At 35.0% G+C, this 237,002-nt stretch overlaps 4 protein-coding genes and 2 pseudogenes across 6 annotated transcripts; 4 read left to right on the forward strand and 2 right to left on the reverse strand.

Moving 5' to 3' along the window:
* The first annotated feature begins 4,555 nt into the window (after window positions 1-4,555).
* On the forward strand, window positions 4,556-15,195 carry ARG1 (arginase 1). Its single transcript, XM_016129404.2, has 8 exons — window positions 4,556-4,688; window positions 8,124-8,196; window positions 10,124-10,298; window positions 12,112-12,271; window positions 13,475-13,569; window positions 13,897-14,001; window positions 14,206-14,342; window positions 14,583-15,195. The coding sequence occupies exons 1-8, from the start codon at window positions 4,632-4,634 to the stop codon at window positions 14,747-14,749; spliced, it is 969 nt and encodes a 322-aa protein (XP_015984890.1). The 5' UTR covers window positions 4,556-4,631; the 3' UTR covers window positions 14,750-15,195.
* Window positions 15,196-16,854: 1,659 nt separating this feature from the next.
* Window positions 16,855-54,378, reverse strand: MED23 (mediator complex subunit 23). Of its 3 annotated transcripts, XM_016129399.2 has the most exons (30): window positions 54,144-54,378; window positions 53,780-53,811; window positions 53,531-53,618; window positions 51,338-51,462; window positions 50,168-50,279; window positions 48,836-48,934; window positions 48,165-48,266; window positions 47,686-47,755; window positions 46,265-46,377; window positions 44,837-44,932; window positions 44,257-44,274; window positions 39,084-39,284; window positions 37,360-37,503; window positions 35,213-35,358; window positions 34,017-34,262; window positions 32,445-32,587; window positions 31,271-31,445; window positions 30,439-30,602; window positions 28,372-28,496; window positions 27,151-27,356; window positions 26,886-27,066; window positions 25,948-26,118; window positions 25,290-25,506; window positions 23,406-23,642; window positions 22,281-22,446; window positions 21,643-21,715; window positions 20,507-20,721; window positions 19,750-19,870; window positions 18,872-19,003; window positions 17,050-17,968 (listed from the first exon to the last, which is right to left on the reverse strand). In XM_016129399.2, exons 1-30 carry the CDS (start codon window positions 54,189-54,191, stop codon window positions 17,801-17,803), a joined length of 4,134 nt encoding a protein of 1,377 aa, XP_015984885.1. In that variant the 5' UTR covers window positions 54,192-54,378; the 3' UTR covers window positions 17,050-17,800. The 3 variants fall into 3 exon arrangements, with proteins under 3 accessions (XP_015984886.1, XP_015984885.1, XP_015984887.1); XM_016129400.2 differs by lacking the exon at window positions 44,257-44,274 and having other exon boundaries at window positions 16,855-17,968; window positions 54,144-54,290; XM_016129401.2 differs by lacking the exon at window positions 53,531-53,618 and having other exon boundaries at window positions 17,556-17,968.
* Window positions 36,947-37,094, forward strand: LOC118605377 (annotated as a pseudogene).
* A 12,426-nt stretch (window positions 54,379-66,804) lies between the features above and the next one.
* Window positions 66,805-127,271, forward strand: ENPP3 (ectonucleotide pyrophosphatase/phosphodiesterase 3). Its single transcript, XM_016129407.2, has 25 exons — window positions 66,805-66,992; window positions 69,879-69,954; window positions 74,009-74,131; window positions 75,026-75,151; window positions 78,298-78,358; window positions 82,642-82,739; window positions 86,225-86,304; window positions 87,780-87,899; window positions 88,458-88,567; window positions 89,837-89,902; window positions 90,598-90,670; window positions 94,909-95,017; window positions 96,438-96,566; window positions 96,953-96,984; window positions 98,565-98,692; window positions 103,375-103,441; window positions 105,526-105,613; window positions 106,910-107,088; window positions 108,928-108,979; window positions 109,895-110,049; window positions 116,674-116,809; window positions 119,016-119,093; window positions 119,694-119,826; window positions 121,431-121,587; window positions 127,082-127,271. Exons 1-25 carry the CDS (start codon window positions 66,915-66,917, stop codon window positions 127,250-127,252), a joined length of 2,625 nt encoding a protein of 874 aa, XP_015984893.2. The 5' UTR covers window positions 66,805-66,914; the 3' UTR covers window positions 127,253-127,271.
* Window positions 127,272-174,491: 47,220 nt separating this feature from the next.
* ENPP1 (ectonucleotide pyrophosphatase/phosphodiesterase 1) lies at window positions 174,492-229,730 on the forward strand. The gene is made up of 25 exons (XM_016129406.2): window positions 174,492-174,739; window positions 195,417-195,489; window positions 197,872-197,988; window positions 198,739-198,864; window positions 199,787-199,847; window positions 201,828-201,925; window positions 203,849-203,928; window positions 204,858-204,977; window positions 205,912-206,021; window positions 207,291-207,356; window positions 207,638-207,710; window positions 210,274-210,382; window positions 211,321-211,452; window positions 213,445-213,476; window positions 214,216-214,343; window positions 215,573-215,642; window positions 216,368-216,455; window positions 217,580-217,749; window positions 218,537-218,588; window positions 219,895-220,046; window positions 221,877-222,006; window positions 223,054-223,137; window positions 223,906-224,038; window positions 225,592-225,754; window positions 228,638-229,730. The coding sequence occupies exons 1-25, from the start codon at window positions 174,503-174,505 to the stop codon at window positions 228,806-228,808; spliced, it is 2,775 nt and encodes a 924-aa protein (XP_015984892.2). The 5' UTR covers window positions 174,492-174,502; the 3' UTR covers window positions 228,809-229,730.
* A 3,541-nt stretch (window positions 229,731-233,271) lies between these two features.
* Window positions 233,272-233,390, reverse strand: LOC118606249 (annotated as a pseudogene).
* Between the last annotated feature and the right edge of the window lie 3,612 nt (window positions 233,391-237,002).

Raw genomic sequence — 237,002 nt, forward strand, 5'->3', positions numbered from 1 at the left:
CTGACAATAACTGCTCTGCAGGTTGAGAGTTATTGGAACTGAGTGTCATGCGTTGACTGAGAAAGCTGCTCGGGGCAGTAAGAAACCAGAGTCTTTCTTCTCTTCTTAATCAAACTTTCTGTGATCTTGTCATATAGTTTTCATTAATAAGTACATTAACAACTGATAAAATGCATAAAGAAAATAATTTTAAAGTTGCCCCAGGATTGAGGGCTATATTCTACTTTCCGTATGAGATCAAGTTTTATTGTCTAAGCTCAGATCTTAAAAGATAATCAGGTTTGTGAGTTCAGATGTTACATGCTACTCAAGAACGATCTTTTCAGTGTTTTCTAAAAGCTACCATCCATGGCATAGGTCATTTCAGGCGTTGCTTAGTCCTCTGCCCTCCTGGCAGAGTATCAGCCTCTGCGGTCCTGATGCACAAGTCTACTTGAACCAGTTACTTGCAATATCATTACTTAATGCTTATTTACACATTTCACAATCATCCCTTAATTGTTTACATCAAATAAAGCAGGTAGGAGTGTGTCACGGCCTTACCTTAAAAAAGATGTTTCTAAGTCCCCCTTTTCATAATAAGCTTTCATCTAAATAACACTGAGGGAACAAAATCCATAACTAACATGAGCAAAGACCAAATGATAATTATAACGAATGTTGATGTGACGTCCATCACAGCAGTATGGCAAGCTATGGATAATTCAAAGCAAAGAGTGATGTTTAGTTAGCTACTTTGAAAAATCTAACTAGTACGACTAAATATATACACCATTCATCAGTGCATATATTAATACATAAATGGAAAAAACATTTATTGTTTTTTACCACTTAATATTTGTAGTAATTTTTCTGGGCTTGTTTACAGTTGAACATTTGGTAGTAAAAGAGAGCTGGGTAAATATATCAATACCGTAAATAACACAATGTTTATAAGAATGTTTAACCTAGTTAAGATAATTTAAGACACATATCACTTTAGCAATATCATCTCATTGTATTCGCTTGTATTTGATGTGTCAGTTATATATCTAGTCCTTCAAAAATGTCAGCACTTTTAGTTACTATTTTACTTGAAGGTAAAAAAAAACAACATTTTTTTGAATAATTCCATAATTCAAACTTCTCCTTCAGATCGGCCTTCTTCCAAGCTAGTGTGAATCCATGAGCTGTTACTGGATGTAGATTTTTCCCACTTATGTTATAGCTGCTCGTCCTAATGCAAGGGTATGGATTGAGTTTACATAGAAAAATGAAGTCCCACTGAGCGCGGCTATTCCCCGGCAAGAGGTGTTAAGGTAAAGCTGGGCAGTGCACATTGCCTTCTCCCCTTTTCTCAAGTTTATAAGTATCTATAAGAAAGTACATACCAGTTGATGAATTTAATTTTTTGAAGTTAAGAAAAATACTTTCAACTACAAATACAAAAAAGTAATATGTATGCAAAAGCAACACACATTTGCAACACGTTTGAGCAACGAAGGACTAATAGCCCTGATGTAAAAAGAGATTTTAAAAATTATTTGGGGAGGGGAGAATAGATGATGGACAAAGAACTTTATGAGGAATTTAAAGAAGAAATACACGTGGCAAACGAATAGAATGTGGACAATGAGAGCTGGTTTCTCCCTGTCAGAAAAGGGAGTTGCAAATAAGGAGAAACAGAAAGTTGGAATAACATCTTTAATTCTATGGCATTGGATTAGAGGATCAGTACACTTCTTTATTCTCCAAGCAGTAAAAATGTGACTTTTACTATTGTTCCAAATGGACAGATATAGGAATAGGGATGTATGTATGTTTTGTGTATACATACATATATTTCCTAGCTCTGTCCGCTACAAGAGCCCAGAAACAATAATTTCGGGTACCAATGGCACTCCTGGGGTCCAGATCTTGGTTTCCACATAGCATTCTCAGATAAAAGGAGCTAAGGCTCCTTGGACAAATGGCTAGTCCCAGGGTGAAGTGGAAAGCAAGCTTGGAATAACTCATGGTGCCCAAGAGTAGGAAAATGCTTGATAAATGTGGGAGTCATGTAAAGAAAGATACAGGAGTCCACTTGAAACACTGACCACATCTGGAGTTATCTGAGCAACAAAATAAATAACGATTATTTCTTAGTTCAGGCAGCTATAACAAAATAACACAGACCGAGTAGCTTAAACAACAGAAATTTACTTCTTACATTTCTAAAGTCTAAGATCAAGATGCTGGTATTTAAGCTAAACAGTAAAAGACCCAAGAAAGACCTGACAGTCAAGAGATAGTGTGTTTTACTTGGATTAAACGGTGATGATCCATGGGTTAAATAACAGGAAGGCAATCTCAGCTTGATATAAGAGGAACTTTCAGATGATAGAGTTTTGTTTTGTTTTGTTTTAACACAGGGAATTAAATTTGAAAGATAGCAAATCTCTATTGATTAGTCTATAAATTTTGTAAAAATTCTAGGAGAGATTGTTTTTTAAATCTCACAACTTATTCTAAACATATAGGAGAATAGAGGCCCATGAATAAATCGATTTTTGAAAAAGAAGAGCAAAAATGTTACTCCTATCCAAAGAATGATAAGGTATACCATCAAGTTATGATATTAAAACAGTGTGGACCTGGAGCATCCACAGGTATATAAGCCTATAGAACAGAAGAAAGTCTACGGCCTTGCTACCCTGAACAAGCTACCCTGAACAAGCTTGATCTCGGAAGCTAAGCAGGGTTAGGCCTGGGTAGTACTTGGATGGGAGACCACCTAGGTAGGAAGAACAGGTGCCGTAGGTGTGAAAAATAAAAAATATAAATAAGGGATTGTAAACTGACAACCTGTGAGGTCGACTAAGGGTTGCCTCGCCTAAAAAAAGAAAAAAAAAGAAAAAATAGAACAGAAGAAAGAGCTCAGCCACAGATATATGTGTGTGTAGAACTTGGTATGTTATGGAGATACCACTTAAGTCAATGAGGCAAAATGGATAAAGTGTTCAATGGGCGTTGCTGAGGAAACTCATGGACTACATAAGGAAAAATATAGTTAGAAAATGTACATAATATACAAAGATGGTATAGATGGATTAAAGAACTAAATGTGAAAGATAAACTCTAAGGCAAATAGAACTATATATTTGTGATTTTGGAGTAGGAAGGACTTAAAACTTCCCAAGCACAAAGCATAAGGAGAAAGTCGTTTAGTTGTCTATTTAAAAATTAAGGATTTTAAGTGATAACATATACAAAGTTACTAGATTACTGACAGTTGGGAAAAGTTATTTGCAATGTCAATGCCATAAGAAATTAATATCTGACTAAACAAAATACCACAAGTAAATATCTAGGATATATAAGCAAATCCACAAGTAAAAGATAGGCCTATTTGGAAAATGGCCTTATTAAAATGGACCCGTGGGATCTTGGTTTCCTCATTCACTCATTCTATAAATATTTAGTGAGTACCTATCACATATAGGCATAGTACTCAACCCTGGAGATACAGGAGACAACATTCTCCGCCCTCATGGAATTTAAATACTCCACAATATTCTGTTCTACCAATAGAAAAGAAATTAGTTTCTACTAAATGAATTTTCCTTTTAAATTACAATCATGTCATTTTAAAGTAAGAAGAATTTTAGGGTGCTTTTCGTCTAAATCCATACCTTTGCATGACAATAAGCAACTTCCCACACAGGTTTGACAGGCATGAACAGCTGACACTTGGCCCAGAGGTTAGGTGGGCCCAGAATGTCTAAGAGTAAATTATATGTCTTCCTCTACAACCTGTGCGTGACATTTGGCAACCTCTCAGAGCTTCAGTTTCTTTATTAGTAAAACGGCACCAATGAAGAGACTTGCCATCAAGCAGTACAAAGATTTAACGTGATATTATAAAATACAATAGCATCAGGCACGTGATAAAAACTCAATGTTGGCTATTTTTACTTCTATATTTTGATTTTGATATTGTGATGCCAGAAACTGTTATTTTCCTACGCACCATATTTCAAAATTCATATAGTAACACCTTAATCAGGCAGTTAAGTTTTTCTTTAAATAATAATCAGAAAAAAAGTTGTATGCTTTCACTAAGACTGTACCCTAGTGGTATATGAAATATGCCTCATGGATTAACCCTTAATCCTAGTATGTGAAATCTGAACTCAGGGTTGTAGGGCTTGAAGAGATGTGAGAGACCATCTTGCTAGTCCCAGCCTTTTTGATGCAGGACTCAAAGGCTAAAGGAAGTAAGTGCCCTTCCCCAACTGGGACCGTAGCACTGCTTTTGTGAAGATTATGATTAGAAAAGACTATTATGTTTAGGAAATCAAGGTTGTGATTAGGGAAGATTAATGTCACCAGCCGACTTTGTCAGATGGCTGTGAATTGGTGACATGAATGATTTCACTTAGAGACCTGAACTGGGAAGATTTACGGTTATTCCCCATATGAAGAACTTGCAAAACTTCAGTTGATTGTCACTGTTTGGTTCGGTAGGTGGAGCCAGACTTCCTCATTAGAATAGGTAAACAGATTCAAACCAATTATAAATGGAAAACAAATATGTGCCTTCTGTCACTGAGGGCTGCAGAGAGTGGTGACTGGCTGGAAAACTCGGGTGCAGCGACAAGAAGAGTCGGAGCATGAATTCCAAGTCAAAATCCATAGGGATCATCGGAGCTCCTTTCTCCAAGGGACAGGTGTGTACAAGCTTGGCTTTGAATAACTGGAATTTATTAGAAAGTTTCAGACTTAAAAATTAACAAGGTATTATTGTCTGTTAGTTAAGTCCCCTGATACCAGCTGGCTGCTGAATAGTATATATTTTAAAGTTGTCGCGCCTTTCTATAACATTGTATAATTATGGTCACAAAACCATTTATTCTTGTGGCTCTTAATCTTAGCCACAGCCAATTTTATTTGATTCTACCATTTTTTTCCCTCGTATTTTTAAAGAAAAAAATATTTTCATTTGAATGGAAACGGACTATTTCTGCATTATAGCTCCTCGTTTAGGTTTTTATGTTCTCGTTGCTTTTGGTGCTACTGTGTATACGTAGAGAGAAAAATTTTTAAGAAAAACACATTTATTTAATTATGTAATTAATGCTTAGAAAAATTATCCTAGATTGGCAGCAATATTCAGAATTCTTTTAATTTGTTAACCTATATATTATTGCTTCATGCAACTTTGTGAGTGATTAATATTATTTGAGGGCTTTAATGAGTGTAGAAAAATGTTTGTTCATGGATTAAGTAAAATCCTTCATATGTGCCTCTCTTTAAGGGAGGAAAAAAGAAAAATGAAAGAAAGGAAATCTGTAAGTTGGCAATGATGAAAAGACTAATAGATTTATGAAACTCTCAGATTGCCAACACATGCCAGCAACATTGAAATAGACAGTCTTGTTTTCTGCCTGGGCACACTCATTCTGGTAGACATAATGAAATTACAGATACAATCTTTGGCATGCATCTGCACGTAAAGAGGAAAAAGAGAAAAGGAACAAAAACAAAGCAAACAAGACCAAGTGTAAACTGAGATCCCACACCCCCAAGACTGATTTTTTTTTTTTTAAATGGAATCTTTTTCAGGTTTCTCAGAACTTTCTCTTTGTCCACTGGGCAGTGTTTCACTCCACTTAGTTTTGAACTCTTGCTTTGCACTCTGGCTTTTTATTGCAAAATCAAATGGGAAAGGTCAGAGGTGAGAGACCCCAACTGCATGTGGACTGTCAATAAATTGCACTTCACTTCCCCTTGAAAACTTTCAAAGGTCTCACCCAGGACCAGGGACATTTCTGCTGACACAGAAGTGTTTCTTTCAATGGTGGGTTACTTGCGAAATTCACACTATGCTCACTTATTCTTAGGACAGGGTCTAACAAAGATAGAACTGAAATAACTGACAAAAAAAGAAGAAAAAGAGGGAGGGAAACAGAAATGAAGGAAAGGAAAAAAAGGAAGGAAAGAAGGAAACATCATGAATATGCTCTGGCCCCTACACCTCGGCAGAAGGCCTTATGCTGATAATAACAGCCTTTTAGGGCGTAATATTTTGAAATATAGCCTGATGCATTTTCTGTTCTCAGTAATTCTTTTTTGCTCCCTACAGCTCATCATTAAAACATGGCCCTATGAGAATGAAGCTCATTGTCTCACAATAGTATGGAGCGAAGCGGCGGGGGGTAAGGGGGAGGGGAGAGAGAGAGAGAGAGAGAAAGAGAGAGAGAGAGAGAGAGAGAGAGATTAGAGATTTTTTCATAGAAAGCCATAGCATAGAGGGAAAAAAATGGCCAACATATAACATCTGTCCTCACCTAAAGGAGGTAAAAACTTGGCAAACAAACAAAGCAGAGGATTAAAGGGCAGACGACTAGAAGATTGAGTCCGAGAAAGGACTCCAGACCCTGTTTTTACCCCCTTATTAGGCAGTGAGAGGTAGGAGCGAGACAGTGGCAAAAAACGAGGTAGGGATTATATTTATTTTACAGTTAACAAAGGCTCAGAGAGGTTTGGTAATCTGTTCAAGGTCACACAGTCTTGATTGTGTGATTCCAGCCAGGACTGTTTGATCCCGAAGCCTGTGTCCCTGACCTGCACTGATGCCTCTTTAGACTCACAGTGGATCTTACACTTGTGGCCAGTTAGGAATTGGGGCCTAGCTTCAAAGTCAGTAGCGTTAACTACTGACTTTGTGATTTACAAAATGGGCCGATTAACTAGGCAATGAGAAAAAACTAGTCATGAGAAGCAGTTTGAATCAAACAAAAAGAATGCTAAAAGGTGTCACTCTGGGAAGTGTAATGACTGTGTTAAAGCAAATACAGTGTCAACTAAGGGGTCTATAAGATTTGTTCTAAAGTTTAAAAGGGAGAGGGAAAAAAGGACAGAGAGTTTTATAAATTCACAGTTTTTAAGTGTCCACTAAATGCCAGCTGCAAATACAGTGCCGCAAATAGAAAGAACTGTGGACTGAAATCTAATAATGGAGAAAAAACAAAAAACACAAAAACAAAGGCAAAATTAGAGCCAAGCAGCGTCTACTGGGGTTTAAAGGAGGAGATGGGGATGGGCAGGTCATGCAAAAGGGAATGAAATAAAGGAGTGAAATGTGTCAGGTAGCGTGTGGGGCCCCTTGCTGCCAGAGACAGAAATTTGACATCGAGGATTTGCATGGCAGCCATCTGCTTATTTGAATTGGAAAGAAATATTTGCTTGGTTTGGTGCCACAGCACAGTCTCAGGGATAGATATACATTTCTTTTCGCACCTCTTCTCATTTGACAACACGAAATAATTTTGTATCTAAAAACCTTGCTGGAAAGTAGAATCAAGAGATACATGTTATCTTCCCTGACGTAAACACAAGGGTAGAATTCTCATCCACTGTGCTTATTAAGTAGGTCAGAATTTGAAATGCTAGGTTGATCTTTGTGGTTTCGGCTCCTCGGTGATGACTTTCCCATTGCCTGCTTTCTCCCTGAGCCCTCACTCACTACTGCGATGATCTGTCTGCATTTAGGTCTCTCTTGTGCCACTTTTTTTAAAAAATGCTTTCACCCAAGTTGTTCCCCTGGTTTGCAGTTTCTCCATCAACCCATTCATTTTCCTGAACTCGAGTTGCAACCCTCAGCTGAAATGTCACCTGCTCTACCTGATACTCTGTCCCTGGCAGTTAGCTGAGTCCTGTTTTTGTTTTGACACCTTGTATCTCCTCTGAAGCAAATCTCCTAAGTACTGTAATTGGGGTTAAATATACAAATCCCCTATGAACTTATAAGTTGCTCAAAGACAGAAACTTTCTCCTTTGATTTCTTGTGTCTTCATCTGTCAGAGTGCTTTTGCACAAAAAGTGTGCACTATGTTGTTAACAGAACAATGGGAAGGGTTGTCATGTTAGCTGCAGGCCTGTAGGAAAATTATATAACCTTTCTTATTCTAGTTCCTTATTGATGTAAGAGTAATCCAATCTACCTTGCTGTGATGATTAAGTGAGATAATCCATACTTCTAGCTTGGTAGGAACTCCAAAAATGATAGTTACTATTCAACTGATTAAATAATGAAAGTTTCCTATTGGGGCATCTGATGGTCAAGTTAGTGTCTGAATTACTTTATTGTTTTAATTGTCCAGCCACGAGGTGGAGTGGAAGAAGGCCCTACAGTATTGAGAAAGGCTGGCCTGCTCGAGAAACTTAAAGAACAAGGTAAATTTTCAGTTAAAAGATGATCAGCCTTATTTTCGTCCCACTCCGAAGGAAGGAGCAGGCTCTTGCTAAAATGAGATGTGTCTGGAATGACATCTTGTACCACAGAATTACAGCACTGGCTATAATCTTCCTTTTTTTTTTTTTTTTAAAGCAGCATATGTGGAGAATGCTCAATAAATATTGTTTATTTACTCAAATTTTGTCTTTCAAGCCAGGCTATTGAATAAGAGAATCTGTGTGTACAAGAACTGAGGCTGGGGTGAGTGGTGGGGGAGTGGGGGGTTGGTAATGAAAGGCAAGGGGGAACAGGAAGTACACTACCACAAGAGGACCCCTGTTTGCAAGAGGAAGTGAAACAGTAATAATAATATGTGTGTATGCATACACATATACATACATATATATGAACTTGCAAATAAAAAAACGATATGTATTTTAAAAGTATAGGCTAAAGTAAATGTCATCTTTATATACAAAACTCTGATGTGTCGGTAAGAATACGGAGCAACTGAAATCCTCAGATATTTCTGATGAGAATGCATAATGATACAGCTACTCTGGAAAGTCGTTTGGCAGGATTTTTAATAAATACACACTTATCTTTTCACCCAGCAAATCTACGCCTAGGTACTTACCCAAGAGAAGTGAAAACATGTCCACACAAAGCCATGTTTTACTTGGTGGTCTGTTTGTAGCAACGTTATTTATAATAGCCTTAAAGTGGAAACAACAAAATGTCCATCAACCTGTCAATGGATAAATAAAAAGTGGCGCATCAATACCATGGGATGCGCTGACTACTTTGACTGCAAGGGGCGTGAGGGAACTTTGCAGGGAAATGGAAGCGATCTAAATCTTGTCATGATGGTTGAAAGACTGTAGATATTTCTAAAACACTTAAAATGAATACATTTTAGTAAATAAGAATTATACCTCACAAAGCTAACAACAACGAAAAGAGATCTCGGGAGAGAATAGAAGACCTGGGTCAATGCACTGGACTAGTCCCTCAGTTAGCAAGCATCGTTGGGTCACATTTTATATCAGGTTAAATCTCTTGAAGGTTTTACTGAATCATGGATACACAGACATGAATAAATGCAATACACAATGACTAGTTAGTTCTGAACACTGAACTGAGCTCCTATCACAGTTTTACGTGAAGCTCTGTACCTTGAAGCCTAATGCAGAGCCTTTTAGAAAGTGCGCTCAAGTCTTTAGGAATTTTGGGTTACCTTATTTTAAAAGTATAATAATAAAGCCTTTATTTCCTGGGTTTGCTGAAGTATTAGGCACCAGGGTAACAATATGTTCTTATTTAATTCTGACAATACCACCATGAGGCAGGTACAATGGACAGACCATGGAGCCAAGCTGCTTCAGCAGGTGACAGATCGAGTTGAAACCAAGGATTGTTTATAGAGAGTCAGGAAATTTAGAAAATATTGGTATATTTTCTTCGAGGCATACACACACACACACACACACACACATACACACACATATGTATATATATACACACATATATACACACATACACAAATATATATTCTTTTTAAAAACTACTTCATTACAAATCCAAAACATGGTTATTGTAGAAAAGTAGAAAGCACATGAACAGAGACAGCCAGCCACCACCCGTTAAGCCCAAACCAGTTACCCCTGCTGTATTCACTAGCCTAACTGGATGGAGTCAAGGTTTCGAGGCCCCAGTGTGCAGCAGGCACAGGTGTGTAGCACAGGTGAGACGATGATATCAGGCAAAACAGACGTGGTTTCCCCTTTCGCGACGATCCGGTCCTTCTAGACTTTTTGAAACCTTATACTTTAGAACACCTATTTCGCAAATTTAATATCATCCTGCACAGACTGTTTTGTAACCTTTTTAAATTTAGTAACCTGTAACATCTAATTTTAATTATAGAGTGTGATGTAAAAGACTACGGGGACCTGCCCTTTGCTGATGTCCCTAATGACAGCCCCTTTCAAATCGTGAAGAATCCGCGCTCTGTGGGAAAGGCGAGCGAGCAGCTGGCTGGTGTGGTGGCGGAAGTGAAGAGGAATGGAAGGACCAGCCTGGTACTGGGTGGAGACCACAGGTCTTGTGCAGTGATGATCTCTACGGGGGTCTGACACAAACGGCATAGGGGAAGTACAACCAAAACCATGGGAAGAGAGAAATATGGGAGAGAAAGTTTATACCGATTTTTCGGCCTTAAAATTTTTTTCGTGGGCTACTACTTTATTTTGGAAACATAGACTTAAAGATTTGAAATCTTTATTACGGCAGAAAATATATAAAATATGAATGAATTTCAGTAAAATGGTTGGCACAGGCTTACATTTCTAAATAAATCAGCACTGAGGAAATTCACTGTCAGCTGATTGGGCCTGATTACTGATAATAGGCACAACCCATTTAGGTCAACATTTAAAAGTGTTTTCCATTATAAAAGTAATAATTATATAATTTTTGAATTACACACATATAAAAGAAAAAAAAAAGAAGAAACAGTGGTAATTGTAGTTTTCTAACAACCATTTCAACCAGAATTTAAAACCTGGCATATTTCTTTTCCTGCTACATTTTTTCCCTTGTCCGATTTCGTTTAACAATTTTATGTGTTATCCTATGATTTGCTCTTAATCTACAGTACAATCTACAGTACAATTTCCTTGTTACTTTATGATATATATAAGCTAAGTTTTTACTGTCTGCATACTTTTTAAGGTATTATGTCACTATATATATCCATATTGCCAGATATTAAGGTTATTTTCAAATTTTCACCATTACAAATAATGCAGCAAAGATAAATTTTGTGCTCGAGTCTTTTTAATGTTTACTCTCAAGGTCCCCAAATACATTACCAAAGGGATTATGATTAGATCAGGAAGTATAAACATGACAATGGCTCTTAATGCTCAAGTCAATTACTTCAGCCCCCCTCAGTTTTTCCCTCCAGAGCTGAACAATGACAAAATTGCAGGTATGAAACTAGGGTTCACTCTTTAAGTGGAAAATTTTTTTAATGGAAATTTTAAGAGTGGTGAAAAAGACAAGAAAACTAAAGGGAAAACAAACATCAAGTTGAATAAAAAATACCCGAACATCAAGGCATGATTTCTCCCATTCTGAGAACTGCGAGGTTCATGATTCTCTGAATGGCACTTGAAACATTCCTGAGGGGGACAAGACAGGCATTGTGTATAGAAAATCCTAATCTTTTAACTTTTGTGTTGGATATTACTCAGCTGTTCCATTTAGGTAAACTTTCTGAAGCTTAGTGTTTAAGGTGAACTCTGAGGGACCTGGCTAAGAGCGGGTGTCTAAGTGTGCACCTGGAGAGTGGAAAGTGCGAGGAGAGGATCTGAGCATGGAACAGTGAGCGAGCGCCGGACATGGCTGGCTGGAGTGGGCGTAACGGCTTCTGAGTGATGCTCCCCAACTGTAAAGGATTGAATTTTAAGAAAAATAGAAGGGCTCTGTCATAATTCACTTGGGAGAATTAAATATTTACCAAGAGAGATGAGAGTGCAGAAAATAAACCTGCTTTAACCCTGAAAATGGAATACTGTCCCCTTCTAAGGAACTTCTTGCGGGGCTGGTGTTTTTATGCAAATCTAATTTTTGGTGAAACTATAATTTGCAATTTTGTTAGAAGGTGGTTTCTAAAAAAATTTACACATTTTCTAGTAATGCTCTGATGCCAATATAACTTGTTAGTAAGTATTAAGTGTAAGCTCTACTTTCTCTATGGTTATAATTATTTGGTTGGCACCTTCAATTTAAAAACCTATGAGAAAAATTAGCCACTTTGATGAAGAAAAACCAAGCAAGAGCATTGAGTTAATATGATGTATGTAATAATATTGCAAACCTAATGTTCACACACACTTTTTCCTCTATAGTTTGGCGATTGGAAGCATCTCTGGCCATGCCAAGGTCCACCCAGATCTCTGTGTCATTTGGGTGGATGCTCACACCGATATCAACACTCCACAGACAACCACAAGTGGGAACTTGCACGGACAACCTGTGTCTTTCCTCCTGAAGGAACTAAAGGGAAAGGTAAAAGGCTACTTGGTATTCTATTACAAAATAATAAACTTTAGCAGAAGTTCAGGAGGTGGCAGAACCTTTATGCCATCTTATTCTAGGTATAATTTCAAGGTGTTTTCTCGTAGCCAATAAGCAAAGGTTTGGTGGATAAATGTGGTGAGGCTCTACACCTTCCTTGATAGTTTGCACACTGACTTAATATATATCTTTCTTGTTGCTTCTTAAACTGCCTTTTATAGTTTGTGGGTATGGAGGGTAATCCTTTATAAGCAAGTCAGCAGAAGTTCAGGGGTTAACCAACTTGCCCAAGCCAAGGGCCAGAACCGGCCTCCTAATGCCACCCTCTTTCTGCTATGAGCCACACAGTCTCTCATTCTTGCCAAGTGTCCCCTCCATATCTTAAAGCCTTTTCAAAAACAGTTTTAAAACGTGGATTACTATGGTTTGTTATTTAATCTCTTTATTGTGGGAAGCACACATCTAAATCGTAAGAGAAAGAACTATCTCCTTGCTCCCTAGTAACTTCTTTTCTCAAAGAAGGTAAAATTCTAGATGAAGATTTAACATTGTGGTTCATAATTTTTATTGGCATGCTATATCAATAAAACAATTTTTATTGATACAACTATAGTTTATTGCTCTTTATAATGGTACTTGGGAATTCAAAACTCTTATGTTAAATGCCCAGAAATAACATTTTCTGAATTGATGACCAAGTGATAGGTTTATACACTTGCAAAATGTACATAAGCCAAGCTTGACTCCAGGACATTTGAAGATCAACCAAAGCCTTGTTCAAAAATTTCCCTCAGTCACTCTGCACTGTCTTCTGGATTCGGTCTGTACTGAGAAAGAGAAGGAAAGAAGGAATGGAAGTAATGGAAGCACACTGGTTCCTTACAGAAGAGTTATGGGAAAGCAGGGCACAGAGCAGTAAACACCGCTGGAAATGGTACAGAGAGCAGTAAACAGTGACAAATGATTCAGATTTGGTCTGGGCCCAGGGTGGGGCTGGATAAGGCTGAAGCAACCAAGGATACCAAAAGGCGAGGCAGGCATTCTCTTCTAAATTCTGTACTGTCTTTTAATGATTATCTCAAATTTTATGTTCTAAACATAAGGACTATGCAATCCAATAAGTGTCCTTAAGTTTCAGTGTAAGATTTGCTCGAGAAGCATATCCCTAACCAAATGGAAACATTGCAATTTTAGATTCCTGATGTACCAGGATTCTCCTGGGTGACTCCCTGCATATCTGCCAAAGACATTGTGTACATTGGCCTGAGAGACGTGGACCCTGGGGAACAGTAAGTTTATTCTTTGATGCAATTTACCTTCATTTTTGTCCTTTTGAGTGCTAAGTGCACTGACCAAACCAATGAAAAAAAATTATTTTAAGCACCAAGTCTATATATCTACATTTACATATACTACGTGTGTGTGTGTACATATATATGTATGTATTCAGATTTTTATCTTAGTTGACTTGTTAAAATACATTGATATATACATATAGTTCACAGAACTTAAATATTTTATGTACTTTATCACATTGATCTTTAAAAGGAAACAAGAATGTATAAAGTCAGCTTCCTTATTAATTGTAGATTATCTTAATATCTCTACTTTTATAGCTACATTTTGAAAACTTTGGGTATTAAATACTTTTCAATGAGTCAAGTGGATAAACTGGGAATTGGCAAGGTGATGGAAGAAACACTCAGCTATCTACTAGGAAGGTATGATACATGTATGTGTGTCTAACATAAATATTATTAAAAGAAATTGCTATCGACACTAATTGACGTAAGTTATTAATAAAGCCTTTATGTAAAATCATGGAACTGCAGTAGGTTGTTAGTTTTTATAAAACGGTAAAAACTGTATTTACTAAATATTAGATCACCAACTTTAAACTGAATTCCCTTCCCAACTCTTAAAAGAAAGAAAAGGCCGATTCATCTGAGCTTCGATGTAGATGGACTGGACCCATCTTTCACACCAGCTACTGGCACACCAGTCCTCGGAGGTCTGTCTTACAGAGAAGGTCTCTACATTACAGAAGAAATTTACAAAACAGGTAGGTATAAATCTGAGTAACTAAAGAAACAAGCATACACATGGCCAATATATATTTATATCCCCTGATATAAAAATGAAACCCCAATTGAAACTTCCAGAATGACCATCACATGATGCAATAACTAAAGTAGTTTCAATTGGTCACCATCTCTTTACACTCCTGGATAATATTTCGAAAACAGTGAATTTAAAATGTGAATTATTTAATAAATTACCTTATTGATATTTGTTGTTGTAGGGCTACTGTCGGGATTAGATATAATGGAAGTGAACCCATCTTTGGGGAAGACAGCAGAAGATGTAACTCGAACAGTCAACACTGCAGTAGCATTAACCCTGGCTTGTTTTGGAGCTGCTAGAGAGGGCAGTCACAAGCCTATTGACTACTTTAACCCACCTAAGTAAATGTGGAAACATTACATAAAAATTTCACAGTTAATGACATTATTAGTAAATCTAGTAATTTACTTAAACTTAGACAGTTCTCCTCTTAAAGATATAGTGTTTCAGAAAAATATTTTGCCTTAGTAAACATTAGTGCAATTAACATAAACTGTATCAATTCCCTTTTGGTGTGAAACTTAAGATTTGGAAATTTAATTTTTTTGTAAAATTAAAAGGCTTATATTTCCCACTTTGGTGGAAGACTTATCCTTAGAGAGAGAAGTATACATTAATTCCCAAATAAAAATTTGCTAGCAGTAAAAATTAACACAGAAGTATATAAAATCCCACACATAGAGTGTGATTCCTGATATCAGGAGATAAAACTACCCCACCTGAAAAGGAACCATACTTCCATGTTGTTCAAAAGATGTGATTTTTATAATAAACTCTTTATAATAAGACTCTATCATGTCTACATGTTTCTAAATATATGACACACACACACACACACACACACATCCTGCTTAAAACTATTAAAAGAATTTTAAAAGCCAGTGAAATCATCCCTTAAACACTGTAAGACCTTGGTGAAACTAAACGCTCTGGCTCTGGTTTCTTCATCTGTAAAATGAGTAATCACAAGGCTTGGGCAATATCCAAGTTCATGTTAGATGACCACATTTTACTTTTTCTAAACATGAAACGATATTGTTTGTATTTGAAGCATGACTACCTTTTCAGAGATAGAAGAAATCAAACTGTTCTGTTTCTGAGATCTGCTAATTCAGATAGGGATGTCATATAAATTATCTGTGATTTCCAAATACTCTACTCTTCACTCATCGCAATTACATATGACTCCTTAGCTGAAATCTTTAAACATTCTAAAAAACTCATGTTGGCCCTGATATATAGTAAAGAGAGTAGAAAAAATGAACAAGTAAACTATAATCAAGACCAGGGAGAAAGTTCTCCTCTCCAACTTATAAAGAATACAAGCGAACTCTGTAATGAAGTTAGTTCCATGATTTATACTGCTGTTATTGTAACAGTCATATGTCAGAGCCTCTACTATCTGATTTTTCACACGCAGCCCAGATCTTTAAACCTAACAGTTGACACTACAGACATTGTAAGATAAATATTTTATTGAATTACTTTTAGATAAGAGCAATTATGCTGGATCTTAGTTTAAGTATTTTGTCCAACGCAACACCCACATGTGGTTCTCTAATTAAAGGTTAAAAATATTGAAAATTCAGTTCCACATTTCGAGTGCTCATTAGGCACATGTAGCTACTAACTACTGTATCAAATGGCACAGACATAGAGTATTTCCACCACTGCAGAAAGTCCTCTTGGATAGAGTCACTTTAAAGATACTATTAATTTTCAAAACAAACAAACAAACAAAACCCCCCAAAACTTTTAGGGTGTAATAAAGGCATCCCCCCCAGGTACATTCTATACTCGAAGTTTCTGTCTTTTATTAATGTTTCTGATTAATAATAATTCTTTTAAGAGCCTATTTGGGGAAAATCATATTTCCATTATCTTTTAAGCTACAGAGACAAACTGAATTTTTAATAAATTAATTGGATTGTATGTCCTGGAGAAAGTGATACTGATTATCATTTCCTTTATTCTATTTGTATAATATACTAGTATCATAATTATTCCCATTCTAGGATCTCAAAGTAATATATTCTTTGAGGCGGCAAGACTATATTAAGAATATGTTAAGAGTAATATGTGAATTCATTTCTAGCATAAAATTTCTGGAGAATTTAAACAATATTATTAGCCCAGAATAATTACTATACCATTATATAAACCTTAAGCTAGACTTGTATGGCAAATAAAGATTTAGTGATTATAATAATATGAACCATGAAGAAGATAAAGGTCTAGGAAAAATGTATTTAGAAATAAAAATTGGAAGTAGAGTTGGTTAAACTTCACTAATTAAAAAAAAATTAGTAAGCCTTAATTCCTAGGTCAATGTCAGTCACCGACTGAAGTGTACAACCCATAGAAGTAGCCCAGTTCTCTGCTGTAACCCAGACAGCATACTGCCTGGCACATAGCAGATGCTCATTCAAACTGAGTAACCAACTAGACAGTTTATTCATTCAACAGATTTTACTAATTATTTCTCAAGTCTTTTACAATCTTAATGCCACGTCCCCCCAAAATTAACATTATGTGTCTCAAAATCTAATAAATCTTAAAGAACCAAAATTTACACAGTATTTAAAATATAAATACTTAAACATTTTAAGATTATAAAAATTCAAAGAATCATATCAGCTGCTAGGTGAGTTGGAACCTGGAAAACAATTTATTTTTAAAAACAGATTAGAAAATCACCATTTAAGTATTTTGTTAAGTTTATGCATTTCCAGCTGTGGTATTTACTTATATGCTTCCAACTCATTTCACACACTAAGTTCAAGTTCCAAGGGAAAAACGTGCTATTCTATCTAAATAGAAACATTAGCTCATTTACTTGGAAATCTACAATAAAAATTTTAAGTCATTTAAAAGTATAAAACTGTGTTTGCTTCTGCAATGCAATGAAATCTACAGTTCTTTACTTGACAAAAATCTCTTATCCCAAAGAGACATCAAAAGAGATTTATGTATAAAAAGATTTGTAGTAACCACTCTACATGTGTGGTGCCTTTAAAACAATGTATTTCAAGACCGAATAAGTCATTAATAATATAAAATAAAAACAAAATCAATGGCTAGAATAAAAAAAAAAAAAGACTGAAAGTATCTAATAAATCGTTTGATCACAGATATCTCCATGTTCCTAGGCAGCTCTGATAAATTCTTATGGATATGAACAACATGTAGCTCACTTGATCTCTTAGAGACAAGTATAGATAGGGAGATGAGCGTTATGAGGTCTCAACAGATTCACCATTGGAATCAAAATAAAACAATCTGAACTTCATTGGTCTACTACTTCGCTTTGTCGTATTATCATGTTCAGATTTAATAGATTTGAGTCCACTTTCAAAAACAAATGTTTTTCCATTTTCACCACAGTACACTCTGACTTCACTGAGTTACTGGTAAAGACACTGGCACCTGATTAGGCTGAGGTGCTGGAGACCCACTATTAATGGCTTGTGCAGGCACTGTAGAGGGTTCCATCTTGCTAATGTGTGTGATGAATCGAAGACGAAGTTTTAAAGCTGGTTTTAAATTACAGATAATCTTCTCTACCTAAGAAATGAAAAACACATTAAAAATATTTTAACTAGAGAACTTAATTTCCCACTTTTAAAAGAGGTGATTTATAATTATCCTGAGACAATAAACTAGGGAGTAGGGTGGATAAGAAGTTTCTCTACATTTTGTGTTTTAATAAAAGCAGATAAAATTATTTCTCTCTCATATGAGGAAAAACGTGTTCTCACACACATTTATACATGTGTGTATGTGCATTATCTGTCTGTCTGTCTGTCTGTCTGTCTATCTATCTATCTATGCATGTACTTATAACAATATACCCACTTACCTAGCTAGCCAGTCATCCCACTGCCCAAAGCTTGTACAGTTTACACTGGAAATATTACACATGCAACAGGCGATCATCCTTTTAAAATGCCATCTTCACAGAAGCATGAAGCATGGAGCACAATTATATTTTGAAGTTCTCTGAATAACCTATGACCCTAACATTTATCTATAAAGCTAATATTTTTCGGTCTTGATTTATACTTGGAATTCAGACTAAATAATATCAGATCTACTCTTACTGTGGGACCTCTTTCACTCATAATACACTTGTCTGGTCTTTTCAGTAGCCATACCAGACTGTTTCTTTCTAATGAGATTACTGTTAATCAACTCCCCTAGGTCTTTTTCAGATGTCCAGTTGCAAATATCAAGGGAGAAAAGTGTGAGAAATGATAACATAAGTATTTATAAAATAAGTATTTACTTTTAATTTAATACTATATCCAAAATAATATGCTCATGTAGCCTCAAAAGGTCTGATATCAATCATTTCTCCTTGAAAGAAAAAAAAAATTAATAACACTCACCCAAACAAAAAAAATCTATCATCATATGTTCAAGTTTTCTAAACTAAACATTATTTAAAAATAATTAAGGTTAACTTACTTGCTCTTTTACACTATCCCCAGTAAACATATACTTCATATGATACAGGAAGTCACAGATGGGATCCATGTAATTTAAGTGGGCACTGCACTGGTCTACATTCAGCAACATGTCATAAAATGCCACACCGATCTATTAAACAAATAACATAAAATTATGTAAATGGTCAAAATGGTTCGATAATTGGGCACGATGCAACTGGACTCCATTCCAAGACTGGCATAGAAGGATAACGCTTGTTGAAGAAGTGTCGCTGACCGTACATTATCTGTGCCCTTGGGAGACACGTCCTGCATTTGTAATGAAATTAATGGTGCTACAAAATGTCCCCAACAGGACTTAAATGCAATTTCTACTTATAAATTAGCAATTTCTTTTAAAATTAAGAGACAGACAATCCCTTTTCATGAAACCATCTCTAAATTTCTGGGAAAATGGCAATCTCAGGAATACTTTAGACTATACCTTCTTAGTTCTTTTTTTGTGGCTCATTCTTTACGGTTCTATTCTTGCTCATTTTCTTTTCCCTGCGCTTCTGTTATAGGTGATTAACTTCATCCATTCCCATGATTTTAATTAATTTATCTGTACACTATTGAAGTTCTCAAATGCATCTCTCCATCTTTTACCTTCTTCTCAACCTTGATGATGGGTATTTCCCCCTGCATCTCTAATTCAACACATTCCACATCAAATTCATTATAGGGAACCTAATGCGTGGGCACACTATGTCCTCTTAAATCTCTCTCAGGTCCTACTAAACTGATTTCACTACCAATGGTTATCAGACACAATTTGAAAAATACTGGGGGGTGGGGGAAACTAAATAGATCTTTAGAACTTGATTTTATCACAGAAAATCCAGATTATATTTTTACCTCTATCATACATCGAGTTCTCTCTTGTTGAAATCTTTGTAAAAATGGTCCCACAAGATGATACACATAGAGCAACTGGAATTCAGTCTTCACTATAGGAAGAAGTACTTCCGTGAGAAACCTAAAATTTGAAGATAAAAATTTCTGTGACTTGAAATCAGTTGAATTGTTTGAATTTTGCTAACACAGCCTACCCAAGTATTTGTAAAACTTGTGATAATTTTTTAAAAATTCCTTTTAATTTTGGTAATTAATCTCACATCTCTCACTAGTTCTTATTTTCATTTGATTACTGAGATAAATTCAGATTTAAAAGTCCTTTAAAAGTAAAATTACTGAATGAGAAATGAAGTATTTAAAATAACCCATCTAATGTAAATGCCATTCTGAAGAAATCTGAATCTAATTAATGCTGATTTTTTATAGTCAAGACGAATAATCAGAAAAGAGGTTAATATGAGTTACTTCAAAAGGCAACTTTTGGACTACATTCTGCAAAAAGCATACATTTGACTAAGCCTCCTTAAAATGTAATGGAAAAGTAGATACCAGATTGCTACTTGCACAAATTAATTTTTCAAACAATTCTGAAATAAAAAAGGCTTTCTGATTATCTAGAAATTCTACTTAACTCTTATTTTGCAAGTTGTTCTACTTACTGGATGAGATATATAACTTATGTGTAGATGAGATTAAAAAAAACAAAACAAAAACAAAATTAAAAAGTCAAATTTCTTTACAAAATCATAATACCTACTTGGGAATGAGAGAAAGTTGCCCAATGCTAGAATGGTGCCACACAGCATGAGCCAGAGCTAATGTATAGCTGCAGCTCATCTCGGAGTAGGACTGATGACAAGCAGTGAAATCAAAGAGGCGGAACGGATAGCCAACCCACTCTGTTTCAGATGTCAAGCTTGGACTGCTGATAACACTCACAATTTGATCATGAAGAACAATCCAATATGGCTCCTTTAAAACCAGAGGAAAGCCCGATGAAAAACAGTACTTATCCAGTATCCCACCCAATGTCTAATATCACCTCCCACGCCTAAAATAATAGCACTTTCTCATTCTTTAATATTTTTTACTTATCTAGCTTGTGTCTTTGCGTACCAGAAATTTTAAAATCAAAACTGGATTGCTTCATAATAAGTCAATATTGGGGAGAAGTGTCTGTGAGTTAGAGGACTCTATACATGCATTTGTCCTTTTGTACCACTACAGACAACAGTGGTACACATATATAACTCAGAAATATATATATATATTTTGGAGATGTGTAAGGAAGAAGTGATTCATAGTGGTGCATAATCAAACAAGTCTGGGGAGACTAAGGTTAGACAATATTATTGACATTCAAAGATATCACAACAAACTGTGTGGTGCTGATTAGACATCTGTGGAGGTCACAGAAGAAAGACTTCACATGAGCGGAGAAATCAAGAAGGGTTCACTGAGAAAGCAGGCCTAAGTTGGCAATGAATGAGTAGGCTTTAGAGAAGGTGATAGAAGAAAGAAGGTTCGGTTTACATATCAGAAGTACCTGAAACACGTCTCAGCAAGCATCATTTGCACAAGCAAAGGCTCTAGATACATAACATATTAAGTGGTCAAAAGTAGATCAGATTAAATGTGAAAACTAAGGTTGGATGGCTAAGGTAGGCCCAATGGATATAGGAACCCAAAAGTCAGGTAGATTTAATTAGATTTGATGCAGAAGGCAAACAATAAAGTCACTGTAGACTTCTGAAACAATAATAACATGAAAATTTTAAAAATGTGAAACCCTTCATTAACTGCATGACGTCCTTGTACAAGGGCATCTTATTCTTTCAGCTGACAGGGAATAGCTGCATTCCATTACTACATACAAACCACAATTCAACTCACTGGTAGAGCAGTGATGATCAATCCAATTGCATTCATCCATGCTGTAATGTTCTCTCTTGGCACTAAAGGCTGACTATAAGTGAGAAAAAAAACAATAAAAATGTAAAATTACAAAAACATTTTATACGGTTGAAAATGGACCTTATTTTGAGAATGGACCTTATTTTGAGAACATATATAATTTGGAGCCTAACAACTGACCTACTCCAATGAAACTACTGATGTTTATTGAGTAAAAACGTAATATATATACACACACAAAAATAAGGTGGTTTTTTTTTTTTTGGTTGTCTCCTTTAACAAATGGACTGAAAGACTATTTCTGCTTATTTATATTTTTCTTCTCTAAGCATTAACCCCTACTTCACATTTGCCTCTAAGAAAGGAACCTTAAAAGTTAACATTATTCCTAAAGTAAATGCCAAACAACTAATAAAGAAACAAACTGAGGTCTTTTGACCCTATCCAGGGCTCATTCCATCACACCTATATCACAAGAATAAGATCTGGAACCAAAAGGCAGTTGGTATCTAATGTTTATCAGCCTTGGGACAATAAAGTGTCTAAAAGCTCCAAATAAAATATCATTCTCTTTACAAATAAACAATGAATCTTATTGCACCCAACAGGATACATACCTTTTCAGGACAACATTGAGAAGAGCATTCCCAACTTCCTTGCCTGAAACAGCCAAGGCCATGAGCTCCACACAAGTAACATGCAGTGCATGGGCAGCCGGGTTAGGAAACTCATTGAATCTCCAGTCACAGTTTGGGAATGGACCCGGAGATTTGCCAGCCATAGGTGCAGACGATTAAAGCAATAACTATTTGATTATTTTGAGGTGAATGCTCACATTTGTATAATGCTTTATAGTTTTCAAAATATTTCACATGTAAGCATTTCATCTGATGATCAATTTATCTGATTATGAATCCTCAAGAAGTGATTTACCAGAGAGATTAAGAGGCAAATAATTCAAAACAAATACAAATAAGTTTGACGTGACTGAAATGTATTGATAGCAACCATGTGATCGACCATAGGGTATAAATAGTTGATTTTATATAGGTGGGCTCTTATAACTGATATGATCACAATAGATGCAACCAAGGTTTTCCTAGGCTTTACCTATTTCTTTTAATAGTTATAGGACAATTAATAGGAAAATTACTTTATAAGTAATTATTTTACTTCAAGAAACAAATTCCTTTATGTAGGAAAATAAACCATGCCCTTTAATGTAAAATTGCTCTACTTGGTAAATAGTGGCATGGTATACAGACAAATTAAGTATAATGTGCTAATAACACATGAAATCAAAATAAAGAAATAAAAATACCAGTATGGTAGCTTTTTCACTAAAATGGAGAAAGTTTTATTGCTACCTATTAATATTTTTAAAAACATTCAAAGATTTATATAAAGCAGCAAAATTCCGTTTTCCAATAGCAAACAGATGCAACTACTATAACACATAATACATTCGTTTAGAAATAGTATTGTTTTCTCTGAAACAAATCTTATAAAGTTTGTTTTTAAATAGAAATTTTAGTGGAGTAAATTTCTGCCTATCTGGCATGACACTGCTAATTTAAAATTTCAAAATCTTTACAGAAGTAAAAATAAAAATGATCTTTAAAAAATCTGAAATTTTGGAATTTGTAAAAATATTACCTTGAAAAGACAATATAGTCTATGGTCTCGGAAATCAACATACAGTTAGTTCTGAAGACTTTGGAAACTCACAATAAAAAGGATATTATCGACCAGTCTGCCAATCAGTCTGCAATAGTAGGAGTCATCTGGGACCCAAGGATTGTCCTCTCGAGCATTCATAGCGCACTTCAGGTAAGTGTCACTTAGACACCAGCCCTGTGGTCGATTATCCTTGAGCGAGCCAATGATCGCGTGGACAAGTTTACGTTTGAGATATGCGCGTTCTCTCAGGTGCATTTCATAATAGTGCAGAGTATTATACAAATAAGTCACTGGACGATCTGCCAAGAAGAAAATAGGTCACCTAATGTTCATCTAGTTACTGATAACTGTGAAAAACAAATCCTGTTTTCATGATGACCAAAAACCAGCTCAGAGGATTATGAAACTATTTCACATGCTGGGCAATTGCAGACAGTACAAATTTTAATTTTAGGATAAGGTAGAAGGCTTCTACAAATGTACACATCTTGTATTTAAGGATATTCATTATACTCTGAGGTGGCAATATTGTGGAAATTTATCCTGAAAAATAACACATGTGCAGAGACTGTCACCGCAGCCCTGTTTATACTAGCAAAAGACTAGAACAGCCTAAATGGTCAGAAACAGGAGGCTGGTTAAGGAAATTATCACATGTATGCGGTAGATTTTTACATACTGATACAAAATAATCGACCCTAATACATTATAAAGGTAGAATGGTGTGTATATATTAGTGGGAAAAAACACCCAGAATACCTAAGGAAGGATACACAAGAAACTAGTAACAGTGGTTGCCCACAGAGAAAGAAACTGGCTAGCTGGAGGACAGGGATAGGACCAACTACTTTTCACTGCATACTCTTCTGTACCATGTGCAAAAAATGTTTTTAAAGGAATGCTCACTTGAACATAATAGCTAATCTGAAGTGCTAAAACACAATTTGGACTTCTTCATGGGAAGATGACATCTTAGTTCAAGGACTAAAAAGAACTGCCCCCCAGATATATATACTTTGTCCCCAAAGTGGCTGCTCTCGTACTTTCACGTTTCTGTCACTGACTCTACCATTCTCCAGGACCAGGCTTAAAACTTTATAGAGTTGACTTTGATTTCTTTCTTTTAATATTCTCCCCATAACCAGCCAACCAAGTCCTATTCCTTCTTCCCTGACTATCTGTCCCTTCTTTCTCATTTCCAATATCATGATACTTGTTTAGATACTAATCATACACCTGAACCTTTTGATGTAAGTCGTTGAAATGACTTCCTCCTTCCAAGGCATGCTGCCAACTACAACTGGATTTATCTAAAATTAATGCTTTCCATGCCATAACCTTACTCAATAACTTCTGGCTGACTCTTGATTATCTGTAGGTTATAAAATTAAAACTTCTCAGTATGGCATTGAAGGTGATCTACTGTCAGGTACAATATAAGAATGCTCAATTAGCCCAACAAGGTAATTATTTTCAAACCGTCTTATTTTTAATATCTTCATAATTTTCCCAAAGGATTTCTTCTGCCTAATATGTTCTCTTCTCCTTTCTGTTTATACAAACCACATACATCATAGTATAAATATTATCCACCCAAGAAGCCTGCCAAGACCCAATTAGTTCACAGTAACATCGTCTGTTGTGAATGCATATCTTTCTCCTCCTATACTCATTTGGCAATTAATCACACACTGTGTAAAATAAGGCATCTCTTGCCAATCACTTTTTTTCTTTTTGCTACTTAATACATTTGCTATGATTATCTATTCATATTTTTATGTTGTCTATTTTATACTTCACGGTATAACTGCATAGTGCTTACCCTCGAAACATTTTTATTAAAAAATTAAAATAAAATCTTTAGAACCCTTTTACCCATATAGTCATGCCCAGCCTACTTTTGCTCATAGAGCTATTAGATGGAATTAAAACTTGAAAAAACTCACCATGAAATTTATATAAGCCTCCTAGGTGATCTAGTAGAGTCTCCAGTGATTTGGATACTGGAAGCAACTCTAAAAATCTGTGGATTACTATATCAAATACTGGAAGGAATCGAAGACACACATTTCCAAAATAGATGGGCAGATAGGGTGACTGGATCTGCACAGGAGGATCAACCTGCTCTGCCAGGCCCTCAAAATACAGCTTCTCTGGATATTTCTATGGAAATGAGGAAATTGTGAATGTTTAGAGTATCTTTTAAAAAACTGTTATTCTCTTTTTAGAAAAACTAAATAAATTTGCCATTTTTAGAGGAATATGAAACCGTGTTTGCTCTTAATGATGCAATGAAATATAGAGTCCTTTACTTGACAAAAATATCTTATCCCAAAGATACACCAAAAGAGATTCATGTATAAAAGTATTTGTAATAACTCTTCATTTTATATTGTAAGTACCCATGTCTACTAACACTGCAGTTTTACTTTATTCTTAACTTTAGAGATATTCTAGAACCTTGAAGAAGTTTAGAGAGCTAACTTACTTCCATACAGATCAAAGAGAAAACAATAGAACCACAGAGAAAACAGCCAAATCTATTAGCCAAACACTTGAGTATGGCTAAAAAGGATGAACTAAAGCACTGATTTGAATTAGTACCTTGTGATAATTCATGTGCTTGGTGTGCCAGTCGTTCTGCAGCCAGTGCTCTGGCGAATTTTCCTTCACAAAGTCACTTACTCGGTTTCTAAAATCATTTGGTTTGAGTAACAGCAACTGAATTATGAAATAACAAACCTGGGCTTCATTCCCTTCATGACTACGCATGGCCTTTGGAGAACAAAGAAAAATTATATGAAAATGCCCAACCTGTGCAAAAGCAAGTCTCTGCCATTTGACAGTCTAAATCTGAATACAGTAAAATCTTACTATACCTCTATTTTATCCTTTTATTTTATTGATTTATAGATCTACATTTTTCCCCCTAGTAGATTAAAACTATCTTTATATCTACGCTCCACAGCTAAGAGGTTACTGTTAACCAACTAAGCCACGCCAAATATCATCACTACAGCATTATCTGGCCTGGTTCAGTGTTTTTTCTTAAAATTTTACTGAAATAGATATTAAAGTCAGGAGAAAAAAAACATTTTGGGAATACTGGGTAGCTATGAGAAACATTCAGTTATAACTGTGGCTACTAAATTGTACAGAAATGGTTATTAGCACTGTAAAAGAATATAGTGACTTTTTACAACTTCCTGCCTCTAGAGGGAGATTTTGAGAATCAACTCAGGGTCTAACTGCTTGTACTTTTAGAGCATCACAAGTCTAGGACCATGCCTGTCTTACTTACTCTATAACTTCTGTGCATGGAACGTAGTAGACATTCAATACATAGTCATTAAATGAATGAATAAAAAAATTAGGAAACCTCTAGTTCTTTAGGGAAGTGGCAGCAATGCTTGATATAGTATAAATTTATCATCCTTAGAAGTGAAATAGAGTATATCAGCACAAAATCCATCAGTCACACACCCTGCCCCAAAAGAGAAAGAAAAGCTTTGAAACTTATTCTTAAGTAAGCGTATTCTTACCAGGCAGAGAATTAATCTGTCCAGTGTAACAATGTTGTACTTCCATACCATATCATTAAGAATTTCAATGCATTTGTTGAGTTGCTGACCTCCAGCTGATGTAGAGAACTCATATACCAAGAAATCTGCAAATGTTCTCACATGGGCTACTAAAGCCCTGGCTCCAATTCTTTCTAAAACTCTGGAAAGCAGAAAGTGAAAAATACACTGCTGTATGGTAATAATGGTTGGACAAATGGAATACAGATCTAGGTTTTTGGCTTACCTATAGCCAATCTGATTAATATGATCTGTGTCCAAGAGCATTTTCCAGAGAAGACAAAGAAAGAGAGGAGGAGAGCCTTGCATAGAAAAGTGGGTAATTATGTCATTTTCATTGGTCATTGACTTCCACTTCCTATACTCCTCCTCCACGTTTTTTTTCAGATTAAAACGACTTTCCTGAGGTACATTATTTTGTTGGAAGAATGCCTGAAAGGAAGACCAGAAGTTTATTTAAATGGTTGTAGGAAAAAGAGCATTGGCTATATAGAGTCAAGAAACCAGTTCTAGGCTTGACTGTGACACTAATAAACTCTTGGGGACCCTAAGCAAATCAGTAATTAAGGCCTGAATTTTATCTATAGTGGGGAAATATGCAGGTTTGACTAGATTATCATTAAGATTCCTTTCCTAGATGTCCTAAGTAGAAATTCCAAGCAAGCCTGAATTCCTCAGTTTCCTCAATCATGATACTTCTGCTCACTTCTGATAAAAAAAAAAATTACGTGCCCTTTGGTTATATACTTTAGTATCTCTAGAAGGAAAATTTATTATATTAGCCCAATGGTTCTCAGAATATGGTCCCCAAACTAACAATATCAGCATCACCTGGAACCTGAAAAAAATTCAAATTCTTGGGCCCCATCCCAGACCTACTGAATCAGAAGCTCTGCAGCTGGTGCCCAGCCATCCTTATCTAGATAAATCCTCCAGGAGATACTGATAAGTTTGAGAGCTAGTGCTCTAGCTCTATTAGAAGTTATAGAAAACAGATGTCTATTATGTCTAAAATTGTCTTTGAAAGTGGAAGACAGCTGAGGTTTATCTTTCTTCAGATTGTAAAGACTGAACTTATAGGTTTTTTCTGTGTGATTTTTTAATCCACTCGAGAGTAGCACATGTGCATTTTGTGAAGCTCCATTAAACTGTATTTCTCCCATTTCAGTTCTATAAGAGAGAAAGAATTTCTCAGGTAACACACTAATTCTCAGATTTTAAAATGTTAATAAGATGAAATCACAATAATTAAAATTCCAGAAATATATCCAGTCTTAGAACAGGACAAAAAAACTCAAGATTTTGGAATGGTAAAGATATATATATATATATATTTTTAAATAAAACTAATTTTCTATGGTTGTCACCAAAATTAACCCTCTAGAATAACTGTAAATGGGAAGAATGATTTCATATATATTCGATATGTAATTGAAGACTAAATTACCTGTAGTGGGCCTGGAAAACAGCTAAGAGTGTGCGAAGCCCAATTATGAGGAGTAAAACTCATGATGGTCTGAAGTATGTCTTTACACCAAGTTCCCTGAATTGAATCAGAGCCTGTAAAAAAATCTAAACACAACAAAAAGATGTAATCCAGATAAAAATGATTATATTCACAATTCATAAAGAGATCATAAAGTCAGAAACAATCATGTATACTCAGAGAATTTCACTGCAGTGCATTTACTGATTAAATAGTAATATTCAGCTCAGGACCTAAATTTGAATGTATGAAAAACCACACTGGTAAATATAAATACAGTTAAGTGAAAAGACAAAAGACATCTGGAATCTCTTTTTTTTAAGTTACAGAGCACCAATGATACAGTAGTTGTACAGGCCCACCATGATTACTCATTTAGTTCACTCTGACAGTAAGGTATTAACACTCTTTTGAACCCTGGGGATAGAATTAAGGAAATAGGTATCTTTTCTGGTGGTTGGTTCAAATGGCTATAGAGTATAAGTATAACTTCTCAAACCAAAAAGATCTATGTAAAATAAGATAGTTTATACAAATGTATTTGAGGGTGCTACATTCAATAACTATTTCTTTAATAGTAGTTCTTGAAGCGTGGTCCCCGATATCCTTTCAAGGATTTAATGAAGTTAAAGCCATTAAGATAATATTAAGATATCATTGGCCTTTCTACTGTGCTGATATGTGCACTGATGGTGCAAAGGCAATGATGAGTACAACTGATGGCCCTCAGAACAAATCAGTGGCACCAAACTATACTAATAGCCAATGCAATCTTTACCATCATATAGTTGCAGTGAAAAAAAAAAAAAGTGCCAATTTCACTTGATACCCTTAATAAAGTGGTAAAAAAATATCTCAGCCCTTTAGCACACTCATTTTTAATATTGTGTGATAAAATGGAAGTATGCATAAAGCGTTCCAGCTACACACCAAAGTATGAAGGGTATTTTGAGGAAAAGTACTTATCAACTGAGTATTCAGTTAAATTATCTCTCTTTTTTCATGGAATTCCAATTTCACTTGAAAAAACATCATACAGAAAACTAGTTATTCAGACTTGGACATTAAGCAAACATTTTCTTAAAAATTAACAAAGGAAGACTGTCATTTTAAGAAAAACAAATGACTGCATCTTTTACCAATGATAAGATTTGACCTTTCACATGAAAATCGCAAGTTTGGAAATCCTGTATTCACTACCATGAACCTGATAGCTTTCCAAAACCTGAAAACTGCTAATGAAATTTGTAGTGATAGCAACAAATGTAATTTTAAGATACTGTATAATGAAATGCACCAACATTCACAAGATCTACGTAACTCAGTAAACCAATGTTTTCCAAAAAACCAATTCATAAAGTTATAAAATAAACATGGACAAAAAAAATCTATTAAAGGTACACAATAGATCTATGGATTATAATGTAACAAAGTCCAAAATGTTCACTGATAGGCTTCTGCATTCCAGATTGCAAATAAAGTTTAAGACCCCTGTTCACTTTCCTGTGACATTGAAGAATATTCACGACTAGCTGAAAAAGCTATTAAAATACTCCTCCTCTTTCCAACTTCATTCTTTACTTCTACTAAAACAACATATTGCAATAGATGAAATGTAGGAGCAAATATGAGACACCAGCAATTTCCTTTACATCAGACACTGAAGAGATTTAAAAAATTAAATGACGGCATTTCTTCTGACTAAAGTTTTGTTTTAGAGAATAGAGGGTCTATTTAAGTAAAATATCAAGAGATATAATCCATGTAAACAGAAAATTTTAGTAATTTCAATTATTTAAGAGTGTAAAGTGGTCCTGAGACCAAAAAACTCAAGAACCACTACTGGAAAATGATGTAAGATGGCTGAAAACTGATGCTCAATCTAGTTAAAATGACAGTACGCAAAAGAACCCACATTACTGACTGAAATGGTGAAGATAATTGTTTTTTTCTTGAATGAATGAAAAGTATCTTTTTAGTATGTTATCCCCTTAATAATCAGTTGGTGGTAGTAGGCAGTCACTGTACCTGTTACGTGAGTTGCTCTAGCTAAGGTCAATATCAAGGCTCGGTTCAGCTCTTCAGATTCTGCAGACAGCACCGTTTTGGGATCGCTAAGGAAGCGTGTAAACTGTGGCTGTACCTCTGAGCTACCTAATGCTGTTATAAGTCTGAGTGCAGTGCTCTCAACACTGAAAAGTGAGAGAAAAGGAAACATGAAAAAGTTAACTCACATATAAAATTTCATAATTATATAGAATTAAATCTAATTCTAGGTTAATTATAATGGAAAAACATGCAAACTATAAATTTCCCTTCTTTGTTTAGAAATAAAAAATTCCTCTTTTGTGTGAGATGAGCTTTGCTTAATTTGTTTTAAAAACCTGAGGTGCCAAATTTTATGGCATAAACCACCTGACAATTTTGCACATTTGAAAAAGATAGCTTGCAGCCTATAGGACTAAAAAAATTCACCTGAATACGTAGCATTTCAAAAATTACATTATTTTTATGGGGAATATATCTTCATCTAGAGCAAAATCAAAATAACATGATATTTTAACCATAATATGAAATATATTTAAATCCCGTATTCTAAAGAGTTCAGTTAGAACATAATGTCAAAGGCCTTGGAAGTACTTATATTCTGTCCAAAGATTTCAAGGCAAGGACTCCATTTTCTTAGTAAATTTATGTTTAAAAAGCTGAACTCTACTTATTCTATACGGTAAATGAAATACTTCAGAAGCAGGAGTTCTATGACAAATGAATAAAAGTATTAAAAGTAAAGGATTACGTTCCCTGTCTCCAACAAAGTTTCAAACAAATATTAATGAAAGACGTTCTCCAATGAACTCACCAGAGATGGAGCTGGTTCTGGTTTGTTTGTGCAACTGCTGCCAAAGTATGAAGATGACTCAAGAGCTGAACTCTGTAATGAGGCTGAATGTGGTGCATCCGGTAGCTGAACATCTCAAGAAGTGTGTGTAAGATCCCCCAGGCATGAGACTTAAAAACAGTTGGTAAAAGCTGACCTTGAGGAACAAGATAGTTTAAGACACCAATTACTACAAGCTGTGCATTAAAAGATATCTGAAGAGAAATCACACTAAGTAAAATCTGTGAAGATTTGATTGTGAACACACATAAACACACAGACATACATAGATACAGTTTTCAAAATTTCTTCATAACTTCTACTTTAATTGTAATAATCCAGATCATAATTATAATATCAAGTTTGCTTTATTTTTTCACCTGGAATTTGACAACTGATACTCAAGTTCATCTGGAAAAACAAAATAAGAGACAAGATATGAAAAAAAAAATTCTAACCTTCCTCACTTGATATCTTTTAAATTATTTTTATAAAGTTATTATTCTTAATCATTTGAAGCATGACGATCACTTTTTAACACAAAAATTGTATCACATCTGCTCTTATTTCCTCCTTCCTCCCTAGAATGTTTTATTCAACTCTCAATTGTCTGATAAGAGTAATTATAGTTAAAATTATACTGTAGTTGCAAAAACTTAGAATTACCATGAATCAGAAAAACGCTTCTATATTAGAAAGTACTTATTATTTAGAACTACCTAATAACTAAGACAGTATAAGCTGTCTGCTGCGATGCAGGAAAACTCCTTCCATATTGCCAGACAGTACTCATTGCTACCCCAGGAGCAAACCAGCAAAAGAGGCAAATGAGACTATGATTCTTGCATGAGGACAGTGACCATGTCTGTTCTGCTGACTGTAGCCCAAGCACAATAGCTTTTTCTTACCATGACTTTATTTGAATAGGTCACTCCCCTGATTCTTATACTTCCTATCCCTTTTTTTTTTTTACTTTATTTTTCTCTATAAGACTCATCACCACCCGACATTCCAATTTCATATATTTACTTTTTTGTCTCTCCTTAGCAAGTAATCTATATGACAGCAGTGACTTCTGTATACTGCTTTATCCCCAGTTGACTACCTGTTGAATGAATGCCTTAATGGTTAAAAACACAAGAAAGTCCTGGCTTACTGATAAATCCTTTGATGCCCAAAGACTCTATTTCCATGTAAACCAACAAACGACTGTAAGTTTCCACTAGGGCTGGAGCCAAGGCAACACTGGACTTTGCATGAGCAAGTTTTATCACTCTGGTAGCAATGCTGTGTATAAGGCTGAAGAGAAACAAAAGGAAAGAAAATAAAAATCCATTATTTTTGACATTAATACAAGGATTACTCTATAGGAAATTTGGTATACATCTGAATTTAAATACGTGAAATGAATTGGCTCCATTTTAATCATTCAAGTTGTGCAGGACACTTGGTAGCGATGCACTGTACAATCTCATCAGGATCTCTCTACTCACAGAAAAGCAGAACTTCGCCACAACTCATAAGAACATACTTGAATGGTTTTGGTCTGCTTTTCTTTTTTTAAATATATAACCATTTCAGAAATTTAGCTTTTGTTACAGAAGTACTTAATAAATCACTGCTAAAACCCAAATGTTAGGTTCTAATCAGGGCTCCCTCAATTCTGTCACATGTGCTGCTAAAGCACATGTATAATTCTATCATGCATTTACCATCTGAAAAAGAGCCTGGCTTCTGTAGGACTGGAGCCCCACCGGGAAGCCCACAGATGAATTTTTTTTGATCTACAGAGTGTGTGAAGTTTGACCCAATACTTAAGAGCTCAAAGACCAGAAATGAAATCTGAATTTAGAAGAGCTAGCCATACTAGTCTGCATTCTCGTATCACAGAAATTAGCTAAAGCAGCAGCACGAGCTGAGCCCTGCATGCTCCAGCCGCTTCAGCCACCTCCAGCCATGTGATTCCATGTACACTAATATCTGGCTCTCCTTCCCTCATACTAGGTGTTACTTATTCACCTATCAGCTTGGTTCTTAGGGGCACTGGAGGTTCTAGAATCGCACCCAACAGAACCTTTCTGTCTTTTATAAACTACAACGTCAAATCAGAGTTCTCTCATTTGTAATCAATACAGTTAAGCATTACAATTTTTATATCCCTGGACTCAACAATTCAACCTCCAGCAAATATTTAATGAGAATGTCATTATGGATAGGTGTGAAGATAGCCATAAACGTAGTCTTCATTATCATCTTTAAAAGCTAAGACATTGTAAATAATCTTAATTCCAACAATGTGGAACTAGCTAAATAATCATATATAGACACAAAAAAGACTTCTTTGTAGCAATTAAAACAGATGTTTCTGAAGAACATTAGACCTAAAAGGCGTTTAATAGATTATTATGGGGGGAAATGATTATAAAACAGTAGTGTAGTAAGAGCCCATTTTGTTAAAAAAATCCATAAATTCATGTATTAATACATAGAATAAAAGACTCAGAATATATACAAAAGTATTTTACAATGCTTTTTTCTTATGGAGAGATTAGAGCAATTACTTTCTGTGGGCTTATTTGTATATTCCAGAAATCCTATAATAAATAATCTCATTGTAATAAAAAATCTTAATTATTCTTACAAAATGTACCTGACCATAAAACACACACACACACAATCATGAAAACAAGTCTATACACTTGATACAGAACCAAATAAACAGACATACCTCATTTTGGCATGAACTGTCAGTGAATCCAGGAGGTTCATGGGTAAGGGAGTAATAGATCCAGAAGCCAAACAGCTGGTCCCAGGAAGAGGTACCCTCATAATTCCATTTCCGTAAATAGTTTCTACCAGAGCTCCCATGGGTAATGTAAAGCACTCTGAATTTGTAGAGTATGCGTTACATAGCAGGGCAATCTTATAGTCATTCATCTGTAAACTTTTATTTCTAAGACTCTGCTGTAGGAACCTAAAATTTCAAATCCCATTAAACATAAAAAAAGAGATAATTTCCAGAAACTTGCATTTTTTTAAAAGTTTAATTTCATGCAACTACTTATTAATATTATTTTTATTTCTACAGGTTTTACAAATGTAGAATGGAAACACACATAAAAGTTTAAGTAGCAATTCAGAAAGAATTTAAGTAGCTATAAGTTAATAATTAATGGATATTTGTAAGTATGTACTACATATACAGCACCAAGATTCAGAAATGAAGACATAACTCAAAAATTCACAAACTAGGTTTCTATTTATTTTTATCTTCTTATGCACAACCATATACCTTCATTATAGACCTCACAATGAGAAAATGGTTAGGGTATGTCTCTTAAATTCAAGCTAAACGAAATGTGAAGTATGACTTATAGTCTCCTATGAAGAGATCTGGCAGTCTTTTTCAGAAGTTCTGGGTGGAAAGTTCAGCTAGTCCTAACACCCTTGACTGAAGCACAGTCCTGTCTAAAAAGGGCATCATCTTTGAGTGATCACAGCTTAGGGAATGACATAAGGCACTATATGCCAGACACATCAACTCAATCAATCCTGGCAGCCCAGGGAGCGACAGACAAGTCAGTCGAGATCATGCTCAAATCCCAAGTACTTAAGACATTTTGAAACACTTTCATATACTTTTAAAAATTAAGAACTTTAATGTAAAACATATAAAAGGAAAGATTAAACCTGAAAATTAAAATATGCAAATTTCATCTACATATATATAAAGAGGATTAGTTAATCTTTAATTGTCTTCTGGTGCAGTTATTGGTCAGTTTCTCTTGATATGATATACACATTAAATAGTCACCCTTACTTCCGGTGCATTTCCATTCTTCACACAAATACTGAGAACAGCGTTAGTCTATAATCCATTATTTATAAAATAAAAAAATTAACTGTCAAGCTACAAATACTTACTCATGGTGAAGCTTTAGAGAATGAGGTATTGGAATCTGTAGCTTGGAGTTGTCATTTTGGGCTTTTCTATTAAGATGAATCCAAATGCAAGTCATTGCAAAGGCATGAGTTGACTGAGGTTTGTTAATATCAGGAACTGGGATATACTGGAAAATAATATCAGAAAGAGAATAATTAACTGATGATATATATTTTTAATAATCTCTTTTTGATATAGCTCTTTTGAAAATACCCTGTATCAATTTAGAGCCACTCGTTCTTTGGCTATTCAATAACACAAATTAGAAGATCTAACAAGTATAAAAGGTTGAAACAATTTCAAAATTGTTTTGACTTACCAAGAAATTAAAAGACATTCACAAGTACTTACTCAAGGTTTCCCTACTGCCACAGAGCTTTCAAAATCATTTTTAAATTTTTATTTTTAAAAATTAAACACATCACTACGAAATCTTACTGAATGTAATAAATATACTGAAAACAGAGAATTTCTAAGTCACATATATGCTTTTCAGGAGCATAAAAATTAAGAATTTGTTTTAAATTGGCCCGCATTAACAAAAGAGATGAGGAGGAAAGAACAAGAATATTTCTTGGTGATGGGTATATGGGAGTTCATTTTTCTATTCATTCCACTTTTTTTGTGCATTTAAAAATTTCCATAAACATCTAGGGAAATGCAAATCAAAACCACAAAGAAGTATCATCTCGTATCTGTTAAAATGGCTATTATCAGAAAGACAAAAAATAAGTGTTAGAGAGAATGTGGAGAAAAGGAAACCCTCACGCATTGTTGGTAGAATTATAAATTGGTACAGACACTATGGAAAACTGTATGAAGATTCCTCAAAGAATTAAGGAATAGAACTACCATATATATGATCTAAGTATTTATCTGAATACAAAAATGCTAGTTGAAAAGATATATGCACCCTATATCCACTGCAGCATTATTTACAACAGCCAAGAAAGGGAAACAACCTATATGTCCATCAATGGATAAATAAATAAAGAAGATACACACACATAATGAAATACTATTAGTCAGCCATAAAAAAGAATAAAATCTTGCCATTTGTGAAAACATGAATTAATCTTGATAGTATAAATGTTAAATAAAATAAGTCATAAGGAAAAGACAAATACCATATAATTTTACTCATATGTAATCTTAAAAAAAAGCGAACAAAGCCCCCCCAAAACCAAATAAAATAAAACAAACTCATAGTTACAGAGAACAAATTGGTGGTTACCAGAGAGGGAGGTGGGTCAAAGGGTAGATAAAAGGAGTGAAGGAGTTCAACTGTATGATAATGGATGGAAACTAGAGGTGATCACATTATAGTGTATACAAATGTCGAATTATAATGTTGTACACTGGGTACTTATATAATTTTTTTAAAAAAGAAATGATGGCCTGATTCAAAATTGTTTTTTTCAAAAAAATGGCAATCAGCAATATATGCCATATTTTACTCAAATATCTTATATAATAAAACACTGTGGGCGGGGAGAGGACATGCTCAATTGGCAAACAAGCAAAAAAGATATTAACAGACACTAATGTTATTTGGTCATTCAATGATATGCTTTTTAAAATTGTAAAACTACTTCCAATGTAGAAAAAGAGCTTGTGATACTAAATGTTCAATTGTGATTTAAGATAAACTTCATAAATGATCTAGTTCAATTTTTTCATTATATATATGAGTAAACTAATGTCAAGAGAGACCTGACTACAGCCATGCCACCCTGAACATGCCAGATCCCGTGCCGGATCCCGTCTGATCTCGGAAGCTAAGCAGGGTTGGAAGCTACGTAGGGTCGGGCCTGGTTAGTACTTAGATGGGAGACCACCTAGGAAACCCAGGTGCTGTAGGTGTAAAAAATAAAAAAAATAAGAGATTGTAAGCTGACAAGTTCCTTGCAATCTGTGAGGTGAACCAAAGGTTGCCTTGTCTAAAAAAAAAAAAAAAAAAAAGAGAGATCTAACATTCATGCCACAATCATAGTTAGTCACAGAATTGGAAAAAGAACTCAGGTTTCCAGCTTCCAAATCCAGTGTTCTTTCCACAAAATCACACTAAAATCCTAATATATTAGGCATAATCCACTCATCACATTGTTAACTATTTAGTAAAACTTACTTCTTTTTCTGGGTACAGAAGGTCGAAGAGTTTCATGACAGGGAGAAAATCAGCTAGTGCATTTTTCTGAATACTTCCGGAAATGAATTGCAGGAGAACCCACATTAGATGATCTCTGCCTTTAATCAGTCCTCGCCCTGCTAACTGTAAAAGACATTTAGTACACATCTACATAGCTAGTTAAAGAGATGGATGTAGTAAGTTTAAACAAAAAAAACAAAAAGAAGAAAACTCAGAAAGTTAGCATCGAACTTTGGCATTTAGTAATTACTTGGTCTCAGCTCAAGAAACATCAACTGAAGCCTTTTAAATTATCTGAATATTTAAATTATCTTAATATTATATATTGACCCCTAAAACAACTACGCAAACATTAAATGTTTTAGAATTTAATTAAATAAGATTATGTGTGCATGAGAATCAAGTTTAATATGGAATAATTACTAAAAATATCTCATCAAAACATGAAGAATATTTTATTATACCATTTTTTTAAAAATTTAAATCCTCAAGGATTAGTTATTGAAAACCACTTCAGATTTCTTATAGATTGTAACAGAAATCAATGGTGATGATGGGGTAGGAGGGGATTTGGGGGTAAGGAATGGTTGAAATGGTTGAAAGGACTTTTAACAACTCTTATAAAAAACTTTCCCCAAATAATCCACACTGTAGAGATGTTACAGATATAACACTTATTTTGTTATCGTTCAACGCGTCTAAAAAAACCTTATGACTAAAATCAACTCTTCCCACAAGCTTATTCTTCCACGGTACTCCATTTTGCATTCATTGTGCTACCTTTCTATTCACTGCCAAAGCAGAAACCAGTGTGTGATCTTAGACTCCTGTTACACTCTGTGGTACTTATCATCACTAAGTTCTAGTCACCTCTCAGTGTACCTGGTCTCTACAACTTCTCCTCTCTGTTCTGGTTCAGGCCTTCAGCATCTCTCACCCAGGATGCTGCAATAGCTAGCTCTCTTACCAATTTCCCTGCCTCTGATTTTGGCCCCATCTATATCTACAACACCATCTTCCTACATGTGGTCATTAGCTCAATTTTTTCAACTCATACATGACGATATCATTCCCCTTCTCATTTGCTTCCCAAAGAAAATCTAACCTCTTTAGAACAGACACATGCCCATATAAAGTTCTCCATCTCTGGTCTTGACTTCCTGCCTTCCTCATCTCACCAATACTTTCCCCTTTCATTTTTCTTTCCAGTTTCCACACACTTCTATCTCTTTCCAAACAATGATCTTATAGCTATCAAAACACCTTCCTATATTTTTCCTTTTGGTAAATTTCTATTTGTCCTTTAAGTGCCAGCTTCAAGGTTGCTTTGATAAAACCATTCCTATGTCTTTAATTAGGACTATTCTTCCTCATTCCTACTACAGGGAAACGTGCTTTCATTACATAAACTATTAAATTATAATCAAATTGTTTATTTCTATATCTTTCCACTAGTAAAGAGCTTCTTGAGGGTATCATAGTGCCTTTTCATCTTGTTTTCCCTGGTCCTTACACTGTAAATATGTAGAATGAATGACAAATCCAGTTTTTATAATGATAGAAAGTGAAAAGTTAAGGAACTGTAAAAGTACTGAACAAAACGGAACTTCTGCCACTGCTGAAATCACTAGGCAGTGTCCATACCAGTCTAAAACATAATAAACAAAAGTTGAAGTGGCCCTAACAAAAGATTTAGTACTTACCTTCTGATGAAGAGAAAGAACCATATGTGGAAAACTTGCAAACTGGAAAAGGACAAAGAAAATGAGCTGACTTGAGAGATGCTGCCACAGGAGTTGGCTTGTTCCTCCATCGTCAAACTTCTCCTCGGTCTCGGATCGCTCCATGGCATAGACTACCAGATCCACCAACTGGTCCTCCAGTACAGGGCAGCGCTGCTTGTGCTGTAGGGCAGAGATTAAATACAGTATTCCAAAAGCCTCCTGGTTAGTTTCACAAGTTACCAGTTAATGGGCATTATTTGTAACAACAGGCTGAGAAGCATGAAATGAAGTTGAACTTAGAAAGTTAAGGTTAGAGTTAGTCTATTAAAGCTGCATCATGTTACATTATCATAGAGGAGGAGTTCATGAAAATTTTTTTTTCAGGCCTCACACATCCCATTAACTTTTGACTTTCACTGAAGACATTGTTTCACTTTGACAAAGAGCACTTGCACAGTAGAAAATTGTTATTTATCCTTTAGAAAAAGATAATTTAAAAGGCCTATGAAACAAGAATAGCAGTATTAATTTTGCAATCTAACTCAAAATATGAAAACCCTAGGTTTCCAGGAATTAAATATTTACAGGAGAGCAAAGAATGGAGTGTGTGAATCTATTTGTTTTAAAGTAACCACTACGAGTTTATTCTAACTTTATATACAGAGGTATATCTAAAGAGCTGTCAGATTACTCAATATCTATTTTTCAATGTGTAGTATTGATTCTGATACTGAAATGAAAACTTCCTCTACAAAAAAAAAGCGATCTCAAAGTTAATCTCTGCTCTTCTCTCTTAGAAGCCAAACATAATGCAGCTTTAATTTTAAATTAGACGCTTTAAAAATCTAAAACAAGAAAAAGAACTGAGTTTAAACACTAACAATGAAAATGCAACTTCCCTTTCTAGAGGCAAAAAGATTTATGCTTTTTAAAGTGATTTTAAAAAATATACTTTTATTAAGATATATATGAAGCCACATTTTAAACCATTTTCATATTTCCTTTATAAGTTCGATGGCTTAGTAGCCAGGCACTTAGACGCCTTTCTAGTGAATTCGATTACTAATATGGATGCTTTCCTTCTAAACTTTAGATGTGATTATTAGTCTTTTGCCATGAAAAAGGGATATGATTTCTTAAAATTTAGGGTAAATATGCAAAATGGGGACGAATTTGGAAAAAAAAACAAAACATAATGAATAGCATCCCCTCTTTTGCATGCTCTTTGCCAGCTCCAAACTTGTAAAGCTCCAAGATAGCTGCACTTCCTCAAGGCATGCAAATAAACAAACATCTATCCAAACAGTAAGCATTAATGGTTGTTTCATATTTTTTCCAAAAACACAATGCCATGATCACAGTCCAACCACATTACAGGTTTACGAATAGCAATATTAACACCACCAGTTGAGACTACAGTACTTTTCCTCCAAATTTAATTATCATTATGAAGCAGAGCAAAGTGCAACAGACAACACTACAAACTATTTCTTATATCAGCATGCAAAACTACTGTGTACAGGGCTTGAAATTCACTAGTTCTGCCAACCACCAACAACCTAAGAAATGTGTCAGACAACACAAATTTAGAGTGAGGTCATTCAAAGTATACAAGAGTCAGAAAAATTTGTGAAAAGAAGTAAAGCCAGGATTTCCAGTAGGAATTTTTCATTAGTGATGGGAAATTGCTTTTATTTTGGAAACTAACCAATTTGTCATCTATTCCTCCATCCATGATAATCTTTCATCAATCTGCCTCAGGAAAAAGAGCAAACTAAATAAAATTGGTTTTTAGCATCTGAGTCATTTTGGAGTTACCCTTTGTAATATTAGCTATTTTTTTTTTAACTAGACATTTACCTACATATTTTTAGGAGTGCAGTGATGGTCATACAGTTAATGATTTAAGGAGGAAAACCAAAACATTAAGAACTTGATAAAGAAGGAAATTTGGATAAAGAAGGAAATTTGGACAAAGAAAGAAATTTACAGTTAAAGCTGATGATTTTTCAATACACACCATGACTCATGATTACATCCAAATTTTCTCTTTAGAATTAAATCAGTCAGGAATCTCTACGGTACCTAATGCCCTGGTGTCTCATGGAGGCATAACATCAGGATTAACTGTATGTCCCAGGTGTTTGGGTTAAAGCCAAGGACATTTCTCAAACCAAGTTTAGGGAACCACGCTTCTTTATTTATATGCCAATTTTAAAAACATCAAAAAAAGTAAATGATCTGTGCTACTAGTTTAGAATCTAAGTTTTGCTTTAGTTTTCAATTACTGAAAGTATATTAAAATTAAGACTCTCTACCACATAGATTGTTTTACAAATTGGAACAAATGAAAATTTGCAAAGCAGTTAAATGATTTGTGAATAAAGGTTAATTATTCAACACTAGGCTATGATAATTCTGTAATCCAAAGGATACTACATCTTTGGCTACTCATAACTTGCTTTCTGAAAGCTTTTATAAATTTAAGTCTTCGAGATATAAGCATATAAGTTAAATTAGTTTACATCACATATGATGTAAACTCTCTTTTAATAATAGTAATCTAAAGTTAACATTTTAACAATTCGATTTCTGTATAATATTTCAAATTATATTGGAAAGCTATTTAAAATTTTCAGCTTTAGTAAAAGCATAAAATCAGGCACAAGGCATTAAGAAAAATATTAACATTAACCTCCACCCACACCCCTGATTCTTTCCCACCATGATTTCAGACGGCAAATGATAATGATTTTTTTCAGGCTTAGAGACCATATTCTACACTAAATGGCCCCTGACACTTTTCATATAATAGTTCAGGTACTGCTTTTATGGTGAAATTTTAACATACTGTACTTAGATGGGCTTTTAAAACATTATTTCAGTGCTAGAAATCAATTTTAAAGCAATATTCTGGGCAAGTTGGGAAAAAGTATCCCTTTGTATGTCATTTATCATATTCTTTGCCAGTCAGAACTGGAGTGCTATGCCAGTGGTGCCTTTCAAAAGTAAACTGAGTGATTAGTACTTCACTGTCTCTGAGTAACCAGAGTTCATATACCACCACATAAGAGGTTGAGGAGTGTATCTGTTTTGTAATGTTATTACTCACAAACTCTGGTGTAAACACACAAAACAAGATTCCTCCACTTCACCCCACTGGTCACAGAACTGGGCTATTTATGACCTTCTGAATGCGACCGATTTCAAGATAAAATATAGCCCAATTCCTACTGGAAAATGCAATATGGACAGCTCTTAAAAGGTTTCAAGCTTTAAGTAAATTACTGCATTGCTAGAGAAAAGACAAGAAAGTATAGTGCAGGATATAGTTCTGTAATGATAAAAGATGTGATAACTTTATTTTTAATCATATTCTTCTTATACTGTGTGTTCTCATTTTCTACTCCATTTTCCAGGTGGTAAAAATAATATATCAAGTCAAGTCAGCATATATCTTCCATCTATACAATCCACTCACTACAGAGTTTTCTACCGAAACAATTACTGATGAATTGTGAATTTTTGACAATGTTTACACTACAGTGGGACCAATACTAATAATGTTCTGTCAGCATTTCCATTATAAACTTTATTTTTTATGGATTTATGTCTTAGTCATAAACTTTTTTTAGGTTGAAACTTGTTATTAAAATGATCGGATCGGAGATACTCTTCTCTGAATTGTTTTGTCAATTTCTAGTTTGAGAAGAGCTGCCCCCCAAAAGGAAAGAAATAACGATAGTTAAGGATACCCGGGGGAAGATATTCGCAGCTCAAATGACCAAGGATACATTTATCCACCAAACTGTAAAAAAACTGAGTCAAGTATGACTTAAAGTTCACTGCAAAATTAGTTTTAAGACACAGCATGAAGCATTCTTTCAAAGTTAACTGAATACTTACCTCTAGCTCAAGTGAAAGTTGATCAGAATTAATGACTTGGTATTTAAGATGTTAAATTGACAGATTATTTGAGGTAACTTTCAGATACTGTAGTGTGAAGCAGCTACAGTTTCACATGTACGAAGGCATGTCCAAACAAGGAAAGTTGGTAAATTTTCAGAAGAAAAAACTTAAAATAATAAAAGAGATACTGCTACTAGGGTGAGGTTTGGCATGCAAAGTTTCAACACTGAGCAAGTTTTATGGCCAAGCTATATGTCCTTAAAAATAGGGCTTTATAAATGGAAGCACTGGCACAACCTTCACTATAGTATTGCAAACAGTAACGCTATTTTATATAACCTAGATAAGAACGTCTTTTTAAAATCAAAAAGCTGGTCTATTTTAATATGCTGGGCTCAAAAATTTTTAACAAAAATAATTGGAACCATTATTTTGCTTAAAATCTCAAAGGTGAAAAGTCCTGGAACAGGCTTGGGACTATATAAGAGTTTGGTTTATAAAGTTTGGCCATAGTGCTTTTCTCCTGCCATAGGTGAGTTTCAACTGAGAGGAGCTCACTCTAGAAGGAGAACACTTCTGGCAAAGACGGACAAAGAAGGGTGTTTGTCAAGCAGGTGTGGGGTCACCTAAGAGTGTGACATTTCTTAGTCAATCCCCATGTTTCCAAAAAAACCTTCCCTGTATAAGGTTGACCACTCCAACTTTTAAAAGTAACATACCTCTAATAAAGTGCTTTTTTCTCTTCTGTTTTGTTTTTAATTTTTTCTTTTTTAAGGCAAAGAAACATAAGTATTTTTATTGGTGTTGTTATTTATTTATGTTTTAAAAGTCTGGAAAGATAAAGGCCACCATAAATCTTTCCATCTCTAAAAATTCCACCAGGCTAGCTTTGGTCCTAAAGTATGAAAAACAGTAAAATGGAGTGGGAAGGAAAAACAACCTATCAAAAAGTGACAGGCTTTATTGTGTGCCAGGTGTTGTTTCTTTGTTTAAAAAAAAAAAAAAAAAAGAATATAGGGGGAAAAAAAAAACAAAAAACAAACACCAAAAACCAAAACCAAAAACAATCCACCAAAAACAACTCTCATATCCCAAGAAGAAATTTGTTTCAGTGGCCTTGGTCTCAGCATGGTCCTGCCAATTTCAAGCCCCGACCATACATGTATTCTCTAAATGGAATCAGTGGCTACAAAGCGGCCAGCGTATCGTTAGTCACAATACAACAGTAAGGTTGTGAACATACCTGAGCAATGTTCAAGGTCTAGAGCATTGGAGGATGGGCAGGACAAGACAGGACAGAACAAAAATAAAGGAAGAAAAAAAGAAAAGACAAAACAGTGACTATGAGGCCAGCCTCAAGGAACCCAGAGTCAGCACAAACCCTCCCACATGTTAAACCACCAAAAACAAACATACAAAAAAAAGAAAAAAAAAAAGAAAAAAAAAAAAGAAAAAAAAGCAATGAGGCCACGCTGAAGATACCAAGGGTTATAAAAAAAGGACACCCAAACAACAAAAAAAAAGTCAAAAATTATGGTTAAGTCATGTGTAGGTTTCTCTGGCAAAAGGTATACTTGAAACTGGCCTTATAGAAAAAAAAGCAATGCAAAATAAACCAATTTTTAAAATATATCTTTTCTATTTTAAACATTCTTAAAGCAATATATGATAGGAATAATACTTATTTAATAAACCATATATTTAAAAAAATCACCAAATAGTTTTTTAACTGTTTTGCTTAATTAGCTACAGCAAAGAAAAGAGAAAAGAGAATAGTGCAGATTCTATGCAGAATTTACTAGGTTTCCAGCATAGTACAGTACCTGCTTATTTAAACCTAGCATATTGCAGACCATATCCCTGGAATAAGGCTGCTCCAATACATATCTCAACAAAGCAGTCTGTGGTTCAAACAGATCCTTTAAAGAAAATAAAAAAAAAATATTGCTTCAAGATCAAAGTAAATGTTAATTCAAATAATTTAAATTGGGATAAAAAAATCCTCTACAGGTGCTTGTTACCTTCACACAGTAAGCAGTATCTAGTGGAAGAAAAATCATAGCATTTTAGTGCTTGCAGTTAATCTGTTCCCACCCCCCCCCCCACTTGATAAGTGATAACTGAGACGAAGGGACTTGTCCAAAGAGGAAAAACTTAGAAATGACTTCAGCTAGGCACATGAAAGTCTTACACATCATGTAAGGGAAGAATTTTCTGCTCAGAAATCTAATCGAAAAGGAAGGGAGGCAGCTTTCCAACTACTCTCATACAAGTGTGAACAAACACGACTTCTGAATCTGAAGAGGACAAGTGATTTCACAGCACAGGGGTTAAGAGTACAGATTCTGCAATGGCATTGTCTGAGCTCAAAGTCTGACTCAACCACTTCCCAAATGTGTGAGTTTAGTCAAGCTATTACCTACTCTGTGTCTCAGTTTCATCACCTGTATAATGGAGATAATAAGATGACAATTAAGAATAAGGGTTTTACAAAGTAAAGTTTTTAGAACAGTGTCTGGCTCATGGTAAGTGCATAATAAATTGATGTGTTTTCATTATTGTTGCTATAAAGATGACTGTGAATTCCATTTAGTTTACCACTTTTTCGCATTCCAAAGTTCTGCTGACTAGTATGCCAACAGCCCATACTGTCACCTTACTTTCACTATTTACCATTCTCTCTTCTGAGCAAGTTTCCTAATCACTCTGTATATCATTTTGACATGAAACATTTATCTAGGCCTCCCAATACCTTGTTCTGTCATCACTCCATGTCTAAGATAATATAATGATCTATCAAATTTCATTATAGCTTTCTATCTCATGTTTCATTTTATTGATATTTGTGGATTTTTTCCCTTTGAGAATTTTCTACTCTAATTTTGTCCTGTTCCCCACCCCAACCTTTTTTTCAAATCTAACAAACAGGAAGCCCACTCTTCAAATTTCAAGGATACTGCAAATTCATTTTTGGTCCTCCCTTTGTAAAAGAATGAAAACAAGGAATCAATTTAAAAAGTAAGTTTTCTAACTCCAAGTGTTTTTCCAGAGATGAACCACTGGAGCATAAACACCTGCAATATCACAAACCCCAGAGTATACCTGGATACTGGAATTACATGTTAAACCATACACTATCTTTCACTAAATATTTACTTCTAGAGTCTATGATGAGACAATTTAGCATCATACATCATATAATCCAGGATGAGGCTGTTAGACCAAAAGTTCCATCCTATTTAGCAACATACCTTATCATATGGCAAAAGGCCTTTCAAAGGAAAACGAAGAGTTGCAGGATCCAATTTCCATGAATTACAAATGGCACCCGAATTATTTACAACTGGCAGAAGGCTGCAACGGCCTGTATGTATTACAAAAAATATTTTTTAAGTAAATATGAACACAGCAATGTCTGGTCCCTCGTTCACTGTATAAATATATAACGAATATTTATCCTGAATCAGGCTCTGGTTTAAAAAATGTTTTAATTAGAGAGAAGTTGGAGAATTTTCTTAGGTTATTTTTATCCCAGATAGTTGGAGGCCAATTTGTACAGACCTTCTCTACTTCTAAGAATGTTACATTTTCCAAGTATCAAAGACAGAGGTCAGTAAACTATAATCCATGGGACAAATCAGTTTGCCACCTATTTTTATAGTTTTATTGGATCTGCTGCTTTTAAACTGCAGTGGCAGAATAGAAGCTGCAACAGACTGTATAGCTCACAAAAACTATTTATTATATTATCATTTATAGTAAAAGTTTGCAGACCTCTCTAGTCTAGGGTCAACATGGTTGACTTTAAGCATGATGTTCCTAGAGGCCTTAGATGTAGCCTGTGACTATCAGCTAATATATCCAACTGCCTGATGAACACTACCATTTGGATGTTTCATGGGTACATTGAGCTCAACATTTCTTAAATTAACTCATCATTATCCTTGTCAAACCTGTAGCACTTCCATAATTCATCAAATGATACCAATTTTCACTCAGTGACAAAAGCTAGAAGTCTGAAAATTATGTCTAGTGTCTGTTTAATTTATTTTTGCATTTTAGTGTCTAGAATAGCACCTGACTCATAGGAAGTACTCAAAATTTGGTTACTGACTAAATAATGGTCTAAATTCCCAGACAGTTCTGGTCGCCATGAGTTCTAGAAATAATTTAGAAGTATATATGGGCACTGAAAAAATTGCCAAGCCATGTGTTTATTTTTAAAATAGAATTCTGAGAATCTAACAAAACTTGAAAAATGGAAAACAAAATAAATTAGTGAGCAAAGGTGTGACTTCAAATGGGCTGAGTGAGCCTGATAGTCTCAGGTATTGTAACTGCAGGGGGAAAGGTCTGTTGAGATTTCCAGTTGCTTAGGGATTCCATGATGCTTTACTAGCTCTATTCAAAGTTTCCTCTAATAATCAGGAAATACGTTTCCTACGATGGTTCTTTCTGAAGCTTAGACCCAGTTCAGGCAGTTGCTTTTCCCTCCCTACACTCAGGACACGAAGTACCTAAAAACAAGTAAAAAGCTATTATTAAGTTCCTAGAGAGTTACTAAAATGATAAGCCACCAAGACATGTATAAGAAACCATCCGTTAACTTTATTTATAGTCAGATCATTTAGAAATCACATACTATTTAGTATATTTTCAATTATAATCCTACCACAGATGGAGTTTATCCTTGCTGTAGGCCTGAAGGTATCCACAAAGTCTGATACCAGGTTTCCAAGTAACTAAAAACAAAACAAACAAGTAAAATCAAGATTACTCTGAATATACGGATCATTTACATAAAATGAGATGATATATAAATATTTAGTAAAATGCCTCAAGCATTAAAATTACTCAAAGGTTAAGCTCTCTTTTGCTTCCTTCCAAGCAATTAGTTATCATCTCATCTGTCCCTGAAATAAGCCAAGTCACAACACCATGCCCTTAGCTATTTGGTGAAGCTACATAGATTTTATCACATGGTATATAAACTGTCTCAAAAGGACAGCAGAGAAATGAAAGAAATACACTATAAGGACAAATATAACATATATATATAACCGAAGGATAAAAGTGACCATTTTTAAAAATAAGCACACAAAAAATAAGATTAGTAGAAATACTGAAAATTTTGGAAAATATCAAATTTACCCAGTGTGGAAGTTTTCCCTCAGGGTATAGTTTCCTAATCTCTGTGACTGCAAAATAGGCTGGTAATAAACAGGCGTTTCTTTCCAAAATATATGCTATAACCTAAAAAATATAAAAGGGCAATGTTGTTATTCTTGACTAGTCCCACTGATAAGCCCTTTAAAAATAGCAACAACAACAAAGATACCAAAAAATACAATTGCATCATGATTTGACTGGGCTGATACCTTAACATAAAGGAATTCATTTCTATGTGAAGAATCTCTAAAAATAAAGACTGGTTATTAATAAACACTGGAATTGATGGTTATCAAATAACATTGAAAATACTTTAAATATTGGTGGACTCTAACAGGAGAGCAATAAGCCAATGTAACAATTCTTGCAACATTAGTTACAAGCACAATGGTCTTTTAAGCAGTCCATAGGCTATCTTGCAATGGTTTAAAATACTTTAATATTTATGTTGTTGTTTTAGTAATTAAAAAGAATAAATTAAAATTTGAAATTTCCTTCTGAAATATAATAAAAGTGAAATACTCATCTTTAAAACTAAGTGATTTTTGTACAAGTAAACAAATGTGGCATTCCGCAAATTACCATAAGTTTTAAAAACATTGAATTATATACACTTTTTTATGATCAACGAATTGTAGACATGTATAAACTACCTCTCTTGCTGCTAGAAGCTGCTGTACAACAGCTGAGCTCACTGTATTGGGAATTGTCAAGATTTTCTCCAAAATCACTTTTAAGAGATCTCGAACGCCCTAATATAAGAAAAAAAAATCATAGGTTAAAACTAGATAATGCCCCCTGTGCTAATCAAATTTCTAAAGGTTTCAACATCATAAACCCAGGAAAAAATGTTACCCTCAAAGTCATACGCCTTCAATTTTTCTGAATCATAGCTAATATTCATGTCTCTAACATTAACCCAAGAAGCATGTTCCAAAACAGAATTCTAAAGAAAGTCTTCAATATTAATGAAGAGTCACTTATAAATAAAAATTAACTTTCTATACTCTGCTAAGTACTTTTGACCTTCACATCATTAGAAGAGTTTCTATTCTTATGAGGGTCAAAAAAGCTTATAAACAGAAATATATTTGAATAGAATTTGAAAATACTCTGGAAATTCTTTTGGAACAGAATCTGATATACAGAGAAGAAATTTCATTCAAGATTCATTTACTGAGTATAAACTATGTGATTAATCTTGTAAAAAAGATAGACAAAACATATACATGAAAGAAATTAGAAATAATCATAAAGCTCCATACAGTTAAGAGGGTAAAAACTAAATATTAACCTGCTAAGGAAACTTAAGTATAAATTAAGAGAAAATAATCAGAAAAAGCTTCTTAGAATTAATTTTGTATTGTCATGATTCAAATAAATAATTACCAACTAAGTTATTTTAGATTAGAGAAAATAGAGACATAAAGAACAAGATTAGGTACTGGCAATACTTTCAAAAAGGACAGTAACAAAAGTGGCTTGAATGAAGCAGAATGGCTTTTGCAGCTATAGAAATACTGAACTGCATTATGAGTCACAATTAGAGAGTACATTCTGTTGATTTTGGTCAACAGCAGTGTGCTGAAGATACTAGTTAAGGAGTCATACGTGCCCAAGGAGGTCAAGGTAGAGGTGAAGCAGCACTTGCTCCCTTCATGATTTCATGCCTACATTCCTTCTCAGTGCGCTTTTTTGCTTAAAAGGGGCCCCAACATCACAGGAAAAAACCTGAGGTCTGCTTGGTAACTTTCCTATTCATGTAAAAATATATTAGGCACCTGCATTTCAAGAATGTTGGGGGGAGAGCAGAGAAGCTGTGGGAAATATTAAATAACTTTAAATCTCTTTAGGAAATACAACAAAAAATAGATTTTGTAAATGCTTCCACTTCATTTCTCTCATCTGAAATTAAGATACATACAACTGAAAAGTTAATCATGCCTGAAAGTGATTACTTTTTATGATTAGGAAAAAAAAAATACCTTGTAATCCACTCCCCCAATTATTTTCCGAACCAGTTTAAATGTTAAGGCCCAAAGTTGTGTTCTTTCCCACTCGAGAGTGTCAGAATTTATCAGAGATTCACAAACCATCCTAGGAAAAAGGAATATCCATTCTGGTTATAAGATAGAATTTTGCAAGTTTTCTAACAGTCACGGTCTGTGTACATTAGATATTATATTTGTTTTAGTTGAGTATTTTTTCATAAAAGTACATTACCCAAGCAAACTTTAAAAAAAATTTATGTATAGTATTTTACATATTATACTTGTATGAAAGAATAAAAACAAAGTAGAACTAAATAATATTATGTAATAGTTTTACTAGGCAGAAATCTATCAAAAGATAGATGGCTAAATGTTTACCATCTATCAACTTGTTGGAGATTGTATTGTCCCAAGATGGTTGCAACATGATTTTCGATCCTCATGATCTTCTGAAATGTGACATTGATATTTCTCCCATGAAGAGGTGGAAAGAGGCTCTATGTTCTCTTTCCTTAAATCTGGACAGGCCTTAAGACGATGGCAAAAGGAACACTGTGTGACTTCCAAGGCAAAGTGATACAGCTTCCGTCTAGCCCTCTTCTGAATGTCTGCTCTTGGATGCCACCAAGCTACGAGAAAGTCATGTCACATGGAGAGGGCGCATGCAGATTCCAGCCAATAGCCCCAACTGAGGTCCCAGATGATAGCCAGGCACCAATCACCAGACATATCGAAGGCAAAGCCTTTGCCATGACTCCAGTCCTAGCCACCATCTGACCATAATCACCAGACTCTCAGAAAAATCTGCCTGCTCTGCCCAGTCAACCACCATGACCATGAATGTAAATAAAATGATTATTACTGTTTTAAGTAATAAAGTTTTGAGGTAATTCATTATGTAGCAAAAGTTAAGTGGAACAAGCTCATCAAAGTGAGTGATTTTAGTCCCTGCAAGGCAAAGCCTGCCTGTTTTTGACCTTTTAAATATAGAATTCTAATAATACCATATCCTAGAAACCAAAACCTAAAGCATTAGGAAGAATTGCTTATTGAGCCTAACTTCCTTCTTCATTTTCTTATCCTTTTACAACAACCTCAACCAATTACCAAACATTAATAAAAAAGAAATTTCTTCAGGTTGCTCATGCCCACCATTAAACATACCTGGGTGGAAGAAGCCCAGTCTCAACTGCCATTGCTAAACAGTCATAAAGAAAAGAAATTCTTTTAGGACTATGCTGGCCATGTATGAATTTAACAATCCACTGGATGCACTGTTCATGAGATTCCTAGAAAAATCAGAAAATGATTATATATTAGGTCTAAAGTTATATTTCGTAATTAAATTGTTAATGCTACATCTGGGAGTATACCAAGACTATGAATGAGATACTCCACTATAAACATTCATAGATGGAGACAATTAAAAAAAAAGAAAAAAAAATTCAGATTTAGTATTTTAGTTATATTAAACTCCCACTACTTTTATTACATGGGACCACCCAAAAGAATAAAATTTTATTATCATATTAATGGTCAATAGAAAACTCTAATACAGATTTTTTTTTAAGGCAATGTAAGCAATAACCTTAACGGTAGATATAAATATTCCTGTCATCATGGGAAAAAAATCCATCATATGTTTGTACATTAGTCTCATGAGAATTTAGTATGAATCTAATCCCTAAGAGCCCAACCAATTATAAATCTAATGACACAGCAAATTTCTAGATTTCTGTAACTTTAAGCCTGATACTGAAAATTAAGTGCCCATATCAAAACCTGTCTGCTACGATATCCTCAAAGGAGCCTGTGTCCTATTCCTCTGCACCACCACTGTCCCTCATATATACTTCTACTATTGAACATATAATGCTGATTTAGAAATATGTTTTCTTCCTGGCTCCCGCATTAAAATCTTTTTGAAGATAAGGACCATACCTTAACTCACGAAATGTTTAATAAATCACAAAATATTTTAAATATTTTGGAAAGATGGTCGACATCACTCAGGAAATGTAAAATAGAACTACACTGAGATTAATTTTTCATGTTTTAGATTGGCAAAATTAAAAAGTTCATTAGCACTCTATTGTGAGGCTATAAGGAATATATACTCTCATACATTGTTAATGGGAGAATAAATTGGTGGTCCTTATAGAAAGCTATTTCCATCAAAATTACAAATAGACATATGCTCTGACCCAGCAATACTACTTCTAGGAATTCATCCTGTGTTCTATGTATAATAATATTTGTTTTGCATTGTTTAAAGTGCAAAAGATAAGAAACAATCTAAATGTCAGTCAGTGGGAGACTGGTTTAATAAAGGAAAGTACAGCTGTAAAATAAATATTATGCTACAAGCAAGAAAGGCCAGCAGAAATTGTAACTTTTAGGGGTTTCCTGTAGAATTTATATTAAAGAGAAAAAAGTAAGGTGCTAATGAACAGTGTAATGTATGACCATTCTATAAAAATAACTTCATATGCATAAAACACTTCCTTGAAGGAAATATAAACTGAGAATCTTGGGTACAAAAAGGAAAAAGAACAGGCAATGAACTAAGAGAGATGAAAGGCAGACTATTAATTGTGTCTACCTTTTTGTACTTTTCACCTTATGAACCGTATGAATATATTACCTATTAAAACATAATTTAAAAACTTAGGAAAAAAAAGAATGTATTGCCACTATGTGATCCATATCTGAGTAGCAAGTCTTACCATCATCTGCTCAAATACAAACATTTTCCTACTTATAATGAACCATGAGAAGATAATGTACTACTGGCACATAAACTCTTTAAGAATCAGGGATACTTTTTCAAGGATACACTTTCTAATGACTGTTCTTTGTTACTAAGTTTTACTGCTCCTTTCCTCATTTTTATTATTTTATATTCTTATTACAAAATCATTATCCTTATTGTGGTATTTCTGTATCTTTACTATGGTATCTTTTTATAGTATCTCTAAATCAATACTGTGTCAGTTCCTTTGTTGAGAAAATGAAAATTTTAATCGTCCATAAATTTCTTTATAATCCCTAACACAGATGTTTCCAAGTGCACCAAATAAGTCAGAATAGGATAAAAATGGTTTTATATAATCCAACATGGGGAAAATTAAAAAAAAAAAAAATCTCACACTGAGCTATCGTCAACTTGACTTTCCAATACAGGTTCTCCACTGGAATACGAATCGAAACTAATGAAACAGGAATAGACAAAAGATGAGGACAATTTTACCTCTCCCTTTCTTGAAAGACCTCAGTTGCAACATCGAAGTAAATGTAAAAAAAAAAGGGGGGGCGTCAAAAATCATCAGCTGAATATATTAAAAATGCAGTACTCACCTGAGAAAGACCACCCCAAAACTGTCTGAAGGCCCCCAAACAGCTAATTAGTTTTGTTTTTTCATCTTCAGGGGTGTCCATAAACATTCTATAAACAAAAATCACATTATTTGCCACTAGTTTTTAAAAGATAATTAATTCAACCTAACCAGAAGAGTGGATCTTATAAACCTCCAAGACAAATCTAACTAAAATCTTACAAAGATACATTCACGTAAAAACGCAAAAATCTCCCATGCATATACTCACCCAGGGAAAGCTTCTTCTATAATTTCCGTTTTCTGTAAAAAACAAAACTATGTGAATAAAAAAAAAAAAAAAAAAAAAAAAGGAGAGGTCTCCCAGGGCAAAATATTACAATGTAACACAGGGCAAGTCATCTCAATCACCTACATTATAGAAACTAACAACAGCTGCCTGGCCTGTCACAATAGATGTTGTGGATTTCAAGGAGGCTTTGAATTCGACAGCAGTTTGAGACTTACTAAACCTCTGCACAAAAACGCGGTGTCACAACAAAGGGGCAGGGGATGTCCAAGCCGGGTTCCAAGATCTGCTGCCCAGTCTCCCCCTCGCCCAGCCGTCGCTCTGGATCCCTGGCCCTTCCACTCACCACCACCTCCTCGAAAATGCTCTGCAGTTGCGTCTCCATCTGTACCATCGCCCAGTCTTCCTTGGGCGCCCCGCGCACGGCCCGTGGTCAGCGCGAGCTCCGGGAATAGAAGGGCGGAGACGCCCGCAAGATACTGATTTCCTCCTCAAGCGCTCAACTGAGAGGGTCCTCGGGCCCAGTAAAAACACCTCGGAGGCCCGCACGGAAGCGAAGGGAAGCTCCCAGTGCTCTCCAGTGACGAAACCCCCGGAAACCAGGGACCCAGCTAGTGGTTCCGCCTGTGGAGAAGGGCGGCCCGCAAGCCGGAGATCGCCACCAAGTGGAGACTCGGCCCTGTCACCTTGGTGTTGTCGGCTGCAAGGCCGCCACCTACCGGCTGGAGGGGGAGTTGCTTCCTCCTCTGGTTAAAGCTTTTGCATAATGGAACCCAGGGCCTGCAGACTGCGGGCAATGTTTCTGCGGCTACTTGGGTCAACCTGATGCCCGTGAGCTGCCGAATTTAGGTCCTTCTGTAGCTCCGTCAGCAAACTGAAGCCAGGAGTTGAAACGCTTTTCCTGACCGCAGGGACCATGTCTTCTCAACTATGGTAACCTCAGTGCCTTGCACGACGCCGGACATGTAGCATGCTGTCAATGACGGTTTGAAAAAAGAATGAAAGCATCATTACTGACTTTTAATTAGCATAATAACACTTACCATTTTTTAGTTATAATAATCTAAAAATAACATTTATCAGTTTCTGAATACCTATACTATTTGGTTGGGGTAGAGGTTGAAAGGGGTGGCAAAGAGGAAGGCTGATCCACTGGTGTGATCAGAGCAGATTCACTAGCCAGTGTGCCGGGAACCACTTTATTCCATCAAGTTGGTTTAAGCGTCTCCTTTTCTTAAGGGTGGAAAATTTTCAAGTGTGCCAACTTCTGCTTCTGTAATCTGCTTACTTGTTTAATGTTAACCAGGGTGTGATAATCTGCTCGAAGATATGCATGCTAACGGCCAACTTCTGCTTCTGTAATCTGTTTGCTCTAGGCTTTAAAAACTGCCTCTTTTTGGGAGTTGGGACTGATCTCTTCTAACCCTACATAGTAGAGAGTCAGTCACTGGCCAGCTAATAAAGGCTCACAATTCATCTCAATTGGCTCCGTGGGTCTTAGATTTGATTGCACCACAACACTTTATCCTCTTAAACACCTTTGTGTGTAACTGGTAGAGTACTTCATTTATGGAATATTTATCCACTGTTTGCTCAGCGCTAGTCACAGTATTTAATAAACTGTTGTGGTAATCAATTTTGTAAGATGCCCAAGCTAGAAGGATGCAGCTAGAATTATTAAATTCCTGTTGTGGTGTGTTCAAATCTAAGACCCACGGAGCCAATTAAGATGAATTATGAGCCTTTATTAGCTGGCCGGCGACTGATTCTCTCCATTAGAGAATCAACCCCGAGGTTCCAGAGAAGGCAGTTTATAAAGCTTAAAGCTATCTCTCGGTGGGCTTTTTCCATATTAGTGTATTCTCAGCAAATGTCAGCTAATCTTAATATTGGCTAGGACTTGTATAATTAAAAAGGTAAAATAGCCAGGAAAGAACATTTTGGTCATAACAAAATACAAATTAATTTTCATATCATGCTTGCTGATGCTCCAGTCATTGTATTTCAAGACCTTAATGTGTTTCCCCATATACATTTTGAAAATCAATGTGTAATTTATATGCACAATGAAATGCATAAATTTTAAATGTACATTTCAATGAATTTTGACAAATGTTTGCACCTGTTCAACTACCACCTCTATCAAGATATGGAGAAACCTTTGACTAAAGGAAAGTTCCATTATCTCTTTGCAGTTAACTCCCCTCCCAGCAGCAAACACTGTTTTAACTTATATAACACTGTTTTAACTTATATAACCATTAATTAGTTTGCAAGTTCTTGGAGTTTATTTAGTTAGAATCACACAGTATGTGTCTAGCTTCTTTCATAAAACATTATATTTTGAGATCCACTCATGTATATCACTCTACTGTATGACTCTAATACAGATTATTTATTGATCCTCCAGTTGTTGGTGAAAATTTATAAGAACTTTAATTTTGTAATTTGTGGGCCGGTTTTTAATTCTTGTTTTTGTTTTTATACTGTGAATGAAAGAAAGAAGTTCTATGGAGAGTAACCTCAAAGGGTGATCTGGTCATAAATTTCTAACTGGGCAGGTCATGGTGGGTAGTCAAGCCCCAGGTCTTTAACTTCTTTAGTCAAAGGTTTATTTTTGGTTTAAACCAGCCCTGCCCATTATTCTTGTGCATCTAGATTAATGCACCTTTGACATTCCAGAAGTAATAGCAGAAGGGAGTATTAACCCTCAAGAGAGCACATAATCATATTCACTATCCTGTAATCCAGTCCTTATCTTGCTTTTATCCTACCTCCTTGTAATCTTTCCAATGCTCTCTCCTTAATTTCAGGTGCATAAAAGAAGCTGCAAAACTTATATCCTGGGGAGCATCTGAGATCTTGCTCCCTGGCATATGTCACTGGTTTGGCTCAAATAAATTTACCAGAACTCTCTACAGGTTTGGATGTTTCTCAAGTTCTGAAGCTGCTCATAGAGCATAACTCTGCCCTTTAGGGCTCCCAAACTGTCTGCAGTGTAAGAGGCTCCACTCATGCTGATTGTATTATTTGATAAATTGTAGTCCTTGCATTGTTGGTAAATCATACTCCTTGTACTAGTGTGATCAAAGACAGCCTTTCCGGTCTACAGGCCCGAGATTAAACTAGGACTTTATAAATATTTAATCATATATTGCCTTTTCATTCTACAGGGCTGAGATTAAAAGAGGACTTTGTAAATATTTAATCATATATTACCCATCGCTCTCACCTCACAACTCCATTTGCTCCCTCACTAAATCAGCCAACCATTGAAAGTCTAGTTGCTCCCACCAATCACAAATGATGTAATTTTATGATCTTTCTTTCCCTAGCAACTCATCTCTTTGATCAACTGCTCCTTGTAACTTTTACCTTTATAAACTCTGCCATATCTCCTTCATTTTGAAACATAGTCTTGGTTCACTCTGAGGGAAAATCATTTTCTGAATAAATTCTCTTTAAATTTTTTTTAAAAAGATATCTGTGGACTTTTGTTTACAGTGGATATTTATGTTCAGTTTTTAACTATTTTGAATAAAGTTGTTATGAACAATCTCACAATCTAGCAGCAGAATTTTTGAGTTATATGGTAAGTATGTGTTTAACTTTATAAGAAATTACATTTTTAAAAATAGTGTTATCATTTTTACATTCTAATACTACTAATGTTTGAGAGTTCCAATTGTTCTACATCTTTATCAGCAGTCGTCATCAATCTTTTTCCTTGAGGCATTCTAATGGGTATGTATTTCCCTAGTGACTATTTTTTTTTAAAGTATATCTTATAAGCTATTCAAATATCTTTTATGAAGCGTCTGTTCAAGTCTTTTGCTCATTATTAATCAGGTAATTTCTTATATTCTTATTTGTAGGAGTACTTATACATAGTCCATGCAAGAACATATAAACCTGTAAAGAATTTTTATAAAATTTATTTGAGTCAACAGACTGAAATACATGCCTCAGAGAATAACAGTTTGCAGGCATAGAGTAAAAAATCTATAATTGGTAGCTCTTGCTAACTTATGCAATTTTTAAACCTCTCTCACTCTATAACATAGCTGGGTCTATCAGCAGAGTTCCAATTGTGTAGGGGGGCTGTGATATAAATTAAAGAGGGAGAAAATCCTTATTTTAGGGATAAGATCTTGAAGGAGGCATTCAATCTTTCTGTAATGCATCGGTTGTTAAAGAGGAAAGCATCTTGATAGCTATGAGTCTGAGGAGTATATATTTGGGAGATGTTCTGGGAAACCTTACAAAGGAATATCATCTAACTATCTCAGTGTTCCTGTACTTGGAGAGAGCAGGAGTGGGGACAGGAGAGTTTGCAGACTAATGAGTATTGTGTGGTTCCCTGTGCATACAATCTAACCTTGACCAAAAAGAGATCTGGCCTGTGCCCTTGGCTTCTGATAGGTATTCTCTAAACTTGCAGTATCATGCCTCATAGAACACTTTTGGTTTGCTTTTGGTTCTTAGACTCCAAGGAGTCCAAGGATGCGATTTCGGGTGGGGAAAGTTGGGTCCAGAGTGAACAGCTCAATCTCTGGAGTAACTGGAGATTGAGATCAGCTACCTGGACAGTTAACCAGGTCCACATGATGGAGCTCTATAAAATCACTGGACATAATGGCCCATGTTAGTGTCCCTGGTTGGCAATGTTTTATGTGTATTGTCACATCTTGATGCCAGGAAAGTAATGTTGTCAACAACTCCATAGAGAGAGGACACCTGGAAACTCTACATTTGGTGCTTTCCTGGACTCTGTCCTATGCACCTTTTCCCTTTGGCTAGTTTTAATCTGTATCTTTTATCTATAATAAACAATAACCATGAGTATAACATGATTTTCCTTCTAGAAAATTATTAAACCTAAGAGTTGTCTTGAGGACTCCCAAACTTGGAATTGGTGTTAGAAATTAGGGTGGCCTTGGTGACTTTTTCTTTTAACTATGCACACCAAAATTCTAATTTTGTTAAGAAGGAAGGGAAAGAAGAAATAGGGTGGAAGAGAAGGAGGGAAGAAGAAAGAAAGGGAGCAAGAGAAAAATGAAAATGTCAACCACTTTATCTGTATAGGTACATGTTTGCACACACATGAAGAAAGCCTGAAAATATTTGCCTATGGTAGGTATGTTAATAACCCCACAAGGATGTTCATGTTTTAATCCTCAGAACCTGAATATACTTTATATTATATAGCAAAGGGCAATTAAAATTATAGGTGCTATTAAGATTGTTAATAAACTGACCTTAAAATAGGGAGATTATCCTGAATAAACCCAATGTAATCAAAAAGATCCTTAAAAATGGAAGAAGGGAGCCAGGGAATTTTGAAATCTAAAACTTCCTGTTGTCCTCCTCATGGAGTTGTGGACAGCATTACTTTCCTGGCATCAAGATGTGACCATACACATAAAACATTGCCAACCAAGAAAGCTCACATGAGCCATTGTGTCCAGAGATTTTGTGAAGCTCCATCATGTGGGCCCGGTTAACTGCCCAGGTAGCTGATCTCAATCTCCAGCTATTCCAGAGATTGAGCTGATCACTCTGAACCCAACCTCCCATACCCAAAATCACATCATTAGACAATTTGGAGTGACCTCCTTAATGTCGAATGCTTAAAAGAAATCGCGAAACTTATTTTCTGGAGCATTTTAGATCTTGCTTCCAGCTATTGTCAGTTGGGGCTCAAATAAACCTATACACATTTTCTACAGGCTTGGACATTTCTTATATTGATACTTCTTACTATGAAAAATGAATAGTTAGTGTTTTTGGATATCCCTCACATTTCCTCTTTCTCCATCCTAGTTATATATCCAAATTTGTTGGTTAGATAATTACAGACTATTTATATTGTTTATATTCTATAGCTGTTATTCACACTTTAGCAACATAGTGCATTGTGATTCCATTTTCCCTTTTTTGTGCAAATTTTTGTTTTGTTTTTGAAGTTAATGATTGTCTAATGCATTTTCTCTGCTTAGGTTTGAATGTTCCTATTGCTAATTCATCCAGAAACCTTTACCTGAGATGTTAATCTTTTCTCAGAAAGATTAACATAAAATGAGCAAGAGTTTTATTTTCCTCTTGGGGAACATCCGTTCTGTAACTTCCGCCCTCCTCTGCCTGTCCGGATTGGCTGCTCTCTAAACCTACCTCACAGCTACTATGTGGGAGTAGCTTCTAGAGGTTCTCTTTTGTTCTCTCCTATATACATCTTCTGTTTGCTCAGTTTCATGTCTTGTTCTTCCTGAATTTACTCCCTTGTTTAGGAATGAAAGAATGCACATCTTCCATTAACTTCCTCAAAAAGACTATTTCTCTCCTTAACTTTTTATTTTGAAAAAATCTAAACTTAAAAAAATTGCAAGAATTTTACAATCAACACATTTGACCACATTTGCTCTTTCTCTCTGTCTCTTCCACTCTCTTTCTCTCTTCTCTCTGTCCCTGTCCTCTTTACTAACCACATCTCCATGTGAACTGTTTGAGAATTATTTACAGACACTCTAACTTTACCCCTAAATACTTCATTGTGTGCCTTCTGAAATTCATGGGTGTAGAACTGACTTTCATAACTATAGTACATTTATCACACTCAGGAAAATTAATATCAATGTAATGCTATTATCGAAAGTTCATCCACACTCACATTTCCTCATTGTCCCATTAATGTCCTTCACTTATCATTTATTAATTCCATATAGGATCCAATTAAGGGTCTTTCATCATATTTAGTTGTTAAGTCTCTGTTCTCCTTTAATCCAAATAGTTTGCTAACTCTTCATTCCCCCCACTTTTCATAAAATTGACATTTTTGAAGATTCCAGGCCAGTTTTTTGCAGAATGTCCTTCAGTTTGGATTTGTCTCACTTTTTATTATTATATTCAAGTTAAATATTTTATTTTCTGTAGTAATGCTTTATACATCGTGTTGTATCCTTAAGAATGTTGTTTCTTAGAAGATTTAGCTCATTGCCTTTGATGTAGGCCATGCAGAAAACAAATACATACACATATATACAAATAAAGTTTGTGCATAATTTCAAGTGGTCTGCAGACATTCTCTTGAAGCCTATCCATTTAAATGCATGAAACCTTGGCAAAGACTGTTGAAAACACAATTGGTGTGGGTGATGGGACTCACGTTCCCACTGCTCAGCAATAGAGCTTGAGTTACTTTTTCAGTCTCATTAACGTTCACTTGAAAGAATACCTCTAAGATACTTTTATGGTCTGACTTATTTCCCCCAAATTCGTATGTTGAATTCTTAACCCCCTAGTACCCTAGAATATGACTATATTTAGAAACAGAGTCTTTAAAGAGGTAATGAAGTTAAAGTGGGGTCATTAGGATGGGCCCTAATACAATATGGCTGACGTCCTTATGAGAAGAAAAGACTGTGACAGAGACACTAGACAGGTACATGCACAGAGAGATAATCATGTAAAGACACAAGAGAAGATGGCTATCTGCAAGTCAAGCATAGAGGCCTTAGAAGAAACCAACCTTTGATCCTGTACTTCTAGCCTCCAGAATATGAGAAAATAGATTTGTGTTGTTTAAGTCACCCAGTCTTGAATACCTTATTATGGCAACCCTAGAAAACGGATATAGGTACCTTTCCAAATCCCCTTAGAAAAGTTTATTATTTCCTCTTGTATTCCCCTGGTACTTCATTAACATTACTAACATAACACATATCACATGATATTATGGTTCAAAACGTCTTTTTTTCTACCAGACTAAAGCTGTTTAGAGTAGATACAGAAACCAAACATTTTTGCATCTCCAAATGCCTGGTATAAAATCTGAGGCTTGGTGGTACTTAGTTATTATTTATTACTCTGGATTGAATTAAGGCATATAAAGTCCCATTATTTCATGGGCAAGTCTTCCTTTGAGGTAATAGCTATTTCTGAAATGATGGATGTAAAGATAGATTTGGATCACAAAGTTATACTTATAAGGTTATTATAATTTATAACAATCTGTTTCATTAGTCATTTATAAGGTAGACTTAGACGTCCAAGGTTATTTCTGAAATCGTTAAATAATTATTTAGCAAGTGTTCATTGAATGTCTTCTAAGTGCTGGCCATAATGCTAGATACTGGAAAAAAATGACAAGCCTAAACTAACCTAGTTCCTGCTCCCATGGAGCTGACCTGACAGAGTGGCTCCAGTTTCTACCAGGCTTCGAAGCAGAATGAACTCACAGCCTATAACTTCATGGATTGGCACTCGTGGGGCCAAGCCTTGGAGAACTCAAGTAGCATGGTGGTGCTATGGGTTTACGATCTCTTCTGGAGGTATCTCTAGAATTTGAGTCATGAATGAGACATGCTTAAAAACATTAAAAACAAGAAGAATCTGCTAAAGCTTGGGAAATTTTTGGAAATGAAATTATTTCTGAATTTTGAAATAAACAAGGGAGGGTTGCTAGTAGTCTAACACTAATAAGGCAGATTGCTGCACTTAAAGGCAAATAAGAGAAGAAGTCCTCCGGGACTCAGAGACAACCTTAGAAATGCTGGTTGTTTAGTAGAATACAATGCTAATGCCACAGGAGGCATTAGATAAGGTTTCTAACTTTCTGACTCATTAGAGGTAGTAATTGATGGTTCAGATGACAAGCCAGTGCTTGTTTCTTTGCATAAGTACATTAGTGCCAGCCTTCAAAACATAGAAGGATTAAGAAGTAAATCAGGAATCAGCAATGCTGCAAAGGTCCAGTTAGTAGATATTTTAAACTTTGTGGGCCAAGAGGCAAAACCAAAGATATTATGTAGGTATGTGTATGAAATCAAAGATGTGTGTACTTATATACTCAGAGAGAAAACAAATTTTCACAAATTTTTATCAACAAAATTCAAAATATAATAATAGAGTACTTTTTTTTTTTTCTGGGTTAGGGGATAACATTTTGTTGAATTGAAGGTCAAAATTACTGTTTCCTATCTTCATGTTGATTATAAATGTTTATCTGCGCTGATAAATAATGAAATTTTATGTATTTCACCTTGGAAAATGTTTTCCAGATATGCAGATACCGCAAAATACTGATACCAACATACAAGCATTGACTATATTGTTGTTTGGATTCTAGGAACCCACTTTACTTATATTTCATTTCCAAGAAGTTGGCTCCTGTAGACCATGCTGAGATTTTGCCTTTTCATTTTCTCTATACCATTGTCTCTCAGCCTTAATTTGGTATTGATAACACCATTCCCAGCAAGACAGCTAGTTCTAGAATCAGTTTCAATACTGGATCTCCACTTGCCAAAGACTAGCATCTATCCTTTCTACACCAACTGCCTACCTGGGTAGCTTTCTGCTTTCAAGGCATGCTTGTCAATGTTTCTGTAGGTTTTCCTGCCTCTTCCTTATGACGAATCCTTTTTTGAAATTGGCCACCTGCCCATCCAATCCTTCTATGTTGTTTGAGATCTCCCTGCTTTGTTGGACTCCTTCCTGCTGCTGGACCTGAGCCTAGTATTTGCCTAACCTCAATGACTTCCTTCAATGTGTCTGCTTTCTCTAAACTTTTCAAGTTTGGCTTGTCCAACTATCACCCAGGCTCTAGTGCTAGAACCAGAAAGGCTAGGCTTATAAGACTTAAGGAAGTAGACTTTGGCAGGCCCCTGGGAGTTTCCTTGGTCAGCAACGAGTGAGTTTTCTGTGATTTTAAAAGAGTTTCTTAAATTCTGTGGACACAGGGACTTTGTAGAATATGAAAAATGTTTATGATTGGTAGGAGATTTAACATAACAGTAGCTGCCTTTCAGAGCACAGGAGTTCTAGGCCATTAAGCATTAAAATATGCAGAGTGAAGCTTTCAGAATCTAGAAGGTGCAGATTGTTCTAAAGTTGAAGGGAAAGGGATAGTGAGGCTTCCGAGGTGCAAGTAACTTAGAAAGTGTGGGTTCAGGTTCAAGCAACACAGGCGGCCTATTCCAAAGTCTAAGTTACATGGAGGGTGTGGATTTGGTTGGTGTCCAATGCTCAACTGAACTATTAGGAATAAGTTTCTAAGACTCGAGAGACTCAAAAGAGATTTGGATTTAGGGTTCAGTTAGGGGAATTGCTGTAGCAGAAAGTGTAACTAGAGACTGGGCAATGGCAGCATCTCTAGGTGGATTCCCTGAGGTTTATTCATCTCAAGATCTGAGGGAGTAAGATATTTTTCCATTATAATATTCAAAATTTATTAATTTAGAGATAATCTGAGATTACCTTAAAAATGAAGAATTTGTTGTCAAGAGTCAATTAAATGATAAGTGACAGACTTTATCATAGGCTTCCTTACTTCCTTATATAGTGTTTTTTTTGTATCCTCAGGGTTGAATGGGGGTGAGGGACGAGGGTAGAAGAAGAAGAGGGGGGGGGGTTCTTGCAGCGTGGGATGGTACGATTTACATAGTAAAACTATAGAAGCAGAGTCAGTACCTTAGTAAACAAAGCTGGTATAGAATCGAGTGACATCTTGGATAATAAAAGGAAGTAGAATCTGGAAGTGCTGCTGGGGCATCAGATGAGCATTCTAAGGTCAAGCTATAGAAGTTATTTCAGAAAATATCAAGAGAAGAAGTTTAAATTCAAGCAGACAGAAACCAAGAGAGCAGATCATGGAGGTCCAAATAAGGTGGAGAAGTCAGAAATGAGGCAAAGTCTTAAAAATAAGGAAAAATGTGAGAAAGTGTCCAAAGAATATTTCAGTCAGGGTTCTCTGAGAAAGAGAACCAGGAGAGACAGAGGTGGAGACAGAGATGAAAGCGAGGAAGGGAGAGAGAGAAGAATGGGCTCACTTATTTGTGGTGCTGGCCAGTCCGAAATCCAGAGGGCAGGCGGGTTATCAGGCTAAGGCTTTAGTTTGAGGCAGAATTTCTTTTTCTCTGGTAAACCTGTTTTTGCTCTTAAGGCTATTAATTGATTGGATGAAGCCCACCCACATTATTGATGGTCATCTCCCTTACTTACAATCAATGCATTGTAGATGTTACCATATCTACAAAATATTGTGACAGCAATACTCTAGATTAGTGTTTGATTAAGTAACTGGTTGCTAGAGCCTAGCCAGGTCCACATGCAAACCTAACCATCCCACAGAGGGAGATATGATCAGAAGCCCTAGGAACCAGAGGCAAGGCAGACTAGATAGATTATTACATGTGCACATAGGCAATTAGAACCTAGAAAAATTGAAGGCATTTGTCAGATGACTATAAGTCATAAGTCCTAGGAATCTCCTAATTTCGAGACCAATTGTGATGTAATCCTTGTGATATGATCTTTCTTTATATAAACAGTATGATACAACAACAATAACAGAACTCCCTCAAGTGGGAGCCTGAAGACCTGATGAAATCTCACTTCTAAGATGTTTCTAGCCAAGGTGATCTTGGACAAGTGATCAAACCCCTGGGGTCTTTCAACCTTACCTACAAAATTGGCAAGTTTGATAATAAACCCGAGTTAAATGTTTTCAGAAGAAATTCAAAAGTGCATGCAACACTTAAAAAAGGTGTTTAGACTGAACTTGACTGCATATGAAATCACTTGGAGGGATATTTAAAAAATACTGCTTCCTTAGCCAAAACTCCAGGAGATTCTAATTCAATTTAAGTGAAACCTGGGATTTGGAATTTTAGAAATTAAAAAAAAAAAAAAACTACTTTGGATGTTTCTAAGTTTACCCAGTGTAAAGAACCACTTGCCAAAGTTATTCAAATACACTTTTTGTTCGTTTGTGATTTTAAAGACCACTGTGGTCTGTGGAAAGAAGTCTGGAAGATTCTGGATTGATGATCTTTTTGGCATCTTTTAGTTTTAAAACTAATTTCTTCCGCTACAGCAACGAATGCAGTTGCTTCCACTAGTTAGGCCCATAGGTGGGTGTAATTGGTGAAGTGGAGGTATTCGGGACTGAGGAAGTAATGGGGGGAAGGATAGTACAAATCGTCAAGGTCACAGAAGGAAACCTGGCTCTTACCCTGCAGACTTTTCCTTAAGGGAGAAGTAACAGGAAAAACTTCAATAACAGAGAAAGGGATTTAGTTATGATTTTCAGAAATATCCTTAACATTTATGCATCATTGTATTATTAGGGTAGGTTCTTTTCTTATTTATTTATTTATTTTTGCACTACTTTTAGAGTTGGACTGGTTTAGAATAGTGTTTTCCAATGCATGTACTGCAGCATACAGAATTTTTATAATCTTCATTTTATAAAAGAGTTCTCAAGCCCTAATTTACCAAAGAAGTTACCATGGAGTAATGTTCCACAGAATCACACTTTGAGAATTACTGCCTTCAGATATTTAAACTAAGAAGGGCTTGACATTCATGATTTACTATAACTCTCTTTGGCCAAACTGCTATTAATTTAGCTTCTTTCATCATAAGTACATGTATCAGAATCCTCTGGTTATCTATATAAATAAGAAAAGAGCCCATTAAATTGGTTAGCGAAAATAATCTTGGATTTGAGGAGATAGAAAACTTGTATTCCAGTTTCACTTTTGGCATCAAGTAAATTTGTGAATTAGGACAAGTAACATAATTTAAATAATTAGAGGTTTACTTTAACTCACCTACAAAATAGAGATAACATGTTTATAAGGCATATTGTTAAGTTTGACATGAGGTAATGCATATAAAAACATGTCAGATTGTGAACATTGTAAAATGCAAAATATAATTATATAATTAACTACTATATATATATATATTTAGCAAAATTAGAATTTCTACTATGGTTAAAGTGCATTTTTAATGTTAGTTTTCAACTATGACAGGAAGTTTATATAAATATAGAAACTCCCTGGAACTTAGATAACAAGGTCTTTTGTTTTAGATGTTTTTAGTGTAAACTGTAAGGATAGCACAGTTATCTAAAGTGTACTAGAAATAAACTTTCATATCTTGACACTATTATTATTACAACTGTTTTCTTCTCTCTTGATTGCCCAATCACTAAAGAGCAGTGATCTTCCCAGATAAAAGTCAGTCATATGTAACTCATACAGTTTCTCTTTGCCAGACTAGAAAAAGGAAAGAGTAATCTGTCTCTGGTAAAACAGGTTTATACGGCTAAATAATGGATTCTCTGCTGACTTTACCAATGGAAAAGACTGTTAAGGAGAGCACTGTTAAGAAATATAAAATAATTTGTATTGTAAGTACAAGTTTATTTGTTTTATTTTTATTTTACTTTATTGCTACGTACAGTTCTTTCAGTCTTTCTAGTTTTGTGACATGTTAAATATATGACTTCCTACTTATATTTGTTTGTTACTACTTAAATGTAAAGTTTTAAGTAATTGTGTTCAGTTTTATCCCTTGCGATAACTTTAAAGCAGTTAATATTTTATTGATATTTTATAAATAAAAAAATGTGAGTAACTACAAACGAACCTTTGATCAATCTAAAAAGTTGGGAACTGTGCCAGAACAATTTGCAGCAGTTATTTTAGCATGATTATAATTACTTCCCAAGTCACCTTTTCATTGAGTGGATATTTTCAGATCAGAGAATAAGAAATTAAAATTACTGTATTTTACATTCTTTGTTGAACTATTGATTTTATCCTGTTTTACTTCACTCCTAGAGAAAGTCTCTTCTGCCTATTTTCTCTTTCTTGTTCTTATATGGTAAGATCATCCCTGTTTAAAAAAAAAAAAACAAAAAAAGGTTTCCTTGATTTTTACCATGAGACTTTCAGGAAAAGGGTAATTCTACTTATTGCCCTGGTTTTTTCACCGCTGAAACCATTCCCTGTTCTCTAGTTTTTACTGCACTTAAGTAACCCCCTTGAAAGCCAGTCTTCAACCTGTCCTTTTCCTGAGTCTCCAGTAACTAATAATACATGAATAATGCTGAGTATTTTCTTGTTTTGAATTATTCTCTCCTTTTTTTCTGAAATTGCATTAAAATTCCCATCATTATGACTTTTCTTGTTATCTGCATTCTCTTGGCTAATTTATCTTTCTTTCCAAAAGATTAATATCTTCTACCAAATCCTATCTACAGACCTTTCCTTTAGATAATCTCATTTTCTTTCATGATTTTAAGAGTCATATCAGAAACTCCAAATATGCTCCTAGTTCTGATCTCTCCTTGAGTTTCTGTCATACAATTTCAAGTGCCTGCTTGCTGGCTCCTCATAGAGTACCTTGAGCCAAAAACAAATGAATAATTTTTTCATACCTATTCTGCTGCTGTTTTCCCCTAAATTCCCTACTTTAGTTAATGTCACTACCATTTTCTCACTGAAGCATTGTTTCAAGGAATAAATGAAACAATATGTGTAAGCATTGAGTCCAGTGACTATAACAAAGTAAATACTCAAGATATTCTATTTATTTATAATCCTTCTTAGAACTTTGGAGCAACTCTGTTAGCTCTTATGCCATTTATTATATTTATCCTCTTATAAACTCAGGAAATCATAACTCCTTGGGAGCAAAACTCATGCATCATTTATTTCCCTTCTTTGTATCCTTCTAGTGGTTTACTATTACATATAATAGAAGTTCAATATTTCAAAATCACATTTTAAAATATTTCAAAAGTACCCTAATGTTTCCAAATTTTAATATGTTTCATTTAAAAATTTTAAAGTTATCTACTGTGTTCCAGCACTCTTTATTCAGCCAAGCTAAAGCCAAATGGTGAGTTCTCAGTGATTTTCAAAGTCCAGAATTCTCTCCTCTCCACTTTGTAGATAAGATAGTTTAAGATATATATGCACCTCAATATCAAGTAACTTATTCAAAATTACATATTTAGAATGAATAATTATATGAGATTAAAACAAGCTTTCTTATACGAAGGAGCTTACAGAATAATGCAGAGAGCAAGCCATAAATAAGTACAAAGTCGGCTAGATGTTTATTTCTCCAGCAAGCTTGAATTGCCGAGGACTGAAGATAAGATGTACACGGAAATATGTCAGTTTGTAAATTTATGATGCATGAGGTTTATGGTAGGAAAGTTTCCCAGTGTTTTGTTTCTTCGTAGAATTCCAAATCTTGGTCACCAGTGACTTTTAATAATCATAAGGAATGCAAATGCTGTTATTTAATAACTGTTTCTGTTCACCTTTCCTTTCCATCTCTGCACTGAATCAATACCTGCCGGAAGGTCACTGACCCTTGGGTGACCTTTGAGCCTTCATATGAAAATTGTTTTCATAGTATTTTAACATATTTCCTAATTGTTGAATTCACTTCTATTATAAAAGTTAGGTATGTTAATTTTTCAGTTGATTATCAGAATGAAAACAAAAAAATCAATATTTTATATAGGTCTTTATTGTCTAAGCAAATTTAATGCTGTATTTTTTCTTCATGAAAGTGATTTAAAAGACTATAGCAAACGTTATTGGTACTGTAAAATACTCTTCTAAGTAATTCGTGTATCTGTTGCATTCATATTCTTTATGGTAACATATATTATTCAAGCTCTCTCATCCAGCATGCTTATCAATCAACTTAATGGATGGGGAAAGAGGTGAGTGGGAAGAATTCTCTTTAATTATATCACAATTTAATTCTAATCGTATCATAAAGTCCACTACACTGAGGAGCTTTATCAGCAGTAGCGATACTGAATGACATACACTATCTTTGGTCACACAGCTTTCAAGCTGTCCTAAGTCATTTGTTTGAATGTAGAGTAAAGCAGAACATCTGCCAGTTAGTTATTTGAACACTATAGTTGTGTGTACGTTAAATATTGTCCTCCGATGGACAGAATGGGGGGAAAATACCCTGCAGGCTGTAATGAGTCAGTTAACAATTTCACAGTTTTTGAAAGGCTTTTAGATAAATAATCTCCAAACAGGTGTCTGTAATAAATGGTATTTTAAAATGCTTCCCAAACCTTTCTTATTTTTTGTCATTAAATAAAATTATGTACCTCTGTCATCGTTGGATCTGGTATCATGTATAACCAACACACTGTGCGCCCTTCATATTTACTGAGGGAGGGTGGTTATCTGGATTTTTGTGTGTGTATACATATATAATTGTAAAAGTCACTTTCCTTTTTTGGTAATAGGTTCTTCTTATTTTGTTGGTGTTCATGACAGTTGGATTAGGCCTGGTGCTTGGATTAAGACAACTAGATGGGCAAGGTATACCTCTCAGCATTTTCTCAACATTTGCCTATTTCTTCTTTCTCCTCCCCTTCGCCCCCTCTCCCCTGAGTCTCCTCTCTTCTACACGTAGCACTCTCCTACTAGCTTCTCTTTCTCTCAACTCCACTTATCAGGAACCCACATCTGTGATTAGTATTCTTTGCTGTCATTTATGGACTTTACTTTTTGCCCTCATCCCCCTGCTCTTTTGAGAGTCATAGCATTTCCAATATTTTCCTCTTACTTTTCCTTAATTTCATAGAGGACTTTGATAACTGGACCAAAGACTCCTGACCCAACTTCCACTCTAATCTTTAATATCCAATAATAAATTTGGCCTTGAAAGTCTTCATTGCTCCCTTCCCAGGACCTCCTGCCATTTTCCTGCATCTTGATGTCACGTGAGTATTGTTCCCTGAAATCTCATAATTTCTTGGTTAAGCAGTCCCACATCTTTAAAATGAGGTGCAAAATAAAAGCTTCACATTTTTTTTCCTCATAAGAAGCAAAGAAAAAAGTAGGAGATATACACCCCCACATATCAAAACACCTCACATCTCTTTTGCCGTATCTCACTAGTTTGAACAGTAAATAAACCATTTACAAAGATTATATAAAAAACACTTTTTATAATCTTGTTATGTATTATTTTTATACTTTTATTAAAGAGAAGAATGGGTCAAATGTTAGATAATTTATCTCCTTTTTCAATTTGGCCGATTAACTTCTAGTTTGACTCCAGTGGGAAAAGTCTTATCAGTTCTTCATTAGGGAAACTCTTGTTGAGTTTAACTGACAATTTTCCAGTTATATTTTCACTTAAGAATGAATAAACACTAAGTACCCCTTAGCATAAGATGGAAACACAGTGGAACCAAAAAGATGGATATTAACTGCAAAATTACTCTCTTATCCTGGTCACTTGGTTGTTTCATTTCTGAACTACAGTAACAGTCTTAGATCTGACAAATGTTGGCAGGTCATTTTTGTGGCGGTATTCTATGTTAGTGCTCACAGGTGGGCATCATTTCTTGGGTATTTTGTCCCACAAATCACAATTTAATAGCAAGAAGCTTGTACTAATATTTGAACAAAATCTCCAGCTCTTTCGCCTTCTTTCTCCTTTCAGTACTACACCTAATGGCTGGCTTCCCAGAGGTATTGCCCTTATCCTCTTCCTTTTATCTTGGTCTATCAGCCCTTATCGGGCATCACTTTCTTCTGCCTTCTACCCAGAGCATTGGTATTTAAGTCCAGCCCTTCTTTGCCAGTATCCTTAACATTTTCATCCCCTCAACTTTGATCTAATCTCCAACCCTAGACCATTTTTACCATTCTCTGTATCAATTAACCCATTTTTTATAGACGATGTATTTTTTCTGGTGTGATTTTTTAAACCAGTTTTTCTTAGTTTGAGTTCTTACAATTTTATTGTTTTATGTACACATACTTTTTACTTATTCTTTAACAATCGAGCACCAACCATGTGCTAGTACTAATCTAATTACTTGGATACAGTGGTGAAGAAAACAGACAAACAGAAAAAAAATCCTTCAGGATTTACATTATAGCAGGAAAGACAGACAATAAAAATATAAGTAAGTAAATATATATATAGTGACAGGGAAAAGTGCTAAGGAATAAGTAAAACTGAAAAGGGAAATATGAATTGAGTCAGGGTGAGGTGCAGTGTGTGTGTGAAATAACTTTGTGTAAAGAACTAAAGGAAGTAAGGGAGGATGAGGAATATTTTGGAAATGAACATTCCATCCGAGAGGAAATAGTAAGTGCAAAGGTCTAGAGCAGGAGCCTAGCAAGTTTCATTTCAAGAATAACAAGGAGATCATTGAGGTAGTACTAAGAGGACTAGAGAGAGGGGAAGTCATAAAATGAGATCAACCAAGGGGAGCTAGATCAGACGGGTTGGTAGGCCAAAGTGTGGTCTTCAGCTTTCATCCTGAGTGTGAACTGGAACTGATAGGTGGTTTTGAGATGCTATGTTTTAGTTTTCAACATGATCACTCAAGCTGCTGTATTATGAATAAATGGTGGAGTGAAACTCTAAGTAGAGAGATGAATTAGGCAATACTTGCAACAATACAGACAAGCTTTATGTCTTGGATCAGGGTGGTAGCGTTTCACCTGGTGAGAAGTAGTTGGATTATGACATTGTAGATAGATTTTATTGACAGATTGAGTATGAAGCGAGAAAGAGAGGAGTCAAGAATGACCTCTGCATGTCTTTTGGCATGAATGTCTGAAAATAATGGCGTTTCCATACCTGAGCTGGGGGAGACTGTAGAGAAAGCTGGTTTGGGGAGAATAATTAAGAGCTTAGTTTTGGATATGTTAAATTGGAAATGTCCAGGCAGAAAAGTCAAGAAGATAGATATATGAAACTAGCTTTAGAAGGGCAGTCTGGCAGGGACCTGCAATGTGATTATCAGCATCACATGCGGGGTTTAAAGGAATGTGATTGAGGTAAGCCAGCCTTGAGGAATCGAGGAGGTGAGAGATAAAGAACACAAGAGACTAGGAAGAAGTGCTCAGGAATGTGGAGGGAAAGGCACAAGATTATTTTCCCATGGAAGCCAAGAGTGGAAAATGTTTCAAAGAAGGAGAGTGAATGTAAAAATGTAAAAACCTTTTATGTAAATGTATATCGATGTTTTCTTCTTACTTTTTCACTGAGTATTTTTAAAGATCCATCTAAACTGCTAAGCATGCATACATTCTTATGTGTCTATCTACTTGCTATGTAGTACTCTTTGACATGTATCCAATGGGCCGCTTGACCTGTGTTCTCTCCTGGTACTGAATATCCAGATTGACTTTAATATCACATAAATTCTGCAGGTTCTCTTATAGGCCAGTGTAGGATCTGCTTTGTTATATACCCAGGAATGGAAGCCCTGGTTCTTAGGGTTTATATTTTAACTTGGGTAATTCCAGATTGCTTTCTAGGTTGGCTGCCACCGCCTACCTTAACTTCACCATGCACCCCTATCAACCGTTGGCATTATCTGGCTCTCTTCTTTTCAGCAAGCAGTGTAAGCTTGAATATAGAGTGATATTTTTTACTTTAATTTTTGTTTCTCTGTCTTACTGCTCCAATCTGTGTTGGTTGCTCTCTTGGTTTGTTGGTGTTTCTCGAGCCTCTCTATTGTGTTGGATCTTATACTTTTTGGATCTCTTACTTGCTTTTTTTTATTTCCTCATTTTACTAAAAAACATCATTCTGTAGCTTCTTAAACTAGGACACGTGCAACGTATAACTTGAGTTCTTTCCTATATAAAGACACCTTCATTATTCTGCCCACCACACTTTTCTCTTGAATTTTTCATTATTGTCTTCATGTTTTTATTTCCAAGAGCACACTGAATGTTATTGCTCTTTTTTAAATTATAACTTGCTTTCTTATTTCCTAGATATATCTTCTTTTCTGAGGCTCCCAAAATTAGTTGTGTGTGCTTGTGTGTGTGTGTAACTCTTACACTCCCTGTATTATTTTCTTTCCAACTAAGTTTTTTCTTTCTTTCTTTTTTTCCTGTCTTTTATGGTTGGTGCTATTTTGCCATCTTCAAATGTCTGGTAACAATCTATTCACATTGAAGAGTAAGGCTTGTTCATCTTTTCTCATCAAAGCCATCCTCTATGTCTACTGTCTCTGTGATGAAATCTATTCCTCCTAAATTCCTCCAGATTATGATCTTTCTATTCTAGAGTGGGAGACGGGGTGGATATAGTCACTGCTCCACTTTCAGACTTTAAACCAATTTCACTATATTTAACCTCTGCCTGTCCCTCCTACCCTCACCTGATGATATCTGGTATCTCCGAATCTGGAACCTCTTTGGGGTCCTGGGGAAAAATCATTCATCGTTTATCACTCATTATTTATCACTTTACACTGACAGATTATGCAGTGCAATGAAAATTACCTATTTGTCTCTCTGAGTTTGTGCTAGGTACTTCTGTGTTCCCACCATCTAGCTATGAGATATTGGATAACTTCTAAGCCCTGGTTTCCTCGTTTTCTTCACTCTACAGGAAGCTGCAGGAAAAGATGCTTTGATTCTTCATATAGAGCACTGGATGGCTGCCAGTGTGATACAGAATGTAAAAACCGAAGCAACTGCTGCTGGGATTTTGAAGACACCTGTGTGAAATCAAGTATGAATTCCAAGAATAAGTTTATCATCATGTTGGTTGTAATATAATTAATGCATGTCCAGATGCTCACCACATACCTTGTGTATTAATTTGCTAGGGCTGCCATAACAAAGTATCAAAACTGGGAGGCTTAAACAGCAGTTTGCCTTACATTATGCTCTGTGAAAAGGGCAAGAGGGGGAGTAATAACCTGATATGGATAAGATTTATATTCCTTTCACTTAGTTCCAAAAAATCTTTTCTTATCGTCCAACATACCTGTCTAAGCACAGGGCCAATGTCGATTTTGGTCACTTTTCTCTAGGAGGTGTCACTAAGAATCAGCCTTAGTCCAGCCTCTTGTTTTTAGCATTGAGATTAATTTAAACTACTTCATACTTAAGTACTTAGCCTGGGAGAACACCAGTGGCATGGTGGGGAGCTGATCTACCATTTTTGTCACTCTCAGCTAGGATGGGAGCCTGACCTGCCTACATTCTTATAGACCTGACCATTCATGTTACTTCTGTTGTCACTGGCTCTTCCTTGCTGCCTGTCCCAAGACAAGGCTGGGCAAAGCTACTCTTGGGTGACAACAATCACTCAAGGTTAGTGGTTCTTTATCATCAGTAGCTCCTGGGTGGAAATATGACCAGCTTTCAGAGTTGCTCCAATCTCAGAGGCGTATCTGCTAGGTAGACCAGAGCTGCAGCTTGGAAAGCTGCATTCCTCTCTGTCACCCATGCCAAATGAAGGAAAGTGATGGATTGACCCTCCTTTGTATCATGTGTTTTCATTTATGAATGCAGATAAACCAAGAATTTGACTGTATAACAATACATAGAGAAATGCACGAAATTTATATTTTTGGTATTGAATACTTAAAATAAGTTAAATGCTCATGTAATTCTACAGCTCAAATATGGACATGCAATAAATTTCGTTGTGGAGAGACCAGACTAGAATCCAGACTTTGTTCTTGTTCGGATGACTGTTTGCAGAGGAAGGACTGCTGCGTTGACTACAAGAGTGTTTGCCAAGGTAAGCAGAGAATGTTGACCCATTTGCCTCTGTGAATTTAGTGACTCTAGAGTTGACCTAGGCTGCAAAATTTAAAACAAGTCAGAGAACCTTTAGTGACTCCATATAGAAAAGAAGATAAAATCTGTATACTGTTGGAAGAAATGTGGTTCAGGTGCTCTAGAGAAAGGGAAATATTATAGGAAAAAAATAGAATTATTAAAATTCCATATTTGACTGTAAAGCAAGGTTTTTTTCAGTCCAGTGTCTATGCTAGACATATGTGTGGTTTGAGACACTGGATCTTATGGTTAAAATATCATGAAGGAGGTTATCTGGCCCAAACGTCGGTTTGTTAAATGAGTGTTATTGTTGAAACAACTGTGTCCTGAGTGGTTAAATTACTGATTTAGGACCCTTAGGGAGTTAGTGCCAAGCCAAGATTAGACTCCAGGTCATTTAACTCCTGATTCCAGCTGCTTGGCACTTTATAAATTATGTCGTTTTTTTTGTTTTTTTTTTTTTTTTTAAATCACCAATCCCTTTGAACATCTGATGAGATTTACAAAAAAAAAAAAAAAAAAAAAGCACATATACTCATAGCAACAAAATTGTTTCAAGCTATCAACTCCCCTTTTCATAACACCACATGCAATTGGGCTAACTAATGCTTTTCATATTTTTAGACAAAAAATATCAGGTTTAATTCTGATATTTTTAAATAAGAGGAAGATGCTATTGAAGAAACATTAACTATATAATCCCTTAATAAAAATAGGTTTTATACTAACAGTTGATAAGTTTTTATACAAAATATAATTGAAGATCAGCTAAAAAAGGCAATGGGATAGGAAAATGAAAAAAACGAAAGCCTGGAATGATAACTCTTTTTAAATAATAATCATTTGATATTTTGATACAGTGTTAGATATAGCTAATATTGTATTATTAAAATTTTCTCTAAATTCACAAAGGGAAGTGTGGTTTCTAGTTTGCTTATTTCTCTATGAGTTTGTCTCTGATTTCTATATTCTCCTGACTTTTACCCAAATTTTATTACTCTTAGCTTTTTATCTCAAGACTGATCAACAGGTCATGTAATACAATTTTCCACTGAAAACATTGCACAATATTGCACAGTTTAACAGAAACTAAAGTAATTATTATAAGCAGTGTTGAAGTTTATGATTACCACTAATTGGTTACTTTGCTAGAGTTAATTTAATTATTTCTATTTATTTTTTAAACAAAGGTAAATATTTCTTTTACTCTAAGAATTAACATTATATTTAAATAAGTTAAGTGATTCTTGCCAAATTATATCTTAAGACAGCTGTTTGAGGAGATTTAAATAAATTTTGTGTAAGAAACCAGCTGGTCACCTTTTATTTTAAGTTTAGAATTTTAAAAAAGTTTATTATAAATTTCTAAAATGTATAAAGGAGAGAATAGTATGTTGTTTTCCCCACACGTCCATCACCCAGCTTCAGCAGTGATCAACTCATGGCCCATCTTGTCTCATTCTGACACACTATAATTTTCAAAAAGATAAGAACACTAACCTCATCTAAATATAAAGTGAACACATCAAAGATTTATTAACACATTAATGAGGTAACCAACTGGGATGTTGTCTCAAAAGATTTGAAGAGACTGAGTATACATAAGACTGAATGAATGTTGGAATAAAATGACTGAAAATGTAACTTTTGGTGGGACAGAAATAATTTCCATTTGTATAAAATAATTTATTTGCTATCAAACAAGAATCAGTTATACTGCTATTAGTTTTCTTCCAGTTAATTGCTACCCTGACTGAGTCAAAAAATGAATGGTAAAGAATAAGCTAGATAAAGGTATATACTACTAGGTAATTAGATAATCTGTATGTGGGCTTTTAAGATAATTCTCAGTGTGACATTGAAACAGAATTTAGTGATCAGTCTTCCTTTTGCTTATTTTCAAGTTTTGGATGTTTTTCTTAACAAAATATACTCTTTATATTCCCCCTAACCTCCCTCCCCAAATTTTAGATTATTTCAAAGCAAATCCCAGAGTTAATACATTTATCTGTAAATATTTTTAGTATATATCTAAAAAGGATGAGGATTCAACAAAATTATAATACCATTAATATATCTAGTTGATATATTTATATCATATCGTTGATAATCATTTGTCATAAACTATCCATTGTGTTCAATATTTTCTGTGCATTTCATAATATTTAAAAGATTATTTGAAGTAAGATCTAAATAGATCCCATACATAGCAATTGGCTAATATATTACAAGTCCTTTAAAAGTAGATTCTCTCTTCATTTTTTTTTACCCTTTACAATTTACATGTTGGAGAAATGGGGTCATTTGTCCAGCAGAATTTTCCAGTCAGTTGTATCCTCTGTTATAGGCAGTTTGTCATCCTTTACATCCCCTACAAATTGGTAGTTAGAACCTGATGACTATTGTGATTCAAGTACAATTTATTTATTTTTCAAGTATAGTTCATAGATAGTGTTGTTACTTCCATCAAGAGGCAAATCTTGTGGCTTGTCTCTTTTTTGGGGGGGTGTTTTAGCCATTGGTAATCATTGCCTAGATCCATTGGGATTGCAAATGATGGCATTCATATTCTATCATTTATACTTCATTAATTAGCTCAATGTTCAATAAATAGAAACATCTATGGAATAAGAATTTTTTAGCTAAGATCTTAAACATTTATTCAATCTTCCCCAATTAACATCAATTATTATCATTGGTTATTTATTGTTTTCTTGCTTTCTTTTCTCTTTTTTAAGATCATATATCTATATTTATTAAACTCATTTCTTATAACAGTGGGAAAATATTGTCCCTGAGGTAAAAACATTATTAAAAAAACAAGAAAAGACATTGTCTTTTTCCTAAAACTAAAGGAATTCCATTTGTTTTTCTTGGTACAGATGGGCTTCCTGGTATTTCATTAGTGTAAACTACTGATCTGTACCAATCACTAGAGGCACTCACTTTGCCAACACGTGAAATAGCACTTAACATGTTCTGGAAAAATTTAGTTGCTGGAGTAACACAAATTGTGGTTTGGAAAGTTCATGCCCATTGAACATTTGTTTCTCTTTTATTGTCTGTGGTGCAGCAGTCTGAAAATTTTGATCTTATGCTTTTCAGGAGAAACCCCATGGGTGGAAGCCACGTGTGATACAGACCAGAAGTCTCAGTGTCCCGCAGGGTGAGAATGATGTGGGGAATTTTATCTTTCTTTAACAGATGGCACATGAAAATGTAATTGAGAGGCAGTATAAAATTTTCCTCACTTTGTTTACATTTTAGAACAAAAAAGTTAACAGAAGATAAGATTCCTTGTGGCTCAAACTCATAAGTGACTGTTGTTTGCTTTATTGTTTACAAAGCATTTTTATATTAATTTATTACATTCATGTCTTACAAGAATGACTAAAAAATTGGTAAAATATTTATACTAACATTCCCACAAAGTCCTATGATCAGGACTAGAATTTAGATCTAAATTACTCCAGCCAGAATTCTTTTCTGTTAACATCCTGATACTTTGAATTTATTGTTACTGAGGAAAGGGAAAGAGTTTTGTCTACTGAAGGCCTCACAATGAAAGGTTGACCTTGAAGGATGGATAAGGAGGACTTTTGCAGGCGGGCATGGGTGATGAACATGTGAGGTCACACCCCTCACTCCCACCCCTCTCATGCATCTCCTCCACGTGGTTGTGATGGCTGCTCCCCCAACTACCTGGCTCTGGAAATGTGCTCTAAATCACCTTCTAGTCAAGAGTGGATGTCCCCTTTCCTCCAGCTGCCCCTTTGCCCTTCACCTACTTCACTTTGGCCCAAGCAGTGGGAAATGTTAATTAAGCAGCAGCAGAAGAAAGGAGTATCTGGCTATAGAATCAGTGGAGGCATTTTAGATAGCATTATTTCATTTAAAAAATTGGGTGAAGATAACATGTCTGTTTTAGTACCATGCTACTTTGATCTAACCCAATCCTCAGATCCAGTTGCCCTCTTCTGAGTGGAAGAATAACAAATTTAGAACAAAAAAGAGACTCAAATTTGAGTGTTGGTTTTGCACTAGTAACTTCTCTGAGCATCTATAAAACTGGAGTAATAATAATAATAATGATAATAATAATAAGTTCAGGAGATTTCATGTAAGAATTTTTGATGAAATAATGTCCAAGTTTTATAAGTTTTATAAGTTTATTTGAGCTAAAAGTTCGAGGACATGCCCAGAAGAAAACTCTTAATGGATTGAGAAAATGCTCTGAAGAATGGCATTTTTGCAGCTCATTTTATACATTGGAATCAAAGGAGAAGATGTGAGGAAGGTTACATGAAATCTGTTGGTGGTAGATTAAGGAGGCAGAAGGTTTGGATAGAAAGCAAACTGGAGAAACACATACTTCCTTACATTGGCAGGTATAGGATAGTTAATTAATATTTACAGTACATAGTGATGGTATACAGGGAACACGGTAATAATGAGGGGTTCTGTGGTCTCATGCTCTGGTGGTGTTGTGTCTTGGAGAGATTTAGAAAAGAAAATTACTCTGACTTTTCAAAGGTATGTTATCCTGTATGCATAAGAACAATGGACAGAGTTCCCTTAAGGTGAAGGTTGACCTTTGCTAAGGAAGTTATGGGCCGGGAAGGTGACTACAGCTCTCTGACCTACCCAGTTAGGAATTAGTGATCAGACCCATCCTGTGTGGTTACTTTTGGTCACTGAGCTTGTCAGGCCTTCCATATGCCCTTCTCACCTCTGCCCCCCGCCTCTCCACCACAGGTTGTCAGGTTTATTACATAGTCCCTTTTTTGTTAACATTTCAATCCTAAAGATGATTGACCCTGTTTTTAAGCTGCAAGTTTATTTTGATGATATATTTAGAAATATGACTTTCTGAAAAAAAATAAGTGCTTTCAATCACAAATTAAAATATACCTCTTTAATTTCTTGATGGATTTTTTTACAAATCACAATTAAAGCAGTCCCAATTTTTGATTTTTATTTTTGAGGTATAATTCGTAGACATTGAAATGCTCACTCTTATGTGAACAATATAATGAAATTTAGAAATTTAGAAATTTGTGTAACCTATAGATATAGAATATTTCAAAGATATAGAATATTCCATCGCATCAGATGCCTCATGTTCAGATTTCTATCACCATACATTCCTATTTTTAAATTTCATATAAATGGAATCATACTCCATATTCTCTTATGGGTTTTTTTTTCTGTTGTTATTTTGTTTGCTTGTTTTGTTGTGTTGTTTTGTGGGGGTTTTTCTATTTTATTATTTTTTAACCCAATATTTTCTGTTGTATCATACCTCTCACACAAGTTTTTGTACAATGTATTTTCTTGCCCTGACTAAAACATTAGCTCTCTGCTCTTTCATATTATTTCTTTTTGTTCTTTAGGGCTCAGTTCACATATCATCCCCCCAGGGAGAGCCTACTGTCACCTTACAAAGACTGAATCTGACATCTTCCTATGTACTGGAATAGTACCCTGTACTCACATCCAGCCCTTAACCCCTCCTGTTTATTTACCAATTTCAAACCCTAGATGAGAATTGTAATTTCTTTGTGCCTTTATTCTTAGTGTAAATGAATTATTTCATAATAAATTCATATTCTGAGAAGGCAAATAGACTTGTCCTCCAGATTCTCCTCACAATTTCTTTCATGATGTATAATTAGATGGCTATGCTGATATTTTTTCTAGCTTTACTCAAGCACATTTTAAAAAATCTAAAATTATTTTTCTTTCTTTAGCTAGTTTCAGCATTTAGAATTTTATTTATCATAATATTGAGTGTTTGTCAGAATATTTAAAGACTTATTCTAACCAAATTTCTTAGAAAAGTATGTTTTGTTCAAAAATTTCAAACTCTGAGCACAGAGTTGAAAATAATTTCTTTTACATGCTAACTTGCATGCACTATATTTGGAACTTTAAATAAGTTTCCTTTGTCTATAATTGCTATTCACAATAACTGGAAAGTAAAACTGGAAAGTACTTCAATGCCTGTCAATAGTAGAATGAATAAGCCATTTATTCATTTGCTGAAATAGTAGACAGCTATGAGAATGAATAATCAACAACTACATGCAAAAATATGAATAAACTTCAAATATAATGTTAAGTAAAAGCAGCTAGACACAACAAAATACATACTATATAATTTTTTTTTTTTTTTTTTTTTTTTTTTCATCCGAGTATAAAAATAGGCAGAACTAATCTATGTTGTTGGAATACTGATCGCCCTTCATTGGGCTGTGGTTCGCTACTAGAAGGGAGCACAAAGGGAGGATTCTAGTGTTTGGCAGTATTCTGTTTCTTTTTGTAGGTGATGGTTACACAGTGGACTTGAGTTAAGAAAAACTTATGAAACTATACATTTGAAATACGTGTGTGTGTATGTAAAATACAAGTAAAATTTTACAAGTGAACAAAATATTGAATAAAAAAAATGACTGTCTCTGGCTATAACCCAAAAGTTAATCTTTTCTCATTTTAACTTAAACACTAGTCTATGAAGAGATTGTAATGCTTTTGAGGTTAATATTAATATCCTGAGATATTAGAATAAAGTAAAAAATGTAGAACTTTAGAATAATAAAACATCTCATAAACTACAGAGATCCTAAATTTTATATCCTAATTATATCCAGAAGATTGTAGAATAATTGCAACTTTTATAATTTTTGAGTTTGTGCATTGAATTCAGTAACCATTGCTTTCTTCAGGATCATGAAAGATCTTCAGTATAGAATCTCATTTCTCGTGATGTTTTGTTAGTGCTTTGCTTGCATGCTGCTAATCTCTCTTGTAAGACGACATTTAATTAGCTCCATGTGTACCTACCACTGTTAAATGCTAAATATAGTTCAGATGACACAATGATATTAATGTGCTATTTGTAATGATTCTAAAGTATTAGGCGAGTGGGTCGGAATCAAGTTTTGAGAGGTTGAGTGACTGCTTAGGGTTAAATAAATGGTAACGAACAAAACTGAGAATTGGACTTAAGCCTTTTTGAGGTTGAAAACCTTCCCTTTTCTCCATAGCACACTGCCTTGTCATTATAAACTCTCAGCGCTAGAGAAATTTCATACACAGTATAACTGGGTGTCATAGATAGCCAATGCCAAGGAGTAAGTGAAAATAAAGTAGGTTAGCCAAACCTCTCTAAACTCTAGAACTAAAATGGTACTAGATCTCAAAGTTGAAAGACCTAGATAATTTATGTAACACTTTTAAAAAGGAATATGTCCATTTTATTAGATTACTAAAATATTAGAAGTACTGATTGTTAAGGGAGATAACAATTTTAAAAAATAGAAAGGAAAACTTGACCTAGAACTACTTTCTTACTGTACTTTCTAAGCATTTTCTAATTTAGAGAATTGTAAGTATCTTTCATTTTTTTACAATCAAAATAATGAACGGATTTTTTACTTCCATTTTTAGATTTGACCTGCCACCAGTTATTTTGTTTTCCATGGATGGATTTAGAGCTGAATATTTACAGACATGGAGTACTCTAATGCCCAATATTGATAAAATGAGTAAGTCTTTGACAACTGAAGGCATACAAATGATAAGACACCTGGTTAGTCAGTCTCTAGATGGCACATCTCTCTTTCTGACCTTTAATATCCTAATGATGTTGTAATGGGATATCTATTTTCATACTTGTTGGTTGCTCTTTCCTTTTTTTGTTGAATGTTCTTTTTTTTTTTTGCCTATTTTGATTTGTCTTGTGTTTGAATATACCTTCTGTTCTATGGAAATCTGTTCACATATATTGGCTCAAAAGAGGTGTTTGTCAGACCTGAGTCTTAGCAAGGTGAATATGACCATTAAGGGCAGGAGGATCCTGAAGGAGACTGAGTAGAATGGACAGAGCCAGCAAACATCAATGCCTGGAACCTGGCTCTACCATTTACAAGCTGTGAGACCATGGGCAAGTTTGTTTCACATGTTTGTGCCCTCGTCTCTTCCTCTGTAAAATGCTCACTTCCTACATGATAGGAATATCGTGAGAATATATATGTAGTATGCATTGAATGATTTGAAGTTATTACCATAGTTATTATTATTATCACCTTTATCATGTTGTACTTCTGTGTTAGGGTACTGGCCTTCATACAATTTTATAAAGTTAATAATAAAGAGAAATTGAGTACCAAGGACACAGAGCTAAAAAGTAATCAGAGGGTCAGTTCCAGGGTCTACACCCTTCACTGCCTTCCAATTCCTGTCTTTCTTCCCTCTTCTAGCAGGCCCTCTTTTACCTCCAAGGTTTCCAAGTTTTACAACAATTTTATTGGCTTCCTGGTTTTATTTTACTCCAAATTATTTTTTAAGAGCTGTTTGATCCTGAGTAAGTCAATTATCTTTTCTGACCTTTAATTTTCTTACTAGATATAGGTCTCTTCAGATTTTTTGTTTCTTTATGATGCAATTTTGTTAAGTTGTTTCTAAAAATTTATCCTTTTTCTTCCGATTTTACAGTTTGTAAAGTATAAGTGTTTATAGTAGTCTCTTCTAATACTTTCCTATTTCTGTAATATTGGTTGTAATGTCTCCTCTTTCATTTCTGATTTTATTGATAAAATAAATTTTATTTTATAAAATTTTATATTTTATTTTATAATTGTTTTAATAAATGTATTTAATTGATTGTTAATTTTTTGGTTGACTTTAATCTTATTGGCTTTTTTGAAAAAAAATTGTTTTCTAGTCTCTATTTTATTTATTTTTACTATAGTCTTTATTGTTTTTTCCTGCTAACTTTTGGTGGTGTTTGTCCTTTTTCTAGTTTTTTAAGGTGCAAAGTTGGGTTATTTGAAATTTCTTCTTTTTTAATGTAGGTGTTTATCACTATAAACTTCTTTCCTACTACTTTTTTTGCTGCATCTGTGGAGTTTTCAGTTCTTTCATCTACTCATCTATTTAGTCTTTTGTTCTTTATTGTTTATAATTACTATGGATATCTGTTATTTATATTTTCAGATTTTTTGGTTTGTGCTTAAAAAATGTTTTCTTAAGGAATAAAGCATACAAATAATAAACTTTTAAAAATGAATGCATTAAAGGGTGTATGGTAAAAACCAATCAACCAACTAACTAAGAACAAGAACAACAACGTCAACAGCAACAACAAACCTTTTTTTATGATCTTCCTAGTTTTTCTCTGCAGAAGCAACTACTCTCTTTGATTTATTGTGTATCTTTCCAGAATTATTCTATTCGGTCATAATTTAGATCTCTAAGATCTGGAAGAAACAATGATAAAAGGTCTCGTTTTCTGTGAGTTGTTCTGTAATAGCTCTGATCCAAAGTGGTCGTCCCAGGCTGCAAATAGTCAGCAGGTGTGTCCTGTTTAAGACATGTTAACTAGAAAGGTGCCATGTTTTCATGTTCTTGGTAGCTTGGTTAGTATTTTATTTTATATTCGCTACCTTCAGGCATTTCAGAATTTGAGTCACCCATGTTTCAAGGAAATAAAAGCAGAAACTGACTTTATGTCTCTATTTACTGTATGATCTTTTTTCCCTGCTTAAATTCTTTTCATTATATAAGTGAAGTAGATTTCACTTTATTTCTGTATCATATGATTTATTAACAATATTAGATTTGTCTTTCCCTGATTGAAGACAAAATTATTATTAGCAGTTTTGACTAAAAAAAGGGGGGGGGGGGAAGATATTTAAATCTTTACTTATACCCTATTAGGTCCTAATAGGTCCCTATTAGGAGCAGGCCTAAAATTTAAGTACGTCAGAACCACTTGGGGCGCTTATTTAAAATGTCGATATTTTTGAGTTCCCTTTTCTTCACCTTCCACCCAACCCATCATCCCTACCAGAGTCCTATTTAACAGGCTTGACATGGAGCTCAAGGAGATTCTGAAGGAGGAAATTCCTGAATCATGTTGCAAACACTGAACTGGAGCCTGAGAAGGAGACTAACTCCAAGCCTATTTGAGAAAACATTCATTATTTCAAGCTGTAAAGTTTGTTACTTTCTGGACAACAATCATTTTCACTTTTTGTTTTAACCTAAATATAACCTGCAATGGTGAAGCTTTCTTTCAGAGTTAGAGTCGATGGGATTTCAACATGAAAAATGTCTTGTGCTTCACTGCTGCAGAGGAAGCAGCAATGCTCTGGTGGTTCTGAGCCCCTCAAGCAGGGTTATTGCACAGACCATGCAGCAGAACAACTGGGAGCAAAATTAATAACATGCTTTGTGGAAAACAGATTAAAAGAAACTCCACTGATCAAATGGAAACTTTGCTGAAAATAATAAGCAACAAACTTAGCTCATTTTGTAAGGATTATTACATGGCATGGGCTTATGCGATTATACAAGTCAAATTCCTTTTTAGTTACCTCGTAGTTGTGTTGACTTCTGTTATGTTGGATACTTTACATATAAGAACTTTATGCTAAGATGTAAATGTTATATAAAACTTTTTAATGTAATTAAATGAGTCAGAAAGAGGGGAGCAATAAAAGCAAACAAAGCTGACAGTGTATAATTTAGGGTATGTTTAGCTCAGGGGTTAGCAAACTGTGGCCCATGGGCCAAATCCAGCCTACCCCACCTGTTTTTTTGTATGGCCTGCTAAATACTAAGAGTTATTTTACAATCTTAAATGGTTAGGGGGAATATATATATATATATATATATATATATATATATATATATATATATATGAAATGACACATACAAATTATGTGAAATTCAAATTATGTGAAATTCAAATTTCAATATTCATAAAGTTTTATTGGAATGCAGCCATGCTTATTTGTTTATGTAATGTCTATGGATGCTTTGGGGCCTTGATTTCAGAGTTTGAGCTATTGCAACAGAGATCACAGGGACTTGCGAAGCCTGACATATTTATTGTCTTTCCATCTTCAATCAACTCTTTACTTAGCTTCCTATTTCTCTGAGGAACTTTTATGTGCAGGTTTTTAGTTATCCAAAAAACTTCTGAGGAAGTAATAACTTCTTAATTTCTCACTATACTTTGTTGCAGAAACATGTGGAATTCATTCAAAATATCTGCGATCTGTCTATCCAACCAAGACCTTTCCAAATCATTATACCATTGTCACGGTAAGTGCTTGGTCCTGTGGAAGATGGACAGGCCACAGAGAGGCAGCTGACCATACCACCAGACATGCTTAGGCAGGAACTGGCCAAGCCTCATGTTATACATTTCACAAACACGTGTGGTGATAGTTCATAGCTTAATTCAGGCTAGGAAGGCTCAATCTGAGGCCAGTCCAGTATGAGGTATTCACTATAAATGAGTGTCCAGGCATTAGGTTAATTCACCTTTGAGATAGGCCAGGTAGCCTTTTGGGTGTGATAAATACAATTCTCCTCTGATATTTTGACTAGTCTCTACTATGCAAAGGTCCACTGGGAATGGTAGGCTATGAATGAGGATGGCCACTTTGATGTGGAGAATTTCTTTCCTATTCCTTTTGTGATATTTAACTTGATAAAATATTAGTTTCATAAAGGAGTTGACTCTATCTCTTTAGAAAAAGAAAGTAAAGCAAGCAAATTGTCCTCAATGTATAAAAAGACATAAGTGAAATGATCAAAATGAACTAAAAAAAATTTATTTAACTTGTATAGATTTAGAACACTTCTTAAGGAGGCCTCTGTCTCAGTCTTTATTGCCAAAGCCATTATTGTATCTTTACTACTTTGCATTTAGTCTTTTATTACTGTGGAACAATAACTATAACATTAAATTTTAACCTTATAGTAATTGTATGTGTATGTGTGTGTGTGTGTATGTGTATGTGTGTGTTTGTGTATGTGTATATATGCACGTATTTGCAAATTCTATATTACATATTCACCTACTTGCTAAAATTTATTTGTAACCCAAAATCAATACTTGTGATATATTTCTAGTGATTTGAGAACATTCTTAGAGCAGCAAAAAATTCGAGTTGCCCTGCTCACACATTCCCCACAGAGGTCTAACAAGGCAATACTCTGCTTTCTTGTTTCAGCTCTCAAACTCTAAATGTTGTTTTCATAGTCTATTGTCTCTGTAGTGCCACATTTTTTGCATGTTTGTGCCTTTTATTAGTGATTTTTCTGGTTAAAATGACCTTAGAGTGTAGTTCTGAAATGTTGTCTAGGGTTCCCAAGTGCAAGAAGGCTTGGTAGGCTCCCTTACAAAGTGCTGGCAGCACTTTAACCCATTTAGCCCATTAATACTTAAAAGCTTCTATACAATAAATTTCTTGCTATTCTTGTCAACCTAACCAGTAGCTACTCATTATTTTAATAGGGGAAACTTTTATTAACAAATAGTTATAAATCACACAAGAGTTATGTTAACACTATCGACACAAAACATCTGCCTCATATCATTCATTTGCTGTTATAGGCAAATATACTGGAATATATTTGGGTTCAGATTCAGGGATTTTATATGGAAAGGTACCTGACATCCTTCTAACATATGCATTATAGATCTTATGCTTTTTCAATTTAAATATATGTTTTATTAATATATTGTTTTATCTTAAATCTTTTTTTTTTTTTTGCAATTATAATTTTAGGGCTTATATCCAGAATCACATGGCATCATTGACAATAATATGTATGATGTAAACCTCAACAAGAATTTTTCACTTTCTTCAAATGAGAAAAATAATCCGGCTTGGTGGCAAGGGCAACCAGTATGTGGTGTTATACGTGTGGCGGCTAAGTAACCTCCGTTTCCCACTGTGACAGTGGATCTCTCTTCTCATTCCACTTTGAGTTTTACATCACCTTTCTAATTTCTAAGGAGCGGGGGAGGAAAAGTGTTTCACAACTATTTATAATTATAATTTAAATCCTTTAAACATTTACGATAGTACATCTAAATGACCTGTTGAAACTTGCGTGTTGTATTATAGACATTTCAATCTGGAAGTTACTTGGAAAGATTATTTGTTCATTTTTTTCCCTCATTTTGTTTTATAATTCTTTAAAAAGGAAAGAGGAACTGTACACTTTTACCAATTTGAAAAAATGACCTTACTACTTTACTACATTTTTTTATTTTTCAAGTGGATACCTGGATAATTATATTTTTTAACTACTATAAAGATATATTTTTAATAATTTATATACATTTTAATAATGGAATAAACTTTGCAAATGTTAAGATGGTTCAGTTTCTAGTAAGTGGCACTATTTCTATCCAAAGTGATTATTCTCTTGACTTCCACATAACTTTTCTCTTTTTTTAGGTCTGGCTAACAGCAATGTATCAAGGCTTAAAAGCTGGTACCTACTTTTGGCCAGGATCAGATGTGGCTATAAATGGCTCTTTTCCCTCCATATATGTGTCTTACGAAAGGTAGTAGAACACTTGCAGATATGACCCCATGTCAGCAGGAATGATTAGGATTTTTCTGTTATTGTTCTTAATCTTGATGGTAACTCTATTCTTCTAGTCTTAGGGTCAAAAATCTTGAAGTCGTCATTGATTCCTTTCTCATATACCTCATCCAGTTAGTAAATGCTTATAGCTTTAATTACAATATATGTGCCATCTGAGGACTTTTGATTACCTCTAGCATTAACACTCTAGTTTCAGCTGCCATCGTCTTTTGTCTGTATTACTATAGTTGCCTCTTTATATATCTCCCTGTTTCTATTCTTGTCCCCTATAATCTATCCTCAATCTACCAGTCAGAATGATTACTTAAAAACAAAACAAAATAAGACAAGTTCAATCATGACACTCCTTTGCGCCAGAAACTTCAAAAGCCCCCTGTTTTATTCAGAGTCAAAGCTTACAAGGCCCCATGTGGTATGACTCCTCTCTCACTACTTCCCTGGGCACTCACTCTGCTTGGGCCGTGCTGACCTCCTCAGTGGGCCTCAACAAACCAGGCTTGCTTCTGCTATTGGGCCTTGGAGTAGGCTGTACCCTCTGTCTGAAATAATCTCATCCTTGTATCTGCACAGCCAGCTCTCTCACCTCCTTCAGGCCATTGCTCAAAAATTTATCTTCTCTATTTTGTCTTAGACTGATAGCGCAAAGGTTTCCAACTCCAAACCATACCCCCTCCACTTCCTCAGTGCTCCTTTCTCCGCTTCTCTCTCTTTTCTTTTTCCATAGCATTTATCACCTTTTAGTACGCTGTATAATTTATGCATTAAGTTTATTGTTCATTGTTTAACTTCCTCCAAGAGAATGTAACCTCTAGGAAGAAAAGCATCTTTACTTTTCTCACCAATAAATTCTCTTCAAAATGAACAAATAGTGTCTGGCAATAGATACTCCTTATATATAAATGCATAAATGAATGAAATAAATAAAAATAAAATAAAACGAACGGATTATAATTATTAGTCTTTTATATTTGTTGGGAGAAAACTAAAGGAGAGAAAGATGAGAAAGAAAACAATAGACATTTAATTTATAGTGAGGCAAGTGTATCTATATGAGTATTGAAAAAAGGAATCTCTTTAGGTAATACTGAACCTCTTTTAGTATTTGGATCATATATGATCAGAAAATGGATATCTGAAAATATCAACCTGCCTTTCTGAGTAAGAATATAATGGAATTATGCTTGATTTGATCATTTTTTCAAAGGTCGTTTACTCTGTTTTGCAGTAGTGTCCCGTATGAGCAGAGGATCTCTACACTGTTAAAATGGCTGGACCTGCCCCAAGCTGAAAGGTAATGTCAGAGAAGTGCTGGCACAGCGGGATATCTGTGGGTCGAAATGAAATTACGTCTTTACTTGAAATAACTATTTTTGAAAAAAAAAAAAACTTGGCATTTTCTTTAACTGGGCATTTTTCAAGAATTATTCCTGAGTGCAGTTGACTTTTTGCTCTTGAGAATGTGTTTGACACTATGGGACAATAGAGATTGAGCCAGTACCAGAGAGCAGGGGCAGATGTTACAGAACCAGACAAAGGTTGGGAACATTGGTGAGAGTGGATGTGAAACTTGGCCATGAGGACTGACTCAAGGAGCCAGAGGGACCAGAGCAGGGCCATGGCGCAGGCTGGAGCCAGCGCCCTGGAAGAGAGCTCCAGGTCAGTGGTGCCTCAGAAACCAGATGTTTAAAGGGAAAACTAGTGGCAGAACAGAGCCAGCAAAATGTTAAGAAACTCGAACACGCAAAGGGCTGAAGAACACCAAGGAAGATCTCAACAGCAGGAACGAGATAGGTTTTCATTATGTCTGGAAGGTCTTACTTAATCCCCATTAGGAGGCTATCCCTGCCAAGGCCAAGGGGAATCTCTTGACCAGGATGAAGAGAAAGAAACTTCCACTAAGTCCTAGATTTGCAAAATTTCTGAATCCAATCCTACAGGTTTATTCCAAATTGGTAACGTCTTTCTCCATTTCAATTGTACTCCTAGACCCAGTTTTTATACCCTGTATGTTGAACAGCCTGATTCTGCAGGACATGAAAGTGGACCAGTCAGTGCCAACGTAAGTTTTTTTTTTTTAATAAATGTAAAGTCATCTAGCCCTAACCCACAAAATGAAATGGTATTCTTTGATTCTCTGAATGCAAATGTATTTGATGTGTACATGAGGAGATAAAATAGTTAAAAGTCTAAAAAACTATCAGCCTTATTAACCACAAAGTAGTTAAAATTTAAGAAGAATCTCTGCCTTATTAAACGCATTTTGATTTATTTGATAAACACATTAAATATTTAAATGTAGCACTGTTATTTCATATAATGAAAATATCAAGGCTAGATGCTACATATTAATGTAACCCATATTAAACCACATCACCTGTAAGTCCACTGTGGAATATTCAGCTATTTATTCATGTCCAATTCCATTTATAAGTTTCTAATAATTGCATTTAATATGTTATTGTGTCAGGCAGGGTTATTCACCTCCTGGACCCCCATTATAATTGAAGTGGAATTTTTAACATTAGTTTCTTCATTATCTAAACTATTCTGTTATGCTTTTACTATAGAAATATAGTTCTTAAATGTTACTTAAAAAAAAGTCATCTGTCTTCTAAAATCCACTGAAGGCTGTCTTGCTGTAAAGCTGCAAAGGCCCCTGTGAGTATAGCATTTCCCTACCCACAGAAACTCATTGGACAGTTGTCCTCGCTTGTCCTCAATTGGAATGCGAGCATATTTATCCTGGCAGCACGACTTAGCTATTTATCAGAAAAGCCCTTTCTCCTCCTTCCCATTAAACCAAAATGATTTCTAAAGCAAGGCACTGCTCATTCTTACCACTTGAACCTTTTAGTCGTTTGTATTCCAATGCCACTCTCCACTATAACACCAAATTTAACACTAATCAGGTTATTCTAATGGTGAATGGCTCAGTAACTTTCCAAAGCATGTTCACCATTTCTTCTTTTCTATTTTAATAGTTATCCACATTTTATATGATTCATTACTTGAGAGGGTACGCTATAATCTGCGTTTGTCTTATTTGACTTAATATTAGGTACCGTATCTTTTTCTTTCAATCGAGGAGGTCCCAGTCTAGTCTGGGTGGGAAAGAGGTTGGGGCTGGTTAGAAATTTTTCTGAATAACAAAAGAGGAAAAGTTCACAAACAGCCTGATTGAGGAAGGAGCTGAGCACATTAGAGGATCACATAAAATGAACAAATGGACAGACAGACAAAAGGACAGATAGCTAGACAAATAGACACCATGAAATGGTAAAAATAATGACAGCAGCTAACCCTTATTGTGTTCGACGCTGTGCCAGGTACTGTTTGAATTGTTATATGAGTATTCTTTCCCACTCTCCCATTAATATCTGGAGCATTGTGACAGGGGAGAGAGCTAAGAGGAAGCCTAGAGAAAGAAAGTAAAAGAGGGATTAGACCAAGCCTCGTTAAAACTTAAGAAGATGGAGAAACGGGAAAGCTTAATGGCTTTATTATTGTTATTGTTGTTCTTAATTACAAACTTTGATTCAGAGTTAATATGACACAATTCAAAAGTAAAAAGGCAATTTTAGTTTGTTTTGACTCATTTACTTATGATGAAAGTTTATTGGGGAGCATTTGAGGTATTGCTTCCCAACAATTGTCATCAGTTTTGGTTCAAATAAACTCATAAAATTAAAAAAAAGAAAAAGAAAATTTATTAACTTATATCAGATTTTTCAGTTATCAATACCTTTCTTGTTTTTGTTCTACTATGTCTTTAAATCCTATTTTTAGCAGTTTCTGGTGGCTTGATGTTGTGTTAGGCATTCTTAGGGGTGAAGAAGAAAAGGTCCTTACTGTCAGTAACCATGTTGAAAGGGCAAATAAAGGAAATAATGAATTAATGTATAACACTGGTGTTCTTTATCTGTCTTTTTTTTGAAGCCTTAAGAATTTTGATAGCATAAACAGTGTTTTAAACTGGAAATTATGGCCTGTTATATCTGGAGAGGGCTTTATGAAATGGAGATGTAGACTGTGGTAGGATCTGGACAGGCAGGAAGAAGAGGGAGAGGTGTTTGAAGTATAGTGAAACCGGGAACTTCTTAATAACAAATTTGATACAATGAGTCTCCAGTATTGAAGTTGACTTCGACACAGAATGGCCTGTTTGGTTCTGAGTAACTTTAAGTAATGGTCTAGTACTTCAATAAGATTTAGCTGTTATTCATTATTGAAAAAAAAATTATTACATCTTGGATGAAATGAAAAGGTGGGAAGAAAAATTCAATTCAGAAATGGAAATTGAAATTGGTAACAGATCGATTTTGATGTTAGTATTTCTTACATATGTGGCAAAAGAATTTCAGAGTACTAAATAATTCTACTTCGGGGGAAGCATGTGGAGTTAAAACAATACGGAGAAGATGTTGCACTTTTTGAAAAACAGGTTATGTCAATGCTGAGTAGAGTTTTCTGATAGTAGGATCCACTGCAACCTGAAATTCCATTTTATAAAAAGAGACTTCTGGATCCAAAACACAATTGTTCATTGAGGGCCTTACCAGTTAATTCCTTATACCAGGATTGATTTTGCTGTTTCCACAGCATCCTCTGTCAAAGTGAATGATCATGATTCTATGTGAAAGAAGCAGAGTTTCTTTCTACCCAAACATGGTCGGCCCCACACTTGTAAACATTTCTGCCTCCATTAATTATCTTGCCATCCAAAAAATTGCGCTCTCATTGCCTGTTACAGGGATTCTTGTTTCTTTCCTGTGTCTGGGTTAGAATTGAGGCTAGCATCAAGTCATTTCACATTCAGTGTGTACTTTGTGAGACTCTGTGCTCAGGAAGTGTGTGATGAGTGAGGTCTCATAGTCCCTTCCCTGAAAGAGCACACATTGTCCTGGGGGAGGTAGATACATGCACAGATGATTTTAAAACTATAGAGAGTCCAGAGGTAGTAGAATGCCCAGATGATGGGAAACGACAGAGGAAGAGGGGCTTTTAGTGCAGCAGAGAGGCGTGAGTAGGCGTGAAAGAGGCCATAATCATGCCGTGACAACAGGTGTAAGCCATAGCTCTCACTGGCAGACCAGAGCGCATGGTCACCGTAAGAATGAGGGTCAGGAAAACATCTTGGAGTTGATGGGTTTAGCAGTGATGGAGATGGTTTGAGTTCAAGTCCTGCTCTGTCTCTTATTAACTGCGGGGCCGTGAATATGTTACTTACCTTTAAATCTCAAGTTTCCTGGTCTCTACAACCGGAAGTTCCAATACCACCTTTCATGAATGTTTGCTGTGAGGATTTCTTAAGGTAATGTGCTAAACCTTTTAATAGTAATTGTAGAATTCTTTCTCTAAAAAGAAAAAAAAAAGGCAATCATTATGATGATAGCACTGAGATAGTAATGAAAAGCGATGTCAGTTAAAAGTTATTCACCTAAACCTTAAGCCAATTCAATGTACTGTATTGATAAAGTGTAGAAAATATTGAAAACACAGAAGAGTACAAACGATAAAATAAAAATGAACCCCAATTCACTATTCAGGGACAACCAATGTTAATGGTATCTTACTATATTTCCTTTTCATTTTCTGTGCTTGCGTTCTTACTAAGAAATGCTAAATATACTTGAAAACAAAATCAGGGTTATGCAATATGTATGGGTATGTATACGGTTTGGTTTTACTTTTTATGTTTAGCATTGTATTGTGAGCATCGTCCTACACCATCGTTCTTTAAAAAATATTTTTTAATGTATATCAAGTATGCCTTCTTAAAGATGTGATGTAATTTATATTTTGTATTTAAATTCTAAATAAATAATGTGAATATCCTTGTATGCAAATCTCTATTTCTATTGTTTATTTTAGACAGGTGCTCAGGAATATAATTATTAGGTTACAGGATGTGGCCCATTTTAACTCACTGCTTACTCATTGTCACATGGTCCTCTAGAATGTGTGTACATGTTTAGATTCCTATGGAAATGTCCGTGGACGCCCTTTCCCAAATTAGGCATTATCATGAAAACCTTTGCAGTTGAATAATGTTTATTGAAGTAAAAAATTTTTCTTAGATATTTATTGGACAGTGGTTTATTATCCTTTGGAGGGAACATGGTTTAATATTTTTATATATAGGAATTTAGGAAATTGGTGCTGGCCTCAAATGTCCTATTTCCAAAACCAGAAATTTCAGAGGAAGAAATGTGTTTAATTTTACTTGATTAGATAATAGGTTGGTTAATTAAACTTTATATCATGAAGACAATCTTAACTTCAATTTTTTTTCCTTAGGTAGTTCAAGCGTTACAGTTAGTAGATAATGCTTTTGGAATGTTGATGGAAGGTCTGAAACAGCGGAACTTAGACAGTTGTGTCAATATAATCCTTTTGGCTGACCATGGTATGCTTTTTTAAAAAAATTATATTTCATCATTGATTATATCTTATACGAAGAATAGTGATATTTTTAAGTCAGTACTGCCAGACCTACAAGCTATTGAATAAGTAAAGAATGAGTTTAGAGGAGGCTGTGTGATAGAGGAATAAAATTAAAATTTCTAGTTTATTCTAAAATTCATTTTGAAAATCTATCCATGCACTTAATTTTCTGTAAACATTGAGTTTGCAGTAGTTAATAAATGTAGTTGGATTGTTACTCAATCATAAAAAGTGCTTTTGGGGCTTCATTTCAGCGGGTCATTTATTCATATGGTAGATGGGCTATAGTTTGCTAGATCGGCTAGTTTTATCACGTCCTGTGGATTGTTTTAGTTATGTGAATAGACTTTGATAAAGTCCCTGTCACTCCGTATTTGTCTACTTGAGGTTAACTCTTCATTTTGGTTAACTTGAGTGTTAAAGGACGTGGAACAGCTGCCACTCCCTCTGCCACCTCACACAGTTTTAAAGCACTAGTTCATTTAAAGATTCCGTAAGTGGCTGCTACTCGATGCTGAGCACTTTACTAGATATGGTGCAATCAAAAGTATGTAAAGCAAAAATGGACCTTTTCTAGATGGGGCGGTCAGAACTGTTTTTTCTAGGAGGACATTCCATGTCCTCCAGTGGCTATGAAGGAACCTCACCCAGGGGGAGAAGAGGAAAAGGAGCATGTCTGCGGAACTTTTGTTTATATTTTAGGACATCACAATAATGTGAATGAGTCATTTATTTAAAATTTTTCTAAAGAGATTTTCTAATATTTTGGCCTACTGTTTTTAAAATTAAAGGAATTACTTTAATACGTTTTTTTTAAAAAAATTATAAAATGAAAAATTAAAATTAAAAAGAAAAATAACAAAAATTTAGATGGAGTCTAAAGAATGTTTAAATATAAAAGGTTTAAGTACCAAATCTTTTTTAGAGCACACTCTGCTTATATAAAATTAAACAGTACACTTATGAAAAGTAAATATCCTCTAGTCCTTATTCTCTTAATGTATTGTTTCATTAAAATGCATATTACTTTTTTTATTTAAAAATATGTCATGTCACCTTAGTTACAAATCAGTTATTATAAAATCAAATACATTTCCTACAGAGGATTTTCTTCTTCGAAATTACTTTAATTGATCCACATCCAAATAGTGATCTGTTTATAGTTTCTGTAATTCTACTCTTATAAACAAACTTTCTCATCCAGTGCCAGGATTTTCAAGGTCTGCCATTTAGAGTAAAGTAGTAGGGTAAATTGTTTAGATCCTCAGTAAAACTTGGTTTATCTATAACGTACGATCTCTCCTATTTGACAGGATTAAAGACAGCCAGTTGTTACCATTCATATACATTCTGTGGATAACTTTTTTTTTTTTAAATTTCAGGAATGGATCAGACTTATTGTGACAAGGTGGAATATATGACTGATTACTTTCTCAAAGTAAACTTCTACATGTATCAAGGGCCTGCCCCCCGCATCAGGGCTCGCAATATACCTCATGACTTTTACAGCTGTAAGTATGAAGATGCCCATGGAGGGAAAAAAAAAAAAAAAAAAAAAGTAAAAACTGAAAGTGAATAATGATTACCCCCTGATTCTAAGAATGTAGGGATTACCAGGCTACCTCCTCTGACTTGCTTGAGAAGACCACACATAAGCAAATGAGAAATTCCCATGTTTAAGCTGTCTATAAAGTCTATGCTAATATCTAATGTCATTAGTTTTAATATTCTACTCCATTCTTAAATGCTAAAATAATTCTTTGCTTAAAATAATTTTTTAATTTTGCCAAATCGTAGTCATTAATAAATGTATTGTCAAATTCACCTGAGTCGTACACATTTTTTGCAGTTGTCAAGTATCTATTGTAATGACTTCTATTTTTTTCTTTTGAAACAGTTAATTCTGAAGAAATTGTTAGGAACCTCAGTGTAAGTACTGTCTCCCAGTACATATATTTAAATTAATGGAATTTCCTTAATCTAGGTCTCAAGAAATTTATAGTCTATATTTCTGAATCTAAGCCATTTATAATTTTTTTTTTTTTAATTCTCTGTCAACCTATCTTATATGGATGTCAGTTGCTTTTATCTTAGTTGTCTTCATTTTGGAGTTTACTCCACTACAGGAAATAAGCTTCGGGTAAGAGTGACATTGACTCCTAGTTTTCTTTGGAATGGGCCAATGTTTCATTTAAAGGGGCCATGCCAGTGAGCTTCAGATTCAGGTGGCCTTGCTTTTCACATTTTTTGTGTGTGACTTAATATCAGAAAATAGTGAATCACAGTCTTGTATATCTTCTTGTGCAGGTCAGAAAAATCATCTTTTTACCTTCTAAGTATAATCCCAACATCCTGAGTGGCAATAAGGAGGGCAAATTCCAGAGAGCTTAACATGATCTGGATTTTTCAAGGAGGATTTCACTGCTTCTGGAGAGACCTGAAATAGCAGTTTTAATAGTTCCATAGAATATAAGCATAAATATATATCTGCTATCTGGAATTTATGAGTTTACCATTGCTTGTGATAGGGCTTGTGTAAGTGTTATCCAATTGTAGTCAAAACTGTTAGAATGAAATGTGAATGATTAAAGATAAGGAAACACTGGATGAAGAATCGTTATTATAACCTGGAACACAGTTCAAGTTTTAAGTAGGAATGGCTGCTGGCACAGAAAACCTTTAGCATGTTCATCACTTTTTTTTCTCTTACACTTAATATTTTGATCTTGAGTAAGCATGTTAGACAACCTCGCCCTCTACTGGTGAAGAATATACATGCAGTGTGTTCATGCTCATTGGATGGGTAGTTGAGAATTTTGAGCTTGTGGACTCTAAATCCATGCATTGTTTTCCCTTTAATCCGTTATCTCATGATCCATATAGCTGAAATCTATACCATCTATTTACTGCAGTGATGATTAAAGAAATAACATTTCTCTCCAATTTGTGAGACATCTATGAATTTTTTAATAAATAGAGAAACTGTACTAGATTTTAAAAACAATTGACTTGATTTGAAAATAAAGCAAATGTAGGCTATTTAAATTATAAATAGAGTCAATTGTGAAGGGAATTTTGGTGCAATTAAACTAATTTTTTCAAATTTTACTCATATCTACTAATGTATTATATAGTTTTCATATATAATTTAGACTCCAAAGTTATAATTGCCATTTTAAATCTAGACTTTATATCTATTCTATTTCAAAAAAAAGAAGGAAGATTTATGGTGGTTTAAGATACAGACACAGGAATAAAAAGTTAGAATATCAAACAATATAATTTACATCATATTTTTAATTGTAGCTTAAATATTATTGTAATAATAAAAGCAATATGATTAGGGAATGTGACTACACTAATAATAGGTTTAATATTCCTATTTTATTAGCCAAGCTTAAATCTTTTTAATGTAAAAAAGTGCTTAATAAATTGTCTTAGGAAGTGAAATTGGTGAATTGGCTCTTCTATTTTATGTGTCGAGAAGAAATAATTTACCTGTTTTTCAGTGCCAAAAACCTGATCAGCATTTCAAACCTTATTTGACTCCCGATTTGCCAAAACGACTACACTTTGCCAAGAATATCAGAATTGACAAAGTTCATCTTTTGATGGATCGACAGTGGCTGGCTATGAGGTTTGTGTATCTATTTACTTCTCTTTTTATACTTTTAACAACCATGTTGCACTATAAATTTACTTGACCTTAACCTGCTATTATGAGCACATAAATTTTTCTGAGAACAACATTTTCTTGACCTTTTATATGCTGCCTAGTACTTCTGCATTTGAAAAGATTGTTATTAGATAGCCAGTCTTAGCATCCTAATCTTCCTGATATAGATGAGAATGAAGGAGAAGCCTGAGACTGTTCACTGACTTTCTGTACCAGCACATTCTTAACCCCTACTCTGGTCTCCTTCAGGTGGCAGACGGGATGTAAAGATATCAATTGTCGTCCAGGCCGATAGCGAGTAATCGATTAGATGGCTCTTTAATATCTTTGTCATCTTTGTGGTTTTTATAAAAAAGCATGTTTATGCCTCTTTTAAGGCCAAGCCAAATAACTAGTTGTCACATTTCTTTTTTCTAGTTATAATTCTTCATATTGATCTTTGAGCATTTGCAAAATAAAAGTGTGATTCTTGCTGTATGTGTGCCAGACTCCGTTCTAGGCATTTGAGATACAGAAATGATTTTTGTCCTTTTCGTCAAATGGAGAAGACTGATCGTAAGCCAGGAAACAAACAAATAAACAGGAAGTTTAACTGTTTTCTATTTTTAAATTTTATTCCAGTATTTTTTCCATGTGCATTAGCGAATATAGATGAAATCAGGATCATAAAGTGTTTTCTGGCTTTTCTTTTTTGCATGCTACATAATGCCAGAGAAATACAGAGGACAATGGGAATACAGTGGCTGAAAGATATGTTTAACAGAGAAATAGGAGGCAAAGGAAGATGAGTGAGTTGGGCTCTAATTTTAAGTGTGTGCAGGATAAGGAAATGATTTGTAAGATATCAGGAAAGTCAAGCCATACACTGCTATGACAGAGTGTGCAGTTTCGAACCAGGCCACTAGATGACACTGGCCTCTTTACTTGAAATTGAAGTTTCATAGCCCTTTGTGTGGATCAGTGTGCACAGTGGCTTAGGACAGCATCCTATAAAAGAAGGTTAAAATACATGAACAAAATTAAGCTTCACTAATATTAAACATATGATATTGTTAGTAATTTATGTGTATAATATATAAATGAATATATATTAAAATGTGACTAAGTCCTCCAACGAGTATGAAATAAAAGAGGTTAGGAGACCACTGGTACAAATGAGAAAGTGCCCATTCCACAATGTAACCTATGGGTTACAGAAAGAGAGTCCAGCCAGCAGAATACCTCTGTGTTTCACACAGTTTCAAATGATGAGCTTTGTATTTTTAATAGCTAGCAGCAGCCCGAGAGTTCAAAACTTGGCTCTGCACCTAGCTTGCTGTGAGAACTTGGACAAAATTAATATCTCAGGGCTTCATTTTTCTCATCTGTAACACAAAATGAGCCCACTTTTATTATTCCCTTGGTGCGTATAAAGAACTAACTTACATCCATCTTAGGAAATGTTGACTATAGCCATCATTATAAATGTTGAGTACAGAGCAACCTGGGCGTGTGATATGAAGAAGCCCGGTGGGTACTCCAACTCTTAACACCTACTTCTCAGGCTACCTGTTTTCTAAGTTAAAGGACATTGTTTTTAGTTATGACGATCAATATTTGATAACTAGATTAGATTCCCCTTTCAAAAACATTGCAGATTTCATCATTTAGTTTTCATCACCATCATCATCATCATCATCATCATCACCACCACCATCCTTATTTTGCCCAAAATGTGTTAGATTTTATTAATTTGGGGAAACCCAATTATTTGAAACTATAGTTGAAGTGCCCTTTTAGAGACTATAAACAATAAATTTTATTTTATTGGAAATATTTATTGGAAATAAGTTTTTTATTTATTGGAGGCTGACAAACATATCCCAGCTACTTTTCTATGAAATAGAGATAGACTCAGTCCCAACCTGAAGAATCTTTGCCCAGGTTGGGAGGAAGACAATTATAATTGATGTTAACAGTTGCACTTGGATCAAGTACAAGGCACAGGAGTGGTCAGAGAAAGTCAGAGAATGCATCCCGGTAGGTGTGAATCCTGCTCTGGTTTTTGAAGACTCAGGACAGATTAGGCAAAATGTTGCCACATGTAGCACATTGGCCCTGTATAGTTGTACAATCTGTGCATTGTAAGAGGCACTCAGCCAGGAAGATAAGTGGGAACAGAAATAAAACCCTTGCTCAGCTCACGAGCCCTGACAGGGGCTGTGTCTTCAGGAAGAAAGAGACCACTTTTCTCTGCTAGAAGTTAACCATCTGCTGTCAAGCCTTGAGTGCTGCCAGGCTGTCTTCTCAGAGGTGCTTCTTTCTCTAAATGCTCTTCCCACAGCAGTGGGGCACCTTTGAAAGCCAGCTGAAGCTCTGGGGCGAGGAAAAGTAGAAATAAAGAGTCAGGTTTCCAGGCAGAAGAACTAGAATTCAGCAATTGCAGGTAGTTCTGCATTGCTAGAGCACTGGATAAATAAAGTTGGCCTCTGCATGAAGAACCTGATCTGTCATGACTAAAGAATATGACTTTGACCATGAAGAAAGTAGACCATTGGTAGAAACAAGGTGGCTGGAGGTGAATACAATGGGATTTGCATTTCAGAGAGCTCAGTCCGGTGGCCAAATGGAAGATGGTCAAGTGAGTGGCAGGGAGGCCAGTAGGGAAGATGTGAAGGGATTCATTCTTTAGTGTTTTAACAGCTCCAAGGGAGGCTGTGGAGCCATGGGGGATGATGGTAAGACTAGTTAGGTAACACATTATCAGGAAAGTAATTATAGTGAACTTAAGTCTCAGATTTTCCAGGATAATACTGGTTCATCATACCTCGTCCCACACTTATATTCATTAAAACATGGATTTCATTTACAGCAGTGATAGCGTTAAATATGATTTAGGGTTAGGGGTGTGTGTTTTATGGGAAGATTCTGAAGTTCTGAGTCAGGATAACCAATCAGAAAATTTGTTCAGCTCAGAGGTAACGAGGATCTAACTTAGAATGGTGGCAGTAGGAGAGCAAAGCAAAGGAAAAGGTAAACAGTACTGCAGAGGAAGATAGACTTTGGCAACTGGGTGGGCTTCAGGAAAGAAGTCTTGCTCATCTCCCATTGTATCACTACCCAACTGTGGTAGAGAAACCTGGCCTTGATCTCAACTTTATTAATTAGACATGAAGAAGATAAAGAATTTGTTCCAAAAGGTTTTATGTAGTACTTGGAAGTTGATCTAAATTATGGCAGATAAAATCTATTCATTTTTTCCAAATGCCAGCTTCCATTTTTTCATATGTAATCTCCAGAGCCAAATTAATGGTTGGAAACATAAACAGAGCAGTTAGAAGAGCAAATTTCTAAAGTTTTCACTTGAGATAGAAAATAGAACTTTTTCAAACAATATTTTTTATCTTTTGGTTCAGATAAAGCTTTGCAATATTTACTAAAGTTTTCTAATAGTGTTGAGTTAGGAGTTGAAAATATTTCTTTTAAAAATCCAGACTTTTCTGAAATTAGAAAGATAAAGGATCAATTTTAGAAAATTTATCAATGACTTTGTTCAAAAGAACATTTCTTTCATTAATGAATACTCTAGCTTTTCATACAGAATTTAAAACTTAGTTATACGTAATCAAATAGTTCTAGTAAATTTAGGGAACCAAATATCTATGCAATAATAATAAAAATATTTTTTAAACAAGTTTTACCTATAATTTTATTGGAATTAACTAAGGACATGAACTGGCACCTTAGGGTAATCAAATTTAAAGACAAAGAAGAGAGAGAGAGAGAGAGAGAGAGAGAGAGAGAGACAGAGAGACAGACAGAGAGACAGAGAGAGAGAGTATGTGTGCTGTGCGCGTGCCCCTTGGAGAGTGGAAGCAAGAGAAATCTTACAAAGCTAATGTTTGGAAATAGGAGTCATTTTTTCACTTTAGAGACCTAATTTAAACCAGTTTAATGTTGTTGCTTTTTAAAAAATTGAGGTTCATTTGTTGCTATTTTGTTTTCAATTATAAAACCCAACTACATATAAAATTACTGATACTGCTCAATTCATAGATTAAAATATCAAAAAGTAGTCAAAAGACAAATTAATTAGATTTGAAAAGTCATTCAACTAATAGAGCAACAGACTATGGAAGAAAATCTCATAAATTAAAAATAAACTCTGAATTTACCAAGTGTCATAATCAACTTACCCTGAGTAGTCTTTATTCACACTTTTATATTATTTTCTCTGCTATAAAATAGGAATCAATATTTTTTCCCAGATTTAAAAATTTAATTCTAAAGCACCGAAATGCTCAAAGTAACATATTAATTGTTCTTAATCATACAGACCTTAACGTGTAAGGGTACAGGTAAACATGAAGACGATTTTTTTAAATCTATGTCTTTGTTAATATCCTTTCATCAATGTCTAAGAGCCAAAGGCTTTGGAATTCTTTTTGCAGACTGTGGAATTCTCCTTCCTTCTCTTCTACCATTGTGTTTGTTCCTTTGTGGTTATGAATTTGAGCTTCAAAATAACTACATTTATCCTGTTGTTGACAGAAAAATTTACTTACGTAAAACAAAAGCTACATAAAAATCTTCTAAAACCCCGTTTGCTATAAGATCTCACATCAATAGATTGATCAGAGTATAATAATATTATTTCTTTATAGGAGTAAATCAAGTTCATCCTGTGGAGGAGGCAACCATGGTTTTGACAATAAGTTTAAGGCCATGGAGGTAACTTACTGCTTTTTTTCTTTAAATGAATATTTATAAAGCACCTATTTTGTGATAGGTAATGTTCTTGAATATATCTGTGAACAAAACGGATAAAGATCCCTGCTCTCATGGAGCTTTCACTCTAACAGGGGATTATGAACAATTGGAATAATAAAGGAATATATTATTTGGTATGTTATGGGTAAGTGCTATGCTATGGGAAATAAAGAAAAAGTAAAGCAGAGTAGGTGAAAATTGGGGGTGTTTTGTGGTGCCATGCAACAATATGAAACTTTAAATAAGGTGGAGAGGGTAAGATTCATTGAGCTGACATTTAAGCAAAGAATTAAAAGGTGAAAGAAATAACTTTCATTGAGGGGCAAGTGTCCCAGGCAGAAGAGACAGCCATTGCAAACGCACTGAGGTGGGAGTGTGTGTGATGTGTCGGGGGGTAGTTCGAGTCTTTGTTGGCTGTTGAAAGGCTGTTCAGCTGTGGCTGCAGCTTATTGAGAGCTCAGTTGAACATGCTAGGTTCAAAATATTTATTAGGCATGTAAGTAGAGATGTTATATAAGCAGTTCAAGAGAGCGTGTACTGGGAGATAAACAATAGAGTTTAAGGTATGTAAATTATTTAAAAGATAAGCGACTAGATAAAATCCTCAGGGACTGAGTATAGGTAAAGAGGAGAACCAAGTACTGAGCCCTAAGCACTGCTACTTGAAGAGGTTGGGAGAAAAGGAGTTAATAGCCAAGAGACCTAAAAGTAGACTCAGTGAGGAAGGAAAAACTGGGAGTGAGGTGTTCTGGAATCCCAGGAAAGAAATTATTTGGAGGAGTCCATGATTAAAGTGTAACCAGTATTCTCCCATACATACAGCTTAATGATGTTTGCAACCTGATTGTCTGATCTAGTTTAATTTGTAATACATGCACGCGCGCGCACACACACACACACATACACTTCTAGGTCTGCATTCTCTCTCTGTAACAGTGCCACTATGTACCCAGTTGCCCAACAAATAAACCTAAGCATTATTTAATTTCCTTCTTTTCTTTTCTGCGTTCATCTAAGCAGTCACAAACCTTTTCTATTCAACCTTTTAAATATTTCTACCTTCCTACTCCTGGACAACTACAATAGCCTCAGTGTGACTCACCCTGCTCATTGTCTTGTCACCCCCACAGACCCACCATCTGTACTGCCTTCAAGGTGATATTTCTAAAATACACACACACACACACACACACACACACACACACACACACACTCTCCATTCCAAATGGATACAAATGTGTTAGGCTCTTTATGAATATACTGACTCTTAACATTGTAATGATGTTAGTTACAAGTCTTTGTAACTATCTCTATTAATTAGGGTACTATCTGATAATTAAGTAATTACTGTAAGGAATACCTATGCCTCCAATTTTTTGCTGATTATTTTGGGGAAGGGGAGAATGTATATATATATCCCTCTGCGACCAGAAAATAATTATTTATTTATGCCTTATACTTTCCTTTTAGGTATTTGTAATCTAAAACAATTAAATGTTATATAAGTATAATTAAGTTAACATCAATTAATTAAATTTAAATTCAAATATTTAGCCCTTTTCATCCTAAAAATAAGTAAAGGGAAGATATATTTGAAAAATCAGTGGGTTCGTATAAGTTGTGCAAAAATTTAATGTTCAGTAACTTCAATATTTTTTGTCATGTATTAACATATTTGATCAATGATATGAAAGAAAAGAATATATAATGCAGAATTTCTAATTTATATTGTCCAGATATTGTAGAATTGTGCTGACTTTGGTTGTCCAGTGTTTCTTGTATTCTCTTAGTCTGTTGACATATAAGATATTGTAGAAGCAGGTAGATTTAGAAAAAATAAACACAGTATGGATTATATTTGATCGAGACTGGTACAACATCACAGATGGAAATAATATAAAAATCATCTTCAAAACTGAAAATAAATCCTTATGGAGGCCTAAATATAAATAGGAGAGTTATTACAGAAAGAAAATTGTGTCTCTTCTAATATCTATTTTTGAGTTTAGATGGCATCTAGTAATCATAGGATTATTGTCGCCTAGGCTCTCTTTTTGGCATATGGACCCAGTTTTAAAGAGAAGACTGAAGTTGAACCATTTGACAATATTGAAGTCTATAACCTAGTATGTGGTAAGTATATCTATATAAATTCGACAGCAAAATAGGGATAAAATTTTAAAAATATCTATTTCAAAATTGGTGATTCATTGAATACCAGAGATGGAGGCTCTGCACTAAGAAGACAGAAAGTAGAAAATCTGATAAAGAATTATTTTTTATTGAGAGTTATTCAGCTGTAAGAGTGAATTCTTTTTGTTTTTCTAGTAATGCTAAACATTAGCTCTCAGGAGACCAGTTTTTGTGTTAGTTACTATACAAAAATCGAATTTAATAAAACTAGATAAATTAAGTCACACTTCTAACTTTTGAAAGAAAAAAAATATGCCTAAAAACACAAGTATTTTGTTGTAACAATTACAGAGAGAAAGCTTCTGGCACAAAAGGACAGTAAGAAAGTCCTATTTGGATAGACATTTTTTATTACCCTCAATGTTAAGAAAAACTTAAAAGAGTTAGAGTTTTGAGAAATCTAACCTACCTTTCTGCCTACATGCTTACCTTAGATATTTGTATTAAGTCATTTATCAAGGCAAGGTAATGAGTAAGTTGTAATTTCATCTTTAGTTTCAGGAAATCAGACATAGTATATTCACAGTTGTGACTTTTAATCTTGTCAAAAGCTATGGTACTTGGAGAGCAAAGAGTATCCATTTGAAAATAATGTCTAGTTGCTTTAACAACTTACATTTTTGGTTCCCATGCTGAATTTTCAGTTCTCTGTGCAGGGAGGCTTAGAAGGAGCTGGTAGGATTCCAGCTCCAGGAGAGAGCTATTTGGTGGTGCTCAGCAGGAGCCATTTAAGAGGCTATGTTTATAAAATATTTGTGTTTTGTTTTGATTTAAAAAATTAGAAAAAGTTTTCTAAATATTAAATAAAAGTTACTCTTTTAATTTTTAAAAGTATCTGTCCCTAGAGAATTTTCATATAATTATGTAAATGCAAGTAAGAATATTTAACTTCTTTAAACTTATGTTTACCAGAAGTATAGCTTTTTATGCTAGAAAACTATGATATGCTTAAGGAACAAAGTGATCATTTAAGCAATGATGTTTTTCTTTGGAGAAACAAACAGTTCCTGAAATTTCCTGCAACTCATCTATAATCACTGTTTCTATTCTCTTGAAAGAGTAGGTGATGGAAACTCTAGGGGAAGAAAGTCGGGAAACCAGATGGCTTATGCAGTATGAGACTGCATCACAGCAGAATTTATTAAAGTGAACAGTGGATGTTGGTTTCTCTTATTTCTTACATAGATGTTGTTGCCTTCCAATTTAAGTCTACTTTGAACTTATTTTTTGAAACAGATCTTCTACACATTCAACCAGCACCAAACAATGGTACCCATGGTAGTTTAAACCATCTTCTGAAGGTGCCTTTTTATGAGCCATCTCATGCAGAGGAAGTGTCCAAGTTTTCAGTTTGTGGCTTTACTAGTCCATTGCCCACAGATACTCTAAATTGTTCATGCCCTACGCTAAAATATGTAAGTAATAACTTCATATATCTATGAGAACGTAAAGGGATTAGCTAAGCTATGATCAGGGTAGCAGACAACTAGGTTTGCATTCTAGCTTGAATATTTACTATGTATACATGTATGTGATTTCTCTGAACCTTATCTAGAAATGAGAGATATATTGTAAGATTAGTTATGTGAGCACTTTGTAAACTGGAAAGTACTATTTGGAAATTGTTAATCCCTTTTAAGCTAACTGTCGGCATTCAAAACAGTTGAATCTTAGAGCACTTTTATTTTTTTCTTTTTGAGGACTGCCTTCTTTTTAAATCAAATTTATCGGGGTCACATTAGTTAATCAAATTATGCAGGTTTCAATCAATAATATGTTATATGTATATTGAATTGTGTGTTCACCACCCAAAATTAAGTTTCCTTTTTGTCATCATATATTTGACCCCTTTTATCCTTATCGACATTCTCCCCCTCCCCATTTCCCTTCTAAACCATCCCTCTTACATTTTAAGAATCAGATGGCCATGTTTGGTTATTTAGAGCAGAAATAACTAGGACAGTGCAGAGATAGTGATATACTGTTAGGCACACCCATAGGGAGAGTGCTGTGGAGTTTACTCAACAAGAAGTCTAGCATTCAAAAAAGAAGGTGTTCCTTTGGGTAGCAGTGAAGGATCCCCTTCAGGAAACTCTTGGAGGCTGGCTCACAGATAGCTTTGGGAAGGTCTTTTTACTGGGTCAGGTGACCTGCCAAGTTCAGGAGCGGGACTTCAGATCCCTGGAGACTTTCAACAAGGTGAGATTCCAGTATGAGGAGAGGCCCCCCAAAAGCAAGGAGTCAGAATAATTGCTCAGAATGCAGGAACCAAGCCCACCTGGGAGAATTAGAGCAATGAGTAGGGCACAGAATGGAATTGGAGCCCAGCTGTCAGAAGTCTGTCAAGCTAAAACTAGTATCAAGGAATATTTGGTGTAAGTTCAAAATGTGGTTGTAGAGCTAAATAAATTGTCAGCTAAGAATTATTCCTTAGGGCCAGGAGCCAGCAAAGACTTTACATTCTCTAATCCTCAAAATAATATTATACCACATATAAATAAATCCATAAATAAATAAGCAAACAAAAGAGGCTTTAAGGAACAAAAGTCCACTCAGTCAAGCCTCCCAATAAAAATCAAATCCACAAGAAAGATCGGAGTGGGGGTGTGAGTTTCCTATCTACTGCTACAGATAATCTCAATGGAACTGCCACATAATAATAAAATAATAAATAATAATAAACATCACAAAGCAGGTGCTTTAGTCTCCATTTTAGAAATAAAGGACAACTAAAATCAAAGTAAATTGCCCAGTCACAGGAGGTTGGTCTTCCTGGTGGCAATACCAATTCTTCTCTGTGAAGAATGCCCTTTGCTACTCAAAGTGTGGTCCCCGGATCAGCATCTGCATCACTTGCAAGCCAATTAGAGATCGAGAACCTCAGGCCCCACTGAGCTCAGGCTTAATGTATCAGAATCTTCATTTTAACAAGACCCTCAAGTGAATTATATGGTAATTAAAGTTTGAGAAGCCCTAGTATGTTGTTATCCCAATGATTCCAACTGTACTCAGAATGCTTTACTCCATTATCAATTATATTGTTGCAAACTCTCACAGAAAAGTATTCTGAGGAATAGTAGTATCCCTATATTTCTGAGTAAGTGGCAGAATTGGAATCTATATTCAAATGAATCTGGCTCCTTTGTTTTGTGGTAAAACATTCATATGATTACTATAGAAATAATCTTGATCACCTTTTAAAATATATATTATTACCTTGATTTACTTTCTCTTCATTCCACATTATCTTGCAGAATGCTTCTGAAGAACAGGTGAATCAAATGCTAAATCTCACTCAAGATGAAAGTAAGTCAATAGAAAACATGTCTTTGATATTTAGACCTAAACAAAACACAATATTGCCTTTTGAGAATCCTTCGAAACAGGTTCACAGGGCCTTTTGGACATAAAAATTTTATTGCCAATGTAAGGAGCTAACAACAACACCAACCCAGAACTAGTAACAACCATAGCAAGCATTGGGGTTGTTGCAATGGTTCCAGGAAAAAAGCAGAACAGAGCATAACCTTGAAATGGTTGTGCTTTATATACAGTCCCCTCTTCCCTTTCTTAGATGTGAACAGAACAAATTGCTTGGGTTTGAGTTCTACCTCCACTGTTTCCTGGCTGTGGAACCTGGACAGAATCATTTCACCTCTCTGTCCCTCCGTCTCCTCATCTATAATAATGGTATCCGCCTCATGTAGTTGTAAAGATTAAAAGAGTTAACCTATGGAAAGAATTTAGAATTGTGCCTGGCCTATAGCAATATTATTATTACCTATCATTTTTTTAAGTATTCTTGTATTAAACATTAAGTATTCATGTGTAAAATAGGGATGCCTATTCTACAGAGTTGTTATGAAAATTAATGAGTTAATGTAATTATTAAGGTGGATCCTCTTTGTTATAAAGTATATACTTTGGATTTTGAGGTTTTATCTCTTCAAATATGTGCTGTGAGCTGTTAGCTCTTGGCTAAATTACTTATCTAAATCTTTGTTTTATAATCCATAGAATGGAATAACACCTACCTCATAGGGTTGGAGTAAGAATTAAAAGAGGTTAAATACGTAAAATATTTCTAAGATTAGTTGGCACATAATAAGCCATCAGAGAATTGTAGTTATTATGCATAGAAGCACTTAATTTCACAAATGTTTTTATCTTATGTTTTTTTGTTGTTGTTGTTGTTTTTTGTTTTTGTTTTTTTTATTTTAGTCACAGCAACAGAGAAACTAAATTTGCCTTTTGGAAGGCCCAGGGTTATGCAGGAGAACAAAGAACACTGTCTCCTTTATCACAGAGACTATGTCAGTGGATTTGGAAAAGCTATCAGGATGCCCATGTGGAGCTCATACACAGTCCCCAAACCGGTAAATTCCTATGTCTCTCGATCTATACAGGCTGGAAAACAACTGTAGTTCTCTAATAATTCTAAGAGTTGAATTTTGATTTTCAGTAGAGATCCCAAAGGAAGCTCACTGGCCTGTGTCTCATAAGACAATGTTCCAGGCATTGCTTAAAGATATTTATAGGTGTTATGTGGGTAGAAAAGAGGAACACATTGTGTTTCACCTGAAAAAAATTGTTTACAGGCCAGTCGGCCAATTGGTAAGGCAGGTGGGAAAGATTTCAAAGAGAAGCAACAGGAAGTACGGAGGCACACTGTTCATTTGGTGTATTCTAAGTATATGGGGGTTGTACTTAAAAGGTCATGGTAACTAGGTAATAAAGACTTTTGGATCTGAATATTTAACAAATACTTTACTATGTGCTGTGTACTATAGCAGGCATAAGGAACACAACGTGAATAAGATGTAATTCTTCCCCGAAGGATCTAGCACTCTAGTAGGTCATGCTAGACTTACACTTATAGGTGTGCTATGTCACAGGGCTCTCCAGACTGAGGTTGAAAATCCAGTTGCTTAAATACTTTGTCCTCTTCACTACCTGGGAAACTCCTTTTCAAAAAATTACAAGGGACATTATAGACCTCAGAGTAAACAGAAAATCTATATTTTCTTTTGTGCATATCTTTATAACCTTGGGATAGAGAAAGATTTCTTAGGACAGAAGAATAATAACAACAAAAAAAAAAAAAGAGAAGATTGATTAATTTTACCATATAAATAATAACATCTGATGACAAGACAAAGTTATGGATGGGATAATATATTTTCATTGCATATAGGAAACAATTGATGAGGATCCAGAATAGTAATTAGGATCTAGAATAGCTAATAAATTTCTACCAATAAACAAGAGAATGACAAACATCTTAGTTAATAAATGAGCAAAAGATATGAGCCAGTCAACTAAACCTATTTAACAATCAGAGAAATATAAATTAAAACAAAAGCAAAGTCTGCCAAAAGTTAGCTCAAACATTCCTTCAGGGCAGGGATGGTTTTATTTAATGTATCCTTAGCACATTAGAGCTGCACAATAAATGCTTTCAGAATGAAAACATTGTATCAATCACAACCATTCTTAAAGACAAAGCAGTACTTTCAAGCAGAAGAATAAAGAAATAATCAGGAAGCTGTTTTTAAAGAGGAAATCTTCGTATTTTAGATCCAAAGATTCTGACGACAGACCTCAACTCATTACTGTTCTTGCTGAGTGCAGATGCTCCACCAATTTTAGGGAAAGGAAGTGATTGGTTGTATCCAGTTTATCTCAGTTTCTTGTTCCAGTTTGAGATATTTGGAGAAAAATAAGTGTATTGTCTCACTGCTAATTAAATCTTCGTGTGTTCTGAAAGCCAAGTCCGCTGCCGACAATGGTTAAATTGTGGTCAGTGGTAGGAGAGCGCCAGTGCCGATTCCCAATGTGGACATATGTTTTACAGTTACCTGAGTTCACATGTATGGTTAATAGTTAAAGGGGTCAGAACAGGCCTGCCCAAGATGGGCCACTTTGGCATGTGAATTATTTTGAGCTGAAGGCAATAGAGACCCTGCAGGCTTATGAGAAACTCTTACTTCTCCCTTAAAGAATTTAAATTAGGGGCCTTGCCCATAATAAGAGTTATCACCAGAAATAACTTTTTGTGACCTACTTATAGAGCAGGGCAAACTTCTAATTACTGAACATCTGCTATTCTTATGGTCCTGTGAATGACCTTAGTCCCCTGTGAAGCCCCAAGGTGCCTTACCTCAGCCTTAGCTCAGAGTGCCGTGTGTACCTCACTCTCCCCGTCTGTCTATGAACCTCTCATTTTTATGGGGTCTCTGACTCTCTCGTGTATGTGAAGTTCTCATTACGTATGTAATTAAATTTGGTAATTTTCTCTTGTTACTCTGTCTCAGGTAGATTTAATTATTAGACCAACGAAAAGAAAACTAGAGGAAAGTTTCTTCCTCCTATACAGTAGTGGCATTACCTTCTTAGTGTGCAAAATATTCAGTTTGTGATTTTCCTCAATGTATGTGAAACATACTATGAAACCACAATATGAAGTTATTTATTCATTAAAATTATTTAAATTTGTTTTTGTTTTGAGAGTGTCAGTATATTCAAGGCCAGTCTTATTATTCAATTCTCTATTTTTGAAAAGCCCAGGTACCAGGGATTGTGTGGAATGTTTATGTTTTTAATGCTTTCCCCTGCAATCTTGCATTCCTGAATTTCTATGAGCTTTAGCGGAAACCCAAGGCGGAAAGATTTTAAGTGGGTTCAGACTAGGAGTTTAGTACAATTCTTTTTTGTTATTGTTTTAAAACTAGCTTCTTTGTTACCAAAAGTTCCTGTCCTTTCACTGATCCCACAGAACTACTTGTGTACTTCTCCCTCCATGTGACAGGATGGAATTCTAGCAATTTTCTGCTTTCTAATTCAGAAATTACTCTGTTAGTATGTTGTGGTTCAAGAAAATTACATACAAGGATGTTTTGAGATTCACATAAAACTGTTGTAAATCAGCTCTGTGTTTGAAAAATCAGACTTTAAATAAGCACTTTTTGGGGCATGGGCCCAATTGGCTTGTATCTTTTTTTATGGGGCAATTTTTTCCTGTGGTTTTGGTGGGTTTTCTAATTTTTGTTGCCATTGTTATCTCAGAAGAGCCCTGGGGGAAGTAGTTGTGATTTGAAATCACGGTCCTACAACAACTGTTTCAAAATGGTTAAGTTTGATCAGTCTCTATATGGGTTTTGCTTCTGAGCCTACTCTGTAGGAAGACGTGAACTATTTTTTTCTGTAGCTAGTTGAACATTTGAAAAGAGCAAGCATTGTGATTATTTAGAATTTATACTTTATAAATTTAATAGGAAATCAAAGAACTTTTTTAGAGAAGAAAATCTAGTACAGTCTTTATATATCACCCATGTAATTGCATTTTGAAATAGCTCTTTTTGTTTCTAAAGCTTATTAGGTCCAATATTATAAAGTATGACTCAATCACGTTTTGTGAGTCTTTAAAAACTAGAGCATTACTGTGTATTTCAAACATTTTTTTAACTATAAGAAATGTATTTCCCTGTAGAAAAGTCACATGACCAGAAAAATAATTTAAAATGTATATAGTTATATATATACAGGCAAGATCATAACTATCTAATATACAAATCAACAAATTTTAGCTTTTATATTTCATCTACAGGTAAATAGAGGTCATAACTTCAATAGAAATAATTTTATCCCCTGTTCAGGTTTTATTTTATCTCCTTGTCAGACTGGAAATGAAAGCATCTCACTTTCCTATCTATGCTCATCAGCTACTTCTCTTGAAGAATTTTGAGAACTAGAGAGTTCGGATTTTACCTGATTTTCTAAGTTCTATTTATTGTTTTTCTGACTATTCCTTGGCTTAAAAAACTCTAAGGAACTCTGAAAAGATGGCAGGATTGAAGCTGTTTATGTGTGTGCATGAGGTGGGATAGGAGGTTCAGGAAGTAATGGTTCACTCTGCCTTCTCTCAGGAGCCCAAGACTCAGAAATGACGTGACCAGACCTCCCCTCCCACCTTCTAGAGGGCTGCCTATTACATAATCTCTCCTTTGTAAAAGAGGCCACATCCTGCCTTCTCAGTCTTGATGCACCTATTACATTTGGGGGTTCAAATTTGGTATGTAAGGAACAAGATTTTCAGTTAGCGGAAATAACCTCTTTTTAGTACTTTCTTCTAAAATCATCCTATTCCATTCCCCCAGTCTAAAACCTTCTGCCCCTTTGCTCAACTTAATTGCTTGAACATAACTTCTACAGCTGCAATCTCATTAAAAATACAATAAACTTCCCTCCCTAACATTTCTATAAGTTGAACTGCTAAATACAGCCATTTCATTTTTCTTACATTATGAAAAATATATCCACGGCTACCTTTATGTATTATACATTTCTTCAAGTAAAAGTAAATGTGAATTTTAGAGTAAAATGATAAAGTTGTGTGATAGGAAACATCAACTCACAGTGTTCTGAAAGTCTATGAGGCTGACTCCACCAGCGATCAATGTTCTTTGTTTTCCCATTTCGCAACATCTTTATGTGCCCCTTTATGCCTGCCAAGTGGAGAAACTTGCTCATTCAGAACTATTTACTAAGACAGATTTTTGAAAAGATATAAACAAATATTTTTAGCTTTCCAGTGCCTGACACCAAGAAAGTGAAATAAATGGTGAGAACTAATCTACTGCCTCTAACACAGATACCTTCATATTTCTAGGTTTACTTTTTGTTTTGGAGGACTGTATCACTCAGGAGCTTGAGAAAGCCTGATAAAGGATAAAGGGAAGATACATTTCTGAGACTTAATGTGTCTCACAAGGTTCTTATTCAATCTACATACTTAAATGATGGTTTAGCTTTAGAAGTTTAGAAATATATATATATATATATTTTTTTTTTCCAAAATTAATAGGACATTAGACTTCCTAGATGAATCCTCTGTTTTTATATGTTCCCTACGTTCTTCCATCTTTTGTCTTTAATTCAACATTTTGAGATATAGCTACAACTTCACCTTATATATTTTATTGAACATTTTGTTTCTACTGTCATAATTTAAAATTCCAAGAGCACTTCCTGTTTTCTCTTTTCTTTCTATGTGGATGGTGGATGCTATATTTACTCTCGTCTTTTTGAGAGTTTTATTCTGTTCTCTGCATTGTCTTTTTTTGCTTCTTGGTTTCTTAACTCATCCCCACAAAATGTCTGGTAGTCCTTCACTGTCATCTCATATGTTAATGATGAGGCACTAAGCTACATGGCTGGGGCTCACCAGTTGACACGCTTTGCTTAGGTTGATCAGGATGAGAATCAATCATTGTGTTGGGGACTCTCAGTTGTAAGTATCCTATAGTTGTCCTTTCAGGGTGGTTTTCCAAAAAGGGTCACTTTTAATCTGATCCAGTGTATAAGATTGGCAGACTACATGGGGACAATGAGACTGTGGGGAACCTTACCATTCAGTATATAGATTTTTATTTAATTCTGTTGCTTTCAACATGGTGCACCTGCTCTCTGGGGTGTCTTGTGTCCTTTATTCTGATCATCCCTCTGGTTCAACCTCTCCAGTGAGTAAAGATTCTGTTTAGGCTGTTTTATAAACCTTCAACCTATCCTATTTCTGTCCCTACACACATTCCCTGTCTTTAAGAGACATCAGATTCTACCTTGTGGTTCTGCAATAGAAATCAGCTTGTTTGTGTTTTCCCCAACCATAGGCTTTCAGTGTTTACTGGTCTACTAAGCTGGGTTAAAATAGTAAACAAATATATTTATTTGATTTCAACTTCTGAAAGTTTCTTATCATCCCTTATGTGTCTTAATCATTACTGCCCTTTCAATGGGATTTTAGAAGGGAGCAGAGATAAGTGTGTTCAATCAAGTTGAGAGGCCTATTCAAATTCTGTATGGTGTTTTCCAATTGTAATGTTGCAGTATATTAAGCGGTCTATTCTGTTTGACTCTCTGCAGACTTCCCTCATCTCATCTTCTACCTATTCTATACCTCATCATGGTACTCTCTTGTCTACAACTATGGCACACAGTATGTTGCCTTTTCCTTTGTAAATTGATCCTGTACATTTTATTTATTTTCCCCAGCTTTATTGAGACATAATTGACATATAACACTGTGTAAGTTTATGGTATAGAATCTGATGACTTGATAAAATGGTTACCATATACATTTTAGATGCCATAACTAATTTTTGCTTTTAGTACAATGCAGTGAAGAGAGGAAGGACATCTTGATTTAATCTTTCATTTTGTGTTATAAAAAATTGTTAAGAAATATATACATTGTGAGCAGTAGAGAACATGTAAACCAAAATCTCTGAAAAAATTAAATGAATAGCTAAATGTTGACTTACTTATATTTATATGCTAATCAAAATTTATAATGTAATACTATATTACCTTAAATAATAGGATTAGGCAGCATATTTATAGAATGCCTACTAGTGAATAAATTATGTTATTAATCATTAAATAGAGTTACAAAGAAAATTATTTTAAAAATTCCTGTATTTCATGATAAAGCATAGTTACAAATTTATTGAAATCCCCAAACCAGTAAGTTTAGACAACTATAGCTTTTTAAAATTAATCTTAGGATTTCTTGGACATTCTGGCCATACTGAAGAATACTATCATTTGTTCAATATGTATTAAAAGAAAAGTTTATATTTTATTTTCTATTTTTATTTGTTAGTACAACATCTATCGCCATGTTAAAGTTAGATCCTGAAAGATTTTGGTTTTTAGCAGTAGCTCCCATTAGCCCTCTGCTCTCATTTCAGGTTTTATCCTGCAAGTTTTTCTTTCCAAGGTGTATTTGATTTGCCCTCCTGGTGTCCCTAACCAGAAGGGAACCACAGAAGAAAACATTGCTGAAGACACCCATTTTTGTTGCTTGCGTAGAACTGATTCACTAAGAAAATAGGAAAAGGTTAAATGAAAAACATTCTAGGGAAGTTACAAACCATATAAGGCGGTGGGTGAGCCACAACTGGGGGCGTAATTTTTTTTTTTCCTCTTCTTTCTTTCAACAGGGAGACACATCGCCTCTTCCTCCCACTGTCCCAGACTGTCTGCGGGCTGATGTCAGGATTGCTCCTTCTGAGAGCCAAAAATGTTCCTTCTATTTAGCACACAAGAATATCACCCACGGCTTCCTCTATCCTCCTGGTTAGTATAACTCTTTTTTAAAGTAGCAGCTTAGAAAGCCCTCATCAGCTGGATGTGGGCATGTGCTTTAAACATATACTCCCCAGCGAAACTATCTGCTTGGGCTAAACTAGCTGCCCAGGAGGCTTCCAGTGGTTGTGGGCTGGCCCGATGCAGTGCAACAGCTATAATAAAGACTAATAAATTTTGCAGTGGGAACCACACATCAGCTCTAATCTGGCCCAGATGTTCAGAAATTTCGGCAGGTTTAAGTTTAATTTTAAAACAGATTATTTGGAAAGGGATACAAGTGTCTAAAAACATTTTTTTTTTTTTTCTTCTGGCTACTGCCCAAGCTAAGGCCTGCATCAAGCATGCAGCTGTGCCTGTGGAAAGAAATCAGACTGGAACTCAAGCCTCTCACTCATGCTATACAACCAAACTTTTTTTTTTTTTTTTTTTTTTGAGAAATCATCTCTCTTGGGAGCATGCCAGTTTGATTTTTCTAAAACTCATATCTCTTCCCCGTTCAGCAGGAAATGTCATTTTCCTTAACTCACCCATGAGATTTTCAACAATTTCAGCTTCTGGGAATGGGTTCACTCCTGATATTTGGCTTCATTTCTCTGGAAGCCATGACCAAAGAGGTCAATTTAGAGATTTATAATTTAGAGATTCTAAGATTATTTACAGTGGGGAAGAAAAGGCTTAATGAGAACAAGTAGCATATTAATTCAAACTTCTAACACAGAATTAGGATAAATAAATATATCTTATTAAAATATTTAGAGACAATTAGAGCTACCAAACTTAAGCAAATACTAGGATAAACCTTAAATAGTTGCAATGATTTATTAATAAAAAATTTAAAATAAGCATATAAAATTTTATCTGTTAGGCCATGAGATAGATATATATATATATATATATATATATATATATATATATATGTATATATGTGCCTCAACAAAGGAATTTCATAACTAAATAGCTTATCTAAAAAAAAAATTAAGGATAAAACAAAACTTCCTTATAACTCTCCACTATAAATTGTCTGTTAAAAACTCCATTGTGAGCTAATTCTTATTTTTCTCTGAAAAGGAGTTAATATTATATTGATCTCCCAACTTCTGGAGCTTAGTTTTCAAAGGAGAAAAGAATTTTAGGCTATCTGAGGACTGCGAACAATATGTGAAATCTTAAGTTAAAAACCAACAACATATTCATTGCTTTTTGGTGTCCAACCACACTGGTTTTGGATTTAAATTTTAGTTAATATTCCCAAGGGTAGTTTAAATATAAACAGTATTATAATACCAATGTGTAGGCTTGCAACTTTTTTAATCTTCACAATATTTCCATGATAGATGCCATTAGATAAATGAAGCACAGAGGGACATAGCACTTTACTCAAGTGGCTCAGCCGGCAGGCAGGACCTGGGGTTCTAGAGCATACACAGCACTCATTTGCTGGATGGTGTGTCCATGAGTCCTCAGAGCCAATCATTTGTAGTGTCGTCAGTAGTCTTCACTGAATTAAAACTCACTTTTTAAAGAAAATTTTATTTTCTAAGAGTTATTTATAATAGCCTTATTATTTTGTGCATGTTTAATAACTATGCATTCACATCGGTATTATAGTTGTTTCCTGGGGCTGCTGTAATAAACTCGGTGCCCTTAAAATAACAGATATGTATTCTTTCACAGTTCTGGAGGCCAGAAGTCTAAAATGAAGGTGTCGACAGGGTCATGCTCTCTCTTAAGGAGAATATCTAGAGGAGAATCCTTTTTTACCTCATCCGTCTTCTGGGGGCTCCAGGTGTTACTTGGCTTGCAGCCGTATCACTCTAATCTCCTCCATCTTCACTTGGCCTTCTCTCCTGGGTCTCTCCTCTTCTTAACACTTCCTCTGTATAAGAATGCCAGTCATTGGGTTTAGAGACCACCCTAAATACAAGATAACCTCATTTTCTCTATCTATCACAGTCACAGTATAGGAAGGTTAGGACTTGAACATGTCTTTTTGAGGGTCACCATTCTACCCACTACATGTATCAAAGGTATAAAACTGCCTGCATTACTGATTACCCCTATTGGAGAGGACTTAGGATTTCCATGTTTTGACTGCTAATAAATTTAGATTAGTATGTAATAGTAATGTGCCTATTATGTAGTGTGTTGTATTTTCTCTTATGGCTAGATTTAATAGAGTTCACTTGTTTTGCAGCAAACAATAGAACTTCTGATAGTCAATACGATGCTTTGATTACAAGTAATTTGGTCCCTATGTATGAAGCATTCAAAAGTAAGTATATATTTAGATTATTAATTTAAAAATGATTAAGTGACTCTATGAACTTATAACTAAACACATCTTTAATTGCAATTTGTTCCTGATATTGAGTCATCTTGTTTTAATGTTTTAAATATAGAAATAAGAAAGATCTCTGACATAATTTTTTTCAACTTACTTCGACTCGGGTGACCTGTTGCTAGAGTTTTGATGATTTGTTTTTTATCCTAATGTAACTGTAAAGGGCTATTTATAAAACAAAATCTTAATGACATTCATCCTAAGTAAATCCCTAGAGTCATAATTAATAAGGTAGTATGTGTGTTCTGACCATATTTTAATACTCACTGTCCCTGAAGCAACTCAGCCTTGGCAAGAAACTTGAAGACATATTTCATTGTAATTTTGAGACTGCAACGATATTAACAACGAAAACTATTATCAATGTGGCCATTCTATTTTGTCCATTCTATTTTGCAGAATTACCCAATCCTCACTACCTATATTGAAGCAGAATTTAATGCTATTTAAACATACCTGTCTATATAATAGAAAATATTTCCATGTTTAATAAAGGTAGATTTTTTTAACAGCTCATTATTTTATTTTTAGAAATATGGGATTATTTCCACAATGTTCTTCTTGTAAAATATGCCATGGAAAGAAATGGAGTAAATGTGGTTAGTGGACCAGTATTTGATTATAATTACGACGGTCATTTTGATGCTCCAAGTGAAATTACAGAGTAAGTAATTTAAAACTAAATGAACCTTTTAGTTTAGCAATAGGATATCATAAGGGGAAACTTCAATCTTTTGAATGAAAGCTCAGTATTCTAAATATTACATAGTATATTTATACAAAGGTGTTGTTATTGACTAGGTTCAACTAGTCTATCTAAATATTTAGCGAAAATTTTATATGGAAAAAGTTTTAACTAATGAGCAAAGAATAAATGTCCAGGAAAAGTTTAGCAAAATTTTTGTTTGGAAAATTTCTAAACTAATGGGCAAAGGAAAAATGTGTAAAGGTTAAGGTTAAGACACTCTACTATTGGTAAATATGGAATCAATCTAGCAATAAATAAAAACAATCAAGTAGTGACAATTCATAAAATTGTCCAATAGTGACTGGTTCATAAAAGTATGTTCCAGAGAGGTTGTAGGCTTCATGTAGAAAAGCAGTCCTACTTAACCGTACATTTCTGTACTAAATCTGATAATAACTGGTTGCTAAGAATTACTTTTGAAGGCAGCACACAGGAATAGAGAGTTTCAGAAGTTTCATCCATTATTTCTATTTGTTATAAAAATGTATAAAGGACAAAACTACACAATTGTGTAATCTGAGCATAGATTATTTAAAACAATGATTTCTACCTATATCTTCAGGTAAAGTAACATATGTAACTACTGTGTGGTCTTTTTCTATTTTGTTTGTCTTGTCCTTATTTCAGGATTTATTGATCCTATATTTCACCAAATATTTATAATCCTAGCAAACACTTTGATAGCACTTTAGTACCTGTTAGGTACTTTTCTCAGCACTTATGTATATTTCATTTAATCCATGAAACATCTTTATGTTAGATTCTATTAGCCCCCATTTAGAGATGAGGGAAATGAAGCAGAGAGAAGTAACTCATTTATGTTCAACAACCGATAAGTGGTAAAGCCAGGATAAAAAGCCAAGCAGTCCAGTGCTGAGTTCATGGAGAAACTCTAAGTTACAATAATATGTTAGTACTTATCCAGCTCATATTTTCTTTAGTCGGCTCATACTAATAGCTTAACTTTATTTTGTACTTAAAACTTTTAACAGCACTTTCGTGTTTGTTATCTGAAACTAAAGAACCGTCATATCAGTTGTATGGATTTATTCCCATGTATACACTGTGAAGTTGGTAGCACAGGTCACCTCCATGCAGAAGTTGAGAAGACATTGTAAGTTGTAGAATTCTAGAGGATTGGAACACATCTCAATATCTAGTGGAAGGGCATGGCTAGAGTTGGAATCCTGGCTCTTTCAGCCCCTGCTCTGTCAGGAAATGTCACTATAAACTATAAAGTCAACAAAACTAGGAAACACAGGTGGCATAATATCATAGTTTGCTTTTCTTTGTATTCTAATATTTCTCCATAATGTTAAAATAAGCAAACTTGAACTTCTATAGATCTCTGTTCTGGCTCATTGAAGTCTAAAAATATATGATAAGTTTTTGCATTTTCTATTCATCTGCTTTCTTGTATTATATTTAGCTTGGTCTTTCTTTAAAAATACATAAAACACATTTATAGTCTTCAGAGGTAAATGTATAATAACATCAAATCTTTCAATTATTTTTTTCAGATATGTAGTCAACAACAGTGTTCCCATCCCAACACACTACTTTGTGATACTGACTAGTTGTAAAAATAAGAACTATACCCCTGACATCTGCCCTGAGTGGTTAGATGTCCTATCCTTCATCATCCCTCACCGCCCTACCAACATGGAGAGCTGCCCGGTGAGTATGCTCCAGTAGAGCCCCTGGGACCTGAGGAAAAGATTAGGCAGAGCTCAACTGGACTCTCATAAAGTGGCTCTAACTACAAATATATACATATTTTAGGTGTTTCATGGGTAGAATTGTACTAAAAATTACCTCATTTAAAACTTTTCCTTAGACTATTGATTTTTACATAATTAATATCAATGTAAACATCTATGTGCCTACGTGAACATGTGTTTACATATGCATTTCTTGTATATTTTATTTATACATTTATTTACACTAATAAGGGAAGTGGTGGCATCTTATTAATATTTTGATTCTGGACACGAATTTAATACTAGATAATTTGATACTAGATAAATGTTTCTTGAATGAATATTTCATTAACTTGAAACATGAGGTCTGAAGTTAATCACAAACACACACACAAACACACACACACTATAAGTTAGTTCAAGTAACACTCCTTTTCTAACGTCGTGTATTATTCCAGTATATATTCAATAAATATGTTAAGCACCTATTAAGTGCAAAGTATTATAATAGAAACTTTTTAGCATGCACCAAGGAGGACTACATTGTCTCTGCCCTCAAGGAGTTCATATATAAATGAGATAGATAAATGAAATACAAATGAAGCTAAATGAAGTATAGACACGTAAATGGGTCAGTCACTAATACAAGAATTATTTTACAAATTAAAAAGTAAGAGATGTCACAAAGTTGGAATTAATCACCAAATATTCTTAGTGTTTCAAATTCAAAATACATTTGCCTGGAATAATCAATAAAGGTTACATAAAATGTGGTGGGTGAAGGGCTGGGCCCTGAAGAATGGGCAGAACTTGAGCAGATTGAGATAATTAGGAAGAATCTTTCAAAGAGGGAGTGAAGAATGAAGAGGATTTAGTATTTATTGGATGCGAGAGCCAAAGGAAATGGAGTTAAAGATGAATCAGAGATTTGAAATGTAGATAATTAGGAGAAAGAAAGGGAAGTTAGGAATGGAAACTGTTTTGGCAGGTACATAGGGCAATTAAGTTTAGGCGTGTCAAGTTTGTAGAAATGGTGTTCATATGGAAAATCTCATAGGCTATTAGAGACTGGAAATTAAAGCTTACGTCCTAGGCTAGGATTCCTCTCTATTTTCTCAGGTGCTCACCATATAACTGCCTTCACTATACTATGTGCTATGGGAGATACATAGATACATCAGACATGAGTTCTATCAAAAGGAGCTCATAGTCTAGCACTTAGGACCCTCATAAAATAGAAGGAAGAGATAAATGGTGCAAAGAGGGACAGACAAAATTGCTGTAGGATTTCAAAGGAGAAATACTTCCTGGTAGGTGACATTCTAGCTGGATCTTGAAAATAGGATTTGGATTGAGTGAATGGTCTTTTAGTAACTAAAGATGGAGTGCAAAGACTAGAGGCTACATGGTAGGTCACTTGTAGTCTTAGAGTGAGAAAGAGTTTCCAAACAAGAAGCTATCAGGAGATGTTGTCTAGTTGAATCTCTTCCTACTTTTTTTTGGTCAGAATTTTATTTAGTTTAGACAAAGGTAAGCCATTACTCTTTACCTCCTCTTCCAGTGGCTGACATTGGTGACTGATACAGTGTGGTACTCTTCATTACTGAGTTGTGATTAAATAGTTTTTTGTCACAGTATTTCTAGGTAGCCATTATGAGTTGATTAGAATGGGTGTTAAAAGAAGAAACTATTTGCTATCCCTGATCTAGGTCCTTATTATCTTCTTTCAGGACTTTTGAAAATGCATCTTAACTAGCTTTACTGTCTTCTGGCTTTATCCTCTTCACCTCTATATACCACTACTAACTTACTTAAATTTTTAGTTTTTTATTATGACATACCTTCTCATCCCCAAACTTTGATTATCTACCCTGAATAAACAAACAAACAAACAAACAAACAAACAAACAAATATCTCTTAGCCAATTTACTGCAGTTCACGATTTACTCTTGACCCTTGCTGATCCAAGTTCCAGGCCAACTGAAATCCTCGAAATTATTTGAACATAGCTTGAGTTTTCCTACTTCAACATCGCTGTTCATGCTCTTTTCTCCTCTAGAATATCCTTCTTTCCCATCTCCTAAAAATTTCACCTATACCTCAAGATAAAGTATAAACAGGACAAAGCCGTCCCTGATCATCCAAAGTGGATGTGGCCTCAAAATTCATAAGGCGTCATCTCTACTGAGTAGGACATCATCACTAATGAACTAAACATTATCCAAAATTTTAAGAAATTTTCAGTATAATAATAATATGACATATTTAAAGATATTTATGAGACACATATGATGAGAATAAAGCAAACTTGAACCAAGCTATCATAAGAGAAATTGAGAAGTTAACAAGATGTGGCTGTCAATTAGGTCTGGAGGAGAGGGGAAGGATAATAGAGAGTCAAAGGTGAGTAAAAATTAGGCATGACTGGCCATGAAATACATGACAATCAGTTCTTTTGGGAAGGATAAATTTGTTTTTGTTGGTTTTCAGATTGAGAAACTAGTTGGATGTCTAGGAGGATATATGAGAAGTAGTATAGAATAGAACTTAAGTGCATAGGTTTTGGTGTTGGACATCCTGGGTTCAGTTATTGATTTGGCTTCTTTGGGTAAATAACTGAATGGCACTTTCCCCAACTGTATGAAAAAATTAACCTCCCTCATGAAGTTATTGTGAGGATTAAATGAGATATTTCATATAAAATCCTAAGAAATATCAACAAATAGTAAATAGTGGCTATTATAAAGAAATCACATCTTATGATGAAGTTAACAGTCTAAAGTCAACATAAAGTATAATTGTGTGTAGGTAAAATCCCCTATAATCAAATCACCCGAGAAGTACAATACATACCCAAACTGTACCTTAATAAGTTCAAATCAGCCAATATTTCCTCTAGCATTAGAATAGGTAATTGTGCTTTAAGCACCCAGCGAAATAGTTGGTTTGCTTTAAGAGGTTTGTTATATAAAAACTCTGCAGTTTTAAATATCTAATCACTCAATCTGGAGAAGCATTCCCACCATAAGACTTTCGAGAGAACCGACACCAGTTATAGAAATGATGGATTCACAATTCACCTCACATATGATCTAGGGAACTAGATTCATACTACCTTATTTATTTATTTTTTGGTCCCTTGTCCCTTTCATCTTTTCTGCCCTCCTTTTCCTCCCCCAACTTTCAATTTTGTATTGTTAAATTCCTGTCATATAAATGAGAATGTTGCTACCAGTCTAAGTGCCCATCATTATTATAAATTACTCAGCAGATATTGGAAAATACAGATATGGAATTTGGGAGAGAAATCAGAACTGTAGAAATAGATTTGGCATTAAATTATGGGAGTAAAATAAGATCAAATTGAAGAAAATATCTATGTTTTCGGGATGGGAAAAAACCTAGATTCAGTTGAGGAAATGGAAGATGTCATCAAACAAATAAGCAGATAGAGCCATGGAAATAAAAGGAGGAATTTTCAGAATCTCAGGGTGATCAACTAAGTGAAAGATCTAAAAAAAAGAAAAGAAAAGAAATTCACTCAGCTTGTTCTTGACAAAGTTTTATTAGTGTGGTAGCAAAAAAAACAAGCGGTTAAGGAGAGAGAATACAAAAGTGGTTAGGAGAGAAAAATACTGAAACTGAAATTGTGCCAAAAGACTAACAAGTGAATTGTATTTGAGGGGTATAAATATTTCTATTTATCTAACAGTTCTAATACATATCCATATATATGTGTGTATTTTTTAATATATATTTCAAAGCATATCTTTAAATATTTCTCATAAAACCTATATATATGTAAGTCTGCTATTCTGTTAGGATTCACTGGTACAAGTAGAGTAGTTGTCTATATCTGCCTCATGTTCAGATTGGTTGGTACTGATGAACTACCTGGTATTAGGAAGCTTGAGTATCACCTCTGCCTAGGTATAGTTTTGAGTTATTTAATTGCAATCTTAAAAGAGGGTAGACTGTCAGATATTCAGTAAACATTTAATTAGGTGGATACCAAATAAGCCAGAAGAAAGTAGAGTAGTATAAGCCCTGTAGAAGGAAACTTTATGAAAAAAGTTCTCAAAAATATTAAGTAGTACTGACGTGTGAAATAGTAAAGGCAAGAACATAGGAATGAATTAGAATTCCATTGGAACTATGAGTTCAAATTAGACTACATATTTATTTCAAAAAAATGAACTCACCTCATAAATCTCACACAGAGAAATGCTTCAGTGGTGAGGAACTAAAAGTAATTTCCTCTTATACTTCCTCTGGCTCAAGTAATAGCAGCCTATTTTAAGCCTGCATATTTAAAAAACAAGTAAACTACCATGCTGAAGTCAAATAAGAGTTATTAAAACATGCTCATCTAATTATACAAACTTTTAAGCTTTTGTACTTTTAAAAAATTTAACTGAAAATTAGCAATATGATATGAATATAAGAAAATTTGTAAATAAAGAATAGAAATTTCATAGAAAGCCCTGGCTCCAAATTATCGAACATATGTTATGTTGCAAAAACCTATTAAAAGTCAAGTGACCAGAAAAGATCACTTAAAATATGCTCAGGGTAATAAAATTTAAACAGGGGTAAAATACTGTTTCACACCAGGGTTTGGCAAGGACTTGGGGAGACTGGGGTTATCTTCCGCTGCCAGGGGAAGTGGAAATTGATATAAACACAAGGAGTGCTAGGTTTACTAGCTGATAAAGCTGCATGGGCTCTCTGATGCTGCAGTTCCATTTGTGTGTGCCAGAAACTTACGTTCTTGAACACAAGAGGCATGTGCCAAGTTATTCATTACAGTATTATTTATAATGTCAAAAATATCATCAGTATGACGATCAAAAAATAAATGGTGCTGCCACAAACCAAAGCTGATTTAATATAGATAGATTATGAACAATATTGAATGAAAAAGCAATTATCAAATACCACTTACAACATCATTTATATAAATTCGAAAACTCATAAATCAATACTATATATTGTGTATCAATGTGCAGTAAAAGTTTAAAAACACAGACTGGATTTAGATTAACTCATGAAATGATTAGCTCTTAGTAGAGTAATACTGGGGACCTAATTTCATTTGTAATATTTCATTTCTTTAAAAATTTATATCCAAGGGAAGTAGATATAAAAATGGCTAAACTTTATGGCTATGTGGTGGTCTATACTTGTTATAATATTCTCTGTACTATTGTTTTATTTTTTATTTTAATAAACAAAATTTAGCTGTATCTATTTATAATTTAAGGCAGTCAAAACCATAGGAACAAATATTGAATTAATATGTTATACACCTGAAGCTAATAGGATGTTGTATGTCAATATACTAAAAAAAAAAAAGAAGAAAAAGAAAAATAAAACCACAGAAAAAAAAGACAACTTTTAAATCACAAAATATCTTTCTATTAATGAAAAATTATGCCTTATAAAAAAGTCTTTTGTTTCTTTTTTTTAGGAACATAAGGCAGAAGCTTTATGGATTGAAGAAAGGTTGAAAGCACATGTTGCCCGAGTCCGTGATGTGGAACTTCTTACTGGGCTCGACTTTTATCAGGAAAAAGCACAGCCCGTCTCTGAAATTTTGCAACTTAAGACATATTTACCCACATTTGAAACCATTATTTAACTAAATATATTTTAAAGTTTTGGCGAAATGTAAATGATTTTTTTCCATTGAAGAATTATGAAATAAAATTTTCTATTTTTCCCTACCTCCTCTGAAAGCCATATTGTATTATTTTCATTATTCCCATCTCTTTTTTTTAATTCTATGAAAATGTATTATTTGAAAGTTATATTTTTTTCACAGAGATTGTGCTAGTATATCTTCTTTCCTTCTTTTGACATGAAAAATAATTTATTACTCATATGTTAAACAACAAAAGATTTCCTCAAGAAGAAAGACTCTGATTCATTTCATAGTCATGCAAGGTGGGAGACTGGCTTTTTTAGCATCTTAGGGGGCATTGAAGTGAGAGTTCCCATTGGCGGAATCTGCATGGCTTAAACTTGGTGTTCCATGGAAGGGAGCAGGTAGGTTTTCTTACAGTCTTGCTCAGATGTGAGGCAAAAGAGGGAAGGGAAGGGTACCTGAAAGCTGTCAGGGATCAAACATCAAAAATGGAGTTTATGCCAAAGTGGCTGTAAACTATATTATATTCCCGTGAGCAGTATTAATGTTTTATTCCTTCATCTCCTTTTCAACACTTCGCATGTGTAGTCTTTTCAAATTTAGGCATTTTAATAAGAATGTAGTAGTATCTCTGTGTAGTTTTCATTGGCATTTTTTTAATGACTAATGATGTCAAGCTTTTTTTTTGAGTGCTTGTCTTTCTCATATGTTTCCTAGTTAACTGTTAAAATCTTTATTATATTCATTATTTTATTTGTTATCTTTGGTCATATTTTTCTGCCCAGGATTATCTAAACAGAAGGAGAACAATAGAATTAGGTCTCGCTTTGGAATTGAATTGATTCTACAGTCAGTTTTGTCATACAAATTCTCACATTTGGCAATAAGGCAACATTTATTAAAATAAAGATGCACATTACCTTTATTTAGTAATTTCACTTGTAAAAACTCTGCCAAGATATACTTTGTACAAATGCATGAAAATGTCATCTTTTACAGTAGTGAAGACCAGAAAACAACCTAAAATGCTGGTTGAGCCGATTATGGAATTTATTTAAATAATGGAATGCTATTTCACTACTATAAGGAAAAAAGTTGATTGATATATTGATCTATTATTAAATGAAAAGCAAGTGGTAAAATAGCATGTATAGTATGCTATCATACTTTTTCAAGTGTCAGTAAACTTTTAATAAAGGGTAGATAATAAAATTTTTAGGTCATATATTCTCTGTTGCAACTATTTAACTCTGCTTAATAATCAAGAAAGTAACCATAGATCGTATGTAAAAGGAATTGGAGTGGTTATATTCCAATAAGACTTTACAAAAATGGTTAGAAGGGCTAGATTTGGCCCATGGGCTGTAGTTTGTCAGCCCCTGATTTATATAATAAAGTCGAGGGGGGGAGAGGCAGCAATTAATACTAAAGAAAGAGAAAATGTTTTATTTTGTGCCTTTTTTTTGTATTGCTTAAAGTTAAAAACAAAACAAAACAAAATTCTGTATATGAATCTCTACTTTTTCAAGATATAATTATTAATCAAAGAGATTCTAGCACTTATTTGAAGGGCAATACTATTGGTTGACCTTTTGGAGTACTAGATTGTCAATGTTCCAGATTCTTCTCTGGTATCAAGATTGTACTATCATGAGACACAAACTTTCTGGTGATGAAAAATCTTGTGACTTGAGCTTCAAAAATACAAACTTTCTATTAGGATGTAAATTGAATTATGGTCATTAATTACAACTAATTGAAATATTAGCTTAATGACATTGGAGTTTTAAAAAAATGTATTTTCTCTACTTGTAGGGTTTAGTTTAAAACTTTATGCAGTGAAAAATGTACAATACAGAGAAACTGAAAGACTAGACACAAACTGGAAACTATTGCTAGCTATATGGCAAAAAATGTTAATATCCTATGTATAGATAGAATCCCTTGAATGTTCCCCTGCCCCACTGAGGCCTGGACACTAGATAAGATCACCTGGAATTTAGACCCCACTATAGAAGATGATTACAACCCCGAACTAAGTTTAACTCTGGATGCTCTCATTGCTTCAGAGTTTCTCTCAAACTGACTAAATTATTATTTATATCAAATCAAATGGGTGCTCAACATCAAAATAAAAATTTCAGTCAGAGAAAAATTAAAGTTACTTTTTTTTTTACATAGAGACTGTGCGATATTCTATTTTCCTTTTGTAAACTCATTATCACATTAAAAAGAAATATGCGTGTGTAAAATCATTCTGAAGGAAAGACACCAACGACTTAAGAAGTCATGGAATTACTGGGGATTTGCAATTGCTACTTTTCTACTTTTAGTATGTAGCCTATTTTTTATAATGAGCTTATTTTATTTTTTAAATATGAAAGTACAAAGTTAGTTGCATTCATTTAAAAATATTTATTTACAAAGAAGTTCAAAGATGCAGAAAGATTGAAAAGATAGTATAAAGAACTCTTGTATAGCCTTCACCCGGCTTTATCAATTGGTAACCTCCTCACTACCTTTATTTTTGTCCCCTGAACTTTCTGAGAGTACATTGTAGTCGACATGCCCCTTTACTCCCCAACACTTCACTGTGTATTTCTTAAGATCAAGGACATTAACTCACACAGCCACAGTCAGGAGGTTCAATGTTGATACAATACTATTATTTAATTCACAGACCTAATTCAAAATTTTCTCATATTTTCAATAACATTTTATAATATATTCTTTCTGGGGTCCAAAACAATTATTCATTGCATTAATTTTTTTTTCTCTTTCATGTTTCATAATGTACAACAGTCCTTCAGCTTTTACTAAATAATATTGACACTTTTGAAGATGCCAGGTCATTTATTTTGTAGACTGTCCCTCAATTTGGAATTTGTTTAACGTATCCTCACTATTAGATCTCTGTTTTGCGTTTTTGGCAGGAATATTACATTGATGATAAAGTGTCCTCAGTGCTTCATATCTGGAAGCATAAGATGTTCATTTGTGCCATTTTATTGATGCCAAATTTCATCACTTGGTTAAGCTGGTGTTCACCAGGCATTCTTCTGAAAAGAGAGTATTTTTCCCTTTGTAATTTAAAAGTTATTTGTGGAGGAATGCTGAGACTCTATAAATATTCTGTTTCTCATTAAATTTTTACCTGCTGGCTTTAGCATCCATTAATAACTCTTCTCTGATTTAATTTTTACTGTGACAGTTGCAAGAGAGTGATTTTTAAAATAGCCATTATTTCTTCTATATTCATTAACATCCTACTATAAGAAAAAGCATTCCTTATTTGTTTGTTTGTTTGTTTGTTTGTTTGTTTATTATTTGTTCATTATCTGTATAGACTCATGGATTCTTTATTCCAATGGATTAAAATATACTATAATCATTTTTTTTTAAAGTTTCGGTACTTAAATTGTCCTAGATTTGGCCTAGTAGCTTTTTAAAGAGAGCCCTTGTGTCCTTTTGACATATCCTCATTATTTTTTGAGCATTTCTTTACTTTTCGGTACTAGTAAAAGTGTTTTAAGCTTATTTTGTGCTTTCCCTGTGTTAACTCTGGATCAGCCATTTCTCCACGGAGCCTTGGTTCCAGTTAGCGGACACTGGTGCCCTTACCATTTCTGGGGGTATTATTGTATCTAGGCTCCTTTAGTCAATAAAAATATATTGGTCTCTGTATCTCTTTGTTTATGTCTATTTTAGCTCTATTTCTACTTATAACTTATAAATTCAATTACTATTCAATACTATGATTCTTTATAACTTTTTCTTATTTCATAATTTTATCTCCCTTCTCCCATGGCGAGAGACTTGGTTCCCAACTTGATCAATGTGTACTCATTCGCTCAATCCTACAATACAACAGTGTTGGAATTGCCAACCAATACCACTGAGAGAAACAAACCTACTATGTAGAATTCGAGAAACACATCCAGTTCTTTGTATGTCTAAGAATTTGTAGTCAGAATTCTGTGTTTCAAAGTTACTTAAATTAATTTTACTTCTCCTTTTGTATAGTTACATTATTCTTTGAAATATAGTAGTATTCATTGGTTTCTGTTTATATTCCATTTGGAAGTTTTCTAATCTTTGTTGGGTCAATTTTACTTTTTTTTGAGTATGTAAAATATTAATACAATTCCAGAAATTAAAATTAGATGAAAAAAGGCACTCGGAAGTGTTCTCCCTTTCTCCATCAAGTTCTTTCCTTTTAATGACATATATTCATCATTATAAGATTATAAAGAACATTTTACTTTCCTAAAAAAAAAAAAATCCTTCATGCTCTGCCTGTTCATTCCTTTCTTTCCCATCCCTGCCCACCACTGGCAATCACTGTTTTATTGTCTCCATCATTTTGTCTTTTTTAAAATGTCACATAGTTGGAATAATAAGAGTATATAGCCTTCTCACATTGGCTTCTTTCATTTAATAATATACATTTAAAGTCCCTTCATGTCTTTTCATGATTTGATACTTTTATCTCTTTTTGAAGTGATAAATAATAGTTCATTGTCTATCATCTATTGAAGGACATCTTGGTTGCTTCCAAGTTTTGCCAATCATAGATAAAGTTGCAATAAATACCAGTGTAAAGGTTTTTGTGTGGGCATACATTTTCTCAGCTCTTTTGGGTAAATATCAAGGACTGTGATTTCTGGATTTTATGATAAGCATATGTTTAGTTTTATAAGAAAATGCCAAACAATTTTACAAAGCTGCTGAAACATCTTCATTTCCACCAGCAGTGAGTAAGAGTTCTCATTGTTCCACATCATCGCCAGCATTTGGTATTGTCAGTGTTCTGGTTTTCAGCCATCTCTATAGGTGTGTAGTGGTATCTCATCATTGTTTCTATTTACATTTCCCTGATGACATATGATGTAGAGAACCTTTTCATATGCTTATTTGGTGAGGTGCCTGTTAAGGAGTTTGGCTTATTTCTAAATCAAATTATTTTCTTATTGAATTTTAAGAATTTTTTGTATATTTTGAGTAATAGTCTTTTGTAAGACGTGTCTTTTGCAAATATTTTCTCCAAGTTTGTGGCTTGTCTTCCAATTCTCTTGATAATGTCTTTTATAGAATAGAAGTTTTTATTTTAATAAAATCTAACATCAATTATTTCTTTCATGGGTTGTGCTTTTGTTGTTATATCTAAAAACTCATCTTCAAATTCATGATCATCTAGATTTTCTCCTATGTTATCTGCTGGAAGTTTTGTAGTTTTGAATTTCTCTTTAGTTCTATCATGCACTTTGAGTTCATTTTTGTGAAGGGCATAAAGTCTGTATCTAGATTTATACTTTTTTGTGTAGATGTCCAGTTATTCCAGCATCCTTTGTTGAAAAGACTATCTTTGCTCCATTGTATTGCCTTCGCTCCTTTGTTCAAGGTTGCTGGCATATGTATGTGGGTCTATTTTTGAACTCTCTATTCTGTTCCATTGATCTGTTTATTCTTTCATCAATACTGCTCTGTCTTGCTAATGCAATTACCAGTATGTTTTGCCTGTATGACTTAATACATCTTTGAATCATAAAAAAACAAAACAGAACAAAACAAAACAAAAATGGTTTGTTGTGATTTCTGTAGCTTTATAGTAAGTCTTGAAGACAGGTAGCATTAAGCCTCCAAATTTATTCTTCCCCTTTAATATCATGTCGGCTATTCTGGATCCTTTGCCTTTCTATATAAACTTAGAATCGGTTTGTTGATATTCATAAAATAACTTGCTAGGATTTTGATTGAGATTGTTTTTAATCTATAGGTCGAGTTGGGAATAACTAACACTCTAAGTATGTTGAATCTTTCTTTCCATGGACATGAAATATCTCTCCATTTATTTAGTTCTTATTTCATTTTGTTCATCAGTTTTATAGTTTTTCCTCATTTAGATTTTGTATATATTTTGTTAGCTTTACACCTAAGCATTTCATTTTTAAGGGTGCTAATGTAAAAGGTATCGTGTTTTTAATTTCAAAAATCCACTTGTTCATTACAGGTATAAAGAAAAGTAATTGACTTTTATAAATCTCGTATTTTGCAACCTTGCTATAATCACTTATTAGTTCTGAGATTTTTTTTATTGTTGTCAACTCTTTCAGATTTTCTACATAGACAATTATATCATCTGTTAAGAAAGACATTTTCATTTCTTCCTTCCTTATCTGTATACCTTTTATTTCCTTTGTGTATGCATGCGTGTGTGAGTGTGTGTGTGTATGTGTGTGTGTGCGCGCGCGTGTGTGTATGTGTGTCTCATTACATTAGCTACATTTCCAGTATGGTGTTGAAAAGAGGGGAGCAAGGGAACATCCTTGCTTTGTACTTGATTTTAGTTGGAAAGTTTTGAATTTCTCACCGTTAAGTATGATGTTAGCAGCAGCCTTTTTGTAGATATTCTCTATCAAGCTACAGTTCTCCTCTATTACTAGTTTACTGAGAATTTTTTATCGTGAATGAAGGCTTAATTTTGTTACATGCTTTTTCTGCATCTATTATAAGATTACATAATTATTATTATTTTTTTAAAAATTTTAACCTGTTAGTGTACTGAATTACATTAATTTTTTGAGTATTTAACTGAACTTGCATAGCTAGAATAAATACCACTGGGCTGTTGTATACAATTCTTTGTATGTAGTGTTGAATTAAATTTGCTAATATTTTGTTGAGATATTGGTCTTTAGTTTACTTTTCTAATAATATCTTCTTCTTGTTTTGGTATTAGAGTTATATTGACCTTATAAATGAGTTAAGAAGAATATCTTCTGTTTTTATCTTCTGAAAAATTAGAGAATTGATATAATTTCTTTTTTAAGTAGTATTCACTAGTGAACCCACGTAGGCCTGGTACTTTTGGTTTTGAAAGGTTATTAATTACCAATTTCATTTCTTTAATATATATAATTTTATTCAGATCATCTATTTCTTTTTGTGTGAGTTTCAGCAGATTGTGACTTTCAAGGAATTGGTCCATTTCATTCAGGTTATCAAACTTCTGGGCTACCATATGTAAGAGCTTTTAGATTCTTTCCAAAATTTTATAGTTACAAATATACAGCAATGAAAAACCTTATTCATATGCAATTTTGTAGAAATTTTATCTCCTGGAAAAATTCCTGGAAGTGGGTAAACATATATATGGTAGTTTCTCTTTTTTAAAATAAAGTACCGTATTGGTACAACTTTAATCTCTAAATTGGTATATTCAAAATCCGAATTTACTGAGATGTAGTTCTCTCTCACTAAAAATATAATTTATTTTTTTCTGAATCATAAAAGTAATACTTATTGTAATACTAACCAAACTATATATTTAACTATATATATTTATATATAAATTATACTTATATATATAAAAATATACTGTATATATAATGTATATTATACAAATTAAAGTTATACATGATTTTATCAACTAATAATCATAACTACTAAACCTTATTAACCCATGGTTCTTGGACAAAGCACGTCTTTGAATATAATATTTGAACATGGGATTTGGGGGAATTAATGTCAATCCACGTTATTTTGGTTCAGATTCAAATGTTTTTTTTCTTAGGGGAACTTGACTGTTTTCAGGAAAACTTGGGCCTTTTGAGATTTAGAAAACCCTTTCTACAAGAAAATGTAACTTAGTGGAGTGAATAAGGAAATGACTATTTGACATTTCAATAAATGTCTTGATTTTTTTACAAATAAGTACCCAAGACACATGCGGCTGGAAATTAATGGGGGCTTATGTGGGTGTGGTGGGAATTCATGTTGCTTCATGACCAGTCTCCATACCAGTTTTGATTTTTTTTTTTTACTTGAACAATAGAACTATGTTATCTCAGGTGATGTAATTGTCTTTCCTTTTTATTCTGCTGATATTAAAATATGCAATCAATTAAATTTTGACAAGTGTTTTACATATACATGATAATTTAATACAACAGCATTGCTTGCTTTTAAATAAAGATATCACATATTACTGTTATTTTTAGTTATACATATTTTCGTAGACAGTCAAATAAGAGGGACATTTTTGTGAGTTCCAATGTTGCTGAATCCAGGATTACAATTAATTCCTGTTTATAGAAAGAAAACTTTCCAATCTAAGTGAGGTCACCTAAGGTCTTGGGAGCAGAGTTGGAAAGAAAGAAAATTTAAAATGTTGGCTTATTTTTCAGATTTAGTTAAGATTCTGGAAATTTACTTTCTCAATGAATTTCTCTTTCTTTCTTTCTTTCTTTCTTTCTTTCTTTCTTTCTTTCTTTCTGAGGGTATCTATTGCTTGCTATGTACCTCCGGCAACTCCTCCCTCCCTACTCCCTCCCTACCTCCCTCCCCTTCCTTTCCTGTCCTTCCTTCCTTCCTTTCATTTCAGGATTTTTAATACCATAGTTGGAATTAAGGCAGCTCAGCCTCTGTTCTAGAAAATATCAGAAATGAATGAGTTTTCTGGGCAAGTAAAGGTAGATGCCAGAGAGTAAATGTATAAAGAGATACATGTATTGATGTGCCAACAATTCCTCTTTAGCTACAAATTTAGTTGCAATTTAATATAAGAATATCCATCAACGTTTGATCATTTCAGAGTAAGAAAATGGAATTTCCAGGGGTTTGTATTTATGTTTATAGGTTGGGCTGATCTCGATGTTGTAAATCCCATCTGGTTTTGGCATTCGAGTTTATTTTCAAATTACATTTGGGTTCGTTGAAAATCCTTTTGCCCTAGAGAAATCTCTTTCCTTCCTCCACCTCCATCCCCACCCCTGCATCACCACTACCCCACCACCACTACTTGTCATCTGTTTGCTTTGGGAGGGCTGAGCATGGGAATGGAAATAGGACATAAACCGAAACAGTTTTCAACACACAAACAAGGTTGTTGGAAGAAACAACTTCCTTTTTACACAGCACCCTCGGCAGACCACAATCACTCCCTCAATCAGTAGACTCACGCTTGGAGAAACTTCCAGACAGGAACAAACCTCAGCCTTCAAATGACAGAGAATTCATGCAGTTCTGACTTGTCTCGAATCCACGGTGTAAAAGTAGCTGGGTACCAACTAGTAAAGTATGATGCTGCATGTGAGCTAGGCTGCAAATCTTTAATTTACACATCGAGGAACATAATATCTCAGGATAACAGATATTATGTTCCTCAATGTGTAAATTAAAGATTTATACATCAGAAGAAATCTGGGGAAGCCAGCTAGTCCAACTTTTAATGTTCACTCCACTAAAGAATTATGTTCTGTATTTCTAAGGGATAAACAAAAACCTTAAATAATTTTGCACATTTCTTAAAATTAAGAAAATTTACTTAGTGATTAGCACGAGGTCTTGTCTATTTAATGTAATATCAATAAAGTTTGTTTATAATAGTCTCCTAAGGAACCTATTCTCATTTGAGTGTTATGAAGTGGTAGTGAACTGATAAGAACATGAGTTCCTAAGTTATAGACACATGGATTCAAATCCTGGTTTCCTAGATATGAGACCTGGAGCAGGTTTCTTAAACTCTATAATTTATTTTCTTATCTGTAAAAGGGGTCATTTAGTACCTACCCCATAGAGTTATTGCAGGAATTCAATAAGTTATCAGATAAAGAATAGGTGTAACAGAGGCTCTAACATTAAAAAAAAAAAAAGTACTTTTTTATTTTTTTATTTTTTTATTTTTTTTAACGAATCAGGCAATTGTTTCTGCTTCATTTGGGCAGTGACTCAAATTTGTGAATTGTATCACGTTGATCTTTGCCCTATGATTTGGAGGTTTGACTCTTCTATTTCCTTTTAGGATGAGTTAGTCACATGAATAGCATCCTTCATCATGGTTTGTGGTTGCCCTGATCTTTAAACTTGGCCTGCCTCTATTACAATCCCTATTCATTTGTTAGGCCCAAGAATATTTTTATACATATGCCCACATTAGCAATTTAAGGGGGGAAAAAAAGGAACCAGGGCGTGGGTAATCCTGTTACTCTGGAATATTGAAAACACCAGAAAAAATTGGTCACAGTGGCTCAGAGAAGCTGAACTTGGCAATGGATTCATATCTTCCATACCTGTCTGGATCTCATCTCATAAAATGAGTTTATACTGTGGAGACTTCATCAACTATCACCTCAGATTCCAACGTCAGCATCTTATAGAATTTAATAAGAGTTTTTCATGAATTAAGAACAGAAATTTAGAATCAAATCTTACTTGATTACTTGAATACTAAATATCTTCCTTTTTTGCTCTCCCTTTGAATCTGGAACCAACTACCTCTTTCTTCCTATTCATTCAATAATGTATCTTGTGTATTCAAGATCTTCTTATTAAATCTGTTTATTTATATATGCTCATTGAGCTCCTACTATATGTTATAGGCACTGTTTTAAGGGTTTTGGAAAATCACAAACAAACTTGACAAAGATCACTGCCCTTTCCAGTGGGAAAGATACAACAAGTATCAGATACAACAAAAAATACTAAATTATATGTGTTAGAAAGTGGTAAGTGCTATGAGGCAAAAAAAAAAAAAGTGATGCAGGGTAAAAAAAATTCAGGACAATGGGTCATGGGGACGTGGGGGCATATTGCAAAAAATATGAAACGGTGGTCAGGGTAGGTCTCCTTGAGAAGATGAGAACTAAGCAAAGACTTGGAGGAAATTACATGGGGCAGATACATGGGGAATGCTATCAAGGAATGTGCCTGGAGTGTTCGAAGAGCAGTAGAAAGCCGGCATGGCTATTAGAAAAAATTTCTTGTTCTCTCAGACCTCTCATAACCATTTCCTGAGATTCATCTTAAGAATAAAAAAACTAGATAAGGGAAATTTTTTAAAGTGGCAATCGACTCAAAAAAAGCGGTCAATTTTTTTTATTGTGTTTTAATACTCAGAGTCACCTTGTCCCATAATAAAATCTCCTTGTAGGCAGAGATAATAATAAATGGGGTATATCAAGTTCTAGATGCAATAACAAGTCTGTTGTCAATAACCCCAAGTATAACTGCATTTTATCCTCTAGTTGAATTGTGATATTAGGATAAGCCATATGCACTTGCCATTCTTCTAACTCAACAACTGTTACACATAGACAATTTAATATGGTTTTACCTATATCCCATTTAGTAACATTAAAATAACATGAAATGTGTTCATTGCTAGAGCCATACTTTGACGTTGTCATATTTTGACATAGTCTGTTGTCCTGGAGTTATAATTGCTTTATAAAACACTTTTCAGTTTATATTATGTGCCAAACTTTCACATATTTCCTCATTGAACTCCACAATATTTTGATACATATATGATTTCTCCCGGTTCACATGAGAGTAATCCATTATAAAAGGGTCTGTATGTTTGGGAAGCACTATGCGCTATTATGTTCTTTGGAATTGCATATATAATATATATTATATATGATGTGTATATATATATAATTTCTCATATTTATATATATAAGAGCTAGAACCCATTAATATATCAAAGGTCCAGGAAAAAATTTTTTTTTTATTAAAAAGAACACTTTGACTTTAATAAAAAACAAAGCTACCAGCAACCTGTGCATATAGTTCTCGTGTGCTAAAGAATACACTTTTGTAAATATGTTAGAATGAAGCCAATTTATATAAACTATTACTACACGGAAGGACTTGCTGAGTGCTTTAGGGAAAGCACAGGGAAGAGAAAGTGCAGCACAATGGTTAAAGGCAGAGGTCTTATATTTTATAAACTTTGTGTGGTTCATTTTCATGTGTAAATGAGATAATTAAATGCTTGTTGTAAGGATTAAGTAACATAATACATAAAACTTGATTAGAGAAATGGAAAGTGCTGCTATTATGTTACTTGCTCTGAAAATTACCACAAACTTACATATCCCAAATGTGAAAGAACTTAGGCTACTCTTAAAAATTAGATTCCGGGAAAAAAAATGCATTGAACCAAAAATATAAAACAATTTGCAATTTTAAAAATATAATTCTTCAAACCACTATCTGATTGAGAAGGTGCTGAGTAAATGCTAAGTGAACTTAACTTGTCCCATTTCAGCTTGTATTAGAAAAGCACTAAGATTTTCTGCTATACTGAATGATGGTTAGAGAGACTTTAGATGTCCATAGGGATCCAATAACATAATTTGTCCCACCAGGTTTTTAAATCTGAGTAAGAACAAGTTCTGCTCAATTTTAATCTTTCTCCTAAATCATTTAATTCTTAATTTATTTTTTTTCTGGGATCTTGAGAGATAATAGTTGCCTAAGAGCTGTGAGTAAAACTATGAAGACAAGATGCTGATAATAAAGGAAGTGTCAGCAAATGGAGAGCTTGGGGTGATCCAGAGCTAATGTCCTCTCTTCCTTCATAGGTCAGTTACAGGAAATCTGTATTATTAGGTATGTCTAGGACAACTGTGAAGTCTGGCCACCTCGGACAAGGTAGATGACTTAGGTTTGGAAAAGCAGTGGCAAATGAAGTCAAATATTAAAATCTAGAATTGTAATTATCTTTATTTTTTAAAAAGAATAACCCAGATAATATACAAGCATAAAATTTGAAATCCCAAAACATCAAGGATAAAAGTGGAAGAGTTAAATTCTCTGATGTTCCAAAAGGCAATAAGGAAGAAACAGCACACCACATCATAAGCCTGGAAACCAGTTGTCTGGAAGTTTTAGAAGTGCCAGTGAATTAAAAAAGTTTCCATATAATTTCAATAACCAAGTAGAGTCACAGTGACTCAAGACATGTCTGGAGTTTGGACTTATTTGATGGAAACTTTGTAAGCTGGCTTTTCCTCTTTTCCCACTCTGACTTTACAAGCCAGAGCCCACATACTTGGAAAGAGTAACTGAGCAATTACTAATGGTTGCTGAGTGATGGCGTAAATAGTTGTAAAAAGCTTGAATTTGGATTTGTAACAACTATTAAGGTAAGTCTGCTTACTCTCACGTTATAGACAGTTTTATATACTAATAAGACACATGACTATTGAAGAAGTTTGCTATGTATTTTAATTGAAAATTCATCTTGATCAGTCAAATGTATTATACAAAAGTATAGAGAAATTGGAGGGGGGGCGGTTTAAAACAAGTTTTCTTAAAAAGTACTTGCACTGGGAGACTCCATATGTTTGCAGAAGCCACTGTAATGTGTTTCATGAGAAGGTAGACAGGAGAGGACTACCATGTAGAGGGACTTTAAGTCAAAGAGCTACAGTCCTGTTACCAGGGGCTCCAGAACTGGCCAGCTCATTTTCATCAGAAGCCAAAGCTCAGGGCAAAAACAGGTTGAGAGCAGAATTAAAAGAGTCCATGTCACAGTAGAGTATATCTATCCACATATGTTTATGGATAAATGACTATGTAATATATTTACCTATGTGGTAAAAATAATATTCTCTTAGTTGTGGAATTTCACCGCCACCACGCATACACTTATTTTGTTGGATGAATATTTTGTAAACTGCTTTGAAATGAAGCGTAAAACGGACCAGACTTAACTAACATTAGGTGTTGACCTGTTTTTTTTATTGCAACAGTGATGGTTGTTGTTTATGAAGGGTATTACTGGCAACCTGCCTGGGTATCTTTTTGGTAACTAAAGAACTCAAACCAAAGGCTGGGTTTGAATGTTAGAAAGAGAATGATTCAATTGACAGACAAGAGAAGGGAGGATGGAGGCCAACAGTAAAGATTAACTCCTAAATTCTTCTGGGTGTTATGTGATGTAATTTCTTTTCCTTGTTTCCTCTAGAAATCTTCAGTAAAATTGGTATTACTGAAATTGGCTTCAGAGTAGGCACAGGCCAAGAACGAAAGCCACCTTAGAAATTCAGGCACATCTGGGTTACTTAGACTTTCAGGTAGTAATCTATCTTGTCTTAATTGAAAATGCCTTTATAATCATTAGGTTATCTGTTGTTAATACTTTTTCTCCAAATTTAGAATGTTGAAGCAAAAAGATGACTACTTTCTTAGGTGAGAAAGTATTTTCTTTTATATAGCTTTATAATTTTTCCTGTATGTCACGAACAAAAATTTAAACATATGTTAAACTCCTAATGGAGAAATAAAACCCATTTTTGCAAATGAGTATTTTGGACTATTTAGATAAGAGGAAAATTTTGGGTCTCAAGAGAGATGAATGAAACTAAAAACCACCCACTAATTTTTCCTGTTATAAAGCTATAAATATTTACTATAAACAGAGAATACAGATACGCAAAGGAAAAAAAAAGAGCAAATCATTGCTAATATCTGAATACATATCTTTCTAGTGCTTCTTGTATAAGGTCATATTCTGTGTATTTATTATCTATCTCTTGTATCCAAGTACTATGCTAAGTGCTTTAGGCCCAATATTTTATTAATCCTCTTTTTATAATATGTAAAATGCTATTTTACACATGTGGAAACTCTTAGCTGTACTCCCTTTGGGAGTTCTCTAAAGAGAAGCCTTTTTATTTATTCATGGCCAACAACGAACAGGTAAGCTCCATTGTCACTTATGTTAAAGCACTGGTCATAACTCTAGCTGTCCAGACAGTGGCCCAAGTTGAAGAATTCCACAAGGATATTTCAGGAATATGAAAACATCTAGACCAAAGCCAAAGCTCTTAATCTACTGAGGAAAGAATTCAGAAATATTCAATATACAAAAAGTTCTCTCTTTATCGATTGGAATAGAGTAGAATGTATCTTCATACTTGGCCTATTTTCAAATATGAAAGTATTAGGATCACCAAAGAAAGAGCTGAGCCATCTTAAAAAAAATACTCAAGGTGGCTGTGTTTGAATATTATATATTTTTGGTATCTTTGTTAAAACACTTAGCATTACCTTAATACAATTATTAATGATAATCATGTTATACAAGAAATATCGATCACAACACGATAAAGCAAAAATATCTTATGCTACAAAATGTATATAACTCTTTCAGCTTTAACAAGCTATGTACTAGTTTATCATGTTTAAATTTTTTAACGGACACACTGTATAGTTGGGAAAAGTGAAAACATTTTTCCAAACAAAATTTTAAAGGCAAAATCTATGACATATGAGTAACCTGCCAGACTTCCAAGAAATAAATACTCCTCGGTTTCCTTACACATGGTGATTCACTCTTCCAGGATGTTTAAGCAGATGTCCTGAAAAGTAAGTGGCAAAGAAAGGAAATTCAGAGCGAGAGCAAAATTAAAGAATATAATGCGCCTTATTTTACACATTGATGTTTCTCATCTGAATGGATATCCCTGGAATTTTTACCCATTTTGGGGAAATACTTGATCTTTTGTTTTATTTGCATATACTCTATGATCAGTGGTAATTCATTTTGAGATGGAAGTTAATCAGGAACCACTGGAACCACTAAGGGGTTGAGTCTTTTTAAGTAAATTTTTTATGTGCCTGGAGGTTTACCTTTAAGAAATAATATTTAAAACTATCTAATTATACTTGAATGACTGCTTTATAAAATGTATTACGACTTTTCATTCCCCTTTAAACAGGCTATCCTAAACATAACCAAATATCTTCCTCAAGACGCTGTTCGTTTTCATAAACAGCAGTGTACTCTGACCTTTGGTAGGTCTCCTTTTTTTGGATATTTTGTGCTTGGTCTTCATTGTGTTTTCCATTGCTCCTTCCTCCTAGCCCCCACACCCACCCCTTCCCCTACCACGCTCACCATGCTCTCACCTTCGTTTCCATGTGATTGAATACCGCTTCTCTTTCTGCTATTGTGAGACTGTTTAGACCAGCCTGGCCTGCCACTTTTCTCGTTTGCATAACAGAGATTGTGTTGTGGGCTGAATTGTGTTCTCCCCAAAATTTGTGTCGGGGTCCTAACCCCCAATACTTCAGAATGTGACTCTATTTTGAAATAGGGTATTTGCAGGTATGATCAAATTAAGGTGAGGTCAATAGCATGAGCCTTAATCAAATATGACTTATGTCCTTATAAGAAGAGAAAATTTGGACACAAACACTTACAGAGGGAGGATGATGTAAAGATACAGGGAGATGATGTCCATCTACACATCAAGAAGAGAGGCCTGGAACAGGTCCTTCTTCTCTCGCAGCCCTCAGAAGGAACCAGTCCTGCCAACACCTTATCTAGAACTTCTAGTCTCTAGAAGTATGACAAAATAAATTTTTGTTTTTTAAGCCTTCCAGTCTGTACTATTTTGTTATGACAGTCCTAGCAAACTAAAACGATTGACTTGAAAATCATGTAACTGAATTAATGAAACCGTGAAAACTGACTATAAATAGATTTTGAAAGTGTTCAAGTATATATCTCCTTTGAGTAGCTCTTATGACCTTTATGATATGAATATTGACCACCCCAAATTCTAGCCATTTTATGCTGCCTTCTTAGATGTAAATATTCATTCAATTATTTCTTAAATTGATGAATATTTGTTGAGCTCATCTATGTACCAGACATGGTGCTAGACATGGCATAATGAGGGGTTGGTACAGCTCTCAGGAAACTTACAGTCTCAGAGAGGAAGATAGTCATGCAAGAAACTGGTTACAGTAAAGTGCTACAGGTACATAGGATGTTGGTGAGGGCCAAAGAGAGAAGTGATTCATCTTACCTGCAATCACTTTATAAAGGTAATGATTCTTGAGTACATAAAAGAGAGAAGATGACATTATACTTGGGGTATGCTATGGACTGAATTGTGTCTCCTTCAAATTTATATGTTGAAGACTTCTCCTCCCCATCCTCCCCACATCCCAGTGTGATGGTATTTGGAGATAGGGTCTTTAGGAGATATTAGCTCTAGATGAGATCATGAGGCTGAGACTCTCGTGATGGGATTAGTACCCTTATAAGAAGAGACACTTGGGAGTTTCTCTTGCCCCCTTCCCCGCTGACCCTCTTCGCTGGCACATGAAGATTCATTCAGTGAGAGAGCACGTGACTATAAACCAGGAAAAGAGTTCTCACCAGACACTAATCATGCTGGCACCTTAATCTTGTACTTCTAACTTTCAGAACGGTGAGAAAATAGCTATTGTTCAAACCATTCAGTAGAGGGTATTTTGTAATGGCAGCCTGAACTGACTAAAGGCTTGAAGCATGGGGCATGAGCAAAATCTGAAAAGGAACTTGTGGCTAGAGGACTTAACTATTAATTTATTATTTCATTGATTCACTCACTTATTTGTTCTACGAATATTTATCGAATGCCAACTATGTGATAGAAATGGTATTAAACCATGGCAGTTCAGTGGTGAACAAGTAAAGTCTTTGTTCTCATAAAATTTACATTTTATTATAATAAAAACATATACAATGAACTAATAAGCAAATAAACAAGAAAAGAAACAAGAATGAGATGAAGAGTCACCAGTGGCCAGTACAGATAGAATGCCCAGAGAAGGCTTCTTTGAAGAAGTGACATTTAGGTAACTTCTAAAAAGTGAGAGTCAGGCAGCTGTACAAAACTGAGCGAGAGTGGTCTTGCAGGTGGACCAGCAAGTGACAGGACAGAAAAGAGCTCTGTGTGTTCCAGGCCCAAGAAGGAGGCCAGTGGGGCTGGAACAGAGGGTATAAGGGGAGCGATGTATGAGAAAAACTCAAGAGGTATAGGGTGGCCAGGTCAAAAAGGCTTGTGAGTGCCATGCCAAAGACAACCTTGTGGACAATGGGAATCTTTGAGGACATTAAGCTGGGAAGACTATGGTAAATTTTTTGCTTACTTTGAAGGCAATATTGAAGACAATATTTGTAGGGTTTCCAGGTAAATTATAGGTTGCTCATCAATATTTGGGAAATAGTTGCACTAAAATACATTGACTATCTGAGATTCAAACTTGACTGGGTATTGCGTATTTTTCTTTGCTGAGCTTGTCAACTCTGGATGGAAAGCAGAGGAGCAGAGGTGAGGCAGCTGTTGTAATTGCTTAGAGAGAGAGCACAAAGACCTGAAAAGGTAGGAGAGTGGAGGACTGAGTAGAAGAAAAGGAGGTAGACCTATTAGATATAATAGTAGTTGATTACTCTGGTGGGATATAGGATGTGGAGACTGAGGGGAAGGGAGGAGTCAAGAATGATTTTAAGTTTCTGCATTGAGAGGATGACATTGCCTGTCTCTTAAAGACACACAAAAAAAGAGCAGATTTGAGAGGAGGAAGGAATTGTTTTGAAAATGCTGAGTTTAAAATGCCAGTGGCCCATTCAGGTGAAAATTCATAGTACATAATTAGATTTACAGATCTGCAAGTCCAAAAAATTATGGTTAGAGAATTCTGGGTTCCTGATTTATGAGTCATCAGCACATTGCTGTCTGAAAACGATCACATGAAAAGTATGCATTAGGGTGGAAAAAAGGGTCAGGATAGACCTTATGATAATTCTGATATTTAAACAGCAAGAGAAAGTTAAGATCATCACTAAAAAGAAAAGAAGCAACAGAATGAGGTGACGCTAAAGAAAAGGAAAGATTAGAAAGGAAGGTGGTGACTTTCCATTTCAGGCAACTAGAAGAAACAGCTAACCTGAAAACATCCTTGCTAAGTACCACCTAGCTTTGTTGGATAAAATTTGACAAACATGCTTTCAATGTGTAGCTAAAATTTGCAAAAAGTAAGAGATATTTCCATGGTCTATACACAAAGAGAGAACACAACACCTGAGACGCAACACCTGAGCGGTGGGTGTGAGAGCTGGTGCTGTCGCTGCCCTAGAGAGTTTATCATTCTTGGGATGAGGGGCTTAGTTTCTGTGAAAGACCATGAATATGATCTACATATTTGTAAAGAGGTAACTGTAAAATCAAATTGTAGCATGTACAGAGGATGGCTTACTACTAAATGTAATAACAACTATGACTACCTGTATTATTATGAGTAAACCTGAAAAACAGTGCTCAAAAAACAAAAGTCTTAGAATGATATTTCAGTATTCCATTCAAAGGAAATTGTTAAAGTAAAAAGGATTAATTACTTAATACATGTATAGATAATAAAAGATGTAAACCATATATAATATAGCCATGTTAATGATTACTTCCAATGAGGGAAAGAAAAAAAGGTTAGGGAGAGGTATATAAGAGCTTCTGTGGTATTTATAATATTGTATTCCTTTACTAAAAGGAAAAAATTGAGGTAAAATGAAGATTTGTCAAAGCAGGGTGGTTAGTATATGGGGCCCTGAGATATGCTTGCAATATCTTAACATAATATTTTAATGAATAAGAGAAGAAATTGAGATATCAGCTGTAAGCTATAGAAGGCAGAGGGAATGTGAGATTTCAGAGTGTAGATGTGCATACGTGTACACATGGGTATGCATGTATGTACATGCATGTATGTATATATGTGTGTTTATATTGAGAGAGACTGAGGGTATTTTTGCAAGTTTTGTAGACGGTACCAGGGTAGTTTCCCTCATATGAGTAAACATATGAATAAATGAATGAAAGATGATCTTAACTTTCTCTTGTCAACTGTAGAAAGAAAAGAAGCCAGGAAGCTTGAGATATAGTGAAATTTAAGAATCAGTTTTGTGGCTTATGAAAGAGGAAGCTGATTAGAGGTGAGCTAATCAATCTGCCAATCAGAGGCTCTTGAGTTCTGGAAGACAAGTTCACCAGATGGCTGAATTCAAACTACATAAAATATGACATCACGGTATGAATGTGTGTGTGTGTGTGTGTGTGCGCGCGCGCGCGCACACACACACACACAGGCCTAGATATTTATCTGTCTATCTAACTACCAATGTCTTTTAACATAACATAACACCTTCACATTTCTGCTTGGTTTCAATACCAATTGCAAGTTCATGAAGGCCAGGAGATATGACTAAGTGGGGAAGTAGTTAGAAGATATGTATGTGTTCATGTTCCACTACTGTTATTTATCTAGTCAAGTGACTACAAACAGGTCATTTAGTCTTTCTAAGCCTTATTACCTTCCAAAATTGTTGTTTGGGGAATTAAGTGACATGTCACAGGGCTTTGAAAAGTAGAAGGCCTTAAATAATCCTATATCGATTTATTCAAGAAAAAAATTGAATATGCTCGGGAAAAGAAATAGTTAAAATTAATACATGGCAAATGAAACCAGGACTAAATCAAATACAAGGAACATGTTGTTATCTAAAATTTTTGTGTGTAAAGTTTGGTTTTCATTGTTTTTACTATGGCAATACCAGTTAAATGATTCTTCCTGCCTGACTGGAAAATTGAGTGTTTACTATCCTAGACCAGTTGACAGTACTTGCAGTGGGATCAGGGCTATTCCCTGATGGGCAACACTGCTTCCTGGTTAGACATATGGACTCTAGAACTAAACCCAACAAGTCACTTACTCCATGTAAAGATGAGGGTAAAAGTAATATCTGCCTTCTTATGGGGTTATTATGAGACTTAAATAATTTGAGGTTTATAAAACACTTAGAGTAGTTGACACATAATAGGTGAGGTGAAGTATTAGTTTAATAAATAAGTTCCTCACCTCTGAAGTCTCAGCTTTTGTTTACTGCAAATGAACTTTACACCAAATGCTGGCTTTGGCTCTGTTTTCTCAACAACGCTGCACGTTGCACCAAATACTGTCTCAGAAGGTCTCTGGGACTCTGCATTGTTCAGGGATAACAGTCTAACTCTGCTGCTGTCTCATTTTACAGATTTGGGGTGGGAACAGCAGAGTGACAATCTTTTACATTATCTTAGTGAAGTGGAAGGGGGCAGTGGGCTCCTGGCAAAGCAGTGAAACAGCCTCTTTCCTCTCCTTCGATTATTTGAGGCTCCTTGGTTTGCTATGCTGAGAGCTTTATGGAGCTTTCAAATATCGCTAGTGAAACTACTGTTGGATAATTTTTCTGGAAGACATTGTCTCAGGAAACTTAATAAATGTGCTAATTTCAGCTTTGGCAATTTATTTTGATGGGCAAGTACTCAAAAATGTATGAATGATGCAATTGATTTGTTGCTTAAACTGATGGTGAAAAATAAGGAACTACCTAAATGTTCGACAATATGGAACTGATTAATAAATGATGGTGTGTTTATATATTTCAATCTACAGAGCAATATGAGCAATTTTATTTTTAAATGAAAAATTCTTCATGACATATTTGTTAGGTAAAAAGCAAGTTACAAAAACTTGTGTAGAATTTGACCCCATGTTTATGTTATATATGAATAGAAAAAGCTCAGAAGAATCTGCACAAAATTATTAATAGTAATGATCTCTGGGTAGTACTATTTTGAGTGGTTTTAATTTACCTATTTATTTATGTGTATCTATATTTTCTAAATTTTCTTCAGTGATCATGAATAGGAATGCATAAGGGCAAAAGAGGAGAAAAGTATTTTAAAGAGGCATTTCACCAATTTGGCTAGTTTTTATCATTTAGTTACTTGGGAAAAAAAGTTTCCAAGTTTCTAGGCATTCTAAGAGGGCTCCAGGGAAGGAAAAATTGTTTATTGGCTCCTATGTTCTCTGACTGGGCCTAAGACAAGTAAACAGGAGGAAAGGGTACACATTTTATTTAATATTTTTATGTGTACATGGGGATCTTTAGAAGGAAAATGATGGCCGAGAAAAGCAATTAGGCTCTGAAGTTTGTATATCTTTTTAAACAAAGTATGATAAACTGGGGGTGGTGATAAGATAAAGAGGTTTGGGTCAGGGAAAGTAAACTATGTGACAGTGCCTAGAAAATACATGGGGGGAACTCATGAAAGATGAGGGTTATTTTAGTAGGTTTGTTTGTGCCAGTCTTTGGTGATAAGAATATTCTCTCCCTGGTGCAGGGAGGGAACCTTTCCCATGGAACATTTTATGGTCTGTTTTTAGATGGAAAGGGGGATGTCAGAGAGACCTTCCTGCATCTCCTGTTTCTTAAATGCCTTCAGCTCAAAATAATCGATAATGCCAAGCAGCATATTTTGGAGTGGCATCAGGTGATCGCTGGCCTTAGGAATGTCATGTTTTTCTCCTGACTCTACTGGCGGGAACCACAAGCCTGTGGATTAAGTGAAAGCCGATGGTGTAAACACGCAGGCTGAGAAGTGGTACCATGGGCATTAACTGCTCCCCGCCTCCCTTCCCTCCCTCCTCACCTTATTCTCAGTGGGAAAGAGGATCCCTATTGCATGAGGTCGAAAGTACCTCACTATCTAAGGTCTCAAGAGGGAAAGAGAAAGGAGAGAACAATCCTTATCTTGACCTAGTAATCAACGGTGAGCTCTCTAAACCACAATGGCTCCCTTTTGCGTAACTAATTATCGTGATTGAAATAATACCTTTGAGCTACTCCCAACAGACAAGTATCAATGATGAGGAAAGGATTTGAAGCTTTTGGCTAACAACTCCTGGGGGTGCTGCCAGTAGGTCTCCTAAGCCTGTTGTTCTTAGGCTTTTCTGGCAGATTTCCAAAGCCAAGAAATCTGAGAAAAATAAAAATTAAAAAAGAACAGGGAAAGACTGGATTTTTTCCTCAGTGAATATGTGGCCAGCCTGAGCTCTACGTCCAGGCTGAGGCTGCAGCCAGGCAGAATAACTGATCTCACACCTAAAGCTCACTGTTTCTCCTGCCAGGGTGTCCTTTGTTTTTAGTGGCCTGAAACTCTAGGTGCCACTAACTCATTTTCTACCTGGGATTTCCTCTTTCATTAGAATACATCCGATTAAATTTAGGCATCCATCGACCCATTCTGGGTGGAAGAAATCTGGCCGAGAGAAGCATTTTAGTGTCATAGTGAAGATCCACGACTCTCTGCCTTTGTAAAACGATAATAATAATCGTGCCCATTTCAAAAGGTTAATGTGAGAATTAAATTTAAATGTGTACTTAAATACCTGGCATATAATAAGTATTTAATAAAAGTCAATGTGAGCAAAGAACAGCTTTGAGGAATTTAAGGATTAATTTGATTCTGGTTTGAGAGGGGGTGGACGGGCAGCTGGGACTGAGTTTACAACTAAAATCCATTGGATTGGAGAATGTGACCTCTCCTTCCTCCCCATGGAGTACAGTCATCTAGGCCGTTACTTCTTTAGTAAAAGCACTTCTTTCTATTCCAAAACCCCAAACCATAGTTTTAAAACAGCACTACTGTTTTGTGAAGGTGATGTTTTGAATGTCTGTTTTCTTAAATCGTTCTTAAATTTATGCCTATAAATTTGTGTCCTTTAACCACAAAACCTCGGTTCATTACCATAGAGAAAGAATGCTTCTTCTTATGCTGTCAGTTTCCTTGTAAAGGGAACACCAGAAAACTCAGAATATTCAGGTTATTTGAGAATAGGAAAAAGTGAACTATTAAATACTAAAAATAAAGAAAAGCCATTGAATCTACTTAAACTGATCACTGCAGCTGGCAGCAGCTCATTGAAAGTCAGTTTCAAAATGTGATAGCTTTCAAAGAACCTTTTCATATATTTTCTGAGGTCTTTCTGAAAGGATTCCTTTCTCCGTGAACATGCCGTTAAGGAAGGCCTCTACAAACCAACATGAATGTGAAGGTAAGCGCGGTTCTTAAAGGAACAGAAGCTTGATTCAGAAAAGTTTATTGAACCGAAGAAATCCAACTGACTTTTTCACGCTTTTTCCCATTTCCCAAGTGGACCCTACATTTTACAGGCCATTTTGGAAATCAGTGAACAGCTCTATTTGCTCAGGCCCATGCTACGTGTCAGTACACGTTCCACGAGATTGTACTGCTACGGTGACGCGTTAGGCTGCACTGTCTGTATCCTTTCAGATCACAGGGAAGATAACACCGGCCATGCAGAGTGATGTCTTTTAGTGTTCCTGAAGCACTCCGGGAAAGATCTTATGTGTTTGCGTGCATCAGGGATCAGGCATTTTTAACTAAATGTGAGGATTAATTGAGATAATGCACCAGGGGAGTGCCTGACTCAGAGATGGGGCCATAAATCTTTCCTTTTATTCTACCCCACCCTGCAGAACCCTCTCCATAATGGAAGCAGCTATTATTTGTCTCTTGAATCTTCTTTTCTCTCAGGGCAAACACCTGGTTTCATTCGTTTCTCTTGCTCCTCAGATGACAGGGTCTGTGTAGTCCCTCAGTATCTCTGTATTGTCCTTAGCTTAACAATATTCCTTTTCATTTCAATCGTGGTGTGGAACTGAAGTCAATGCACCAGGTGAGGTGACCCCAGCAGAAGGGAGTGGCTTTTATATCCTCTCTGAACATGATTTCTCTCACATCAGACCAGACTCAGCTTCTTGGGTCACTCAATGTGCCATTGATCTAGATCAAGTTGCCGAGTGTCTTACAAGTTTCACCATTCATCGGTAAGGAACCTGTCATTCGATCAGTTGAGAAGATAGACACCTGCTTTATTAGTATCCCATGAAAGGCTTTGTCATATGCTTTTTGGAGACCCAGCTGCGCTCTGACTATGCCATTCCTGGTACATGGTAGGCACTCAGCAAGTGACTTTTGAGTGAATGAATAAATTTGTACTACATGAATCACATTGGTTCTTGTTACTCCCTGCTTTTAACATATGTCTTCTAGAGCCAAGTTATGGTTTGTGCAATTTACTTTAGGAAAATTGCTTCTCAGAAGTCATTGGAAATCGCTCAGAAATCCTAAGAACAGTTTCCCTGGGTGCCCATCACTTTCATTTGCAGGGATCAATTGGTTCAGAGTAGCACCCCTTTCTCTCCCACAATCTCACATATCTTATGCTCTGTATCCTCTCATTAATATTTGTTCTACCATTTTTGTCTGAAGTCCTTTCTTCTTGAAAAAACTGAAAAGTGAAATTGAATCAATTTTTATTCCTGGCTTTCTCCTGGTCTTTTGTCAATATTACACCATATGCCACAGGAAATAGCCTGTCTTCTCTAGTGTCCTAACAATACTATTAATGGAACTATTTTGTCCTTAAGTGTTTATGACTTAAGAAACTCTAATATTAGTCAATTATGTCTTTCAGCTGCTGATACCTTCCAGTGACTAACTGAACTGCCAAAGTTCTCACAGAGAAACTTGGAAAAACTTACACTGTTGCTTATCATTTTGAGTAGTGCCCAGGGGGCCAAAGTGAGCATATATTCTTGAGTATTCAAGCTATATTTATGACTTTTGGAACATTATTTGAAAAAAAAAATAGCATTATATGTTTTAACTATTTCATATAAAAATGCGATGATACTAGTAATAATTACATCCATAAAACCTATGTCACATGTAATCTTTGCAAGGACACTATCATGTACATTTTTACAGTTGGAGTAACTGAAGCTTCAGTGTGTAGTAACTCATGCAAGCTCATCTAACTAGAAAGTGCGAAGCCAATGTTGGAACTCAAGTTTGCCTACTCAGAACCTGCACGCTTCCACTGTTTCCCTGCCAACTTCTGTTCATCTATTTGAAAAGCATTTATTGAGTACATACTACATGCTGGGCACTGTTCTTAGTGCTTAGGATACATCAGTAAATAAAGACAATACTGCCTGTTCTTATGAGCGTTCAATTCCAGTGGGAGAGACAGACAAAAGAAACAATACAATTTTATGTAAAATTATATGCATGTGGACAGGTGCTAAGTGCTGTGGAAAAAGATAAAAGAGAACAGAATCAGAGGAATCAGAAATGCTGGGCAGTGGGGGCCAAGGCAGGTGGTCTTATTAAATAGAGGGTGAGTTTCATTGGAAATGTGTTGTTAGAACAAAGACTTGAAGGAGGTGAGTGAATTGAACCACACAGATTTCAAAGAGATGCATTCCAGGCAAGAAGAGCAGCAGGAGCAAAGACTCTGAAGAAGGGATGTACCTGGCTAGTCCAAGGATCAGTAAGGAGGCCAGCCTGGTGGAGTAGAGGGAGTGAGGGGCAGAGGAGCAAGAGGTGAGGTCACAGGGGAAATGGGGCTTCAGGTAGGACTGTGAGTGAACTTAATGGGTGGGTAAGGAAAACTGAAACATTTTGAGCCAAGATGCAACACTCTGACTTAGCTTTTAGCCTGGTCACCACATCATCCACACTGAGAACAGGCTAACAGGGAAAATGTAGAAGACAGGCCATTTAAGAGATATTGCAAAATCCAGACAATATTTAATGGCATTTGTATTCTGACAATCCAAACCTCAGTGAAATCAGTGGAGGAAGTGAGAAGTAGTCAGATTCTGCATGTATTTTGCAGACAGCGGCTCAAATTTGCTGAAGGATTGGATAAAAGAGTGGAAGGAGAAAGAGAAGTCAAGATGACACCAACATATTTGTCCCAAGCAACTGAAAGGATAAAGCAACATCAACTAAAACAGAAAGGGCCAAGGAGAAGAGAAGGAGCTTAGTTTGGATAGATTGAATAGGCATTCAAATTGCAGTTGTTAACTAGTTGGATACTTCCCAAATTATATGCATCCTAATATATAGTTCACTGATAAACATTATTCGCCATCTAAATAGTTTGAATTATTGGTAAGCCCTGGACATCTTTTCTTCATAGTCTTGCTTGTTTGTAATTATATTTGTTGGTGTAATTATTTGTTGAGCGCCTTCTCTAAACTCCGTGAGGGCAGAATAGCCTTTGTGCTCATTTCTTCGTCGCACTTCCATTCCTAGCTATAGTGCCTGGCAGGTGGTAGGTGTTCAATCACCAGTAAATATTTGTTAAATGATGTTAAAAGAATGGATTTTTTTTTGAAGAGGGATCTTCCTCTGAAAATATATAGAGATAAGAAAAAAATGTGCTTTCGAATTTTTCAAATCCCGTTACCATACTGTTTTACCAAAAGTATTCACCAGATTTTATTCAGGATTAAAAAATGATTTTATCAGAAATTATATTCTTCTTAAATATAAGAATTCAAAATGTTTGAGGCATCAGGACATGCAATGATGAATAGAGCTTGTAAAATAATATATGTATATTAAATATATGTATACACAAATATATAAATTAAAAGTATATGTGTATACATATAAATTGTCTTCTTCAGGTGAAAAGACATGTCGGAAATGACAATGTACCCCAATGAAAAGTATTACTAAGATTTATAAAAAATGCAAATAGGTAAAACAAAGCTTTTCTACAATGCTACGAACTTATAAAGAGAGATTAACTTTATGTAAATGCTATGGATTTAAGTAGATGACAAGGGAATAAGAGAGGAAGGAAACGATTGGAGGACTATGGGCAGAGAAGGATCCTGATCCAAACACCATGAGGAGCTGGATTCTGAGATATTTGGCATTCTGTGTTCTACTGAGTGACTCAACCACAAGAAAAGTAAACAATTTGTCCTTGGATTCATTGGCGTCCCCACTGAGGAGCTTTTCTTGCATCTCAGAGTCATTTCCTCTGCTGTGGTTGATGAAGGAAATGGCCAAGACCCCTAGTGTTCATCCTACTTACTTCATTTCCTGGAGTCCTTTCTGGATTTCTCATCTTCAGATAAAGAAGAGAAAAGTAAATCACGGAGCAGCAGTGCTTCATGCATTTTGGTAAATAAAGTGTTAATACAGATACTCCTCAATTTATGATGAGGTTATGCACTGATAAACCTATCCTAAGTTGAAAATGCCATATATCAAAAATGCATGTAATATCAAATATGATAGTTTAGCCTCGCCTACCTTAACATGCTCAGAACACTTACATTAACCTACAGTTGGGTAAAATCATCTAACACAAAGCTTACTTTATAACATGCTGCTAAATATCTCGTCTAATTTATGCAAACACAGGAAAAACAATAACTAGAAAAACACTGGCAACACAGTGCACTGTAGAGTATGGATTGTTTACCTTCGTGATTTTATGGCTGACGAGGAGGTCACTGTCACCACCCAGCATCATGTGAGAGTATCAGACTGCATATTGCTAGCCCAGGAAAAGATCAAAATTCAAAATTCGAGTAGGGTTTCTACTGAATGCATACACTTTCACACTATGGTAAAGTCAAAAAATTGTTAAGTTGAATCATTATAACTTAGAGACCGTCTATAGAAGTAAATAAAGTATTACGCCAATCAAAGTTACTCCTAATGTAGTAATTATGTGATTTCGGCATCTGCCGGTTAATGATGGGGTACTGGAATCAGGGTGCTTTAGTTTCTGACAGCAGAGTCTGCGTCAGTGAGTAAATAGAGGAGGTGCAGCCAGCCTTGCCTGACTGACACTTTCAGGTTTGAGCTTCCTAAGGTTGGGGATACTCAGGGCTCTCTAAAGACTGATCGATGTACAATAGGTGCTCCACTTTTGATTAGAGATTATAGAGGCCATAAAAATCTTTAGACTTCGCCCCTCTGGAATCGCCATTAATCAAGAAATGTAAATATTCAGTAAATCTTAGGTATTTAAAGCTAAGCAAAACAACATCCTTTTCGTCAATTCCTGTTTGTTTCTCTATGGAGCAAAACCATCTATATTTCTTCCTGAGAAATGATGAACATCACAACATGTAGTTCTTGATAATTCCAACACATGTGATTTTAACTTTGTTTATGGGTTTTCTAAGAACTATTGGTGCATTCTCATGAGCAGAGCTGTATTCCAGAAGTTGGAGACTAAGAAGCAATTAATCATGAAAAAATTCTTTCTGGTTGTAGTGATGAAGTCTAGTTCAGTGTGTTTTTCTATGGTTACTTAGCAAAAGGCTTAAGTAATCCCGTACTGATAAATATGGGCTAGGTTTCTCTTCTCTCTCTTCCCTCCCATTTCTCTCTCAGGAGATTAGTGAGGAAGAAACCCTCTCTATTTGGGATGGTGACTCTCCTTGTACCCAAATTCTCATCCTGAGCTCCGCCAGCTCACTGTTCAGACATATAGCTCCAGCTTCCCATTGTGCTGGCTGGAAAATTACTGCTTGGCTATGTCCATGGGAACATAGGCTGTCACCCGTAGGTACATAATATTCTAACACTAAGCTTTCTGCTTCTGTACTCTTGCTTGCACACCCGACCTATGGGTCGACAGGTAGTGAATAGAAGAAAAATAGACCTTTGTGTTCAGACAGAATGAAGAATGGGATTTAGGGCTTAAAAACCCTCTACTTGTACCTCTACATTTTGGGGCTGCTTAATTTGGGGTCTGTGTACCTTTGGCAGACCCAGCTGACTAAATAAAGAGTGTGTTTCCTATAACTCACTGAGTTCTGGTGGTCTGTGTGTCTTTTGGAGGCTGGTGGCTACACCATGTGACACCTGGGCATTGGGCACTAGGTGTCCATGATTTGGGATAGGGAGCTGATGGAGGCTGAATTTCTTTTCTTTTTTTTCCTGTCTTGTTGTTGTTGTTGTTGTTTTCACCCTGTATAGCTGCTGGTCTTATTGACACCTACTCTCAGTATCTCAGTATGGATCTTGGCTCTGGCATGAAAATCAGGCAAAGTCCACAAGAAGCAGAAAGGAGGAAAAGGTCTGGACAGTATTTCAATGTTTCAAAAATCTTTGCTCCTCCGCCACCCACAGAAAACAAATTCACACTAAGTGATTTTAAATTTCAAAATAAGTATTTTTCTTTGGTTTTCCAAATATAAAATTGTATCACATGATAGTGATGTGTTTCGGGTTTTTTTTTTTTTTTTTTTCAAAACACACATGCCTTCCTGAAAGTCTAATATACTCCACGGAAGATCTGTCATCTGAAATGAAGTATGGATGATCTCACCAGGGGTCCTGGTCTCCCAGGGGCCTGGGAATGTGGTATGAAGAACCACTACAATTGCCCAGTTCCCTGCTTAGCAGGGGGTTCAACTTCATAAACATGCCTAGTATGTTGGTTCTATTAGAAGTGTGTGGCATGCCATCCAAGGGAATGGATTTGGCAGTTATCCCAGTGATTCGATTAAGGGAAATAGCTAACTGGAATAATTCAACTTGGTAAACGTATTTCCTTTCTTCCCTTCCAGTTTGCCCGCTGTTAATAGAATAAAGCGAATGATTCCCAAATTTAAGATATGTGAACAGATTGGTCCTAATACTGATGGAAAATTTAGAAACATAGGATGCTATGCAAGCCACGTAGTTATTTTATATGAGCTTAATTATTTCCCATTATAAGCTTGTTATTATGCAGAAGAATTACTTTATTTTTTAAGTTTTTTTAAAATTAAATTTATTGGGGTAACATTGGTTAGCACAATTATATAATTTTCAGGTGTATATTATAATTTGACATCTATATATTCTATTGTGTGATTACCACCCAAAGTCCAGTTTCCTACAGCTACCATATATTTGATTCCCTTTACCTGCTTCACTCTCCCCAACCCCCCTCCCTATATTTGACCCCCTTTACCCCATTTACCTCTCCCCTCCTCCTCCACCCTCTACTCTCTGGTAACCACTAGTCCTTTGTCCATGTCCATGAGTCTTTGTCCTGTTCATTTGTTGCTTTTAGATTGATATCCCACATATAAGTGATATCATGTGATTTTCAGCTTTTTCTGTCTGGCTTATTTCGCTTAGCATGATTATCTTGAGGTCCATCCATGTTGTTCCAAATGGCAGTATTTCATCTCTTCCCATGGCTGAGTAATATTCCACTGTATATATGTACCACAGCTTCTTCAGCCAGTCATCTATCATAGGACACTTCAGTTGCTTCCATGTCCTGGCCACTGTGAATAATGCTGCTATGAACATCAGTGTGCAAATATCTTTTCAGATATGGGGTTTCAAGCCTTTGAGGTAAATACCCAGTAGAGGGATTGCTGGGTCATATGGAAGAGAAAGTCTTAGTTTTTTGAGGAATCTCCATGCTGTTTTCCACAATGGCTGTACCAATTCACAGTCCCACCAGAAGTATATGAATGTTCTTTTTACTCTGCCTCCTTTCCAACATTTGTTATTACTTGTTCTGTTGATTATAGCTACTCTAACAGGTGTGAGATGGTATCTCATTGTAGTTTTGATTTGCATTTCACTAATAGCTAGTGACGTTGAGCATCTTTTCATATATTTTTTGACTATTTGTATGTCCTCTAGGGAGAAGTGTCTATTCAGGTCCTCTGCCCATTTTTTGATTGGATCATTCGTTTTTTGTTGTTACTGAGTTGTGTGAGTTCTTCGTAAATTTCAGATAGTAAACTCTTATTAAAGGCATTGCTTGCAAATATATTTTCCCATTTAGATGGTTGTCTCTTTACCTTGTTGATGCGTTCTTTTGCTGAGCAGAAGCTTTTTAGTTTGATGTAGTCCCATTCATTTATTTTCACTTTTACTTCCCTTGCCTTTGAGGTCAAATTCATAAAATCTTCTTTAAGTCCAAGATCCTGGAGTTTAATTCCTATGTTTTCCTCTATGCATTTTATTGTTTCAGGTCTTATACTCAGGTCCTTAATCCATTTTGAGTTAATTTTGGTGTGTGGTGATAGATAACAGTCTAGTTTTACTCTTTTGCAGGTGGTCTTCTAATTTTCCCGGCACCATTTATCGAAGAGGCTTTCCTTTCTCCACTGTATGTTTTTGGCTTTTTTTTTGTCAAAAATTATTTGCCCATATAAATATGGGTTTACTTTTGGACTCTCGATTCATTTCCACTGGCCTGTGTGTCTGTTTTGCTGCCAATGCCATGCCGTTTTGATTACCGTTGCTTTGTACTATAATTTGAAGTCGGGCAGAGTGATGCCTCCAGCCTTGTTCTTTTTTCTCAGGATGGCTTTGGCATTTCAGGGCCTTTTGTGCTTCCATACAAATCTGATGATTTTTTGTTCTATTTCTTTAAAAAATGCCAGTGGAATTTTGATGGGGATTACACTAACTCTATATAATGCTTTAGGTAATATGGTCGTTTTAACTATGTTGATTCTTCCAATCCAAGAACACGGAATATTCTTCTATTTCTTTGTATCTTTGATTTTTTTAAATAGGGCCTTACAGTTTTCATTATATAGGTCCTTCAGATGTTTTGTTAAATTTATTTCTAGATATTTTATTCTTTTTGATGGAATTGCAAAAGGAATTATTTTTTCTACTTCTTTTTCTGACACTTTATTATTAGAGTATAGGAACACTATGGATTTTTGAACATTGATTTTGTATCCAGAAACTTTACTGTATTTGCTTATTGTTTCTAGTAGTGTTCTTGTCGAGTATTTAGGATTTTCTATATAGAGAATCATGTCATCTGCAAATAGTAACAGTTTTACTTCTTCATTTCCTATTTGGATGCCTTTTATATCTTTCTCTTGCACTTTTATATCTTATATCTTTTTATATCTTATATCTTGCACTCGCTAGGATCTCCAATGTTATATTGAATAACAGTGGCAATAGTGGACAGTCTTGCCTTGTTCCTGATCTTAGAGGGAATGTTTTCAGTTTTTCACCATTAAGTATAATGTTGGCTGAGGGTTTGTCATATATGGCCTTTATTCTGGTAAGGTACTTTCCACCTATACCGATTTTATTAAGTGTTTCGTTCATAAATAGATGTCGTATCTTGTTGAAGGCTTTTCTGCATCTATTGATATGATCATATGAGTCATTTTTTAATGTGTTTATGTGGTGTATCACATTAATAGATTTGCATATGTCGAACCATCCCTGTGCCCTGGGATGAAGCCCACCTAATCATGGTGTATAATTTTTTTAATATGTTGCTGTATTAGATTCGCTAGTGTCTTATTTAGGATTTTTGCATCTGTGTTCATGAGAGATATTGGTCTGTAGTTTTTCTTTTTTGTGTTATATTTACCAGGTTTTGTTGTCAGAGAATATTAGCTTCATAAAATGAGTCAGGAAGTATTGCCTCCTCTTTGATTTTTTTGGAAGAGTTTGAGGAGAAGAGGTATTAAATCTTCTTTGAATGTTTGGTAAAATTCACTGGTGAAGCCATCTGGTCCTGGAATTTTACTTTTTTGGTAGGTTTTTGGTGATTGTTTCAATTTCCATACTGCTGATTAGTCTATTTAGATTTTCCAGATTTTGATTCAGTCTAGGAATATTGTATTTTTCTAAGTAGTTGTCCATTTCTTCTAGGTTATTAAATTTGATATTATATAGTATTCTTGTATGATCTTTTGTATTTCTTAGATATTAGCCATAATTTTCCCTTTCATCCCTGATTTTGTTTATTTGCACCCTTTTTCTTTTTTCTTTAGTGAGTCTAGCCAGGGGTTTGTCACTTTTATTAACCTTCTCAAAGAACCAACTCTTTGTTGCATTTACTTTTTCTATTTTGTTGTTGTTGTTTTCAATAACATTTATTTCTGCTCTAATTTTGATTATTTCTTTCCTTCTTTTGACTTTAGGCCTCATTTGTTCTTCCTTTTCTAGTTTTTTAAGATGAAGCATTAGGTCGTTTATTTGGGCTTGTTCTTGTTTTTGGAGATAGGTCTGCAATGATCTGAGCTTTCTTCTTATGACTGCTGTTGCCAAGTCCCAAATGTTTTGATATGTTGTACTATCATTATCATTTGTTTCTATGTATCTGTTGATCTCTCTTTTTATTTCTTCCCTGATCCAGTTATTCTTCAGTAGCATGTTGTTTAATCTCCATGTATTTGTGGTTCTTCCTGATTTCAGGAGAATTACTTTAAAGTGCTGTTTCTTTAACAGGATGATATCTTTCAAGGATTTCTTTCTACCATTAGCCAAACAGTAATTTAGAATCAGTAAAATGTTAAGTTATTCATGATAATAATAATACATCTTTATATTATTATATTGAATTACATTATGTATATCATATAATAAGAACACATATTTGTAAAGAAACAGGGGATATTGGGGGTGGGGAAAGAGGATCAAGGACTGTTTAAACTCTTCCTTGTAAAAAGATATTTGAATGTCGCTTATTATCTCTGAAAGCTGATGTCGCCGTGGAAGAAGAGACTCAGTGAGAGTGAGAATACATTAGAATGAGGTAAAAAAGAGGTAATGTTAAGCCACAAACAAATCTTATGTGATTTCATCAGGAATGAAGATCATTACAGTCGGGGACGGAGGAGGGAGGGCAGATTGATCACAATTTATCTCAGCACAGATCTTAAAGCACAGACTTTTAAACTCAAATTTTACTTTGAAATACAAAGGGTTATTTTTTGTACAGACTTCTGTATATTTAGAAATTTACTTTGGACCCTCAGCCATGTCAACAAATTTACATAAAGAATATTCTTTGGAGCAATTAAGAAAAACCTGTTTGCCTTCTCTCTGGTTTTATGACTTGCAGATTTTTTTTTTTTCAGGCTAAAATCATTTTTCAATAGTTATGCTGTGAAATTAGAAATGAGCATTATTTAAAATGTACAACGTTATGTTTGCCAATACTTATTAGTTTGACATATTAAAAGATAAAATACTAAGAATTTTTGAGGAAACAAGCCACTACTCTACCCCAGAGTGGCAAATTTACCCTTTAGGAATAAAGAATTTGCCTTCAGTTTCCAACGATCTCATAGAAATTAACAACAGGAGCATCGTCACCAATCCAAAGGATCCCTTAAAATGTACCATGTGCTTTCATGTCCAGAATCTTAGTTAATATTTCAAACAGTCCTTTTTGAGATTGGCAGAGCAGGTGGTATTATTATCCTCACTTTTAAAAATGTTTAAACCGAAGCAGAAAGAAATTAAATGATTTGGCTTGGGTAATCCAACTCTTAAATGGAGAAACCAGGACTTTTAAAAAAAGATATACTGATTCCAAAACCAGAAAGATATTTCTTCAACTACCTTTTATTTACAAATAGCTGCAGACTCCCTCCTCCTAAACCCCAAAATAAATAACATTTGAGTACACAGTCCCGTTGGGACTCATGGTTATTGGGCACAACCTAATCATGAACTTCTCTTCCTTCCTGCCAGCACCACCCCTTCGCTTCACCCACTCTTCAAACAAAAATCTCCTAATAAAATATCTGCAACCGAAGGAAGAAGTTGTGTAAGTAATTTTATTTTAGGAAGCAGATTTTCCAAATGTTGGAGTCTGAGAAACAATTGTTTTTGAATAGGTCTTGTGACCACTCTGGGATTCCATAGAAACACACAGATACATAAGTACCTAGGATCCCTTTAGCACACCATAGAAATAATACAGTAAAAATAATAACAATAACAAAGTATGTGAAATACTGAAGCAGTAATATAAGCACCCCGACTCAGCAATAACTTACCCTACTGTGGCTTCAAAAGATCAAAAATATAGCTTCATCTTCTTTCCAGAGATGATCAGCAGAATTAAGCAACAGCTTTCAATATGATGTATCTGCATTCTGTTTTGGGCCCATGCTTCCTTTCTCAGAAGTATTTATCTTACTATCCTTCCAAAGTTACCTGCTCTCTGCTGGAAAACAGGACTCCAAAACTAGAGTATGGGATCGATTCCTTTTTAAAGCCTAGCACTCCCACCTCGAAGATCATGCGGGGGCTTTGGAAGAAAACACAATCTCATCTCAGGATGTAATTCCTCCCCCCACCCCATCCCATCCCACCCCACCCCACCCTGCCCCATCTCACCTGCCTGCCAGACCAAGTCATAACATGGAGAAAATAATATCCAGCTGAGGGCCTGCTGGGCCTACACTGGATAAGATATAGAATCTAGCTAACATATATCAGCAGTTTCCAGGACAGAATATTCGAGAGTGTGCCGAACCAAGTGGGATGGAATATATAATATTTAATGTAGTATGTTAAAACAAGAGTTTACTAATACAGAAACCCCTTCTTTTGACACAGGATTTGACACTGGCAGGGTCCACTAAAGATAGTGCTAATATATTGCCAGACTGGCTTTTTAAACTTCGGGGAAATGATAGCTCATGCTCAAGTAAAAATTCCAGAACCCATGATAAAAGATTGAACAAGGCATCAAGAGGCTCATAGGCATGGGCATACAAGAGTGAATATATTAGGGAAGACTAGAAAGCCCACCAGCTGTGTGAGAGCCCAGAAAAAGCCAAAATCAAGGTGTCAGTAGGACCATGCTCTCTCTGAAGGCTGAAGGAGGATTCTTCCTGGCCTCTTCTTAGCATCTTGTGGCTCCTGGAAATCCTTGGCTTGCAGTCGTATAATCCCAACCTTTAACTTTACATGATGGTCTTTTCTCTGTGTCTTCGTATCGTCTTACCTCTATGTGTAAGTAGGAAAAATCTCCAGTGTTCTTCCTATGTTTCTCCTTTCTGCTCACACACTACCAGACTCACAACACTTCTGACATGTGATATGTGGGCTTTTTCCACACCAACCAATTCTGCGACACCAGCTAGGTATCTTACATTTAACTCAATTCTGACACTATCTCCAATGTGACTGTAGTGTCCCACAGGCTAAGGGCTCAGTCCCACAAGACCGCTTCACCCAACTTCAGGTGCAAACTGTAAGTAGTAGATCCTCAGGTTAACTACAAATTCTGTCTGATGTGGCTATAAATCAGAGGTTCCCATGACCTTCTCCTCAAGTTTGATTAATTTCCTATAGTGGCTCACATAACTCAGGAAAGCACTTATGTTTACCAGTTTATTAAAGGATATGGTAAAGGATATAGATGAGCAGGCAGATAAGAAGATACATAGGGCCAGGTCTGGGAGGGTCTTGAGCACAGGATCTTCTGTCTCTGTGGGGTCGTAGTGTGTCACTGTCCTGGTATATGCATGTGTTCGCCAATCTAGAAACTCCCCCAAACCCAGATTATTGGGATTTTTATGGAAGCTGTCGCATGTGGGCATGATCAATTATTAACTCCATTTCCAGCCTTTCTCCTCTCTCTGGAGAAGTAGGGATGGCAAGGTTCCTTTGCCAGGAATCCAGGGAAGAAAATACAAATTATATTAACTATTATCACACACTCTGAAAATTCCAAGCCTCTAATCATGGCTCCATCTTTCTGGTGACCAGCCGCCATCCAGAAGCCCACCAAAAGTCACCTCATTAGAACAAAAGACATTTCTATCACTCAAGAAATTCTAAAAGATTTAGGAACTTGGTGTCAGAAAAAAGGAACAAAGGCCAAATATTAGACAATAGGTTCTCCTAGTGTTCTTATCACGTATTACCAGAGTTTTAGGAGCTCTGTGTTGGGAAACAGGGGCAGAGACTAAAATATATTTTTCCTATTATTTCACAGCATGTCTTCTTTTCATTTCTGTGTCCAAGTTTCCTTCCTTTTATAAGGACACTAGTCTGTGGGTTAGAGCTCACCTTTTCATTATGACCTCATTACCTTAACTATTCAGATTTCAAAGACTTACTTTCTAAGTAAGATCACATTCACAGGTACCTTGGATTAGAACTTCAGCATATCTTTCTGGGGGACACAATTCAACCAATGACTATTGCATAGGTCATAAAGTCAAGACACAAGGGATATGATAGACTGAGAGAAAAGAAAAGGGGTTAGGATAATGTCAAAAAACAAGAATAATAGAAAGAAGGGTGAGTTGAAATTATAAGTGGCTCTAGTTAGAAACTAGAACATTGATGTTTGCATTTCAGAGGGTAGGCGATTTGGGTGGATATTAGATTCAGAGTGTAGCCAGGAGCACGGACTGCTAACGAGTGAGGGTAAAGACTGTCAGACTTCAGAAGTAAAGGAACATCATGCCTGTGGTCGTCAGCATTGCCCATGATCATGAGAAAAGTTGGAGTAGAAAGAAATTCTGTGAGCAAGATACCAGTGACATTTGTGAGTAATAGGGAATGAACAGGAGGACTGGTAAGAGTAGTCTTGAAAAATAGAGAAGGTGTATATTACTAAGTGAAAGAAGCTAATCTGTAAAAGCTACATGTCATATTATTCCAACTGTATGACATTCTAGGAAAGGCAAAACTATGGAGACAGTAAAAATAATCAGTGATTGTTAGGAGTGAGAAGAGAAGGAGAGATGAATGAATACTTTGTGGAGCACAAAGAATATTTAGAGAATTAAAACTACTCTGTTTGATACTATAGCATAGTATACTGCTATATATACACACTATATAATGTATACTATAGTATGCTATATTTTCCAAAGATGTCAGCAATTCTTGTCTTACAGTGTGATATTTGACACTGTTTACTTCTAGAGATGGAGTCTATGTTTCTTTTTCTTGAACCTAAATAGACTTTGTGATTAATGTGTAAGTGACACTATGGCACTTTAGAAGCTAGGTTGTAAAATGTATGACTACAACCTGTATCTCCTGGGAAGTTTGCTCTTAGAACTTAGCCACTATGTTCTGAGGAAACCCAAGCAGACACATAGAGAGACTACAAATAGGCATTTTGGTCAGTAGCGCCAGCTGAGATCCCAACTAAGAACTAGCATCAACTAATGAGTGAGAGTAACTTCAGATGATTCTAGTCCCCAGCTGTCTAGTCACCCCAGCCCTTGGGTCCTCTTGGCTGAGGCCCCAAACATTGTGAAGCAAAGACAAGCCTTTCCTGCTGTGACATTCCTGAATTCCTGACTCAAGGAACCTGTGAACACAATATAATGTTTATTAAATTATGCCATTAACTTTGGGGTGGTTTAGTATGCAGCAATGGTAACTTGAACAGGGGAAAGATAGAGTATTCAATAAATAATTTTAGAAAAAATAGGTAGCCATTTAAAAAGAAAACCTATATCTCATACCAAAATAAATTCTAGATGGGTCAAAGAGTGAAATGTAAAAACACAAAAAAGCTACTAGGATAATTGGAGAATTAAAAAAAAAAAAATTAGAAGGTTTTTCTAAGTGTGATACAAATTCCTGAAACCATAGAAGAAAAGATCAATAAATATGGCTACATAAAAATAATAATATTTTGTTCAGGAAAAAGAGAAATACCATAAGGAAGAGTTATAGTAAAGCCAAAAGATCTTGACTATATAATAAGTCAATAAGAAAAAGATCAACAACCCTATAGAAAAAGGGGACAAAAGAAAGAGTCAATTCACAGGAAAAAGAAATGCAAATTCTTATATAAAGAATATCAATCTTACTCATTATCTGAGAAATGCAAATAAACACCCCTTTTTACCCAACAGATTGGCAAAAATAAAACGTGAACCACATAACATGGGCCCTGGACTCCAAAGCCTCCATGGCTGACTAGTTGGGTCACCTTAGGCAAATTTGTTCATCTGTTTGCCTCAGTTTTCTCATATATAAAATGATAATGATAACACATTATCTCAAGGTCTTTTGAGGATTAAGTAACTCAATGTTTGTAAGCCATTTAGAACAGCACTGGAGTATAGTAGGCATGAATATAGGATTGTTATTATTATTGCTATATTGCAGGTTGAGGGTAGGGATAGGAATGCTCAAACATCGCTTGTAGCGGCGGGGTGGGGGGGGGGGCGATGGTAAGCTCATTTACTCTATGCAGATGGCCATTTATCAGGATCTTTAGCAACTAAAATAAGTGACAATCCAGCATTTACTTGTGTGAGGATATATCCCACGAATGTAGTGACACATGCAGGAAATATAGTATGTGCAAAGGTAGTCATTGTAACATAGCAAGATTAGAAACAGCCTAATATACTATTCCATCCACAGGGAATTGGTTTAAAAATGTGGTTTCTTGGCACAATGGAATGTTATGAAACTATTGTAAAAAAACTTTTAGTCTCTTCACTAATAAAGATAATGAAACCTGCCTTCTGCAGATAGGGGGAGGCAGCTCAGCTCTCTAGCTGTTGATAGTTTGTAAACAGTGAAGAGAAGTAATCACGGAATGTCTGTAAATGCCATAGCTCGTGCTTAGCATACTGGAAATGCCCCCAAAGTGGTACCTAGTTTTATTTTATTATTTGTCATTATTTATTTTCTCTGTATAATAGAATCTCATAGCAACAAGGATCCCTAAGGTACCTATGATTGTATCAGTGCCTGTTAGAGCTATCATTGGCTTTAAGCCTTTGCTCAAAAAATGCACCTCATTCTCCCAGATGCTCACCAGATGGGTCTGTCCCCGGCAGCTGTTCTCCAGCCAGCTCAGTCAAGGCTTACTTCTGGAGAGTAGGAGAACGTGCTTGAATAAACCGCTAAAGTCCTTTTTGTCTCCACTTGGGGTTCCTTTGCTTGTTTACATTACAGCGGCTGCTAGAGACCAGGGCTGCCTATTCTGCTCACATTGCAGCCTCTTCTCCCAGATGGGAAGCCAACTGCTTTCTTGTGGACAGACTGAAAAAGAGCTAAACATCGTGAGCCACAGTGTCTACCCCTTGTTTTGAAAGACAAATAATAATTTACTAAAATAAAATATTAATATATTTTACAATTTGTGACTTAAAGGGTTCAAATATCTCTATTCTAAAGTATAAATATAACCAAAATGAAATCTTTATGTTGTATTTTTCCAGTTTGCCAAGTGCTTAATCCAATGAAATGTCTTTGTAAGTTTAACTTTGTATGATTGAGGAGAAAAAGTGTAAGACATTCAAATTCTTGTTATAAGAAACTGTAAGTCACTTGTTACTTAGTGTCTCACAACTCAGCTTAAATAAAAACAAAAATATCTACCAATTTCCTTCCTCAACTTCATTCTGTGACTTGTTTTCTTTTTGAATTTCCCTTCATATACATAACTTTTCTTATGTAGTGTGACTCCCCTTATTTTAGATATATATATTTGAATCTATTTTCAAATGAATATTTTACCTAATTTACTGTTTCTCTTCCTATTTTCTTTTTTTTTTTTTTTTAGGCAAGGTAACCCTTGGTTGACTTCACAGATTGCAAGGAACTTGTCAGCTTACAATCCCTTATTTTTTAATTTTTTAAGCATACAGCACTTGTCTTCCAGCACCTGTCTTCCTATTTTCAAAATATATACACCTGAATTATATTTCAAATGTATATTACTGTTATTATCCCTTAAATTTTTTTTTTTTTTTTTACTTATCAATTCAAGGACCTCCTGCTCTCTAAATCCCAAAAGTATTTCTGGCAATGTTAGGGGCATTTTAAATTGTTCTCATGTATAAAAAGAAGCCTGTAAAACTGGTGGATTAAGAACTGATGTGTGAATAGTGTCCAATATATGACACATAGTCAGCCTATCTTATTTCTTCTTATATACAGATCTTAACAACCAACAAAAGCCATTTGTCAAAATCAGCTGGGTCTGTGGTCTTATTTCCACTTCCTGTAGTTAAGCCCTACTTATCTCTCAAATCTTGGCTTATGCATCACTTCCTCAGGGAATTCTTCTCTGACCACATCCTACCCTTACCACAATTGGTTCAGACTCTAGATACATATTCCAGCCTCTTCACTATATTATAATTCTCAGCACTTTTTTGACTAATATTGATCTCCCTTCACTGGACTCTTAAATTCCTTGAGGAGATCAGCATTCTCTTACACTTACATCCTGAGTCTAGAATAACACTTGGCTCATAGTAGGTATTTGGTAAATATTTAGTGAATGAAGATATACATACATACATACATACATACATACATGGTGAAAAAAATGAATGAATGACTAAAGTTCACAGAACTTTGACCAATACACTCAATAAAATGATGACTAATATCATTGTTGTTAGTTTCCATTACAGATGAAATAAATTTGCTGAGTATTTTAGTTTGTTGAAAACCTGACTATGGCTTCATAAACTGAAAGTTATGTGCTCCTTCAAACACGTTGTTTCGTATAGTTGAGTTGTTTTCTGTAGTTGTGCAATAGATATATAGATAGAGATATAAAGATATACATGTGTGTGAATGTGTATTAATAAAGAATAAAGCAATAAATTTTTAGATATAAAATATGTGAAATAACTTTTTTATATTTAGTAATAATGCATATTAAAATGTATATTCACCTTGATTTTATTTAATTTTATTAAAACAGTTAAATTTTTAGTATAAGTTTTATCAGTTTTTAACAGAATTTCTACAATCAAGAAATATATGACCTGGAGTAAACAAAGTTATTTATACATTTTTTGGAAACTTTGATTTTCTTCATTTTAATTTGAACATTTTAATAAAACTTGCAAGTTGAAGACTCATATTTCTTTAGAAAAAAGTATAATGATCTCAATATTATGAGGTTTTCTGGGTAATTTTTTTTTCTGTTAGAAGAAAGTGAATTTGAATGTTGACTCAATTTATTGATATTGAGGACTCAAAATTTCTTGATTCTAGACCTACATGGAAAGTTTGAGACTTGTAATTAATTGCCATTCTACTCATCTTACATTTAATTTCTTAAAATGGGTTTACTTACAATGCCTAGACAATAAAGACTTTTTTAAAGCATTTTTACCCACTGAAATAATTTTCTGAATAGAGTTTTTAGACACAGAAATACTTCTGTAAATTTTCCTCTTGGAAACAGAATATCATAATTCATCCTATCTTTTAGTTGGCTTGTCAAACTTTCCAGTAAACTTATTTGTTATATTATTTTTGAGTTGCAGAAATAACTTTTTCAAGATACGAATGGGTCAAGAGATCACTCTGTCACCTCATTCATTCAGTGCTGAGATGCCAGCTGCACATCCCTAGTTTCTTTCTCTCTCCAATTGTACCCAACTGCTTGCATTGTGATTCCTGGAAGGAGCCAAACTTTTTTTGTGCCTGTGAGTCTTTGTGTGGGCTGCCCCTTAATCCTGAAATACCATACATCTCATTCTCTGCATGACTAACTCATACTCATCTTTCAAGATTTGCTCAGGCATCATTTTTCTTCAAGAAATCTTCTATGACCCCTGTTCTAGTCTTTTCGTATATATAAGGAAAGAAACCCACTAAAATTAGATCATGGCAAAAAGGAAGGGAATTCTTATAAGAATACAACAGGTAAAATCCAAAGATGGTAAGATGCAGCTGAGCCACACAGGTCCTGGGCTGAGGTCCTGTAAATCAGATCAGTTCTCATTCCCTCCTGACTCTGCTTCTCTCAAAGTGCCTGCTCCATGCTTCCCTTGCTGTCTATACCAGATTCCTCAGCTGCCTCACCTTATGCAAGCCCAACGTGGTCTCTCGCAGCTGCTCTTTCTACATCATGACTTTTCAGCTATGTCTGACATAAAATCCTCCAATGACAGCACACTTCATAGCTTAAACCAGAGAAAACCTCAGTCACAGCAGAGTCAATGCATGGGCTAGATTTTCATGAGGTATCTGATCAAATTAGTTGTGACCAGTGGGGCAGAACCATGTCCCAAGATATGGGGTTCCCTCTTCTAGTGGTTCTCAGAGAAACAGGTTGGACTGCAGGAGGTGAAAGTAATGATGGTCATAAGGAACATGGTCCCCCACTTTGGGATTGGTAGATACCTTTCTGTGGGCTTCCAACACCTTGTGCTACCCTTTCATAGCTCTCAACGTACTGTATTACAGTTAAATGTTAATATTCCTATCTCTTCCACTGGGCTAGGAGCTTCTTGTAAGGATGAATTATTCTTGTTTTCCTTCTTTATCCTCAGTGTTTCTAGTGCAGTATGCAGTAGGTAATCAACAAATGTGTGTTCAGAAGGCTGGCATAATAGTGCTCAGTATAAATATTTTTAATCAATCTTTCATACTAAATATATTATTTTAGTAACTAAATGGCAACTAATTAAATATATTAATAAAGTGATTTCTTGTCTCTTGGTTCTAGAGTCCTAGAATCCAAAGGCTCTGTTTTATTTTCTCCAAGAAAGAATGCTATATGTTACCAGAATTAAGTCAATATTAATCTGAAGTAGATGGTAAGTTGAAGATGTATATTATAACCTCTAAAGCACCTACTAAGAAAATCACTGTTAAAAAAAGCTTAAAGTTCAACAGAAGAATTAATGGTAGAATAAATAGTTTTAAGACAAATTTAAAGAAGTAAAGGATGATCGGAGGACAAATAAAAAAATAGAAAAACATGAAGCAAAAAGAAAACAAATGGCAAAGTGGCAGGCATAAATGCAGATTATCGGCAACTGTAGGTTTTGTCTGAACTGAGGTATAAAAGAAAATGAGGGAGTGGCAGAGACTGTGGAAAACCAAAAAGTGAAAAACTAACAGCAGCTCCCTTTAGATGAGGTATACATTTTCCATACCTCATCTTCCACTGGGCTAGGAGCTTCTGGTAAGGTTGAATTATTCTTGTTTTCCTTCTTTATCCTCAGAGTTTCTATTACTCTGAACTGTTTCTTACATTTCTGGGTTCACTTCACTAATTTTGTTACCTGACTGACAACAAGGTGTTTCTCTCCATCCCAGAGGGACAAGTATTCCTTCCTGACTCCATGGGCTCTCGCTTTGTAGCTGCATATCCAACAGCAGCGCTCAAACCTTCCCCTAAATTATGTATAATTAATTCATATATAATTTATGTAAAAATAATATAGTTTTATCTCTCCCTTAGGGGTAGAGATTGGGTGATTTAAATATAAAAAGAATAAATTTAAATTTTTATGTAAAATCGAGAAATGTTAAGCCTTTTGTTGGCATTTAGAGATAGCAGTGTAATTTTATATTATTTGAAACACCATTTTATAAAGGGGGAAATCAAGTCTCAGGGAATTCTTATAATCTGTAGCGGGTCACACAGTTATCCAACTTTCTTCAAGAAGGCATGTTCTTATGTTTATAAAAGAGAAATTAAGACATACAAAAATCTTAAGTATAAATTAATGTCATGGAAAGAAATTTTTTCTAAGTCTCATAAAGATTAAGGAGCCTCATGGGGTTTATCCTTTTTAGACTGCACTAGATGTCTTTGGTGTTTCACCAGAGAATTGGACAAAGTTGGAGAAGCTTTGAAGCAGCTGCAAAAATAATTACTTTACAGCATATTTTATTTTTTAAAAGCTGAGCAGAGGTGTTTCTCAACTTTGAGATGTCGTAGTTCAAACATAGGTCTTACCTACATGTAAAGCACCAGGGAGAAATGTTTAAACGTTTCTGTATAGTAAAACTTAAGAAGTCTTATAAAATCTTAAACTAACCTCTTCACTGCTGCTCTAGAGTCCTCAATCATTAAAGCAGAATGGTTTAAGACTAAGGGTGAAACATTCATTGTTCACCTTTGCACTAACCAGGGAAGCTGTATTGCAGTTTTATGACTTCATTGTACTTTGGAGTGTAAGGCTGTCCCTCAGATCCTTTAGAATATAAATAAGACTTAATGAAAGACATTGTGACATCTATGGCTAAACAATATGAGTGGCATAGTTGATCCATTTTTATGCTTGATTTAGAATTCCAATTGGATTTTTATAGTTACCCATAAAAGTCCCACTTGGCACAGGAGAGGCATGAGCATAAGGCAGAGGCCACATCCTGGTGGCTTGTGTGGCAGGCCCACCCTGCAGATGTGTTACATTTTGTTTGGCCTTTAAAATGTTTAAAGAAATTGTTTTTCTGAATTTTATAGACAACATTTTGCAATCTGGAGAAGTCACACAAACATCTAAATTCTGTTTTTCTTGAGAAATCTATCCAGCCACAATGGGCACACAATCCATTTGTTGCTAAGTAAATGCTGCCCTTTTTACCAAGGTATACAGTTTACCAATGGAGGCTACTTCACTCATTTTTGCTTCCTATGGATGCTTAGGTGTTTGCGTTTGTGACCCTGTAGACAGCACACTGACTTTTCCATTGGATGAAGTCTTTATTGACTTGGGATGGAGACAATACGCTTATTCCATTTGTTTTGTCAGGTTCAAAGCCACTTAGGAACATCACTGTTGAGTTGCTTTTAGAAGTTTTGACACTCATTTGGCCAGACTCCTTTGAGCAAATCTTTGTCCTTGAATCTGATTTTTGGAAACAGTTAAGGGAAAATTTGGAGCCAAGTTTGGGGTAAAAAATATGTGTGACTATGAAATGGTGAAAACCTGTTTCTCTTGGGTGGTTCATAGCTGACTCAAACGTAATTAAAAAAAAAAAAACACTCAATAATGCTTTGACGGATGGCCTTTTACTTCTTCCAGATGCCAGTTACTCTTTCCACTAAGCTTTCAGAGTATACTATTTATTTGTGCATGTATGACTTGGGTTTTAATTTTTGTTTATTGCCTCCACCTCTTGGACCCAGACTGAAAGCCACTTGGGAAAGATACGCTTTTATTAATTTTTGATATGATATCCATAGTTGGAGCCAAAAAATTGAAGGATTCATTATTGAGTAAAAGAACGAATGAGTCAATATAAATGGAAAGTGTATAAAGTTGACTATTTTAAAGGGGACAACACACACTTTATATCTGTTAAACATCTGTTCTCATTTAAAAAAAAAACATTTGAATTTATCATGGTAATCGAAATGAATTGAAAATGTATTATTTTGGAATTGTATTAACTTTCCTTGGTCAATGAAGGCAGTTCCGGGTATTGGAAAGCCATTGAACATCACTGGTTTCCCCTTGACAGGTAAGAATCCCTTCACTACACACTGTGGTTTTTCTAAATGATGACTAAGGAAATGTAAACGTTGCAGAATCAAAGGTGAATCGATACCCACCCAGAATTATAGCCTGTTCGTTGTGTCCTCGTTTAAAAATAAAGTATCAAAGTATTTCATATTGCGTTAAATGTTTGATATTACTAGAATCGGTGTCAACCTCAGGATAGGAAAACACGACACTTTGAAGCCTTCACTATATAAAGTATAAAGGAACCAATAAGTAAATATATTAAAACAAGAGCAATGACAAAAACTCAGACCCCTCCCCTTCCCCCCCCCCACCAAAATACGTGGAAAACTAAGTATTCCTTCCATGTGTGTTTTTGCAAAACCTGATATTTTAAGGATGGACGTTCCTCTCTCCAAGTAGTGTAGGTAGTGGGTAGCTGGGCTTGGAGGGAATTCTTGTTTATTTTTATAAGTCGAAGAAAAAGAAGGTCACAGCTCCCCATGCTTGTCCCTATAGCCTAAGTGCATGCGCAACGCAGAAACACACAGGTCTGTCCCAACTCTAATCTCCCACCTCGGAGAAGCTGCACCGGCCTGGACCGCTGCATCCTTCTCCAGCTCCTCCAGCTCTATTTTCGGACCCCATGATCTCATGCCCTCTGCAGACCACACTCTGCAATTCCAGTCCAGCCTGAGCCGCGAGGCCACGCAGGGCGATTCCTGCAAGTGTTCGGAAGGTGGCCGGGGCGCTGGGAGGGAGAGGCTTTGGGGGAAGTTAAAGACACGCCCACGTAAAGGACCCAAAATAACCGACACGCACAGTGCCCGAAATCAAACAGGAAGCCAAATAATCCGGGGCGTTGAGTTGCTTTCCCCTCACTTCTAGCGTTGGGCGGGCGACACGCCAAGGGTCTGGCCGCGCGGGGCGGGCGCGGCGGCGGGGCGGGGCGGGGCGGGGCCGGCGCGGAGCCTATTAAAGGCGCAGCGGGCCAGCGGGGCCGGAGCGCCCGGGCCACGATGGAGCGCGACGGCTGCGCCGGGGGCGGGAGCCGCGGCGAGGGCGGGCACGGCCGCGGGGACGGCCTGGCGGGCAACGGCCGGGACGCAGGTCGCGGCCACGCCGCCGAGGCGCCGGGGGACCCTCAGACGGCAGCGTCCTTGCTGGCACCCATGGACCTGGGGGAGGAGCCGCTGGAGAAGGCGGCGAGCGCCCGCCCGGCCAAAGACCCCAACACTTATAAAGTGCTCTCGCTGGTAGGTCCGCGGGCCGGCGGGGCGGGCGGTGCCCGGCTCCTGCGCTCCGAGCGCAGTCAGCACCCGGGACCCGGAGAGAGGCAGCTCGTGTGCCGTTCCTGTGCGCCTTCACGCTCCGCTCTGCAGGCTGCAATGCGTGCTCATCACTCCTGTGCCTTCTGTTAACCCCAGGGGAATAGTTCACTCTCGTTCGTGTTAACTGATGCTTATAAAAGAGCCTGTTTGTGCAAGCAGACTGTTAAAAAATTGTGAACTTTAGAAATACTACCTCTAACCCCCAGAGAGTTCAAGGCGTTTAGAAAAAAGTGAGCAGCCGGAAAGTTGTTGGTCTTCGGAACTATCAACAATGTTTTACCCCTTTCGGGTGGCGTTTTGCAGTTGGAGTATTGATAACTCTCCTTGCATTAACTGATTCCATTTGAAAAGATTCAACAGAGCTCAAGTTTGAAGGAACTTTAGAAAATACTTTTTCCTTTGGCTCTGTTGAGGAATTTCCTTGCAGCTGTTTAGCGATTCCATCAATATTAATCTCATGTGACTGTAAAGAAACGTTCATGATTCTTTGTCCACCCTCTTATACAGGCTACACAGTTTTGTTGCTTACAAAAGTCCTCAGTATTCCTCTGCTATTTCGTTATGACAGTTGCAGGATCCACAGCCAACTATGAAATATGGGAGTTGTTTTTCAATCTAGATCTGTGCTGGGAAGTGCTGGACTGAGAGTCAGAAGCCTGGGATGTTGGTTTCATGGTCGTTATTAATTGCTAAAGACTTTTATAATCTCTCCCCAAACTTCAGTTTCTTCTGTGTTAAAATGAGGACATCAACTCCGTTTCACATCGTGTAAAATTATTATGAGGATCAAATAGAACGATGTATGTAGGGAAGTAAATTGAAAACCTACTAGGAGATGAAATCATTTTTATTGTATTTTGTGGAAAGAATAGATTTCCATGTATAGTGTACCCTAAAATAGATCGTCATGTACATATTATGGTTTGACCAGTGCTGTCTAGAGAATATCTTTTCTGATTTTTGAAATCTTTTGTTTCTTTATAAACATTTCCATTTTCATTATAGCTTGGGTGGCATAGAAATGTTACAGTACTTTCAGGAACCAACATTCCTAGACTAAAGAAACGGTGGCATATACTTAGTACTTACAACATTCCTAGACTAAAGAAATGGTGGCATATACTTAGTACTTAAAAATAAGCCTAAGATTCAAACAGTAAGTGTCCCAAATCACATGTTTTTAACTCAAGTTATATTTTTGTATCATATATCATTCTTTAGAACACAAGCCATTGATGAAAACTTAGCTTTAGTCTGTTGAGTTACCTTTTCAGTTTTTTTAGTAGGAGACCTTAGCTTTTATGTATCACAATTGCTTATTTAGTATCAGTACTTTCAAATGTTTAGCACACCATGAGGTATTTGGTAATTATATATTGAATCTATATGTAATTCATGTGAAATCATATCTAAATGCCCATACTCTTAAACTGTTGCTACATTTCCAATTGCCAAGTTTAGTTTTTAAATCCTACATATTTATTTAGAGATCCACAATTGGTATCAATAAAGGGCTGCCTTTGGAACATGCATTCTAATCTTTGACCCCTGCGATCAGCTAGCTGGTCAAACAGCATTCTGTTATGCTCTGATGATGCAACTCTAGAGAGGTGTTTGATGTGGAGGTGTCCTAGGCCATACTTCCACAACTAGGACAAGTCTGAATAGTTTCATCTCATTAGATGTTGTTTATTTTTGTTGCTGTTTTTTGATTTTTTTTTTTTGCCATAACACAGATTTAATTGGAAATAATTCTTTTGATGAAGTACTGTGGGACATTAATATCCACCAAAACTCATTACTCTATTTTTGAAACTCTTAATTTACCCATTTTCCCCCCCTTCCTTACTTCAATATCCTTCTTTTCCTAAGACCTTTTCCAAATGATGCACTTCCAAATGGAAAGTCTCTAAAAGGAACTTGACAATTGTCATCAAAGAGCTCTGGGACATGTCTCTTAGAAAGAAGCTGCAATTATGGGATACCTTTTTCAGGTTAAACATGAGCACACTTTTCATCAAACTGAAGACATGGACTGGCTAATTGCATCTGGGGTCGAGGTTATGAGCGGCTGGCCACTGAGGAGGTCCTCAGCCAGTTTTTATCTAGCAGGATAAACACGAGAGTTGCCGTGCAGAGTGATCTGTGGAAACCTGACAATCGCATTTTTTTGAAAATTTCTCATAAACTAAATGATGTAGGTGTGTGAGAGTGGATGCAGAAGGGAAGGTCCTGCCCTACCCTTGCTTCTCCCCAGTGTGGTATTTGATCCCAGGAGAAGATCAGCAAGCTCTGCTCTTGGGTCTTTTGGCTCTAGGCCCTGGAAATGCTCATTTCTAGGCTCTGAGCCAGACTGCAGAAAATTTCAAGAGAGCAAATACAAGTAGTATTCTCGATATACTTCAGTAGATATGTTATATACTGTCCTTGTTTCCTAATTAAGTTTTGAACTGAAATGTCCACTTTCACTGAGGTTGGACTTGAAGGTTTATTTGAAATGTCGTTCTTGTTTCCTGGCATAATTTTAAAGGGACAAGTAACTTTCAGCCACATGGCAGTAAATTTCTCCATTCTCTAGTGAGCTGTTCTACAGCATTGTTTTTGTGTTTGTGACCTTCTGATGTACTTATGAATATATAGATCTATGTATGTGTAAAGAGCCTTGTGTGTGGGTGATGGTGAGTAAAAACTACTTTCACCTTTCAATGAAAGAGTTCTTTGTGAGTAGCAGAATTTGGCCATGTTTATCAGATATTTGGCTGTGAAAGTTATTAATTCTGTTAGCTTCCCCCTCCTCTTGCAACACATTATCTTATCTCTAAAATATAGCAAGGACAATATTCAAGATAGTTCTCTGCTCTTAATCTGACCTGGAATTGATATTGCTCCTTGATTTGTGAAATTTGACATCTTTCCAGCTATAGTTTAGCATTTTATTTCTAAATAACCAGAGCATCTTAGAGGCCAAAGAAGTCCCCCGTTTGCCCCATATGATATTTGTTTCACAGGTTCTAATAAAATGTGCTATAGATTTCTAGGAACCCAACAAGATTGTTGTGTTTGCTACTAGGACCAGCACAGTGTCAGCTTTTGGTTGACTGAAGAATGCACTGCCTTTTTACTTAGTCCCAGCAACACTTTGACTGGGAAAGGGGCAAGATGGGAAGACTAAATACACAACCACATACCCATATGGCCAGCTGAAGGGCAGGAATCCAAATATAGATGCAGTGAGAGAGATAATACTTGGGTATAAACTCAGGGAAAGGATCAAACTGGTATCAAACATTTTATTAGACTATAATGACAATTATCGCTATAACATATAATAATATAATTATTGCTATAAAAGGGAGATGGAAGAGGCAGTGAATGAACTATAAACAGAAATTCTGAACTAAGGCCAGTGTACCTAAGAGGCCAAACAAGGCCACTGTGATAACTTGGATTCAGAATTAGGATCTAACCATGGGGCATTTGCTCAGGTACAAACAACCCCATGTGGCCATCTGACATGTGCAAGTCAGGACATCCAGTAGGTATGAATGAGAGTCTCCCTCACACCAAGGCCTCTTTTGTTTGGGTGATTTTGCTGTCGACACCCCAGATTCAATCTTTGTGGCTTTTTTAGGGAACTGTTTTGTCTAGCATTGCTTTCTATTGCTTCCTTTTTTCTGCCTTGAGTCATGTTCTGGTATTTTTCTCTCTTAGTATTAATGTCTCAGTTATTTCTCCTTCATGCAAACTCTTTCTCATGGATACACAGCCACCCTTTCAACATCTTTCTTCTTTTCCCTCCTATCTCACTTTTTAGTTAGCTCTGTACCCAGTTTTGCTGACTTCTGCCCCATCATATACTAATTATGGCTGAGGGGAATCTCTGATGCGCACATTGAGAGACATTATGCATTCTGTATAATAAAGAACTGGAAACCATTAATCCTTTTAGAATGTTTGCAGAAATTTTTATTTTCATCTTCTAGCTGATGCTTTTTCCCTCAGATATCAGTATTAAAGGTAAATGAAAATAGTCCTATATTTAATTTTGTTTTGATGAATTCTATTGCAAAATAGTCATGACTTTTAAGACGTGGCAAATGTATTTCAACTATATTTTATCTATATTATGGGCTTATTGAAGAACACAGAGATTCATTCTTTTTTTTTTTTTTTTTTGCAAAGGGGAAGGGCATTTCAAGTTCCAAACAACTTAGGAACAAATAAGCTTTTGGAATACAACTCGTAATTAGAGATCTGCCTTTAGGTTAAAATAAACATGTCTCTATCAATCATGAAATATCCTCCAAACAACAAAAATTACAAATACTCCTTTGCAAGAGGAACCAATAATTAGAAACTAACCCATCATGAACACTAGCATCAAATAAGAGCTAAGTTATGTATCTACCAAAGAAAGAAGTGTAAAAATACATTTAAGAAGACTTTCAAAAAAAATGGCCAGAATGTTCAGCCAAATATTAATTAGAACACTCTATTTCCTGAGTGTTTTAGCTATCTGAGATTCAATTCCAAGAATTAAGATAACTGGTTATATTTTTCATTATTTTCTTCTCCTTTACTCACTTTTAGTTTTTAAAATAAGATTTGGTGGAGATGTAGGTAGTAAAAGTTTGGATGATTATAATCATTCGCATTACACTTAGAAGTTTTAGAAAACATTTTCCCATACATTCTAAATTGATCCTCAGCACCTCAACAACTTTAAATTGGTGACAGATATACTTTACAGGTAAGGAAGCATCTGACTCACAGGGGTACAATCAGGATTCTTAGACGTTACTGTGCATAGGAACCACTTGGCACTCTTAAAGACATTCCTTGGCTCCAATTCCAGAGATTGTGAGTTGAACATTTGGATCTGTTATGGACTGAGTGTTTGTGACCCCCTCTCCCAATTCATATGTTGAAGCCCTTCCTCCAGAATGTGACGGTTTTTGGAAGTAAGGCCTTTGGGCAGTGTAATTAGGTTATATGAGTGCATGAGAGTGGGACCCTCCTGGTGGGATGAGTGGCCTCATAAGAAGAGGAAGAGCGATCTTGCTCTTTCCCTCTCTCTGTGCACTCACTAAGGAAAGGCCATCTGCAGTCCAGGAAGGAGAGCTCTCCTCAGGAAATGAATTGGTTAACACCTTGATCTTGGATTTTCCAATCTCTAGAACTGTGAGAAAATAAATTTCCATTGTTTAACCAGTCTATGGTATATTGTTATAGCAGCCCAAGCAGACTAAGACAAGAATGGGCCCAAGGATTTTGCATTTTGTAACAAGTACCTGGAGTTATTCAGATGTAAATGGTTCATTTACTCCACTTCTAGAAACAGTGTGTTAAATTTATAGGCAACAATCGCACCATTAGTAAGTAATAGACTTTCATAAGTGAAAGGACTCTTAACTTGAATTTTCATTCTGGACTAATGGCTAATGCCATCCCATCCATTTGCCATTTGCCATTGTGTGGTCAGTAGTCATACATTGTTGTGAGCTTCCAGTGCATACAAACTTTTGGGATGTTGGCTTTCTTTTTATTTTGAGTTTCCTTCTCAATATATTTAAAATATACCAGACTAGAAAAATGGAGAGTCATAATAGAAAGTCATTTTGGAGGGGGTGATTTTTTGCAAGCATATCTCATTTGTAGATGGATCATTTGCTCATATCTTAAGACTTTACACGGATTTAGGTGGGAAACATTTTATCACAGGTGTGATTTGGGGCTCGTAAATTAAGATAATTTTTGTCTTGGTTTTCAAGAGAATAATCCTGAGAAAGTAGCTTGTCTTAAAGTGGCTTTCTTTCCCTTCAAAAGCTTTTTGACATTAGCAGGCATCAGGAGCTTAATAGCTCTCCTAGAGAGAAAGAACTGAAAAGAAATCCAAGTGGTTTTTTTATGATGCTACTGTGCAGCAAAATTAATACAATTGTTGTGAGATTTTTCCAAAGCCTCTTATTCTCCAGACTACCTTTACATGATTTTGGATATATGTTTACCCATAAGACAGCACAGGTAAAACAGAGTTTCAGCCAAAATATTTCAGATGGCAGTTCTCAAAGCATGGTCCCTAAGAGCCTTTCAGGGGGACCGTGGAGTCCAAAGTATTTTAACAACAATAGTAAGACATTATTTGCTCTTTTCACCATGTTGACACTTACAGTGATGTTATTAAAGCATGGGTGAGTAAAACTACTTGCAGTTTGGTAGAAATCAAGGCAGTAGCACCAATTGTACAAGTAGTCATGCACTTGCAATTAAAAAGAAAAAACAGTTTTGCTTAAAAGAATATACTAGATGAAACAGTAAAATAATCCTTGATTAATCAGATTTTATTAAATTTCAGCTCTAAATTACCTGTCCTTAATATTCTGTATGACAAAATTGGAAGTGTGTGTATATTGCTGCATTTCTGGAGGAAAAGCAATTGTGCAGTTGAGTTGTAAGCTGAACTGGCTGCCTTTTTTTTTTTTTTTTTTCTTTTGTGGAACACCAGTTTTAGGTGAAAGAGCAACTGACAAACTGGTTATTCAGACTTGGATATTTGGCACATGGTTTCTCGTAAATGAATGACGTTAACAGGTCACTTCAAAGAAAACAGATGAAGGTAACTTTTGCCATGATACGATCTGAGCTTTCAAGCAAAAATTATAGTTTTGGAAAACTTGTATCTGCCATTGCTAGCTTGACAGCTTCTCAATCCTTAAAGACTTTTCTGATGAAATTGATGGCGATAGAATGTAATTTTTATATGGCATGACATGTGTCAACATTTAGAAGAACTACATCACTCAGTGAACCAATATTTTACAAAGGACTAATGGGTGATTTATAGAATTATGCATGGATATAAGTGCCATTCAAAGTGCAAGATAGACTAATGGATTTTAATGTAACAGTATGAAAAGTTTATTAATATCGTTTCAAGTTTCATGTTGCATTTTGCTTTCAAGAAATGACCACTTGATATAGTTTTAAGGAAATAAAATGTCCATAATGATCTGAAAAAGGCTTTTTGGGTCCTAAGTAATTTTTAAGAGTATAAAGAGATTCTAAGACCAAAAGTTTGGAGAATATATGCTTTAAAAAAAAGGTGTACATTCAGTAGTATTTTATGAACTAGGGAGGTGGGGATAGGAGATTAAGACGAAAAGAATCAGCTAGTTACAAAAATTAAATCTTTAAGTAAGATCCTTTATACATTTCAGAATACTTTTTCATCTCGTACTTCTTTTGGTTCAAACCGCAGTTCTGCCATTATCACGTTAGAGATGAAAAAAAAATCATGGCTTAGAGAAATTTGGGGGACTTTCCAAAATCACAAAACTAATAATCCTCTTAATCTCATCACCGTAGTTTATTGACCAATGGTTTTAAATCCTAGTGTTGTTATCTGTTTGAATGTAGGCAAATAACTTAAGTTTGTTGAATGTCAGCTTCCACAACCACAAATGAGAGATGATAAAACCATACTAGGTGTTAACAAAATTAAGTTAGATAACGTATACAAAATGTTGCATAGTGTGCCCTAAATCAGGGATCCCCAGCCCTTGGGCCTCAGACCGGTACTGCTCTGTGGCCTGTTAGGAACCAGGCCACACAGCTGGAGGTAAGTGGTAGGCAGTAAGCAAATCTTCATTTGTATTTACAGCTGCTGCCCAGCGCCAGCATCACCACCTCAGCTCCACCTCAGATCATCAGACATTATATTCTCATAGGAGCACAAGTCCCTGGTGCCAAAAAGTGAGAACTGCCCTAAGTGGTTGTTTTTCCTGTTATTATTGCTAGGCTTTAGTGTGATGGAATTTTTTTAATTTTTCTTTACTCAGAAGACACTTTACATCCTTGCTGCTGAAAGTGTGGCTTGCAGACTAGCACGTCAGCATCACTTCCTTGCAACCTGTAAGAAATGCAGAATCTTGGGCCTCATCCCAGACCTACTGAACCAAAATCTGCATTTCCACAAATCTCCAGGATTTTGCACATTAAAGTTTGAGGAGCTATACCTGATAGGGCAGTGCAGTAGAGAAGGCACAGCAACTGGAATTTCTTTAGCTGAGGGTCCTAATCTTACTCTGCCATTGACTTCGTATATGATGCTATGATTGAAAAAAAAAAAAAAAGAACATTACTAAACAGTCATTCATGACTTTAGCTGTGTTGGTGTTTGGTTAAAATGGTGCTACTGCTGATGGCATTTCACCTCTTTCCTTCCTTGGACCTCGGAGGTGCATTGATGAAAGTAGCCCCATTGTTCTTGTGGTGTGTACAGGACATTGGACTCACAATCTCTTCCTCCCTTTACGTGTGCAGTTTCCATCTTTCAGGAGCCTACCTGTGCTCTCATGTGTTTTCTTATACTTTTCATTGCCTCTTCCTTACCTGCCCTGGCTTGTCCTTTAATTGTGCTTTATTGCTCTTGGCTGTGCCAATCTGCCTCCGCTGTCATCTGATAACATTCAGATGTTCTTTCCAATTCAACCATTCGTTTTTCAGAGTATCAAGTAAATTTCACTTAACGTCTCATCATCAATAGAACTCTTCAGTTCAGAGTTTCCACTGCAGTACTTTCTACACAATCAACAATATACTTGACACAAAACCAAAACAAAGAAATTGTATACCAGGGCTTTTTCAGGTGGCATTAAATCAGGTTAAATGTCCTTGGCACAGAGTTTGTTCCATAATGCTTACTAGGCCAAATACACTGGCTTCCTATAAAGTGCCACCCAGCATCATTTAGATTAGAATCTCTTGGGAAATAGGAAACAGGTGAGTGAAGTATATTCAAGTGGGAAGGGTGTGGGTCAGGAGGATTATGAATAGACCGTGTTGGTCTTTTCTATTTTTGGATTAACCAGGGAAGTAAGTACAAAACAACTCTATACTTGTACACTATTTATTTAAATATCCTACTGATCACCTCAAAGGAAGTAAATGTGAAGTATGTTGACCTATAAAAGTATTTTACATTTTCCATCTCTTGAGAGCTGTCAAAGAAAACAAGAATGATGATTTTTCTGGGATGATTCAGACAAAGGTTTGAGAGACAGGGGTCATGTAAAGAGTCCTCAGCTTGGAAACACAAGAATTATTTGCTCTGTGACCTTTGAACAGTCGCTTTGCTTCCGTGACTTTCAGTTTCCTTAACCATAATGAGAGGGATTTGGATTAGGTGGGTTCCTTCTAGGTCTGAAATCTTTGTATAGAGAGCTAAAAATATTTTTCCCTTGTTATAAAAATACTACATATTGCAGAAAGCTCAGAAAATGCAAAAAAGTATAAAGAAGAATATAAAAATTGCTATCTTATTATATGCTATTAATATTTTCATTTTTTTCCCCTTCCCTCAGGATTTTTCTTTGTGTATGGATCACTTTTTTTTTTTAAATGGGATCATATTGCATATACTGTTCCATTTCCTTTTTCCATTTATGTTCCATTATGAGATTTGCCATTGCTAGAAAGCTTTTCATGAATAGGATTTGAGGTTTTTATTTTACTAATCTTAGCTAATCTTAGTTTACGAGGTAATCTTTGAAACCATTTCTAGTTGTACCTCAGACATAATCAGTCCCCCCAAAATTATTTTTATTTTTTTAGTACACATTTTCTGTTGTTTTCATTTCTTCATCGCTTGTGTCTTTTTTATGGTTTGATTATTAATTTTCCTAAAATAATGCCTTCCCTTCATGTTGATTCCACTAGAATTTCCCAGAGACTGCCACAACATATGTGCAGAAATGCATATTCCTAAACTTCTTCTTTTGAGGCTTACATCTCATCACTCGAGTAACAGTTACTACTCAAGGGCTTACATGAACAGTTCTATCCATTTCATAGCAGTCCTGAAGGTTTACGGCATACATGTGTAGTCATTTATTACTCAATGTTTGTCAAGCACTTAGAGCAGACTCTTGCATGCAGTAAGTGCTACGTAAGTATTTGCTGAGTTTCATACATGCCTTCATTGAGTTTACTCTTTGTCAGGCCCTTTGTTAAGCACTTTATCTCACTTTAACTGACACTGTGTAAGGTGAAGGGAAGCAAACCTGTTGGCTGGTGATTGAGCCTGGTCTGGGACCCACACCACAGTGAGACTCTGTCTTTATCTTATATAGGACATGTGTGTTATGTGCATAACTCGGAATTAGGATTTCAAAGAGCTCAGTTATTTTTCAGTCAGCTTCTGCTGTTGTGGTACTTTGCCATTTTAGAGAGTCAGGGGCTCAAAAGGCATATCTCTCACAAGTGTTCCACCTTTGCTGAAACACACGGCCATTACTATCAGGTCAGACTCGTATTGTTCCCCAAATAAACTTTGTGTAGATTACGTCTGCTCTCTACCCCGTGAGTGATCCCTTCACTCTTCCTTACGCAGTATCCTGGGATCCACATCAATTTATTCTCCCACATGAAACATTCCTTAGCTGCTTTTTGGTCAGCTCTACCCTGTCCCTGAACCGCTGAATTGTCACTTAGGCAGAGAGAGATCATAGAGGTTAGTGGTTAAGAGTCAGGCTCAGGAGCTAGACTGCTGGAGTGTGAATTCTGCCAGTAACTAACTGCTCTGTGTCCTTGGGCAGGCCCCTTCTCTGTGCCTTAATTTTCTCACCTGTAATATGGGGATAATAAGAAGAGCGACCTCATAAGTTTGTATTGAAGTTTAAATGAATTAATATATGTAAATTAATTATAAAAGTGCTTGAGAAATAGTAGATTCTAGATTAGAGTTTATTGTTGCTGTTATGATTAATAACTTTTTAAACAAATATTTATCGTTGCCACTGTGCGAGCAGTCCTTTCAAGAGGCTGGGGTCTAAATGATGATAAGAGAAGGGGAAAGACTCCCTGTTATCATGGTCTATCCCCACAGGACCCGATTTTTTAAATTAATTAATCAATTAATTAATTAATTTTGTAGTTGACATACAATATTTTATTAGTTTCAGGTGTACAGAATAGTGGTTTGACATTTACATACTTTATGAAGTGATCGCCACAATAAGTTCGGTAGTCCTATGTCGCTGTACAAAGTTATCACGGTATTATTGAATATATTCCCAGGACCAGATATTTATCAAAGATTCCCACAAGGTTGTCTCACGTTGCAGCTGTGATGCATGCTACCTAGAAGCTGTACACAGGGCTGAGTCACAGAGGTCTGAGAAGGCGTCCCCCGAGGAAGTGACAGGTGAGCAGAAGAGGATTCTGAGGGGACGTAGCAGCATGTGCATAGGCGCTGGAATAGCAGGGAGTTATGGTCCATCGCAGAAAGGGGAATAAAGAGTCCAAGGAGGCTGGTTATAGAGAGGTGTGTGATGAGTGACAAGGTCAGAAAGGTGGTCAGGGGCTAGGTCTAGGCAGGGCCTTGCAGACCGTTTTAGGCATTTGGGATTTTGCTTAAGGGCAAGCAGTGAAGTCTTTTTCTATTTGTTTGTTTTTGTTCTTAGTGACAAAATCTGACTTACATTTTGAGAAGGTCATTTTAGCTCTAGTGGCAGGAGCAAATTAAAGGGAGCCTAAGAAAGATCACATTTTTTTACTTGGCCATTTAATAATGACTTCATTTTTTCCTACTAAATTTTAAGTTCTGCATGTGGCCATTTAAAATTTACATTAATTAAAATTAAAATAAAAAGGAATTAAATTTCTCAGTCACACTAACTACTTTTCAAGTGCTCAGCAGTGACCTGCCAGCCACTACGGTGTCAGGCAGCACAGACATATGGAACTTTTTATCATCTTCAGAACTGCTGAGTTGCATAGTGCTTAAAGGTTGTGATAGTGAGGGTTTTTTTTTTTTTTTAAATTTTATAGATCTTCCAGAAAGTAATAATGAAATATTTGTCCAATAAACATTTGTTAGAACAAAAGAAGTTGCTTAAAAGGATTAAGTTATGAATGTTCTTTAAAACATAATTTTAGGATTCCTAACCCAAGTAAATTAGTATAATTAAGTTGACATAAACCTAAATATACACACTGAAAGGTGATACTTTTCTGAAATTATGTTTCTTCCAGAACATGATAAACCCATGCATCTGTTACCAGTTTTTAAGTTCTGTCTGTAAGCTGCCACTGTAATTGTCATTTGAGTCTTTACAGCTTTACAGAAGACTCAATCTGGATCTTTATAGAAAGTAAATGGTTGCTGTTACCCACTTCCTGTCCTCAGGAGAAATTACCAAAAATCCTCTGTCTTTCTGTTTATTTCACTGTGCCCATGTTTCAAGAATAAATACAAAGCACTCTAGTCATTATATTCCCAAAATTATTTCATAAAAAAGAAGAAATCACATAACCCCAACTGAGCACAGTGTTCCTTTCCACCTTTGTGTTTTCTGCGTAGGCAAGATATCTCCCTAGGCAAGAAAAACAATGTCTTTTGGATAAAACCCATGGTACTTTACCTTTTAGTCCATCTGTTTTATCCTCTGCCTGAAGGTAGGAAGGGCTGTCCTGTACCATAAATAAATGACTTTTCATCTCATGAGTTTAAACATAAAACATTTTTCTATAAAATCATTTAATACTATTATTTAATGAATCATATCTTTCTCGGTCATAGCTTCCAAAGAAACAAACTATTTTCAGGATGATTTTGGCTGTGCTGTTTTTTTTCTCCTTGAATCCAACTTAAGGAAGATCTACTTAAAACATTTTTTTGCATCCGGGAGTTTAAGAATTAAAAACAAGTGAACCCTCAAAATGGGAAGTTCTTTGCCTGTATTAAATTGAGCTCAGATTATACCTAGGGATACATGTGTGTGCGCGTGCGCGCGCGCGCGTGTGTGTATCTGTGTGTGTGTGTGTGTGTGCGCGCGCGCGCGTGTGTGTGTGTGTCTGTCTCTCTCTCTGTCTCTCTGTCTCTATCTGATGTTTGATCATTTGCTATATTGTCCAGGGTCCAATCAGAAGAACAAAGGCCATACTTGGTAATTTAATCGGGATAATTTGATATAAGAAACAAGTTACAAATGTGTTGGAAAAGCTGAAAGCTAAATGGGGTAATGAAGCAGTGAGGCAATCCCTTCCTCCAATGAAGTAATGAAGAACCAGGTTGCGACCCCTAGCGAAGCTGACCAGTTATGCACTTTCAGCAGAATTGGCTCTTAGATTCCTTCATTGATCATTACCTTGGGAACGAGGTATATTCCATATACTCTGGAAGAAAGAGAAAAGAAAGTGTATTCTTTCATGTGGTCAGGGAGCCATGTTGGTTAGTACTACCCATTTGATAAATTCATCCCTGTTTAGCATCTGGTCATTAGCTCTGTAGACTCAAAAACCTCTCAGTTTTTGATGGGTCAGGAATTCTGGAAGGGCTTGGCTGGGCAGGTGTGGTTCAGTGTCTCTCTTGCAGTTGCAGTCAGATGGTGGCTGGAGTTGCAACAGGAGGGGATGGAGCATCTAGGAGCTGGCCAGGTGTCTCTCTCCCACTTGCAGTTTTATGACTTCACAGTGTGGTCTCTATACATAGGATAGTTTGGATTTACTCACAGCTTCAGAGTAGACTGCTTATGTGGGGGCTGAAGACTTTAAGACCAGGTATTTCAGTAATGTATCTACATAATTAAAAAATAATTGGATAATATTTTATATTATTTGGAACTACAGTAATAATTATATTTACTCATTTGTTTATTAACAGAAATTTAGGTTATTTGCACATTTTGCTATTATAAACAATACTACAATAAGTAAATATCTGTATGCATAGCCTTATGTACTTATGTGAAAATTTCTATCAGATAATAGAACTGGCTTTGCAGAAGTCGAGAATATGAACATTTTGAATTTAGATAGTTATTTAAATGACATTTTAGAAAAGAATTTATATTTCCTTGAAGACTGTGAAAATGCAGGTTTCACTTCACGTTCTGGATAACACTTGAAGTTATCAGTCTCTTTTGATCATTTGTCGATTTCTTTGAGTAAAAAGGGGACTCTGATTTATAGTACTTTAATTTTTAATAAAGGCGAATGTCATTTTTATTAGCAGTTTTCTTTAAAAAGCTGATTTATTACTTTTGGTACTTTGAAAATATGGGTTATCCTTTCTATTTGATTTTTATATGTCCATTATCTATCATGGACATTAACCTCTTGTCATATGTTGAAAATGTTTTACCCTGATTTCCTCCACCCAAATTTTACTTTTGGTAAATTTTTTTTGTTGGGGGGGTGGTTGTAGAAATTCGTAACTTTTCTGGATTTTGCACTGTATTTGTAAAGGTGTTTACCATCCTAAAATTATAAAAAAGAAATACCCATAATTTCTTCTAGTGATATCATGTTAAACCTTTAAATGTTAATTCTATCCATCATTTCGTCATGACAAGAGACAGAAATACAGTTTATTATACACTTTTCTTAAGATCTTTATTCTCCATAGATTGTTTTTCTTAAGAAGCTGAAGTAAATCAAAAGATTATATAAAGCCCACAAAAATGTATTTTGCTATACTAACAGTCCTAGTGAAGACAGAAGACAGTTAAAAAGACATCAGATTAAGAACAGAGTGTTGATATTTTATAATTTTATGATCACTTGCTGCATTATCCTTTTGTGGATGTAAATAGAAGCTCTAATGGCAGGAGGCTGTATCTATGGAGTTAACCCCCACCAGTAGTCTTTTTAACAGTGATCTGCTTTGTGTTGAGGTGTTACCTGTAACTGACCTTGTTGACTAGGTACCTGTGTCCCAGGATGCAGTGAGGGTGTACAAGTCATAGAGTGAAGGGTGCCATCCAAGCTTAGTCTCTACTGAAACCATTACTTCATACTACCAAATGGGTGTTTTATCCTTTAACCTTTAACTTCAAAAAGAAATGATCTGTGACTGTACTTGGTGAGATCTGGGAGACATGATTTGCTCACTCAGGCAGAAGTTGTAAGTGCTGGATATTCTTTGAAAATGTTTGGTATTGTTTAAAGCAAAAATAAATGGGAATGGATGGGCAAGGAGAATCGCTACCCTAGGTAAATCAGTTCTCTGGAGGCCTTTTAGGGTCCCAAGAAAATTTCTAATGTGAAGAATAAAGAATAAGAATATGGCTCAGGATGTGGGGTGGGGAGTGATCCAAATAAATGCAGGCTCAGTTGTCAGGGAGAATTAGATTCATTGATATCTTAGGTTTATTAGGGACCATAGAGAATAGTCCAGTCAAACGAAGGGACTGCAGATGACATGGCTTTCTCAGAAGCACAAAGTTCCAAATGTAATACACATCTTAAATTGGATATACAGGCTTGGGAGTTTTTCCATACTTACATTTTTAATAAAAAATGGCTAGAATTTTAGTAATTTCCTTATAGTTCATGGTAAAGTACTAACATTGTTTTCTTAAGCCAGCCTTTTAATTTGCTATTTCATTTTAACCTGTCCTAAAAAAATTTTTTCAGTCATCATTACCAGCTCCCATAGGCTGCTGAGATGAGCTTTCTTTGAAACTTTTCTTCAAATATTTATTTACCAGGATAATTCTTTGAAAAGTAGGGAAATGATAAAATGACTATTTGGTTAATTATCAAAGGTACAAAAAAAAAATAAAAAAACTTTTCTGGACTATTTTAGTTTTTAGTTTTATCTTCTCAAAGGAATGAGTTTTACCAAATGTGTACTGTGCTTATTCAAAACAATTGTTTTGAACTGTACTTTCTTTTGTCAGTGACTCCAACAGATTTATATTAGATTAGGGGCATTGTCTTCTCTATTTTTATGTACATAGTGTCAAACCTGAATTAAAAAAAAAATTATAAGTTATTATCTTTCTTTCTTAGGAAAGGGTTAAAAAGAGCCCCTGAACAAGTTTAAATAATAATTTAAGAGTTTCTATTTCATGTCTTACAAAACTGCTTTCTATCTCCTGATTTGATCTTTCTTCTGTTCTTTTTAAAAAGATATGAGATAAAAACATAGAGATTCCAAGGAACATGTATTTTTTTTTAATGTGTATGTAGTTCTCTTCACTCAAAACTAGAATCTACTTTAGTAAAGTCTATTAAACTCAGACTGCTGCTGATTTCCCTGCTTACTAAGTGTGAGAAGTATTTGCCATTTAAAAAAAATGTACTAGATTCATGACATTATTTCTGACAAATTAGAAGCAAGTACTATTTGAAATGATGGCATACATCCAGCAATTCTATTAATCATTATTTAAAGAAATATGTTGATGGTGGATTCTGGGAAAGTCAACCAAAATTTCTGTGATATGTCTTTGAAGATTGTTTTTGTGGACCTTGGTTTTAATAGCACTTTGGAAAGTGCTGTACTATGGAAAGTGTTTGTGGTTTTCATAGAGAAGAGATTCTTCTCATCCCAGAAATAGGAATCTCTCTGAAGGAAAGTTATATGACTTGTAATCTTAGCTTGTTTGTAATAGAAGGTCCTAGAAGTGCTTTAGCAGCTGAGGTTGACCAGATAGTGACAAGTTCTACCTCACATGTATGAATATGTGCAGAGCCAAAGGAACTCACGTGACATTACTGTATTCTGTTATGTTGTCTTTAGTCTTCTGATTGGTCCTTTAGTTACTCTTACAAGCATTGGGTTTGTAATAAATGGCCTTGTATACTAAAGCTCTAGATATTTTGGAGTTTTTGTTGTTGTTATGTATGTACGTGTCATTTAATAAATTGCTAGTTATTGCTTAAAACTTTACAAAATGTCACTTATGTTACTTTTAACTTAGTAGCTTTTCTTCCTTCTGTGAGCAGACTTGAATCTTTGCTAGTCTCAAGTGACAGATATTGCTATAATCTCTTAGATTCTTAATTGAGATGTGTTAATGACATAATAAACAGTATCACTGTTCCCATAATTGTCAAAGCTGACATAATTGTGAGGATAAAGGACATTCTGCTTAAGACAGTTATCATATTAGATGTTTCCTGGCACAGACATTCATATTTCTTAAAGTGAATTTGATGAGGTTTAGCATGGGTTAGACAGAGATATAAAAGATATATTTTTGAAAGCTATCATAAATTAGAAATGGAGCTAAAGTTTTGAATTTTACTTTATGGGAATTGTTCTGTTGTTGAATTAAACTACTTTGAGAAGAAAATTCAAATTGAATTAGATTTCACAGCTCTCAAAATTGATGAGAAATTTCTTACTGAAAACTATTCTGATTGGGTTTTGCATAACAGTAATGGGCATTCTAAATTTCATCTTTTACGGATGGGACTATAGATGAGAAATGATTGCTTCTGTTTTTGTACTTTTGTTTTAATTACATGCTATGCATTATCTTATATAAGGTAAATCTAAGTAACATCTTTTCTCAAAGAAGAGGTGATTCAAAAAATCAGTGTGCCTCTTCTGCAGCTTATGGTATATGGAGGCCAAAGGTTTCCATATACCATGGGTGTTTTAAACCAATGGTTATGATTTCAGTGCTTGCTTACCACTATCTCTTTCCATAGTTTTCCTCAAGATGAGACTTATTTGTAACAAAACTGTTCACAAGTTCTCTTTTATATTTAGTAAGGACAGTAAAGTTATTGGTAATCTCCATCACTGAATTTCTTATAGCAATGAAGGAATATGTATTTAAAGTCAATAAATTTCATAATACAAATAAAGTTCTCTGTGATTTTCATTTATTGGTAAAATGTTAACTGAATAGTCAAAGTACTAGAACTTTGGGGTCAGTCTTCTTACTTCCAGCAAGTCCATTATGCCCATTTAAGGTTTCTACTTTTGGTTTCATCCCTATTCCATTCTGTCCCACTTCTCAGAACTCAGATTCTGAAATTCCTTTCAGGGCTTATAAGTTTGGTTCTTCCTCCTTCCTTGCTTGCTCTCTCTTTCCCACTTCCTCACACCCTTGGCCTCTTCTTGTCTCCCATTTCTCTGTTCAAATACCCATGTCCCTGTGGTCCTTACCTTGTTCAGCCATTGTGTCCGCACTTTGACTTTTTTGTCCCCTTTTCTATGATCTCAGGTGAACTGGCCTTCCAGAGCTTGAGAATCTTCTCTCTTTTCTTGTTGACTCCATCTCCTTCATCCTTACTGATGTGCGGCCATCTTTCTCATGGAAGGTCCTAAGCCCCGTCTATTGCTTCAGAGCACCAGCTTGACTTTCTCGCCTCCTGCAGATGCTTCTTACTTATCCAAGAAAATGGAAGAGGTCTGTCATCAACTGCTTCCATCAGTTTCTTGTGGTTACACCTCAGTTGTTTTTTTTTTGCGTGTGTCTTTTCCTCAAACTTCTTCTGACACACCTATCTTTGAGGCTAACCCCATGAGAGTATGTCATTTTATAGATTAAACATGACTTATTAAACCAGTCTCTCAAAATGAGCTTAGGCTGTATCTGGTTCTTGTCGTTGTTGTTGTTTTAATGAATTCATTCAAACTATTTTGAAATAAACATCCTTGGACACCTGTCTTGCTCACTTGTGAGGATATAGGCAGTTTTGCTTTGTATGACTGACATGTACAATTTCAGTTACCATAGTTTAACACCTGTGCCCCAACAATATGGTTCGAATTTTCAATTGCCAAGATTTATTAACTGTAGTTGTATAAAGTTCAATCTTTGCTGCTAGCTTCTCAGTCCACAAACCATTATGTATATAAATGCATATTGTATTGTGGTCAGTGACCAATGTCACTTCTTCCAAAGTCTGTCAGTGATTGGTAATTATATATCTGTTGATCAGTTTAGCACAGAGAGCAAAGCGGGTAGTTGTATTACTTCTTTGTCTTCCGGTGGTAAGCCTGGACATTTCATAAAAGTGAATAATTGAAAGATGGAATTGGCTGATAAAGATGAAAGAGCAGTAAAGAACAGAAAAGTGATAATGTTGGAAGTGAACTTCAAATTGAATGTAAATGGGATTATGGAAGACATAGCAAACTGTGGGAATGTTAGCACTGCTGTTGAATAGACTCCAGATATGCGGCCAGAGGAATTTAGTGATGGAGAACTTATTGTGCTAAGTAAGGAGCATGGTTTTGGTGAAAAGGATGAAGATATCCCAAAGGAAGTGACACAGGCACAAAAATTCATATTATAGGAACTCTTGGAGATGTCTCATATTGAAAGTGCAAAGGTTAAAACATTGGAAACTTATCTAAAGTTAGAAAGGAATGTGACAGTTCACCAAAGCATAGAAAAGATTTCACTCTGTGTTGTAAGTTATATGATGAGAAGAAAATAAAGTACTGTGCAAACTCTTCTTGATAAGTTTATTACAAAAATAGAAATAACACTTTAATTCTCCATGTTTTAAATTATGAGGTATTAAATATAGGTTAGTTTTACTGTAAGGGAGTTGTTAGTGTTTTTGATAGATACTTTAAACTTATGCTTCTGTGTGTTTGTGTCAGTTTACACCACAATCGAAGGTTTAGGAGACTCCATTTGTACTCTCTTCTGATACCTGGTCTGCCTCTGCTGTTATTCGTTCAAGCTGTTCTGACGATTTCCTATTTTAATGGACATAGATCCACTTAGGTTTTTGATTTTCTTAAAAAAGAAAAGTACTGGCCTAGATCCTGTTGTGTTTTAGAATCACTATACACTTGCTCTATATTTTTTTACTCGTTCCCTTTTGAAATAAGTTAGAGCGGCTCCTTCAGTTTATTTACCGTTCATCTCCTCTTTAGTTCTTGCAGTCATTTGAAAATGGGCACCTTGAGGACATAGGTCATGTCCGTTTTATTACTGAAGAGCCAGTACCTTGTCTAGAGACTGGCATGTGGTCAATACTGAATGGTTTATTTGAAAGGATGTGTTCATAAACATCACTACCCACCATCTACCCTGCCCCATTCACCCATTTCTCCCGTCTCTTTATGTCTTCATCTTGGCTTTTGGGAAATACCACTCCACTTTTCCATACCTCTACCCTGTGTCCATGTCCATTCCCCTTTGCATTTTCTTTGTTCCAGCAAAACAGCTTCTCATTAGTCATCTGCCGTCTTCCATAGGCCTTCCTTCCTTTGAGCCTTTTCTTTTGCTGGCCTCCCTCCTAGAATTTTGCTCTGCTCTGACCTCCCTCCCCTTCCCTCAACTTCTGCAATATCATATCATGATTTCCCTCTTTCAAGCCCAGCCCAAAGGCTTCCTCTATGATGTACTTTCTGATCTCCCTCTCCCTAACCCCACCCCACAATCTTTCTCCTTTAAACAACTAGAGAATTTTGTAACTGCTTTGTAGGTCCTACCAAATATGAGCCATTTATGCTGTTGTTTTTACTTTTTCCCACACAAATAGAAGCTGCCTGAGATAGTGCTTATTCTTTCTTTCAATGCATAACATAGTCCTTATACATAGTTGATATTCATTGCATATTTTGTTGAATTGTCTGATAATGTGGCATTTCAGAGAGCCACCAAAAACTCTGGTAACATTTAAGTAAACTTTTTGTTGAAGTATAACATGTATATAGTAAACTATGTAAATTGCAAGTGTGCAGTTTGAATGTTCACAAAGTGAACATATTCCTGTGACCAGCAGCCTGATCAGGAAATGGGGTAGCACCAGCAAGTTTAGAAACATTTGGAAAAAAATAAATATTTGAAGAAATAAAGGTTTTGAAGCTTTATAATTTTCTTTTTTCTCTCTACAGGTATTGTCAGTCTGTGTGTTGACAACAATCCTTGGTTGTATATTTGGGTTGAAACCAAGCTGTGCCAAAGAAGGTAATTGGTACTGTGTGTGTGTGTGTGTGTGTGTGTGTGTGTGTGTGTGTGTGTGTGATATTCAGCCTTCTTCAGAATGTAATCAAGGTAAGCATTATGCCCGAATCCTATGGGTACTCCAATAGATATTGCAAATTTGATGCTACTTTGAGCCTTCTTCTTCAAGCTCTTTTATAATTTTCATATTGTATTTATTTTACTTACAAAACTATATTTCAAAACAATTAAGAGGGGGTATGACTGAAAAAGCAACCAACCAAACAAATTAAAAAAACAAATTAACAGAAAATAAAGCTTTCTAGAACAAAGAAGCAAACAAGGAGACATGGCCTACAGGGTCTGGTGCCATGCTCCTGGAGCCTTCTCCCTGACTTCCTCTAGGCGCTCCTAGGACACACTTTCTCCCCAAGCAGTTGCTGAAGCAGCCCAGGAAGTTACGAGGTGACAAGTCAGCATCCCCGGGCAACCAGAAACTTATCTTTACCTATACTTAAGGCTTTTAAAATTATGGACATTGGTAGTTTCAAAGAAATAATGGCATTTTTAAGCTTCTGCATATTTTTTTTCTTTGTATCGAGTGTAAAATTATCCGGCATTGACAAGATCATTACAAGTAATAAACCTCTGAATCATAGTACATCATAGTAGTCATTATTTGCCTCTGAGGGATGTTTGTTTTCTTAACCTGTGTAAAATCATCGATGGTGTTCCTAGGAAATTCAGTCTTGAAAATTGAACAAATTTTTTTCCTCCTCAGTTCTTCTATAATTGTAACAATAGTTATTTAAAAAATTGGGTGATTGTTAAGCTATCATTTATTGTTAAAATGAAGAAATACAGTAATTTTATGTGTTTAGTCTATAATCTACAGGTATACCTCAGAGATATTGCAAGTTTGGTTCCAGACCACTGCAGTAAAGCGAATTATAATCTTTTTACTTGTTGAGGGTCTTGCCTTTAGTTTGTTAAAAATGCAGCATGTGTGAACCGCAAAGCGAAACACAATAAAACAAGGTGTGCCTGTATTTATAGCAAAGGTACCAAAGTTTAACAAAATTAAGCTACAGACTTTAGTGTTCACCCCGTGTAGTTTTTAGGCATGAAGTAATTTACCTTTAGTTCAGTAAAACTAAAGGGTTAAAAATAGCAGTTTTAATTCAAATGTAACATAGTATTTTTTAAAATTACTAGATGCCTATTAATGAGCTTCAAGTAATAACTATTATTCTAATAGCTTTGCGCTACCCTGGATCAGGAAAATAAGTACTTCTGACCCTAGAAATTGTTATTGTCATTTTATAGCCTTAAAATTGAGAAATTTCTTAGTATCCTGTAGTTAAATTTTGCAGCAATGTCTTGTTGGGTCAAAAAACTATTAAAGTCAAGAGGTAGGATTATTCCCTTTTTCTATTGGACTTCCATTATTTTACCAGTGGGTTTTTTTTTTTTCCTTCATCATCCTGATTTTTCAGTAATCTAATACAAACCTAACTTATTCCAAAAATCTAGTAAAGAGTTACAATTAAAATCTTTTTTTTTTTTTAAAGTATTTTCTTTCCCTTTCTGCCATTTATCCATTTGACGGAAACTTAACTGGTACCAACTATGTGCCAGTTAGTTTGCTGGATGCATGACAGTGCACTGAACCAAATCCTGGTGTTGTCTTGTTTTTAAGAAGTTGGTCTAGTGTGAGATGGGGAGACAAACCAAGTAATCTACTTATAAATAAAATTAAGTGATGGGGGAGAAGGCCAAGGTTTTTTAAAAGCTGGGGGAAAAAAGGACAATGGACCTAGGCTGGGGAGTTCGGGTAGGCTTCTCAGAGAGAGCCAGGCTGGATCTGAAGGTGAAATGGATGTGTAAGGTGATGGTGGAAGGGACAGTCCCACAGAATTTGTGTGTTCTGCACAAATACATTACCTCAAAACTGAGAGTGAGGTAATTCAGGTGTTCTTGCTCTTTCTGAAATATTTATAGAGTATCACTTTTAAAATATTTTCTCACATTTTGAAATTTTAGAGAATGCCATGGCGATTTAAGCTACAATTTTCAGGGCATAAAATAATCATAAATCCTTAGTCTGATTTTTCTTTATCATACATTGGCATTTGAGTTTTATCAGTAGAGTTTATAATAAATAAAAGATAAAAATTATCTATGACAAGATATAAAATCACAGCCTATGTGAATAAGGTGACCTTATATTTGTGGTACTTTCTAAATGTATTTGTGAAAAGAGTCTTAGGTAAGAATCTTTATTATCCCATTTGTGTTTTCTAATGTAGTATTTGAATTTACATGCAACTTAGGTCTATTAGTTGATGTTTGCTTTGTAATCATATAATGATTAGAAACATCTAACTCATTACTTAATATTTTCAGTTAAAAGTTGCAAAGGTCGCTGTTTTGAAAGAACGTTTGGAAACTGTCGCTGTGATGTTGCTTGCGTTGAGCTTGGAAACTGCTGTCTAGATTACCAGGAGACATGTATAGAACCAGGTAAAAATGTGCAGGGAAAAAAAAAAAATGGAGTATAGGCTTTAGTAGTGAAAGATCAGAGCAATGTTCTGCATCTTTTAGGTATGTGATTTGCCTCACTCATTTGAGATTTTTAAAAATTTGGCCTTTATGTTTTTTTGGAGGAAAAAATTTTACATATTTTGATTTCATTAAATATTTTATGGATAGCAAAACTGTGCCTGTTTTTAATGTATGCTGAAAGCCTGTACAGGGTAATTTATGTTGAAACTAAGTTCAAAAAATCTACTTGAAATATGTGAATGTTTTCATTATGAGCTTATAAAAGCAAGAGTTCTTAGATGTCCACTTCAACTTTAAAATAAAATCATCAGAACATGGAAGTTTTTCTCAGTTTGTAGACTTCTCTGCATATTACATGGAATAATATTTAAATGGGACCAAACCAGATTTAGATGAATATTTGAGAACTTTGAAAATGGCTGGTGGAAGAAACCAAGATTTATAGATGAATCATACAATGATAATTATGCTTGTCCACATTTTAAAGTGAGATTCTGGCATTTTACTGAAATAATAATTGTTACCTGCATGTTTTCTGTCTCTTAGTTCTGACTGACCACTGTGGTGGCAGATTCTGTGAGTGACTATGAGTTGTGAGCTAGTTCATTGTCTTTTACAGATCTTGCTTCAGAAGACAGCAATTCAGTGTTCACTTTGGATGTATTGAGTTTGGAGCATCCAATTGATTTTGTTGATATTTATTTCTAGAACACATATGGACTTGCAGCAAATTCAGATGTGGTGAGAAAAGATTGTCCAGAAGCCTCTGCTCCTGTACAGATGACTGCAGGGACAAGGGCGACTGCTGCATTAACTACAGTGCTGTGTGTCGAGGTCAGGTTTTCATGTGCTCAGCAGGTTCTATGGCAACCTGACACCTTCCTAGGTTTTAGCTGGGTTTTGCATAGGTGTTAATTTTTACATTGAGTCATATTTATTGTCCAACTATATTAACTGAAGAAATATTTTTTTAAAAAACATTTTATTTTCAAGCATATACATTAGTAGAGAGAGAGTGTGTAATGAACCTTGTACCCATACCCAGCTTAATAATTGTTATCACACATGGCCAACCTTGTTTTATCTATAGTCACTCATTTGAGGAAATGAGTGACTATAGATAAAACAAGGTCATGTTATTTTGGTATTAGCTACACATTTATTTAATGCTGTATTTATGAAAAGATTGTTCTGGCTAACGTCTATGTCCCAGGTTCTGTTGTGAAAAATGAAAATAAAGTCTGCCATACATTGAGAAAGTAGATGTGAAATAAGTGCAAAAGATTGGGGGTATAATGTAAACTGATGTTATTACGAGGTCTCGTCTAAGTGTTACAGGGTTTCTTGAAATTCCTTGACAGAATCTGGCTCTTTATGAGAAGAACTAAGACATTAAGGATTTAATACCAGACATTTTGTTGGGTAGATAGAATGAGAGTTGTAAATTTTGGCTAAAAATGTTAACAATTGGAAATGATGCCTTCCTGTTCTCACAAATATAGTATTGTGTTTTAGTCTTGCAATTATACGTTCATTTTTTCTTCCTATCAACTAACTCTTTGGAAACAGATTTTTATTTTCAAACAGATTACCTCCCCTTTTTCATTATATTTCCCTAGAATCTTATTCCATATTACTTATGTATATGTTAACACATTTTGTTTTTAAAATCTGTCCTAATGTGTATCACCAGCATCACAATTGTTACTATTAAGTGTGTTCAACTCATTTTTTTTTTTTTTTGAAAATATTTTAGGTGAGAAAAGTTGGGTAGAAGAAACGTGTGAGAGCATTAATGAGCCACAGTGTCCAGCAGGGTAAGATGATATTCTGAGATATAATTTTTTTCTTTTTTAGAAGTAATGTTCTGTTTTGTTTTTCTGTTTCCAAATTGAAAAGAAAATATAATAATAATTATTTGTTGGTTCATTAAACATGATTTTAATCAGGCCTCACTCATGTTTGGCACTGGTGGTATAGAGTGGCATGACCCCCACTGTGGAAGCTAGTGGAAAAAAGAGAGGCCGTGATTATTTCATCTTAATTCTGGTATTCATGAGTGTTAGGTGGAAGTGTTTATGTCTTTTTGGAAAGGAAGGCCCTTTCATTTGAAGTTATAAGAGTTGAACTTGTAGCAAATTATAGCTTTTTATTTTTGTATTTTTTTTTATATATAGATTTTAGGGATAATCAACATGTCTGGGGGATAAATTTTAGGATGTTACATAGTTTTTATGATTTATATTTGTTCTTTTTGTCCTTAGAGTATTTTATGAAAGATGTTAGATACATTTAGCTTTGCTCCAAATGAGATCTACCTCATATAATTTGAATTATTCATCTTCAGAAATATATATTTTATCTCTTTAAAATGATTTTTTCAAACTCTTAAAAATTTTAAATCTGTATTTTAGCTTATTTTGTTTATGTATATGATTTATTTTTGCTTTATAAGATGTGTTTTATTTTTTAATTGTGACATTGACTTAGTGGAAAAATATTAATCCTTTCTTTATAAGAAGATCATAATTTAGAATACATTTTATTATACCAAAAATTATTATACCAGTATATTTACCTGGTGGCCCAGTAAACTCATTTTATGTTTTCTGTTGATTTAGTATAAATTATCTTATATAGATATGGGTCATTGAGACTATATGCAGTTGTATCTACCGAGTCGTCCAATAGCTACGGTACAAACCAGTGGTATAAATTACAGCACCAGGTAGTGTAAATTGCACAGAAATTTTCTTCTTATTCCATTTGTGTTTGTATATGAGAGTAAGCTGGGGAGGAGATAGGCAAGGTAAGATAAGCATTTGCTTTCAAATTTTAAATTATTGAGTAAATTTTTAGTGGAAAGTTTTATTATGGTAATCCAGTGGTATTCAACTCCTCTGCCATCTACCAGATAGCATTAGAAGCTGCAAAATTTCTGAACCATGCCTAGCCACATAATAGTTGTCCATCATTATTTTCGTGTGTGTGTGTGTGTGTTTGCCTCCTTGTTTAGACTTCCACACCACATTAACTCTCTTTCCCTCCTTCTCCCTCTCTCTCTGTTTACTATTTTTTATAAATTTTTAAAAATTTTAAATTCTTTAATGTCACCTCATATTTGACCCCTTTTTCCCCATCTACATCCCTTCTTCACCCTCCCCTCTGGTAATGTATACTCTCATTGTTTGTTCATTTCTAGCTTTGTATCATTTCTTTGTTTATATATTTAAATTTAGTGAATACCTCTCAAACTTCTCTATTAAATATTAATATACTTAAACTATGTTAAACATAAAAAGTAAATATTGTGTATAATTTATGTGATATGAGGTGCCATCTATTAGATTCAAGTTGAGACAATATTAAAAAGTGGTTGTTCAGAAAAAACATAATGGAAGCAAAAATACAACTTAGAAAATGCTGTTTGTTAACATTTGTTCTCCTGCAAATTGGGAGAGTAGCATTAGCTTTTAGTAGCATTTGGTCTAACTTTTGGAATAGTGGGAACTCCGAATGATGTCTTATGTATGGTGGCTCAAAATGGTACGCGTGCTTAATAAATACTATCTGATGATAGATATCTAATGAAATATAAAAGCATGAATATGAATATCAATGCTTATAAAATACCCTGTATGAGGGTGCTTGCTGAGCTCGTTTGTTTACTTTAGGTTAAGTACCCACCTCAGTGGAAAATCTTCACTGGATCTGTGGCCAAGGAGAGAGAAAATCTGCACTGTATGTGTGTCCTTCTACTTCTTTAAACTTTTTTTTTTTTTTTTCTTATTACCCAGGTTTGAATCGCCTCCTACCCTCTTATTTTCTTTGGATGGTTTCAGGGCAGAATATTTACATACCTGGGGTGGACTTCTTCCTGTTATTAGCAAACTAAGTGAGTAACTTCAGAGTTTACTATTGGAGTGTCACAGTTTTAGTGAGATAGATGAGAGAGGTAGTTGCTTTTTGGAAAAGTACTGGATGAACCTGTTTTACCAAACTTCTCTCTTGCAAAGTAGTTGAATGTGGTGATAAGGATTGAGCCTTTAATATTGTAATTACTCTGAAGCTACCTTTTAAAGACTTCTAAAATAATACAATTATCTTAGGATTTTTATCTCTTGGCACATATCCATAAACAATATAAATAAACATATAAACAGCTATATAAGTGTGTACGTTTTCCTTAGAATTTTGGATTTCTTTCCTGGAAATTTTATTTACTTATTATTTTATTTATTTAATAAGTATTATATCTTAAAATAGAATTTCAAAAATCAAAGGTATTTTTGTTATGATATTAGTAATGTAGACATAGAATATTTGCTCGCTAGTTATCCTATAGTATCGTGCAGCATCTTTCCAATTTCTTTGCATCAATCAAGGCCTTAATTGAATGATTATGTTATTGATGCAATAGTGAAGTCTTTTCTTAGTATTAATGACAAAGTTTTAAATAATATTAAACACCAGTTAAATGGGCATCCCTTGAATCATCATTGTTACTGAAAAAAGAAAAATTATACATGAATGTAAAACTGTAGAATTGTGCTTGTTATCAGTGATCAAATTTAAGTAGCTACAGTATAATACTGGATTGACATAGAAGTATGTAAATACAGCTATTTAGTGTTCTTCTGGAATTCTGAAATGTTATTTACCAGACTTGAGTATATGAGATTGATTTAAACATTTAAATTACTCCCAGTAAAGACATGTGTGTACATTTATTGTCTTTTGTGACAAGCCAAAATAATTTTGGAAATCTTCTAAAAGTTTTAGTTTTTAATTTCTACTCGGAAAAAAAAAAAGTTTTTGTAAATGATCATTTGACATAAAAAGTCTTCAGCGAAGAGTTTGCAAAGGCAAGGAACACTCTGTTCTTATCAGCTAGGCCCATGGGCTTTGAAGCTTGAATCTGGCCCTTTGATACCATTAGGAGGAAAGTTTGTTTTAATGCACCAAATATGGCATCCTGAGTTCAGAATTAAGGAGGGATAGAGACCTATATGTGAAGTTTAAGAGAAATCAATACACATTCTAATACTTAGCTTTGGATTATTGAGGAACGTAATATGATATTCTGAGCTATTTGGAAGGCATCGTGGTAGAAAGACACATGCCAATCCAAGGACATTTTCAGTCATTGAGGTATTTGAAATGCTAGTATCATTAGTTATATATTCCTTCCTCAATAGTAGAAGCAAGAGAAGAGGAGCACACACCAGGGCTAAATCGGGAACCGTCTGACTTCTGCACTTTCCTTGACATGAAACTGGAAGATGCCCTTTGTCTTTCAGCAGTGTTGAGTGTGTCCAAAGTTAGCTACTTCTGAATCTATGGATTGGAACACTGTCACCCCAGCTACTGCTTCATCCTTGTTTTAATTTGGCAGATTTAGCCAGTCGTGCAGTTTTGTTGTTGTTATTTTGTTCTTTGTTTTGTTTTGTTTTGTTTTACTACCTCTTGTAATTTAGGTATGTAACCACTAAATAGTAACAAAGATCTAGCAAAACATCATTATTACAAATGGTCCATCTGGAACTTAATGTTATTGATAAGTAGAGGATAATTATTTCATTGGCTTAATTATTTAAAAATATATATATTTTTTAACTAAGATAAAAATTAACTCTAATCTTAACATTGAATTTGAGTACATAGTGTTGCTTTATTATTCACCCTGAATTTTTATATGGTTATAAACTCCTCCTGGGTTAATTTTTTTATACAATTTAAACTGCTATGGTACCAAAGCTAAATAAGATAAACAGATTGTCAATTGTTTAATAACGTTTAACTTGTTTTTCCTCTGTAGAAAACTGTGGAGCATATACTAAAAACATGAGACCAGTGTATCCAACAAAAACTTTCCCTAATCACTACAGCATTGTCACGGTAATCTCCACATTTCAACTTTTCTGTCTTCACAGAAGTTAGGTGTAAATGCAACATTTTTCGAGGGATTAATTGGATATCAGATCAGAAAAACATTAATTTCTTTTCCAGTTGTATAGTTAAGTGAGGAAACCTAGGTTCTGGTCATTGCTACTAACTAGCTCTGGCCTTGAAATGGTCACTTTACCTTCTGAGTCTCAATTTTCCCATCTGTGAAAAAGAGGTGATTAAAGATCCCAAGAAGTGATTTTTTGATTTTCCTTTTGTTTTAAGATCTCCGATTCTTGTAATCTGTTTTTTCTTACTAGTTTCATAGTTTAATTTATTTGAGCCCCAAAACTATCTAACATTCATGTGTTCTCAACTTGTCTTTCCAATCATCTTGATGTATAAGTTTGATTGAGTAAGTCAAGTCCCTCACTCTGCCTGATTCTGGATAGGATTAAAACTCTGTTTTTGTTTCAGTCAAAGCTTCCAGATTTAATATGAATCCAGGAAAAAAAAATGTAGAATTCGTTAGGCCTTAAGGTTGAAGAAGAAAATTAATACTTCAGCTTGTATCGATACAAGCTCTTCTTGTACCAACCAAAAGTTTGTTCTGCAGCAATGTTTTTCTCAGCAATGAGGAAGGAAAACAGTGTGCTTCCTTCAAAATTTGGGAGGCCGCCTCTTTATATAGAACTTTTTCCATAGCATTCCTACCTTATTATCTACTATTACATAATGTAAAATACAAATGCTATGTAAAGTGCTGAGCAGCGGTTGGTTGTGTTTTGACAATAGCCATTGTTTTGTTTTTTTTTCCTGCTTAAGCTGTGTTAAGTTCCCTGTAGCTTCAGTTACTTGTTTCTCTTTGATGAAATCGTTTTTGTGACTTTACCATTAAAACACTCATAACTTGCATAAAATCTGTGTTTTATATTTTTTAGGGTCTTTATCCAGAATCCCATGGCATAATTGATAATAAAATGTATGATCCAAAAATGAATGCTTTCTTTACACTTAAAAGTAAAGAGAAATTTAATCCTGAGTGGTACAAAGGAGAACCGGTGAGTTGCTTGTTTGTTTTAGCTACTAAAATAGTTTCTTTAATTATTCTCATCTATTTCAATCAAAGTGAAATGCCAGATTCCCTGGAGCTCTTAATAATCTCCTTCAGCAGTAGGTGAGTGGGGGTAACATTTTGATCTACACAAATATAGTTATTTCTGAAGGAGGTAAACTTTGACTTCATTTGCATATGCTAGCTTAGAAGGTCTCTCTGTAATTTAGATGTGTCCTTTAAATTTTTTAAATTGTTACAATAATTTTAAAAAGTCTATTTAGATAGTCTTAATAATCCTCTTAGAAGGAAAAAGAGCATGATATTTAATTTGAAGTTTATAAATTCAAATTTTAGCTCTGATAATTAAATATCTGTGCCTTTGTGTAAATTATTCTTTCTATGCCTTAACTTGGTCATATCTATACTGCGGATAATATGTTAAAACCCTCATGAGAGGTTTGTGAGGATTATTTAAATTAATAATCTAGGATGCTTATAGGAATACTATTTGGATCTGTAATTGCCAATAACAAATGCTTAATAAATGTTCTATATGTAAAAATGCCAGTAAATTAGGCATGTATATTTGTGAAAGTAAATATAAGTAAAAATGCCAATGAATTAGATATGTATATTTGTGAATTTTTCTTCCTTCAAAGGGGGGCCATCAAGTAGGGGCGTGGTTCTAAAAGTTGTAGGAGTTAACGACTGACTTATGTCCATATTTTTTAGGTTAATTTAATTTCTAAATATTTAAATCTATTTGCTCCTTTTCAGTTATATATGATTGTTTTGCCATTTAATTGCTATAGCTTGTTAACTTCAAAAACATTCTAGCACTTTAAAAAGATGTCTGTCTTGGCATTGCATAAACATATATTTTCCTAAGAGATTAATATTTGCATAATTTCCTAACTTTCCTTGATTTTCTTCCCTAGATTTGGCTCACAGCTAAATATCAAGGCCTGAAGGCTGGCACGTATTATTGGCCAGGATCAGATGTGGAAATTAATGGAATTCTCCCAGACATCTATAAAATATATAATGGGTATGTATAGATATACTTTTTCTAGGACCTATTACATGAAAATTATCTCAGTCTGTCTTTTTTATTAAGTCATAAGTGCCAGCATTTGAGTGATATATTGGCTGAAAAATGAGACCTGTCAGAATAAGGACTGTATCTCAAAGAGTTTTAAATGGGTGGAAAATAATAAAACAAAACAAATTTTTTTTTTTGTAGAAGTTTTCTAGAAAGCTTTGGTAACATGTCAGGGTTTGCGTTTAGATCTTTGAGCAGGAATAAAAAATGAAGTCATGGTGAAAGTAGAGGTCTCAGAGTGGTGGTGCTGCCCGTTTTAGCTCCAGAAAGATAAAGAACTAGAGGAGGAGATGAAAGTATTAAAGAGAAAACAGGTAGGAATGACTCTTATGTAGAGATATTATTAAAAAGAAGATATGAATGGCCTCTCTGAATTAGTATTTCCAAATTGCTTCAGTAAATATGCCATCTATTGTGAAAAACTGATTAGAATAACCTCTGTGATATTCAAAATCAATAATATATTGAGAAAAAAAAACGCTTTTATTTCTGGAAGACTCTCTTTGGGTAATTTTACAAAATCAATACAACAGTATATTTAGGGGTGAACAGAAAGGATCATGAATCCCAGACGAGAAACGCACAATGATTTTCTTTGGTGATCTTAGGCTAGTGTTAATTCTTATGGTTCACCTGAGGATAGTGTAGTGCTTCTTCCCACCTCATTATTTGCCATTATTTTTATTCCATGGATGATGACTGAGGTTTTATCGCCATGCACTATGACATATGTTCTCTGACTTCTCAAAGTCTAATAGAGAGCACAACTAGCTATACTTGGGGTTGGGCAAGCTCGCATTCTGATGAAGTTGTGTAGACCAAATCCTGTGCTCAGAGGAAGGTGTAATTAACGCTGCTGAGGAAATGTTCCTGGCGAACTGTCTGCTCATCAGGTGCCTGCTTCCCACTTTTACTGAGTCATCAGTGAGAGAGTATATTGACATGTGGGTGTTACGTGTGGTAGTGACTGCTTTTCTCAGGTACAGGAAAAATACCCTCAAGTAGAGTATAGAAGCAAATTTTGAAGCCCAGTAACAACTTTCATATGTGTAAAACTTAACTTTGATTCCTTTGTTGGGAAGACATTTTTGGGTTTTCAAATAAAACTCTTACATTGCTTCAAACACAATTTATGTATTTGATTGTTTTAGTCTTAATGGAATTTTGTTAAGAAAAACATGAACAATTGTTTCATTTTGTTATTCTTAATTTTAGTTCAGTACCATTTGAAGAAAGAATTTTAGCTATTCTTAAATGGCTACAGCTTCCTACAAATGAAAGGTATGTATTGTAAATACTCCTTTGTTTTATATAAATTACACAATATTTTTAAATAGACTACAAGAAAACTTTGGTATTGGCTATCAGATTTTATATCCAAGTGAACTCTTTAGTGAGTTTTTAGTCATATTTAGAAGAACTTGAAACCGTTATTTCTCAGCAAATTTAGAAATGTTACCCCAGTGTTTGTATTATTTTTGTTCGCTATCATTTGTTGAATTATTCTATTCTCTTTTACAATGTGTTCATAAAATATTACATTTTGATACTGTTTGATTTAGACCACACTTTTACACTCTGTATTTAGAAGAACCAGATTCTTCAGGTCATTCATATGGACCAGTCAGCAGTGAAGTAAGTACATTTTATCAGTGATTACTTCATTAAACCTGGTAACAGAACTGACCCTTGATTTGAAGTAGGTTATGAGACTGTTCTGTAAGATTCCATGATTTTTGGAAAGAGTGAGTATTAAACACAATTTTACTAAACCAAAGAATGCACTGTAATCTAAGTAAGAGTTGGGAGAATTGTTTTGTTTATATTTTCACAGTGCTAAATTGAACTAAGGATTAATTAAATTCATTATTTTCAATTTCAAAGCCTTTATCCACTCTCTTTTCCCCTACATTGTCCTAAAACCTATGTGTTCTTGTGAAACTCAGTAAATAAGTAAGATTCCAATTTTTTAGGAAAATATAGGATAATATATCAAATAGCAGAAGAAGCCTTCTATGAAGACTCCAACTTAGGAGATATATCTAGATATATCTCTCACCATCTGAGACCATGCTTACAACAGAGCTTGGGCATCAAAGGATTGGAGATATTATCAAAAGGATAGAGAACGTCAAATCATCATTGGTTTATTGAGCGGTTAATAGGAGACGAGAAACAGGGAAACAGCTCATGGACTATGGCTCTCAATGTAACCACTTATTTGATCTGGCACCCTTTCACTCCTGGCTATATTTGTAATTGGTACAACACTTTAAAACATCAAATACTACTTTCAGTTTCTGTGCATCTATATCATTTTGTATTATAGAGCATAGGAAGCATTAGAACAGAAAATGATTTGAGCTGTTTTCCTTGTGCCTCTAAGCTGACTTACCTTATAATTTATATTTTATATGAAATTTAAAATTTACATTTTACCATGTGAAAAGAAACAGTAAGGCTCTGTGAATATCATTGGTCATATTGAAAAGGAGAAGAGGTATTGCCAAGATCCCTAATCTCAGAATTCTTGTCTTTTTCCCCATGTGATTCCAAGAGATGAAAGACTAAGAAAAGATACTCTTTCTTAATGGCTAGAGTTTAACCATCAATCCTGCCCAGGGCTGCTCAGGCTGGAGAATGTGTGCACCTCAAGAGCTCCTTAGCACAGGGTTCAGACTAAAGCCTGGCCTGACATGTCTGTTGTGAGCCCTGTGTTTGAGGGTAGTGCTTGCTCTAAATGCTTGTTGCTTAAGCAATAGCAGCAGGAAGAGATAAAGCATGCTTATGTCTCTCACTTGAATGTAAAATAACTGCCTAAACCACCTTCCTCCAGTTTCCCTTTACCTGGGTCTACCTTGAATCTGCCCCTCTTGGAGAGCAGGCTCCTCTTGGGTACCAGCTCATCAGATAAAAGAGAGCAAAGAGAAAGTCGACTCTCACCTAGATCTGTATTTACTCTGTATTCTTTCCAGCAAAATCCATTTCTAGCAGCTCCAATGCAGTTAGCAACCCATGTGTCCTCGTTTTGATTCTGTCCTTCAGCTAAGCAGAAATGCTCCTTAGAGGTGGGATAAGGAAGATGTGTGACCAACAATGTGGCCGTGTCATACTTGGTCAGATGGTAAAGTTTCCTGTAGCTGTTATCTCAGTTTGGACATTTGGCCAGATGCTGACATAATTTCCATTCTTTCGCTAAAGTCACTGACACCTAAGACCCATGTCTAGGTCAATTTGGCCACAAGTAAGTCTAAGAATCATTTTGTAATTGCTTGATTATCAGATCATAAGAGTCCTAAAATCAGTTCTGCCTTTTCTAAGTCACTAAAGAGGTTGAACCCATTGCTTTTGAATCGTATTCACCAACTTGTAAACTGTTAAACTCTAATATTACTGGTACATAAAAGTACATTTTATCTTAATACTTGAAAATTCCAATTCATGTTGCTTAGATATCTTTGAGTGAATGAAAGACCATATTGAAAGAGCTTGTGTTATATTACTATAAATATATGACTATAAATAAAGATAAGAATGATTTGATACATTATAGAAAACACATGCAAAACTGCACAAGAGTTTTGCTCAGAGAGAAAAAGAAATGATAAAAGCAGTTTGCTAAAACAGTTTGCCATTCTGTGTTCTTGTGATATTCATATGCAAAATACATGCAGCTTATAAGGAAATAATGGATTGTAGTCCTAGGAGTTCTGCTTTTAAAAATTAAGTGCATAGAACTATAATAAGCATTTAATGAATAATTATAACATTGTTGTAAATTAGAAAATGTTATATTTACACACTAAACATTTCAATGACCAGAAAGTATATGGAGAACTTAATTTTTGAAAATGAAGTGACAGTTGAGAACATATGTGTTTATGGCCAAAAACTCGCATTTGGGCTTAAGTTAGATCTTGTCTAAGGAGTGGTGTTTTCAATTCAGGAGGGAGAGTTAATCAGGTCAGTTAACGCCATTTCTAAGACTTATAATTAAGTGCTTGGAATTTGGGCCCTTCCTCTATTAATGGTCAGCAATTATTTCATGACCTTCTTGTCTTAACTTGTCTTAGGCTAATGTGAATCAGTTATCATAGTATTCGCATCCACTGACCTTCTCTTTTTAAACAGAGATAGCTTTATATAGAGTTAGCCATTAGTGTGGAATGCATCATGTAAGATTGGTTCTCTTTCTTAGGTCATCAGAGCATTACAGAGGGTTGACAACATGGTTGGCATGCTGATGGACGGTCTAAAAGAGCTAGACTTGCATCGATGTCTGAACCTCATCCTCATTTCAGATCATGGTAATCTCTATTTCCCTAATTGACCCTTTAATTTAAATGGTCTTCCCCTCCCCCAATTTGCTCGATGGATTATTGTTTTATTATTTCATCTGATTTTTAAAGTTAATTCTTTTTCTAAAATATAGTTTCTTATAGAAAGTAGAAATGTAACACAGAATTCGCAGACATCTAAGAGCCTATCAATCAAAATGCATCCATCTCCTGATTTGGGAAAGTCTTATACCAGGCATTTGGATAGTTAAAAGTTTTTTTTTTCACTACTCACTTGTGGTAAATCTACTGTAACAATTTTAGATTTAATTTGAACAGATTATTATGTACCTTTTCTATTTTCCTTAGCTTGATAAATCTGACTTTGGAGGCAGTGTATATTAATTTTGGCAATATTTTAATTTCACTTTTACTTACTGTGATCTTTATAACATAGTTCTATATAGTCTTTGGACTACAGAAGTGGTGGGTATACAAGAAAATAGAAAACAGTTTTTTTTATTGTTCATTTTTTCTTATTATTGCTATTTACTTCAGAAAACTATTCTAGAAACACTGCTAAAAAGTTACATACTAAAGAAGCTCTAGTCCTGGAATGAGACTGAATTTTATACTCCAGTTAATATCCTAGGTGATTTGGGGAAAATAACTTTCATATTCAGTATAAAACTGTGGTAATTTTCCTCACTTGTATAATATGATATTATAATATGTAAATAAGAAGAAACATTAAACTAATGCTGGATGAAGTAAAGGGAAAAGATTTTTTTTTAAAAAGTGAGGTAGTAAATATAGCTGAAAATTCATGTCTTACCTATTAGATATTTAACTAACACAAGCACTGAGCACATGTTTATTGAATTAAATTCTAGCAATGAAAGAAGTTTTGTTCTATGTGTTAAATTTTTAATTAAAGTTGCAACGTGTTTTGGAATGTTTTTACCTAGGCATGGAACAAGGCAGTTGTAAGAAATATATATATCTGAATAAATATCTGGGAGATGTTAAAAATATCAAAGTTGTATATGGACCTGCAGCTCGATTGAGACCCTCCGATGTCCCAGATAAATACTATTCGTGTAAGTTTATCTCTATGCGATCTTTTAATATGATTATATTTAGAATACATTCCTCTAAATCATTATATCTCTAAAGGGAATCCATTAAAGTCAATTTCCTTTTCATGATTAAATGTCTCAGTGCATATCTTCTGTACCCAAAAGGACTTTATGGGACTGGATGTGAAGATTCAAGTCTAACCACGTGCCAATTTGGTATTCATGGCTAAGAATATTATTTGATGAGCTTAGTAAAATTTTATGTTGTATTGTATGTTTTACTAGTTTTAGGTTCAAGATTACTTATACAAACACACACACACACACACACACACACACACACACACACCTGAGAGAAAAGCTCAGCTATATTTATTCAACTTTAATCAATAACGTCCCATTAAACTAACTTAGAGAAGTTATAAAATAATCTTCTATTATGAGGAAGAATGCTGACAGAGATCATCATTCCATAAGCAACTAATTTCTGTCCTCAGAGATGACTTTCTTAAACCATTCCAAAAACGAATAAGAATATATTTTGTAAACAGAGAAGAATAAATTTCATGTTCTCTTCTGACCCTGTGTGGAACCCAGACTACCAAGAAATTTTTTAAATGTTTTATTCTTTTGCAAGTCAAGCCTATTTCATAATTATTTGCATCTCTGTTATAACTCTCATTTCCATTACCATCCTTGGTAACTTTTAACTTTTCAGCAAAATAGTAACATTTTGTTACAATTAACTTCAGACTAGAAAGAGAATAAAGCTTTTCTTACAGTTATCAGAATTGGGTTAGGTTTGGGCACTGTAGTGCTATAATGTTTCAATAGATATTGTTGAATATTCATGAGAAGAAATAGATTTTGCTGCAGGAAAGTGGTTATACAAATACATTAACATAGTGATCTATATGCATAGTGACTCTATATGCATGACAAATTTTATTAGTATTTTTTTAAATGTATAAAAGTAGTACACAGTTATTGTTAAACCTCTTATGAAAACTATAGAGGAGATGGAAGTCCCCAGAAATATTTAGGATGGGATGGCTGAACTTTAGTCACACCCCTTAACTCAAGTAGGCTCCTAAATTTTTCGAACTAAAGCAAAAGCTATGTCTATTTATCTGCATAATACATAAAATCTATATACAGTATATATTCTTTTATCTGAATAATTTTCTCAAATTTATGTAAAGTCTAGCTAAAAAGATCTTAGAAAGCTAGGTAGTATGGATTTATAGCACAAGGTACACTAAGTAAGTACACCGTGGGCTTGCTATGCAAATTCAGTTTCAAACTATTCTACATGTCCCTCTTATTTGAATCTGGAATTGTCCGTGAATATCAAAATATATAAAGTAAAAATTAATAGTTTCCCATCCCAAATCCCCTTAATTTACAGCTCAGTTCCTCTCTAGAGATTAACACTGTCGAGTTTAGAATGTGTCTTCTCAGCTATTAGCTATTCATAAATAAAATATTCATTTTTATTTTTACACAGTGAAATTGTACTAGATCTAGATAGATGGATGCATGAGTATTTGGATGCATGGACAAATAGATGGATAAATGAATGGACAGGCAAATGGATAGATGGCCAGATAGATGAATGGAAAGATGGATAGATGAATGGACAGGCAGATGGATAGATGGTCAGATGGATGAATGGAAAGATGGATAGATGAATGGACAGGCAGATGGATAGATGGTCAGATGGATGAATGCATGGACAAATGAATGAACAGATGGACAGACAGGTGGATGTTCTGTGACTTGCATTTTCATTTAACAATATGACATAATTTCATTGACTTTGGAGGAGAGTGGCCAAAGATCTGTCTTATTCCTATCAATGACTAATGTGTAATGATTTGAATGACCTTTTTGAAACTTGCTTTGGTATTTAAATATAGGGTTTGAGTCTGACATTCTGTAATTTTTGTATTACTTTTATTGCTAATTGTAACATACCATCCACAATTAATTCTTATTTTTGTCCCTCTTCAGTTAATTATGAAAGCATTGTCAGAAATCTTTCTGTGAGTATATTTATTTTTCTATTATCTAATTATCGTATTATCTAGTTTTGTATAACATATATTTAGAAAAAAAGTTTCAGTATTTGTTACTGGGATTATAGGATTAGAATTTCGAGTGTCTAGGTTTTAAAGATCTTTAAGGACATGTCCCAAAAATCTAGGTTTTAATGTTTTTAAGTATTTATTGGCATTGTTGAATTTATGTGACAGTACAAGAAATACATAACTGAAAACAATAGAAGGAAAAAACCTAGACCTGTACTGCCATAAATACTATTAGCATTATGATACATTGTCTTTTTTATGCCTATATTTTAAAAAGCAAGTTTTTGTTCTAATGCTGAGTTATCTATACTATGTTTTTTGTTTTTGTTTTTATTTGTACTTGATGGAAAATTGAATATTAGAGAAAATCTTATAATTGTAGTTACAAGAGTGTTTGAAAATAAGATCATCAGTAGTAACTCAGATATAATCTAGTGACATAGTCTAAGAATCCTGGGACTTCTATGTGGTGATTATGATTTCCTGTAAAAATAAGGATATTCAATAGCTAGAAAATATTCCACTTGTACATTATACAAATAGTAACTCAGTTATTTTTCCACATGTACCTTATTAGGCATGCTGGTAAAATGCTTTGAGAAAAATTCATATGGAATTAGAAAGCACTTTCAAGAGAAGTTTATACTAAACAAATATGGGAGTAATTTTTTTTCTTTGCCTTCTACAATTTCAGTGCCGGGAGTCAAACCAGCACTTCAAACCATACCTGAAGCAATTCTTACCCAAGCGTTTGCACTTTGCCAAAAGTGACAGGATTGAGCCCTTAACATTCTATTTGGACCCTCAATGGCAACTCGCATTGTAAGTTCTGAGTCTCACAGGTTAACTTAGCCTGATCTGTCAGTAATTCAAGGTAACCATGGGGTCTTTTCCAATAGTGTTGTTTGTTATATGAAAACTGCACAAATATGTTTTTCTGAATCAATCTTTATGAACATAGTAGAGGTGTTCTGAGATTAGATAAGGGGTTTTCAACCTTGGCCTATTGACATTTTGGATCAGATAATTCTTTGTGGTAGGGAGCTATATTGTGGGATGTTTAAAAGCATTCCTGGCTTCTACTCACTAAATGAAAAAGTGCTCTTTCTATATAGTTATGACTATCAAAAATGTCACCAGACATTGAAGGCCATGGGGAGAGGGGATCACTCCCAGCTAAGAAGCACTGCTCTGTCTGCCCACATCCATATTGATTATTTCTTATGGTCCATATTTGTGATATCACTTGCCATTGTATCTCTTCTGCACATTACAGTGATGCCTAACAATATCTTCAAAGTCCAGCAAATAATTGGCTAAAGCTCTTTACCTTATAATAATGATCAAGTACCTTCATTATTATACAGGTGTTTTTTTTTTATTCTTGTCATACTAATTCATCAATAAACCTCACTCTGTTGGTATGTTCAGCAAATTATTTGGATGGTTAAGTTATTAACATCTCCAAACTTGATCATTAACTCTTTTGATGGTTGCCAGGAAACCAGGGATGATAAATAACCCCTGTCAAGCAAAACCTAAGCAGTCAACCAGAAGTCAGTCAACAGAATTACACTGTCTCTACTTTATTAGAAAGCTGTGCTTATAGTGTTTGAAAGAAGATGAAAGAAGGGATGGTTCTTATTCTCATGGAGAACTAATATTGAATGAACATCTACTATGTTCCAAGCATTTCTTTAGGTTAAACCATTTAATTTTTACAAACAACTCAGTATAACAAAATTGAAACCAAGAGAAGATAATTAAATTGCCAAAGTCACAGCTAGTTAATAGCACAGTCCAGGTTCAAGACCAGTTAGTTCTATCTCAGGGCCGGTGGTTTTTTTCCCTCTATGCCATATTGTTTGTAGTTAACTTGTCTACAGAATAAAAGATAAAGGCAGCCCTTTACTGCTTTTCAAAGCCAGGTGATTTTATTTACCTTTTCTTGGTTTGTTTAACAAAATAGTTACTTATTCTTTAATCCAATAGTTATCAATTTTTCTTTATGAACTGACTTTACATTATTAATGCATATTATGCCAAATTAGGAATCCTTCAGAAAGGAAATATTGTGGAAGTGGATTTCATGGCTCTGACAATATATTTTCAAGCATGCAAGTGAGTAAACCTACCATATATTTTTTAAATGATGTATCTAAAGAAAAACTGATATGTAAAGTTTTACACTTAGAAACACAGACTGATTATATGTCTTGAATGAGAAGTAATGAAGCATATATGTTCATATAGCTCTTTTCCTTTGGACATTAAATTGATAGAATTTAGTTAAAATTTTATATTCTTATTTCATGAATATGTAATATATGCCTCCTACTAAATTTCCAATACTTATTTTGCATATATTATGCTTCATTAAGAATGTTGCTCCACAGTAAATGAAAGACAGTTGGTTAATATTTGAAAGGATATCAAACTCATGTTCTAAATGAAGATAATACCTTAAATTTACCTAGCACTTTAAGATTTTTAAAAATATATTCACAATAATTATGTAATTTGATTCTTGCAACACTGTGTAAGGTGGGCAGGGGGAGGTTTACATCCCATTTCTTAGATGAAAATCTATTTCGTTATTATTCTGCTCTGAAGGTCAAGTCAGAAATTGTAGTAAAGCTAAGAGAAATATCCTAGGTGTCCTTACATTATATGTGCAACAGAGGTTTAAAAAAATTCTACAAAGCCCATCCGGCATAGTATTTTTCTTTTTATCTTAGCATAACCAGTTTATATATGTGTACTACAGAAAATATAAAATAGTTTTTGATCAACTACATACATAACTGAAGTGAACTGATAAACTGTTTCTTTTCTGGCCAATCCAGGCCCTCTTTATTGGCTATGGACCTGCATTCAAGCATGGCATTGAAGTTGAATCCTTTGAAAATATTGAAGTTTATAACTTAATATGTGGTAAGTGTAAACAGGCAACTTTCATCTCTTCTGAAAATAGAGCTGGAATAGGATGATCAAAAGTAGGCCACATGATGGGCACCTTTGTGGAGATGATGAGGCAAGACAGACACTCACATTTCCACTTTTCTTCTTCCTGACCCAGAGTCAATGAAAAGAATATGCCATACATACTCTGATTACTTATCTGATTCTTCCACTAGGCTGCATACTGGTAAAGTACAAAACCCAGAGAGGGGAGGTCTATACATTTTCGGTGCCTGGTTCTTTGTCCGCTCTGGGCTTAATTATATGATGACTGAATCAGATCAGTTGTGGAAGCCAGATAAAAGAGTTTGGGGCTGTGAAAGGTAGGCAAAACAGGTGGAACCTCTGGTAGCAATAAAAGCTATATGGATGACAAGTCAAGGTTGTAAAAACAAAGGCAGACCCATTAGATATATTCTTGGTTACGCTGTACCATCTTAGTACTATTATGGGTGAGGTATTGCATCTTAAATGTTACTTCCTTTTTCTGATGATACTGGGTATTTGAAAAACCTTAAATATGTCCTGAGTATAATTCTTTTTGGGAGCTGATATGCATAAATGAGATAACAGATCCTAAAGCACTTAAAACAGTGCCTGGCATATAGTAAGTGTTTTATAAGTATTTGCTGTCATTACTATTAAGAGCATGAGTCTTAGACTTGGACAAAGCTGGTTTTAAGTCCTCTGTCTATTATGTTAGTAGCTTTGAGACCTTGGACAAAGTACTCTGATCACTCATCTACAAATATTGACAATACTTATTAAATTGTTTGGAGGATTAAACAAGAAAAATATATTAGTATGGTGATTGGCATATATAATAAGCATCCAATAGGTGGTAACTATAATTATTATGCACATTAAAATTCAGAAATTTTTATAGAGAAGTACAGCAATACACATCACTATTTCTATTAAGAATAGCATAGTCATAAATACTCTAAAACCCAAGAAAGTTTTATAGTTTTGTTTTAGATAAAGAATTAAGGACTCATATAGAGTTAATTTAAAAAAAATAAAAATCATAGTACGCATCTACTATTTATTTGATTTAGAAACTTAACTAAATCTTTACCTTTCTTGGAATTATGCAGATTTACTGAATTTGACACCTGCTCTTAATAATGGAACTCATGGAAGTCTAAACCATCTTCTAAAGAATCCCATTTATACCCCAAAGCATCCCAAAGAAGTCCACCCCCTAGTCCAATGCCCCTTCACAAGAACCCCCGGAGGTAACCTTGGCTGTTCATGCGATCCCTTGGTAAGTATTGTGGAGAAGCTGAGCCTAGTGTGTATGTGTGTTTTTATAGCATCCTCTGCATAGCATGTCCTGTAGAAATACTTAATGATCAAATTAAAATTTATGAGTGAAAGTAAACATAATATTTATTTTTAATTCTAGTGACACATACAGACCTTTGATTTTTAAATTTTTCCTCTCCCTTGTTTTTTGCATTTTTGCCTCTATTTTTATCCCTGGGTGCTGTGACTTGACTTTCAGGTTGGAAGAAGTCTAGCTGAGTCCTGGAGCATCCTAAGTCATAGAATTTATGCTGTTATCCTAGCAGCCAGATCTTGTTTATAAACCAGTCACAGTATTCCTTCTCTAAAATACATTGCAACATATTTTAAATTTGGGGAGGGATATATTATTTTTTGGTACAAAATAGATGTATGGCACTACTGCTTATAGTTGTTGTAAAAAGAGGAAGATTTGTGACAAGTTATAAACAAAATCAATAGGATCCATAAAGATAGAAATTTGGGGAGTAGTTGATTTTATGCTTTCTTTTTTGTTTCAAAATTATAGAAAGACTTGTAAGGGTAGAGATAGGAATTAGAAAGCAGCTATTCTTATTTTTCAATTAATAGTGTTGTGCTTATGCTAATGATTTTATATTTTTGCAACTTCATCAAAAAATGACTTTTACAAGATGGGTTTAAATTTTATCTATGTTCTACAATAGAATAATTAAGCCGTAGAAGTTATTTGTTACAAATTAAAACATATCTGTCATTCCTTAAAAATAGCATTATTAACTTTTTAGATTTTTCCAGTTGTGGATTTTCAGGCACAGTTGAATCTGACAATGGCAGAAGGTAAGGCATGTTTACGCTTGAATTTGGAATATTGAAGAAGGCTTTTTCTCAACAGTGCAAACCACAGAGAATTGGTTTGGGGACCTTTTTGAGAATAATAAATAAAATAAAAGGAGTACTAGAGGACCACTGATGAAACACAATTTTCTTTGCTTGACAGTCTAGACTGTTACTCATAAGGCAAGAAGAAATATTTACAGTGGAAAGAGTTTGTAATATATTTATTGGAAGCTGAATCACTCTTTATGAACATGGTAGAGGAGCTTTGAGATTTTAAAGGTTTTCATAGGTTTATAATAAATCTTTCAGTTTCCATTGAAAATACCTGGTAATTGTCTATCTCACTGGTTTTTAGTTTATTATGAGATAGTATAAATTGATTTTTTAAAGTTATTTCTTCATAAGTTTTGAATGAAAATTAAGAATTTGCAGACACCTGATGAAATTTGTCATTTGCGACCTAGATGTTCAGTGTCACTTTGATAGAGTCTCTGATAGATTAAGTTACTTGTCTCACAATTTTTTCCTTCTGGAATAAAAACATAAATTCTGCAGTATTCCTGACTTGGATTTGTATAAAATCTCTGTAAAGATTCAGATTAGAGAAATCTTTGATGACCTCAGGGTGGCAAAGTGTTGTGGTGACGAATGACACTTTGGAAACTGAGCAGATTGGGGTTTGAATATGAGTTTAGGGACATTATGTCCTGGGAAGGATTTAGTTCCTATCAACTGTTATTTTCTCATCTTTAAAATGGGCATATAACCTTAATTCATAGGGCTATATGAGAATTAAATTAGATAATATCTGCAAAGAACCCAGCACTGGAAAAAGGGCAATAAATGGTCCATACTAGTATTGTTTCGTTCAGTTTAATCTCATAATTTCAGTTCTGAACTTTTGCTTTCCAAGTACAATATCATTCAGAAACTTTTCTTTCTGGAGTACAGCTTGAAGAATAAAGTAATTCAAATGATGTTAAAGAATTTTAGTAATATCATTTAAGTCCTAATTGCTAAAATTTCTAGCAATTTCACGTAGTGTGTGTCTCTTGTGATATCTTCATATTACATTGCTTTTTCAGAATGTATAGGCAAAAGTGCAGTGAATCACTTTTGTTTCCTTAATTGTTTATCATTTTTCTCTTTGTAATTAGTTTTTTTTTTTCTTTGCAGTTAAAATAATTTTTCAGTCTGGTGAAATAGAGGAAAGAATTAGATGAATGTATCATATATGTTATCATATAATGCACATCACAGTGTTTAACTTGTGGTTTGTTTCCATTTTTCCCCCCTGTAACCCAAGAGAAGGTTATAAGGCGTGGCACTCTGCCCTATGGAAGACCCAGAGTTCTCCAGAACAGCACTGTCTGTCTTCTCTACCAGCACCGGTTTGTGAGTGGCTACAGCCATGACATACAAATGCCCCTGTGGGCATCCTACACCGTGGACAGAAATGCAAGTATTTGTTACCCCTTTAGCTATGTGTGGTAATTTCAAATTATCATTAAGCAAAACATTGGGAGCATAGTTTCTCACTGTAAATTTTGGCTCTATAATCAGTTCCCAAATTAGATGATCACTGAATGGGGAGTCAGAAACATTAGGTTCCGGCTCTGCTACTAACTAGCTTGTGACTTTGAGACTCAGAACATGTTTATTTTTCTGTGAGATGAGGAATGTGCAGTAAAGTCTTCTCTTTTGGCTTTTTTTTTTTTTTTTTTTTTGGTTTAAATACTTTATGATTCTCCTGTTTAATTTCATGAAATGAGTTTTACACTCAGTTACAATTAGTCATCTCTAAATATGTAGTATGTGAGCACAAGGATGTCCCTCAACTGCCCAACTTCTAGGGGATCCTCACTGGTGGGGGAGGCCATTAAGTTCAGTAACCTCACTGCATTACGCCATCTATAGGAAAGCCCCAGACCAAACCAGAGAGAGGCTGGGATCCTGTTCACCCCCAGACCAGAGGAGTTATGTCTTGAAAAGAGTGAAGGGAAGTATCCCAGAATAAGACCACCATTTTCCTTACTCCCTTCCTTCTGGGTGCTTTGGTGGAAGAGAAATGATAAAGGAGATAGGCTTTGAAAAAGAGAATGAAGGGAGGGGATGAGATTTGGATCTTACATGGAATCAAAGTTTTTTTTTCCAATTACAGCTGACATTCAATATTATTATTAATCTCAGGCGTGTAGCATAGTGGTTAGGCATTTATCTAACTTATGAAGTGATCTCCCCAATAAATCTAGTATCCACTTGGCACCATACAAGAATCGAAGTTTTAAACTAGACTGACCAGCTTTTCAGAAACTGAAAGTTTCTGGCAAGCCGTACATGGAATTGAAGTTTTAAACTAGACTGACTAGATTTTCAGAAATTGAAAGTGTCTGGTAAGCTATAGGATGCCCTAAAGGGATAGAAAGAGGATTTTAAAGTATTTGGTTGAGTCATTTAAAAAGCAAAACTATTGTAATGTCATTGAGATTGTTAAATAAAAAGAGTGATATATATATTATAGATATATGTATATGTAATTTCTGCATTAAAAATATATATATATACACAGTGTACACACACATTCACATATTTGCATAAAATTTCTGCCTTGATTTTAAAAAATTTCAGACTATATTCAAACACAGTTGTATTAACCAATATTACCCCAGTAAACTTAATTAAAAAAAAAAAAACAGTAAACACTTTTTTTACTTGACTTGGTAATATATAGCATGCTACACAGTTTTTATAGGTTCCATCCTATTTATTGTTGTCTAATACCTCAATTATGGTGTTTCGATTGTTTGAATTTTCAGTTTTCTTATGTAATTAAAGCTGCAAAAATTCAGAATCATCTCTACTCCCGAGGTTTTCATATTATATTGATATTCAGTGTCTTTTTTACTCCCCTCCCTGACAAACTTTTAGGTGTGTAGTTCAGTATGGAATATAGTTTCAGATATCTAAAACTCAGCAATTCCCTATGTAAAAGTTTGAAGTTGAGTGCAAAAAAAAAAAAAAAAAAACTAACAAAATTAATATAGCGTATTTGAAAAAAGTTGCACACATGACAAATGATTAATATTCTTAATATTGTAAAGAGTTTTGCACTTCAATTAGAAAAAAAAGAAGACTACACTAGTAGAAAAAAGGAAAAAAGGTGAAGAACAATGAGCTGACAACTAGAGCGCCATAATTCTATGATGCAATTCACCTTTAACTAGTGACAAAGCTATCTTTTCTTCTGTTCACTTGATACTTAATGGTTCTTTTCATTGTGTTCTTCAGGACAGTTTCTCTACAGGAGACTTTTCCAACTGCCTTTACCAGGATCTTCGAATTTCTCTTAGTCCTGTCCATAAATGTTCATTTTATAAAAATAATTCTAAACTGAGTTATGGGTTCCTCTCCCCACCACGTAAGTTTCTTCCTTTCTGACCTTCCCTTTCTCTTATCCTCTTTCTTCCTTTTCCGTTTCTTTTTATGGGGCAATGTACATCATTTTGTTTATTTATGGATGAAAATTGTGAATAAGAAATATAGCTACTTGGGCAAATTTTAAAGCTAGGTCTAAAATTTGAGTTTTAGAAAACTTTTTACTTTTGTTTGAAGGGTAGTTGACTTAGCCCAGACACTGTAGATAGGACATTCTTCAGTTTTCTGCATTTCTTTTAAACCGAATATGAGAAAACTCAGTGAAGTCAGATGGATACATCAAGGTTATTAGGAAGGAATATCATTTTGTCATTTAAAAAGAAAAATGTAATTTGTCAAAGAATTAGGTAAAGTTAGAACTTAAGTGTGCCTGCTCTTTTGCCAATATGAGCCCCTAGGAAATGGCTTTTTTTTTTTTTTGAAGTTAAATGTTCTATTTTTAAAGTGGCAAATTTATATGTTAATGAGAGCATGTATTCAGACTGCCCTAAAAAGGCAAAAATCAGAAGGCTCCAGGTGCTCAAATATCCAGTTCAGTTGCCAGAGTGGGTGTCTGAAGTCAGAGCTTGGCTATTGCATTATAAAAATAGCTGAAGCCCAAGCCGAAAATCCATACAAAGAAGCCTTGTACAGCATTTCCAAGCAGACATCCTGTGATGTTTTTTCTGGGTTGTTCTGAAGCCAGATATTCTCGTTTTTCTTTTCACTGTGAAAGAGTTTAAGGAAAGAATATTTTAAACACAATATACGCTTTACTTGAAATAAAGCAAATAAGGTAAAATTTGAATATGTTTAATTTGGGGCCCTGCTTATTAAAGTTTTTGTCTTTGGTAAATTTTCTTGAAGAAGAAAAGATCTAAATGATTATTTTGTTAAGGTACTGGACCAAACACATAGTGTTTCTCCTTGAACCAAGACCTGGAAAAGTTTTACACTCAGCTAATTTTTTTTTTAAATTTCTCCCATAAGAAAGTATAATTTCTAATGTTATTTGTGAATGAAATAGTTGTCCTTTTTATTTTCTTTGTAGAACTTTTAAATAAAGGTTCAAGTAAAATATATTCTGAAGCATTGCTTACTACTAATATAGTGCCAATGTACCAGAGTTTTCAAGGTAAAAAATTTTAACCCTTTATCTCATAATTTCAATGAATAGTTGTGTATTATAGGTATAATTTATGTGTATAAGACCGATGTTCTAAATTAAATGACTAAATATTAAATACATTCTTATAGGTTTGACTATTATTTTGCTTTGTATTTAGATGTTTTTAAACATTTTTTGTGGAAAAAATAATATTCTAAGTTATCTAGCTAATATAGTCTACTAACATCAACTTTCAATCTTTTTCCTATTTATTTCAAGTTTCTGATTGTTGTTTTTGATCTTACAATGAACAGATTTTATACAATTATTAATTATTGCGGCAGTTGGCTCTTATAAGAATAAATATACATTTATACTTCAAGTGGTACATGGGATTATAAAATATAGAGCATCCAAGGAAATTTTTACTCTATATCTAGAATACTTGTGACTATTTCAAACAGAATATTCAGATATTAACAGTAAATCTGAATAACCTGCCTTGTTTCTGTTTGTGGGTCTTTTTTCATGCTTAATGATGAGATGTGACCACACGTTCATTGTGATATACCAGTTCAGAAATGACTGAGAGTTGATGTCAACATTTGTATATTAGTCCTTGCAGAGGCCAAAGCTGAACAATGAATGCTTGACCTCGCACTACTACCGAAGCCGAACTAGACTTAATCTCTAATTATTACAAATGCTGATTTTGAATCATGGTGTTGACTTATTTCACATGAGAGCATGGCTCCTTGTTCTTTCTAAACTATGCTGTCTTCTTCCTTGTTTCAGTTATATGGCGATACTTTCATAGTACCCTACTGCAAAGGTATGCTGTAGAAAGAAATGGGGTCAATGTTGTCAGTGGTCCCGTGTTTGACTCTGATTATGATGGACGTTATGATTCCTCAGAGACTCTGAAACAGTAAGAACATATTTCACTTATTCTTAACAACACCTATCAAGTGGGATTACCATCCAGATGAGTCAGGACAACCTTTTCTGTCCACTACTATTCAAGTTTATATATGTGACATTTCTGATTACACTGGAAGCCCTTTTAAATATCTAATTAGTTTTTATGTTTTGCTCAGTGTTCAATAAAATATTTTTTTAGTTGAAAGAACTAGTGTTTCTCTACCACTCAGCTCAGAGGAGTAATTCTTGAGCTTAGATTAAATACTGAACTCTGCCATGTGTTCAGAAGGTAACATTAGTGTTTAAAATCTCTATGTGTGGCTAAAATACCATTCTAATTAACATACTGCTACTTAGAAGATAAAGAAGTATATGTGGCTAGAGGCATCATGAGCCAAGGAGTCAACTAGTTTATAAAGCTATAGTGTCCAAATGTAGGCCTTGGGTGAATGACACAGCTTTTACCCAAGTCTGGCTGGAGGGAAATGATAAAGTGACCATCTTTAAAAAACCATTAATGATGCTGTTTTTATAAAGCAGAGGAGTTTAGAAAATGGTTGATCTTTATTAAAACAGTAATTACAAGATTTTTCGAAGCAATTTTGCTATTAAGGCTACAAGAAAAAGGGACTGAAACCTCTGCTAAAATTCGGCCCCTTTCTGAGAATTTATCTCTCAGGCTCACTTAGGGATTACTGTTACACACATATACATCTGTAACTACATTAGTTTGTAAAATCACTTTTTTTTTTTTTTTTACTATATTCCTCGAGACATAAGGGTTCCACATAACTGTCTCATAAGTCACAGCAGTAGAATGGGTAAAGAAAAGAACTTCATAACTTTTCCATTCATAGCTTCAACCAGAGCTCTCTGTTTTAAGGTTTTATATATTATGGTACTACATAAAATTATGTTTGAAAACAGTGATCACACAACCTTAAATTTTGAAACATGCTGAAAAAACAAGCAAACAAACCTAACTTTGAGACCAAAGGAAACAGGAAAATTGAGATGAGGCAAAAGTGTTAGTTGGGACATCTTTAAGAATATGCTCAATTAAAAAAAAAAAATTATTGGGCTAAGGAAGAAAATTCGGTCAAAACAAAGAATTCACAGCAATACGGCTTCTATGAAGGAGATGGAATAAAAATATATTCCAAACCAGTTCTCTCTCCATACATTGTATGTCCACAGAGTTTAATAGATTATGAATAATGTGTTAGAATGTTGGTTGTAAGTATTCAAAAACATTCTTATTTTTTTATTGTCTCAATTCCAGTGTGTTAAGGTAGAATTTTTAAAAATTTCACAGTTTATTAAATTTCCAGAGAGAATATAAATTCTTTGGATTGTGTTTATATGACTGTCTTCTAAATCTTTTGGTCTGGCAGAATATATAGAGGTATTATGATTACTGACTTCTTATAATACAATTGATTATTTGACTGAATTTTATTTTTAGATGTGTTAAAAATGCTTAACTGAAATATTAAATATTAAATATTGAAAAGAAACTGGTTATTTCTTTCTTAAGGTGAATATTGCTATATTTTACAGAAACAGCAGACTCATCCGTAATCAAGAAATTCTAATTCCAACTCACTTCTTCATTGTACTAACAAGTTGTAAAAATACATCACAGACTCCCTCACAGTGTGAAAATTTAGATACCTTAGCTTTCATTTTGCCTCACAGGACTGATAACAGTGAGAGCTGTGTGGTAAGTAGCCTTTGCTAATTTACCTTAAACAATGAAAATGTAAATATAAGTTTTTGTTTGTATCTTACATCTAACATTTCTGTGGGAGAAAGTATAACTTGAATATACATATACTTTGAAATCATAGAATGGTCTTAAATTTGATTCTCTAGGACGACGTATATTTGGAAAAGACCACTCTTGTCTGCTAGAAACACTAAAAATCAGATCAAAATGTAAAAACTTAGTGACTTCATATGGTTTAGCCACTGAATTTTAGGTTTATTTAAAGTATGAATTTACTCTTGTCTCAAATCTGGGTTTATAACTCCAAAGGCATCAGTACTATTAGAAATTGGTCTTTTTGTTGTGATTAGGAAGCATTTCAAATTAATTTTACTTTATTATAAAAATCATGTTTGTCCCTAATTATCTTTTCTTATTCTATTATCATTCCAGTGTTTGGAAATGATTCTTTTATTTTATCTTATTTGCTCAGAATTTTAAAAGTCTAAACTGTAGTCTTTGAACATCAAGACTTCTTCAAAATTTTAGCAATTTTTAAGTTTTTCCTTATGGTAAGTGAAAAGTTTTTCTTTTAGAGTACTTTCTAGATTTCCTAGTTTTTTGTTTTTGTCTTTTTTGTTGTTGTTGTTGTTATACAAAGTAAGTTGAGACCTAAGTTGGCAAGTAGATTTGACTTTCCTACCAGCCTCAATGGATGGGTGGACACCTGGAGTCTTATAGTCAAAAGGATCTTGAGGTCCAGTCAGCTTGGCAAGAACGAGTGCTGTTATCACTCATTTATATTCATTCTTTTATCTATTCTTAGAGCCAGCCATTGATTCTTTTATCCTTTCTTAGAGCCAGCCATTGATTCTTTTATCCTTTCTTAGAGCCAGCCATTCTTTCCTTTAATAGATATTTCTTGCTAGGTAGTCTAGGTTACTGAGGACACAGCAGTGAACAAAGCAGACAGTGGTCTCTGCAGTGGGCCCAGGAATGGATGGAATGCAGTGACCCATTTGCTGTCCCCGATCTAGTAGTCTTTCTATGTATTATTCATTAAAATCAGTGAAGATATGTCTCTTTGTTTCTATTTCAGAATTGACCAGTCCCCATAGAACACATTTCTCATTATTTTTTTTTCCTTTTCTTCAGAATTAAGTACAGAATAGCAAGATTTTAACTATTTGGATGCCTGTTGAGCATCTAACATTGCCTACCGTCAATATTGTGGCTCTTGTTGGACACATACCAAGTGTTTCCTTCTTCATTGCTTTATTTTCCTTGAGAGATTAAATTTTCAGTAAAGTTATCAGTGTTGTGTTCTGCAGCAAATACCAGAGAACCCAGGTACTTGAGAAAGTAAGGGGTTCCTCAGGCCACAGAAAGTCCAGAGGTAGATAGTCTTGGGACAGTACTCTTATGGACCAGGACCTTTTCTATCATTCTGTGCCACTATTCATAGTGTATGGCCCATTGGCCTAAAGATGGCTTGTACTTCTCTAAATATTATATCTGAATTGTGGTCCCTGACCCCCAAAAGAAGGCAGCAACAGGCTTATGCCTATATCTCATTGACCAAATGATATTAAATGCCGAGCTAGGTGTCGAGTTCCTTATTCATCTCAACTGTTCCAAAATCTATTGTACAGATATCTTTAATACAAATATTTTATCAAATTTTATAATATCAGTATGCCCAGAAGATACTAAGTATTGGCCTTCAACCAAGGAGAGGATTATTTGAAGGTATATCACACATACTTACATCTGTTTCATTTCCAAAAGTAGCGACTAAGAGTCAGCTGGATGTTGGCCTGAGGAAACATGCCTTATGTGCACTTTTTATCTATTCCTGTAAATATTGGAACCAATAGCAAATATCTTCTGAGTCTACTGAGTCAGGGCTACTTCTCAGAAAGCCAGGGTGAGGACAGCTACAGAGAAGAAGGCAGTGGAGCAGTAGTATTGAGTGGTAGATGATTTGGAGGCTAATGGGAAAAATGGAAATTATTGATCTGTTCCTCTTTTATGTGGCAAGTCTATATTTATCATTTTCTACTAATAATGTCCCAAAGATACAAGAAACATTATTGAAGGATGTCTTTAAAAGCATAATCATAGCTCACCAACCAGTGGACACTTTCCTCATCTGGCCTTCTCCAGTAGATATTTTCAGAAAAATTTATACTAACACATGGATGTATGATTTCTATCTCTCTTACCTACCTCAGCTACCACCACCTCTGCTTCCATATGCCAGGTCATGTGCCTTTAATTCTTTTCTAATCTTATATTAGCTAAGACTTCACAACCTCACTAGAAGTGAAATTGTTTTACCACTTCCCCCAACCCTTTCTTCACTGCAACTATGCATGTAACTATGAGGAGAACTAGTATTTGTATAGTGCATGTGCACACATTGTTACATTGGATCCTCAAGACAACCCAGTAAGGAGGGTGCAGGTAAAAGAATCAGGATTCAGATATTAAATAACTTGCCTGGGTTTACTTGGTAGGGTGATGGTAGAACCAGAACTCGAATCCAAGTTTCTTTACGCTAATTCCCATGTTTTTTCTATCATCCCATATTGCTTCTGTTTTCCATTTTTAACCCCATGAAATTGAAGTTTCTTGCACCAATGCAATAAATGGACATCTGTTCCAGGTATACTTTTCTTTCACCAAATTTGATGCATCTAATTTAATAAACATGCATATTTTATATTAGATGGTGAGTTACTCAAGAGCAGAGATTATGCTTGGCAAATCTTACGACATCTACCATTTGGGAACTAAACTGTCATAGCTGATTAAAATGAGAGAGTTGGAGAGCTTGTAGGGAAAGTGAACTGCTGGTTCTTCAGTGACTTTCTTCTTTATTTCCTACCCTCATAGCATGGGAAGCATGAGTCCTCATGGGTTGAAGAGTTGTTGAAGTTACACAGAGCTCGGATCACAGATGTTGAACATATCACTGGACTCAGCTTCTATCAAGAAAGAAAAGAGCCAATTTCAGACATTTTAAAGTTGAAAACACACTTGCCAACCTTTAACCAAGAAGACTGATAATTTTTTTATTCCAAATACACACTATAAATCTTTTTGAAAGAACCTTCTATTTTATACAGTCCTCTTATTCTCATTATTGCATTGTTTGGAAACTGTCTCCCAGAGTTAGAACTGGGGATCCTCTGTGACATGTGACCATCTCAGGGAAACTGGTGGCCTCAGCAGAGCAATAGGAAAGTGTTCCTGTTGAATATCGCACATTGTTCAAATGTGTAAGAATTGTTCAAATTCGGGAATAAAGACAGACCAAACCTAAAACTGCTCTTCTACTTCTCTTAAGGGCAGAAATAACCTGTGAACACTTTCTGGACAACAGATATTTGAATCTTATTATCATCGATAAACGTTTATGGAGCCAGCAAGCGCTAGACTAATGAATAGGATTGGAATAATCCATGTTACACTAGTATCTTTACAAGAATTTAAAAGTAATTCTTGATTTTTTTAGAAGTGATTTTTGAATTTCATGTATATTGGTTTTAATCAAAAAAAAAGTTGATAGAAACAAAATGTTTCTGAGGTCCTCAAAAGCCAAAATATGTAATCATGTATTATTATTTTCTTGTGATGGCGTTTTTAGATTTAATGGCTCTAACAAGTTAAACTTTGAGGGAAGATCTATGAATTGAGTACATTGACCTGTTGTAAAATTTTACTCTACATTTGTACCAAAAAAAAAAAAATCGCATTCTGCTCACTGGTACTTAACATAGGTTAAAAATAGCTCTAAAAGTATTTCTTTTACATGGTTAAAATGTCTTATCTTGGTGAATCTTTAGAGAACTTGTCAACACATTCAAGGTGGCATTTTTCCTCCTCTGTGTACAAAAATGACCCCAACAGCAGCAAAGCTATACTGTACTGAGCTGTTCATTTTGAAGTTCCACAGATTTGAAGAGAACATGTTACCATCACTTCATATCTTTTGGTGGTCATGATAAATGAACTCGATTTCTCCGCTGCACAGACTCTATCCTTTAGTGCTGACGTGTGAACCTTCAAAGGCTACATTCACTTTTAGGCTACCTGGGGCTAACTTAGGTGTCCTATTAGTACACTGAAGATCTATTTGTATTTGTCCTTCATATAATACTCATTCCTCATCAGCCTCAGGGACACAAAGGCCTTTAGATAATACAATTTGCACCTAAAAATTATTTAATAATTTAGAAAGTTTCATTGGTTTCTGTTTTAGTTCCTCGGATCTCTGGAGTTAAATACATTATTTTTATCTAAAAAAAATTTGTTTTAAATTATCTTTCTGTTCAAATTGAGTAATTTCTATTATTCTATCTTTAAGTTCACTCTTCCTGTATCTAATCTATTCTGCTGTTGAGCCCATCCATTGCGTGTGTATATACACACCCTTACAGACACACACACACATTTCAGTTATTGTATTTTTTATTTGCTGAGAATTTTTATCTCTGCTGAGACTTTCTATGTGTTCATTTGTTTCAAGAATGTTCGTAATTGTTTATTGAAGCATTTTTTTTTATGATGGCTGCTATCAAATCTATGTCCTCCATTGATACTTGGGGTAAGAGGGAACCCTTGTTGTTACTGGACGTGGTGGGAATTCAGCTCCACTCTTGGTTTCCTGCAATGCCTCCCTGGCTGGGATGTGCAAGGTGTGCTGGTGCTGCCCCAACGTGGTCTCCACTGACACTGTGGACAGGGTCGGCGGGGAGAGCTTTATTGTTACCAGGTAGGGACGAAATTACCAGTTCCCTACTCAGCCTTCTCTAATAGCACCCTGGTAGTGCACTCGCGACACCTCTTTATAGGCTAGCAAGGGTAGAATTGTAGGTTCCCCACTCCATCTTTGCTGGTATGGGTGGAGTCATGGTCTTTTCTGTGGCGTTTGACTGGAGTGGAGCAGTTATTGTTTTCTCTTGCTAGGCTACTCTTCTGTTTCTCTGGCTAGAGAGAGCACAGGCCTTGTTCCGGGCTTCTTTTTGTCTGTACTCAGCATTTCCAGATTGCTGACTTCTTCAGCTGCAAGTCTGGGATATATGAGTTAACAAAAAAAATCCTCAGGAATTCATTACAGTGTTGTTTTTGGGTCCCAAGATCCCTAGCCTGTCTTCTCCTCTTCACCTTTCAGAATTTTCCTGTTTGTTTTATATGTAATAACCAAGCTTTTTATCTGCACTTAGCAGAAGGATATCTACTTCTTTGTAGAAGTGTCTTATTGATTTTTATATATTCTTTAATACACATGCAGACGCATGATTGCCTCTATATAAAGCATCTTAGCAGATCTTAATTAAATGGGTAGATGCCTTTTTCCTTTGCCAGATATCAGGAATACCCAGAAAAACAGGTTATAATCTTTATAGTCTTAGACGAAGCGGGTAGCAGAAGTGGAAATGATCCCTAAAAGGTGGTGAATGTAATTAATAATGGAGGCCTGTGAGGTGCCAGGGAGCACAAAGAGGCACTAGGTGCTGCTTGGCAGTATCAGCAGCGGCTTCCCAGAGTGGTGACATTGGGGCTGGGACTTGAAGGATAAACTGGAGCACTTTAGGGGAACAGGTGAGGAAAGGACATTCTAGTCTTTCAGGGATGGACACATTTTTAGCATTTTCCTTTTTACTGTTACTCCTGATATTTTCTTCAAGCGTCACTGTGACTAACTTATAATATACACAACTATTTCCTGGTTTTTGCTCTGTTATAATAATCTCTCATTCGTGAAGGAAATGTCAGACTATGAATTCTGTGCTGACTTTTTAAAGGAAGTGGCATCCATATCGGTTCCTACTTAGCCTTTTTTCCCCAGTTGCTCTTATATACTATTTCTTTTTATATTTTCTTGTCTTGAAAGAGACCGTTCCTTTCTCTATGTTAGCAATTTAAAACATGTGACTAGTCACCACTTTTCCAATTTGAATGGTAAATTCACATGATCATATATGGAAATTCTTTCTCCTACTTTCTTTAATATAAAGGTTATTCCTTAATTCTCAAATGCTAAGCAAGACTTTTATTTATTCCTAATTTTATTGCCATGCATCTGGTCAGTTAAATGAGGTAAGTAACTTTCATATAAAATTTCATAGCTAGTCAGTTCATATGTGGCAGAGCAAATAACTAGATGGAACTTAAAAATATTTTCAAAAACTGGAGAAAAGAGGGCAAACCTTAGGAGGAGGAAGGTGAAAATTCAGTTTCCAGCAGAATGAGTAAATATGTAGAGTTCTGTTAGTCCAGTTTGCCTGGTCTTGTTTAAGGAGACAGAAGAGACAAGCATGGAGCTGAACCACCTGCTCCTGTCAGAGAGGCACTTCGCCCCTGCCTTGATGTTTTTCTCTCATTAGCTGCAATAACCGTCCTGCCCTGCTCTGTGAGTACATGCTTATCTAATAGAAACTGGCATTTGGACTTTGAAACTAAATATGATGACTATACTTCATGCCGAAGCCTATCCTAGGAATTTTAATACGTATTAAGTAAAATTTTATCATGGCTACAGTCCAAGGTCATTCTCCCTGATTTTTGGCCAGTCTAAATATTGTAAGGTAAAAAAAAAAATATATATATATATATATATATAGAACATAAGTGTCTCTAGGCTAAGAAATGTGATTTACAAATAAAAGTTATATATACAGAAGCTTGGCTGCTTTCCTGTGTGTGTGTGTGTGTTTGTGTATGTGCATATGTGCGTATGTGGAGGGTGGGGGCAGGGAATGGGTGGTGGTGGTTCTCCAGGAGTTGATAGTGCAAAAGTTGTGGACAATTAACTACAACTGTATTGTTGAAAGGAAAAAAAAGATCCAAAGTTCATTTTAGTTTCACAGAGTAAACATCTATTTCTGTTCTGTGACCTATATTCTTATTTTTGGTATTTTAATTATATTTAATCATACTTCTGGGTAAAAACAAGCAACAGGCATATATAAATATCCTTTCAGTACTTAGAATGATCTGAAACCAGAGGAAAAGTCTCCAACTTGTAACCTCCATGTATCTTTTTCAACATGAAAATTTCACATTTATCCTTTTCATTGTATATAAATAGTGATTGAAGAAAAAACTAAAGATGTTTACTAGAAATCATATTCATACCAGAAAACAAGATGCATAAAATATGTTTTAGCCTAGAAATGAAAGAATCTCTAGAATAGATAGTATATGGGATCCCAAAAGGAAGCAGCGATGTAAAAGGAGCTTCTTTCATCCTACCAGATGCTATTTTAAATTTAACTTCATACTTACCATACATCTCAATTTGGGGGACAATTTTTAGGATTTTTTTTTTTTTTTTTTTTTTTACACCTACAGCACCTGGTCTTTCTAGGTGGTTTCCCATCCAAGTACTAACCAGGCCCAACCCTGTCACTATTTATTTTTTATTTATTTATTTATTTTTTTAAGCTAGACAACCCTTGGTTGATTTCATAGATTACAAGGACCTTGACAGGTTACGATCCCTTATTTTTTTAAATGTTTTACGCCTACAGCTCCTGGTCTTCCCAGGTGGTCTCCCATCCAAGTACTAACCAGGCCTGACCCTGCTTAGCTTCCTAGATCAGACAGGATGGGGCTTGTTCAGGGTGGCATGGCCGTAGACAGAGGATTTTAATAAAAATATAACATTCATTTAAAATTTATAGCCGATTTTATTATATATCGTCAATTCCGAACTCAGAATAGACTTCTGCTTTCACAGAACAGAAATACAAAACAAGAAATATTCAGGAAATAAGATTTTTATAACATCTCCTAATTTTGCCCCATGATGTCAGGTATTTTTCAATATCAGAAATGTTTTATGCTTGCACTTGGATGGCATTGTACTGGCCATAATATAAAGGAAGTGAAGCAGGGGTCTTGGAACTTGACAGGATTTTAAATAAATGAGACCAAAATTTTCTCAGTCCAATGAATGGATCTCATTGCTTAAATTTTCACAAATTTTAAAATCTCAACACAATTTTGAATTCTCTATCATAAACTACCCTATACCTTGATACAATTACACTGTCTTTATTTTAAAGTGTTCCTTGTATTAAGGTCTGAACAGAAACAAAGTGGTAAATCTGTGGGGCTTGTGTTTGTGAACTTGTTTGTTTCTAAGATATTGTCCACAGTTAAACTCAGCAGCACACTTTAAGACATTACAACTAGATAAGATTCAATTAGATCAAAATTAACAATAGATTTTCAAAGCTGTGCTTTCTCTGTCTCTAGGAATTAAACATTGGGGATAAGTTAAAGAGCAGGACAGATGATGTGCCTGCCACTTGGTCCTTACTTATCAACATTTCACCTTATTTCAAGATTCATCCCAAGGTCCCTGTTCTTATGATACTAGTCCTCTTCTCATTTGTACTCCTAAGGCATTGGTTGTGTGAACAGACTGTCTTTAACAGAACAGATAGCACAGGCCCTCAAACTAGTCATTGTTAAATACAAGCATACCTCCTTTTATCCAGCTTTATTGCATTGTTTATAAATTGAAAGTTTGTGGCAACCACAGCAAAAAAGATTAAGACTCCTGAAGGCTCAGACAATGGTTAGCAATAAGCACTTTTTTTTGGCAATAAAATATTTTTTAATTAAGGTGTATACCTTATTTTTGTAGACATATTGCTATTGCACAATTAATAGATTATAGTACAGCATAAACATAATTTTTATATATACTGAAAAAGCAAAACATGTATGACTCTATTATGATATTCACTTTATTGCGATGGCCTGGAACTGAACCAGAAATGTCTCCGAGGTAAGCCCACAACCAACTGCACATGTGTAATGCAATATAGTGTTTCATAACCTGTACACAATGTTGTAAGATGGTATTGTGACCTTCTAATACATTGTACTGTGGACTGAAAAAAAAGGTTCTATGGAAAGTAATCTCACAGGGTGGTCCAATCATAAATTCCTAACTGGGCAGGTTACCTTGGGTAGTCATGCCCCAGGCCTATAAGTTCTTTAGTGAGAGCTTTTAAGCCAGCCCTGTACATGTTCTCAAGCATCCAGGATAACACACCTTTGAAATGTCAGAAGTAATACCCCTTGAAGGGAATATTAACCCTCAAGAGAGCACAGAATTTTAACTTGTTAACTATCCTGTAACCCAATCTCCCGTTTTGCTTTCTCCTATCTTCACATAATCTTATGTTCTCTCCTTAATTCCAAATGTATAAAAAATGCTGCAACACTTTTCTTCTCCAGAGCATTTGAGGTCTTGATCCCCAGCATGTGTCATCGGTTTGGCTCAACTAAGCACATAGCAATTCTCTACAAGTTTGGACAGTTCTTATGTTGTCAGTACCCAGACCCTTGATGCTAGATACAAATACATTGCTTGCTAAAGGTAGTCTGAAACCATAAAAGGAAAGAAAATAATTTTAGGATGGTGTGGTTATAGGTAGAAGGGGATCTTTAACTTCCCCTTGGGGCTTTCAGGGATCTGGCTAGATCATATGCTAAAGAAAACACATTACCACAAACCTCATAAGGAAATGGAGAAGTACAAAGAAGCTGTACTATCTAAACATGTTCAGCCTGTGGTCTTCTGTTGAATTTGCCAAGATTGTATCCTTTGACCTTATTCCCCAAAACTATAACTTTGATGAGATGTCAAGAGTGTGTGTGCTATTGTTATTGGGACAAAAAAGGTGTTGTGGCCGCCAGTCCCCGAAAGACACACGGACCACCAGAACTCAGTGAATGAGTTATAGGAAATACTCTTTATTCAGCCAGCTGGGTCTGCCAGGGGTACGCAGACCCCAAATTAAGCAGCCCTGAAATGTAGAGGTACAGGGCTTTTAAGCCCCAAATCCTATTCTTCATTCTGTCTAAAGATCAAGGGCTATCTTTCTTTTATTCATTACCTGTCAACTCACAGGTCAGGTGCATAAGCAGGGTTACAGAAACAGAAAGTGTGTTTAGAATGTTATCTTCTTATGGGTAACAGCCTATGTTTCTATGGACATAGCCATGTTCTCATGGGCATAGCCAAGCAGTAATTTTCCTGCAGATAATAGATTTCTAGCAGTCATTTTTCAGCCATTACAAAGGGGTCCTTCTTCTGCGTGTATCTAAGCCAAAGAAGAGATACGTGTAGGTTTTGTACCAAAGAAAGTAAGATTTATTAGAGAGTTGCAAGTCTCGGAGACACGCAAGCTACCACTCAAAGGCCTGGCCCCTGGGGTGTCTCAGAGTACAGATTATATAGGGAAAAATCAGAAGTCTTGAAAGCTAAGGGATTTGGAGTCAATGGGTGCTACTAATTGGACACTTGGAGGGGGATGAGGTAATTGATCGTTGTGTCTGGTTCTGAAATCAATCATGATGCCATCCCGTCTGGTCTTGTGGCTGGTGGGTGGTGGTTCTGCCCAATGGGCCTGTGCTGAAACACTTAAAGCCAAGATGTTCTCTTTAGTCTAAAGTCCAGTGGAAACCTAGTGTTCTCATGATTATGGACCTGCGGCTCAGTTAATCTTATGTCCTAAGGCTTAATGATTAAAGGAGCATTCACACAGAGGATAAGGGCTGGGGCGGGTCTGGGAAGCAAGTGAGTCACAATGCCATTATCCGGGCAAAACCAATTTGAATCAGAGAAAAAACACTGTAGTTAAAAAATGAATTTTGTGTGTAGTTACACTGTTTCACAAGGACTGCAACTCAAATACTGTGGGATTTTTTACCCCCCGGTGATTATAACTCTCATTGGGCATTTAGCATATATCTCTTAAATTGACAAATTTCTTTTCATGTATTCATTATCTTGTCTCCAAAGTCATCTGTCATTGAGAACTGAAATAATCTTTATATCTACTATTTCTAGTACAGTGCCTGGCACATAGTAGTTGCTCAAATAAGAAAACACGTCCAGATGAATAAAAACCAATGAGATAATTCTACCAAAACATACATTTAAGATAGCTAAGGAATCATAGGTTACAGAAAAGCAGCTAGAACAATCATACGGAAATGAATTATTCTTTGCATCCCTAGTTTTTAAGTGCCAGATGGTATTTTCGATGGGATGTTTTTAAAAAGAAGTTCATTTATAGATATCTTCATTGTGTACAAGGAATAATTTTAAAAAATAGTAAATAGAAGTTCAAGTAATGTCTTTCAAGAGCTGTTCACGGTTGTTTCATTGACTGCATTCCTGTGGAAAGTATGATGCCTAATGAACTGAAGAGGAAAGAATGAACTTCTC

Source organism: Rousettus aegyptiacus, unplaced genomic scaffold (genome assembly GCF_014176215.1).
Source record: "Rousettus aegyptiacus isolate mRouAeg1 unplaced genomic scaffold, mRouAeg1.p scaffold_m13_p_1, whole genome shotgun sequence".
Lineage (NCBI taxonomy): Eukaryota > Metazoa > Chordata > Mammalia > Chiroptera > Pteropodidae > Rousettus > Rousettus aegyptiacus.

Bases quoted from the DNA above. Each gene is read 5' to 3' on its own strand.
- ARG1 (XM_016129404.2), top strand. From the start codon at position 4,632: ATGAATTCCAAGTCAAAATCCATAGGGATCATCGGAGCTCCTTTCTCC. The intron at 12,272-13,474 runs GTAAAAGGCTAC...TTGCAATTTTAG, and splicing joins TGAAGGAACTAAAGGGAAAG to ATTCCTGATGTACCAGGATT. The intron at 13,570-13,896 runs GTAAGTTTATTC...CTACTTTTATAG, and splicing joins GACGTGGACCCTGGGGAACA to CTACATTTTGAAAACTTTGG.
- MED23 (XM_016129399.2), bottom strand. From the start codon at position 54,191: ATGGTACAGATGGAGACGCAACTGCAGAGCATTTTCGAGGAGGTGGTG. The intron at 50,280-51,337 runs GTATGTTTAATG...CCTTTTTCCTAG, and splicing joins ACTGGGCTTCTTCCACCCAG to GATGGTTTGTGAATCTCTGA. The intron at 26,119-26,885 runs GTAAGAATACGC...TGTTCTCCAAAG, and splicing joins ACAGATTAATTCTCTGCCTG to GCCATGCGTAGTCATGAAGG.
- ENPP3 (XM_016129407.2), top strand. From the start codon at position 66,915: ATGGATTCTCTGCTGACTTTACCAATGGAAAAGACTGTTAAGGAGAGC. The intron at 74,132-75,025 runs GTATGAATTCCA...GTAATTCTACAG, and splicing joins AGACACCTGTGTGAAATCAA to CTCAAATATGGACATGCAAT. The intron at 107,089-108,927 runs GTAAGTAATAAC...ATTATCTTGCAG, and splicing joins CATGCCCTACGCTAAAATAT to AATGCTTCTGAAGAACAGGT.
- ENPP1 (XM_016129406.2), top strand. From the start codon at position 174,503: ATGGAGCGCGACGGCTGCGCCGGGGGCGGGAGCCGCGGCGAGGGCGGG. The intron at 195,490-197,871 runs GTAATTGGTACT...TAATATTTTCAG, and splicing joins ACCAAGCTGTGCCAAAGAAG to TTAAAAGTTGCAAAGGTCGC. The intron at 215,643-216,367 runs GTGAGTAAACCT...TGGCCAATCCAG, and splicing joins ATATATTTTCAAGCATGCAA to GCCCTCTTTATTGGCTATGG.